At 37.5% G+C, this 288,358-nt stretch overlaps 6 protein-coding genes across 9 annotated transcripts; 3 read left to right on the forward strand and 3 right to left on the reverse strand.

The window, feature by feature from the left end:
* Positions 1-63,859: 63,859 nt before the first annotated feature.
* Positions 63,860-69,195, forward strand: LOC125230573 (uncharacterized protein K02A2.6-like). Of its 2 annotated transcripts, XM_048135767.1 has the most exons (3): positions 63,860-64,103; positions 64,295-64,398; positions 65,028-69,195. In XM_048135767.1, exon 3 carries the CDS (start codon positions 65,037-65,039, stop codon positions 68,856-68,858), a length of 3,822 nt encoding a protein of 1,273 aa, XP_047991724.1. In that variant the 5' UTR covers positions 63,860-64,103; positions 64,295-64,398; positions 65,028-65,036; the 3' UTR covers positions 68,859-69,195. The 2 variants fall into 2 exon arrangements, with proteins under 2 accessions (XP_047991724.1, XP_047991723.1); XM_048135766.1 differs by lacking the exon at positions 64,295-64,398.
* Positions 69,196-97,369: 28,174 nt separating this feature from the next.
* On the reverse strand, positions 97,370-205,988 carry LOC125230248 (protein singed wings 2). Its single transcript, XM_048135354.1, has 9 exons — positions 205,858-205,988; positions 172,769-172,958; positions 170,496-170,655; positions 166,163-166,325; positions 143,877-144,034; positions 134,551-134,724; positions 121,895-122,053; positions 119,552-119,752; positions 97,370-98,129 (listed from the first exon to the last, which is right to left on the reverse strand). Exons 1-9 carry the CDS (start codon positions 205,862-205,864, stop codon positions 97,947-97,949), a joined length of 1,395 nt encoding a protein of 464 aa, XP_047991311.1. The 5' UTR covers positions 205,865-205,988; the 3' UTR covers positions 97,370-97,946.
* Positions 147,167-236,974, forward strand: LOC125230247 (rho GTPase-activating protein gacZ-like). 3 transcript variants are annotated; one of them, XM_048135350.1, is made up of 5 exons: positions 147,167-147,560; positions 230,950-230,989; positions 232,045-234,145; positions 234,676-234,843; positions 236,203-236,974. In XM_048135350.1, exons 3-5 carry the CDS (start codon positions 232,922-232,924, stop codon positions 236,260-236,262), a joined length of 1,452 nt encoding a protein of 483 aa, XP_047991307.1. In that variant the 5' UTR covers positions 147,167-147,560; positions 230,950-230,989; positions 232,045-232,921; the 3' UTR covers positions 236,263-236,974. The 3 variants fall into 3 exon arrangements, with proteins under 3 accessions (XP_047991307.1, XP_047991308.1, XP_047991309.1); XM_048135351.1 differs by lacking the exon at positions 147,167-147,560 and having other exon boundaries at positions 230,941-230,989; XM_048135352.1 differs by lacking the exons at positions 147,167-147,560; positions 230,950-230,989 and having other exon boundaries at positions 234,137-234,272.
* Positions 236,975-252,421: 15,447 nt separating this feature from the next.
* LOC125230466 lies at positions 252,422-253,530 on the reverse strand. Its single transcript, XM_048135608.1, has 2 exons — positions 252,840-253,530; positions 252,422-252,471 (listed from the first exon to the last, which is right to left on the reverse strand). The coding sequence occupies exon 1, from the start codon at positions 253,440-253,442 to the stop codon at positions 252,885-252,887; it is 558 nt and encodes a 185-aa protein (XP_047991565.1). The 5' UTR covers positions 253,443-253,530; the 3' UTR covers positions 252,422-252,471; positions 252,840-252,884.
* A 3,214-nt stretch (positions 253,531-256,744) lies between these two features.
* Positions 256,745-257,372, reverse strand: LOC125230386. The gene has a single exon (XM_048135525.1). It carries the CDS (start codon positions 257,312-257,314, stop codon positions 256,745-256,747), a length of 570 nt encoding a protein of 189 aa, XP_047991482.1. The 5' UTR covers positions 257,315-257,372.
* A 10,105-nt stretch (positions 257,373-267,477) lies between these two features.
* Positions 267,478-274,848, forward strand: LOC125230308 (SREBP regulating gene protein). The gene is made up of 4 exons (XM_048135437.1): positions 267,478-267,786; positions 268,275-268,422; positions 269,693-269,844; positions 273,910-274,848. Exons 1-4 carry the CDS (start codon positions 267,685-267,687, stop codon positions 274,108-274,110), a joined length of 603 nt encoding a protein of 200 aa, XP_047991394.1. The 5' UTR covers positions 267,478-267,684; the 3' UTR covers positions 274,111-274,848.
* Positions 274,849-288,358: the final 13,510 nt, after the last annotated feature.

The following is a 288,358-nucleotide window of genomic DNA, read 5'->3' on the forward strand; positions in this document are numbered from 1 at the left end:
ACCTTTGTCCATTCAAATGTTTGTGCGGCGGAAATCGAGTCTGGGACCCTACTCTCATGTCGGATATTCCTTGGAACTACATTCCAATAAAATAAATAAAGCAGCGATTTGCTATATCTCTATTTTGCTCGCTTATAATTCAGGCAGGCAAGCACGGTCGCTAGATGAACGATATAACGTCAGGTCGTCCTTTTCGCACTTTGTGTAAGTGCCATAGGGAATAGTGCCAATGCGATAAAATTTGTCGAACTAGTGTGCTACGCCCGCTATAATCTACTGACAACAATATCAAATTATTAGTGTTTTCAAAAGTCTGAACTGCCGTGAAATGTTACAATAAAAATTGAATTATGTCGATAACATTATTTCCACCGTCTTATTGGCGTGGCATGAAAGAGCTAAGATATGAAAACCTTTTTTGGGTTTGTATGAATGGTATACTCGTATTACTTCGTTATATGCGCCATATTATGGCCAACATATAATTATTTTTTCCCCTCACTAGCTCGGAAACACGTGTTTTATCCTTTAATGCCAGCGGGTAAAAACGCATTTTATCCACTAGTGGGTAAAGTAATTTGACCTAGAATATAGTCAAATTAACTGCTTTAAAATTGATAAAAGTAAGTGAATCTAGTAACGAAGATGATTTACCACCTGTGAAACCACTGAAAGCAGTGATAAACGCATTTTTTGCGTTATAGTTATATACCTCGCTATAGTGTGGGGAAAAGTTTTGTGTTACACACGGGCGCAAATGTATTTTACTTCTCGTGTATTGAAAAACTCGCTAAGTTCAGGATTCTATTCTCAAACTCGAACTCGAACTTCAACTATAGAATCCTTTCACTTGCTCGTTTTTCAATTCCACACTCGGCGTTAAAATACAACTTTGCCCCTTGTATAACTAATAACTATTATCCCACTACTTTTCAAAGATCTCCTCTTTTCAACACGGTTATATAAAACTGTGATTAGAGGTATCAGGTAAGGCTAACAGATAATACGGTTTTTTTTTTTCAAACAGGCATACGGTCCGCCTGATGGAAAGTGGTCACTGTAGCCCATGAACGCTGGGGTACATGAACTTGTACACTCCCCTTCCCTGTGTTAAGTAGTTAGGTACTTATCGCCCGCTACTCAGCTAATAATCTCTTCAAGTGGCATGTTTTTTCAAACTACGAACTTTGTGTAAAAATCCAGTAAGAAATTTCGGATTCGCCTCAAATTGTTACCCACGATACTCGCTTTTTTGACCTTCTTAAACACCGATTACATAAAATACCATTATGTATTTATTGGTGTTGTACTTACGTGCGTGTAACATCCTAAACAAAAAACCCTTTTTACGATCCTATGTAAGTAATAACTTTATTAAACTTTACGCTAGACCGCTATATTTTTCTAGAGCTGGCCAATTTCAGTAAATGGTATTTCTTTCACATTAACGCCTTAACATTTTCTTGGGACTTAGCACTCTCTCTGCGGGTATTACTTCTCTAATGGAAAGTTTTAACTTGCAGTTATTTTACTCTGGAGTATATCAGATACGTATACCAAGCTAGAGTCAGTCGAAATATTATATTAAATATAAAACTATGTATTACGGTTGAACTATATTATTTTCCTTTTAAAATAACTGCATTTTTAACTTGTAACTTGTGTCGATTTAAAACACTCCCTTCGGACGCATTTCGTCTTTTCCGTAATTTTATCGTAATGCAGTAGGTACCTATTTTTTTGAAGTGACCAACTATTTTATTTAACATAGGTACGCCGTAGTAAATTTTTCCACATAGTTTCCATTTTTTAAACACTTTGCACAGCGGTTACAGAGTGGAAAGTATGCAAAATAATACCTGGAATATTTTGGGACCATTTTTAGTCTCCTCTTTTTTGTCCTTTCTCGAAAGGGCTAATCATTCTGAGTTGGAAATAGTTATTTGTTATACAAGGGGGCAAAGTTGTATTTTAACGCCGAGTGTGGAATTGAAAAACGAGCAAGTGAAAGGATTCTTTAGTTGAACCACGAGCGAAGCGAGTGGTTCGAGAATAGAATCCTGAACTTGCGAGTTTTTTAACACACGAGAAGTAAAATACATTTGCACCCGAGTGTAACACAAAACTTTTCCCCTCGCTATAGCGAGGAAACTACAACGCAAAAAATGCGTTTATCACTGCTTCCAGTAGTTCCACAGGTGGTAAATCATCTTTATTACTAGATTCACCTACTTTTATCAGTTTTAAAGCAGTTAACTTGACTTTATTCAAGGTCAAATTACTTTACCCACTAGTGGATAAAATTCGTTTTTACCCGCTGGTATTAAAGGACAAAACACGTGTTTCTGAGCTAGTGAGGGGAAAAGTATAAAATTTACCTAATCCTTACTTTAATTTACCTTAGGAAAAATATGTTGTTGATTCTTATCGCAAAAATGCCCATTAATGATTACCTATGAAGTTTATATATTTTCAAATAGAAAATGTCATTATTTAGTATCTGAAATTTACTTCACTACTTTAGTTGTAAGCTAAATCAGCAGCAAGCAGTCACTTTCGCCATCGCACTAGTATTAGGGTAAACTCGCCTCATTGGTGAAAGAACCAAAAATCGTCTTTCGGAATAGTGCTTCAAAGCTTGTATCACCGAATGAGGCGAGTTTACCCTACGCCATGCTTCCTAAGCTACAACCGGTACTCTAAACCGATAGTTTTACAGTGTAAGGTACTTATTTACTTTGCGACTGAAATCGTAAACAACATACTTTACTGCTACCTGCAGCAGGGGTGGTACTCAGGGTGGCATTAAATATTTGATTTTAGAGAAGTTTTTATTGCAGTCACCGGACGTGTTCACGATAAACTGAGCGGACGTGACTAGAGCAAGCTAAGGTGCCAGCCCTGGGCTGTTGCAGTCACCTTTCTAACACACGTCAGATTAGGTATTTTAGTAACAGTGAGTAGTGAGCTTTAAAAGCGAAGCATCTTATACTATACGTACTTACCTATTATTTTATAAATTAATTTGACAGGCAGTTCAAAATAAGGTAAGCGGTGCCGGGCCACTATATATATAAGTTAGAATATATAGCGACAAATAGCTTAGAAAAGCGTTGGGGCGAAAACTAAACAGGGAAACAATTTTATTTTTCTGTTTTCCTTTCTATTACCACTTTAATTGCAGTATAAAATTAATTATTCTCTTTGCGATTTGCGATTGAAATCGTAAATTTGTTTTGACACAAGGCAAAATCTTCTATATCTTATATATCTACCTACATGTAAATGATAAAGATAGTGGGGACACCACAGGACTGAAACAGTTAATTCAGAAAATTAGACTTCATACAAAATTACTTACTATCATAGAATGTTTTCCGGAGACTCCACATTAATGTATGTGTATTTTGTACGTTACAGTATATGTCAAACTATTTTACATTTAGTCACTATTTGTCGGCGTTTTTGGTAACTTTACATTTTAAGATAACTAAGCTTTACCATATGATAAAACTTAATAAAAATTGTTCATAGTAAGCAAGAACGATTTAATACTGGACTGGCAAAGCCCATGCAAAAATAATAATAAAAAATAGATGGCGCTGTTTCGTAGCCTGAAAGTGGCCAAAATCATATTTTCTCCAAATATGTTTGCATTACTTTGTGTATAATTTGCCTTCCAGACAATATCACCCACCTTAAAAGTAGCATGTCTACGACGCAAGTTGTAATTTGAAGCATTTTTTGCATGAGCATTTAATAAATGCTTCCTAACCTCCTCAAATACACCTTTCAGACACCCAAATTCCCCAGCATACTCCTCTCTTGGAATATCAAGAGAATAACTGCCTTGAGTATCCTTATAAAAGTTTCCATTGATGACAGGTTCTCTTGCGTGAACTAGGAAGAATGGTGAAAAACCAGTTGACTCATTCACCGCACTGTTTATGGCAAATTGTATTTCATGCAAGTGCTTATCCCAAGAACGATGGTTATCTTGAACATAAGAAGCAACTGCTATCATGATAGTTTTGTTATATCTTTCCACCAAATTCACTTGCGGCGTGTATTTAGGAGTATAATGATGCTTTGGAACATTGTAACGTTCTAGCAGCTTCCGAAACTCAGATCCCGTAAATTGTGTTCCATTATCCACAATCACGGTTTACCGGTACCCCGTGCGCTAGAATGACATGATTCTCAAAGTTCTTTGCCACAATTGCACTAGTAGCACGTCTTAAAGGAAACAAGAGTGTAAACTTTGAGAAACAGCACGTTACTACCAGTAGAAACGTATACCCGGATTGAGATCTAGGCAAAGGTCCTACTAAATCAACCGAAACCACCTGAAAAGGTCTATTACAAACTTTAGGTTTTCCCATTAAACCTATAGTCCTCTTGGTAGAGTGCTTATAAGCAGAACAAATTTTACAATCCTTAATAAAATGTTGAATATCATCGAACATTCTTGGCCAATAAAAACGTAAACATATACTCCTGTGAGTTTTAAATACACCCAGGTGTCCTGCTGTTGGAATTGAATGATATTCCTCGATAATTTTCTGCCTATGCTCTTTACGAATCACTTCTTTCCAATCGAACTCTGAAGTTAAGCTATACTTGCTTTTACTACAACGGTACAGTTTTTGATCTCTAATTTGATAATTCGGAACATTTGAAGGATGTTCTTGGCAAGATTTAAATATCTTGTCATACCATGCATCTTCTACAGTTCCTAGTGGAGTTGTGTTTATAACATTCATAGGCATAAGTCTTGACAATGCATCGGGAACTACATTATCAGAACCCTTTCTATGCTCTAACTCGAAGTTGAACTGCGATAAACGACACCCCCAACGTGCTAATCTACCAGACGGATTTTCTAATTTTAAAAACCATTTTAAAGATGCGTGGTCTGTTATAACTTTAAATTTTCTTGAACCTAAATAAGCTTGAAACTTCTCTACTGCAAAAATTACCGCCAGTAGCTCTCTTTCAGTTGCACTATAGTTCCTCTCAGCTTTGTTCAACGATCTACTGACATAAGCTATAGGATGATCTTTACCCTCAATCTCTTGGGATAGCATGCCGCCAAGACCGTAAGCTAATGCATCACAGTGAACTGAAAATTGCTTATCAAAGTCCGGCACGGCCAATATCGGAGCTGAAACAAGTGCATCCTTCAAGGTGTTAAACGATTTTTCAGCCTCCTCCGACCAACCGTCTGTACCACGAGCAAGTACCGAGAAAAACCTTGACATCATGAGCTGACGTTGGTGTGCGAAAGTTCAAAATGGATGCTACCTTGTCAGGATCAGTCCTTAACCCTTGTTCATCTACTATGTAGCCTAAATACTTTAAAGAATCCCGGAAAAATTTACATTTTTTGCTATTTATAGTTAAATTTGCTGTCTTTAATTTATCAAGCACACGGTTCAAAAGCAATAAATGAGTGTTAAAATCTGAGGAACTAATTACTATATCGTCAATATAACAGAAAACCTTGCCATTCGGAATGTCTGAACAGAAATTTTGATGAAAAAGCATATCCATTAATCGCTGTTGCCTCGCCGTAGCCCCAGAAATTCCAAAAGGCATAACTTTAAATTTATAAGCACCTCTTTCAACAACATTAAATGTCATCTTATCTTGCGAATCCTTATTCAAAGGTATTTGCCAAAAACTAGCCGATAAATCCAAAGATGATAAAAACTTTGCCTCCTTAAGACTATCCAAAATTTGTGGTATATAAGGAATAGCATAGGAATCAGCCTTAGTAATCAGGTTTTTAGGTATGTAGGGTGACACTATGGACAGTTCAATAAAAAATAGTGTAACCAGTTTACCAAAATAAAGCAAAAAATCATTACAGCTATCAACTCTGACGTAGGCTAGCCATCCAATTTGCGGCTAGGTGAGATGCATCGATGCTATGATCCGTTCCGACACCGTGTGATAAATAGACCTGAGACGTTATACTAAATGGTCAGAAATATAACAGAGTGATCAATCAAATAGTTTCAAAGAATAAGGGAGCCGTTCTATGGTTTTAACTTAGAGGAAATTGGTCATTACAGTTAAAATCTCAATCAGTTCTAATTCCGCAACAGTCAATACGAGTAGCAGATAAGTTAAATTCTTATATTTACAAAACCGCTTTAAACCTTAAACCTAAGGGCCAAATGGCTTTTAGACGGACACCCTTCGGCTTCCGTAAAGCACCCTGATCCGAAAAAACGGAAAGATAAACAAAGTTTTAAAAAATATAAACGATTCGGCGCCCGCTCCAATAAATCATTGGTTGGTTGCACGCGCAAAAACAGCCCAAATCTGTCTGGGCCCACCCTTGTAATCGCTAGATAATGGGTACGGATTGAAAAATCATCCCCTCTATATGTTAAAGGTCTGCATGACACCTTAGTTACGGTGGTAATTTGTCAACTGGTCCGGATGGCTCGTTTTGTGGTTGCCATATTATTAATGACCGGGCGTGCGCCTTTATTATTCTACCATGTGGTGCATGAAACAGAAAATTGAGCTTTGATGAATTTTAACGTTTTAGGACGCGATGGCTGACCGATGTATGTATGTAGTTGAAGTAATATTTGATAGTGAAAGATGACAGAGAATATATTATGAGGGCCTGTTTGAGTAGCGTCGGACTAGAGGAAGGCTTCTTTGTTAGGTTTAAGCTGATATTTCCATGCAGAAAATGTTAAAAGCAATTAGCGTTCTACTTTCGAATAGTTTACATTAGCTATTATTTTACTTTAGGTATGTACTCTTAGAACAAATTAAATTTTATTCATAGAAAATATTTATATTTGTATTTTTTTAGCAGTCACACTACTATTTAACAATAAACTGAAATAAATGTCACGTACAAAGAAAAAATGACCAAGGCCGCCTCCAAGTGTCCAAATCTGTATTCAGCGTCCTCCGTAATACTTAGCCACGGATGCCTGAACCACTCGGTCATTTTATCACGGCACTATACTGTGGTCACGGTGGCAAGGGTTATTTCAGTTTAGGTATGTAGAACCTCTGTCAGGAGACCTGGCTCTTAGATTTTAGTTTAAATTCTACACTAACTGAAGTTAATGAAATCATCTCTTACAAATCTTACCTAAATAATATTAGGAGGAAGCTGTGGTGATATTCAGTAATGCAAAACACAAACAAATCTACGCCTAATTCAATTTGGAAATCTTTGAATAATTTCCAAATGGGTGAATCAACTTTTCGTGGTCAGCTAAATTTTACACGCAAAGTTTTATTAAGAATTTTTGCATAATTAAATGATTATATTAAAGACAGAATTAAGTACATACTTACCAGCTTACTGATTGCAAAACTTTTTTTAGGTTTTGTTATTCTTAGAACCCAGTGGACATATTCAGCTCTCGCTCAGTTTTCTATGAAAATAATGGTGTTTCCATTGGGTGACTTGTATTTTCTTAAAAAAGTCAAGATTTTTGAGATCTGCCTGGCATGTAAAATAAGGATCTTTAGTCACACTGATACTGTTAAAACTCACAAAATTAGGACTAATAATAAATAAAGACAATTCTTGCAAAAGATAAGAAAATGATGATTCACCCAAATATCAAAGGCACTCTGTGATGAGGTCCAATTATACGAAGGATAATATTTCTATTCACTGAGATACTCGAGTATTCGTTATACTTTGGTCAAAATAATGAATAATACATTTCTTGATTTATTCGTTCATTTATACGTTGAATTTTGATTCGAATGCGTACTTGTTTATTTATTTTAATTGTATCAGAAAGTCCTCAATTTGTTTTCTTATTTATATCTTTAAATATGACGAAAGTGGGACTCGTCTACTTATTCTACATACGAAATCAGTTTCTTTATTCACCTATAATTTACTTATTTATTGTAAACATAATTATAATAATATTGTGTAAGTGTCAAAATCTAGGGATTTTTTTTTCTAAGAGCTGTTTAATAAATAGTAGACAACTATCCTCTTAAGAGGATAAATGTACTTATTGGTAATAAGTCTGCCTCTATGTTAAAACTCAGCTAATTTGTCTGTTACTGATAGGAAAACTGAATTATTAGAAAATCAAAGCGCTTATTCAGCTAGATAGTAAATTGGCTTAATAATCCGGATAGTTGCTTTGTCCCGGGCGAGCGAAAAAGAAAAACGCCCGCTATGCAATCAACCGTCTCTCGCGATTAGCTCCCAAAAGCCGGTGACACGTACAGCTTGCTGTATTATGCGCGTGCATCCAGCTTGTTACTTTAAATTGGACGTAGATTATGCTCCGTTATGCAACGATGATTATAAATATTTGTTAGACTGTTGTTCAATTGTTTCTACACAATTCATAGGTAAAGGCATCTGAAATAATGTGTTACACAATAAATAATCCACATTTTTTGGACTCGAAACTAGGATATTTAATTCGTCGAGGGATTAAATAGTATTTGATCAATATAATACATACATTTTACTGAATCGGAAAAAATCTCTTTTTTCCATAATTTTTACAGGTATACGATCATACTCGATTAGTAAAAAATGAGGAGCAAAATCGAACAATAATCAATAGTTGATAAAGAAAAAGGTACTTAGAAAGGTTTTATCTTGGAAGAATAGGAAATATAAGAACCCTTCTTATAAAAAACCGGCCAAGAGCGTGTCGCTGTCGGGCCACGCTCAGTGTAGGGTTCCGTAGTTTTCCGTATTTTTCTCAAAAACTACTGAACCTATCGAGTTCAAAACAATTTTCCTAGAAAGTCTTTATAATGATCTACTTTTGTGATTTTTTTCATATTTTTTAAACTTATGGTTCAAAAGTTAGAGGGGGGGGGACGCACTTTTATTTCCTTTAGGAGCGATTATTTCCGAAAATATTAATATTATCAAAAAACGATCTTAGTAAACCATTATTCATTTTTAATACCTATTCAACAATATATCACACGTTGGGTTTGAAATGAATAAAAATATCAGCCTCCACTTTACATGTAGGGGGGGTACCCTAATAAAACATTTTTTTCAATTTTTTATTTTTGCACTTTGTTGGCGTGATTGATATACATATTGGTACCAAATTTCAGCTTTCTAGTGCTAACGGTTACTGAGATTATCCGCGGACGGACGGACGGACGGACGGACGGACGGACGGACAGACGGACAGACAGACATGGCGAAACTATAAGGGTTCCTAGTTGACTACGGAACCCTAAAAATCATAGCGCTTAGGAAAAAAATATATTTTTACCACACCAACTGGTAAAGATCAATTTTGCTATTCGAAAACGGATAGCAAAATGCATTTTATCCACAAGAGTGCAAAGTAATTTCATACAAATTTTAACTTGATGAGGCTGGTAGAATTTTACCAACAAATAATTATTTTGAATCATAAATATTGAATAGATTTGCTGGATTTGTTTTAGTTTGATGTTTTTACTACGCCTACACCTACATTTCTATTATTATGCGCGTGCATTCAACTTGTTACTAAGTATAAATTGGACGAAATGACGTGACTATCACACACTATCATATACTATCAGTACCTAATAAATATAAGAGTTTGTTTGAAAACTCTATTATTTGTAGGTATATATTTATGTAGTCATCAAAAAATTGTTACGAAATATGATTATGAATATACAAGTAAAACATTTTACTAAAATATTACAACAAAAAGAAAAAGATACTCGTTTGTAGAATACATTAAATATTGCATTATTATTTATGATAGGTATGTTTTTTAAATATTTTCAGAGAAAATTCCCGAATTTAAACGTTTCCAGTTTTAAACATCAGTTTGGAAAAACCGGCCAAGAGCGTGTCGGGCCACGCTCAGTGTAGGGTTCCGTAGTTTTATGTATTTTTCTCAAAAACTATTGAACCTATCAAGTTCAAAACAATTTTCCTAGAAAGTCTTTATAAAGTTCTACTTTTGTGATTTTTTTCATATTTTTTAAACATAAATGGTTCAAAAGTTAGAGGGGGGGGGCACACTTTTTTTTTTCTTTAGGAGCGATTATATCCGAAAATATTAATATTATCAAAAAACGATTTTAGTAAACCCTTATTCATTTTTAAATACCTATCCAACAATATATCACAAGTTGGGGTTGGAATGAAAAAAAAAATCTGTCCTCACTTTACATGTAGGGGGGGTACCCCAATAAAACATTTTTTTCCATTTTTTATTTTTGCACTTTGTCGGCGTGATTGATATACATATTTGTGCCAAATTTCAGCTTTCTAGTGCTAACGGTTACTGAGATTATCCGCGGACGGACGGACGGACGGACGGACGGACGGACGGACGGACGGACGGACGGACGGACGGACGGACGGACGGACAGACGGACAGACAGACATGGCGAAACTATAAGGGTTCCTAGTTGACTACGGAACTCTAAAAACATCTAGGCTCGTATGGTTTTATTTAAACTCCGACTAACTGGCTATTAAATAATACAAAACCAGATTTGGAAATGTGTTATGCATGTATCTTGGCCAACGTCAAGCCGCCTAGTTCCGTAGCTCTCACCTACCTACATACCTCACCTCATATTATACTATACCTACAATTCCCTTAAGAAATACGACGGGTAGTTTTTTCCGCACATTCCTGCCTACGAAGGTACAAAGAAAATACCACTTCTAAAGGAGCAAACATGTATAAAAGTCAGTCGTAGCAGCTACAAAGCATACTTGTACATATTCTGAATACGGGTAGAAATTCAAAAACAACTTTCGAGCTTTGTCAAGTTATCGGAAGCCTCTTTGTGAAATACTATCCGATATTTGCAAAAGTAACTGAACAACTTCGCTGCGCAAGGGAGCAAGTTCGAAGTTTCAATTCCAATTTCTTTTATATGTCCAAAACGAGTAATATGATTTTTTCTCGAGGTGAAAAGTTGCGAGGACGTCAATATCGTCAGGTTCACAAACATAATGTGGGTAAGTCGGGGACGTTCGCTCGAAATTTCGTAATACTTTAAGCAAACTTGTGCATCGAAGTTAGGAAGTTGGCGAGCAGGTGCTGCATCGAATACATCCGGGGCGCTATCTATTCTGGAATCGAAACGAGATTGCACCGGCATTGTGTCGATGGGAATAGTGCATTGCTCTGTGTATTGCGGTGCTTTTTACCCTGAGCAATAACGTGAAGTCGCCTCTTCCTGTGGGTGTAGAATTGTAAATACGCAATGGAATTGCTGGTACCCGGCATCATTCTAGAGATTTAAAGAGATTGGATATTTCTTTAAGTTTATGTAAGTATATAGTTAGGTATACGTACTTTGCACTTATTTACTATGACCTAAAAAAGTAGTGGTAATCAGATATTAAAAAAAACCGGCCAAGAGCGTGTCGGGCCACGCTCAGTGTAGGGTTCCGTAGTTTTCGGTATTTTTCTCAAAAACTACTGAACCTATCAAGTTCAAAACAATTTTCCTAGAAAGTCTTTATAAAGTTATACTATTGTGATTTTTTCATATTTTTTAAACATGTGGTTCAAAAGTTAGAGGGGGACACACACACTTTTTTTCCTTTAGGAGCGATTATTTCCGAAAATATAAATATTATCAAAGAACGATTGCAGTAAACCCTTATTCATTTTTAAATACCTATCCAACAATATATCACACGTTGGGGTTGGAATGAAAAAAAAAATAAGTCCCCACTTTATGTAAAGGTAGCGTAGGGTACCCCAACAACACATTTTTTCCACTTTATATTTTAGCCCTTAGTCGGCGTGATTAATATACACATTGGTACCAAATTTCAGCTTTCTAGTGCTAACGGTCACTGAGATAATCCGCGGACGGACGGACGGACTGACAGACATGGCGAAACTATAAGGGTTCCTAGTTGACTACGGAACCCTAAAAACCTTCAAGATTTATGCAATTCATAGAAAATCGGGGTGAAAGTATGAGAACTTTAACTACACCGTTGTTGTTCAACTTCGCCCAATTAAAATAACAAAAACAGTAAACAAATACCAAGAAACAGATGTTCACTGAATGTACAATAAATGGAGCAGTGTGAAGTTAGCTTTTAAGTAAATAATATAAATGGAAACCAGGGTGTTTCTAACCCCTGACGCAAAAACGACGGGGTGTCATAAGTTTGTCGTGTCTTTCTCTCTGTTTTGTCTGTCTGTCTGTCTGTCTGTCTGTCTGTGAGTCTGTTTGTGGCATCGTAGCTCCCGAACGGATGAACCAATTTAGATTTAGTTTTTTTTTTGTTTGAAAACTGAGTTAAGCCGGGAGTGTTCTTAGCCATGTTTAATGAAAATCGGTCCACTACGTCGCGGTCGGGGGTTTTTTCAAAATTTTATTTTTGTGGTTAGGTTATTCAAAAAACCGGCCAAGAGTGTGTCGGGCCACGCTCAGTGTAGGGTTCCGTAGTTTTCAGTATTTTTCTCAAAAACTACTGAACCTATCAAGTTCAAAACAATTTTCCTAGAAAGTCTTTATAAAGTTCTACTTTTGTGATTTTTTTCATATTTTTTAAACATATGGTTCAAAAGTTAGAGGGGGGGGGGGGACGCACTTTTTTTTCCTTTAGGAGCGATTATTTTCGAAAATATTAATATTATCAAAAAACGATCTTAGTAAACCCTTGTTCATTTGTAAATACCTATCCAACAATATATCACACGTTGGGGTTGGAATGAAAAAAAAATTCAGCCCCCACTTTACATGTAGGGGGGGTCCCCTAATAAAACATTTTTTTCCATTTTTTATTTTTGCACTTTGTTAGCGTGATGGATATACATATTGGTACAAAATTTCAGCTTTCTAGTGCTTATGGTTACTGAGATTATCCGCGGACGGACGGACGGACGGACGGACAGACAGACATGGCGAAACTATAAGGGTTCCTAGTTGACTACGGAACCCTAAATAGAACATTCATTAAGAACTTGGTACTTCCTGTCTCTAGTCGAAGTATATAATCGACATTGGTATGTTCTCCCTTCTATCACTACTACTACTTAAAAGTGTCCCAGATGTAGGGAAATGGCGCAGGCAGATGATTATGGACTTGGTAATATCCCCTGTAGATAAATGCCTTCCTCAACTTCTCTGATTTCTCTCTAATATATTGCTGACTATTGCTTCAAGAAGCAGTCTCGTCAACATAAGAAATATTAATTTTTATTAAGCAGAAACGTCTGCTAACGATTCTAAACATTTTTATATTAAAGGAAGGAATTTTTTCCTTTAATATAAAAATGATAAGAAATATTTTCAAGATTGCCGAATTTTGCATCAGAATAGGGACATGGATGCGGGTGCAGCGCGTTCGAACGAGATAACGAACCGAGTACGTGCCGTCTATCAAACTTTGGATTGATTATTTGTCAGAATACGCGCGTCAATGTCGACTCTGGTTTACCAATGAAGCGTCTTCTAGAATTTGGATTTCATGTACGTACTCTGGTATGTAAGTATTTTAACTTGTTTATCTTTGAATTCAGTATTGTTCTATTTAAAATAAGTAAAATCCAAGCTTTAGTCCCATGAAAGAAAAGAAAATAAGATTGACATATTTTTTTAGTTATCTTTTTAAATATGTTTTTTTAAAAGAAGGGGTGCTTAAAGTATCAAACAAATCAGTTAAGATTAGATCTAGGTATACCTACTCAAATATTGACTTTGTTTGAACGTCTTTAATTCAACTTTAAGTTTCATAATATACCAAAATGACATCACCTATTTTTAATCCAAAATGCATCACTGTCAATTCTTAAAATACGATTGGAAAACATCACCCCATAATCCAACAATCATGAGAATGCTACTAGATTTCAAAAATAAAGCGTTCAGTAAAATAAGAGCTTCATTAAACCGTGTAATCTCAATCACATTGTTAACCCATTCAATGAAATCGTTTCAGCGGAAACTTTCTCAATTGTGAAACATTGATTACATGCACATGCGATCTCTAATCTCACGTTAATGCTTCGTTAAACTTTGCTGGCGGCGGTATTCGGAAACAGTACCTCTGGTGTTTTCATTCGGTGACATGACGTGACGAAAATGTTTTGTAAGGGATTTTGAACTGCGCGTCAAGCGAACATTTTGGGAACACCGATGTAAACTAAAATTTGTACTACGAGCAGTGAATTTCATTGTTAATATAATGTTTTCTATGTATTTCATTATAGGTAAGTATATCGTCGCCTAGCACCCATAGTACCAGCTTTGCTTAGTTTGGGGCTAGGATGATCTGTGTAAGGTGTCCCCCAATATTTATTTTACTATATTTATTTTTCTCTTTATTCATTTTAATTCTTAGGCTAGGTTTTTTATAATATCATTATAAAAGTAAAATACAAAACCACAGACAAAACAATACAAAATATATAAACACATTATAAAAAACCTAACCTAGGGTGCCGCCAGCAGCGGGGCAGGGCCCAAGCTGCCGGTGGTTAGGGCTGCAGAGAGAGGAACCGTCGGACTATCCGCGCCGTGTCCAAGATCACCGCCTTCTGCATCTGACCCTTGATCCAACCACCTAGCGAGAGTCTCTCAAGATGTTGGTCGAGACTCTTCGCTATGAGACCGTTTGCTGAAACGACTATCGGGACAATGATCGTCGAATCAACATCCCACATGGCGGTTATCTCGTAAACCAAGTCTAGGTACTTACTGGACTTGTCCTTCTCGGCTTTCACGAGATTCTCATCATATATATTTATTTAATTATTGTCTATTCTGACTAAAGACATGACTGTCACTGTACCTGGTAGGTTTCTTGTCACGACGACGATTGTTTGCTAAATGGCAAATGAAACGGTAAACTCGATTTTATCACTCGTAATTAGTTCTTCTGAAACACGTTTAATTTATGAAATAAGCAGGAAACAAGCAGACGAACCGCCTGATGGAAAGCAGTCATCGCCGCCCATGGACATAAGAAACATCAGGGGAGTCACTTATGCGTTGCCGACCTTCGAGAACCCTAAATACCTGCTTCTTGAATAACCCCATGTCATCGCGCAAGAGGAACACCTCAGAAGGTAGCTCATTCCACAACTTGCATGTTCTGAGCGAAAACGAGAGGCCCGTTTGTTCTTGCTTTGCCACGTGTCCAGAAAGTGAGGATGAACTAGGGAGAGTAAATCTTGGCTAACCACTCTAGTGTAATATCTCTAAATTTCACCATTTCATCACTATCACCTGTCCTCTCCTTACATCAAAATATATTGTGACACACCTTTTTTTAACCCCCGACGCAAAACAACGGGGTGTTATAAGTTTGACGTGTCTGTCTGCCCGTCTGTCTGTCTGTCTGTCTGTCTATCTGTCTATCTGTCTGTCTGTTTGTCTGTCTGTCTGTGTGTATGTCTGTCTGTGACATCGTAGCTCCTGAACGGATGAACCGATTTAGATTTAGTTTTAGTTTTGTCTGAAGGATGAGTTAGTCGGGAGTGTTCTTAGCCATTCATGAAAATCGGTCTACTATGACGCGGTCGGGGGTTTTTTTCTAAATTTTAATTTTGTGGTTAGGTTATGTAGTTCTCTAAAACGTTTCGTAATGAAATAATTTTAGACCACTGTGAAGCCTACGGCGAAAATATGCTATTGTAGTTTACATAGTCTTCATTTAACCATTAGTCGTCGGGTAAAAAAAGCAGTCTCAGTATAATTTTTGCAAATTTGAGAATGTGGCCCTAGATTTCTGCTGCTCCGGAAATTCGTGGAGTTTGCCATGGGTCGCTTATTTATAAAGAACAAAGCTGATTAAATTGCTTTTGAGACGTCGACTTTATTGAAGCTCTGTGGCAAATCTTAGTGTAGGGGTGTCACACTCTGGGTTAAAATGCACTTATTTAACAACTTTGACGAATCATCCAAATAATGTATCTAAAGGAAATTAGTTATTTGTTATACAAGGGGGCAAAGTTGTATTTTAACGCCGAGTGTGGAATTGAAAAACGAGCAAGTGAAAGGATTCTATAGTTGAACCACGAACGAAGCGAGTGGTTCGAGAATAGAATCCTGAACTTGCGAGTCTTTTAACACACGAGAAGTAAAATACATTTGCACCCGAGTGTAACACAAGACTTTTCCCCTCACTATAGCGAGGAAACTACAACGCAAAAAATGCGTTTATCACTGCTTCCAGTAGTTCCACAGGTGGTAAATTATCTTTATTACTAGATTCACCTACTTTTATCAATTTTAAAGCAGTTAATTTGACTTTATTCAAGGTCAAATTACTTTACCCACTAGTGGATAAAATGCGTTTTTACCCGCTGGTATTAAAGGATAAAACACGTGTTTCCGAGCTAGTGAGGGGAAAAGAAATAAAGCTAGCAGTTTATATACTAACACAAACAGGAACTTAAGGATACAGAAGCAAGTAGACTTAAATTGTTGTGTTGAGAAACGAAACTTAGAGAAAATATTGACCATTAAACCATTAGGTTGGAGACTGAAAAATCAATAAGATTAATATCTTAAAGAGTTACGAAAAGTAAAACTAAAAGAACGAGTTACTTTCAGCTAAAATTTATAGTTTTGAGCAATCGGACTAAATTTCCTTCAAATTCCGTTTGACTATTACTCAAACCTACATAGGTACTTGTATTTACTTAATTAATACTTTTATAATTATGTATTTGAAAGTACGAGTACCTACTTACTTCTCGATATTACATTTCAAACAATGCAGGCCAAATCATAACAAATAAAGCAACACAAACCTCACAACTAAACATCCATACTAATATTATAAATGGGAAAGTATCTGTTTGTTTGTCCGTCTTTCACGGCAAAACGGAGCGACGAATTGACACGATTTTTTAAGTAAAGATAGTTGAAGGGATGGAGAGTGACATAGGCTACTCTTTGTCTCTTTCTAACCCTACATTTCCCTAAAATGGGGAGTAGAAATTTGTATGGAGAATTCCGCAATTTTCGAATTTATCGCGAGCGAAGCTGCGGGTGAAAGCTAGTGTAAAATGAAATATGAACGATAAGGTTATGAGGTAGCAACCCTAGTTAGACACAAGTATTTTTGCCGAGATATGAGACGGAACTATTCAGTTCCTTTCCGTTTACTGAATACCACTTTAAATTCTAACAAGAGATAATCTAATCTTTCTGGAGCCGGACCACGCTAACTCGGCACATTTTAAATAGTTTGGGTTGCTAGAGTAATGGTATTGGTAGATTGGTATTATAATACTTCAAATAAAAAATGACTTTTATTATAGTTATATCACACTTTGTCAATGCGAAATCAGAGCCGAGCTAGCTTAGATGGTAGGTATAAATTATTATTAAACCCGTTAGATAGGGCGCCCGAAAAGCACCATAATTTTTAACCAGCAGTTTCACGAAATATAATAGGTATGTATAATTATTATTTATCACAAAACTACATAAGATTTAATGTTGCCGCTTGTGTTTGGATGATCTAAATACAATTAAAATAATTACATATAATATAATTACGGACGGTGAGTGTGCACGGGAAAATGTCCCACTTTGTCGATTGTTATAACGCCGCTTTGTCAGTTTATTCATATAAGGATACAATTAGTAAATCTCGCCTTAATGGTAACCGAAAAAGTGGGACGTTTTACTAAACACACTTATATGTTTTCACCACACCAACTGGTAAAGACTTACTTTGCTATTCGAAAACAGATAGCAAAATTGCATTTTATCCACAAGAGTGCAAAGTAATTTCATACAAATTTTAACTTGATGTCTTGAGCTGGCTGGTATAATTTACGTGTAAATTATGATTCTGAATCATAAATATTGATTAGATTGATATATTTGATTTAGTTATATGTTTTATAGTCAGTATTTTGTTCGTGTTGGTGTGGTGAAAAATTTTGTGTTTCACTCGGTGGCAAAGTTTGTTTAACCTACGTGCCTTGAAACCCTCGCAACGCTCAAGATTCCACGTTTTGAACCACTCGCTACGCTCGCGGTTCAATATTGGAATCTTTCGCTTGCTCGGGTATCAATATTGGCACGTGCGGTTAAACAACGACTTTGCCCCCTTGTAAAACAAATAACTATTGTCGTTGAGATAATATGTGTAATCATAATCATGTACAGCATGCATCTCCTACCAACCTATTGCGATGGATTCGACGATTTGCTTCTTCCGCGTGTAGAGATGGGTAGTGAGTAAATACTCAAGAGTAAATATCGAGTAAATACTCAGTATTTACTCAAAATACCCGTATTTACTCGTTTTTACTCAAATTGGTGGGTATAAAGTATTTCGCGTGCTGAAATGGAAATACAAATTAGAAATATTGGTGTATTTTGTTATCGGCTACTAAGTTAAGTAATCAAATTTATATGAATTTTATTTTAAAGACGTGCTCTCCATACATGTAACTATTTTTCACAAAAATTAATTCAGAAATTACCAGTGTGTTATACATCATCTGATAGGTCTTTAAAAATTAATTGAATGTTTCTAAAAAAGTTTTTTAATAATATGAACAGTTTTGGAATAAAACGATAATTAAGGCCGAAATAATGTTTATACCTTTATAACTTTCGAATTCGTTGTTGGAAAAATATCCAGAAACCGTCAAATTATTGGCCATATAATACAAAACACAAAACTAGTACTTTAAACGTCACCAGCTGAGCCATTTTTGAGTTTTCTTTAGAAAACCCTTAATAAAAGGTCGTAAGTGCCACATTAACAATCACTTCCGAACGTCATGCCGTTATCTAGAACATAAATTTTATTTAAGTCTCATATTTTTACTGTAAATACCTGCTTTTTTAAAACAAAACTGCTAACTAAACATTATCACTATTTTTTTCTCACAATTATTACCTCTTTTTCGACAAACTAAGACTCCCATAAGCTTCTAATAATATAAATCTCATTTAAACATGTCTACACAGTTAAAATAAACACGACTAAGTACTTAAATCTCATTTTTTAAATTATTTTTAGGTAACAGTTTCTACTCACCCAAATGAGTAAATACGAGTATTTACTCGGTGCTTTGAGTAAATTACGGGTAAATACTCAGTATTTACTCACCCCTACCCATCTCTATCCGCGTGTTTCGTTTGCCGTGTACTTACTAGGTCATAAACCGGACCTCTATCCAAGGTTACAAACGTTAACGTTCAACGACAAAATACGCAACTAGACCTATCGAAACCAACACGGAAAAGCAATAGAGAGAGATATTACGATGCGATACAGATATATAGTTAAACTTAATTATGTAAGACACGCTGATGTCGCTGATCCGCTAATTTAAATCCCTCTAAACCAAAAAGTTATCCAAGATTACCATCGCGCCCAATTTTTCACGATAAGAACCCCGCTAAGCCTCCTTTGCAAACAGCTACTCCAAACATTACTCAACAGAGCTCCGATTACGATTCATTGCGATATTTATCACCCGTCGACTGTACGCGGGCGACAATACCCAGCGATATTTCTTCGGTATCGACTAGTTAATATCAATTCGATGGTACATGGCCGATTTCGATCTTTGAATTTTAGATGTTTGTGTTTGGTTTGAGCAGTGTTTTGAATTAAGTATTGAAAATATTGATATAACTACAAATGTTAATTACGATTTAAATATAAAGTTTTGCGTTTACAAAGTTATTAGCAGTATTAAAAGTTTCAAGCATAATTAATTTTCAAAAGTATTTTATTAGTTAACAACAGCTTAACAAACACAATACACGAACTAGCAATTTCCGTTTCCTAAAACCGGGAGCAGAGCAGTTACGGAACTTCCTACAACCCCTAAGTACGCCGAACAATCACAGAATTAGCTAACAATGACTTATATTGCTTCATAAGGACGTGACATATTACGGGGACTGCCCCATCGGCGACAGTCTTCACCACCAAGTTCGGTTTTGCAAGCTATATCTGAGCACAGGCTCGTAACTAATTAGGGTCGACGTAGCCGATTACGACATGGACAGCTACATGTGCATGACAGCGAGCCAAGCGTGCACATGCAGTCTATGCGAGCAATCGCGCGCTCGATCCTACAAGTGACCACTACAACCAATATCAGTGTAGCGTACCACCAAGACGAATCAAAAAAGACTGGTAAATTAGAATTATGAATTAGTTTCTGAACAAGCAGAAACATCTGCTACCGATTTAACTAGGCTTAGAATAAATTTAAAAGTGATGCTTTATAACGCAGATGCTCAGATAGCAGGGCGCTGGAGTATCAATCCACATGCAGTGAGTTCAAGTCTCATCCAAGGTAGTTATTTTTCACTTTTTATTCTGAAATATATAGTCGTATATAGTCGAATATATAGTATATTGTATATAGTCGACAAAGCCTGTAGCTGATTTGTTTTATGTCCACTTGACGAAGCCTGCGCTGCTGATCACGATCTATTTTGTTTTTATTGGATGGGTTTTGGGTTTAGTTTTAATTTAGTTTTTTTTTTTTTATTGTATTTTTTTTGAAATTTGAAATGACCAAATAAAGGTATTTGACAGTGGTTCTGAAATTATATGAACTGCCATATCCTTACTTTTGAAATCATTGTTAACTAGACAACCCCTAAGCGGCTTACGTAATTGTGTTGTTATAATTCTACTCAAGGTCGAGCCCGTGACCTCATCTGTGGGTCCGCAATTTGAAACTTTTCTCGTCATTGTGTGTGTTTTTAGGGTTCCGAACCTTAATGGGAAAAATACTCGCGCTCACTTTGTTCTCCGCCCATCTGCCATGACCCCTTTTTGGGAACGCCAGGAATTATCGAGTTTTTAATTTCGAGCTTATTTATACTATACACACTCCACCGTCTCTGCTCTCATCTCTATGTATGAAGAAGTATATTTTCTTTGTTGTGAAAAATAATATACAGCCAAGACGTATTTAATACGACGTACGAGTACATTGGAATAAAAAAAATGTAATGTGAAATTATCTCTCATATGAGTAATCTTCACAAGGACTCGTAGCGCCCTCTGTATACATACCTATAGTAGTGTGACTTTAAAATAGCACAAGTTGAAATATTTTCAAGAGAATTTAATTTGACTTGTGTTAATTAGAATTAGATTTATACTTTGTTACAAGCCAGGGTTCGAACTCAATATTTTATGTTCCAAAGTCGCTCGTTGGAGCGGCAACTCTTAATTTTATTTTCATTGTAACTTTTATAAATTATGTAATAAATATATTTAAGTCTACGTGTAATGGTGCTCGTAGCGTAAGTTTTTAACTTTAGTTTTAAAGTTTTAATCGTAGTTAGAATTACAACATCTTGACAGCGAGTTTAAGTAGAAGTTTATAATTGTTCTGGCACTTCTAACTTTGATTAGGGTCCGATTATGTCAAAACTTTGTATTTTTTTACTATATGAGTCTATAAAGGTTCTTAAATTTAAAGATGAATGAATAAAAATGTTTTGAATTTATTAAATATCCTTAAATTGCGTCTTATTCCGGCCAATTTTCTAAACCTAATACTTCTACTCCACGCTAAAAGAAGCACAGTCAGAATAACAAAACTCATTCACTGCTAGATCATCCTAAGGCCAAGAGATTAAGAAGTAAAAATTGGAAGATAAGTATTTAAAATACCCTATATATATATATATATATATCTCTTTTTTTTTTCTTTTCTTATGCGCACTGCTTAGGAGTGGAATTCTTTGCCGGCGGCTATATTTCCGAGCTCATATAACCCGGCAACCTTCAAATCTAGGGTGAGCAGGCATATTCTGGGCGAGCTCACTCCATCATAGGCCACGTCTTTGCCTTTGGCTAGTCAAGTCAAGAGTAAGCTCATTTATAATATCAAAATATATATATATATGATAAATTAAGTAGGTACTAAATAACATACTAATATCAACTCGGCATACAGGTTATAAATACAAGTACCTACATATATCATTTCAGCATAATTTTCAGGACCAATGGCGTAGCAGGCAGGTTACCAACTAGGCCAGACCGGTCGTCAAATGTTACAACCTTTCATTATGCCTATATTTCCCAGTCAGCGGTGACGTCACAGACAGTTCCTCGCCGCTTGATGGATGACCTACTGACTCGACGCCAAATGCCGACGACAGCCGAGCGAAGATATTGCACACGAGTTCACACCACATTCTATTAGTAGGTACCTACCGATGGCACGAGCTTTACGAGCTTAGTGTACAGTGCAATAAATAACTACCTACCTAATTGACCAAGAAAAATGAGGTTATCACATTGTTCCAACGTCGATTACCTTTAGAAAAAATAGCTACTAGTAAACAACCTGTTAAAAACAAAAAATATTAGTAGGGATGACATTATATCGGTATCAAAATATTTTTAATCCTTTTATGACACATTATATACGTATATTTATTAGTTTGTAACGTCACAAACATTTAGTCACTCGTGTTCGTGACTTGATAGATGACCTACAATCTCGACGCCAAATTGCCGACGACAGCCGATAATGCGAAGATATTGTACACTAGTTCACACCTCATTGTATTAGTAGATATCACTACGAGCTTAGCGCGGCTTTCAATGAAATATCTTAGAACAAAAAATGAAACAATCTTTCATTTCAGTTTGTGACGTCACAAACATCTAGTTCGTCGCCCCGTGTTCGACGCTTGATGGATGACCTACAGTCTAGACGCCAAATGCCTATGACAGCCGATACCGCGAAGATATTGTATACTACTAGTTCACACCACGTTGCATTGGTAGTCGCTTATGTTGCATACGAATCTAGTGACTTGTATCAATCGGGCTTTAATCAATTAGCTTTATTAGTTTAGATTCCCCATGAATCCTAAAACCACCATTATGCATCACTACATAATTGTTTTGTTTAATCCTCTAAGAACAAATTTAATTATTTTCATAGCTCGAGACACTTGGAGGCCCGGTCACTTTTTCTTTGTATGTGACACTTATTTCATGTTTACCAGAGCAGTAAAAACTCTATGGTTACACAGAAAAGGGTAATGATTCATGGATTGCACAGAATTGAAAAAACACATACGTACTAATCATTAACCTTTGTCGGTCTCAGGCTTTGTGTGGCATTTGCGCTGAATTCAATTGTTTGGGCATTAATGTCACAGCCACCTATTGTACTGCAAAGGTCCAAAAATGGTAGCTAATACGTACTACTTTCATAGATCTTAGGAAATAAAAAATATAGCTTCTTAGATTCTTTTCAATTGGTTTCGAGTTCAACTGGTATTAAGGTAATAATTTTGCTAAGGCAATAATTTTAAAATTTAGCACATTATGTAGGATGTCGAAAATAATGCACTACAATACTGAATACCTTTTAACTAATGTTTGGTTGGATTTCGACCGATCGATTTTGTCACTCGAAAATGTATGGCAAATGGTGAAATGCGATTTGTTTTATTTTAAAAATACAAGGTATATTAATAATTAAGAGAAAAAAAATTTTAGTAATCAATTCTATTCGATTTATAATACTTAGAAATGCTGAACGAAACAGATACATGAAAGTAAAAGTTCAAAAATCAGTTCTCACTTTTCCCTTATCATTTGCATTATCATAATTAATTATCTTTTCTTTTAAGAAGGTACATAAATGTGTGTCGTTAGCTAGCTTTTTAGTCTATTATTGTCGAGCTCGGTTGTTGGGCCCACCCACAGCGATACAAAAAGATAGGTCCTATGCTAAATGTTAAAGAAAAACAAACACTTATTAACGCAGCTACTTTGCTCCCTGCCATAAAATTACCATCTCATAAAAATAACGACTTCCTACAAAGACAAAACATTTAATAAAAGTTAAAAAATTAAGGGATATTTATGGCACAATCATGGCACCATTTTCCATTTTCGGGCATTAATGAAATTTTTCCCATTTGCGCTTTCAGTTGTAGGGGAAAATGAGCGTTATTTGAGGTGAAATATGGTGCTCCATATGTTTTCAGGGCCGTAATTGACTTAGCTTAAGTGCCTATTTACACGGCGTTAGAACTCGTATGCGAGTCTCAGTATTACAGTATTTCTTTGGTGTGCTGAAAGTATCAAAGCTCAACAGTGGGCAATGTAACTGAAGTCGTATGCGCGTTCGCGTGCCGTGTAAATAGGCCTTTATAATAAACGCCGTTCACTTTCGCGTCACGGCACATTTTGCTTCATATTACGACTTAGGTACTTGCAAGTCTTGAACTGATATTAACTTTGGATTCCTATGAAGTTAGTTTCATGATATTAGTTTAGTATGTACTTTACAATTAATGGTATATTTACTCTAGCTTAATAACTTAGATTAATAATGTGACTCGTAGTAGCGTAGAACGTATTTCCTAAGTAAACGCTAAGTATTGAAGCGAGCCAAGTGTGTCAGTTTTCATAAAATATCTTAGTCTGTAGTCTATTTACTAAAGGCTATTTTTTATTAAGTACATATTACATATAACACTTTAAGTTCTCGCGCTTTGTAAACATATTTAAAGTCACATACAGGTCGCGGAAGACCACAGCCAGTGGAACCTGAACGTTAGGAAAAAAAAACCGGCCAAGAGCGTGTCGGGCCACGCTCAATGTAGGGTTCCGTAGTTTTCCGTATTTTTACGTAAATCTTGAATCCCGGTAGACAATCTAACATTGTATAATAGGAATCAAAAGCAACCCACAAAATCGCTTCGTTACCAGGACAGGCGGACAGGCGCCCAAAGAACTTAAACGACCGGTCGGTATTACGATAAATAAGTCCGAAATGGCCGTCACCTGCTACGCGGGTTCTCGGTAAAATGTGGAAAGGTCGGGGCAGGTTTACGACTACTGCCTATGGATATCTACTCGATATTTTCTGAAGTAGGGGACGGTGGTGAGTTGAAACAGACGTACGTTGAAAGAAAGTCAATTTTGCGGGTTTATAATCATCTTAAGGACGCCTATTGAAGGATCAGCACCAACACGACGTGGCGAAAATGATTTTGTCGACTTTTACGAGTAAAACAGTTGCACATTTACATATCCATACTAATATTATAAATGGGAAAGTGTGTGTGTCTGTTTGTTTATCCGTCCTTCACGGCAAAACGGAGGGACGAATTGACGTGATTTTTTAGGTGGAGATTTTTTAGGTGGAGACACTTTTTGTCTCTTTCTGACGCGAGCGAAGCGGCGGGCAAAAGCTAGTTACCTATATAACAAACTAGCTGTATCTGTGTCAACTTGCCCCGGTCTTCCTTACTTAAATCCTCCTTCCAAAAATTTCCTAGGAATCTTGTTTTTTTTTTCTGAAAATCTGTTTATTTTTCTTATTAGATAACTATTATGGTATGGATATCTACTCGATATTTTCTGAAGTAGGGGACGATGGAGAGTTGATTTCATATAAATTTTACCTTGCTGTCTTAAGCTGGCTGGTAGAATTTACCTAATGTATTCAATATTTATGATTTTGAATCATAAATATTGAAGACATTGATGGATTAGATTTAATTTGATGTTTTATAGTTAGTATTTTGTTCGTGTTGGTGTGATGAAAAATTTTGTGTTTCACTCGATGGCAATGTTTGTTCAACCTTCGTGCCATTAAACCCTTGCAACGCTCAAGATTCCACTTTTTGAACCACTCGCTACGCACGCGGTTCTATATTGGAATCTTTCGCTTGCTCGGGTATCAATATTGGCTCGTGCGGTTAAACAACAACTTTGCCCCCTTGTAAAACGAATAACTATTCCACTTCAGCAAGGCAGCACCAGTCGTGCATACAGCAAATAGGTAGTAGTAGTAGTAGTAGTAGTAGTAGTAGTAATCACTTTATTGTGTACAACAGATTCATATACACCTACCTACCTATTCAATATTCAATAAAAAGGTAAGTAAAAAATATTTAGCAAAATGACATCTTATTCTATAGAGTAGCGCAATTGTGAAAGTTAAAATAACATCACCAACTAGGTATTAATTTACATCAGAATCGCACCTCCGTTTTCACAACGACGTTCGGATTTCGCTCCAATAACTGTTTCCTTCATTATTATGTGTTTACTGGACTTCTTCATACCCGGAACCTGGAAGTAATAATTTGTCCAGAGACAAGTAAAGATTAAGGACATTCAAGATTAAGGACACCGTGAAGCAAGCCACTGATTGACATTCTCTACAGAAAAAATTACCTAAACTAAAACTAAACTTGATACTTCATTTTCGTGCCTGTTACCGATCCAAAAATTTTGGGAGCTGAACATAAAGGCCCTATGGCCATTCAATGAATCTTATGTAGTGTGTCTACTTACCTATACATATTATGTACACACACGGTCAGCATAATTATGCATGCCAGGGTGTAAAGGTTACTTACTGAGAGGTGCTGAAATCTGAAATGGTTTACTACTCAAAACACTGTTATTACTATCTTAAAACACTGTTATTACTATCTTAGTGGTTTTAAATGGTCTAATACTCAATAGGTCTACTCGTATAGTGATGTGTGATATTAAATAACAGACAATATCAGTCTTCATTATAACTAGTCTACACCTCAACCAAGTTTCCCGTGAAACTTCTCGGTCGGAAAAGAAATCGTTAAAAACACATTACAGGTTTTTTAAAGCCCCAGTTTTGCAAATAATAACAAAGGGCGAGGTGTGAGCTAATAATCAAAAGCTTTGTCCGCTTAATGAGCTTTCACGGCGAGCAGCCGTGCAAATATAAATAAACTGCTATTGTTTTGCGTACTGTGCTGAGCTGAGACTGGTATAAAATTTGAGAGAAAACTTGTGAGAATGAGTATGAGTATTTTAGTATAGGATGTAATTGGATCTTTGGATGTTTGGACGAGTATAATGAAATTAATTACACACTGACAATTTGTATGAAAATTTTAAAGTAAAAAACCGGCCAAGAGCGTGTCGGGCCATGCTCGTATTTTTCTCAAAAACTACTGAACCTATCAAGTTCAAAACAATTTTCCTAGAAAGTCTTTATAAAGTTCTACTTTTGTGATTTTTTTCATATTTTTTAAACATATGGTTCAAAAGTTAGAGGGGGGGGGGGGACACACTTTTTTTACCTTTAGGAGCGATTATTTCCGAAAATATTAATATTATCAAAAAACGATCTTAGTAAACCCTTATTCATTTTTAAATACCTATCAATATCACACGTTGTGGTTGGAATGACAAAAAAAAACACTCCCCACTTTACGTGTAGGGGGGGTACCCTAATAAAACATTTTTCCCCTCACTAGCTCGGAAACACGTGTTTTGTCCTTTAATACCAGCGGGTAAAAACGCATTTTATCCACTAGTGGGTAAAGTAATTTGACCTTGAATAAAGTCACATTAACTGCTTTACAATTGATAAATGTAGGTGAATCTAGTAATAAAGATGATTTACCACCTGTGGAACTACTGGAAGCAGCGATAAACGCATATTTTTGCGTTGTAGTTTCCTCGCTGTAGTGAGGGGAAAAGTTTTGTGTTACACTCGGGTGCAAATGTATTTTACTTCTCGTGTGTTAAAAAACTCGCAAGTTCAGGATTCTATTCTCGAACCACTCGCTTCGCTCGTGGTTCAACTATAGAATCCTTTCACTTGCTCGTTTTTCAATTCCACACTCGGCGTTAAAATACAACTTTGCCCCCTTGTATAACAAATAACTATTTTTCCATTTTTTATTTTTGCACTTTGTTGGCGTGATTGATATACATATTGGTACCAAATTTCAGCTTTCTAGTGCTTACGGTTACTGAGATTATCCGCGGACGGACGGACGGACAGACAGACATGGCGAAACTATAAGGGTTCCTAGTTGACTACGGAACCCTAAAAAGCCGTGTAAATATAAATAAACTGTGTTGTTTTTTACTGTGCGGGGATGAAGTTTTGGAAAGAACTGTGAGATCATGTATTTCAGTATCTTATGTATGATGTATTTTTGGATTGCTTTCAGATAGGTAAATACCAATTACCAAATATAATTAACTGAATGATTCGTTGAAATTTTAAAGTAAAAAAGCGTGAATCGTGCAAATATAAACTGTTTTCGTTTTGCGTAGCTAGGAATGTAAGGTATGAAGATTAGAAGAGATACCTTTGTAAGAATGAGTATAATTAGGATTTTAGTATGCGGTGTAGGTCTGTAGGTATCTTTGGATTTTGGATCGCCGTTGGATACCTAAAGATAGAATTTCCCTGAGCATCTGTATGAAATCGTAAAGTGAAAAGTGAAAACCGCGTGTGTTTTGACGCAGTAAACATTAAAACTCACTTATGGTTTCTGTAAACATAAATGAATTATTTTTCTTTGTAGCTGGGACTGTACTGAGATGGAGTTTCGGAAAGAACTGTGAGAACTTTTATTTGAAGAGGAAAAATCAGCTTTTTCATACAAACGAAAGTACTAAACTAAGTAGATACAGACTTATATTCAAAGTTTAAAGGGCCGTAAGTATTCAGGACAGCACTACGCAAACCTTTGCTCTCGAGCGTTTCTCGTCAGCACTAAACAAACCGCGCGAGATTTCAGCTTCGAATAAAACTAGTTTGTATTTCAAATGAAAACTACACAAGATAATTTGACTATTATACGCTAGAGACCATTTGGAAAATAGTGAAACATCTTATTTAACACAAGCATTTAGTTCCAGGCTGCCAGAACCTGCTATACGCGCTACGATCGTAGCCGATCACATGTGAAAATGAGAATGTAGCGAAAAGCGCTTACGAACAGAGGACCCGATATAGGGTCAGCGGCACTGAATGTGTTAAAAATAGCTTACGATCATATCGTTAGTTCTCTCTAGCGCGCCAATAAGGAAGAGCGATAGAATATTAGCGTAAGCGTTTGTGACGTTGGCTAGGTATCGAGATCTGGAGCAGAGATCAAACCTTACAGAAACCCGTAGACATATAACACTAGACTCTACTCACAGTGCTGTGTTTCTGTTACCAGAGATCTCAACCATGGTGCGATGTGTTAGGGGCTTGGACAGCCTCTAGTTTTGCAGGCGAGGTTTTCATAACCTACGGTGACCGCTCACCATCAGGAGCCCATTTCTCAAAACTGAAAGTTACAAGTTACAAGCGGAAGTCTCTTTCCAACTTGTCATATTAGACATTGACAACCACTTGTAAATTGTAACTTGTAGCTTCGAGAAATGGACCCTAGGTACGCTTGTTTGCAAATAACATAGTATGAAAACGGAGGACTTACATTTTGCATCATAGGAAGGACCAACTAAAGTGGTCTAATAAGGCTAAAGCGGTCGTCAAATAGATTAATTATGTCTCTTTTTTACGAGCACTGTCCCAAAAAAAGCTGATAAAGCGTGCAAGCCGTTTACGTTATCTCCGCACGTCATACGGCCGGGCATTCGGGAATGTTCGGGGATTACTCGTAAATCATCGGCTGGCGGGGCCGATAGCTGCCCGAGCTAGTTTAGCGGTTAAGTACCCCGTCTTTCTGACGGCCTCGATGAACAGTGTTGCCAATGCTCGTTAAATAGCTAGCACATGTGAAGCAAAATTGCTGTTATGTAACTCTATTTCTGAATACTGAAAATTGGTGTTGAAAATGATTAAAAAAATCATGATATTTTATTTATTACTTTAATATTTTCTGTTCATCTTTTGAGTCAATTTCAATTATTAGATTTATTAGGTAGTTTATGGTTTATAATGTGAAGCGGGGAACTGCGACTACTAAAGTATAAAGTACAACTTTGACTGCCTAAAACTACTATCAACGGTAATTTTAATGACAATTGATTGCCTTCACACTGTATATTAGTTATCTAGGTTTTATTTCATCTGGCTTTTATCCAAAAATAAAGATTTCGTATACTTTAAAATACGATTTTTATATGAGATGGCAGAAATAGTTACGAGTATAATTACCCCGCCGAGGGGGAATTCCAACTATTGATAATAAGTTTCGTTACGGTGAACTTACACTGGTAAACCGGATATCATATAGTTTGTCACTTACATGATGTCAGCGGGGTAATTAAAACTGATCTCCATACTAAGTAGTGATGGGAATCGTGCCTATTAGAAATCTGTCGATACTGTGTCTATAGGTGCATACCGTGTACCCGCGCACACCTTATTCTCTGTTCATAATCAGACCAATAAGGGACTAAATGCTATAAATAATCGATAATACACAATGACGTTCAGTAAAATATACTTTTAGCCCTTTCCAGAGCCAGAGTCACTAAATGAGGTATTAATATCGATACAAAATCGAATCGAATCGAGTACATCACTAGTGTTGTTAGTTTTCATATAAAATATGGCGGGGCAATTAAAACTACCAAATAGTCGAAATTAGCCTCCATCGCAATATAAGGGGGGCAATCTAAACTATCGCTTAAATACTATTAAAACATGAAAATCAGAAGATTGAAGGACATACAAACATAAAAAAGTTTATAATTATGCAACTAACTGTAGAAAAAAATGTTAATTCACATTAAAACCATATTTTTTATGGAATGTTTGAGAGGCTGTCTCTCACGCGCATACTACCAATTTCGTCGAAAACTTCACGGTCGTGTGGATCGGAGATCATTAGGACTATCAACACCATCTACGGTGAAATGATGAAAGAGGTTACGCTATCTGGACATATATGGAACTACAGTAAATGATTTAAAATATGGAAGATATTTCGATTAGTTACAATTGCCCCGTAGTTACTATTAGCTCGACTGACCTTATTTAGATTAGGGCTCCCGGTCGTGACCGTGTATCGTGAACACGTAGCCGTACGCACGTTGCCGTGATACACGGCAACGGATTTCTGGTTCGTTCGTCACGTGAAATTAGGGTACGTACGTTCGTAGATCCGTCCGTACGTACGTACGAATTCACGTGACACGCCCGTTCGGTCCGCCAGCGGCGTTTCATGAGAGAAGATAAGATCGGATGCAGTCTCTATAAGTTATGAATAAAAATGTAGGTATCGTGAGGTTATATCTTAATTACTTTTGAATTAAAATTTATATTCAATACTGCGGTTTTTCAAATATTAATATGTAAGTAATAAATAAATATAACCAAATAAACGATCCGGGGTTTCCGATAGGCTTAATTTAGAAGTGGTTATAAAAATACCAACGATATGGGTAGGTAACCTTTTGTAAGGGTAACTGCTAGATTTGGTAACCGTTTCAGATAAAGTTTCCTTCCAGTCATTTGAGTTTTTTACTCTATCCAAAGGTTTTCAACAGTTATAATTCTAAATTCGACTTATTATTAAATAACCACTGTTAGCATTGTCTCTACGCTACAACCGACGCTTCGAGTACAAATTCAAAAAATGCTTATACTTTCACTAAAATATTACTTTTATGTTTATTAAAATGGCACTATACCATGACTATACCTTATCCTTTGTTAAGCTTATCTGTTGAGTGGTTGTGGTTGAAAAATACCATGCGTTAACGTGGTAATATGGGCTTAACCGTGCACCGTGATACCCTTGAATCTGCTTATTATGTGTCTGCAATGTTCGTTGACAAAAACTCTCTAGTTACCCTCTGATTAATAAGATTTAATAGGAAGATAAGTATTCACGGTACCATTCAATTATTGATGCAAGGAGTAAGACATTTGTCAATTTAGTATAAAAATTAAGAATGTGACGATAGGATGACATCCACGGAAACGTAATTTTAACACATACCTAGTTAATAATTATGTTATACATTTTACGCGAACTTACTTAACTGTTATAGCCACTATTTAATTAGGTAATTAGTGTAATTACGTTATATAGTAATAAGATTGATGGTAGTAAAAAAAGTCTACTTTAAGAGGGTTCAAGGCGCAGGATTATCATTTTATTAAGATGTAAACACTGTTTTATGACTGATATATTGTTTCAAAAATAATAAATAGGCACTGCTTAATAAAGTGAGCTTCGTTATACTATTTACATGCAATAACTTTAAAATTATTTTTTCATGGTATTTAAACTTAGACCTTTGCTGCTTTCATTTACTTATTATGGATTACACCTATTTAAAAAATTGACTTACTCGTTTTATGTCGTAACAGTAACAGCAGATTTCAAATGAACTGACGTCAAATGCCTCGCGATAGATCCTGTAGTACCATGACGACACGGAAACTCATTGTTTGTCCGATCCTTGCAGAGACTACATAAAGTTGAATCTCCGACTCTGGTGGCATATCTCCACATCAAACTTTTCTTCGTTGTTAAGAGTTTCAAACATTAACAGTAACAATACAAAAAATTAACAAAACAACAAGACAATAACTTTTAAATTCACCGCTAAAGTAAAATGTCAAGGCCTTCAAGTGTTGATCAACTGGGATCTTACAAGTGACTAATTGAAATAAACTAAAATTCTAAACTGCCTCATCCAGATTAAATAAAAAATCCTAAAATGTAAAAATAACACATCGCTCACTTCACTCAGCTTCACGTACAAAAGGCTGCTCGTAAATTTTACTGTCTTTATTACCACGTGGTGGAACTGCGCTTATTATTTGCAAAATACCACCACAGTAAGATAGCTGAGCTCGTTCGTCAAACAATACAGTGCTATAAAGGAATATACTATCTAAATGTATTATTTAATGTACCGAAACTGATAAGAACTGCAGCTGTCATTTTTTTTGTCTTAGCCGTGGCCCCGCGCACATGTGTGCATATTTTTTGCCTGGAGTATAATAGTCATCATAAACTTGCTCTTTTGTTCACCTACACTCCTGTTTGTCTTGTTTACATTTAAGATTACGTTATATGCTTACATAAGAGCAAGCTTAAATATTAATTAATTAAAGCCACTTGGTAGGTTTTCATTTTCATACATAATAAATGAAAGAATAAATGTGAAAACCTTAAGAATAACATAATAATGCTTGACCAGAAATATATGGCTAAGCGTCGTGTTGCTGAATTTCATCAGAACTATTGTCCCGGATCCGTAAGTTCACATTTTTGACACATTTGTTTTGAAGTACATACGAGTATGTTGCGATGTGGCTAAGGCGTATCGTTTGCCAAATCTAACGATTAATTTCGAATTGGTTGAATCGATTAGGCCCTATGGACAAGGAGGCGCTTAAACAAATATACGATTTCTATCAACTTACTGAAATGTCATTTGAATCGAAATTACACTCTGCCACAGCACTAGTTTAAAAATAAAAATTAATGATAAATGGTTTAATAAGTAAATCTTGTGTTATAAATTAATATCGTAAAATACTTACTAACGAAGATCCGCAAAAATGTAACATGTTTTAGATTATGTTTAAAGTAAGGGAAATATTATTTTTCTACTCGTCGATTGTAATCTGTCAATTAGGACACCACAGACTAAACTATAAGTGCTAACTTTTCAGTGTTGGATACTCTATGGCAGTTCCGACTCAACTATAATAATATATGTACTTAATCTCATTATAGTTGACTTTAAGTTAACTGTAATAATTTCAAAAATAGAACATCATACAACTTATATACTAATTTGCGATACCTGGCAAATTTTTCTGCATCTGAAATACATTTTTTTTATTTGTGGCGTTATCGGCCAATCAGAGACGGTTGTTACAAATAATTGGTTACTAGGTAATTCGATGTTGATACAACGGTGAACGACGCTATTAACATTAATTTAAACTTGCATGAATGATGATATTTCCGTCCATTGATGATGAAGATGATGACTCGTAGAAAAAGTATTGTATACAATAGTGATATAATTAAGTTTTTCACTCTCGTACCGTACTGTTAGGCCACTCAGCAAAGCTTCGTGGCCTAAACATGGTACTCGACTGAAAAGCTTTGTATTATATCGCGATTGTATAAAATACTATTTTAAGTACTTGATTTTTTTAACCATTATTACAGGATTTTACGTTTTGTGGACGCTGTCATGTGTGAAAAAGAGGTTCTTACACTTCTTACAGCTCTGGGACAATAGTTACTCCATACTATACTAAACTGTCACCACATACAGTTTTAAGTTAGTGTCAAGTATTTGAGGATTCTGACGGCACATGTCAAAAAATAAACAATATTAAGACGTAACGTAACACAGGTTGATATTTACCATACAGGTATATAGATAGTGTAAGGCATTGGACAGTTTGCTAGTTTTAATTTCAATAAAATCGGAAACAGAATAACGCCGTAAATCACTTAATCTTCTCTTATAAAATAAACTCCCGGGGAGCCGCGTCTGTCTGTGTGTTCGTGATAAACTCAAAACTGAACGGGTTTTCATATGGTTTTCACTTATGAATAGAGTAATTCTTGAGGAAAGTTCAGGTATATAATTTGTTAAAGTTTTGTTTGAATTGGTTGAAATATGACGATATTTTCTAATCGAGTTGGACAAAATCCCGCTGGCTGAGAGCTTTAATCGAAAACGCTGCCGAAACCGTTTGAGCTATATCAAAATAATGTATTGGAAAATTGTGTCTCTCTAATAGGTCTACAAAAAAGTCCGCGATGGCATATGTCTATCTTTTACGGATAACTTATTATAACAATTTTTATCATAATCCCCGTGCGTAGCCGGGGAGGGCCGCTAGTTATATGTATTGTATAAAAATCGAAGCAAAACATAAATATAAGTTTAATTCATATGTAAAAAAAATTTCGTCCAGTATTAAGTATAGGTATTAAGTGATAATTCAATAATAGTCATGATTTGGTTTTCTCCCGGGCGAGTTAAATCTACAAAACGTACGATAAGTACTCTGCACACGAACTTAGTTCGGGCGGCGGCGTGTCACGGCCCGCGGCGTGTCACGTGAATCCGGGCGCTAAGGCAAGTACGTACGTACGTGCGTACGAGGTACGTACCTTGCCGTGTTCGTGAAATTCGTGATCTTAGTACCGCCGGTGTTAAGATCACGTAGCTACGGTTCGGCGTGAATCACGTGTATCCAGAGCCCTAATTTAGATAAGACTTGTCACCACGGGATTATTAAGCTTCCAAGAAGGATCGATCTCTACTGCGAATTTCAGGGCTAGGTGTGTTTATAGCTTTGCACACGTGAACTCGAGGAGGCCACATATGTACACTATATATTTTGCTTGCCTGATCTAACACCCTTGCTAGTAGTATATTGGGTTGGTAAGAAAGTAATGAGCGAATCATAACCAATATTGTAATTTTTATTTAATTTATTATTTTAATCATTTATCAAAAATATAACGGCCTTCGTTATCTACTACTTGTCTCCATCGTTCTGGTAAAGAATGAATAGCATCGGCGAAGAAGTTCTTAGGTTTAGATTCAAAATACTCAGCTACGTACTGTCGTAGATGGGCTTGATCATCGAACTTTTTTTCATTCAAGGCATTGCTTAGCGATCTGAACAATGCGTAATCCGTAGGTGCCAAGTCTGGAGAGTACGGTGGATGAGGTATCACTTTCCAACCTAGCTCCAAAAGCTTTAGCCGAGTCACTTTTGCAATGTGTGGGCGAGCATTGTCGTGTAAGAAAAAAACTTTAGCATGCTGTGGACGATTCTGACAGATTTTTTGGTTTAAATTTTCAAGCTAATTACAGTATACTGATGCGGTAACAGTCATTCCACTTGGTAGGAGTTCCCAGTGAATAATACCATGAATATCCCACCAAACGGACAGCATAACTTTTTTCGGGTGAGGCTCTGTTTTTGGTGCCTCTATTCCTTTTTCGTTTCGAGCTAGCCACTGACGTTTGCGTGTGTGATTTATATATAAGACCCATTTTTCATCTCCAGTGATAAGATGGTCCAACCAGTTGAATGTGCGGCGAAAAGACAGAAGTTGTATGCAGATATCGGCACGGCGGTTTAGTTGATCTCTATCAAGTTCGTGCGGTATCCAAACACTGTATTTGTAGTTTTTTCCCAACTCGTGTAAATGTGTTTCTATGGTGACATGAGAGCAGCCTAACTCGGTAGCAAGAGTACGACCTGTTAGCCTCGGATCTCCTTCAATTAAGGTTTTTAATTTGGCTACATCAATCTTCACCGGTCGACCAGACTTAGGTTGATCTGATAATGAAAAGTCGCAACTACGAAACCGCTGGAACCATCGTGTCGCCGTGGCCTCAGACACAACTTCAGGAGCAACACGCTGACATATATTACACACTGCTTCGGCGGCTGAATGGCCAGACTGAAATTCATATAGTAAGCAATGCCTTACATGCACTTTTAATTCGTCCATTTTCTTCCTTATATTAGCTCGGCGACAGCTAGTGAATGACTGACGAGAAACTGTGCGACTCGCCCTTTATATACTTTCGACCTTAGAAGATTCTAGAACTCTCTCAAAAATTTTATGTGGAATTCAATCGATCGCTCATTACTTTCTTACCAACCCAATATAATCAATTTTCGAAAGGAATGTCTTGTATTCAAAATTGGGCCATTTTTTTCAAAGTTGTCCAAATGTCCACCCCACTTTTTTTTAGATTTGAATTTTTTTGTGTTTTCCACTCATAATCGCGAGCTCTTTCAATCATTATAAGAGAAAAAAAGTGTCCCAAGCTTTTTTTCCCATTCCGTTACCACTTCTTCATACATTTTGTATGGCGGAATGGAAGGTTCGAAAAAATGTATGGAAATCTTGGGACATTTTTTTTCTCCTATCAGGATCGAAAGAGCTCTCGATTCAAAGTATGAATCGCGTAAAAAATACCCATGCTACAAAAAAAGTGGGGTGGACAACTTTGAAAAAATTTGCCCAATTAAATCAAGCCAAATTAAAGCCTTAATGTCTGGTTAAAAGTACATTTTTATTTTTTTTATGTGTTTCATTTTTATTTGTAAATACGTACGTTATTCAATTGATTATTACGGAAATATAATAAATTGCAATGGGAATGAACGTCTATGATAATACCAATTTTAAATACTTAAAGCAATTACCTACTGAAAGAATTTCCCACCCTGAAATAATTCATTTTATAAAGCTTCACAGTTTACTTTCAAAAGTATCGACAACAAACAAGTAATGTAAACATGTTTTAATAAATAAATGTGTTATGTAGCTTTCCGTTGAGGACATTTCCTTATAATTCATGTGTTTCAATACGGATCGGATACGGACGGACGCTGGATCTTAAGGACACTTCTATCGTGGAAAGTCACTTAATATAACCGTTTTCTTACAAACTAAGTTCTATAATATAAAATATGGTAATACTAGCTGCACAGAGACTCAAGTTTCAAAAATAATCGCGTCAATTACTACAAACGCAAGTGGCCATGACGGCATGACTATTGAAATGATTCGCCTAACACTAGATGTCACCCTACCGGTTATAACGCATATCATCAACGCGTCAATAGCAGGCAACACTTACCCACAAGCCTGGAAAATAGCCAAGGTCAAGGCAATACCAAAAACTAACAAGACCGAAGAATACAAAGATCTCAGACCGATTAGTATCCTGCCAGTACTATCAAAGGTTTTGGAAAAAATAGTAAGTGAGCAACTGTCTAAGTATCTGGAGGATAGTAACATACTACCATGTACACAATCGGGCTTCCGCAGCAAACATGGAACGGCAACGGCAATAGCGAAGGTCACAGATGATATTATTGACGCATCCGACAAGGGAATGGGATCCATCTTAGTACTTTTGGACTTCTCGCGTGCCTTTGATTGCCTCAATCCGACATTGCTGCTTTCTAAAATGGCACATTACGGAGTTTCGCAGGCCTCATGCAAATGGTTCTCCAGTTTTCTTACACACCGAAAGCAGTATGTTGAAATGGAGACAGACCAGGGCGAAATACAGAAGTCACAGACCCTAGAAATCACTCGAGGTACACCACAGGGCTCTATCTTGAGTCCGCTGCTTTTCATTCTTTACACAGCAGATTTAGTAAAGAACATTGAACATTGCGATGCGCACCTATACGCCGATGATACCCAGCTGTACTACTCCTTTGCGCCGAACGAGCTTGAAACTGCTGTTAAAAGAATCAACGCAGACTTAGAAGCAGTAGCGAAATGGTCAAATAAAAATAATCTTATCCTAAACCCAGCTAAGTCACAATACATGATACTAGGAAGCAAATGGCAGTGTTCCAAAATAAAGGAAAATAATCCCAGAATATTGATAGAGAAGGAGCCGGTCTCGCAAGTAGACAAAGCTAAAAACCTAGGGATAATCATGGATGGACAATTGAGATATATTGAACATACGAATATCAAAGTGAGAAATGCCTTCTACAGATTAAAAATACTCTACAGAATCCGAAAATACCTCTCAGAAAAAGTTAGGGAGATCCTCGTAGAGTCATTAATACTGTCACCTTTTAACTACGCAGACACCGTATATGGACCCAGGCTACTAGCAGAGACAAAAAAATATATACAACGCGTTCAAAATGCGTGTACTCGCTTCTGCTACGACATTCCCAGGCGAGCGCATATTACACCCTACCTAAACGAAAAATCCAAATTAAATATGACAAATAGGAGATCAATGCACCTGGCCTGTGCAGTTCGAAAAATATTAGAGTATGAGAAGCCCCGCTATCTATTTGAGAAGCTAAAATGGGTTAACGACACACGGACCAGGTCGCTAAGGCGATGCACCAAGTTAGTGACACCCAAACACAAAACGGCTTTCTTTAGAGGGAGCTTCAAATTTGCTGCAGCAAAGGTATGGAACGATCTTCCGCCACCCTTGCGGGAACCCATGGCTTTTGCCAAGTATAAGCGCTTAGTCCAAAAACACCTTTTAGACATACAGAGCAAATTTTAAGCTGCCCGAACAGCACTATCAGTTTTTCTAACACACATATACCAACATGCAAACACACACACACACACACACACACACACACACACACACACACACACACACACACACACACACACACACACACACACACACACACACACACACACACACACACACACACACACACACACACACACACACACACACACACACACACACACACACACACACACACACACACACACACACACACATAGTCACACTCACACACACACATAGTCACACTCACGCATATATATTTACCGGCACTTTGTTTTGTTTTGTTGTTTTGTTTTTTTTCTTTATTCATCTTCCGTTAGGTTACTGGCACTTTAATTATTGTTAGTTTATTTTTGTTTTTTACTTTACCTTATCTTTACTACCTATCGTTATATTTGTGGTACCTAGCATATGTATATAGCACCTATATGTATAGATAAGCACCATCAAAAATGTAAACTTGTTTGTTTGGGACCGACACACATTTAAATTAAAGGCTCTGTCTGAAAACCAGCGCTGAGCTCTCTGCCCAGCACATGCTGAGACTGAGACCTTATTGCTTCACAATATTATAAGCTTATTATTAGTTAGTTCATAAGTTTAGTTAAGTACAAATATGTATTAGTTTAGTAAGTTATTGTGGCAATAAAAAAATTTTGAAGTTTGAAGTTTGAAGTTTGAAGTTTGAAATATACTCGACACGGGTGGGATTTCAGCGATACCAAGGCACTTGCCTGTATGGCCACTCCGGACTAACTGCATACGTGTAAGCCGATGCTTAGCTGATATTCATAAAGGCATGACGTGCGAATCGATGTGCTAGTATAATTATAAGTGATCTTTGTTAGAATGAAAATGAAGCGCTGATGGCCTAGCGGTAAGAGCGTGCGACTTTCGATCCGGAGGTCGTGGGTTCGAACCCCGGCTCGTCCAATGAGTTTTTCGGAACTTAAGTGCGAAATGTCATTTGATATTTTCCAGTCGCTTTTCGGTGAAGGAAAACATCGTGAGAAAACCGGACTAATCCCAATAACACTACTGGATCGAACTACATGACCCTAAAGTCCTTTCCACGGAACGCCATTTCTACAGTAGAAAAGTGCGTGAAGCCATTGAAATCAAAAAACATCGCAATTTCAATCGGGACGAAGGTTTTAGGATCTCATCCACATGGAATCCTGTCATTAATAAGTGTAAGCCGAAAATAATATCGACAGTCGTTAAATCGAATATCGTCAGTGTTGTATGTCGACAGAGTAACATCCCTAGTGCGCAAACAGTTCAAGTTGATAATCAAAACCAAGTGCGGGTAGTTCGAAAAACTCGCGCGGCTGTCAGAAGGTGTTGATGTCATTTCAAGCCAGTCTTCTCCGAGACCACGGGGACAACGCCGTCCTTGAAACGTTGGAGGTCAGTTTAATATGTAGTTATACGCGATTAAGTCCCGATTTTAAAAATAATGATGTGTAATAATCGTGAAAGTTTAAATCAGTGTAATCCCAATAAGGCCTAATAGTTACCCTCCGGGTTGGAAGGTCAGATGGCAGTCGCTTTCGTAAAACTAGTGCCTACGCCAAATCTTGGGATTAGCTGTCAAAGCGGACCCCAGGCTCCCATGAGCCGTAGCAAATGCCGGGATAACGCAAGGAGGATGATGATATTGATGATGTTAGAATGAACTCTTTAATTTTGTATGCGGTATCAATGTATCATCTATTACGTCACCATATTAGTAGCTTTTGCACGCGGCTTCGCTCGCGTTAAATTCGAAAATTGCGGCATTCTCCATACAAACTTCCACCCCCCAATTTAGGGAAGTGGGGGGTCAGAAAGAGACAAAAAAGTAGCCTATGTCACTATCCATCCCTTCAACTATCTCCACTTAAAAAATCGCGTCAATTCGTCACTCCGTTTTGCCGAGAAAGGCGGATAAACAAACAGACACACACACTTTCCAATTTATAATATTAGTATTAGTATGGATACTCTTATAATTGACATAAAATGTTAAATAATTGATAAGGATATTATAAATAATAAGAATTGACAACATTCTTGTAATTTTTATTGAAACTCTAAAATTATAATTTTTTTGCAAGTTTTTCAGGGTTCACCTGGGGGCCGATTTATGAATCTCGGCCATTCGATTTCGTGAAATTCGTTCAATAATATTTCTACTACTAGCGATTTAAATTCTACTAACAGAATCGAAAACGAGTGGTCGTTACCACTAGTTTTAAAATTACTAGCCGTCCTTGTTCAAAAATAGCATTACGTCGTTTTCCACAGACTTTCGAACGGCGAATTCGTGCGTTAGAAATTCAAAAATCGATCCCCTGGCAGGCAAGCATGGTCGCGCGATAAATTATAAAACATGTGGCCTATCGCACTATTTGTAAGTGCGATAGGGACGGCCAGATGTTTTATCATTTATCGCGCGACCATACATGCCCGACTGAATGCTGATTTTAGACCGGTGATTTCATTATTTCTTAGTACAATTTTAAAGATTATCAAGAAGAATCTTAAACGTTTGCAAGATGCACACCATTATCAAATTGGTATCAAAACACGATCAAACCCAGTCTGACCAACAAGAGGTAAATTAAAAAGTGGCAACATTGTAGTGCCATCCTTTTCAAATCAATATATGTGAGAAACGGGACGTCATTACGGTGTTGCCACTTTTTAACTTCTACTCTATTTAGTCAGACTGTAGCTTCATAGTTAAATTCTCAGGTCAAGCTTAGGTACTATATTTTAGAAAGCGCTTACTGTGAAGACAAAATGTCTTGTGAATAAGTCACGACTGAAGGCAATCCGATATGACCGTCCGCCTGAGGCTCACTCACGTTAGCTAAGCCTTACGCACAGGCACAGTTGCAATTCAAAACTACGTACACAAAAAGGCCACACTGAAAGTTATTTAAAAGGTACTATAGTCAAGGGATTGAAATAGTGAGAATATTATGTAATGAGTAATGACGCAAGGCCGGGGGTAAAAAAACTGGTGTTATACTTTAGTTTGACGTATCTGTCTGTATACACAGACATATACATGTCTGTTTGTGGCATTGTAGCTTTCCAACTGATGAACCTATTTAGATTTCGTTTGTTTTTGTTTGAAAGCTGATTATTCAAGAGTGTTCTTAGTCATGTAAGTCATGTTTGGTTAAAATTGGTTCACTGTACCTATCGGGGTTCTTTTTAGGGTTCCGTAGTCAACTAGGAACCCTTATAGTTTCGCCATGTCTGTCTGTCCGTCCGTCCGTCCGTCCGTCCGTCCGTCCGTCCGTCCGTCCGTCCGTCCGTCCGTCCGTCCGTCCGTCCGTCCGTCCGTCCGTCCGTCCGTCCGTCCGTCCGCGGATAATCTCAGTAACCGTTAGCACTAGAAAGCTGAAATTTGGTACCAATATGTATATCAATCACGCCAACAAAGTGCAAAAATAAAAAGTGGAAAAAAATGTTTCGTTAGGGCACCCCCCCTACATGTAAAGTGGGGGCTGATATTTTTTTTCATTCCAACCCCAACGTGTGATATATCGTTGGATAGGTATTAAAAAATGAATAAGGGTTTACTAATATCGTTTTTTGATAATATTAATAGTTTCGGAAATAATCGCTCCTAAAGGAAAAAAAAGTGCGTCCCCCCCCTCTAACTTTTGAACCGTATGTTTAAAAAATATGAAAAAAATCACAAAAGTAGAACTTTTTGAATACTTTCTAGGAAAATTGTTTTGAACTTGATAGGTTCAGTAGTTTTTGAGAAAAATACGGAAAACTACGGAACCCTACACTGAGCGTGGCCCGACACGCTCTTGGCCGGTTTTTTAGGGTTCCGTACCTCAAAGAGGAAAAACGGAACCCTTATAGGATCACTCGTGTGTCTGTCTGTCCCTCTGTTACAGCCGATTTCTCCGAAACTACTGGACCGATTTACTTGAAATTTGGTACACATATGTAAACCTGTGGCCCAAAGGCGGACATGTAATTTAATTAAATTAAATTTAATCATAGGGGTCACTTTTGGGGGGTAAACTTGAAAATTAAAAATCAAAGTTATTAAAACTATATTGTGTTATATATCAAATGAAAGAGCATTTTATGAGCATTTGAAATATATATTTTCTTAATTTTTAATTTTGGTACTTTAGAAGTAATTTAAGAAAATAGACAAAAAATGACCATTCCCCCCCCTTAACTCCGAAACTACTTAGCGTAAAATTTTCAAAAAAATACACGAGATAGCCCTCTACCTGTAGATTACAGGAAAACCTATTAGAAATCTACAGTCAAGCGTAAGTCGGACTTACGAGAAAAAAACTCAAATTAAGATTTTCACTCACTGACGCTGCAAGCAGTTACTAAACGTCTTAAAATTTTGTAAGCGTGATGGATAGGTAGAAAGAAATTCATTTCTGTCTTTTTCTTTTTAGAAATTGTTCAATTTTTTTTTTCATTTGCCAAAATGACTTAAGTTCCTACTAAAAAGGAGGCGCTTAAGCCCGCTTGTAAGTGGACTGAGCAAAATTTTGTTCAAATCGGTCCAAAAAAAGGTCTCTGTTGACGAAAACATAGAATTTGTGCCAACGACAGCCCAAATCTGAAGTTCATTTTGCTCTATCTCTTATCGTTTCCGAGATATATACGTAAAGTCTTGAAAGTGCGAAAAGTTAACTTTGCCATCACAGTCGTTCAGGCGCTCATGAGTTCTTTGTATGGAAAAGTCGAAAACCGACTCGCACTTGACCAATGTTCATAGAACGTGTTGTGGTTTTTTACGCGGGTCCGCGACTAACGACGTTCGAATGTTTTGTTCGGAAATGTTTGAGGGTGGTTTCTTTGAAACGTCGCCGGCGGCGGGTGGTTCGACGGGCGAAGGTCACACGCCGCACGCGACGGTCTGTATTCGTTTTGTACAATAGCAACGGACGGCGGGTGGCGTCTTGATATGGAAAATGACTGACTTCACTAAAGATAATGATGAACTCATTGAGGTAATACTAGAGAGGACACTGTGAGCAAAACCTTTGCGCTACAAACATAAGTCCATTGGACTTATGTTTCTGCCTGCACACAAATAAAATGTAAAAATGCCTTCCTGCGCAACAAGATGCTGTTTAAGCCATACGAGAAAATCGAATAAAACTGACGTGTCACATTTAATCGGTTAGTATACACGCTATGTTAATCGATCTTTATTTAAGTAATTATTTCAATGAAGGGACGCGATCCTCAAACCATTTTGTTGAACGAAATCATAGATTAATCGCATCATAATCGCACAGACTTGACATGTAGATAATGAAGTATAGTAATTGTGATTATATTCTGTTTGTAATATATAAAAGAGAAATGTTAAATTTATTTCACGTTATACTTAAGAATACTACACAGTTCTAACACGAGTTGTAATCGATATTTTCATACAATAATAACTTATGATTTTTTCAAGGGCAATTAAAGTAGGTATTCGCACCCGCGACCGACAGCGTGTGGCACAGCAGCACATGCGGCTCACATCCAAACGCCGCCGGGCGCGTGTGACGGGCCAGAGAAACCAGGGCCTTAGGGCTAGGTGATTATCGCCGCGCCGCAGAGGACGCGCTGAGGGGGGGGGGCGGTGCCTACAGCAGTTGTAGTTGTATGCATACCTAGCTCACGCACACAGACGCGTCCGCCAGGGGCGGCTCACTCCGCTATCCTATCGCCGCGCTACAAGTATATCCTGGCGGCCGCGAGCTGTGGCCGCGAGTTCGCGGCCTACTCAGGGGTGGCGCACATTCTTACGGAATGCACGTTCGCACTTTCTATTGTTACTTTACGTCGCGAGGTTTTTTAAGCGATGTCCGCGGGTGGAATGGCTAATAATACTTAATTAAATAGACATATTGAATAAAATAAATACCAAAAGATATTCTTATACAGATCTACTACTGATTAAGTCCCACGGAAAAGTTCAATAAGGCTTGTGATGTTGGAACCTTGAACAAAAATATATAAATACAGCGTATATACCTAGAAAGTACTCAAGACTTGAATATAATAATATAACATTTAATGTGAGTATTAATTCGTTTGGATCCATTGGTAACCCTATCACCGGACGCCGCGCACGTGCGGCTTGTTTCTTTGTAAGAATGTTGTAGGTATTTAAAAAGGCGGCATTTCGGAAACATCAAAGCAGTGGGCCTTCTTTACTTGTGCTATTATATATTCTGTGGCGCCGCGCCGGTGTCCACGTGCGCTCTCTGCAGTTTGCGCTGCCGCTGCCATGAAACGTTTACCTACTCCGTGTAATACTGATAAAAGAAAGTATTGACATGAATTCACACGTTTCGGAAATGACTGTAGGTATTTTAAATATTTTAGCACAATATGTTTTTTGCCTCTTATTGCCTAATTATACAATATATACATACCTACTATGGCAACTCTATCACAGCGCAGAATATGCAGAAGCCACATGGTGGTCTGCGACAGAAACTCAATAGACATTTTTAGAGTTTTTAAAATAAGTACCTAAGTAGGTACGTGAAGTAACATGGTAAATTAAAAAAATATCATTAGATACTTATTGCGAAGCGTCGAGAGGTGGCGCTAAACACAATTATGCTCATTAGAGAACCTATACTTCTAGCCTAGCCCAGTCTTTAGACTTATGTGAGTAGGGCTTGCATTCCGGAATTCCGGAATCTCGAAATTCCGGAATTTCGGACAATTTTTCCGATATTACAGTTCCGGAATTGAAACACATAATCTCGAAAATTCCGGAATTGAAAAAAGATATATTTTTGGACAAAAACGTGTAATATCAGACTGGTTATTTTACAAAACTACCACCGCGTCTATAAAAGATATGTAAATTCATTAAGTTAGACACTCCTCGGATTCAGGTAAGTACCTAGTGCCTATTTTATGACCAAAGGGTTGCACCCAGGGCTAGTTAGAGCGAGATAGTGTAGTTTTAACCCGCTAATATTATACCATTGTCACTTTCTGGTTTTGCTCTCAATTGTTTTAGCTAATAAGTGAAATATATAATCATTTTAAAGTAAATATTTGTTGTAGAAAGTTTTGTTTTGTGATAATTTAAAATTACTAGCCGGGAGTTCAGTGTTATGCTCGAATACTGAAGGACAATTAAACATAAATAAATAACATTAGGTACATTATTAACAAGGATCGGACAAACGCCCGTCATTTCGAAAATGTAACCCTGTTCCGTACAGCAGGGACTTCCTTATGTTAATAAAAAAATTGTAAGTGTTTTATAAATTTATTGGACCATATAATTTATATCCAGTGACAAATTAGTTAATGATTATTATTACGAAAATTACTTTCGCCAATAAAATAGAATGACCAAAATTTTTTCTAAATTTTCAGACGTGAATTTAGGACCCATTTATGCGTTGAAAAAGTCCGTTCACAGTCTACGGACGTCATAGGGGCATATGTAATCGTTGACATTGGTATATTGTTCTCCCAATATGATTGTGCCTCGGAGTTTTCTCATGAATTTCGAAAAATTTGTTTCCGCAATTCGAAAGATAAAGAAATTAATAAAAATCCCCAGTTTAAAAAAAGATTTTCTGTACATAAAAAAATATTTCCAAGTCATCCCACAAAAAATTCTTGAACTACAAAGGACGAAGTTACACTTAAAAAAAGCATTTAAAATTGTTAAGGACATAAGGACTGTTTTACAAAATATTCCCGGGAGTTTTAGATCTACAGCTATGTCAAAATTTCAAGCAATTTTTAATAGGAATCCTGACTACATCACCGTGAAACAAATTCATGAGAAAATTAACTACAATTTTTTTATTAACATAAGGAAGTCTCTGCTGTACGGAACAGGGTTACATTTTCGAAATGACGGGTGTTTGTCCGATCCTTGATTATTAATTATATTATTTTATTGGCGTTATTTATGCTCAATTTATTAGATCGAACTTAAATTTCAGTAATAATCTAAATTAATCGGTATTAAAGCGGCATAAACTCAAAATTTAACTTCTTTTTCATAGCACTGAATATTTTAGGCATAAAGTCTTAAGTTCAGAAGCAAATCGTAGTATTTGGTATTACATTCATTCACAAGCATAACGTCGTAGTTACTTTTATACACTTTTCACAAAGACGTGTGCATATTTTACTAAACTCTATCTAAGTCTATTACCACTTACCACAAAATCAAAAGATTTGAGAAGCAAATGTATGGAAAATGATGTATATAAAAGAATGATTTATTTTTTTACAAAAAATTAAGGTGTAGGTACATGTAGGTACCTAGGAATAAATCATAAAATCTGTCTTTTTGGGCTAGCTTGGATATCTTTTGTCCCTACTCGAGTCTGATAAAGGTAATTCAATATTTCTTTTATTACAGTTATGTGAACAAGACGTTATGCAATTCTTGTAAATTATTATTTTTATATTATTTCGATGCTCAATGGATAAAAAAATAACTTTAACGTTGACCACTATCAGAAAACTGGCACTAAAACCTCGTTTGTATCGTTAACTGTAGTTCGAAATACCTTGCAAGACCGATTTTGACGCAAAATGGGCTTTCCTGTAAAATTACTAAAATGAAAATTTCAGTGTTATATGCCTTTCAGGTACGGAGTTATTGTCTTAAACGTCGATTTATAACAAATTTCAGTTTAAAATTGTATTATTTCATCAAAAATCCACCAGAAAACCAAACCAAAAAAAATTGTTCAATTCCGGAACTAGTTCCGGAATTCCGGAATTGAAGTCCAATCTCGAAAACCAGTTCCGGAATTGAAAACCGTCCGATATTGCAAGCCCTCCGTCCGTCCGTGCGTGGCCCGACACGCTCTTGGCCGGTTTTTATTTTTTAAATGGAAATTTTGTATCACGATCCGCGGTCCCGGGTTCGAATCCCGGTAAGGGCATTTATTTGTGTGATGAACACAGTTATTTGTTCCTGAGTCATGGATGTTTTCTATGTATATAAGTATGTATTTATCTATATAAGTAAGTATACCGTCGCCTAGCACCCATAGTACAAGCTTTGCTTAGTTTGGGGCTAGGTTGATCTGTGTAAGATGTCCCCCAATATTTATTTATTTATTTATTTATGATTATTTTTCATGTAAAACCTACTTTACGATTCAGGATTGGTCGTAATTTTTTTGAGCATACCTACAGAATTCAGTCTTATACCTAACAAGTGCAACATATTGTATTTTACTCAATACAATTGAATAAACGAGACAAAAGTTCTAAGCAGATACAAACTTCCTATCTCCTATCTTGCAAGGTGTTACAAGTTGGGAACAAATGCCTACCAAATTACCATACGAAGTACGAACGACGCATATCAGTCGCGAAAGTAAACATGCTAACACGGCATAATGGTGGTATTATTACGTGCTGAATGCGTCGATATCGACATTAGGGTTACCACATGTGACATTTTGGTGACAGTTTTATTTTTATCGTGAGTATACAAAAATACATATTGTCTGAATTAGTCGCATTTGACCACTGTTAAAAATTTGAATATAAGAAAAAGTGATCGGCACTTTCCATGGAGTGAGAATGTTTTGTTGTTATGATTGCGTTTTGTTGTTATGATTAATGAGAATGTGAGAACAATTTTGCTTTTTTTTTTCAAAATATGGCTCTTGCGAGTTGGTGTTATAATTAAAATCAAACTTAAGAGTTTCAACTCAAATCTTGTCAAAAATGGATGAAAACCGTGTGGAGCCCCTTAAGTAAATAAACCATACCTGCGACATCAATTTATAATAAAATTATCTCTCTTTCAAAGTAATCATCAATAGAACACTGTTTATCACAATATTATGTCTTAAAGGCCCATTTACAGAGTGTGAGTCGCATACCAGTTTACCAACACATGACATTGCGGTATTCGGTTGTTTTGCTGAATAGTATTTTGTGTAACCTGAATAGTCCGCAATTTAAAATCGCAAACGAGTTTCTGCGCCGTATATTGCGTATTGAGCATATTATACTAACTACATATGTACACTAACACTACAACGCTTCAGATTTCAGGACTAAATTTTTTTTTCAATACTTTACACAACGATATCTGGTAAGGTAACCCTATCGCCATCACGTTCGGAGTCCGGATTCGAAAAATGCTTCATCAATTTCCCCGTTCCCGCTCACTGCCTGTGATCGATGACAACGGCTGATATTTGTCACCGGCACGACAAATAAAATACGGTTAAGTACAGTCAACCAATTTGAATCATAGGTAGAACCTTTGTAAAGTACACGTCAATGTGACTTCTTATAACACGGTTAAGAAAATAGAAAGTTTGAAGAAGGGAAAAAGTAGCGGCCCTGACAATATATCAAATGAAATTATTTTAGCAGGAAAGTATCTATTAACGCCTTATTTAACTTCACTGTTTAACAGAATACTAGACTCGAGAGAAATACCGATCGAATGGGCAAAATCTAACATTATTTTACTGTATAAAAAAGGCGACCCAGCGAATATTGCCAATTATAGACCTATAAGTTTACAACCGTGTCTCTATAAACTATTTGCCTCGTGCTTGGAACGCCGCATATCCAAAATCACTGATAGATTTCAACCAATTGAACAGGCGGGTTTTAGAAAGTCCCTATCAACAATAGACAATATATACGTACTAGAACAAGTAATAGAGAAATACGTAGAGCAAAGACGTCCGTTATATTTGGCATTCATAGACTATGCCAAAGCTTTCGACACTATATCCCATGATAGTATATGGAAAGCTCTACAAGACTGCAATACACCACTAGAAACGATAGAATTAATACAGGACATCTACAGAAAAAGCGTTAGTAGAGTGAAGCTGGACAGAATCGGTTCTGAAATAAATATTTGTAGAGGCTTGAGACAGGGCGATCCGCTCTCACCTACACTATTTATAACGGTCTTACAGAACATCATGAAACAACTGAACTGGTCAAAGAAAGGTATATATATTAAAGGCAATTACCTTAACAACTTGCGGTTTGCTGATGACATAGTGCTGTTTTCAGAAACGGCACTACAACTCGAGCAAATGATTAACGAACTGAACTCGGCCAGTCGTGATATCGGTCTAGAACTAAACATCGAAAAAACCAAAATTATGTCTAACAGTATTCACAGGCTCATATACGTGGAAGACCGGCAGCTGGAATATGTCGAAAAATATATATACTTAGGGAAACAAATATCATTCTCAAAAGACAGACACCTTGAAGAACTACACAGAAGAGTAAGCATGACGTGGAATAAATTCTGGGGACACAAAGAAGTTTTAAAATCAAACCTGCCTATAAGATTAAAAAGAAAAGTTCTAGACTCGTGCCTTTTGCCTTGTCTCTCATATGGTAGCCAAACCTGGATCTACAACAACCACACAAAAAGGAAAATTAATTCATGCCAGAGAGCCATGGAACGAAGCATTCTTAATTTGAAACTCAGAGACAAACAACGCCATACAGAGATAAGGAACAAGACAAAAGTCATCGACGCTCTAACCCACTGCAGAAAGCTTAAATGGAGATGGGCCGGACATGTTGCACGCCACGACAGAGATAGATGGACAAAAAGAGCAACAACATGGACCGGGCCCCCCGGTAAAAGAAAGAGAGGCCACCCTCTAGAAAGATGGTCGGACGAACTTACAAAGTTTACAAACGAAGACTGGACAAAGGTAGCGCAGGATAGGAAAAAGTGGAGAGAAATGGAGGAGGCCTACACTCGTCGAGAGGTCTTTAATAATAATAAATAATAATGATGTATGAAAATGTATATAAATAATAACATTAATAACTATTAATAAATATAAATCTGAAAAAGTAAAAAAAAAGGAATTTTGCAAAAAAAAATACTTATATTATAAAATGAAATGTTTAATGTCACATAATGTTAAATTAATGTTAATGTATAATATTAATAAAGAATTAAAAGGCTTAAATAAAAAATAAAATAAATAATACGGTTTAAATGAGACAGGGTTCTAGAGCGACCAAAAGCGACCAAAACGTTACTCAATACTTGACCGAGTCATCAAACAAACCCTATGAGTTTACGAGAAACCTGCCCTATTTAACTTAATAAATTTTCAAACCGTGCATCAAATTGCGTTATTAGTATTCAAAAAATTTCGTGCTCCCTATGACCAGGATTTTTATTCTTTATGTCCCTTTCATCATCATCATCCTTCCGTTATCCCGGCATGCCAATACGCTACGGCTCATGGCAGTCTGGGGTCCGCTTTGACAACATAAAACCCACTCTTTAAAATCTCGAAATTGAAGTAATTGTATAGATTTCTTTGGGAAGAGGGGAGAAGACAGACGGCATGCTCTTGTGAAACAATTAGTAAACTTAAAGAAAAAGAGTTATAGTGACCGGGATACCTTTTTGATGTTTGTCGAGCTCCCGATATTTCGACGCAGTAGCATGCGTCATGATCACGGAAAACTGACGAAGGCAGGTGGATGTCAAAGTTGCTTAGACAGCGCGCGATTTACCTTCATTCGCGCGCGTCGGCTGCGTTCACTTTCAGCGTTACCACTGGTCCCATTCACACTCGATGGTCTGTCCAAACACACTAACCAAACACTCACAGTGTCACCACGTTTGATCAATTCTGACTTCACCGGTTTTTTACAAAAACAAATCAAATCATCAAATGTATGGAATCCAATATTAATATTTGACATTTTAACACATATCAAGCTAAAATTGTCAAAACTGAGGTTTAAAAGTTTTAAGCTTGTGTCGAGAGATGGTAGTAGACTGCGATTACATATTTTACTTTGACAGTAACTCTCTATAATACTTGATCCTCTTTGGCAACACATAACCAAATAGGTTGTCGATTGGTATTTTTTTAAGAATCTTCAAACGTGTTTTTAAATTTGTCGCATTGCGTATGTTTTTCCCCTCACGAAAGCACACGAACGTCATTATCTATGTTAATCACTCATCATTGGCCTTCGAGTCTATAACAGACTATAAAATAATAATAATCACTAGGTCTATGAATAAGTACTTTACTGATTGAGTTTATAAATACTACAGTATTCGTACTACATATGTATAAACGCCATAAAAATGTAGTCGCCTCCCAATCTTTCATCAATGGAATTAAACGATAATTTATATACATGTTTGCAATGTCTGGTACGAATAATGAAGCAATGGAGCAATTACGGATTTCACACAAATAATTCGCTGTTCATATTTACCGCTTTTCATATCTTGAAATGTAAACGTTTCGAATACGGTATAGTAAAAGTGTATTGAGATTTTATCCACGCATTTATTAAAAGTAGTCGCTATCGAGACGTTTTAGTAAAAGATGTATAATATTTTCAAGTTATACTGAAGTCCAATACGATTAGCAATCTAATGGAAGGAATTCGTTAGGTTTTTTAATGAGGTGCTTTTTTTCCTACATGAGTAGCAAAGAAGCTTTCGGCTGGTCTGATGGTAAGCAGTCTCCGTAGCCTATGGACGTTTGCAACTACAAAGGTGACGACCCTAACACGCCGCATCCCCGTTGAGCTCATGCTGTATTTAATTTCCTTATTTAGCCTGACTACAAGTTCTATGACTTCAAATTACTTAGAGTAATCATAAAAACAATACGAGTAATATGCAATAAAGCTAAGTAGCAAAACGTGAGTTATTACGCCATCTTTCATGCAGCAAAGCAGTATATATGCAAACATTATTACTATACTAAATTTAGGTATACCTAGACTGCTATTAAACTGAATTGCTCGCCTGAATAATTTACCTATTACTCCAACTTGCAAGCGTGCTTTGTACGACTCTAATAACAGAATCCATCGAAGTCTTAAGAATATATTATGTATTTACATAATGAATTCTAGGTAGCAACATAGTTTTCGTTTATAAGCGCGTTATAATTAAACTAATCTATTGGACGCATGTAGCGAGATCTACCAGCGTGACTTGACCCCTTTATATCAACTTGGATACACTAAATAAAACATGGTGTACCAGTGAGCGAAGGTCTTCTGAAATTGGTCATGAGGTTGCTTGTCTGATCTCGTAGAAACGCCTTCTTGCGCTGGCAGGTTGCCTTAATTAATGTCTCTGAGACGCGATGTATTCTAGTAAAACTCTATATAGAGAATATTCTCTGTAAAGCACACATCAAAGGTAATATGGACTGTTCGCAGTACTAATTGGTATCGATTTAGTTCGGTCTGATCAGAGGGTAAAGTCGGTCTTTGTGAAGGCAGATATCAGCAATTTGATTGTTGCAAATGTCTGAATTTTGTATTGACGTGGGTGGCACGAGTAAAAGTTATGACTGATTTAAGTATCATATCTAATTAAGTACTAAAACATTTTTTTTATTAGGTACTAAGTACTTATGTACCTTAAATTACCAACATTGTGCACTTAAATAAGTACCTAAACTCTTTATTGTACCATCAGCACCAACAAAAATTATACAAGACTTCAAATATAAACAAAATAAAGAAGAAGGAGCCTTATACATAAATATAAGCCATTATTTTACACAATTCCAGATTTACAGAGTTTGTTTTATCCCTGATAAGATCTCTTCCAGATAATCTTCCTTAATATCACGTTGTAGTGATTTTTATTGTTTAATTTCAGCATCAATTTGCTTAGTCTTTTTTGTTCTTATTTGTCAAATTCAGCAGTATGTACATGTAATTTAATACAACAAACACCTATTCGTAGCAACGATGGTACGCCGTATAGTAATATTAGTAACATTCTTAATGAGTATGTATTAATATTTTTAAAATAAAGTGATGAAAATAATTGACTTTGTCATCTCATCATCCGTACCACACATTTATTTTCTACAAATACATACCTACAACCATTACCTACAGGCCGAACTGGGTACGTAGCCGAATGGCACAAACGCTCACGAAACGAAACGCTCGTAGATATCTATCTCTATCGCTCTTGCGTATTGGCGCGACAAAGCCAGAATACCTTTCGCGGCGTTTAGTTTTCGTTTCGCGTCGTAGAAATGCCATTCGGCTACGGGGCCTGAGCTGTATAAACACAATTAGTTTCTAAATAAATCACAGATCCCAAAGATCCAACTTTACGCGCTGAATTACATGGAATTAGACCTCAATATTCCGGAACAAAAAAAGTTACCCAGAAAATACTTAAAATAAGTACTTCTTAATCCACGCGCCGCCCAAATCGTTAACCTAAAATGAAACCCGCATCAAGTCAGATTATAATATTTAAGAAATAACAAAGTCCGTGGAGACCATAAATCTGTCTCGGCCAAGGACAGCCCTGATTGATGGGTGATATGACATTACCTGTGTTCCTCTATCAATCATCCGATATCTCGAGAATATTGCCAGAAATATACTCTGATCCTGGTTATAAAATATATTAAATTGTATCACTGTTCTTCAGAACAAAAACTGCGGCGGTTGTCGTAAGTTGAGTTCTAATTCTGTAATTGTATTATTTCTACCAACGCTTTTGCTTCTAGTGTGATTAAATAAATAAATCTAAAATACCTTTAGTGTAATTTAATAATCTTCATTCGAAAACGTTGCTTATATTAAGAAAGATCACTATCCTAATTAACATATTGTATTATTTCTACCGACGATTTTGCTTCTATTGTAAGTAAGTATTGTAACTAAATAAAAAAATCTAAAATACCTTTAGTGTAATTTAATAATCTTTATTCGAAAAATTGCTTATATTAAGAAAGATCACTATCCTAATTATTATACAATATTAATACCTTATTTTATTGGGTTGGTAAGAAAGTAATGAGCGATCGATTGAATTCCACATAAAATTTTTGAGAGAGTTCTAGAATCTTCTATGGTCGAAAGTATATAAAGGGCGAGTCGCACAGTTTCTCGTCAGTCATTCACTAGCTGTCGCCGAGCTAATAGAAGGAAGAAAATGGACGAATTAAAAGTGCATGTAAGGCATTGCTTACTATATGAATTTCAGTCTGGCCATTCATCCGCCGAAGCAGTGCGTAATAAATGTCAGCGTGTTGCTCCTGAAGTTGTGTCTGAGGCCACGGCGAAACGATGGTTCCAGCGGTTTCGTAGTGGCGACTTTTCATTATCAGATCAACCTAAGTCTGGTCGACCGGTGAAGATTGATGTAGCCAAATTAAAAACCTTAATTGAAGGAGATCCGAGGCTAACGAGTCGTACTCTTGCTACCGAGTTAGGCTGCTCTCATGTCACCATAGAAACACATTTACACGAGTTGGGAAAAAACTACAAATACAGTGTTTGGATATCGCACGAACTTGATAGAGATCAACTAAACCGCCGTGCCGATATCTGCATACAACTTCTGTCTTTTCGCCGCACATTCAACTGGTTGGACCATCTTATCACTGGAGATGAAAAATGGGTCTTATATATAAATCACACACGCAAACGTCAGTGGCTAGCTCCAACCGAGAAAGGAATAGAGGCACCAAAAACAGAGCCTCACCAGAAAAAAGTTATGCTGTCCGTTTGGTGGGATATTCATGGTATTATTCACTGGGAACTCCTACCAAGTGGAATGACTGTTACCGCATCAGTATACTGTAATCAGCTTGAAAATTTAAACCAAAAAATCTGTCAGAATCGTCCACAGCATGCTAAAGTTTTTTTCTTACACGACAATGCTCGCCCACACATTGCAAAAGTGACTCGGCTAAAGCTATTGGAGCTAGGTTGGAAAGTGATACCTCATCCACCGTACTCTCCAGACTTGGCACCTACGGATTACGCATTGTTCAGATCGCTAAGCAATGCCTTGAATGAAAAAAAGTTCGATGATCAAGCCCATCTACGACAGTACATAGCTGAGTTTTTTGAATCTAAACCTAAGAACTTCTTCGCCGATGCTATTCATTCTTTACCAGAACGATGGAGACAAGTAGTAGATAACGAAGGCCGTTATATTTTTGATAAATGATTAAAATAATAAATTAAATAAAAATTACAATATTGGTTATGATTCGCTCATTACTTTCTTACCAACCCAATACTATCCGTTTATTACCTTTTCAAGGCTCAACACAGCAAACTTTAATTAGAAGTTAGCATACCTATATGGAAAGTTTATTCCCAGATCGTGGACATCGACTAATCTATTATTGGAAATTCACTTCCCAGGGGATAACTTAATCCCACGTGGGTGGATCAAAGCTAGTTCAAAATGACTGCGTCCACCCTGAGGCGATCTTCACATTGGATTCAGCGCGGCCGCCGCTTCGCTACTTTTTGGTACTGGATAGCAGGAACGTTACGAAAAAGTCTGTAATTTTTGGTTCTAGCAAATACCGTTTGGGGGCGCTGTTCACTTTCTCCATAAAATTAATATAATATTCCGTACCGTTCTTCGTATCGAGTGTCGAATTAAAAACGCATCAGACAGGTATGCGCAATGCCATATATTGTTAGAAATACCAGAAACATGGCTCTGGGCATACCATTGACATGTAGGTTGATTGTATTCTATGGATACATATTGTGGATATGTTTTGAATAGGTATTGTTGGTTAGTCAAAAGTGACACTTTTATCAACGTCAACTTTGAAATTAGAATGCGCCTCCATAATGCATTCATTCAGCAGTTCAGCACCTACTAGACCGCGAGCCAGGCGAACATTTGAACGGTCATCGCCTCATTTTTCTGCGACTGCCGTTCCTCAACTCACTAAGAAAGTGGCAGCTGACTTCCACTAGAGTTCATTATTTTTGGCCGTTAACTACTCTACAAAGTACCTAATTGCCAGGAAGCAACACTAACTTTGCATTGTTACCTATTAAAGATAACATTTCACGATAAGCCCTCCAATGACTACTATTACTACTATCGAAACAAGTCAATTATATACTATCAGCTAGACTGGACTAGAGTTAGCGATGTGCGCCCTCTAGCGGATATCATTGTTAGCCGCTAACGCTTATTCGTGGTATCAAATCAACATAAAAACATAAAAACCAAACACATTATTTACAATAGAATCAGCCAAAAGTATATATTGTAGCTACATATCACGTCGCCGAATTAACGACAGGTCTTAAAGTTTCGACACACTTTTCCGACGTCACTGGAAACATCCTAACTTTATTTTGCTCCAGAGACCCTCGCGTGTAGACACATCTTAAATGATGTTATAGGTAATGTAAAACGTGGTTCAACTTACAGGATCATGTTAACATTTTATTTTATCTATTGAAAACAATAAATATCAAATATTTTTTCTACTTATTGAGGATTCAGTAGAATATAAACCGGTCAAGTGCAAAGCCACCAGTTAAGATATTAATTTTTACCAGGCAATTTTTTTTTTTTTTTGGTGAATTGAATAGGGTCTAGCTAATCTGACAATAATTTTGATGTAGCTGACTTTTTGGGTGTTAAGCGTCATAATTTGATAGAAAATTTAAAATATCCGTTGCGCAATCTGTGGCATCAAAACGACCGGTCTGGCGCAGTCAGTAGTGACCCTGCCTGCTATGCCGCGGTCCCGGGTTCGAATCCCGGTAAGGGCATTTATTTGTGTGATGAGCACAGATATTTATTTTGTTCCTGAATCATGGATGTTTCCTATGTATATAAGTATGTATATATTATATATATCGTTGTCTGAGTACCCACAACACAAGCCTTCTTGAGCTTACCGTGGGCCTCAGTCAATCTGTGTAAGAATGTCCTATAATATTTATTTATTTATTATTTATTTAAAATCGTTATCAACTTAGCTTGGTCTAATTTTATAACAATAACATTTTTATAAACTTTGCAATTAAATACTGTAGGTGTAATCTTCGTGTTTACTTTTTTGGTTCGCTGAAGTGCGATGTTTAAAAAAATCTATTAATAACACCTCAAATATATTTATTTGAGGTGTTATTAATAGATTTGAGGTGTTTTTATATATTTATAAATATAAATAAACATTGGGGATAATACCTTACACAGATCAACTTAAACCCAAACTAAGCAAAGCTTGTACTATGGGTGCTAAGCGACGATATACATACTTAAATAGATAAATATATACTTATTTATATACATAGAAAACATCCATGACTCAGGAACAAAATATCTGTGCTCATCACACAAACAAATGCCCTTACCGGGATTCGAACCCACATAGGACCGCGGCTTAGCAGGCAGGGTCACTACCGACTGAGCCAGACCGGTCGTCAAAAATTTGTTGGGAAAAGTTATACTTGAATCTTTAAACGAAAATAATTACGTCCTTTGGCAATAATACTGTGGGTCACGGCGTTACGTACTACACGTCAAACTTAAACATTATGGGTTTTTCCGTCCAGACAGCACGCTCCAAAATGAGCATCGAAAAACTTATTACCATCACGTAGAATAGGTGGAACAAAGAACTTTCTAGAAACTTCCCCATATTTCTAAAGTTGACCGAAAGTGCATTATAACTTCTACCTGCGCTCCTGAAGTGAGGGCTTAAATTGAGACAAGCCTGAAAGCTTTTCAATCTTTTTAAAACCGGTCTATAAATATTAAAAAGCAAATGAAAATACATTGCTCAACGCCAGCGACTACGAAATGGTTGGAAAAATGTTTACATGTATAAAAGTAGCAATTCGACTTTTTTTGTTGATGTCTCGTGACATAGTGGACTAATTGAGAAAATAATTACATATACCAAACCGCAAGTGAAATACATTTTTCTTTCTATAGAAAATATATTAATCAGTTTACCTAGCCAAGATGCCAATAGTTTGCGAAGTTAGCTCTCACTCACTTTTCCACTTCACTTCACTTTTTCCATAAACATGCGATACGTTTTGTTCACGTGGTTGGGAGAAAACCATTGCAAGTCAACTACAGACACTTCAAATAGATTGAAACTCCAGATGTCTCAAAGTTTCATTTATAACATACTAGCTTTTGCCCGCGGCTTCGCACGCGTTAGAAAGAGACAAAAAGTAGCCTATGTCACTGTCCATCCCTTTAAAAAATCACGTCAATTCGTCGCTCCGTTTTGCCGCGAAAGACGGACAAACAAACAGACACACACACTTTCGCATTTATAATATTAGTATGGACTAGCTTTTGCCCGCGGCTTCGCTCGCGTTAAATTCGAAAATTGCGGAATGCTCCATACAAAATTCCACCCCCCATTTTCGGGGAATAGACGTTAAAAAGAGAAAACATGTTGTACCGACCCCACATAACGTGGGATAAGGGTAGGAGGAAGAAGAGACGTTAAAAAGAGAAAAAAAGTAGCCTATGTCACTCTCTATCCCTTTAACTATCTCCACTTAAAAAATCACGGGGCCAGTTGCATCAACCACATTTGACAGACACAAATCATCGTAACGCAGCAGAGGTCTATGGAACTTCCCATACAATAAAATTTAACGAATCCTTTAACGATGACAGATGGTTTGGTGCAACCAGCCCTAAGTCTGTGTTTATTAGCCAGTTCACTTTTAAAACGTTCTATATTTGAAATGAAACAAATGACTGATCGATGAACTCCAATCGCAAATGTGATTCTTTTGGGGATGTGATTTTGAACAGCGCTAAGCAACCGTTGGAGTATGCATAAAATAAATAAATAAATAAATATTGGGGACACCTTACACAGATCAACTTAGCCCCAAACTAAGCAAAGCTTGTACTATGGGTGCTAAGCGACGATATACATACTTAAATAGATAAATACATACTTATATACATAGAAAACATCCATGACTCAGGAATAAATATCTGTGCCCATCACACAAATAAATGCCCTTACCCGAATTCGAACCCAGGACCACGGCTTAGCAGGCAGGGTCACAACCGACTGAGCCAGACCGGTCCAAAAACAAAACGTAATATTCATGAATGAAAACCCTAACCCTGAACCTAAAAACCTTAAGTTGACTCCAATATTTTTTTGCAGATAACTCGTGAGAATAATTAAATTGAACATCTCCATTATGGGGGTCGATCCCAGATTATTATCCCCCAAGATGTCTTCCCTTTGTTCAGGTACCCCGTTGTCTGTTCACTGAGAAAAATTACACCCTTTTATACGACCCTGCTTTCCAGATAAGGGCTTAAGAGGAAAAGGACGATCGGTTGTCCATATAAACGTCCTCCGTTTTCCTCCCCGGGTGACATTATTGAAAATATTTTTCACCAGAAGTACAAACCTACGTTTGACATTTTCCGGTTTTATGTTATACAAAAAGAGCGAATTACGGATTTCATTATACATTTTTAAATGCTGTTATTTTTTATAAATTTTAAATGAAACTAAACAGAAGGGGCATTACACAGAGAATCCAGACTAGTGATAATTTCAACTAATCGAAACATTTTCAATATTTTTTTACATTAGTAATTAGAGCGCCGTATGTGACCACTGAACGGACATGTATGATCAGTGGACAGATATGGGTTTATACTTAAAATAAAATATTTTATACATTGCACGAAATTCAGTACCACATAATTAGAAAAATATTTAAACATCATTTCTATTTAATAAGTCAGAGAGAAAGATATAAAGTAAATGAATTGATCGTGACGTCACTCCTCAGTATTACATAGTAATTGGATATTAGCAAATCGTGTTGACACTTCTTAAAAAGAAGCTGATTTGACTAGTAGGAAACTAGCCTATTGCATCAAAATATTTTCAATCGTCTAATATCTAAAGATTCTAAAGAGAAATATGAGGAATACTTTAGTATGAACAGGCTTCGCGACGATCCTTAACCTTGTCTTTAGGAGCGGCTTTGTGCAAACAATAAATAAAATTGTGCTCTCAGTCCTGATTTAAGGTGTTTTGATGATAAAACCGTCCGCCCAAAATGAGTAAATAATGAAATATTGAGGGAAACTGCGTGCTCGTACATTTTAAAGAGAGGATGTGAAAAAAATGGCCAAAATAAATAGGGCAGCAGCTAGCACCGAAGTCGATTAGCGAATGCTATTGCCCTACTTAGACTCCTGAATCTCGTTTTTAGGATTTAAAACAGACTGATCAAAGTAGCTCTTGTTGGCCATGGCTCAATCTGGGCGTCGCAAAAGCAATTTTATTTTTAACAGTTCGTCGGAGAAATTTAGTCTGGCTCTGTCGCGCCAATACGCAAGAGCGATAGAGATAGATAGCTACGAAAGAGATATTATCGTGAGCGTTTGTGCATTCGGCTACGCACACTGCTAACTTTATTTTCAGATTTCAGAGTAGGTAAATCAAGGAACAAAACAAAACAAGGATCAAAGTCAAGGAACAAAAAAACGACTTTATACAGACGTTATTATAATTAAAATTTTCCATAGAATGGCTGTTTTTCTGGAAGTATAAACATTTATCATTTAATATTTGAAACTAATAATGATTACTATCAACTCTACAATCGCAGCAGAACGGTGAAGCTAGTGTTTTGATAAGATATCTGCAGGTGAGGGTTGAAATAGATTAACCCAATTAGGTGAAGATATGTGCGCGCTAATAAATCTCAGGAGCGAGGCAGCGTCGAGGAGAGTTGCTATTCCAGTAGCTTGCCAGACAAGGCAGACCAATTGAGTTTACTACGAACCGCAGAAAAGCATCCCTGTACACCGTAGCTTGAAAATGAAGCGTCAAAACAGCGTCAAGGAGTGCCGAAATTCGAGTACTTAGCTGTCATAATGGACAAGTTGATATACCTACTTACACCAAAGAGAAATACGGAAGCCTAAAAACATTAATCCTCCTTGCGTTATCCCGGCATTCGCCACGGTTCATGGGAGCCTGAAATCCGCTATGACAACTAATCCCAAGATTTGGCATAGGCAATAGTTTTACGAAAGTGATTGCCATCTGACCTCCCAAACCGAGTAACTAATAGGCCTTACTGGATGGGATTAGTCCGATATCCTCGCGATGTTTTCCTTGACCAAAAAAAAAACATTGGCAGTCAGAAATGTCAGCACTAATTATTGTTTTAAAATCTTACTCCAGTCAATACGCAACATTACAATGAATGAATTCGTAAGGAAATCAGGCACTTTAGCTGTTGATTGTATTAATAAAAGAGGTCTAAAGCTCTCTCACCCACACGCACGCAAGCAATGACAATCACTTGGCGAGTGCTGACTTCGCGGTTACTAAATAAAGTCATATATCTCAAGATATTCTTGCGCGGCACATTTGTTTTAATGGAAAATGTAAATACGAGGGCTTATATTGTAACCTACTTGAGTGTAGCATAAAAGAGTTCACGAAAAACTGTTCACATTTTTCCAGGCGTTTTTCAGTAAATTGGTTTTCATTTTAGGCACATTATATTGGATAATCAGCTTAGTCCGTAAAAAAGTCAATTTAGGAACCAAGCAACGTGAGGAAAAATAGAAGAGGCTCGCGTTTGTATATTTTTTTTTCTTGTAACAAATAAGAAACTTACAATAAAAATGAACCTAAAACTATAACGTACAAACTAAAACTAATAGTTACCTAAAAATAATGATAAATGAAATTTAATGCTTTACATGTTTAAGATATTCTCGTAAGTCCCGACGTACTTGTACAAGTATTGTACAAATTAAATTCGAGTTCTGTACTCTCATTGTAGTGTGTGTACCACACCTTACCCACACATGTGCATAGCTTAGTATATATTGGCATGTACTTGTTATTTAAGACACATTAAACGTATACTCCATACGAAGTAGTTATCATTTACGCTCCACATCACATGGCGATCCTGCCAGTGCGGCCTTGCGCCGCACTGGCGGCGCGCTGCGCCAGCCAGTCCAGTAAATAAGTAATATGTTTTTGTGCAATACTTTGACATTTTCGAGCGGTGAAAGTGATTCAATCGACAGGACGATACATTTTGATTAAAAAGTGATCGATGAAGTTATGGTGAAAACACGGAACTTTAAAAATAAATGTGCTCCGTCAAACAATGTAAATAGACATTCGCAGTTCCTTACATATAAAATATAAAAGTACATGGAAAATAAAGTGCGTACCTAAGTACTGACATTCAGCAGTGAATAAAAACATTACAACTGGTGGACAGTTGTAAGTGACATGTATACAACTTATTAAAAATGGATAATTCTAAATGAATTCTCAAAGTGATGACAATAATATAGTAAGTACTTCAAAGAACTGAAAGGTGTTGTGTCCTTGATACCATGAGTCCTGCGTCATCTACGTGTGTTTGGTTCACGGGGGATCATTCCGGCAGTAAGGCGCAAAGACTGGAGCAGCAGTTGATAATTCAGTGTTTTCGATTCTTTCCAATATTTCATAACATTGCGGCGTTTTCGTACATACGAGTATCCCTTGTTTTGTTTTAAATTTTACTGTGTTTTTTTTGCTACTTCTCTAATGTGAAAGAATAAGTACTAATATTAATTCGTAATAGGTGATAAAAATGTGGAAAATTATTTTGAGAATTGTTATTTTTAAGACTTAATTTGCTGCTTGATGACGAAATAGTAGTTACGTATAATTATGGTTAAAAGCATGGCACATGTTAATTCATTTTTTTTAGCTCAATAGTAATTAATTGTATCATTTAATCTCAACTTTGCATTCTGTAATTCAAAATGTAAACTTAACAACATTATTTCTGCACATGGATACAACATTCGTCATAAGGTACAGGTGGGCCGCGTCATCCGCGACACGTGTTCACATATAAGGGATCGGTATGTAGCTTCTGTTATTACGTCTCAAATTTCAATTTCAACATAATGCATTATTAATGTATTGTGCAATAATTTAGATTACTTCAAATTTATCGTATTTAACTTGGCAATTGCATATAATTATAATCTTACCGACTTTTGACCATATTAAACTGAAAATTAGTATTTAGAACTAGATTGTTAAGAAATAATAATGTACTAGAATGTTTCAGATTTTTTTTCTCGGAATTGACTATAATATGTTTTACGGATTTAACAATGTGTGGAAAATAAATATATTTGAGATCTAATAAGAGATAAAAAGTTGGATTATTTTTAAATTGATGTAAAATGGATATGGAATTTGTTGGTATATGAAATGTTTTTGTTATTTAGGTATAGGAGTTGTAGTGTATGTACGGGTTTGGACAGTTAAGTACTGGTCTCAAACATCCCGTAATACGCACACCACAGAGGTCCTATACCTGTCTCGGGCATACATGGCGCGCGGAACGTAGGCTAGTCTGTGGCCAGAGCCGAGGGATGCAGCTCGGAGGAGCGGCAATAAATAAGATAAACGTGTGCGCGGCCGTGTATGTTAGCGAGCCAGGATGTAAGGAACACTCAATAGCATATAATACATTGGCGACGAGTAAAATCAACGTCTACCAACTGCTGTATTGGATTTCTTCATATATAAGTGATGTTATCGTTACGTTGGCAAATTTGAAGTATCGTACGAAAACAGTATGGCCAACCGTAATTTGGCGCGAGAACAGACATGTTGCATCTGTGGAATCTATCAAAAAAGAAAATTAAACGAAAAGTCACTAACATAACATATTTACTCTTAGCTTTTCAGCCTTTTCAGGGGAGAATAATTGTTATTACTACAAAATTTAAGCAAAAAACTTCGGTGGATTCAGCACGAATATAGAATTGACGGATTAACGCTCGGGTAAGTCGTTGAACTGAAAGGAAATCATGCAATGTTGGGATACGGACATTATCCTAAAACATGGGTTTCGTTCCGAGAAAATAATGACTGTGTCGGATAAGTCGTGACAATATTGTCTTTGCGGGGACTCTCCATTGATCACGCATTGGCATTGTTTGCGAAATGTAAAGTACATTGTCGGCTTATGTGGTATGGATTGTCTTTGCGGGGACTCTGCCGTGACCACTGAGCAACATCTTTGGATGGACCTAGACTTCGTCGGCCAAGTGGTGTTATGGATTGTCTTTGCGGGGACTCTGCCTTGACCACTGAGCAACATCTTTGGATGGATCTAGATTTCGTCGGCCGAGTGGTGTTATGGATTGTCTTTGCGGGGACTTTGCCTTGATCATCCGGCGACGTTAGTCATACAATAAAAATACTGGTTAAGTCGTGACAAGATTGTCCTTGGGGGCTCTGCTATGTTTGCGCTCTGGTATTGTCAGAAACTTATGATTAGACCTCTTAAGTAATTTTACAACTGAAAACAAAATATGTTCATTAGTGCTTAATATTTGTTACTACAAATAGGTAGGCTCAGGAGAATTGAGAGTTAGAAAAGTACTAATTAGTGTAATTTGTTCTTTTAGGCAGTTACAATGGCACGTTCAGGGGCCATGGCACTGACATTGGACAAATTTGAATGTGGAGGAGAACCAACTTCCTTGGGAGCACGTTGGGAGCGTTGGAAGAGGGCACTTCTTATATATATTGATGCAGCAGGCATAGAAAAAAATGAAAAGAAGAGAGCTAGTCTTCTTCATTTTGGGGGACAGGAGTTACAAGAAATATTCTACAACATCCCAGATCCAGAAACTGAAGATGGCGTACCTAGAAAAGATGTGTTTCAAATTGCATTGTCAAAACTGGATTCCTACTTTTCACCTAAACAGAGTAAAGTGTATGAACGTCACTTATTTAGGCAAGTAAAACAAGAAATAAATGAAAAGTTTGAAAAATTTCTCGTAAGGTTACGTCAACAAGCTGATAAATGCCAATTTCATAATAAAGATGAGCACATTATCGACCAGATTATAGAAAAAGGGTCTTCAAGTGAATTGAGGAAAAAGATATTGCGTGCAGGAGATGATATGACATTAGAGAAAATTATCTATGAGGCAAATTCATTAGAAGCAGTTAACAGACAGTTAGAAGATTTTGCAGAAAAATCTACAAATAAGGAAGAAGTTAATAAAATAAGTACAAAGCAAAATAGTAATTATGTGAAAAAATTTAAAGAACCTTGTCAACGATGCGGAAGCCGCTCTCATCTGAAATGCCCGGCAATTGATAAAGAATGTTTTAAGTGTAAGCGCATTGGCCACTTCCAGCAAATGTGTCGGAAAAGAAAGCTTGCTGAGGATAGGAATTCCAGCAATAAGAAATTCAAGAGTAATAGAGAACCTCACCAAGGTGTTAACCAAATGACCTCACAAATAGAAGAAGTGCAGTATGTATTCAACATTGATAGCGATGACACTATTGATTGTGAAGTTGGAGGATTCAATATAAGCATGTTGATTGATTCGGGATCCAAATGGAACTTGATTGGCAAAGAAACTTGGACAGAAATGATACGAAATAATGTTGTGATATATGACCAAAATAAGGATTTACACAAGACATTTGTACCTTATGGAAGTACAACTGCGCTATCCCTACAAGGCACTTTTAAAGCAAATATAAAAGTTGGAAGTCAAACTCAAGATGCCACTTTTTATGTCATTACTGAGGGCACAAGAAACCTATTAGGTAGAGATACAGCAAAACAGTTGGGTGTCCTCAAATTAGGTTTAGACATCAACCAGATACAAGAAGAAACATTTCCCAAAATAAAAAATGTATTGATACATATACCCATAGATGAGACTATCCAACCAGTATCACAGCCACTCAGAAGAATTCCAATACCATTAGAAAAGAAAGTGGAAGAGAAGTTACAGGATTTAATTAAAAGGGATATTATAGAAGAAGTATCGGGCTCATCAAAATGGGTATCTCCAATTGTGCCAATTTTAAAGGAAAACGGAGAACTTCGCTTATGTGTAGACATGAGGAGGGCAAATGCAGCCATAATGAGAGAAAATCATCCCTTGCCTACCATGGATAAGTTACTACCACAAGTGCGTGATGCCAAGTACTTCAGCAAGTTAGACATCAGAGATGCTTTTCATCAATTAGAGCTTCACCCAGATTCCAGACATATAACAACATTCATCACCAGTCTAGGCATGTACAGGTACAAACGCTTAATGTTTGGAATTACATGTGCCCCAGAGATTTTTCAAAAAACCATAGAGAAACTATTACTTGGTTGTGAAGGGGTTATAAATTTTATGGACGACATACTAGTTTATGGAAGAGACAAAGAAGAGCATGACACAAGGCTTCAACAAGTTACAAACGTCTTAAAGGAAAACAATGTAGTACTGAAAGAAGAAAAATGCATAATTGGAGTCACTAAAGTTCACTTTCTTGGACATGAATTGTCAGCAGAGGGGGTAAGACCGTTGCAAAAGTATTTATCGGCAATTCAACAATTTAGATCACCCAAAACCGTTGGTGAATTACAAAGCTTCATGGGTTTGGTGAACTATGTAGGCAGGTGGATACCAAACCTTTCAACGTTGACGGAGCCTATGAAATTACTTCTACGGAACAGGCCTGGAAAAAATACAGTTTTGCAAAATGATTGGGGATGTAAACAACAGTCTGCATTTCAAGCACTGAAAGAAGCAATCAGCAACATACCTACATTAGGCTACTATGATGTCAGTAAGAAGACTGTTGTGATTGCCGATGCGAGTCCTGTAGGTCTTGGGGCAGTTCTGGTCCAAATACATGATAATGAACCCCGAATCATTGCCTTTGGCAGTAGAACACTGACTGACTGTGAAAGAAGGTACTGCCAGACTGAGAAGGAGGCACTTGCATTGGTATGGGCGATAGAACATTTCCATATATTTTTATATGGTAAACAGTTCGACTTGATAACAGACCACAAACCATTAGAAGTTATTTTTGGACCTAAGTCAAAACCCTGTGCAAGAATAGAAAGATGGATCCTGCGACTTCAATCTTACAAATTTAAAGTTATATACCGACCAGGAAAAAACAATATTGCTGATCCATTGTCTAGACTGAATGACAACAATCTATCTAGCGGCGAGCCCATAGAACACCACATACAGCAGATAGTGGAGTACATAAGGCCAAGGGCTATTTCGTTAAATGAAGTGGCATACTACTCTGAAAAAGACCCAGAAATACAAAAAGTCAAGGCTGGACTGTACCACAATAACTGGGATGAGGAGGTAAAAATATATAAACTGTTTCAGACTGAGCTATGCTTTTATGAAGAGATTCTCCTGAGAGGAACACGAATAGTTATTCCAAAAGATCTTCGGAAGATAATCCTCACAGCTGCTCATGAAGGTCATCCAGGAATAGTCGCCATGAAGGCCCGGTTGAGAGCGAAAGTTTGGTGGCCTAAGTACGATAGAGAAGCCGAGAAGCTAGTTAAATCTTGTGCAGGATGCACATTAGTATCGGCTCCCAATCCGCCTAATCCGCTAAAGCGACGCGAATTGCCTGATGAAGCATGGAAAGACGTGGCCATAGATTTGCTTGGCCCATTACCCAGCGGAGATCATATCTTTGTGATAATTGATTATTTTAGCAGGTATAAAGAAGTTAAAATCTGCCGGAAAATAGACAGTACGGAAATGACAAAACACCTATTAGAAATTTTCAGTCGCTTGGGTGACCCGGCGACCATCACGGCGGACAATGGGCGTCAATTTATATCGGATCATTTCAAATCTTTCTGCAAAGAAAGAGGGATTACATTACACTCAACGATCCCGTACTGGCCGCAAATGAACGGAGAAGTCGAGAGACAGAATAAAGACATTTTGAAGAGGTTAAGGATAAGCCAAGTAGAAAAAAAAGATTGGAAATTGGCCTTAATCGAATACATAGGAATGTATAACAGTACACCACATTCAGTGACAGGAAAAACACCCGCAGAACTATTCTTTAGACGACAATTTCGAGATAAAATCCCTATGGTAAGCGACCTGAGTCGAAAAGGAGATTTCAATTTAGAAAATAAAGATGTAGATATGGAGGTTAGGGACAAGGACAAGGAATTAAAAGAGAAAGGAAAGGAGTACACCGATGAAAAAAGAAAAGCAAAAGAATGTACATTGGTAGAAGGCGATAAAGTCGTTATGAAGAATATAACTAAGGAGAACAAGTTAAGCACACCTTTCGGAGCTACAACACTTACGGTGGAAAAAGTGAATGGAGGAGATGTGGAAGTCGTAAACGACGAAACAGGTCAGAGGTATAGAAGGAACGTTGTACATCTCAAGAGAGTAGACGGGGAGTGGCAGATTAACCTAGTTGTAGACTATTAAGTTGCTGGGTTTACGTTGTTAGTTATGTTGTAACTGAAGTTGAAGATTTTTAATAAAGTCTTAATGGTACAGTTGTTCTTATTTTTATAATCTTGAAAGAGGTTTCTAAATCTATAAGGAAGGAGGGATGTAGTGTATGTACGGGTTTGGACAGTTAAGTACTGGTCTCAAACATCCCGTAATACGCACACCACAGAGGTCCTATACCTGTCTCGGGCATACATGGCGCGCGGAACGTAGGCTAGTCTGTGGCCAGAGCCGAGGGATGCAGCTCGGAGGAGCGGCAATAAATAAGATAAACGTGTGCGCGGCCGTGTATGTTAGCGAGCCAGGATGTAAGGAACACTCAATAGCATATAATACAGGAGTGTTCAAGTTTTGTTTTATTTTGCGACGGATTTTATGGCTAGAGGTTTTATTAATGTTGGTAATTGTATGTACTTATAAGTAAAGGGTGGAATAGATAAGAATGGTTTGTGTTTTGAAATTAGGTATGTGTGCGAGATTTTGGAAGTCGAGTAAACTGAAGCAGGTAAGTTTTTCAAAGAGCGACTGGTCTGATCAACCAAGGGTTGTTGAAATTCTTATTTGTTGAAGTTTTATGGGGTTGGATTAATTGTGGTTGGTATTTGAAAGTTTTTTAATGAATGTAACTGAATAGAAATAATTATATGCCTATTGTCTCTTCGGCTGCCCAAGAGGGGCCTTAAGCGATAGGTATAGCAAGGGTACGCCAGGGTACAAGGCAGGTAGGGAATCCTTGGAGATCTGATCATGATTTGATCGAGCATCAATCGTGAAGACTCCTTGGACACATGGAAGGTTATTATGAAAGGATGTGTTAAAAGAACTGCCTGTATGAGTAAATATATTGTATGTGTGCGCGCTTAAAAATAAATATCCTTGTATCCTGAGCAAATAAATAAATAAATATATAGTAAGGTCGGCCGGCCAGGTAAGTAAATGCGTTGTGTACCCTTGCCATAAAAAAGAGAAGCACGCTTTAGATGCACAACTATATACAATGTTATTATTATAATAAACAAAATGAAGACGTCTATCAATTAAAAATAATACTTGCAAGTCAGTAAATTATGAAATAAGAAATATGATTGTTCCCAGGTACCCAGGGTTGGAATTATATACTCTTAACGTACGTTGAATTTGGATTTAAAATGTATCGACGGATACTTATTTGTCTGTGGAAATGAAATATATACCTACTTAGTGATGGTTTTAAGGTTTTTTTTTAAGTCTATGATGTTATTCGTAGTCTTTTCTGCTTAGTTTTATATAAATAGGTATATTGTTTAATACACGTTTCGTCATCAACGCCGTCATAAAAGTAATAACTGTATAACCTATAAGTTGTATAACCTTTATAAAAATACATGGGTACCCACCCATGGTAATAACTATTGTATGGTGCATTAGCGTATAATGGAAATTTGTGTTTATTTTAGACAAATTTTGTATAACTTGTAATTTTCATTTATTGAATAATGTATGAGTAACTCTTTAAATTGAATTTATTATTCAGCAAATATTCTTTCCTTCAACTTCAAAGTGTTTTTACTGCACCTACCTAATACTTGTATAAAAAAAAGAGTTAATTTTGTATAATACACACTTTCACTAAGATCTTTTGCTTACATTAGATAGTCTTCCTTACTTTTTACTTTGTGTAATTCTTTTTTTTTTAATTTAGAAAAAAATATTCCTCATAGTATAGAACAATTTTTTTTTTCTCTGAGGGGGAAGGTGTAGTGTGTGTACCACACCTTACCCACACATGTGCATAGCTTAGTATATATTGGCATGTACTTGTTATTTAAGACACATTAAACGTATACTCCATACGAAGTAGTTATCATTTACGCTCCACATCACATCATATTTATAATTTATAAATAAAAGAAAATTCCAAATTCAAAATCGGAATTCGTGAGGGTCTTGGTGGTAAGGCATGAGATTTGTTTCACTGATATACCTAGCATAAAAGTCATGCTTCGCTTAAAAAAGGCACCTATTGACTGTTCGTCCTAAGAACATCAACGGCCTGTCTGTTAGTAAAAAAAAAAACAGTGCCGAAGAACTGACAATCCTTTGCCGTCCCCGAACTCACAGTTAGAGGACAGCTTAATATTGAATAAAACCGTTGACTTTTAACTAAAAGGGACAATTTCAACTTTCAAGCACATCGATAAAGCAACGTTTAAAATCAATAAAACATCGACCACTTAAATCACCATTGCGCCCGCTGTAATTGAATTTACGAGCTCTGCTATAAATTGTGTTTCACTTGATTTACACCGACCAACGCCTCAGCATACGATACGGTTAAGTACCTAACCTACTACTGACATAAATCGAAGTAGCTACTTGGCTAGCTACTTTGGTTTTACTATCTTGAACAAAATAAATTGGATATTTTCTAAAAAAAAATCAAAACCGGCCAAGAGCGTGTCGGGCCACGCTCAGTGTAGGGTTCCGTAGTTTTCTGTATTTTTCTCAAAAACTATTGAACCTATCAAGTTCAAAACCAATTTTCCTAGAAAATCTTTATAGTTCTACTTTTGTGATTTTTTAAATATTTTTTAAACATATGGTTCAAAAGTTAGAGGGGCGGGGGGACACACTTCTTTTTCCTTTAGGAGCGATTATTTCCGAAAATATTAATATTATCAAAAAACAATTTTAGTAAACCCTTATTCATTTTTAAATACCTATCCAACAATATATCACACGTTGAGATTGGAATGAAAAAAAATATCAGTTCCCACTTTACATGTAGGGGGGGGGGTACCCTAATAAAACATTTTTTTCCATTTTTTATTTTTTTATCGGCGTGATTGATATACATATTTCTACTAAATTTCAGCTTTCTAGTGCAAACGGTTACTGAGATTATCCGCGGACATGGCGAAACTATAAGGGCTAGTTGACTACGGAACCCTAAAAACATGTAACAAGGATGAGCCCCTTTGCAACCGGTAGGAACAGCTAGTACTGTACGGCATTATACCGGTAGGTTAGGTAATAGTACATTTCGATACAAGTGCGAAAAAGAGGAAGTTCGAAACGAGTGGCGAATTGGCGATAAATTAAAACACGACCGAAGGGAGTGTTTTAAATCGACACGAGTACGAAATAGTACATTACGATACAAGTGCGTAAAAAAGGAAGTTCGAAACGAGTGGCGATAGACACGAGTTACGAATTTCCTTTTCGCACGTGTATCGTACGACGTTTTTCAGTACAGATGGCAATCCGAAGTTTCGCGCAGGCATATAATGAACCACTTCTCGCACTACTGCGTAAAAAAACACCATCTGTACTGAAAACAGGTCGGAACTTCGGAGGGGCATCTGTACTGAAATGGCTGCAATGGCTAAACCTTTCAGATATCCGACAACTCAACTGTACGCCGAATGTAGTGTCCTATCAGTTAGGCAACTATACGTCCTCCGCACCATCCTACGTAGACACCGAGATCTTTCTATATCTGCGAAAGCATCCGGCAAGCGGAGTAAGCAAACTGTCTGTCCAGTGGTACTCCAGAGGACAACTTTCGCCACCCGCCAGTACATAGCAATGAGTGCACGCATCTACAACAAAACAAACAAACAACTAGATATCTACCCACTAAATCGCTACAACTGCAAGACCAAATTACAAACATGGCTAGAATCACAGACCTATCAAGAAGCAGAGTCACTTTTAAACGCTCTCAAATAACTACCTATTCCTCCCAAAATGTATCCCTTCTCCTTTTCCTTTAGCTCCGAAAGTTTCTCCAAACACACACACACACACACACACACACACACACACACACACACACACACACACACACACACACACACACACACACACACACACACACACACACACACACACACACACACACACACACACACACACACACACACACACACACACACACACACACACACACACACACACACACACACACACACACACACACACACACACACACACACACACACACACACACACACACACACACACACACACACACACACACACACACACACACACACACACACACACACACACACACACACACACACACACACACACACACACACACACACACACACACACACACACACACACACACACACACACACACACACACACACACACACACACACACACACACACACACACACACACACACACACACACACACACACACACACACACACACACACACACACACACACACACACACACACACACACACACACACACACACACACACACACACACACACACACACACACACACACACACACACACACACACACACACACACACACACACACACACACACACACACACACACACACACACACACACACACACACACACACACACACACACACACACACACACACACACACACACACACACACACACACACACACACACACACACACACACACACACACACACACACACACACACACACACACACACACACACACACACACACACACACACACACACACACACACACACACACACACACACACACACACACACACACACACACACACACACACACACACACACACACACACACACACACACACACACACACACACACACACACACACACACACACACACACACACACACACACACACACACACACACACACACACACACACACACACACACACACACACACACACACACACACACACACACACACACACACACACACACACACACACACACACACACACACACACACACACACACACACACACACACACACACACACACACACACACACACACACACACACACACACACACACACACACACACACACACACACACACACACACACACACACACACACACACACACACACACACACACACACACACACACACACACACACACACACACACACACACACACACACACACACACACACACACACACACACACACACACACACACACACACACACACACACGAGTCACACACGCTTGCGCGTTTCTGATTCGGATCATTTCACTTGGCATTTATCTAAATACGTTTTTATTTTCTGTTTTTTCCTTTTGTTCATACATATAGTATCACATATTTTATTTTTTTTTCTCATCATTCTTTATCCATACCTAATAAGATATACTCTGTGTTTTTTATTTTCTTTCACTTTCCTCGGAGGATTCACTGCATCCTGAGTCACAGGCTTAGACCTAGTTCAGGAAACAGAGACTCCTAAGTAGTAAAGCTGATACAAACCTAATAACCATTGAGGTATATGTACTACGTACTAGAGGCGACGTTGCCAAGCAAAAACACTGCACATGCTGACAAATGCGCGGGGTGCGGGGAGCGGTTATTTACGCGTAGAGTAGGGCTACCACCAGATGTGACACTATTATATTCTGCCTAACGGGAATTTTACATTATAGTTAAATACGGATATTCTAGTCAAACTTATTTATTTATTTACAACTTAAACAATACAAATTAATACAAAATAAATGTGCTGTATTTATCTTCTTCTTTAAAATACACAATGAACATATATATGTGTGGTCAGTTGGTAACCAAGTTTCCTCAGCACGATTTTTTTGGACAAAGTGTATAAATTGTTCCATTTTTTCATGACCAGGCCGAAGAAAACTGCAAAAAGTGAGCGTGCTAAAAATACAATTTTACTCAAAAACTATTAACTATATATATTAAAAAAATATTTTTTTTTAAATATTTTAGTAACATAATTAATGAAATAGTAAGTAGTTACTTATTAATTTTCCAAATAGAAATATTTATATTTCGCAACTCTATTAGAGACACAGAGAACCTCCTATAGAGTGGCAGTCTTGTCATATTTGGTTCGCGATACGAGTCACCAGTGTTTGGGGTGCGAGGAGCGGGCGGGGAATGTGTTAAGCGCGCTGTGATTGGCCGTTTCAAGGACGGCGGGCAGTCGCGCCAGATGAAAAGGGACAGAAGTATGACTGTCCCTCTACTGACGCGTAAGTGGCCAATGTAAGTTGACCTATGCCGGCTCTGAATAAATTATAAATATGACTTATTTGTGGAATGTAATGCCGTCTGTTTTTAAATTTGAGCTTCTTGTTACCTTTCCACACCATTTCACACTACAGGTGGACATCTTTAAGGCATCAAAATACCCTTTTCCAATTTTTTTGTGCGAAAAACACGCGCTGCTTTCGGGTCTGTTACTTGGTCGATACTGATCGGGCACGGCGAGCGCCCGCGCTTATATCAGTGCAAATACTAGGAAGGCTGGCCACAGCGAGTCGTCTTGTAATAGATGTCTATAGGGGTTGGTCTGTGATTAGAGATGAAACACATTACATATGTAGTAGGAACAGTGTAAATGGCACATCTGCGCGGTTAACTTTTTATAGTCTATGATTGCGTCACCAAAATGGCGGCAGTGTCGCGCCCGCTCGCGAGTTTGTAGAATATTCAATCTTAAAATATTATAGACGAGTTTTTTGTTTAATTTACCGATGAAATGTCACACCTTGGCTTTTATTTGATTTCCTCGAGTGATTAGTACAATTTTTAAACACACAAGAAGGCATTATTCACGTGGAAAGTAAATGCATCACGGCACGTCACTGCACCGCAAGGACCCGGTAAGGACTGACAACGTTGCGGTCCAGTGGACCGCAGTGCGTTGTGTAAAAATTCTCTTAGCAACGTCGCCTCTAGTACGTAGTACATATACCTCAATGCTAATAACAGTAATAACAAGTAATGTAACTTAGTATAAGTTTAGTTTTCATTGTATTAGGTTTCAAGACAATAAATTATTATTATTAAAAAAAAAAAAAAATGCGAAAAGGAAATTCGTAACTCGTGTCGATTTAAAACACTCCCTTTGGTCGTGTTTTAATTTATCGCCACTCGTTTCGAACTTCCTTTTTTACGCACTTGTATCGTAATGTACTATTGCTTTATTGTTTATTGGTCCACTTACCTAGAAACATTCTATTTTAGGTTGACGACGGATTAATTTTTGTAAGATTTTCTACATTTATTATGCCGTGGCTACTCATTCAGGATTCGGTGTATATTCGTTGTCCTTTTGCCATCCAAAGGAAATGAAAGAGACAACTTCTCGCACTAGTGCGTAAAAAAAAACACCATCTGTACTGAAAACAGGTCGGAACTTCGGAGGGGCATCTGTACTGAAAAACATCGTACGATACACGTGCGAAAAGGAAATTCGTAACTCGTGTCGATTTAAAACACTCCCTTCGGTCGTGTTTTAATCTATCGGTAGTAGGCGGCAACTGTGACTCATCTGCCAAAAAATTAATATTAGAACAGGTTACAACTTATATTACAAGCAGAAGGAATTGAAAACAGAATACTGATTAATACTATTGTAATATTAGCTAAAAATTGGTGAGCATTAGACTTTTCGTTCGTCGCGACATCTACTGACAAATAGCAGTACTGATAATTTACGCTAGACGATGCGTGATTGTCGGTAGATGTCACTTAACTATGCCTATACAAATAACGCGCATTTACTGATGTGAGTTACAACCTCTTCCCTTACTTATTCCGATATGGTCCCATAGCATCTTAGTCCGGTATAATAAGAGCGTAGTACCATATTTATGAAACGATTTTTTCGATACATATTTTTGCACTTGACTGTAATGTCATACTCATATTATAATTATTTCTCAGACAAGTCTTACTTTTCCAGGTAACATTACACGCATCTTCCAAGTTATATTATTTTTATTTGCATAAAAAGCAGCGAATATACGAATATGTAAATGCCTGTAAGTGCCTATTCTTATTCTCTTCAAGAAAAGTGTGCTTTTAAGAAACAATTTTAGGACCTAATATTATTAAGTCGGTATAGAATCTCTGTAAATACATTTTCTGTGTTCTGTGCGAAATCCATCAACATTCGGTATGCTGTACGCAAAGCGAAGTTGTAGAAAATTGCTAAAATTACCTGTCTTCTTCTTCAACCTAGCGCGGTCCCAGCCTATTGTCAAAGTGCACTTTTCGGCTATATTTTTAAAAGCTTTTATTTAACTTGCCTTGTTAAGTTAGTTTGGGTCAAAACGTAGAAGCTAAATTTCCCGGTTTCTGATTGATCTGAAATTTTGCACACATATGTAAATCACGTGACAATGCAATATTATTGTATCATGGAGCTGATCTGATGATGGAGCAGAAAGGTGGTCATATGAACTCTATTATGAAACGTCGTATCCCCATCGAGTAAGCGGTTTTTAGAAACGCCTCGGAAAGCAGCAGATGACTGTTGAAAGAAAGGTGCAGTCGGCGATAAAAGCTTGTTCCAAAAATGATTTTTTTGCAAAATAACTTATTTACACTTTGCCCGTCCGGTCCTCAGAATCCTCAGGTGTGAGATCGTTCTCTTCTCTGTCATGTCCCCTTTCACGGCGTCCAGACCAGGGATGTAACGGAGCTCTGCTTCTGCTTCCGTTTCTGCGGAACTTCCGTTTTGTTTTACACATCCGCTTCTGTTCCGGTTCTGTTATTTTTCAAACGGAAGTTATAACGGATGTCGGAACCTAGCGCGACGGTGGGACATGAGCGGCGTACATCAAAGACCAACAGGTCTATACTTGTCATTCGCTCATCTCTCCGTTTCCACGTGCTGCGAATGCTGCGATACTAAACATCAATCGCTGCATTCCATTGCGCGCCAATATTTGTCCTGTCCACCTAGTTAGTAGCGAGTGAACAACTATTCAGTGGTGTAGGGCTTATCTACGATCCCCTTAGAAGCAAACTGCCGGAAGATAAAGCTGTTAATTTGTTTATTAAATACAGTTTACTTTTTTTACAATCACTCCATTTAATTTAAAAATTTAATAGGCTACTTGACCCTTTTTCAAAGTATGTCTTATACTGTGGTCTTATATTATTAATTACTGTCTAATTAAACGAAAAAAAATAGTACCATATTTTGTTACGACTTAAAAAGCCGCAAAAAATTATTTAAAGTTTACTTTTACGTGATCAGGCAAAAACAACATCAGCCATATTAATCTATAGAATATCTATGACATGACGTCAGTATATTTAGAAAAAAATATTTCACATTGTCACACCCGTCAACGACTATGAATTTTAATACAATAGAGGTTGCTTCTATGGAGATCAGATTACTACCTCTAATTTCCATAGTTGATCTGAATTATGTGACGTCACTCCATTGGCCAACACCGTTTTCGGAGTCCATAATTAAAAAAAAACATACACACATCTTTAATTAAAAATACGCAATCATCACGCACTTTTAATGCCCGCAAGCTATAAATATTGATTTCTTAAGTCAAATACTACCGAAAACAATAACTTGATGTTCTAAATTCGATACGAGTCTAGTAGCCTATTGTGTGCTAACAATTACACATATAATTTTTACTGGTTAGTTTTGGATTGTATTATACTACCTACGAGTAAGTTTTCTTTTCGTTTCTAAAACCTTTTACGGCATAATAAAGGTTTAAAAGGATTCTTATGTGTTTTTAGTGATTACCTAAACAACTAAACATCTTAAAGTTCAAGGTGATTTAAATTTTTGGATTGTAATGAATGATATACTTAAGATAAAATATCAGGTAACTTTTCTTTTCGTTTTTAAAACCTAAGTGGGCCTAAAGGCTGATTACAAACTGCTGATTACAGGCTGAACAGTAAACACCTAAAAGTTCTAGGTAATTTAATTACACCGTGTCCAAAAAGTCCGAATACTCACATTTTACCTCAGTTCTAAAGATATAGGGATCACAGGCCATCAAATTCTTATTTAAACTAAAGAGTATATTCCTCTTAATAAAATACAAGCACAAAGTACATGACACATTTCCGAAGTGTCTAAGAAAAACAAAGAGGTAAAATGCCAACAAAATACTTGCTCGGCACGCAGGTGACGAGTTATTTTTTATAAGGAGAATCTGGATGTGATAAAACAGACGCCACGTGTCCAAAATAAACTATTATGGGTACCGAGGATAGATAACGTTCCGGGCAACTAGAAAAATGTGCCTAGGTTCCAGAGCTCACCATCGGCCCAGGTGTGGGATTCAGTATGTAAGCGAGGTAAACTACCTTCAGTACTTACAGATAAAAGCGTTAAAATCAACGTTTTTTTCTTTAAAACCAAGGTTTTGGAGAAAAAAATGCCTTAACACTTTCGAAACCGGGCTCTACGCGGCGCTACGACATTTTCGCTACATACGGGGAAACCCATGTAATCGGCTACGCTTCTACGAGCGGTGTACCCGACAGTCGGGTTCTTGGTAGCGAAAGTGTTAAAGTTAAAAAGGATGCTTGGGAATGAGTATCATGTGTCCCAACAAGACGCACCTCCAGCACATTCGGCAAATGGTATTCTAGCGTAGTTTCAGACTAATTTGGCAGTTTTTTATCCGAAACATGAGTGGCCACCCAGGCCTCCAGGTTTAGGCGTATTAGACTATTTTGTATTGTCATACATGCTTTGAAAACTAAATTTTTATAAAATCATAAACCTAGATCATTTCAAAAATGTTATCGAGAGTATTTGGGATGAAATGTGAAGAAAACGGTGCGTGCCGCGTGTGATCCGTTTGAGAAGCGTTTGAGGCTGGTATACAAGTTAATGCTGGAGTTATTCCAAAAAATTTGTTGTGAATGTAGTAAATAAGAGTGCCATTCATAAAATATAATAATACTGTAGTAACTATTTGTTCATTTTGTTTTATTGGCTATTTGTGCTGTATTCAAACTTATTGGACACGGTGTAGTATTGGTTTATGTTATACCTATGTGGTATTTTTTCATTTCGTTTTTAACATCTATAACTTCCGCTTCTGGTTCCGGTTCCGCTTCTGCTTCCGTTAAACTAAATTCAAAACTTCCGCTTCCGCTTCCGGTTCCGTTAAAACCACATCTGTTACATCCCTGGTCCAGACAACACTTGTCGCTTAGGCCTACCTTTTGATACTAGACCAGTTGGTACCTAAGTGCTGAATTTAAAAAAACGTATTCCAACTTCGTGTAATGGACTGTTGTAAGTTTTTTTTTGTTTCATAGGATACCTCAATATAAATTGCCTTTCATTCACCTGTTGTCACATAAGACAACTCACAGATAGTACAATGTAGCCGCCACATATATTCGGGCGTATCGCTCGGATGTAGGAAATGACTGGACCCAATGACGGAAACAAGTTCAGCTTATTTTGTGCCCGGCCCGGATACTCTTTAGAGATTTCCGCAGCTACACTTGAAATTTATTTACTTTTGGGGTTGTATTTCGTGTACTGGTTTTCTAGAAAAATAGATTGGGTATGCTCACCTCATGGCTATTATAAGAGTCCCCGCATGGTATTTTAAAGGCAACATTGATGGCTTAATTGAAAACTTGGTTTTGGTTGACACTAAGGATAGAAATGGTTTTAATTTAATAGCTATTCACACTGTGGCGGGGACGGGTTAAGTTAAGATAAGCAGCACCCCCTTACCTGCTGTAGGTATCGTAAAAGTCAACTGTGGAATTTTTGAGTGGATTTAGTTTGAGCAGTTCCTTGTGCTCTGTTTACCTTTTTCGGAATGATGGCGTGAGTTTATTATGTAATTATATAGTATTCACACTACTTATTCACGGAAAATAAAGAAATGACTCAGCTCAGACTTTAATAAGAAAATCTCCCATTGATGTCAAATAAATAAATAAAGCTCCATAGACTATATGCTCTATAGTTTGTATGCTTGATCAAATATACAAACGTCGTTAAAGAGCCTTCTCACGTATCAAATCTATTTGGGTCATCTTTAATCCGCAAATAACTGAATACCGGCACATTTTTTTCATATCCGCACTGACTAATCGAAATTTAAGTCTACGCGATTACAATCGGGCACGCAGAGCCAATAAATCGGGTTCTCTAAGCGATATATCAGCGACGGCGTGGCAGCTGAGTCGGCGAGAGGTTGCGGATAATGACGTCAATCTGCTGGCGACAGCGGAGACACAGTAGGCTTGCCATATCATATTGCACATGTTATCTGATAGGTTGAACCTTATGTACACTAAATTTAGTTACAGTACATGAATTAGTTTAATGATTAAAATTTCAATAAATCGGGTTCTCGCGATATATCAGCGACGGCGTGGCAGCTGAGTCGGCGAGAGGTTGCGGATAATGACGTCAATATGCTGGCGACAGCGGAAATACAGTAGGCTTGCCATATCATATTGCACATGTTATCTGATAGGCTGAACCTTATGTACCTACACTAAATTTAGTTACAGTACCTACATGAATTAGTTTTATGACTCAAATGTCAATAAATCGGGTTCTCTAAGCGATATATCAGCGACGGCGTGGCATCTGAGCCGGCGAGAGGTAACGTATAATGACGTCAATCTACTGGCGACAGACACAGTAGGCTTGTCATACTGCGAAATGTATTACCTCTGCCATACTATGCTCCTCGCGCTGCCGCGAGGTTGCCCTCTCCGGCCACGCACTGCCCTATTCGCGCGATTATCGCACTAGGTTGTTGCCGACCTTTTGACTCGCGCCAAAAAACCGACAAAATAGGGAGCGGTGGGCATAACGAGGAGCATGACGAGCAACATGACGAGTAGCGCGGCCACACTAGTCTATACCTCTGCCTACTTCCCACGCCGCTGGTCGAGTGAGTAGCAGAGGTATATGGAATTCCATAAATTTTACGACACCCCGCACAGACTACTGACATGTGGCTACCTATGATATGGATTAGGTACTAATAAGGCAAGCTTTTATTAAGGAATTAATAAATGAATTCAATAAAATAGAAATGTTAGCCATCGATTATAAGACATTTTTGAGACAGTTTTAAGCTATTGACGAGTCGAAACAAGGTACAGTTGGCTGATCATGGTAAAACTATATCGGCAAGCAATAATAAAAATTTACATAGGACGCATATTCGCCACGATCGTAATTTAATGAAGATTCATTAGTATCAGTTACTTCTGCTGTGTTTTCGATTTAGCAAAATAAGTATAAAGTTACATGTTTTGATTTACGTATCGAGCTCGAAGATTCTTTGATGTAGGAAGTGCTTCTGTTTCTAATAGTGACAGTTAATTGGTAACAAATTACTTTGGTATGTGAGCAGCCCATTATCTTCAGCCTAAACTAGTGCGTTTATAGCGTTGTTTGGAAATAAACTAACTATTTTGGCCTGTAATTTTGTAGTACAAACTGCAAGCCTGAAGTAGCCCCCCTATCCCTGACTCTAGTACAATGCTTTCATTATACCCGTGCCCTAACAGCTAGTTTACTATTGTGCGGCCTGTCTGCCTGCTATGGAAACGAACTGAGACAGTTTACTTTGAATTTAATTTATAGTTTCCTATACCCCTATAGTTTCATAAAGTGCAAGCCTGCTGTAGCCCCCTCTTCCTGCCGCTAGTACAATGCCTTCATTATACTCGTGCCCTAACAGCTTGCTTACCATTGTGCGGTCTGTCTGCCTGCTAATGGAAATAGAATGAGACAGTTTACTTTCGACATATTTGTAAAGTTCTATAGTTTCATAAAGTGCAAGCCTGCTGTAGCCCCCTCTTCCTGCCGCTAGTACAATGCCTTCATTATACTCGTGCCCTAACAGCTTGCTTACCATTGTGCGGTCTGTCTGCCTGCTAATGGAAATAGACTGAGACAGTATACTTTCGACATATTTGTAAAGTTCTATAGTTTCATAAAGTGCAAGCCTGCTGTAGCCCTCTATCCCTGCCGCTAGTACAATGCCTTCATTATACTCGTGCCCTAACAGCTTGCTTACCATTGTGCGGCCTGTCTGCCTGCTAATGGAAATAGGGGCAGAGACTGGCGACGGCTGCTTTTTCCAATTGCGGTGCCAGAAATGAGTGTTGGGAATAAATTGAGCGGCGATCGAACTTGTCTCGATGGGAAAATGAATTGAAGTTAGTGTAATACTGTTTTTCAACAAATAACTAATAAAGTAAGTCATCATCATCCTCCTTGCGTTGTCCCGGCATTTGCGACGGCTCATGGGAGCCTGGGGTCCGCTTTGACAACTAATCCCAAGATTTGGCTAAAAATAAGTAAGTAAAATAATAAAGTAAGTAAAATAATATATTGATTTAAACTAACACGATTTGCACTCATAATTTTAAAACTAAACGGGACTTAATCGCGTAACAATTTCATTTATATTTGGCCCGACGCTTCGAACATCACAAATTATGTTCGTCGTCACAGGTAGACGGGTGACCCGTGACAACCGTATAAATGTACGTGTTTACGCGATTAAGTCCCGTTTAGTTCTAAAATTATAAGAAAAATAATGAAAATTAAATTGTTTTAGTAGTGTAAGCTTGTAGATAAATGAAAGTAAAATATTATTGACAAACGCAATTATTTAATCACGATTATTTTATCTCTGCTATGCCATTCTATACTCGTACTTATAGTTCAACATAGCAGTAGGTTACCTAAGTAGGTAGGTTCATAGGTGGTGAAAATGTTGTGACTGTTCATCGTATTTTTTGACATGTATTGTATAAATCCTTTTTTTTTTGTTGAAACATTTCTTTCTATTCTTATTTTTTCCTTTTTTTCCAATTGTATATTGTGTATTTGCATGAATTAATCATAATTAATACTGTAATTATTTTCCTAAGCATGTTTAAATTTGCCAGCGCTTTGGTGCAAACTGTAATGCTGTGTAAATTGTATATATTAATAAATAAATAATAATAAATAAATAATAGGTTGCCTTTGATTCAATCTACTGCATCCCGATATTTTTTTTGACAGAAGGAATTTTTTCACATCAAAACACGCGTAAAGATTTTACTGATTTATAGGATAACTATCCTGAACTCCTTAGACAACTGAAGTTTACCTATTTAGGTTCTAGAAACGGGCTACCTCAGATAAATTGAGTATCTCAACAACTGCGATGTTGAACTTAAAGTAGATATTGAAACATTCCTCCATAGATCCAACTTGGTCTATGAATTTGTCGGCGTTCGTAATCTCTAAGGCTGCGACTTGGATGCCGGGAGTAGAGTTGCCAGATCGAATGGTTCCAACATCGGGAAAAAAGGTATTTTTTTTGGATATTAGGACTTATCACGAAAAGCAAAATACAATACAATACAAATACTCTCGATTGCTCACCTCAATAAAATACAGCAATACAAAGGAAAGTAGCAGCACAAACAACACGCGCGGTCTTACCGCTAAAGAACGATCTCTTCCAGACAACCTTAAGACGCTACAGGAGCGAAAATGCTAAAATAGAAAGGAGCCCCCCTTTCAATTTGTGAATTTTAGTTAAATATACTAGTGTTATTATACTAGTTAAATATACTAGATTTATCGAAAAAAATTGTCCATTCAGAACAACTCAGTTAAAAGATATTGCGAAAAAATCTTTAAAATCGAGGTTCCGCTCTCGACTGTTTCCTCCTTCAAAACTTAATTAAATGTAACGAAATTTGAGAATCTGAATAACAATGAAATAATCTGTGTCGGACCGTTTAGTTTTAGATAGATAAATAGATAGAATACTCTTTATTGGCACACCTCACAGCAAAAGATACAGTGGAGACAAAACAAATGATTATAAATAGAGGCAGACAACAGGCGGTCTTCTCGATAAAGAGCGATCTCTACCAGACAACCTTTGGATTTTTTTGAGTTTTTTTTGGCTAATTGTTACCAATTTTGAATACCACACCTTTTTTTGCGCCATAATCAAAGAGGTCATTTTTGGAATTTTTTTGGGCTCTTAGCGTCTTTAAAAATAAGAATATCAAAAAAGTCAAAACGGTCCGACACAGATAAAAACAATAATAATCTATGTTGAAAAAAACATTGCTCTATCTTCAAAAACCAGACAGGAAATAGTCGGGAGCGTTTAATTGTATGGAGAATTGACCCCTCCTGTATCGTCTTAAGAGTAGTTAAAATAGTATCAAAAAAACTTTTCTTCAAATTGATACCTCAAGATTGCAAATTGTATTTACGTTACATTTATTACATAATAACTAACAAAAATATGGGTCGATAGACCTGAAATAAAGAATTTCAATTTCAATTTCAATTTAAATTCAATTTCAATTTCAATTTCAATTTTGCCCGCGGCTTCGGGGTGAGAGACGAACAAACAAACAGACACACACATTTTCCCATTTATAATATTTGTATGGATATATGATTAACAAACTTAGTGTTAACTAACCACGTGTAGCCACATTTAACTATGTTTTCCCCTCACTAGCTCGGAAACACGTGTTTTGTCCTTTAATACCAGCGGGTAAAAACGCATTTTATCCACTAGTGGGTAAAGTAATTTGACATTGAATAAAGTCAAATTATCTGCTTTAAAATTGATAAAAGTAGGTGAATCTAGTAATACGAGTAAAGATGATTTATCACCTGTGGAACTACTGGAAGCAGTGATAAATGCATTTTTTGCGTTGTAGTTTCGTCGCTATAGTGAGGGGAAAAGTTTTATGTTACACTCGGGTGCAAATGTATTTTACTTCTCGTGTGTTAAAAAAACTCGCAAGTTTAGGATTCTATTCTCGAACCACTCGCTTCGCTCGTGGTTCAACTATAGAATCCTTTCACTTGCTCGTTTTTCAATTCCACACTCGGCGTTAAAATACAACTTTGCCCCCTTGTATAACAAATAACTATTGTCCTTTCCGAACGGCTTAGCCACAACGCTTGTTGTTTTTCTAAAGTGGTTCTTTGGCGATTTTTCTATCGGGAATCGGGAGTACATGCGAAAATCGGGAGTATCCCGCCAAATTTCGACCATCTGGTAACCCTAGCTAGGAGTTTCACTTCTCGTTGTGAGCTCGTTCGAATTCAGTGAGCATAGCGTGAATTTTCTTCCCCTGTGATTGTTTACCTATACATATATAGGTATTTTGCAATTTTGATGCACCACGCCGACTTTCATGTGTAGGTACCTACGATGCGGAGAAGATACATACATACATATAATCACGCCTGTATCCCATGAAAGGGTAGGCAGAGCACATAAACTACTAAGTTTCAGCGCCACTCTTGGCAAAAAGGGGTTGAAAGAAATCCAAATTGTGACATTGCAGTGACAGGTTGCCAGCCTCTCGCCTACGCCACAATTAACCCATATCTCATAGTCGACTTCTACGACACCCACGGGAAGAAAGGGGGTGGTGAAATTCTTAACCCGTCACCACGTCCGTGTTTGCGGAGAAGAATTTTCAAAATATTACCTATTCACCTGGATATTTCTCTATGCATTTTTATATTAAAGGAAGAAATGGAAAAATTTACGCTTCCGGCGGGACTTGAACCCGCACCCGCGTGTAAAAAAGGAAAGGCATGGAAAGATTTGCGAAGTCCGGCGTGGCTTCCGTAGCTCAATTGGTAAGAGCATTGCACGGATTGCAAAAATGGTGCGGGTTCAAGTCCCGCCGGAAGCGTAAATTTTTCCATTTCTTCCTTTAATATAAAAATGTTTAGAATCGTTAGCAGACGTTTCTGCTTAATAAAAATTATTTCTCTATGTTCTAATAGAAACCATTGTCTCGAAAAGGTTGGGTACTAACATTAATATAAATGAATAATTGAAGATCAATATGGCCGATTCTTGTAATATGAGACTATTCCGTCCATTTTGTTCCCTAGCCGAATAACATATTTTTTAACCAAAAACCTAAATACAAAATTATTGTTTAGCGCCATCTGTCGTTCTTATGAAGAAGCTGCTACACATCCCTCCCGGGTTCAAAATAATGCTTTCTGTGTGCAGATTTTAATTCACGTAAGTTGGTGTAGATGGCGCAAATCCTAAAGCTTCATGTAAATTATTCACAGGTGGCAGAACTGTAGTCAGAACAGATATCCTGAAGGCGTCAAGTAGGCAAACTTAAAGAAATTTAATTTGCTATAATCATAAGTTGAATTATATAATACGAGTATGAGCAGTAAAATTACTAGTCTAGTTGTATTTTAGTATATTTAAGAAATTAAATCATGATTAACTTAATAACTATGTAATTTTGGGCGGACGAGATTGTGAAATTAATCGATTAATATTTTTAAGGGACCTATCGTATCATATAAAAATTACTCGTGCCCGTATGGTGACGGGTTAAGCATTTCACCACCCCCCTTCTTCCCGTAGGTGTCGTAAAAGTCACTGTGGGATATGGGTTAAATTGTGGCGTAGGCGAGAGGCTGGCAACCTGTCACTGCAACGTCACAATTTCGTTTTCAATCGACCCCTTATTTGCCAAGTGGCACTGAATCTTGAGTAGTTTCATGTGCTCTGCCTACCCCTTTATAGGATACAGGCGTGATTGTATGTTATTTTATAAAAAATACGTATAATAGACGTTCAACCAAATCTTGGAACTAAAAAATCCGACAAATTTGAAAAATTTAAGGATCACCGTGCCTTACTAAACCTTGACGTTGGCGGAATCGTCGATGAGCGAGCCATAAGTGCCATAACACTTAAATTGAAAAAAAAAATTAAGGTAACCAACAGACATACATACCTAATAGGTTAGTTCTTTTTAGTTATACCCAGGTATTACTTGAGTAATAAAAGGCGGGATAGTAAGTAAAAAACTTCACATTTCGCTTTTTACGCATCGTCATCGTGAAACTCGTTTTCTGGCCAACAAAAGAAAAACCTGTTTAATATAAACTTTTATAAAAGTCTGTTTAATACACGTGTAAAAGTCTCAAGTCTTCTTTACCAAGAATAAACTCAGACGCCATAAATCCCTCAGAACCTTCATAAACCGCCTGAAACTCCTTTGTAATACAACACGGACCATTAAAACTTTGCATCTCATTAACAATGTGGTTATCAGTTATCACGGATATTGTTAGGCTAAGACCAACTTTATAGATCTATTTTTAGGGGTACCTTCTGTACTATCCATGTTTTACATTGCAATGCAAATACCTCGATAACATAGTCACAGTATTATAAAGAGTACTATCGTACAGTATGGCCACTCCCGCTCCCCGCTATCGGTTACCTCACAGTTACCGTCTGACAATAACGTGACCTGTCGACCTGTCATATCTCACTCATACAAGCATGGTAGGTACGCGTATACCTACACGTGTGCGTGTGCGTAGGAAATCGCCATCATTGTCCGAGGTGTGACATAGTTTCCATCAGCTTAGGGCCCATTTACACCGTGTGCGCGGGTTTTCATTGCATTGCGGTATTTCTAGACGTTAAAGTTTGATGACACATTCAAATACTCTACGGAGTCTAACCGCAGCGAACACTCATGCCTGGCCCCGTAGCCGAATGGCATTTCTCCGACGCGAAACGAAAGCGAAACGCCGCTGGCTCTGTCGCGCCAATACGCAAGCGCGATAGAGATAGATATCTACTAGCGTTTCGTTTCGTGAGCGATAGTGCCATTCGGCTACGCACCCTGATCAGCCTGATGACGGGTCTCCAATGTCTCCGTGCCCTCCACATGATTCGAAACATATCGCCAGTGGCGAGTACATTCGTATATTTTTAAATATTGCTATAATTAATTGTATGTAACCTCAACACTCAACAGTCTACCCAAAGACATATATAACTCTGTATAGACAGATAAAGTCTAAGAAAAAAACGTACCTCAATACCATACAGAGAAAGGTGCGGTGGCCTAGATGGCATTACACCTTTGGGGGACGCTCAGCTAGATGGCGCTAATATTAATAATATTTGACATTTTAACACATCAAGTTAAGAATATGGGCCAAATTGTCAAAAATGACATTCAAAAGTTTTAAGCCTGTGTCAAGAGATGGCAGTGCACTGTGATTACACATTTTTAACCCCCGATGCAAAAACGAAAGGGTGTTATAAGTTTTACGTGTCTGTCTGTCTGTCTGTCTGTGGCATCGTAGCTCCCGTACGGATGAACCGATTAAAGTTTAGGTTTTTTTGTCTGAAAGCTGATTTAATCGGGAGTGTTCTTAGCCATAGTTCATGAAAATCGGTCTACTTTGTAGCGGTCCCGGGTTTTTCAAATTTTCAATTTTGTGGTTAGGTTATATTTCGACAGTAACGCCGTGTCTTGCGTGGGCGACGGTCGCGCGACCGTCGCCGTCGCGTTTCATACTTCCATATCGATAAGGTTTGATTTCGTATGCGTCGCATCGCCGTCGCGCGACCATCGCACGACCGTCGCCCACGCAAGCCACGGCGTTACTCTCTATAATACTCGATCCTCTTTGAGTTTACCCAACTAAAATCATATGCCAGTTTGCGCGACCCGAGAGAAAATGTAAAGCGGTTAGTATGTAGTACCTATCAATACTTACTTTAATTTTACATATGACATACCCAAACCAAATTAGTTCGCGGTAACCTCTTGTTCCGATTAGATTAATCTGATAAAATGATATTGTGTATCGTCATGCATATCTTTTTTCGCGTCAGTTTATTTAGCTAACTGAAGTGCTTTTAAAGTAGTTCACTTCTTGTCAGGTCGAATCTTCGGAGGGCCATCTGTACAGTCGCCATCAGATATATAAGAGCGCCCGAGGTACTCAAAAATATCTGAACACGCCTCTATTGCCTAGGCGTTAGAGGCGTGTTCAGATATTTTTGAGTACCTCGGGCGCTCTTATATATCTGATGGCGACTGTACTGAAAAACATCGTCACAATACTCGTGCACAAAATTAAAATTTTGAAAAAACCCCCGACCGCGACATAGTGGACCAATTTTCATAAAACATGGCTAAGAACATTCCTGACTAACTCAGCTTTCAAACAAAAAAAACTAAATTGCAATCGGTTCATCCGTTCGGGAGCTACGATGCCACAGACAGACGCACACACAGACAGACAGACAGACAGACAAACAGACAAACAGACAGACAGACAGACAGACACACACAGACAGACACGTCAAACTTATAACACCCCGTCATTTTTGCGTCGGGGGTTAAAAAAGGAAGTTCGTAACTCGTGCCGATTTAATGCACTCGCTTCGGCCGTGTTTAAATTTATCGCCACTCGTTTATTTATTTATTTTTTAATATCTGGGCAACCGAGCTTCGCTCGGTTCTGTTTCGTATCCTTGACATGTGTCGCCATCTAGTTCAAAAATGAATAGTACCTACATCGAGCGAAAGAATTCTCAGCCTTAACAACACAACTACTCCACACGAGATGGCGCGCATTTCGCCACAAAAACTCAAATAGTGTATTTTCTATTCGTTTTAGCCTTGACCTGTGTCGCCATCTAGTGTTTGCAATAAATAGTACTTACATCGACCGAAAGAATTCTGTCTTAACAGTACAACTACTGCACACGAGATGGCGCGCGAAGAAAAACGCATTAAAACTCGAAAATTCGCGTTTTCCGGGACCTAAGGATAAGTTAGACCGATTTTTCACCCCCAAAAACCCCCACATAACAAATTTCTGCGAAATCGTTAGAGCGGTTTCCGAGATCGTCAGTGTAAATAAATATATATATAAATAAATAAATAAATAAATATACAAGAATTGCTCGTTTAAAAGTATAAGATATTACGTGGCAAACAAGCATACGGTCCTGATGGAAAGCAGTACCTTTTCACTACATATGGTGCCAATTTATCGCACTAGTGCAAGAAGAGATACCTACTTTATGTGCCTATGTCGAAACTTCAGAGCCTACATAATGTACTAAAAAACGTCATACAATACACGTGCAAAAAACTGGTATCAATTTAAAACACTCACTTCGGTCGTGCCACTCGTTTCGAACTTCCTCTTCGTTAATACATTACGATTTTTTTTAGTAACCATAATTTATTATAGGACTAAGTTACACAGAAACTTATATAACATATCCATAAAATATTTGTTTTAGTAAATATTTGTTCTATATGTGGAAGGGCGTCACCGTCGTCAAAGCCGAGCCATCGGGTGATGGCCTTGAAGCGGTGGCGTGTGCCTCGAGTGCACATGCTGGTCGCAGCAATATCGATGCGTGCACGAAGCCAGCCTAATATTGTGGATAAGGAACGGCTCCAACGTTCAGATATTGTTTCAGCCATTCATTAGACGACCGGTCTGGCGCAGTCGGTAGTGACCCTGCCTGCTACGCCGCGGTCCCGGGTTCGAATCCCGGTAAGGGCATTTATTTTTGTGATGAGCACTGATATTTGTTCCTGAGTCATGGATGTTTTCTATGTATATAAGTATTTATATATTATATATATCGTTGCCTGAGTACCCACAACACAAGCCTTCTTGAGCTTACCGTGGGCCTCAGTCAATCTGATGTGTAAGAATGTCCTATAATATTTATTTATTTATTTATATTACGATAGATTGATACATAGCGTCGGCAAACAATCAGAAAGCCCGCCTCATGCTTTTTTTTTTTTTATGAAATAGGCAGCAAACGAGCAGACGAGCCGCCTGATGGTAAGCAGTCATCGCCGCCCATGGACATAAGCAACATCAGGGGAGCCACTTATGCGTTGCCGACCTTTGAGAACCCTAAATACCTGCTTCTTGAAGAACCCCATGTCATAGCGCAAGGGAAACACCTCAGAAGGTAGCTCATTCCACAACTTACACGTTCTGGGCAAAAATGAGCGGGAGGCCCGTTTGTTCTTGGTTTGCCACGTGTCGAGAAAGTGAGGATGAACTTTGTTTCTTTGGCGGGAGGTGCGGTGATAAAAGCGCGACGGTGGCACCAAGTCAAAGAGTTCATCAGAACATTCCCCGTTGTACAGACGGTAGAACAAGCACAGAGAGCCAACATCTCTCCGAAGGCTAAGAGGATCTAAACCGGCTGTGAGATCGAGATGCTACTTATAGTAATGTCCTGGAATCGCTAATATGGACGTAGTTACGCAATAACGTTCCAATCCATCTGAAATTGTCATTGAAATGAAAGACTTTTGTTTTTCATACAAGGTCTAAAACTTAATGACAATTTCATGTGGATTGGAACGTTATTGCGTAACTACGTCCATATGTACTAATATAGTTCGATGTTCCTTACAGGAACCAGGAGGTACACCTGCCTATGGCTTACCCACAAAGTTATCTAAATAGTATTAGGAACTTATTTTTACAATAAAACAAAAAACTATATGTTAATTTTTATTAACATGTCACTGACTAGACTAAATTCTTACTTCTACAAATTGAAATCTTAAAATTTGAGACTGACTTATTTTTAAATTAAATAACAATTATCAGACGGCCCATGGCTCCAATCTTCTCTTCAAAAGATATTTCAATCATAATTAGAAGATTTTTACATCAGACTTGACAAGTTAAGTCACTAAGCGGGTAGGGATTTTGTAGACTTTTGAGTTAATTAACATATCGTACATGTAGGTACCTACACAAGAATTTATTGATGATTTTGTCTCAAGAAATAGGTATAAATCATCGATTTAAACTTACCTAGATACACTATCACCTGCAAATTCGACACTCAAAAGTGTCCGATCGCTTAGTTGCAAATGTGTGCGTCTAGTTGACAAACGAAAACTTCGCAATGTAGTAAAACTACTTTCATTTTTTTACAAAAACAACGTTATTTCTTAGTACTTAAAGTTCGATTTCAAATGCAAGCAATTGGCGGTTATGACATTAATGAATGTGATCATCGCGAAAGCCATAAAATTTTATTACCGCAGATCGCAGGTGTGCATATTTTTAAACAAATCTACGTCTTATTGCAACCAACATAAGTTTAATTTCGTTCGCGCTGCAACAATCTAAACGCCATTTTTACATTGGGAACGAGGATGGACAGAGGCATCATGGGAGTCGCGCTATGAGATGAAAGGCGATAATGAGGAAATTTGCGGTATTTGTGCGAAAAACTGTTTTAAAAAATCCTATTAGATAGAAAATTTCTTAAGGAACAAAACGTTTGGATTATTTGATTAAGTATAATATTTTTACTTGTAATATTCAGTCTTTTACAACTATTGAAGTATTATAGATTTCTTTTATCTTTGTATCTGTTTGCACTTTCTTTATGTATTGATTATAGTTAGTAATAATATGACATTTAGAGACTTTATACATCTCTAATTCTATATCAGTGTATAGCTACTTTGCTTATGATTAATATTTTTAGTTAATATTTCTATTAATTTCATTTGTTTAACTTTAATGAATACTCTGTGATGTTGACATGTAAAAGTGCCCCCGTGGCCTATTTGCTGAATAAATGATTTTGTATTTTTTGTATTTTGTATTTTTTGTTTGGTATAACATTTTTCGAGATGTTGCGTATTTTAAGCGAAAAAAATGAGTTTTTACTGTATGATATTTTTATTGATATTATCTCAAACAAAAAAATATATAAGGTACGGCGGGACAATTTGGACTGGGGGACAATTGCAACTGATCAATACCTCCACGTTTTGCAATGTTTGCATTATTAAATAGACTTATATTGACCGGGATATAGACCGTGATTACCTTTTTGATTTTTGTCGAGCTCCCGATATTTCGACGCAGTTGCATGCATCATGATCACGGATCCGTGATCATGATGCATGCAACGTCATGATCACGGTCTATATCCCGGTCAATATAAGTCTAATGAAAATAACCGTGAATCATTCAAAACTCTTATTAAATAGAGTCAACTGAGGTATATACAGGGTGTACCACGGCGATGTCACATGGAGGGAAAGTACCTTAAATATCGTAGATAGCATATTTCGCTGAAAGAAGACTTCATTTTATTTTTAAAACTTAGTAAAAGTGCATTATTATTTTTTTGATTTTTACTATGAGGACTTATACAGGGTGTATTTTGATAGCGGGTCAGTAAGGCCGGTATGAGATCCCGTAGTCCTACATGAAAATATTCTAAGGGGACCATCCATCAATTTGAAATTTATGAAAAATGAAAAATTTTCCAAAATCTGTAAATGCCATTTTTCATCAATTTAAAATTGATGGATGGTCCCCTTAGACTATTTTCATGTAGGACTACGGGATCTCATACCGGCCTTACTGACCCGCTATCAAAATACATCCTGTATAAGTCCTCATAGTAAAAATTAAAAAAAAAAAAATTGAATGCACATTTACTAAATAAATAAATAAATATTATAGGACATTCTTACACAGATTGACTGAGGCCCACGGTAAGCTCAAGAAGGCTTGTGTTGTGGGTACTCAGACAACGATATATATAATATATAAATACTTATATACATAGAAAACATCCATGACTCGGGAACAAATATCTGTGCTCATCACACAAACAAATGCCCTTACCGGGATTCGAACCCGGGACCGCGGTGTAGCAGGCAGGGTCACTACCGACTGTGCCAGACCGGTTTTCAAAGTTTCTAAGTTTTGAAAATAAAATAAAGTCTTCTTTCAGCAATATATATATATATACTATCTACGATATTTAAGGTATTAAACAGTTGAGGGATTGTATGTGGTGTGTGAGGGATGGAGCACTTGGAGAATATGAATTAAGTAGCTATTAAAACAAAGAAGAATTGAATGATGACATTAATTTATTATTCTACGTAATTTCTTTCAAAGCTTTGTGTGGGCAAATCTTCTCTCCGCTCCTCAGCTATAATCTTGCGCCATTTTTCCCTTTTAACGTCTTTTTTTGGGAATCTGGAATAAAAACCTTTTTATTACTTAAAAACGAATTTGCTATTCCCGGGTTGTTTCTTTTTATAATTAAAGTAATTTATAAGATATGTATTAATGTTATTGAATTGAAATCATTTATTTCAGACTTATTGGTCCATAATAATAAATAAATACATACATTATTAATATGAAATAGGCTTCTTTTACAAAAAATATAAATTAGCGACTCCATCATTCCATTTTTAACTATGTTCCACTTCAACTATCTTTTGTCGCCGTCCGCTCATTACTAGTATAGCGCGAGAGAAAGAGACAAACTGCGTAAGACCAAATCAAGGAATTTACTTTAATTATTCTAGAAAATAAATGTTTTTAGTAAGTTAGGAAGCCATTTTGGCCACAAATGCATAACATTATAAAATTATTAACAATTACTTACCGGAAATACGATACGTCAACCTTTTTTAACGTATATAAGGTGTTATTTTTGCACTTTTTTACGGAGCACTTAGGCATGTTGCCGACACGGCGGATGAAGCGCTACTGACCGCCCAATTGTGCTTAGAACATTTTCAAGCACAATTTGCTGCGGACACATTCTAAGCCGTGATGGTGCATCTAGGTAGTTTAGATCGATGGTATAAATAAACTGAAGTTCAAACGTATGATATCCGAAACCATCGTATAATAAAGAGTACTGCAGTATAAAAACACAGTCATTGTGGCCTATTTCACCGCAGTGACATTGACAATTGACACTGACAATTCTGTACCTGTCTCTGGATTTAGTAGCATTATTACTCAGCGTCAATATTTTTTTGTTGAACAGGCAATGAACGACAAAGTGTCACTGTCCGGCGAAAAATAGTCACTGTGGTGAAACAAATAGGCCACAGAACGATATCCGAAAATGCATTCGGTAATTGTGTCTCGTCCAAGCCTATACAGCTTACATACCCGAATGACATCCTTTAGAAGTCCAAGCGACATCAGTCTAAGTTACAATTGGTCTGATAATTTGAGAGCTGCGGGCCGATTTTTGAGTCTCACGCGTTCGAATTCAGAAAATTGTCACTGAAAATAATAAGCAAGTCACCGTTTTTAACCGGTATTTTAGATACAAAATCCCGTATGCGAGATTCAAAAATCTCCCCCCTGATCTGACTAACAAGGTTGATCAAGATCGGCTCAAGTTTATATCTTGTCAACAAATAATTTTCATGAAGTACTCAATTTTTTTTTACAATGTTAATAGGTAGCTTAGGTTCGGCCACGGACTTTAATTGTTATTCCACTTGTATCTAGTAGTAGTAGTAGTAAAACACTTTATTGTACCAGAAAATAATACAACACACAAGAAAAAGAGCTTATCACTAGTACAAAGGCGAACTTATCCCGTATCATTTTATCATCATTTTATATTTATTTTTTTTTTTTTTTTTTTTTAGTATAGATAGGTAGACGTTTGACCACGATCACACCTGATGGTAAGTGATGATGCGGTCTACGGTGGAGCACGCTTACCTATGAGATACCTATTTACTCTATATAATTAAATTATACTCTATTAATTTAATATATTTCCAGTATATAATTAGGTATTTTTACAGAATGGAATGAAAATAAATAATTTTAGTGAAATGTAATACTTAATTAGAAAAACAAATACAAAACACTGTTCATAATAATGATTCTTTTAAGTACGTAGTAGTGAAATCGGGCCACCTGTCAAACAAAAAAATTTTTAATTGACGGTGCACACGATCATAAATAATCCTTAAACGATATGTATTCAATGAATACTATTCATATCACAATTATACAACAGCATTTTTAAACTCTCGTTATGAATTTAAATTGTATGTACCTACTTAGATATTAAAGTAGAGTAAAGCTTCTCGTCTGCGATGGCTCGGCCATGTGGAGAGGATGGGAGAGGATCGTGCGGCCAAAAGAGCTCACTTGTGGCGGTCTACTGAAAAACGGCCGGTCGGAAGGCCCAGGTACCGATGGATCGACGAGGTCCAGAAAGACCTGCGTGACCTTCAAGTGACTGAGTGGCATCAGATTGCACAGGATAGGAGCAAATGGCGGAATCTAGTGTCGGAGGCCAAGATCCACTTCGGGTCGCTGAGCCATCGCAGTAAGTAGCAGTAAGTACTTACATATTAACTTCAATTGAACTTGTGTCAATAAGCAACTTGCTTACGTATTGATTTTCATGAACATTGAACTTCACTGCTAATTGTATGCATAAAGGTCAAGATCAAAATCCTATCAAAAACTTAACCAGAATTGGACTGATCTGCAAATATCTTGATCCGTTCAAAAACAGGTGTCGTGCACGAAACGAAACGCTCGATATCTATCTCTATCGCTCTTGCGTATTGGCGTGACAGAGCCAGACTACCTTTCGCGGTGTCGCAGAAATGCCATTCGGCTACGTCACCTCATTCAGTGCTTTACCTACCTACTATGAAAGGGGCCCCCAAACGGTTCTTTAGACCAAATTTAATATTTCATACATTTTCCGTGATGTTTATACTGTCGCGTAACGTATTCTAAAATAAGAGTTTTAAATGAGCGAAATTATAAGTGTTAAAATATTCACGGCATAGATTAAATATAAGATGATCATCATCCCATACATCCCATACATTCAAATGCGACCAACTAAGAACGCGCATACACTACACCACACATGAATGACGCCACAAAAAATGCCTTGTTGCCATCGATTACTTGGCGTTAAGTGTCACTTTCGAGGCATAAATCTATGTCAAAAGTGACACTTAACGCCATTTACAAGTATAATCGAAAACCACAAGACATTTTTTTGTGGCGCCATCTATGTGTGGTGTAGTGTATGCGCGTTCTTAGGCGGTCGCATTTTAATGTATGGGATGGCATGATCTTCTTATAATTAATCTATGTTCACGGTTAGTTTCATTAGACTTATATTGACCGGGATATAGACCGTGATTATGATAACCTTTTTGATTTTTATTAAGCTCCCGATATTTCGACGCAGTTACATGCATCATGATCACGGGAAACTGAAGACGGCGGGTGGTGGAGTTTCATGTTGGAAAATGTCAAAATCTCGTGGTAGATAATATGATAGTTACTTTAAGGCCACGTTCCCACTATCCTAGAAGTATCCCTCTAATCCTCCGACAGGGTACCTATTATCGTTCTATATGTTAACACCTCCATTTATGTAAACAGTCCATGACGCACGATCTGTTATTCCAACATTAGGAACGCAGTTACAGGCCCTCTAGACATCTAGCCAAGCACAATTGTTGACGCTCCTTTCTAATGGCTCTGTCACGCCAATACAGAAGAACTATAGATAAATAAAACTACGAAACGATATGCGTCAACGGTTGCACGCTTGGCTAGAGTGCCTCTTCATCAAGGTAAAATAGAGGATATCCAGGGTAACTTCCCCGTATTTTTAAAACTATGCCAGTCGTACAGAAATCTCCCAATGACTATAAATAAGAGGGTAGCCAGAGTCACATTGACTATGTTTATGGTGCTTATCGGCATCTCGGGACCGCTCCGGCAGACTCTTCCCAGAGGCAATGTGCTGATCTGAAAAGAGAAAACAGTTATGAATGAAAATAAACTGTTATTGTGTCAATCCGCGGCAAGAGTAACGTAAATCACGATTTATGGCATGTTCAATTTATTCACTTTGCAAGTTCAAGTGATAATCTATCTCTCAATAAGTGTTACTTTCCCAATACATGCATAGATCCTTTCATTTGCACTGTAGTTCGAATAAACACAATGAAATCGTGACTCACGTTACTGTTACGTGGATTTACCCTATTGAAAAGAAACTGGAAAGTAGTAAGGTAAACTTACCAATGCTCGACACATTAATGCCCAATAGATGAACACTTCTGCCACATTGACAATGACTTAAGACACAGAATAAATATTAGTACAACTTAAGATTGAAAGTGGCATCTACAGTGTGTACTGTCGAGCACTGGTACCGTTACCTTAATACAAGTCTCGTGTAGTTTATATACCTACTACCTACATACATAAATACAGACCAGTTTTCCCATTGAACCCGTATCCCACAGTCGACTTCTACGATATCACTGGAAGGAAGAGGCTGGTGATTATTTTTTGGCCCGTCATAGTCTAGTTTTGAAAAATGCAAGTTCTGCCCTTTTCAACCTGAGCTACGCGATTCTTGTACCCCATTTCACTAGGAGGCCACAATTATTATACCTACTGTCAGTTGTTTTTTGTACGCAGCTTTCAATTCAGCATCTGCTTAACAAACGTACTTAACTACCTATTCATTGGAAAAGGGTTGATTTTTTTTGTAGGAGCTTTCAATCTACGCGTTTTATGTTTTTATATTCTTCTGGATTTTATGTATTTGTTTATTTTATTTTAACGATTTTATTATTTCAATAAGGATTTGTTTTATTAATCAATGAACACATAGAGGAGCTTCCAATTCCTGATGACACGGTTTAATTAAATAATTAAACTGTTAACAAAGCGGTTAGAAGTCTTCACAGAAACACTTTCTGATCAACAAATTGATTGACTTCCTTTGTGAATTTAATATCTTTGTTCATCAACACTGTGCTATCTTTAGAACCTATTGAAAATATGACTTTGCATAAGTATCAACCACATTTTATTCTTTCACACCGTATTAAAAAAATGATTTGTTGTCAAATAGTAGGTAAGATACTTTGTGCTAAGTATATATACCTACCTATAGTATTTATAATGTAATGTCCGTTTTTTCTACTTAGATCAAAACCTCAGCGGCTATCTTCTACCTCACATTAGGTTACATGTTATCTTTAGTTGTGACATTTAGAGTCATTTGCATCTCTAAAGTAATTTTAGACTTCTTTGTATTTGTACTTTTCTGTATTAGTATTATTTATTATGTGTAGTTTTTAGTTGAATATCGACGTTTAGAGACCTTTTACGTCTCTAATCATTGTAGTAGCGTAATACTTTAGTTAGAACTTAGAATTAGTATTATCAATTGTAATTGCAGTTCAACTTGTATATTGACGTGTAAAAGTGCCCTTGTGGCCTATTTGCTGAATAAATGATTTTTAATTTTTGTAACATCTTCGCACTCTTCCCAACGAGTATAAAAGCAACAACGTAATAAAAAAAACCGGTCAAGTGCGAGTTGGACTCGCTCACCGAGGGTTCCGTACAAACTTTCAATAGTTGAATCATTAAAATGTTATTCATAGAACTCTACAGATTTGACTAAATCCCTCAAGACTCAATTTCAACAAGTTATATTTTAATATACAATTTTATTGTTAGACAACGTCCAAATAAAATCAAGACTATTCGACTTCAATAGTTTACGACTTACGACATGTCGCAAGGACGCTCCTGAACCGACCTCATTATATCAGGAAAAACGCGATGTAGGAAATGAGCGTTCAACGTACAGCGACATCTATCGGAAAATTGAGTAAACTAATGCGCGCGAGCTAGTATGGAGGATGATTTTTATGGAATAATTGTTTATTGCGTGACCCGATTTTAACCATTTTGCCTCTATTTGAAAGCAGGTAATTTCATTGTTATTTTGTTAAAAAATACAGGTACAATAAACACCCGCAAGGGTGTTGAAATTGAAAATGTAAATCTGAAAGGTTTTTTATAAATAAAAAAAAAGTTTTCAAGATACGTGTACGATTTTATTTTTCCTGTAATATTCATTATAATAGCCATGTTTGGTGAAAATTTCATAAATTTATGTTGGTAAACTTCGGAGATAAGGGGGGGGAACGGTATTTTTTTTTACATTTTCCTTCAAAAAACATTTTTTTTCCACAACCAAAAAATTATAAAAAATAGTTTTGATATGTACAGTTTGAGTTCTTTCTAACGATACCCTACTTGACCTAGTTACTTGAAATTTTCAGTGTGCCCCCCTTTCATTTTGGCCATTTTCTATCATTTATATTAATTAATTAAAAAAAAATCTTTCAACTTGTAGAGGTTCACAATGTTTATAACTATTCCAAATTTCATATCGATAGCACAAGTAGTTCTCGAGATATTTAACAATGTGACAGACGGACAGACAGACGGACAGTCGCACCATAAGGGTTCCTGTTGTACCTTTTTGGTACGGAACCCTAAAAACCAACAGGTTATCCGGTTCAAAAGAACAGAGGATGTTTTAAACTCTTTATGGTGCTCCCCACTGACTGTTATAAATGTTATATAACACTGTATGACAAGGACAACGTACTGTCAATGCCATCGCGCTGTCTCTGTCACACATGTATAATAGCCAGTGTGGGAGCACCATTAGCAAAGACCATATAATACGGGACAGACAGAGCCCATACAAAAAAGCGTACCCCTGAAATGTATGAGCCCTTTAGGCTTAAAACTAGATGGCGCTGTTTCGCAGCCTGGATGTGGCCAAAATCATATTTTCCCGTAATACTTTTGCACAGTATAAGGATATATCAGTAGTTAATCTCCGGCAGCGGCGGCGCGGTCGTTACTACTGCGCAAGGTCACGCAGGGTTGTACAACGTTACTATAATCGACTTCGTACAATGTAAGTTGTTGTAAATCTAATAGGTACTATTAACTGTAAGTAGGTTTTAGTATAACAATACCACGTCATGACACCACATTAGTCAGTATTGAAGACACAAAAAATCATTATAAATATATTACTCTCATACGCGCAATAGTAGATTGTGTAACAATAATTGCAAAAGCGTTAATTTAAGTGTTCATTTTATATGTTTTCTCTAGAATACACCCAATCCATCACAATAAAAAAAAGATTCGTTTGAACTAGAAACGTAGGTACCTACTGTCCTACTCGTATTAGTAACTGTGTATGGCGCTATGCTAGTACCAACGCTCTTTCTACCTTTTTATCTAATAAAGATTCAAGTACGTATTTGTTTCTTAAATACTGACGAAATCATATTTACATAAAATGTTTGAATAGATGTTTGCACAATATTTAAGTAGGTACCAAACTTTCGAGCTAGATAGATCGCAGCATCTACCTAAATGTCGTTACAGATAAATCCTTATTGATTTTAATGTGTCATTCTAGCTTTAAATCTCACTTTTACGCCATTTACGTAAGCAATAATGTACCTAACACTGCAAATATATAACAACCACTTACTTTTCTGGGTGTCTAGGAATTCTAAAGAATGACATTTCCGCATTTTGAGAACTTTCCATACACCCATAAACACTACAGTAACGAAAATATGTCTTCGGTGCTGACGTCATTTTCTCCCGAACTCAACACGTCAACACAGCGCGCAAACGCGGCCCCGACTGTCCAGCCCAATAATCACCAGTTTCGCATGTTTTCGCCGCATGCGAGGGGAGGGAGGGGGACACACCGCGCGGCGTGAAGTTTGTAAGAAGAGTTATTACTGGTTTTATACTGTGACTTTTGCGTGTGTTTATTTTTTATAGGAACAAATGACAATAATTGTGACAACAAATGACACGTCATGCTTCTTTATTTTAATATCATGATATCACGTCAATACACATTTTGAAAAAAAAAATTGTAAGCCTCATCAGAGTAGTTATGACAGTATTTAATAGGTGGCGCTAAAAAAATGAGGTATTCTTAGTACGGAGACTGTAAATCCTATATTATAAATTATCCTTGCCATTAGGTTATTTTTTTGGAAATGAAAATTGTATTAAAAGTTATCTCCGAATGGGCTTCTTAATTCCGAAATTAATATTTGTAAATTTAACAAGAGTTTCTTAATTACGTTATGATTACTCAAATAGTAAATTATAATGGCATTTTAGCTGGTTTTGTGGGTAAATTAGACGATTTAGTTCTAATAAACTTCCCCATTTCAAGTTGAGTGCCGCGTTTCGGTCACATCACATGGCTTGCCATGAGGCATATGTAATGTAGTAAGGTACAGTCAACCAATTGAAACCATGTCATAGTGACGTTATAAATCAGATTGTAAGAAATCTCTTACTGCTTGTGATTTTGACATGGTCCTAGAGTGGCCTAGGGTTCCAATTGGTGGACTGTACCTACAAGAATTAAAATGCTAATATTGGTAGTTACCTACATAGGCCCTAGTATAAAGGATAGTACTAGTATAAAGGGAAACATCCTTCAAATAGATACTTACAACAATCAGAGATATATAATTATTTACTAACCTCCTTATTCTAAAGAATCTAAAGTTATCAAGCCGATAAAGTTCGTTTGTCCCTTTCCGACGTATTGGTGTGATAGAAAAGGACAAACGAACTTTATCGGCTTCATAACTTAAGAGTACGTTTATGAATAAGGGGGTAAATGTAGACCGGCATTTTTTTAAAAGATTACATTCATTTAATTTTCAAAAATCAGTTAATCTTAATCGTCACCACCTCCCGTGGGCATTGTAGAAGTTAGACTTATATTGACCGGGATATAGACCGTGATTACCTTTTTGATTTTTGTCGAGCTCCCGATATTTCGACGCAGTTGCATGCATCATGATCACGGAAAACTAACGAAGGCGGGTGGATGTTAAAGTTGCATAGACAGCGCGCGATCTACCCTCCTTCGCGCGAGTCGGCTGCGTTCACTTTCAGCGTTACCACTGGTCGCATTCACACTCGATGGTCTGTCCAAACACACTACACTCACAGTGTCACTACGTTTGTTCAATTCTGACTTCACCGGTTTTTTACACAAACAAATCACTGGATTCCATACATTAGATAGTTTGAAGCCATCCTCACGATTGAAATTTTTATATTTGTGAATCTCAATGGCTTCTCTTACCAATCTCGGTAGGTATGTAGTGGCGTTCCGTCGAAATTACCTCAGGACAAAAATCAAAAAGGTAATCACGGTCTATATCCCGGTCAATATAAGTCTAATGAAAATAACCGTGAATCATTCAAAACTCTTATTGTAGAAGTTGATTGTGAGGTTGTGGTTCAGGCTATGGGCTATACCAACCTTCTTATCACTACTATCTTCTAACTCATTCATATACCTACTTAATTATAATCATATTGTTACATTGATGGTTTTCACTTTTTGTGTCGTAAGTACTACTTGTAAGGTACGAATCCTTTCGATTATAGTGGTTTAGATTTGACATTGTTTGGTCAAATTTTCCTTTGAGGTGCCAATTACACTACTTTTGAATTAAATGTATTTTGAATTAAATTGAAAAATTCTGACGACCGGTCTGGCTCAGTCGGTAGTGACCCTGCCTGCTGAGTCGCAGTCCTGGGTTCGAATCCCGGTAAAGGCATTTATTTGTGTGATGATGTATATCGTCGCTTAGCACCCACAGTACAAGCTTTGCTTAGTTTGGGGCTAAGTTGATCTGTGTAAGGTGTCCCCAATATTTATATTTATTTATTATTATTTATTATATTTAACAGTAATATATGTGGAAACTGTGCATTATATTTTAAATAAGTATAATAATAAAACCTCATGTTCCAACTTGAACCCTCCGCGACGTTACGCAGGCAATAGCTGGGCCCGCATTTATATGGTTTAATTAAACTTTAAACAGTTTCTTAAGGGCTTCCTTCCCGAGAGGAGGGAAAGCCCAGTGCCGACATTTTAATGGTTGTTAATTGTTTTAGAAGCAAAATATCGAGTCAAGCGTGACAATGGTCTTGGGAATCAAATAGAGTTTAGGAGGAAAAGGAGAAAATTTTCTCAATGTAGAACAGTCGCGGTGTCCAGCTGTCAGCTTTAAATTATAGATCTCCGATGGCGTAACGTAACACATCCAATCCACACACATTCACACACTAACAAGTTTAATTTTTTTTTGCTTTTAGGTACTTTTAGTTTTAATTAATTTTTTTTTTATTAATTGACGGGGGAGAACCATTTGGGACGCCGTGGTAGACGGTCGTGTCCGGAACAAGTTTCATAAATGTGTAAAAACCCATCGAAACAATAGACACCCATCGCGCCAGATCCCAAGTGCAACCGCTGCACGTGCATCTAAATGCCGCCGGCGCGCCCCGACCCGAGCAAAGCTCCTGCGACGCGTTGTACCTAATTTCAGACTTTTGTAACAGTAGTGTTAAAATGTATAGAGCTTGTAGTTTTCGCGTTACGAGTGTGCCGTGTATTTTCTTATTTACTAAATTCATAGAGACAGTGCGAGACCAAAAACACCCAGTAGAATCCGCAGTACGAGTTACGAGCTTCTTCCCGCACTACGAGCGTGTGCAGTGTGTTTACATACTTACAGTGACAGTTGCTCAATTTTTAGAGACAGTGTTAGATCAAATACCTATATTTAGGAGTACTTAGTAGCGAATCAAGCCAAGTGCCGGTGGCTCTCGTCGTCGCGCCACGCACGCGTCGTAGTAGGCGCCGGGCCCAGGTTGGGTATGGACCCAACCTGGGCCCGGCGCCTACTACCCAACGTCGAGAAGCAGCGGCTGATGCTAACTACACCTTCATTGCGACCAAATTGGTGAGCTAGTTCCATCTCTGTTAACTCTTACTTAGCGCTAACACCGGTGCTCCTAGGTTTAGGTACCTATTTAACTAGATTTAGCCGACCAAGTTGTTAAGCCTCAACGAAAGGGATATCAGCTGATTACAATTATACGCCCAGTTTATCTAATTCTACACATTGTGCCTAATTTATATGACGCGACTATTTATTTACTATTTAATAAGCACAACACATAGTATGCTTGTATTCCACATAGTTCAATCTAATGGTATTTATTTATTTGTTTCTAGGCAAGGTAACAAAATGTAAATCGGATACAAATATCATGTAACTGTACTAAACTTATAATAATATACTTAATACTAAATTTACATTTTAAGAATAACCAAGCAAAACATTCAATAATGTACTTATACCTATCATTTGTACACGCTATCATGTTAAGTAACTTATTATTATTACCTACCTAACTTTGATTTCAAATCTATAATCTAGCATCGACTTAAGATACGGTTATTTGTCACTAGCCTGAAAGAGCCAGTCACGTGACCCATTTCAGTTATATTTAAGCTGATCTTATAGTCCTATTGAATCTAATCTTAAGTTACATTAAGTAACGCCTTATTCGAGCAGTTTTAAATTAATGAATCGAGAACAAAAGTTAACATTGACTCGTAGGACCGTTGAGTGATAGCCGCGACGTTACCATAATTATACTTAACTATTTTAGGCACATAGTCCAGGTACCTCAATTAAACTGTATTAGCTAAAATTTCCACTACGCAATTTCCATGGCCCGGGTATTAGAAGCGGGCCGCATAGTTCATATTAGTTAATTAAGTTATGTCTCTAGAACTAGCGCTAGGTTCTGCACTAGACAGGAAAGTTGAGTTAAGAAGGCCCGTTGGTCTCAATAAAACCGATAGCGATGTTTATTTGACCAGGTTGTCAGCATTAAATTTACCATTGCTTTTGGCTGTAAGATAACACTTTATATCATACCTCTGGTACCGTTTTAACTAAGAACTGTAACGAAATATCTTAGTTTGGAAAATATACCTAAGTATAATATTGTGGATACTAACTTCACTTTACTAAGCTTTACATCACAGCAACTTAGATACTTACTCAACCCCCAATGATACATTGCTAGCTGGAAATACCAAAAAAATCTGAGACTCAAAAAAAGAGAAAAAACACGGGCTGTTTTCTGGAACTATCTGGGCAACTTTTACAACATAACACATTTCACTCCCAAATCATAAACCAAGCCAATAAGTTCCCATTAAAGAAAAGGATAAATTACTTTCTAAAAAAAAAACCAAGACAATTTCCTTGTAAAGACGCACACATCTGGCCTCCAATCACCGCTATTCTGCCAAACACGGTCAAAAAGGATATAAATTATGCAATACTCTACTGATATAGGGTTGTTTAACGGCCGGCCGCCCGACCATAGCATAACTGCAAACCCCATTAAACCTTTTCATCCAAATGTCTTTCCAAATCCCTGACGCAAATTTATAACTAAGATAATAGGCCCCATCTGGCATTCGAACCCACGCTACCTACTAGAGAAAAAATAACAATCGCTTTTATTATCAGACCAGGCTAAACCGGCCTACTATATTAAACTATATTTTTATTCTCTGAGTTTTAGGTACCTGTGAGGTACCTACATGAATACATACGGGCGCGATCTAGTGTTGTGGTACTTGTGGTAGTCAAAATAGTACTAACAGAAGTATAGTACTTATTAAGAGCGTTATAACATTTCGGCGTCGGGCGAAATTAGGTATTTTACCCGCCGCGCGAGCCCAATATGCCGACCCTTTCTAGCACGTCTTATCACTCGCTCGCACTACAATAATGGACAAAACAATCTTGATCCTTCCTATGGAATTTTGATAACAACCACAATCTACTATCTCGATATAAACTTTTGGTTTCTAATAAACATTATTTTGTACGAAAATACGAGAATATAGCGCGAAATAATATCAATTATGTTAAAATTTATTTAAAAAATTTAAGTAATAATTATAAAAGTAGACCCATCCCAAATATTTGCTTTTGTTGTATGATAAGTATTAGAGTAAAGTATATATTAATATGATGATAAAATAAGACAAATACAATTCTAATTACTTCAAGGTGGTGCTCAGGGTCTGATGATGGAGCCAGATGGTGGTCACCAATACCAATGAACAATATGACTATACAACTTCGTGGTTTACATGTCATTCTAGCATTTTCACTTTCACATTTCAAGTGCATATACCACGAGTATAGGTTTTCGGGTGTGCTGATTTAAAAATTAATGACCGATTTGGAATCTGACATTGTTGACTGTCACTTTGACACAAAAGTCATCATGGGTGTCGTAAAATAGGTTTTAGGGGGTGCCGATTCCAAAATTAATGACCAATGTGGAATCTGACATTGCTGACTGTCACTTTGACACAAAAGTCGTCATGGGTGTCGTCAAATAGGTTTGCGGGGGTGCTGATTCCAAAATTAATGAACAATGTGGAATCTGACATTGCTGACTGTCACTTTGACACAAAAGTCGTCATGGGTGTCGTAAAATAGGTTTTAGGGGGTGCTGATTCCAAAATTAATGACCAATGTGGAATCTGACATTGCTGACTGTCACTTTGACACAAAAGTCGTCATGGGTGTCGTCAAATAGGTTTGCGGGGGTGCTGATTCCAAAATTAATGAACAATGTGGAATCTGACATTGCTGACTGTCACTTTGACACAAAAGTCGTCATGGGTGTCGTGAAATAGGTTTTAGGGGGTGCTGATTCCAAAATTAATGAACAATGTGGAATCTGACATTGCTGACTGTCACTTTGACACAAAAGTCGTCATGGGTGTCGTAAAATTGGTTTTAGGGGGTGCTGATTCCAAAATTAATGACCAATGTGGAATCTAACATTGCTGACTGTCACTTTGACACAAAAGTCGTCATGGGTGTCGTCAAATAGGTTTGCGGGGGTGCTGATTCCAAAATTAATGAACAATGTGGAATCTGACATTGCTGACTGTCACTTTGACACAAAAGTCGTCATGGGTGTCGTAAAATTGGTTTTAGGGGGTGCTGATTCCAAAAATAATGACCAATGTGGAATCTAACATTGCTGACTGCCACTTTGACACAAAAGTCATCATGGGTGTCATAAAATAGGTTTTAGGGGGTGCTGATTCCAAAAATAATGACTAATGTGGAATCTAACATTGCTGACTGTCACTTTGACACAAAAGTCATCATGGGTGTCGTCAAATAGGTTTCCGGAGGTGCTGATTTGAAAATTAATGACCGATTTGGAATCTTGACATTGCTGACTGTCACTTTGACACAAAAGTCGTCATGGGTGTCGTCAAAAAGGTTTCCGGGGGTGCTGATTCCAAAATTAACGACTATTTTGGAATCTCACAGTGCTAATTGTCATTTTGACACAAAAGGAATCATGGGTGTAGTCAAATAGTTTTTAGGGGTACTGATTCCAAAATTAATGAAATGATTTAAAAAGTTATGACCGATTTGGAACCTGACATTGCACAGTACCCCTGGAAACCTATTTGACGACACCCATAACGACTTTTATGTCAAAGTGACAGTCAGCAATGTCAGTTTCCAAATTGATCATTAATATTGAGATCAGTACCCATGAAAACCTATTTGAAGACACCCATGATCACTTTTGTGTCAAAGTGACAGTCAACAGTGTCAGATTCCAAATTGGTCATTAGTTTTCAAACACCTCCGGATACCTATTTGACGACACCCATGACGACTTTTTTGTCAAAGTGACAGTCAGCAATGTCAGATTCCAAATTGGTCACTAATTTTGGAATCAGCACCCCCTAAAACCTATTTGACTACACCCATGACGACTTTTGTGTCAAAGTGACAGTCAGAAATGTCAGATTGAACATTGGTCATTAATTTTGGAATCAGCACCCCCTAAAACCTATTTTTCGACACCCATGACGACTTTTGTGTCAGAGTGACAGTCAGCAATGTCAGATTGAACATTGGTCATTAATTTTGGAATCAGCACCCCTAAAACCTATTTTACGACACCCATGACGACTTTTGTGTCAAAGTGACAGTCAGCAATGTCAGATTCCACATTGGTCATTAATTTTGGAATCAGCACCCCCTAAAACCTATTTTACGACACCCATGACGACTTTTGTGTCAAAGTGACAGTCAGCAATGTCAGATTCCAAATTGGTCATTAATTTTGGAATCAGCACCCCTAAAACCTATTTTACGACACCCATGACGACTTTTGTGTCAGAGTGACAGTCAGCAATGTCAGATTGAACATTGGTCATTAATTTTGGAATCAGCACCCCCTAAAACCTATTTTACGACACCCATGACGACTTTTGTGTCAAAGTGACAGTCAGCAATGTCAGATTCCACATTGGTCATTAATTTTGGAATCAGCACCCCCTAAAACCTATTTTACGACACCCATGACGACTTTTGTGTCAAAGTGACAGTCAGCAATGTCAGATTCCACATTGGTCATTAATTTTGGAATCAGCACCCCCTAAAACCTATTTTACGATACCCATGACGACTTTTGTGTCAGAGTGACAGTCAGCAATGTCAGATTGAACATTGGTCATTAATTTTGGAATCAGCACCTCCTAAAACCTATTTTACGACACCCATGACGACTTTTGTGTCAAAGTGACAGTCAGCAATGTCAGATTCCACATTGGTCATTAATTTTGGAATCAGCACCCCTAAAACCTATTTTACGACACCCATGACGACTTTTGTGTCAAAGTGACAGTCAGCAATGTCAGATTCCACATTGGTCATTAATTTTGGAATCAGCACCCCTAAAACCTATTTTACGACACCCATGATGACTTTTGTGTCAAAGTGACAGTCGGCAATCTGAGGTACTACATATTCGTAATCTGAAAGTAATCAAGTCAATAATTTCAGTTATTTTGAATCGACTATGATTCCGAGTTATTGGTAATAGTAATGATTGTATAGATGATTAGTGATTCCTTTACATGTAATGGTAATTTACCGTTTCACTTGATTACATTACAAGTAATCTGACACCCAGTAGTGTCAGATTACAAAGTAAAATCAAGTAATCGTGTAATCCGGAATCGATTACGATTTCCCCATCTCTGGGTTTAGTTATATGGTTCATTGGTACTGGTGACCACCATCTGGCTCCATCATCAGACCCTGAGTACCACCTCTTGTCAAAGGTCTTGTTGAGACGAACCCAACGAGCCTAAACACGAAGTCGTTTACTTACATGGTTCACTGGTACTGGTGACCACCTTCTGGCTCCATCATCAGATCCCGAGTACCATCTTGATGTGTCTTATCATCTTGACCGTATTGTAATTTTCACATTTTTATCATCACAACGTTGTAATACTTTAACATTCAAACATAACAAAGTATTACAAAAGCAAATATTTACGGATCTAGGATCAAATTCGTTGGTCGCTGTTTACACACACACAATGCGAGGATAGCCCGTGTAGAAACAAGGCGTCCGACCCACACAACAATAAATATTCTCGACGTTTGCGATGAAAACTCGGAGATCAAAGCGACATACGTCTTACCTGCTCGAGCTCCGGCGCGGCACTGAAATCGCAGGCGTCCGTCGCCGGTAAAATAGCGACAGGAAGGCTAGTTTTCAAAAAATTGGCAAAAAATCATGATAAAATATTATAACGACAAATGGATAACAGCAGTTTAAGCACATTGTGCAGATTATTTATATACTAAAATAACTTCGATAACATGTAGATTTTCGGAGAAATGATCACTTGTTTCGATGTATTTTCAAGACAAAATTGAGTTCGTTTTACTTTCAATTTCTCAATTTCAAAGGATTAAATGATAAATATTGTTTAATGGGCCTTAAGTACAAGATATTTGGAACTTAAATTTACCTCATTTATGAGAGTGATCTTATCAAATTGTACATAATAAGAGCTCCGAATTCTGTGCTTCACGCGGTTTTTCCTAAACGAGCATCAGAAAAACAGTCATTACTAATTGAAAAAGCTTTTTTTTTCATATGTTTTTTATTTAACCGACAGTTAATAAGATGTTCTAACTGAAACAAGTACTTTCACTGTCTTTTAGTATGAGTAAAGTGTACAATTTTGTCGATAAATATTGTGCATTTTACAATATATCGCCTTTTTTTGTCATAGCGCTCTTAAGTGATTTCGAGTGTAGATGAAGTGACTATTACTACCATAATTTGTCGTTGTTATTATCTGTGCTATCCTTAAGTGAACTTGTGTATCTAATGCTATATGTGCTGTGGTAGATGGAAGCACCGTGAAAGTATGGGGCTAAAATTGTGAGGGTCTTTTATGAACTTGAAGAAATAGATATCACAAGAGGATACCCAAGAAATACATAAACCCTTATTTGCCTAAATGGTAATATATAGTTGCATCAACGCTTTATAACGTTATTCATCCTTAATTATCCCATCAGCGGACGTCTTATCAAACTTATAGCCGCAGACGTCTACAACCAGCAACACTATTACATTACTCTGCACTTACCCACAACAGGACAACGTTACTGGAGCCCTTACTTCGCCAAGTCTGCTCATATTATGGACACTTAAACTGTTTGTACTAAACCTCACGTCTCGTCTGTCAAGAAATAAGATATACATCGAGTTCACAAAGAATGACATGAAATGAAACTATCAACGAGAATAAGCAACAGAAAAATAACTCATTATCTCAACAGTGCTCAACTCAACCCACTTCGTAGTTATTACATAGGTACCTACTCTGTCTCTTCTCATCATCAAGAATGGCTTAAGGCTGCGCAGCCGATTGAATAAAACTGAGAACTGTGCTACAATATCTTCAGAACGCTGGCTTCAGTTTTATCTTACAGTGAAAGCAGTTACAGTGTGAAATATTTACCAAATTTAACAATTACTTAGTTACGTTTTGATTTTTTAGTGTCATTTGTTTAGTTAACGTATAGTAAAGTGTTGTGGGTGATCCTAACAGTGGCAATGTGGCAATCAACCAATATTTACACACTTCACGCGTTGAGACTACTTAGGTATGGAAGAATTAAGACAAAGAAGAATAATATAAATGGGATCCGTGGAGTTATAGAAAACTACCGATATGCTCCATTATCGCTGAAATAACACAACTACAACGTGCAACGACATCAAGCTGGCTGAAATCGTAAAAGAAGACGGGAGAAGCCCCTCCCGAAGCTAGCCAACTTCCGTCTGATACATCCGAGACGAAGAAATGACAAGTGAGACAAAGGGGAGGGTGTATTTTAAATGCAGTCGCATATCCTCACACCTAATATTTATTACACACCAAGTATAGTATTTATCTACCCAACGCTGACTTTACGATGCCTTGTATTCGGGTCGGCTCCAAATTTCCCGTCTCTCCTACAATCCTGACTGCAAACCCTACACTCCCAACCTTATCTACTGGGTGCTCTGGTGTCTTGGACAGGCTGCGGGGGCCTACGGCGGGGCAGCAGGGGTTGCTGCGCAATGAGCCGGTTTGCAAACGTACTCTGTCTGATTCTGCGTTCGAGTCTTAGTCGGTGAGATGTGACGCAGACATATCCAACGACTTGCTGCCTCTTAGGCTCAATCATCAGAGTCACGTGAGCCTACAGCGCTATTACGTATCAAAATCTCCTCCCCCTGTAGTCTCCCCTTCCTAGTCCTTGCAGCAGGATCTGCTGGCTGGAGTTACCCCCTGAATCTGAATCTGAATCTCTTTTAGTTTTGACGATGTATGATGCGAATTTACAATGGTTTTGTTTTTTGACGAAGCCTTGTAACTAATACCACCGATCTGGCTCAGTCGGTAGTAACCCTGCCTGCTAAGCCGCGGTCCTGGGTTCGAATCCCGGTAAGGGCATGTATTTGTGTGATGAGCACATATATTTGTTCCTGAGTCATGGATGTTTTCTATGTATACAAGTATGTATTTATCTATTTAAGTATATATATCGTCGCTTAGCACCCATAGTACAAGCTTTGCTTAGTTTGGGGCTAAGTTGATCTGTGTAAGGTGTCCCCAATATAAAAAAAAACCAGTAATAATGATGTTTTTCCCTCACTAGCTCGGAAAGACGTGTTTTGTCCTTTAATACCCGCTGGTAAAAACGCATATTATCCACTAGTGGGTAAAGTAATTTGACCTTGAATAAAGTTAAATTAACTGCTTTAAAATTGATAAAAGTAGGTGAATCTAGTAATAAAGATGATTTACCACCTGTGGAACTACTGGAAGCAGTGATAAACGCATTTTTTGCGTTGTAGTTTCCTTGTGAGGGGAAAAGTTTTGTGTTACACTCGGGTGCAAATGTATTTTATTTATTTATTTAAACTTTATTGCACAACTAAAGAAACATGTACAAATGGCGGACTTAATGCCAAAAGGCATTCTCTACCAGTCAACCATTGGGTTAAACAGAGACATATATTTTACTTTTCGTGTGTTAAAAAACTCGCAAGTTTAGGATTCTATTCTCGAACCACTCGCTTCGCTGGTGGTTCAACTATGGAATCCTTTCACTTGCTCGTTTTTCAATTCCACACTCGGCGTTAAAATACAACTTTGCCCCCTTGTATAACAAATAACTATTGTGTTCACCTGACGAAGCCTGCGTTGCGGATTTGAGAATATGGTATCTGTATAAAATATTGAACAAGTGAATGACATGAAAGTATTGAAAGTAGACGATATTGACGGAGTACAAACAGAAATAATTTGTCCTCTAGATAATTATGTATTCGTTGGGCCTGTCTATATAATATCCGGTGGGAGTAGTGATGTGCGAGTCGCGGCAACTTTCCAAAAAATCTTATATTTCTTGAAAAAATCACGAAAATTTAATGAAAAATAGAGGGAATTTAAATTTATGAAATGGAAAGCTTCCATCCATAGAATTGTCCATACAAAGTATGGAAAGTTTCCGAAGTTTTCCTATGTCAACATTTCAGAATTTTGGAAACTTTTCGTTGGCACATCGGTGGGAGTGGAATAAAGGACCTTTTTCTTGAAAATTGGTACACGTAGCTTTTAATACTTGTGTTTTGTCCTATCCCAAAGATCGCCATAATGTCCTAATTTGCGATACCCTTGTCACAGTTCGTCAATTGCCTTTGGCAGTTTTCTGTACGTGGGACGCTCAAGAGCCCTGTCATAATGTAATGGAAAATAGTATACTCGGTCAAATAATTTTGTCAGTATAAAAGGAAGAGGAATACATATCACCATTGGGACAACAAACATTTCTATTTCTATTTCTTTCTATTTCTCAAATATGTCGCTCCCGTCTGTGACGGAAACGGCCTGACTATGTTTTTAACCCCCGAGGCAAAAACGACGGGGTGTTATAAGTTTGACGTGTCCGTCCGTCCGTTCGTCCGTATCCATCTGTCTGTCTGTCTGTCTGTCTGTCTGTGTGTGTGTCTGTCTGTGGCATCGTAGCTCCCGAACGGATAAATCGATTTAGATTTAGTTTTTTTTTGTCTGAAAGCTGAGTTAGTCGGGAGTATTCTTAGCCATGTTTCATGAAAATCGGTCTTCTATGTCGCAGTCGTAGACCCAGAGCCCAGGCCCGCCAGACCTTCCTCAAATTCTCAAGGATGAAACTTTGGGACAATGTAGAGTTCATATCGGCCGTTAATGTGTGCATATTTTGTAGTTCGGCCCATTGGCCAATTTTTTGCTATCAAGTGATGAAGGTGAAAAAAAAAAACCGGCCAAGAGCGTGTCGGGCCACGCTCAGTGTAGGGTTCCGTAGTTTTTCGTATTTTTCTCAAAAACTACTGAAGCTATCAAGTTCAAAACAATTTTCCTAGAAAGTCTTTATAAAGTTCTACTTTTGTGATTTTTTTCATATTTTTGAAACATATGGTTCAAAAGTTAGAGGGGGGGGACGCACTTTTTTTTCTTTTAGGAGCGATTATTTCCGAAAATATTAATATTATCAAAAAACGATCTTAGTAAACCCTTATTCATTTTTAAATACCTATCCAACAATATATCACACGTTGGGGTTGGAATGAAAAAAAATATCAGCCCCCACTTTACATGTAGGGGGGGTACCCTAATAAAACATTTTTTTCCATTTTTTATTTTTGCACTTTGTTGGCGTGATTGAAATACATATTGGTACCAAATTTCAGCTTTCTAGTGCTTACGGTTACTGAGATTATCCGCGGACGGACGGACGGACGGACAGACAGACATGGCGAAACTATAAGGGTTCCTAGTTGACTACGGAACCCTAAAAAGTGCTTACTTTCCTTAAATTCTCAAGGCTGATTTTTATATATGTGTTAGATCACGTTGTTAGAAATTGGTTATCATCAATGCCAGACCGTTTCCGCCGGCCATAACTTTTACCAGACGCGACAAAGTTGGCAAAAAACGACTCTAACTTACCTCATTTTCTCAAGCCTGATTTTGATATATGATACGCAGGGACCTGTAACTAGACCGTTTGTAAGCAGCCAGACCAATCGGATGGACCCAACCATCCGCCAGACCGACTTAAAGTTTCGATATGAGCATTAGTAGAATTGAAATATTCCGGGTCTATGAAAGCTAAAAACTTGAATTTTCTACATTAAGCTACGTGTATATTGTATACTTGACGTAATAAGCGACTTTCAAAAATTTTACTTCTAAGGAAATAAAAAAATGAAAGTTTATATGTGGTGCAAGATTAATTTTAAGCTATGAATTTTATTTACACTGCGTAAGTACATGTGTATTTTATTATAAATATAACTTTTACCCACAGAACACCCCACTAGAAGCCAAATGCAAGCGATATTGTTCGAGACGCAAATCACCAATCCTTGCGGGGTGAGGCGGGCGCGCACGGTGCTGCCATTGGTCGTTTCAAATAATGGCGCGCCTTTATGATTAGCAGTAGGGATGGGAATGGGACATGTCTATTATAGACAATGGTACCGGTACCAGTACTGTGGTGAATTTGTTTTGCAACAAATTACAATATTATAATTAAATTATAATAAGGCCTAGTTACCCTTCGGGTTGGAAGGTCAGATGGCAGTCGCTTTCATAAAACTAGTGCCTACGCCAAATCTTGGTAGTAGTTTCCAAAGCGGACCCCAGGCTCCCATGAGCCGTGGCGAATGCCGATGCCGGGATAACGCAAGGAGGATGATAATTGTGATAGCATCTCAATAAAAATCATTCTAGTAACTAATAACTAAACTGTGCATTTTTACTTACGTTTACTAAGTTAAATAACCAACTAAATATTCTAAACTAATCAATGAACTAAATACCACTACAGACTCTACAGATTCTAGATAATTATTCACTATTACAAATCTGCTTTCTTTTATATTTCATAAAATGGTAGCACATGGTACGAACGGCAGTACGAAGTTCCCGCAACAGACATAAACTAACATGGCCCCATGCCTAGTCGTTTACGTGAAAGGGATAGCATATCACATTGTTAACTCGGTAAAGAGGGATGGACGCGCCTCGGCGCCGCTCAGCACAACCATATTGACCAGTATAAATGAACTCCGCGGACAATAAACAATATTCAACAAAATAATTAATTTGACTTAACTGTGGAATGTTGTTCCATCTTTTTTACATGTAGAAGTGTTAGAAGACTTGCCACACCACTTTATGCTGTAAGAGACCATTGTTTGCAACCAAAATTGATTATTTAAGATTTTTTCCCGAGCGGACACGGACACTGTTAGCGGGTCGTATACTTGGGCGCTACTGATCGGTGTCGCACGCGTTCAAACTTTTATAAACCTGATTTGTCGTATGCTTGGTGACCGCGAGTCGCCCTGTAAGGGCCATCTTGTTGTATTGATCTGTGCTTTTACCAGACGCGACAAAGTTGGCAAAAAACGACTCTAACTTACCTCATTTTCTCAAGCCTGAGTTTGATATATGATACGCAGGGACCTGTAACTAGACCATTTGTAAGCAGCCAGACCAATCGGATGGACCCAACCATCCGCCAGGCCGACTTAAAGTTTCGATATGAGCATTAGTAGTAGAATTGAAATACTCCGGGTCTATAAAAGCTAAAAACTTGAATTTTCTACATTAAGCTACGTGTATATTGTATACTTGACGTAATAAGCGACTTTCAAAAATTTTACTTCTAAGGAAATAAAAAAATGAAAGTTTATATGTGGTGCAAGATTAATTTTAAGTTATGAATTTTATTTACACTGCGTAAGTACATGTGTATTTTATTATAAATATAACTTTTACCAGACGCGACAAAGTTGGCAAAAAACGACTCTAACTTACCTCATTTTCTCAAGCCTGATTTTGATATATGATACGCAGGGACCTGTAACTAGACCGTTTGTAAGCAGCCAGACCAATCGGATGGACCCAACCATCCGCCAGACCGACTTAAAGTTTCGATATGAACATTAGTAGAATTGAAATATTCCGGGTCTATAAAAGCTAAAAACTTGAATTTTCTACATTAAGCTACGTGTATATTGTATACTTGACGTATCCGGGAGGGTCCATCCGATTGGTCTGGCTGCTTACAAACGGTCTAGTTACAGGTCCCTGCGTATCATATATCAAAATCAGGCTTGAGAAAATGAGGTAAGTTAGAGTCGTTTTTTGCCAACTTTGTCGCGTCTGGTAAAAGTTATATTTATAATAAAATACACATGTACTTACGCAGTGTAAATAAAATTCATAGCTTATAATTAATCTTGCACCACATATAAACTTTCATTTTTTTTATTTCCTTAGAAGTAAAATTTTTTAAAGTCGCTTATTACGTCAAGTATACAATATACACGTAGCTTAATGTAGAAAATTCAAGTTTTTAGCTTTTATAGACCCGGAATATTTCAATTCTACTAATGCTCATATCGACGCTTTAAGTCGGTCTGGCGGATGGTTGGGTCCATCCGATTGGTCTGGCTGCTTACAAACGGTCTAGTTATAGGTCCCTGCGTATCATATATCAAAATCAGGCTTGAGAAAATGAGGTAAGTTAGAGTCGTTTTTTGCCAACGTTGTCGCGTCTGGTAAAAGTTATGGCCGGCGGAAACGGTCTGGCATTGATGATAACCAATTTCTAACAACGTGCTCTAACACATATATAATAATCAGCCTTGAGAATTTAAGGAAAGTAAGCACTTTTTTTTTCACCTTCATCACTTGATAGCAAAAAATTGGCCGATGGGCCGAACTAGAAAATATGCACACATTAAACGCCGATGTGAACTCTACATTGTCCCAAAGTTTCATCCTTGAGAATTTGAGGAAGGTCTGGCGGGCCTGGGCTCTTGATCTATCGGGAGTTTTTTCAAAATTTTAATTTTGTGGTTAGGTTACTTAAAATACTGTGGTTATGCACAGTATTTTAACTAACAGCACACTTCAAAATGAAAAGCTTTGTCTTTGTTTGAAAAGTTATTCTCCATTAGTAGCAATATACACATACAATCACGCCTGTATCCCATAAAGGGGTAGGCAGAACGCATGAAACTACTAAAGCTTCAGTGCCACTCTTGCAATATATTTAGTTTGAAAACTGTGTAGCAATATTAAAGCACACAATATTATTATGTTATGAAGAATAGACAATGGGGATTTCTTTCAAAAGACTCATTTACCCTCCACCACCCTCCAGACACAAATACCCATTATACTCAATAAATAAATAAAATAAATATTGGGGGACACAGATCAATCTATAGCCCCAAACTAAGCAAAGCTTGTACGATGAGTGCTAGGCGACGATTTACATACTTATAGAGATAAATACATACTTATACATACACATAGAAAACATCCATGACTCAGGAACAAATATCTGTGTTCATCACACAAATAAATGCCCTTACCGGGATTCTAACCCGGATTATATGTATGTTTCTTATTCTTATCATAAATTATGGATGTGTTTGTGCATGAATGTTTCAATGGCAGTAGACAGTAGAAGAGTAGAAATATGAATTACTAGTTTGCCGGCGGCTTCGCTCGCTTTAAATTCGAAAATTGTAAAAAACTCCATACAAACTAATTTAAGGTAAGTGGGGTTAAAAGGAGACAAAAAGTACCCTATGACGACCGGTTTCGCTCAGTCGGTAGTGACCCTGCCTCCTAAGCCGCGGTCCTGGGTTCGAATCCCGGTAAGGGCATTTATTTGTGTGATGAGCACGGATATTTTGTCCTGAGTCATGGATGTTTTCTATGTATTTACCTATTTAAATATGTATATCGTCGCTTAGCATGCACCCATTGTACAAGCTTTGCTTAGTTTGGGGCTAAGTTGACCTGTGTAGGGTGACCCCAATATTTATTATTTTTATTTATTTATTATGTCACTCTCCTTCCCTTCAACTGTCATTTCATCGCTCCGTTTTGTCGTGAAAGACGGACAAACAAACAGACACGTCACTTATTTCCCATTAAGTTTAAATCGATGATTATTATGTATATATTATGTTACCTGCACAAGCGATAAAGTCTTGTCATCAGACTGCGAGCACCGTATATCAGGAAGGTCCTGTATCACCCGCTTATACTTAAGAAGGAGCGTCTTAAACCGTGGTATGAAGTGGCAGTCACATCGCCACGGGTTACCACCGAGGAACACGTGCATTATGTTGTTGTTGCTTTGGAACGCTTTGTCGAACGCGTACACGGGAATCTGAAACGAGATTTATATTATATATATATATATTATAGGACATTCTTACACAGATTGACTGAGGCCCACGGTAAGCTCAAGAAGGCTTGTGTTGTGGGTACTCAGACAACGATATATATAATATATACATACATACATACATACATACATACAATCACGCCTGTTTCCCAGAGGGGTAGGCAGAGATCACGGATTTCCATTTACTACGATCCTGACAAACCACTTTCGCTTCACACACTTTCATAACGTTTCTCATACACGCTCGTCGGTTTCGAGTACTTCTGACCTGGCCTTTTTGCAATATTTCCCCGATTTGATCAAGAAAAGTTCGCCTAGGTCTTCCACTACCAACTGACCCTTCCACTCCTTTTTCATATACTTTCTTCGTTTATATATAATATATAAATACTTATAGTATACATAGAAAACATCCATGACTCGGGAACAAATACAATACACAAATAAATGCCCTTACCGGGTTTCGAACCCGGGACCGCGGCGTAGCAGGCAGGGTCACTACCGACTGCGCCAGACCGGTCGTCACTTTTTTGTGACTGATATTTTATGTGACTGTGACTGTAATGGCATGTCTTTTTTTGTCTACTTGTTTTTATATCATGTGATATTTTGGATAAATGTTATGTTATTTTTACTTAGGATCACTAGCTTTTTCAATCCTAATAGGCAAAAATAGTTTTCCATATTTTTTGTATTTTTGTATGGGGTAACAAAAGAGGACAGTTACAAATATTCCATTTTTCATACATTTCTTCTGGAATAGGTACTTTTTTAATATAATTATTCATTATACATTACCCTTTCCTGGATAAATCACAAAGAGCGTAAACATAACTTATTGTGAAAGGGGCTTTTAGCGTAATAAGTTGAAACACTAACGTAACCTACATAATAACTTAAATAAGAGATCATGAAATAAAACTATGGAAACGGATTAAATCGCGTATAATGAATTTAAAATACATGACCACGAACGCTGTAAAGAGTTCGAAACGTCGGGATGTATTTTAAATTCATTATACGCGATTTAATCCGTTTCCATAGTTTTATTTCATGAGTAACTATCGCGGTAACCGGAGACAATATTATTTAAATAAGAGATATTAATGTCGAACCTATACATACTTCAGAGTTTAATGGCTCATGAAAAATTGCTAGGCTTATGAAAATAAGGTTTACAATCGTTCCACTTGATTGTGAATTTCCATTAGTCAATATTTGCATAAAACCATGCTTCAAAACATGCTTGCATGAATACATGCTATTTTTAAGGGAAAAAAGAATCATTAAAATAAACATTTAAAAAAAGTATAGGCAACGTGCGGATATACATATCGTCACTACTTTTAAAAAATCTCGTATCTCACGGTGTTCCTCAAAGTTAAAACGCAGTAAGTCTATATGCATTCCATACATACTTACTACAATTTTCTTTTCATTGACAGAGGAAGATACAAGTTTTTTTTTAAGTAGTGACGATATACTGAATGAAATAAAAAGGACCAGCCATACTTTGCATAAGTAGTAAATTTTATGGTCATAATGAACAACTTTTATTATGGGACCAATGATGGAATGGGACCGTGAAAAAAAATTGGCCTTTCCATAAATTCCAACTGACGCGATGCCGCTCATTTCTATGGAACAGCCAAATTTTCAGCTAAGTATGGCTGGTCCTTTTTATTTACCACAATAAAAAAATACTATTTGTAGTAGTAGTAGTAGTAGTAGTAGTAAGTAGTAGTAGTAGTAAAACACTTTATTGTACCAGAAAATAATACAACACACAGGAAAAAGAGCTTATTACAAGTACAAAGGCGAACTTATCCCTTTAAGGGATCTCTTCCAGTTAACCTTTGAGCAATTGAGGGAGAATTGGAGATGGTAGGCATACAGTACAAACGGCGCAGAAAACGGATTCTAGGTAATAATAAATTAATTATAACTTACACTAACATGCAATATAATACGAATAAATACATCATAATAATATAACCATACAAATAGCAAATAATATAAATATATACGTATATAATATATAAATTAAATATATATTTACATAATAAAAACGACAACTACAAAACCACAACTACAAGTATAATATAATGATTTACTATTTGTTACCTGTTTGAGTAAATTCCCTTTCAAACTCAGGAGCCTGAAAGTGTTGAACCACTCTGAGCCTTCCAGCTCCTTCACCGTAGAAAGGCTGTTGTTGTCCAAGTAGAGGTCCGCTATTTTCTTGTAGTAGGGGTTCTGGAGCAGCGTCCCTATTGAGTTGATCTGTTGACAAATACAAGGCGTTAGTAAAGGCTGGCAGAAATAAACTTGCTTCTTGTTGAATGCAGTTTTAAATTCGTAAAAATCGAAAAACATACAAAAAGTCCCTGTGCCGGGAATTGATGCACGGACCTCGGTCTTGTGACTCAGGTACGAACAATGCATAACCACCGAGACTTATAGCTACCCTAGTCGATGTAATAACCTAACCACAAAATTAAAATTTTGAAAAAACCCCCGACCGCGACATAGTAGACCGATTTTCATGAAACATAAATAAATAAATAAAATAAATAAATAAATAAATATTACAGGACATTCTTACACAGATTGACGGAGGCCCACGGTAAGCTCAATAGGCTTGTGTTGTGGGTACTCAGGCAACGATATATATAATATATAAATCTTATATACATAGAAAACATCCATGACTCAGGAACAAATATCTGTGCTCATCACACAAATAAATGCCCTTACAGGGATTCGAACCCGGGACCGCGGCATAGCAGGCAGGGTCACTACCGACTGCGCCAGACCGGTCGTCATGACATGGCTAAGAACACTCCCGACTAACTCAGGTTTCAGACAAAAAAAACTAAATCCAAATCGGTTCATCCGTTCGGGAGCTACGATGCCACAGACAGACACACACACAGACAGACAGACAGACGAACAGACAGACAGACAGACACACACACACAGACAGACACGTCAAACTTATAACACCCCGTCGTTTTTGCGTCGGGGGTTAAAAAGGTAACCATGGTGCGTAGCTGAATTCACAAACGCTAACGAAACGAAACGCTGGTAGATATATCTTTCTCTATCGCTCTTGCGTATTAGCGCGACAGAGCTAGTGCATTTCTCTCGACGTTTCGTGTCGACGATTGGCATTCGGCTACGCCAGGCTTAGTAATCGTACACTGAGAGAAATTTGCATTGTGAATTTAACAAGTTCGACTTGTTGCGGTTTATCCGTTTGAATCAGCCAAACGTATGTTTAAAACAATATGTGTCAGGTTGTTTTTATAAAATCGACTTGTTGATTCAAATATATTGCCGATTCAAATGACAAGACAAGTAGCTTGTTGTTTGAACCAAAGAGCACGGTAGGCGCTATTTTAAGCAAAAAACTTGTTGAACGAACATGAAAACTGGTTGTATTTTCTCTCAGTGTAACGTTTAACCAATTTGAAAGTCGCATTAGAAGTTCCACTTCAATTAGAGTTCAAATCGAATTAAAAAACTACTGAGGATGACTGATGATGAAATTAATGAAACATACCGACAAAATCCAAGTACCAGTGCTCGACATGGTAATGCCAGAGAGATGACAGTCAAAACATAGCGATTATATTTTTATTATTGATTTGAACTGTTTCAGTAATTCGTTTTGCTAAATATTAACTGTGATATTTTTTAACCCCAGATGCAAAAACAACGGGGTGTTATAAGTTTGACGTGTCTGTCTATCTGTCAGTGTGTCTGTCTGTTTGTCTGTCTGTCTGTCTGTCTATGGCGTCGTAGCTCCCGAACGGATGAACCGATTTAGATTTTTTTTTGTCTGAAAGCTGATTTCGTCGCGAGTGTTCTTAGCCATGTTTCATGAAAATCGGTCTACTATGTCGCGGTCTGGGGTTTTTTCAAAATTTTTACCTAGACAACATACAGTATTTCTATTTAAATTTCACTGCCTTTCATCTCACGCTGTTCCTCAAAGTTAAAACGCAGTAAGTCTATATGCAGTCCATACATACTTACTACAATTTTCTTTTCATTGACAGACGAAGATACAAGTTTTTTTTTAAAGTAGTGACGATATATCGCTCACACACTCCCTGTCATAGTATATATTATGTAGGTACAGCCATCAGATACATCGGAGCTGCTAAAGCTTCACAAATATCGGGACTACGTCTTGGCAATAGAAGCGTGTTTCGATATTCGATAGAGCGAGTTTTGACAACTCCAATATAGTCGCCATTAAAAACTAGATCAGAAATTTAAGAGCTGGGCTCTTGTTGGTGAAGCAATCTCCAGCTATATCTTTCCTGGGCTTTTTCTTTGACAGCCTGATACGACACGACATTCACTTTCTCTTTCACTTGGTCCATGTATGCCCTCCTTGGCTTTCCTCTCTTTCTTCTTCCTTCTACTTTCCCTTCTATGATGATCTTGATGAATTCGTCGTGTCGTAACAGGTGTCCCAACATATTTCCTCTTCTGCATTCAACAGTTCTTAAAATACACCTCTTTTCTTTCACTCTGTTTAAGACTTCTTCGTTTGTTACTTTCTCTGTCCAACTTATTTTCTCCATCCGCCGCCAGCACCACATTTCAAAAGCTTCAAGGCGTTTTCTGTCTTGTTGCAGCATCGTCCACGTTTCGCTGCCGTATAACGCTATGCTCCAGATGTACAATTTTATTAACTTTTTCTTGATTGTTGTGTCTATTCTGGCTTTAAACAGGTACTTTTTTTCATTAAATGCTTTCTTTGCCATGGCTATTCGTGCAGTGTTGTCTTGAGTACATCTGGAGTTATTGGTGATTACGCTACCCAGATATTTAAACTTACGAACTTGTTCTACGGTGTTATTGTTAATTACTATTGATATATGATTTAAACGTGGCTTTTTTGATGTGACTAATATTTTAGTTTTACTGGCGTTTATTTTCAATCCAAAGTTATTGAACACTCTATCCATCTCTGTAACTATTGGGTTGGTAAGAAAGTAATGAGCGATCGATTGAATTCCACATAAAATTTTTGAGAGAGTTCTAGAATCTTCTATGGTCGAAAGTATATAAAGGGCGAGTCGCACAGTTTCTCGTCAGTCATTCACTAGCTGTCGCCGAGCTAATATAAGGAAGAAAATGGACGAATTAAAAGTGCATGTAAGGCATTGCTTACTACATGAATTTCAGTCTGGCCATTCAGCTGCCGAAGCAGTGCGTAATATATGTCAGCGTGTTGCTCCTGAAGTTGTGTCTGAGGCCACGGCGAAATGATGGTTCCAGCGGTTTCGTAGTGGCGACTTTTCATTATCAGATCAACCTAAGTCTGGTCGACCGGTGAAGATTGATGTAGCCAAATTAAAAACCTTAATTGAAGGAGAACCGAGGCTAACGAGTCGTACTCTTGCTACCGAGTTAGGCTGCTCTCATGTCACCATAGAAACACATTTACACGAGTTGGGAAAAAACTACAAATACAGTGTTTGGATACCGCACGAACTTGATAGAGATCAACTAAACCGCCTGGCCGATATCTGCATACAACTTCTGTCTTTTCGCCGCACATTCAACTGGTTGGACCATCCTATCACTGGAGATGAAAAATGGGTCTTATATATAAATCACACACGCAAACGTCAGTGGCTAGCTCCAAACGAAAAAGGAATAGAGGCACCAAAAACAGAGCCTCACCCGAAAAAAGTTATGCTGTCCGTTTGGTGGGATATTCATGGTATTATTCACTGGGAACTCCTACCAAGTGGAATGACTGTTACCGCATCAGTATACTGTAATCAGCTTGAAAATTTAAACCAAAAAATCTGTCAGAATCGTCCACAGCATGCTAAAGTTTTTTTCTTACACGACAATGCTCGCCCACACATTGCAAAAGTGACTCGGCTAAAGCTATTGGAGCTAGGTTGGAAAGTGATACCTCATCCACCGTACTCTCCAGACTTGGCACCTACGGATTACGCATTGTTCAGATCGCTAAGCAATGCCTTGAATGAAAAAAAGTTCGATGATCAAGCCCATCTACGACAGTACATAGCTGAGTTTTTTGAATCTAAACCTAAGAACTTCTTCGCCGATGCTATTCATTATTTACCAGAACGATGGAGACAAGTAGTAGATAACGAAGGCCATTATATTTTTGATAAATGATTAAAATAATAAATTAAATAAAAATTACAATATTGGTTATGATTCGCTCATTACTTTCTTACCAACCCAATAATTCCTGTAACTGTGTTGTTGAGTCTGCCATTGCTGCAATATCGTCAGCAAAACGAACAAACTGAATGTTATTCCCATTAAATTTCACCCCCCCTTTTCCGGATTCTATTAACATTTTTATGGCACACTCAACGAAGATATTGAAAATAAGTGGAGAAAGTGGACATCCTTGTCTAACACCCTGCCTAATGTGTGCCCTTCCTGACTCTTCTCCAACTTCAATTACGGTTTCTTGGTTTTTGTAGAGTTCATAAATAATTCTTCTGTCTTTGTAATCTAACCCGGCTTCCTTTAATATTTCCATCATTTTCTTCCAGTTTACTTTGTCAAATGCCTTTTCTAGGTCTATAAAAGCTATATGTGTGTCAAAATTTAGAGCCATTCTTCTGTCAGTTATCATTCTTAGTGCGAGTATTGCTTCCCTAGTCCCTCTATTCTTTCTAAATCCATATTGATCTAAACCTACATATTCTTCTGTTTTTGGTCTTATTCTATTCTGAATAATTTTCAGTAAAACTTTGCTTGCCTGCGATATCAAACTGAGTGTTCTATGCTCTTCACATTTCAAAGTATTAGCTTTCTTAGGTAACATAACTATTTTGGAAGTCGAAAAATCAGTGGGAATTATGTCAGTGTTGTACATTTCGTCCATTATTTCATATATTTGTTCTTTGAGTAAATCACAATCGGAATATTTCATAAGCTCTATATAAAATCTATCATTACCAGCGGCTTTTCCTGTTTGTAAACCTTTTAAGGCATTATCGAACTCTTCTCTTAATATTTTTGAACCCATAGCATCTACTTCTACTAATTCTGCTTCTTCTATGTCGCCATCAGTTAGTCCCTCCCCTTCGTATAGAGTCTCTATGTATCTTTTCCAACGTTCTACTACATCTTTGTTATTTAGCAAAAGATTACTTTGTTCATCTAATATAGCCGTACTTTTAGTTTTGTGTTTTCTCTCTGTCTGTCGAATTATACTGTATGCTTGGTCCATTTTGCCTTTTTTGAGAAAAAATTCAATTTTATCACATTTGTTTGCCATTTCAGCTTCCCTTGCTTCCCTACATTTTGTTGTAATTCTGTTAGTTAACTTTTTGTATAAGTGTTTGCTATCATCGTCTGATTTGTTCCGTAATTTTCTCCTCTCTTGCATTAAATGTATTATATCAGTATTTAACCACTGTTTCCGTGGCACAATCTTTTCTTTTTCTAAACATTCTTCTGCAGTAGTTGTTAGTATATTTCTTAAATTATTCCATCTTGAATCTATACTAGCATTCTTATCATCTTTTATATTATCCTTATATTGCACTAACTTATCCCCTACTTTATTACTATATTGCACCTTGCTATTACTATTTATATCTTTTAGTTTTTTGAGATCAATCTTCTTTGGCTGACTTTTTCTTTTATTCTTCCTTAAATCTAAATTGTGTATGCTAACTAGTAGATTATGGTCAGTATTAATATCTGCTCCTGGTAAAGTTTTGCTATTCTGAACTTGAGTTCTATGTTTACTTTTGCTTATTATATATTATAATCAATCTGGTACCTTCCTATATCTCCAGGCATTTTCCAAGTGTATAATCTACGCTTTGGTTGTTGAAACATTGTGTTATTGATAAATAAGTTGTATTCTCTACAAAATTGTATAAGTCGTTCACCTCTTTTATTTCTTTTACCTAGAGCAAATCCTCCCACAATGTCATCCTCGGTCCCTTTTCCTACAACTGCATTGAAATCCCCCATTATTATCAAATTATCCTTATCATGTACTGACTCTAATATCAAATCTAAATTATCGTATACTTCCTCTATTTCACTATCTGGATGACTACCTGTTGGCATATAAACTTGTATAATAGTTAAATCTATAGGTTGTGATTTAATCTTTATTGCTGTGATTCTATCATTACAGTGTATAGAATTTTCAACTTTGGTGCCCCATTTCTTATTCAAAATTATTGCAGTCCCATTGGAACCTTGTTTTTCTCCCGAGTATATAATTCTAAAATCCTCACTCCAGTAATCTCCGCTGTCTCCCCATCTGGTCTCGCATAAACCTAAGATGTCTATATTTAGTCTTTCCATTTCCGCTTTGACTTCTTCTATCTTTCCTGTCGGCAGCATTGTCCTCACATTCCACGTTCCGATTTTACAAGGATTTCGCAGGATGACGACCGAATCAGCCTTGTTCCTGACCCTGCCGGACTCAGACCGCCACGGCATGTTACTTCGTGGAAGCCCGTTGTCAAGAACCATTACTTTATTTTTATTCATTTTCCATAGATTGCTTCAAGTTAGGGTAGTAGAGTGGTGGTTCCCTCTTGCCTTCCACTCCGCAGTTTAGAAACCGAGGTTTTCCCGCCTTCTAATCTCCTGTCGAAGGCCCTTCCAGATCACCTATCCTTGGCCCTTCGCCAGTACTGATGCCACTGCTGCCTGGCACCAGGGGAATGCTTATTTAATGGCGGCATTTACTCGCCATGTCATAGGATTGTCATAGGACATTGTAGGATTTTAAATGACAAAGTCATCCCACTGACTTTCTCACTACATCCTGGTAATCCTACCGCTGTGTGGTCGGGGACTGCTTATTCAATATATTCGCAGCTAACCATCATATCTGATCGCCGTTCCTCTATCCGCCGGCTGTGGACCCCGGTAGTAGCGTACAGCTCAGCCCTACCAATGCCAACCAACCAGCAAAACCAACGACCATGCTATTAGTTTTTAAAAGTTTTCTAGAATAACTTTCGTGAAATTCACACTGTTTCCTGTATTTTGACGCAAAGGTTTGCACTGCCAGCGCTCGAGCCAGCTGTCCAAAGCCATCCCCCGCCGGCGTCCCGTGCACGCGCGCAATAACGTTATAATAATGCGTTGCCATGGTTACAGAGCCAAACAATTCGTTTTCAATTTTTTCTTTACTGCGCGCATGCATGAGAAGCCGACGGTGGATGGCTTTGAGAAATAGACTTTTATGTAGGGTTTTAAAGACGTATGCGGGAGTAGAAAAACTATTTTTTCTACTCCCGTACTGTTATTCGTGAGTTACAAGGTCGTGCATAGAACTTAAAAACCCTACATAAAAGATGTCAGGACAAGTCTATCTAGTCTATACCCTGAAAACATTTAGTAGAAGTAGCACGATATGGCTGTTACAGTTCAGTAAATACATTGCCACCAACTTAACAAACCAATTCGCAGAATCGAGACTCCTTCGTTTTCTGCTGCGTTCATTGGCGACGCGTCGAATCGCATTCAAATGTATGAGAACTCGATTCAACTCGGCTCGATTCGTCTTAGTGGCCAGGCTTCAAAGAACCATACCATAGACAGTTTTATTTTCATGTTTGCACTCAAACTGCATATTCAAAATGGTAGGCGGTCCACTAGATAACTAAGATGACTGAAAGTAGGTATTTGTTGATTTATAATTTTCTTTCAAAATAAGTGCTTGGTCGTAGAAAAAGTATTGTATGCAACGGTGTTTAACTGAGTCAAAAAATGCTCGTGGCGTCTTTATTAACAATTTTCGGCTTCGCCTCAAATTGTTACCCACGCCACTCACCTTTTTAGGGTTCCGTAGTCAACTAGGAACCCTTATAGTTTCGCCATGTCTGTCTGTCCGTCCGTCCGTCCGTCCGTCCGTCCGTCCGCGGATAATCTCGGTAACCGTAAGCACTAGAAAGCTGAAATTTGGTACCAATATGTATATTAATCACGCCAACAAAGTGCAAAAATAAAAAATGGAAAAAAATGTTTTATTAGGGTACCCCCCATACATGTAAAGTGGGAGCTGATATTTTTTTTCATTCCAACCCCAACGTGTGATATATTGTTGGATAGGTATTTAAAAATGAATAGGGGTTTACTAAGATCGTTTTTTGATAATATTAATATTTTCGGAAATAATCGCTCCTAAAGGAAAAAAAAGTGCGTCCCCCCCCCTCTAACTTTTGAACCATATGTTTAAAAAATATGAAAAAAATCACAAAAGTAGAACTTTATAAAGACTTTTTAGGAAAATTATTTTGAACTTGATAGGTTCAGTAGTTTTTGAGAAAAATACGAAAAACTACGGAACCCTACACTGAGCGTGGCCCGACACGCTCTTGGCCGGTTTTTGACCTCTTTTAACCACCAGTTGCATAAAATACTATAATGAGCTTCTTATAATAATAGCCTTTTCTCCTCAGTCATCACAGAACGATCATTTCCAGACCTTTTTCCCAAAAGCCTGCGCGGAGACGAAACCAATACGTAGCCTTTTCAGCCTTTAGACAGTTTATTAAAATGAAATTGTACAACGACGTTATTATTTCATACCAGGCAGGCAAGTATTGTCGCGCGACAAATGATAAAACATCTGGCCGGCCCTATCGCACTTACCAATAGTGCGATAGGGACGGCCAGATGTTTTATCAGCCTTTCAAAAGGGTTTTTTCTCTTTGAACTCCAGATAAAAAAGTTATTGAAAAGACACTCCTCATACATTATAGTAGATATACTTAACTTACAATAGGAAGGAAATCATTACCTAATGAGAGCCTTTGTGTGCGTTAGCCACACCACTGGCCACTATTCTAGAACCTTCCCCGCAGCTGCCTGTAATTGACTGGCATGTTTCACCTTACTCTAATTGGCCACAAGCTAGATCGAGTCTGATGTCCTATTAATAACTCAGTAGGGACAAGGATCAAGGACATGTCTGGCGAATTGATGAGATCAGTTACATTTAGTCACTTGTCAATAATTTAGATGACTTTTTGGAGCAACAAATCAACGTTTCATGTATTTGTCTAGATTTTAACAAATCATGTGTACCTACTTATTATTTGTATAGGAATAGAAATTGGATACTGTGTACGTACAAAATTCTTAAACTGAAATAAGTATCAAAAACCTTTTACTTCAAACTTGGGTAAATTCATTCTGCTATAGTAAGGTTGATTATAATCAAGAATTCAAGAACAATATTATATTTTTTTACATATATAATAAACCTTAAAGCAGAATGGTTTTATCCAAGTTTGAAGTTACGCGACACAAATTATACAGCAATAACATTTTAGTTTTTACCGAAAGCAAGACTTTCCCTTTTTATATAATGTTTTAGTTTCGTGTTATCACTGAAACCTACACAAAACATTTAGTTTGACACTAGTTTTATTTGAGTGTGCCTACGGTTTTGGAATGAGTCACAGTTAGTTTCCCTAGACTCATAGCCCGGGATATAGACCGTGATTAACTTTTTGTTGACACGTGACCGTCTGACCTGAAATATCGGAAGCTCAACAAAAAACAAAAAGGCAATGACGATTGACGATGTACATTCCTAATACATCTATATGCTAAAACAGTAGTGAAGAATATAAATGCATAGGCCATTTTTGCTAGGAAAGCATTGAACATATTCCAACTCTAGCCCCATCCGCACGCGCCGCGTGCCGTTATCAGTGATGACGGGGATTATTGCTTGAACAAGATTGATTTAACCGACTCGATTTAATTGTTATGAAAGCATTTAACATGCAAACACCGTACCGTATTACCTTGTTTCCTTCAAGTCAGACAGTAAAGTTACCGGGTGATATGTTGTCTGGCGCGTATTCTAGCCCCATCTATGTATGTGCTAAGACGAGTATCATTGTTTGACAACTTCTATCTAAGTGCACCTATCCATCTAAATATATAAAAGAAGAAGCTGACTGACTGACTGACTGACTGACTGACTGACTGACTGACTGACTGACTGACTGACATATCAACGCACAGCCGAAACCGCTGGTCCTAGAGATTTCAAATTTGGCACGTAGGTTCCTTATACAGTGTAGAGGAGCACTAAGAAAGGATTTTCCAAAATTCACCTCCTAAGGGGGTCAAATGGGGGTTCAAAGTTTGTATGGGGAAACAAGATTAGTTTGACTATTTTATTCGAAACTTCACAGGAAGATTTCTTAAGACATATGACTGAATACGTGTTTCAGGTTTTTTGAAAATTTAACCCCTAAAAGGGTGAAAAGGGGGTGATAAAGTCAAAAAATCAATATGGGTATCGTTTTTATGGTTTATCGGGTCGCTGATCACGATAAATACAACGTTTTTAAAATCTAACGAGGCGGAAGTGAAATACCTTCTCCCCTGTTTTGGTGCAATGGGGTTTAAATATCAAAAAAATATATAAAAGAAGATATTGACTGACTGACTGACATATCAACGCACAGCCGAAACCGCTGGTCCTAGAGATGTCAAATTTGGCACGTAGGTTCTTTATATAGTGTAGATAAGCACTAAGAAAGAATTTTTCAAAATTCGCCTTCTAAGGGGGTCAAATGGGGGTTCAAAGTTTGTATGGGGAAACAATGTTAGTTTCACTGTTTTATTCGAAACTTCACAGGAGGGATCCTAAAAACATATGACTAAAGACGTGTTTCAGGTTTTTTGAAAATTTAACCCCTAAATGGGTGAAAAGGGGGTGAGTTAAAAAAAACAATATGGGTATCGTTTTTATGATTAATCGGGTCGCTGATCACGATAAATACAACGCTTTTAAAATCTAACGAGGTGGAAGTGAAATACCTTCTCCCCTGTTATAGTGCCATGGGGTTTAAATATCAAAAAATATATAAAAGAAGAAACTGACTGACTGACTAACTGACATATCAACACAGACGAAACCGCTGGTCCTAGAGATTTCAAATTTGGCACATAGGTTCCTTATATATAGTGTAGATGACTTCTAAGAAAGGATTTTTCAAAATTCGCCTCCTAAGGGGGTCAAATGGGGGTTCAAAGTTTGTATGGGGAAACAATGTTAGTTTCACTGTTTTATTCGAAACTTCACAAGAGGATTCCTAAAGACATATGACTAAATACATGTTTCAGGTTTTTTTTGAAAATTTTACTCCTAAAGGGGTGCAAAGGGGGTAAAGTCAAAAACACAATATGGGTATCGTTTTTATGGTTTATCGGGTCGCTGATCACGATAAATACAACGATTTTAAAATCTAATGAGGTGGAAAATAAATTTTCCCCCCTGTTGTTGTGAAACGGGATTAAAATATCTAAAATAGCCATAAGTATAGGTTTAGTTTTTATCTTTACTTCTGGTTCAACAGATTTCAAATTGACACGGAAGTTCCTTAGAGGAGCACTAAGAAAGGATTTTTCAAAGTTCACCTCCTAGCATGATAATTTGACAGGGGCAAGGACAGGTACAGGGACAGGGACAGGGACAGGGACAGGGACAGGGTCAGGGTCAGGGACAGGGACAGGGACAGGGACAGGGACAGGGACAGGGACAGGGACAGGAACGGGTTAGGGATAGGGATAGGGATAGGGATAGGGATAGGGATAGGGATAGGGATAGGGATAGGGATAGGGATAGGGATAGGGATAGGGATAGGGATAGGGATAGGGATAGGGATAGGGATAGGGATAGGGATAGGGATAGGGATAGGGATAGGGATAGGGATAGGGATAGGGATAGGGATAGGGATAGGGATAGGGATAGGGATAGGGATAGGGATAGGGATAGGGATAGGGATAGGGATAGGGATAGGGATAGGGATAGGGATAGGGATAGGGATAGGGATAGGGATAGGGATAGGGATAGGGATAGGGAGAGTAGGGGGTAGGGACGGGACGGGGACGGGGTCGGGGACAAGGATAGAGATAGGCAGTGTAAAATTCAGGTGGCTCAGTGGGAAGGGATTAGTATTTAAGTAGGCATCGGCGAGTATCCTGCATCCGTAATAACTATTACATTCAAAGTGCTGTAAGAAGATCGTTGTTTGCTTGCCTTTTATGTGTTTACGTTTGCAATAAGTATAATCAAAATGGAAAAAATTGTAAGCGATAATGCAAGGAAGTATTTTTTACCCTAGCGACGACCATAGCGTCGAGATACTGGCTATGTGGGTTGTATGAAGTTTCCCCAGTATAAATATTTATTTAGGTAAAATACATACATATTCGTACCTACTACCTACGCTGTGGTCGCTGTGTAACAATTCTACAATCATTGCAAGAATTTCTTTTAAAACAATAGTAATATGTGTAAGGTACAGTCAGCCAAAAAGCGGTGTAAGGTTCTTGGCTGACCGTACAGCAAATAGATCAGTTACAATGGCCCTCCAGTTGACAATTGCCCCGCTTTACCTTAATCGAAATAATCGCGGACAGATGTACCTACAAAAAAACCTACGGATCTAAATGAAAATCTTATTTTTTGTAAACGTTTCAATAAGAATACTTTTATTACGCGGGCGAAGCCGCGAGTAAAAGCTAGTTTATTATAATGAAATTAGTTTAACGTGGAAAACGTCTTACCGGGTTACCTTGTTCCCTTCAAGCTGGACGGTGGTTACGCCAGGTGGAAGGGTATTAGAGCATACTCTAGTCCGATACTCTTGCAGTTACCGCTATAATGGGGATCATTGTACGACAAGTTTTTTCTAAATGTACCCTATTTCCCTATTATAAAAACATTCAACATGGAAAACATCGTACCGTGTTACCTTGTTCCCTTCGAGCCGGACGGTGGTGGTGCCAGGTGGCAGTGTGTCCGGTGCGTACTCTAGCCCCATCTGTGTACAGTTGGCCGTTATGATGGGGATCAGTCCGCCATGCTTGTCCTCTGCTACGTACGTCATCACGCAGGAACAGGGCTCTGGACAGGTCTGGCGAACCATCTGGTGGAAAAATTGAGCATTAAATTAAAAAACGTTTACCGCCCCAACGTTAACCAGTTTTTCATGCAAATTATAATAGCTTTGTTTTAAATACCTATGTTAAATTGTGTATGTACTTATTTCATTATTTGAATTTTGTTATTTAATATTTCTGTAAATGCAGGTAGGGTAAATTATATCAGATAATAAACTTTTCAAAATAATATACATATGTAACAAAACGGGACGACTTAATAATGTTGCAGTTTTTAATATTTTTCATTTCTTGTCTAACGTTATGACACCGACTGTACTTCGATCATAATCAGCACTGTACTGTGACTACACCAGCCAGCAGTTACTGCTGCAAGGACGCAGAGGCGCTGGTCCTAACAGAGAGGGAGGGACGGGAGGCTCCTCGAGCTTGCTCAAATGCACGTACCGGCACGATACAGGCCGCCGGTCAGAGGCGTATGCTGGGTGTGCTAACAACCTCCGTCCTGGTGAACCTGTACCGGTTCAGGACGCGCCTTCGGGCCTACTCGTGTATTCCGCCCGTCGTCTGCCGCCCTGGTATGTCCGGCTGACCCTCCTGCCCGAGACACCGGTGAGCCAATAATACGGGTGGGGAGTGTGGGGCGTTTGCAGTCAGGATGGGGATCGACGGGAGTAGAAGAACCAGACCGAATACTAGCATCGTGCCCAGTGTAGGGAAGATGGATGGATATGTGTGTAAATATATACGAAGGGATGGCGACTGCGGTTAAACTGTTTCCCGGTTTTTTTTTAATGTTGAGATTGATTGTTTGTATCCAAAGCCATTGTAGTTGAGTTTTCTGTAACTCCGACGAACCCATATTATCCCTCTTTCTCGTAATTCTTCCAAGGAGTCTCCCTGAGTGTAGTAAATACTTGTCGATTGCCACAACACTTAACTATATGGTAACTAAATAAATTACACTGAAAATTCAGTAAATATTTTCACTCTAATAACTGCTTTCGCTGTAAGATAAAACTGAGGCAATAAAACACGATTTTAGTCTAGTATTTATTTTTATTTTTATTTTTATTAACAGTACTACTTTATTCGACCGGCTATGCAGCCTCACGTCATTCTTGGTGATATGAAGAGACAGGGTATATAATATCTGCGAAGAGGGTTCCGCTGCTCTGCTGAGCATTCTTGGGATACTGGGTTATTTTTCTGTTGATAGTTTCGTTTCATGTCATTCTTTCAGGACCCGGTGTATTTCTTCTTGTTCTTGGCAGACGACGAACACGGGAGGTAGCAGAAAGAACAATTTGAGTGTCCTTCATCTATGAGTAGACTTGGCGACATAAGAGTTCCAGTAACTTGTATCTACTGTTGGCTAAGTGCAGCGTAATGTTGGTGGTTGTAGTTGTAGACCGCTAACAGTTCGAAAATTTACCATGAACGGTGATGACACGTCCGCTGATGTGATAGATGAATGACGTTTTGAAGCGCAGTTCCTCTTGAAAACAGTTTCTTCTAGTTCGTGGACGACAACCAAGTTTTAAGTCCTTACTTTCATGATTCATTCAACCACTACACATTAGACACTCGTGCACAAGTTCGCTTAAAGAAAGCACAATAATAAAACAACGATAGATTACGTGGTATTAGTCACTCAAAATAACTTAATAATCACCTTACAGCTACTGTTTCGTCACATTCACATATACCACACCCCAAGACACTCGATCTCGGCCATGTGTCGTTTTAGGTACCTAGAACTTAGAGAGTAAATATAAATACATTTTTGGGGCTGGTTTAGCCTGCTCTGGCAAAAAAAGCTATTTACCTATACAATAAAGCTATGTTATTTTTTTAGTAGGTAGCGTGGGTTCGACTGCCATATGGTCCGATGGGCCTTTTGTCTTAGTCATAAATTTGCGTCTGTCGAAATTTGAAGAGACATTTGGATGACCCTATTCTCAATAGAGTATTGCGTTTATCTTTTATGACACTTGACCGTGTTTGGCCGAATAGCGGTGACTGGAGGCCAGATGTGTGCAGTGTGCACGCCTTTACGAGGAAACTGTCTTGTGTTTTTTTTTTGAAAGTAATTTATCCTTTTCTTTACTGGGTAGTTATTGGCTTTTTATGAGTTGGGGTTGCAATATGTTATGTTGTCAAAGTTACCCTGATAATTCCAGAGAAAAATCCTCTTTTTTGGGTCTCAAATAATGTTGTCTTATATTTCCGGCTAGCAATGTATCTTCGAGGAATTAATGGGTTTAGTAAGTACCTAAAGGGGTGTTATGTACATATGACTTTATAATGTGAACTTAGTATGTACATTATTATATGTTTTTCGAACTATGATATTTCGTTGCAGTCCTTCGTTATAACGGTACCAATAATATGGTAATATCATAATCATAATCATAATCATTTATTTCTAAGAATATGGTACAGTTTTGGTTAATAAAATATATATTATTTAGCGCAAGGAAATAGTAAACTAAATGTTTTGCAACTGGCCAACTAAACATCGCTATCGGAATTGAGACCAACGTGCCTTCTTAAGTCTACGTTCCTGTCTAGTGTGTACCGTAACTTTCATTCTAAAATAATTTTGATCTCGATATTTGAAATATCTGCAACTACTAAAATAATATTAGGACAAGCCAAAGTTCTTGACTTAATGTTGAAACTGTAGACAAGCCCGATTCCGTGATATAGTAAAGGTAAAACTTATTTCGAGCTCAATTTCGCCTTCAACGAACCAATTAAATGTCTCTTTGTTCACTTACCAAACTTAAGGTACGGTCCATTGATAACAGACTGTTTGCCAAGAAATTAGAATTGTACACTCAACGGTCTTTGGAACGCGTGAAAGAAGTTTCTAAATGTGAAATATTTTTCCGTCAATTAATACGTCGAAAAACTTGTTGAGACATAATTTAAAATCACAGGCAAGTAACAACTTCAGTACAAAATCTGACACGCGCGGCTCGGCCCTACCCAACAAACAAAATATCCTTATAAAATCAATCTATAAGGGCTTAACACTCATAGTAGTTTTAAAATAGCATTCATTATGCCAGAGTTCCTTATAGCGGCTCATTATAAGAGAATTTGGCCTAATAGTACATTTACTCTTATAATTTGGCCATGTACACGTTAATAAGTCAAATTTATATGACTGCTTTAAGGGTTTAAAAATATTTACTCTTATAGTAGCTCATTATAAGAGGATTTGGCCAATAGTACATTTACTCTTATAACTTGGCCATGTACACGTTAATAAGTCCAATTTATATGACTGCAATAAGGGTTTAAAAATATTTACTCTTATAGTAGCTCATTATAAGAGGATTTGGCCAATAGTACATTTACTCTTATAACTTGGCCATGTACACGTTAATAAATCCAATTTATATGACTGCAATAAGGGTTTAAAAATATGTATTCTTATAGAAGCCATTTAAAATGCCTTTTCGCTGTATAATATTCAAAGCACTATAAAAGCTTTTGTTATGGCCAATTATTCTTATAAAAGTAATGCATAAGATAACTATGATGCTTTATGCCTCATAGGAGCATATTATAAAACGTCTATCCAGCAAACAAATTATAGCATTTTATAAAGTGTTTAAAAGAATTAAAGCAATACATTTTCTCTTATACAATAATTATAAAGGCATTATTCTTGAAAGTGTCGTATTAAAAGTTTTTATAAAACTTGATTCGTCATTTTGAAAATCCAGCGAATGTGAACAATCTGATCCCAACTTATCGATTAGTGGTTCCGTAGAGGATGCCATTATGGAATAATTATAAGAATATGCAGGCAAGCAGCAGTGACAGTAATACAGGTATATCGTTAAATGATGAATTGAGTTTGGATTTAGCTCTATAATTATATTTTTTGTTCTTATTTAAGGTGTCTGTAGCTCTGCGGTGAAAAATGTTAAGGTATATACAGCGGGGCCGCGGGGCAGATCTCGACTGGAGGGCAAATGTAACTGGTCCATTGTTTCCATGTTTTACAATGTTTACATTATTAAATAGAGTGTCCACCGGTTATACCAGACTAGCATGCACTCGGAGGTAGCCAATTATACATAACTGAGCGTATAAGAGACTATTACCAAGGCACTTAGTTTTTTTATCCATCAGTACCTACTAATATTAATTTTTAAGATTAACTTTATTAGAATAAGTTCCAAAAGTGTATTCCTTACTTTATGGTCTTTGGTCTGAAATAAAAAAAAAAATCTTTTATTGCGGATTATCATTGTGAATGTTGGACGATCTGAATAAGTGAATACAATGTTCGGCTATTTTAAGAAGAAACCGATTTTATATGTAGTCCTTTTGGGACTAAGACAGATTAAAATTGAGGACAAATAAAGACAAACTCACTGTTTTTAAGATATTTATTTATGTGCAACGAAACCAAACCCATACAAGTAACTTTATAAGATTAATATTTTCAGTTCTATTGCTCACGATGTTGCTGTTTCAATGAGTCTACATACTTCAAAATATTAATATATTCTTCAGAGCGCCTACACGGTGGTAGAAATTGTAATTAAGCTATCAGTAAATTTCCAAAATAATAAGTAGTTTCTTTTATCGAGGTCTTCGTCAAATTCACAAAAGATAATTATTGATTTTCGTTTTCTTGTTTTGAATTATCAGCGCCATCTTTGCTTGGTGTGATTTTCTTACAACCTAAACTATTTCCTGCGTCCTCTTCCATTTTGCATGTTTTTTGATCCACCACTCCTGGCTTATTTTTGGGTGTAAGTAATGATTGTGACTGATTTTCTCCATCAGAATATGTGCCGTTTTGTAGTTCATCTGTAATAAAAAAAAAATATTTATTCGAAGTCTTAGGCTAGGCTGTTTATAGTTATCGACACAAAGTCCATTGTGATGGCGGTACTGAAATCGTCTGTGGTTTTCAATAGCACTTACTTACTAAGAGGAGGAGAAGAGTTGTCATCTTCACGTCACTAAAAACGGCTGACTATGTATCTCATCCACAGATTCTGTAACAATAACCATAATAATAAATATCAAATAGAGTATTTGACTCAGCATTTACAATAAATCAATAGGAAGTAATAAAATAAGGCACCAGAAGATTAAATATTCCGAAGCACAAGTTTGTTTTGAATTGAAAATTCTAGGTATAACTTCCTAATTAAATATTGAAAATATCAGTATTACCTGACATGCTGCGGACTACACGGTTTTATTTTGTTCTATGCCGGTTAATCGAACCAAACCTTTATCAAAGCGTTCCCCAAAATACCGGTTTAAAAAGAACGGTCTTTCGAACAAAAATGCAATTTCAAAGGTTTGCGCCAAGTACATGATAACTAGACAGCGGTTTTCAGGTAGCGATTTAAATATTAATATGGATATGACTAGTGCAATTTTTTAAATACATGTCATGTGGTTTATAATCTATTATTATTACCTACATCGCACACCACAAACTTCACTGAATAATTAGATTAAATTAATGTTATTTTTTCATCAAACTACATTTAAAAAAAAAGTATTTTATTCTAAATAATGGACTTTCAATTTAAATATATATAAGAAGGGAATTATTTTCATTTTTATATTCTTTGAGCCATAATAGAAGTTTTTACTGTGCAATGCACAGAAGAAATATTAAAGAAATAAGTATAAATAAATATTTTTTTTATTTTTATTTATTATCATTATAATTTTTGCCCAATATTCACAAAAGCATCCAAAAAGGGTTTTACTTTTATGTTCCCATACATTTTTTCGTGTGTAGAAAAAATAATAAATATTGTATGCGAGTCATATTCATAATATTAATATTTAAATCGCTACCTGAAATCTGCTCTCTAACGATAACGTTATGAATTTTTAACTGGTATCCGTTACAAATATTTAACTAGATGGTAAGGTTCGGGATTTCACTAATTGTGAGAAGGAACCCTAAAGATATATAAAATGGCGAATCTTAAGTAACACCGGTGGCTATTATAAAGTTTTTACTCTTATAGAGTATTTGTAAATGATGTGCTTACTGCTTTTACTCTTATAACAGCCTTGCTCAAGACATGTCAAAATTAATTAACATCATTTTTAGTACAAAACCGTTGAAATACAAGGGCGCATTAATAATACAACACATTTTATATCACATTTCACCATGAAATTGGATTCCCACACAGTTTTCATAATAAATAAGCAAATAATTGTAATATGTAAAAGTTAACTTACCGTTTACTAACTTGCAAAATGGATGACTTGATGATGATGTACACATAAATCACTACGAAAAGCACAATAAACTTTTAAAACAGCATCCTGTTTCGCCGTTATGAGTTTTACTCCCTTATATCTGATGATCACAAAACGTGTACAAGAGCTATTGCCCTTATTAAAGCTTTGAATATGATTCTTACAAGTATAATTGCCTTTATTAAAGCTTTAAATATGATTCTTATTAGTACATTAGCCTTTTAAAAGCACTTTTCTTGCCATTATAAGGTTAACTTTCTTATTGCATGCCATAATAAAGCACGTACAAGATAAGAAAGCTAATAATATAGCAACTACAAGGGGGATATAAGGTTTTTGGCCATATAAGGTGTGCCCAAATGCCCTCTTGTAAAGGGTTTACAAGGTTATTATAAGAGTACTATTTTTGGCATTATAAGCCACTATAAGACTAATTTTTGTTAGTTGGGTATACACTATGTAACATAATTGCCGTATAGTACCTTTAATTTTCATGGTGTTTATTTAAAAAAAAGGAAGTGGTATCCGTAACCGCTATTCGATACCGGTTATGCTCTTAAATGGATCACCAGCATTAATGTTACATCCTGTACAAATACATAGATGAACTTGTTTGTTCTATGTAAACCAAAGGTAGCAAAATTATTATATACACGGTGAAATAAAAAGAACCGTTCAAAATTTTGCATAGTGACATTTGAGGTCATAATGAACAACTTTTATTATGGGACCAATGGTGAAATCGCAAAAAAAAATGGCTGTTTCATACATTTCGACGGCATCCCAACATCTCATAAAACGAAGACTGTTTGAATTACCAAGTCAATGGCGACAATAACGCTACGTCCAATAATGTTACCTAATATTGAAGAGCATTAACCATCGTCTACAGTGTTAGCTGACACAATATAAATCTTATTGCAAGGATGTTAGGTGCAAGCGATAGTAAAAAGTAATTGCTATTTTTACAACGCAGTCGTAATTGCAAATATCACTATCATTTGACCTCATTGCAGGCATTATGAATGGTCAAATACGATACCTAATTGTTTTAAGATAGTAAAATGAACTGAATTATCTTTCTGAGATCTAATACAGCGCCTAACAAGTCTGGAGAAACTACAAAACAAGTTAAAATACATAAGTAATAATAATTAATGAACAAAAACAGAATACATTTTCGCTGTAGTCGATGTAACAGACTAGTTATGATGTCTGACAGGGTTTGAACGTTACCCCGAAACCTCCCTAAACACGACACCCTTTGGTACAAAATTCTGCGCTTGCGAACACAAATGAACTGAAGTGCATGTACTTGTAATGGCGCGAAGCTGCTGGTGCACCTCCTGCGTGTAGCCAGTCTTAGGACGTACTCCGTCCGCCGCTGAGCACATGACTCGGTGTTGTGTAGCAATCCGAGATCCGAGGACCAGATCTAACCGTCTGTACTTTAGGTACCAGACTAAGATTGAGTCTTATGAACAGGCTTTCCTTTCCACCAGTGTGATTCGCGCATAATCCACATTGATGCGAAACATATCCTTGGAGCCAGTTCTTCACTCGTCTTAGAATGCGCGCTAGCCCGATTCAGTCTAGTTTGCGCTAGCCGAATGGCATTTCTGCGAAACGTTTCAGAAATCTATCTCTATTGTTCTTGCGTATTGTCACGACAGAGCCAGACTGCATTTCTGCGGCGTTTCGCATCGCAGAAATGCCATTCGGCTACAGGGCCAGCAATGGCAAGCATGCCGAAATGACAGCATAAACGTGCTGACTCAATTTCGAGGATATTGCAGCCGATAACACGGTATGTATTTAAGCGGTGCAGCGGCTAATTTCACTGTGCCAGCAATTCGTAGAATAACTGATTCGAAACTAGTGTCCGGTCGGTCACCGCTCTTGTAATTTGAGGTCATGTTTAGAGTGAATTGCCAATATTTAGATATTGATCTAAGCATATCATAATTGCATTTGTGATTTTAATGCGTAGTGCTGTGTGAACGAGTAGTTTTCATTTCGCACACCGATGTGATTTAGATTGCCAGCAATCCAAAAACCGCCTTATGTATGTATTTGAAGCCGTCATACTACGCAGCACAACGTGATCACAGAATGCTGACGAAAGACAAGAATTAGGTCAAGCAAATAAATACGATCGACTGTTGTCTGCCTCTATTTACTTATAATCATTTGTTTTGAATCAATAGTATCTTTTGCTGAGGTGGCCCGCTCCCCACTTAAAACATCAACTAATGAATTTGATTTAAGTAGTTTGATGTTTTATAGTCAGTATTTTGTTAGTTTTGGTGTGGTGAAAATTTTTGTGTTTCACTATTGGAATCTTTCGCTTGCTCGGGTATAGATACCGTAGACGGCACGTGCGGTTAAACAACTACTTTGCCCCCTTGTAAAACTAACTATTGTTTTAATGTTTATTTAGGCACAAACGGTACAATTTTCCTTACAAATAGTAAGTAGTTAATACGTATGCACCAATGAATATTGCACAAGTTGCACATAGGTATTTTATGCAGCCGGTATTTAAGAGAGTTCAGAAAAGGAGAGTGGCGTGGGTAGCAATTTGAGACTAAGCCGAACACCTTGCAACCTACCTAAGTGGTCGGGCACCGTGCGGTTTCAGAGGAATTTTCTCCCACGAAGTCCACGAACGCTCCGGCTGTGGAATGAGCTCCCTACCAAGGTATTCCCGATGAACTACAGTATGGGGTTCTTCAAAAAAGGAGTGTACAAGTTTCTAATGGGTCGGCAACGCGCATGTGACATCCCTTGAGTTGCACGCGTCCATAGGTTACGGTGACCGCTTTCCATCGGGCGGGCCGTATACCTGTTTCCCCCGACGTGGTATAATGAAAAAAAAACATAGTATACGAAACAGGTAGGTACTTACTCTAATGAAGTCCATAACTTTATGCAGCGGCTTTCCTCTGTAAAGCTGCTGGTGGCACATGAGTTTGTAGTAATCTACTATCTTCCTCTTCACCGTGTCGTTGTCTCTTTCCATTGCCAGCCAGTCTAGCCCTCCATCGCTGCAGTCCCATTTGTTATCTAAAATGAAAAGAAAACCGGTCAAACAAGTTTTTCGTTAGAAGTTTTTGCCGGTGGCTAATATATTTCCGAGCTCATATAGCCCGGCAACCTTCAAATCAAGAGGGAACAGGCATCTGCTGGGCAAGCTTAAGTTACTCCATCGTAGGCCAAGCCTTTGCCTTTGGCTAGTCTGTATCCAAGAGTAAGCGCATTTATAGTAAAAAAAAGGCGCAGAATTCAAATTTTCTAATAGAATTAATCTTTTCCTCCTACATTTAAAATACAACTTAAAATTTAAATATGTTACACAACAAAAAATAAAATTAATGCTAAAACTGAATATAAAAAATCTCAACTATTAGAGGACTGACCTCTGGAAGTGAACCCAGGATGCTGGCGGCGTTGCCCCTTTGCACCGCTAAACTTAATTTTTTGGGCAAAGAAAGACCCTGCCCTGCAAACTTAAAATTTGCCTAGATAAGGCAAATTTAAAATTTGCCTTTCTTATCTAGAAGTTTTTGAGTTTGTCGCGAACATCAGGCCGCATACCTACAGACAGACGAGGTGAGGGAATTCGGCTTGTAAAGCTACAGAAATTAAATGCACTTCTCATCCCCGTGGAAATTTCTTATCCATTCACATTGACAGGACAAGGGCAAACTAAAGGATAAACAAAATAATAACAAATTCGTAACTATTTACATAACGACCTATTTAAAGCATTTAAACCCTCTTAAATATTACAACTTAATTATGAAAGTACGTTAATTTCAATAACTTCAAATGGGCATTTCGAGTGGTATTTTAGAAGTTACAGCCTAGGTACTTATTTCAATTAAACAACAAAGTTTTTAACTCAGATTTCATTACCCTATTAAGCAGAAAGTAGTTTTGGTGTATCGCTTCATATGGTGATTTTTGTGTTTTTATAAGAATAGCATGAATTTACGTACGGAACAGTGACATTTGGTGCAGTGGAATTGCTGAACAGAACTCCTCAAATCTGAACGGCACACTTATGGTGACTTTGGTATTTTTATAACTACAGCCATGCATTTGCCTTCAGAACAGTGAATTTTGGTGCAGTCGAATTACTGATGATGATCAGAGCGGAACTCCTCAACGACGCATAGCTCATGTTAGGAGATTTGTTCTCTTCGTTATATTTGTTTAGTATGTTGGGTTTTCATACCACATTTTGGACTAGCTCGAGTTCTGGTAATGGGATCCATGAGGAATCAAACTTCTCAAATCTAAACGGCACACTTGTGGTGACTTTTGTATTTTACATGGCAAAATACCAGGATTTAATCAGCAAGCATTGACTAGCATCTTACACCACGACATAGTATGATAGACCTGTGGCCCATTTCTCAAAACTGAAAGCTACAAGTTAAAAGCGGAAGTCTCTTTCCAACTTGTCGTATTTTGACTACCACTTGTAAATTGTTGCTACGAGAAATAGGCCCCAGGTGAAGTGTACGGCGTTAGAAGTTGGTGAAAGACTAGTACAGTATAGAATTAATATTTGAGCGTGCACGGGAAAACGTCCCACTTTGTTGATTGCTATAAAGCCGCTGTGTCAGGTTTATTCATATAAAGATACAAGTAAATATCGCCTTAATGGTAACCGATAAAGTGGGACGTTTTACTAAACACACTCACATATCGTCACTACTTTAAAAAAATCTCGTATCTCACGCTGTTCCTCAAAGTTAAAACGCAGTAAGTCTATATGCATTCCATACATACTTACTACAATTTTCTTTTCATTGACAGACGAAGATAAAAGGTTTTTTTTAAAGTAGTGACAATATATTGAAATAAAAGGGTTTCCTTTAGGTATTTATTTATTATAGTAAACAAGTTCTTTGTTCATGGGCAGTGATGTGTGATGGCATATAAAACAGTATTAAATCAATATAATATCAATTTACAGGTATATCAGATTACAAAGGCAGGCACTGCAGGCAGGTGCAAAACAAGATCCCGAGAAATGGATAATTCATTCTTATATTTTATTGTAGGCCAAGGTAAGCTGATGTAACCGAGATGCAACTGCATACCTATCCTTCGTATACGTACATTACACCTCAGAGGCACAACCTTCCATAGCTGCGAGTGCTGGTTGTAAACGTTGAAACAACTGGATTAAGGAACCCAATGAATCCTTGGTCGAGTTGTGTCAGTTGTGTAGCTAACGCAACCGCGCGCCGCGTACCCATACTATTCCTACGGGAGATCATACGAGTGGTGACTTTGAGTTGGCTTCTATGTTCCGTCTAGTACAGTCAACCAATTGGAACGCTAGGCCACTGTAGAACTATGTCATAGTGACGTTATAAATCAGATTGTTAGAAATCTCTTACTGCTTGCCATTTTGACATGGTTGTGGAGTGGCCTAGGGTTCCAATTGGTTGACTGTACCTACATGAGATGGTCAGGGGCTTCTTATGTATGAGGTTACTGCCCTGTCCGCTGACCGAACGGATTTCTTCATTAAATAACAATTTTGAAATTGAACATCTTATCTGAAATTTCAACATTTCAAGGCTGATAATATTAAACATAATATTCCAGTCATCTTTTCAGGAAATTTCATAATGTAAACTTCATCAAAATTGTATAATTTAGGCTGCCTCTAGGTATTTTTCATAAGAGCATTTTCGATATTTTGCCGAGTTATTAATTTGTTACCTACTGCAAGTATACATATATTACAAGTATAAATGTATTACGTATATTATTTTCCTTACTAACCAATATAGGTATAGGTCCTCATATTTAATACTATTCAATTTCTTGTAAGAAGATTAATATTTGTAAGATTGTTGAAAAACTTGTAAGATTGTTGTTGTGTAATGGCTTTAGTCTATTCAGCCTCTTTGAAGTTATCTGTCAAATGTACTTTTTGGTTTATTTAGATGAAATATAAACACGTCAGTCATTATGTCATGTTACAAATAAAACGCCTTTTTATAGCGTAATCAGTAGTATCAATACCTAAACAGACTGCTAATTTGATATACTTAATTTATTTCAATAACATCCCCACTACTATCGTTGTACCTAACAAAGACATGTGCAATTCTAAACCGAAGTGGCGAAGGCAGTACCATACCGGATTGTAAACAATTACGACGCGTAATCCTTATCGCTTACCACCTGGTAAACAGTGACCGGCGTAATGGATAAGTTAAAGTTTAAACTAATCCGATTGTACCGCGAAGAACAATGTTTGTGGGACCCTAATGACCCTTTATTTACAAGCGTCGTTGAACGACACAAAGCTTATGTCAATATTCGTGAAGAATTGTCAAACATGGGTTTACCGATGACACTTAAAGAAATACAAAATAAAATAAGACTTCTGAAGGCCGCCTATTTTCGTACTAGAAAAATGCTAAGGAAGGGACGTTCTATTAAACCTATAAGCAGTACCAACACAGCGAGAATGTCATATAAAGTGAGGATAAAGTGTTTTCGTAAAATGGACAGATTTCTTAAAAGTGTGCGTGACACTCGGATGAGAAGAAAGCCTTTGGTAAGTTTTAGTATTTAGAATTACATACTTACTCAGAAAAAAAGTTATTGACTTGATTAGTTGCAAAGTGTTCTGTCTCCTTCTGCCACCTCGACTTATGTATTTTGCGAGAAAGGGACAAAACATTTTTTAACTAATCAGTTCAGTACTTTTTTATGAATAGGGGGTTAGTACCTAATATATACTAACATTGATAAGTTGATAAGTAAATTACGTAAGTTTTATATCGTACAATGTTAATTTGGCATCGATTTGATGTGGTCATGGTGTATATGTCACACGTCAAACTTCTATGAAACTATGTTATTATTTTATTATTCAGAGCCCACTGTGTCCCACTGCTGGGCAAAGGCCTCCCCCCTCTTTTTCCAATCTATGACGTTTACTTAACCCTAGAACAGACGCGGCTATCAAATGGCAGTTTAGTACAGTCTAATAAAAGTAGTGGTCATCAGTGGTAATCAAACACCTGTATACTTGCATAACGCATTTTGGTTACGACAGTCGAGTTTAACTTACTACATAGTTAAGAGTTTTGAATGATTCACGGTTATTTTCATTAGACTTAATATTGACCGGGATATAGACCGTGATTACCTTTTTGATTTTTGTCGAGCTCCCGATATTTCGACGCAGTTGCATGCATCATGATCACGGAAAACTGACGAAGGCGGGTGGATGTTAAAGTTGTATAGACAGCGCGCGATCTACCCTCCTTCGCGCGCGTCGGCTGCGTTCACTTTCAGCGTTACCACTGGTCGCGACTGGGAGCTCGACAAAAATCAAAAAGGTAATCACGGTCTATATCCCGGTCAATATAAGTTTACTACATAGTTGCCGGATCCTTTGAACCGTACCTCTGTTACCATAGTAACCGATGATAATGCCGAAGCAGTGTTGCGTAAACAAGCCATTACGTCTTGATAAACATACCTACACATTACACGTTATTAATGGGTCGACCTCACAGAACAGGGGCCTTGCCATGATCTCTTAACGCGATTCAGTTTAGGACCTAAACTGAACTGCGTCGCTATTTCCTACCACGACATTGTTATTGCGATCAAATTTCGACCGAGCGAGCGATAAGCGTCCCAGCCGTTTCATTCACTCATCTCAAGTGTATTTCGTACCATGACATGCCACTTGAGCCTAAACTGAATCGCAGGAATGTCAAATTTAGCGATTCATAAAAAGTTACTCACTTACCGCATTATTCTGAATCGCTTTATTGTAACACTAGCGATACTAAATAGTTTTGTGTTTTTTATAAGGAGTAGGAGATGGAAAATATAACTAAAGCTAGTTTCATCACCTGATTAATTTATTATTTTGGTTTTTCGATCCTTACCGATTCGATAATAAAATATAAAGTTTTATGATTTTGTTTAGTTGATATTTACGGACCAACTATTCCAACTAACTACACGTTTTTACATTTTTAGAGTGCCCTATGATCTCGCAACTTTCGCAAAAACGCAAATCAAAAAGAGCGAGAAAAAGTCTGATCCTTTTTTAGTCGATATCCAAGGAGTCATGTTAACACTTGCGACAAACTATGCCTAGAACTAGGATGGCTAAGGAATCAACTAGGTCTAGCATAACTTAGCGATATACATTAAATTTAGACACGAGTGAGCTACCTACAAATACTAATGACTTACGTATTTGTTAAAATATCATCCAAACACTGCGAGTTCTATAGCCGAGCACAGCACTTCAAATACATAAATAAAAACTTTATTATTAATTACCTACTAGTCAAGGGCGCGACGTTCTAAACATAAGCTTTAACGAACTGTCATTAATGTCATTATATATATTTTTATCATTTATTTATAGTTTTGTTCAAAAAGACACGATATTTTACAAAAAATCATTGTAATTATTGTGAATTTTACATTTAAATATTTTAAATGTTTCTTTTTCCAGTTTTAAGAATAAAATAAAATTAAAAATTAGTACTCGTTCCTGGTTTTCGAACGATCAAACGTCACAAGGGGAAAACGAGATAGATTTATACGATTCCTATAGCGTCATCCTTTTCTTGCCAAAACGATTCAGTTGCGAACCAGAGACAATATCGGTCTTTCATTCACTTGTACGCGGTTCAGTTTCGACTCTGAACATTGGAGGTCATGGTAGCAAATTGAGACGCTCAGTTTAGGCACCTAAACTGAACTGCTCTGCGTTTGAATCGTTTTTAAAAAGATCGTGGTAAGGCTGCAGGGTTTCCATAAAAGATAATATTATTATAGGGATTATGGGATTTTTGCTTTGCTATACCTAGGATACAGGATAAAAATAGAATCACTCAGAATAAAATATAGCATGTGAAATAGTACATTACGATACACGTGCGAAAAAAGGGAAGTTTCAAACGAGTGGCGAAATTTTGTTTCATTTCCGTACAAATTTTATGGCAAAAGATTTTCTTGATTTGTGAAATTCTTTGTCCCATAGAAGTTTTTGATCTTCTGGATCAAAGAAAAATCTGGGCATCTAAAAAAAAGTTTGTCATCGCAACCAGCTGAATGATAATTAAAAAGCTTTCATGTATTTTTAATAATAAATAAATCTCAAAAGATATCGTCAGTCTGTACTGTATGGTCTGTATGTAATACAGACATTAAAATGGGGATTCGTTTTGTAATATGTACTTTGTATGAACATTCGATTGTCCTTTATCTTTTTAATCTCTGACGCTTCTTTTATGTACCTATTACAGGTGGATTATGTACCCACATTTAGACCGAATTATCAGTGAATCAACAACAATGATCTCAGTAGATAATTCGTAAGTAGTAAGTTTCATTGACCTATTTGTTTTACAAAATGACGTATGTTTGCAATTGTAATATGGGAATTAGGTTAATATTCAGAAGAAACCTGCATACATGGTGTAATTTTTATAATCGGCAATACAATATTTTTGCATTAATCGAGGTAGCACTAATTGGTGATAAGTAGGTATAATATATTGTTGAATATGAAATAGTAATGCCACATCTAACTTTTCCACGTCGAAAGCCCATAGGGCCATTATTAAATACTAGAAAATCCATTAAAAAAATCAGTCTTTGTATTTTTTTTACGTATATACTTACGGGATACGGTCCGCCTGATGGAATGAGTTTTTTATGTTATATTTTAATGAATATACTAATGTGTTTTATATATCCTTTGACATTCTATTACTGAATTTTAATTTCCGTTGTTCGAGTGCCAGGCTTAAGTCCTACCTTTTACTTATAGTTTAATTTGATCTCCGGATGTCCATTTGATCTCAATTTAGGCATACATAAAGCGAATAATCGCAGATATAATTTATTTTTCCCCTCAGTAGCTCGGAAACACGTGTTTTGTCCTTTAATACCAGCGGGTAAAAACGCATTTTATCCACTAGTGGGTAAAGTAATTTGACCTTGAATAAAGTCAAATTAACTGCTTTAAAATTGATATGAGTAGGTGAATCTAGTAATAAAGATGATTTACCACCTGTGGAACTACTGGAAGCAGTGATAAACGCATTTTTTGCGTTGTAGTTTCCTCGCTATATTGAGGGGAAAAGTTTTGTGTTACACTCGGGTGCAAATGTATTTTACTTCTCGTGTGTTAAAAAACTCGCAAGTTCAGGATTCTATTCTCGAACCACTCGCTTCGCTCGTGGTTCAACTATAGAATCCTTTCACTTGCTCGTTTTTCAATTCCACACTCGGCGTTAAAATACAACTTTGCCCCCTTGTATAACAAATAACTATTTCCCCTCACTAGCTCGGAAACACGTGTTTTGCCCTTTAATACCAGCGGGTAAAAACGCATTTTATCCACTAGTGGGTAAAGTAATTTGACCTTGAATAAAGTCAAATTAACTGCTTTAAAATTGATAAAAGTAGGTGAATCTAGTAATAAAGATGATTTACCACCTGTGGAACTACTGGAAGTAGTGATAAACGCATTTTTTTGCGTTGTAGTTTCCTCGCTATAGTGAGGGGAAAAGTTTTGTGTTACACTCGGGTGCAAATGTATTTTACTTCTCGTGTATTAAAAAACTCGCAAGTTCAGGATTCTATTCTCGAACCACTCGCTTCGCTCGTGGTTCAACTATAGAATCCTTTCACTTGCTCGTTTTTCAATTCTACACTCGGCGTTAAAATACAACTTTGCCCCCTTGTATAACAAATAACTATTTCCCCTCGCTGCTCGGAAACACGTGTTTTGTCCTTTAATACCAGCGGGTAAAAACGAATTTTATCCACTAGTGGGTAAAGTAATTTGACCTTGAATAAAGTCAAATTAACTGTTTTAAAATTGATAAAAGTAGGTGAATCTAGTAATAAAGATGATTTATCACCTGTGGAACTACTGGAAGCAGTGATAAACGCATTTTTTGCGTTGTAGTTTCCTCGCTATAGTGAGGGGAAAAGTTTTGTGTGACACTCGGGTGCAAATGTATTTTACTTCTCGTGTGTTAAAAAACTCGCAAGTTCAGGATTCTATTCTCGAACCACTCGCTTCGCTCGTGGTTCAACTATAGAATCCTTTCACTTGCTCGTTTTTCAATTCCACACTCGGCGTTAAAATACAACTTTGTCCCCTTGTATAACAAATAACTAATTTTTCTACATTCTATATCTTTATAAATAAACATAAATGCACACGAAAACAAAGTTTAAATTTAACTCCATTCATGAATGCATACCGAATTTTCTTTTAAACGCATGTTATCTAACAAGCTCAAGGAAAAAAGAATCTGCATATTGCTTATACTTGGGTACATTATATATTTAGTTATATATTTATAGATTGTATGTAAGTTTATATTATAAGCTATATATTTATGTGTTATACACTCATATATACATTTTCTTTTATTGGATATACATAGGTAATTTGATTTGTGTTTCTTGTCACATCTCTATATTGACAATCTTGCACTAAAGTTTCTGTTTGATCCAATGGTTAACTGGTAGAGAATGCCTTAAGGCATTAAGTCCGCCATTTGTACAATTTTATGTCGTGCAATAAAGTCTAAATAAATAAATACCTACTGCTATCTAAGAAAATACAAATAAAAGTTTTGATCATTTGTACCTACTTTTTCGGCTAGTTGCAAAATTTGTTGTATAACCAACCAAATACAAAAACCAAGCGGATCAGTCACTGATCGACATGTCTTTTAAAAAAAAATCGCTGTCAATAGAAATTGTCAACTATGTAAACAAACCATTATATAAAATATCAATATTTTAGCATAATTTTATTATTTTAAAGGTTGTGGATCATAATGTGATATGAATTGATTAAATAACACATGCATTTATCTAGTATCTGATGAGTTAGAATGGAAATTAAATACATTTTGATTACAAGGTTTGTTTACATTGTTCACAAGTTCTATTGACGGCGACTTTACCTTTTTATTTAGTCGTGTAAAGTTTTCATTTACCCTCCACTGGCATTAGGAGCTTTTTGAGGGTAGATTTTATTTACATTTACTTAAAATACCTAAAAATACGGACTACAGGGACGTCGGGCCAACTGTATGGAAAAAGACGCCGCGTCGTCGCGTCAGGCTTTGCCATACAGTTGGCCCGACGCTACGCTAAGTGGACGTTAATCGAATAATCGCCTAATGAATAGCAAACATCGGGCTTTTAAGGGGGCTTAGCGTGAATTTAAATTTAAATACCAAAGCATGTAAATTGTAGACAACTATAGTTGCTCGTGTGCGTGCACCACACATAGATGGCGCCACAAAAAAAATCTCTTGTAGCTTTCGATTATACTTGTAGATGGCGTTAAGTGTCACTTTTGAAACATGGCTCGAAAGTGACACTTAACGCCAATCTACAAATAATCGATGGCAACAAGGCATTTTTTTGTGGCGCCATCTATGTGTGGTGTAGTGTATGCGTGTTCTTAGGCGGTCGCATTTTAATGTATGGGATGTTATGATGTTCTTATATTCAATCTGTGATGCAGGTAGGCCTGGTGAAATTTCAGCGCCGTCGGCTTCATACTTACTTTTCTCATACAAAAATTTCTTAATAGTTGCCACATCCAAAACAATTTAGACGGTGGTGCCCCTATTACTTTCTCCTCTTTTCCAGGCTGTACTTCCGTGCCTCTGTATTTTTTTTAATTACCTAATTTATATACTAAACAAAACTAAACTATACATAAATTTAAACGTTTTGGAAGTAGTAAGCATCTGGACAGGGGATAATTCTCAAAGCCAACTAACCGGGCCTATTACTTTTTACAGGCCGTTACCGCCCGGTGGACTGAACATCAGCGGTCTCCTTTATTGAATATCCCTTTTATACCTATTGAGCTATGAGTGTTGTCCTTCAAATAGGTAGATGTTAAAGTCCGTTATAGCTCACAGAATTATCAAGTATCTACAATTTTATCTACAAACGACACAAACGTAGGTATTCATATATTACGAGTCGTCTAGACATTTAGGATTTGTATTATTTAGGTGGAATATATCGGCGTGGGTAGGTGACATTTAGATGCTCATTTCTTTCTATTATATAATTAATTAATTGTACATGTGACAAATTGATCTCTTTTTAACCTATGAAATTTGTCGTCCCATTTGATGTTTTATAACTTAACCACAAAATTTAAATTAAAAAAAAACCCCGACACAGTGGACTGATTTACATCAAACATGGCTAAGGACACTCCCGACTAATTTCAGCTTTCAAACAAAAAAATAATAATCTTAATCGGTTCACACGCAACACACACGGTTCGTAAACACACGCAGACAGACACGTCAAACTTATAACACCCCGTCATTTTTGCGTCGAGGAACTTTAAAATGGCCAAATTTAATGGATACAAGACAATCCCTACATCAATTACATACTCACGAATTGTGTTCTCGTTCATTTCGCTTTTTAGGGTTCCGTAACCAAAGAGTAAGGTGGGACCTGATTGTGATTACTAAGGGCCGGTTGCATCAAACCGTCTATCACCGTTAAAGCGTTCGTAAAATTTTATTGTATGGGAAGTTCCATAGACGTCTGCTGCGTGACGATGATGTGTCTGTCAAATGTGGTTGATGCAACTGGCCCTAAGACTACCCTGCGCTCAGTCCGGTCGTCAGTCCGTCTGTCGTTACCAGGTGCCGTAGCCGAATGGCATTTCTGCGACGCGAAACGAAATCGAAACGCCGCCGCAGAAAGGTAGTCTGGCTCTGTCGCGCCAATACGCAAGAGCGATAGAGAGAGATAGCTACGAAAGATATATTATCGTGAGCGTTTCGTGAGCGTTTAGGCATTCGGCTACGCACACAGGCTGTATTTCATGAACGATGACAGTTAGACATTTGAAATTTTCACAGATTATGTATTTCTGTTTCCCCTATTTATAACAACAAATACTAAAAACATAATAAAATAAACATGTAATTAGGACTACCAAACAACAAACACGAATTTTTGCCGTTTTATAGGTAGTGGACTAGTGGTACAGAACCCTTCGTGAGTCAGTCAGACTTGTTCTTATTGTTTTCGTTTATTAATTTATTGGTTAAGTTTAATCACATAATATGGGTCACTACTACACATTACAATATAGCCCGGTATAATTATGCAGTGACCTTATACGAGTGGATATCATTATGGGACTATAACAACGAGATTCTATGTTAAATTAACCCCATAAGTAATATTTACAAAGCGGCATCGTATAAAATAGTCTGTGTCAGTTATAGGTTTCAAATTACAAGATAATAAATAAAACAACGGCTGTAATATCTAGAATCACCTTCAGCGTTATTTGACACGGCTGTTTATGAGAACTCCGCGTTTGACGTTGCAAAATACGGCTAATTATAATAAAATTATGTGGACGTAGTACAAAAGGGTATAAGTGAAGCGCATGTGGCCCAACGGCAACAGCGTGCGACTTTCAATCCGAAGGTTCCCGGCTCGTACCAATGAGTTTTTCGAAACTTAGGTGCGAAATGTCATTTGATATTTGCCAGTCGCTTTTATAAACAAATAATTTAAAAAAACATACATTCGAGGAAAACATCGTGAGGAAATCGGACTAATTCCAATAAAGCCTAGTTACCCTTCGGGTTGGAAGGTCAGATCGCAGTCCCTTCCGTAAAACTATGTAGTGCCTATGCCAAATCTTTGATTTGTTTTCAAAGCGAACCCCAGGCTATCATGAGCCGCAGCGAATCCGGTAACGCAAGGAGGATAATGAGTACAAAATGGTATAAGAAACTCTCAGTATCTTATCTTATCTTATCTTAATCGTATATCTTATCTTATCTTATCAGGTATAAACAAGTATAAGTGTTATGAGGAACTTACACTCTTTTTCATCTGAGCTACGCAAGATTTAGTACCCTTTTTAAATACTAGGGTCACAAAACTGTTAAGTGTAACTTAAGAATAACGTACCAAAAATCCCTTCTGTCCTCTATTTAATTTCAAGACTGTAACATGTAACACATGCGACAATTGCCACAAAAAAATCGACGGACCCGTCACCTACCACATCAGCACTGCAACATTCAATTTTGTTCGTGGCATAAATCGAATGACAGGTGACAAATGACATTCGTCGAATTTTTTATAAATTATAATTATATTCTTTTTTTAGGGTTTTTTACATATAGCCCATCATGTCCACGAATTATTGCCTGTTATAAAATTTACTCTCTGTATAACTAAGTACCTACATGAACATGACAGGCATAATGATACAATTATTCACATTTCCCGTAATACCAATAATTTTACGAAACAAAAGAATTCAGCAATTCTTGTTTTTCTGTGCTACTCGTTAAAAACTTTTTCCCCTCACTAGCTCGGAAACACGTGTTTTGTCCTTCAATACTAGCGGGTAAAAACGCATTTTATCCACTAGTGGATAAAGTAATTTGACCTTGAATATGGTAATTTTTTCTGCTTTAAAATTGATAAAAGTGAGTGAATCTAGTGATGGCGATGATTTACCACCTGTGGAACTACTGGAAGCAGTGATAAACGCGTTTTTTGCGTTGTACTTTCCTCGCTATAGTAAGGGGAAAAGTTTTGTGTTACACTCGGGTGCTAATGTATTTTACTTCTCGTGTGTTAAAAAACTCGCAAGTTCAGGATTCTATTCTCGAACCACTCGCTTCGCTCGTGGTTCAACTATAGACTCCTTTCACTTGCTCGTTTTTCAATTCCACACTCAGCGTTAAAATACAACTTTGCACCCTTGTATAACAAATAACTGAAAATAAAAACCATAACGAAACAGTCTTCATTTCCACTTCACATGTCAAGTTACAATTAATTAGGTATAAGTGTTCCGCCGGTGACTAGCGCAAAAGCACACAAGACGACACTTGACACCTGTTTGTGTAAACTCTTACGTTACAGAAAAACGCTACTACAAGTTCTTAGAACAACTACAATGGGATCAGTGTTTTTTGATACTAGTTTTAAACACATGTGTTGTGTAAGGTACATGTGGACTGTGGGCGTTGAACAATCGGACATAATTTGTTCATTTGTGATTATAATTCAGCTTATTGTTTTTTTAACCCCTGACGCAAATACGACGGGGTGTTATAAGTTTGACGTGTCTGTCTGTGGCATCGTAGTTCCCGAACGGATGAACCGAATTATATTTAGTTGTTTTTTGTTTGAAAACTGAATTATTCGGGATTATTCTTAGCCATCTTTCGTGAAAATCGGTCTACTATATCGGGGTTTTTTTTTTTAATTTTAATTATGTGGGTAGGTTTACTACACTGTTTTTGCCTGCATTATCATTGCCTGAATTTTTCCACCATCTCTGTTCTTATCAAGATGAAAATTGTTGAGCATTGATTGATATGACTTTTCGTTCGTCACATCTATTGACAAGTAACAGTACGATAATTCACTCTACCTGACGCTTGATTCACGCTAGATGTCACTACAAACTAAGTCGTATTTACTGATGTATGGAGTACAAAGTACAGTCAACCAATTGGAACCCTTAGGCCACTCTACAACCATGTCAAAATGACAAGCAGTAAGAGATTTCTTACAATCTGATTTATAATGTCACTATGACATATTTAACTTCTGATTAGCAGAAACGTCTGCAATCGATGCCGTTAGGCTTAGAATAAATTTAAAAGTGGAAAATGTCTGCCTTGGGTGAGACTTGGTTCTACAGTGGCCTAGGGTTCCAATTGGTTGACTATACAACTCTTTCTTTACTATATTCTATATCACATCCGCCGCCCGCACTTCGTCAGTCCCCTTACTCGCCTTACCCAGCCGCCCCCGTACCGCACAGATGAGGACTCATTTAACCGTTTAGTTTTTAATTGTACTAGGTAGGTACTCTTGGAAGTAAAAGTGCAGTACGTCATTAAAGCGTAGATAAAATGAACATATAATGTATTGCGAAGTTAAGACCACCAAATATCCAATACAATAAGGCTGTTATTACAGACCACTACAATTGACGTAATCTCGGTTGCAAGTTTCGTAGTTTGTCCCAGGAATATGTGTTCACTCCATCGGTTTATACCTTGAGCCATTGTCCAGCCCGGCGCGGAAGATAAGCTTCGCCACAGAAAACAGTAACATACAGGCCATTTCAAATGTCAGAATGATATCTGAAACATGTTTACACTTTAAGTTCTCGCGTTTTGTACACATTAGAGCGGGTAAAACGAGTAGATCAATTTATTTGTCTACCCCGAACATTGACATAAACTAACATCGGGTAGTTTTGTGTGTTTTACATCTTCGATGACATTTTGCAGGGACATCAGTCTTCCGTGACCACGGCCAGTGCAACCTGACCGAAACGTCGGAAAACAATGACAATCGCGTTTGATAACTTAACACAGCTACGAATTCACAAGTAAAATATACGATTATTGAATGATATCCTAATGTTATTAGTGTAAGTTATGTTATAATTAACCTGGTAATTACCAAAACACGATCCGTGAGAACTCGTCTAGATGACACAAGTGTTCCGTCTGCCAAATTCAAGTACCTACTTGACACCGTCTGTTAGAAGTTTCGCATCAAAATCTAATAACTTAGGTAACAAGCTGTACTGTACTAAAACGTGATTTAACGCTCTTTGTACTTACTGGTACTTACGGAGCACTTAACTAATTACGTTACAATGGAACTAGTTGTAGTATTCGGAATTAGGGGGATCTAAGTAAAACCACGGAGATAGCTAGATCAAGACTGATTTATTTTATATCCAGCCTACCCCCCTTTACTCGACTACCCACATGTACAATTATGATAGGTATTCAATATATATACAACATCTTCTCCCTTATAAATAAGCACCCGAAATAAATCACTGTTAAATTGCTTACACAAATTTAAAGTACAGCGTTATCTTAATAAATGTATAAAACCGTGCGAAACCTTTTTTACATTTAAATCTTAAGTTTATTATGCCTATTTTCTTAACCTAAGTTGAATGATGCCTATTTACTTAACAATCATTATAACAACAAGTCACTACTACCCAGTACATACTTACATATAAAGCAGACATATCAAACATTACCTACTTATCAACATTAACATGCGGCGACAAACTAATTCTAACGTTATTACATCGGATTAGAGTTCATTACAAACTTAATTAGCTAAAGTGCGTTGAAGATAAGCAAGAAATTACTTATTATATGTATCCTTATATACTAGTCAATAGGTTTACGTGAGTGTAAAATATTATTCTATAATTGCTTACATTAATTACTTACGATAGGTTTTTTTTTACAAGATTCACCGAAAATACTTATAGATACCTAGTTATGTGTACCTATTATACAATTAAAACCTTTCCGGCGTACGTACTCGCCGGCCTGAACGAGTGTAGCGGAAAGTGGTATGTTGAGCTGTATCCTGGGGTCCTTGTGAACTCTGTGGACCCAGCGGTTGACCTCCGCCACACTCCTCCAAGTCATCATAGTATTTAGGTATATTAGTCCCTGAGCTGGTACTATTGGCAATAGTACCAGCCGGCGGCGCCGGCGCCGCCGGTATGATCTGCTGCCTGTTGCGGCGGTAGCGGCGGCCGTCCGGCGTGCGTACCCAGTAGGAGCGCGGCTCGGCGGCGGCGCGCTCCACCTGCGCGCGCACCCAGCGCCCTCTGCCGTTTATCTCGGCCGGGTCTCGAATACGCACCTGCTCATTATCCTTTAGTGGCTTTAATGCCCTAGTTCCTCTATTCTAATATTGACACATTTTATCATTTTTAATATTGCGACTGATTGTTATTTCTTTTTTTACGGGAGTTTTAGGGTTTAATAAGCAACTTTTTACTGGTAACTTTGTGTTTAATCTTCTACCGAACAATAACTGAGCAGGTGAGTATTTCTCTCCCGATATTGGTGTGTTGCGAAAATTCAACAGTGCCACGTAAAAATGGACGGTGATGATACCGGCGGCGCCGGCGCCGCCGGTATGATCTGCTGCCTGTTGCGGCGGTAGCGGCGGCCGTCCGGCGTGCGTACCCAGTAGGAGCGCGGCTCGGCGGCGGCGCGCTCCACCTGCGCGCGCACACCCAGCGCCCTCTGCCGTTTATCTCGGCCGGGTCTCGAATACGCACCTGCTCATTATCCTTTAGTGGCTTTAATGCCCTAGTTCCTCTATTCTAATATTGACACATTTTATCATTTTTAATATTGCGACTGATTGTTATTTCTTTTTTTACGGGAGTTTTAGGGTTTAATAAGCAACTTTTTACTGGTAACTTTGTGTTTAATCTTCTACCGAACAATAACTGAGCAGGTGAGTATTTCTCTCCCGATATTGGTGTGTTGCGAAAATTCAACAGTGCCACGTAAAAATCAGTTTTAGTCTCTTGTGATTTTATAATCATATTCTTTACCGTTTGCACATTTCGTTCCGAAAGGCCGTTCGAACGCGGATAATGTGGCGAACTAGTGACCTGTTCAAAATCCCAATCTTTAGCAAAGTCTCTAAACTCTTGCGACACGAATTGACAACCGTTATCTGATACTACTTAATCTTTGCGGTATCCCATGACGCGCAAACATAGGTTTCAAAATACCTATCACTGTCGCACTTCTCAAATCTACTAAAGTGGCCACTTCCACATACTTTGAGTAATAGTCAACCACTAGCAAATAGTGTTTGTCCTTTACCTGAAAAATATCAGTAGCGAGCACCTGCCAAGGCCTGTCAGGCACGGCGTGCGGCGCGGCGCTGCGCGCACGCCTCGCACTCGCGCACCGCGCGCTCCACCGCGGCCGCCATGCCCGCCCACCACATCACGTCGCGCGCTCGCCTCTTGCACTTCACGATGCCGAGGTGACCCTCATGTACCTTATTGATCATTTCGGCCCGTAAACTGTTAGGGATGATCACCAAGTCGTTCCGAAACACTACGTCCTCCACGACATGAATCTCATCTCTAACTTCCCAGTACGACTTAGCTTTCTCGGTTACCTGGCTTTTAGTATGCGGCCATCCCTTTCTGTAAAGGTCCATTACTTCGCATAAACTCTGGTCGATCCTCGTAGCCTCTCGAATCGCTTGCATTTTATTGCTACTAAATAGTAGATTAGTCACCAGAGTATTTATGTGTAAACTTACCACCTTACTTACTATTCTTGTATTCGCTGATCGCACTTGCCTCCTAAATCCCTGGTCGCCCTTGACAACGTGTCGGCTACGTACATCAGTCGCCCTGGTACATAACAAATATTTAAGGAATATATTTGCAATTTAAGTAGCATCCGTTGTAGTCTTATCGGTGTTTCATTCAGCGGTTTTTTGAAAATAGCCTCCAATGGCTTATGATCTGTCTCCACCGTCACTTGAGAGTGTCCATAAATAAACTGATGAAACTTACTGCAGCCAAACAGGATGGCGAGGAGCTCCTTCTCTATCTGAGCCCACCTGGACTCGGTGGGCGTGAGCGTGCGCGCGGCGTAGGCCACGGGCCGGCCGGCCTGCAGCAGCACCGCGCCCAGCCCGCGCGAGCTCGCGTCCACCGACACCGTCACCGGCTCGTTGGGCGAGTAGTACCTCAGTGTGGGCGCCTGCGCCAGCTGCCGCTTCAGATCATCGAATGCTCGAGTGTGCGCCTCATGCCACTCGAAACTTACGTCCTTTTTCAATAGCTCCCTCAACGGCTCCACCTTATCTGCATAATTATGAATAAAACGAGACACATAGTTAGTCATACCTATAAACCGTTCTAACCCTTTTTTATCTTCCGGAATGGTCATATTCTCTATACATTTAATCCTGTCTGGATCAATCCGAATTCCATTTCTATCTAGTATGTGACCCAAAAACTTGACAGTTTCCTGAGCAAACACACACTTACTTTTATTAAACTTTACCCCAAACTCGGCCGCTATCCGCATTACCTCCCCCAATCTCTGGTCGTGCTCCTCTCGCGTTTTACCATGAACTAATATATCGTCAATAAACACCTCTACTCCCTGTCTTGAAAATAGTTTGTACATTATACTATGAAATACCTCTGACGCGCAATTTATCCCGAACGGTAACCTAAGGAAGCGAAAACGCCCAAAAGGGGTCGCAAATGTGCACAGTTTTGAGCTAGGTTCATCTAATACACACATATAGAACCCCTTGCTCGCATCTAAGACTGAGAAGTACATGGCACCCGAGATATTAGCCGTAATTTCATCAAGAGTGGGGAGTTGGAAATGGCTTCTTTTTATTGCCTTATTTAAATGTTGAGGATCTAGGCATAATCGAATGTTTCCATCAGCTTTTTCTACTATTACAATATTCGAGACCCAGTCAGTGGGTTCAGTAACCGGTACGATTATATTTAAATTCTGAAGCCTTTGCAACTCCTCCTGTAGTTTAGGCCGTAATTTAATTGGTATTTTCCGACAACCCCTAACAACAGGTGGCACCGTGTCATCAATCGTTAATTTATGCAACCCCGGTAACTGGCCAATCCCCTCAAAAATGTGTTTATGCACCGTAATCATTTTACTTAAACAATTCTCATTAATATTATGAACACGCTGTATCAACTTTAATTGTACGCAAGCATCTCGAGATAACAAATTGCCACACTCAATGTCTAGTACATATATTGTCTCTTTAATTGTAACATCATTAAAACTCAAATCTGCTTCAAAACAACCTACAACTGGTAAAATATGCTTACTAACCTCTTTCAATATTGAGCTCGACTTACATAATAACCGTTTATCAAATCCGGCAGCCACATAATTGTCTATAGATATAACCGTGACGTCCGCACCACAGTCCAATTTAAACTGCACTTTCGCTCCGTTTACCACTATCCACTCGTACCAGCCCTTACTGTCCACGCTCCCAACTTCAATTCCTCTTATCATAAATTCCTCCTCTTCGCTCACATCCTCCGCCGATTGACACAATTCACGCATCGTATGGTTCACAAATGCTGTAGATCTACAACATCTGGCGAAATGTCCTCGCCTGTTACACTTGAAACATATCACATGCACAGCTGGGCACCTGTTGCTGTCATGCGCGTAGCTACAATTCCAACACCGCCGCGAGGCCCGACCGGTAGCGCGGGCGGGCGGCCCGGTGGGCGGGTGGGGGCGGGCGGCGGCGGCGCGCGCGCGCGCGGCGAGCGGCTCCACGGCGGCCGCGGCGCCCGGCGCCGGCGTCGGCGGCTCGGCGGCGCGCACGGCCCCGGCCTGCTCGCTCGCCACCTCGGCCGCCCTACACCACGCCGCGGCTTCTTTTAGCTCCAAATCTGACTTTCTAAGCATCCTTTCTCTCAGCTGGCCGTCTTTTATCCCCCTTATCATTTGAGTCAATATTAAGCTATCCCGTTGATCCCCAAGTTTGCACGATTTACTTTTCACTTTCAATGACGCGAAGTACTTATCGAATTTATCACTTCCTTGATAACACTCAAAAAACAGATGTCTCTCGAAGTTAATGTTTTTTGTTGGGTCACACCTCGATTCAAACTTTTGGCACAACACGTCAAAATCGTCCTTTTCTTTATCTTCAAAGTCCAACTCCTCATATATTTCACGCCCACTTTTACCTATTATGTGCAAGAACAGAGCACATTTCTCCTTCCCCGATGCCTCACTGCGCCCCGAAGCTACTAAATACCAATCGAATGCCCTTTTCCAATCACGCCAACTGTCCGCCATGTTCCCGTTACCGCCATCGCATAACGGCGGCGGCTGTTGTAAACTTGCATAGCCACTATTCCGAGCGCCTAAACCTTCAACTTCTTTTCCCGTCATCACTGATAAATATCTACCACGTTCTATTTACGATTATAAACAGAATTTACACCTGACACCATGTAGTATTCGGAATTAGGGATCTAAGTAAAACCACGGAGATGCTAGATCAAGACTCATTTATTTTATATCCAGCCTACCCCACTTTACTCGACTACCCACATGTACAATTATGATAGGTATTCAATATATATACAACACTAGTGTAAACGGGCGTCGATGTATAGGATCAGTGAGGCCAGTCTCCCGTGGGTACCTATACTGGGTATCGTGGAGGGTTCCCACACAAGTCAAAAATTGTGGCGTGGGCGATAGGATACCAACTCATTAGTGACCTAGACCCCTTTTAGGATTACAGGCGTGAGTTTACGTACGTACCAAAAATATGTATTTAAACAACGGACAATTACTTTAAATTAGATACCAAAAAGCCAATTACGCTTCACACGGTCACAAAAGAAGATGCACAACTTGCACAAGTGACAATTATTGAAACTACGCGGCGATCGAAACACAGGCTGGCTCTGTCGCGCCACTATAAATAAGAGCGATAGGGAGAGCTATCTAAAATAACTATATTATTATAAGCAATTTTGATTTTGGGCAGGTAATCCTGAAGAGACACGAATTGGGAGTAAAATTTCCATACAATTTAATTAAACATTTCATTTATCATGTAGGAACGAGTGAGTAATTCGAGTATGTGCCGGCATTCATCAAGATTTAATTAAGAGAAAGTGCTCATCAAGCTCATTGGGTTACTAATGGAATTAGAAAGGTGTCCAGCTGTAATTTTCTCGCTACTCTGGGTTGTATAAGTGTAAACAAAACTACCTATTGTTTATAAAACTACCTATAATTTTCAAAATCCCCTTCAATGTTGTAATTGGAAACATATTTGAATATTGCCAAAATAACAAATCGTGTAATCGAATTGCTGTCACAAAAGTAGGTTAGGTAACCTAATCTAACTACCTTAGGTTAGGTTATAACTGTGGCCCTAGCAAAAACACACTGCTGCCACAAAAGTGTGTTAGGTTAGGTTAGAACTGCGACCCTCGCAAAAACACACTGCTATTACAAAAATGTGTTAGGTTAAGTTAGAACTGCGACGCTAGAAAAAACACTATTGCTACGAAAGTGTGTTTGTTAGGTTAGGTTAGAACTGCGTCCCTCACAAAAACACACTGCTGTTACAAAAGTATGTTAGGTTATGTTAAAACTGCGATCCTCACAAAAACACACTGCTGTTAGAAAAGTGTTAGGTTAGGTTAGAACTGCGACCCTCGCAAAAACACACTGCTGCCATAAAAAGGGGGTTCGATACAGATCCATATGATTTCAGTCATTTATCGCCCACTGCTGATCACAAGAACTTATCCGACATACAAACACAAGACAACAATAACAAAATATAAAATATATGAGTCGAGACAAATAGATGACATCTCAATTAAACGCCTTCCCATACATAAATTCTCAGACTTCTCTGAGAATGACCCTCGAAAACATCTTCTAAGTTATTAGACAGCTGTACTAGATAGGCTAGGTTTAGACTTATTTTATTTTATTTTATTTTATTTTCTTTATTGGGGAAAAAAACAGATACAGACCAATAATATTTATACAGACAAGTTATAAAATCTTACTTATAGCCTACATCCTAACACAATTCCCACTAGGAGGTATGACAGTAGTTTTAGGGACAGCATTGTGATCGGAACTAATTAACAAACTTATACTAAGACTTGAACTTAACTTATAAAGCTACATAGATTGTTACCAACAGAAAAATATTAAGAAACAAATTAAGAAGTTAGTTACACAATATTATTGAATATTTTGGAGGTTATTAGTCTTGTTAGTCCCATGTTCATAAATATTTCGATTGGAAATTACTCCGTCGACACTGGGCACGCAGACATCATCTACATGTTATATAACTTGACAGCTCAGTAGATTAAACGATTTTATAATTAGAGGCAAAAACCTACCTACTCGTATTACACATATTATTTGCAAATAGTCACGTTCTTAGTTCACACATTTTAGTTTAACAGTCATTCTTTATTTACTCGATAAATTTAAAAGTGTAAAATGTCTGCGTTGGGTGGGACTTGAACTGACGGCCCTGGATCGATACTCCAGCGCTCTGCCAACTGAGCCAATCCGACGAGCATGTACGAGGAATGTAATTAAAGTGAATGAGGCGAAAGCGGTACCTATGTCAGGGTCCTATCATGTGGAAATTTGATGCCTCTGTCTACCCCTCCAGAAGACAGGCGCAGACTAAATGTGTGATGATAATACGAAGCAAATATTAACTCACCGCTCAGAAAAACGTGCTCCAACCGCGCAGGGTCCTTAAGAAGCCTCGCTTTCATGTGCCGTAGAACGTTCCCTCTGATGTCCAATATCCTCAGAGCTGGCATTTGGGCTATGATCTCGGGTGGCACCTCCCATAGCGACGTAAGACCATGCATTTCTATTGTCTGTAAACAATTTAATAGGATACATTACTTTATTATTAATTCGACCATTTACACCTTCCTGGGTGCGGGAGTTAAATGTTAAGCTCAGTCAAGTTTTATAATATACCCTGATATGTGCAAGACCCTAACAATGTTAGGTTGCTAATCCGCGAAAAATAATGGGCTATCCTGTCAATCCCGTTATGAAGCCGATGTTTCTATTTAGTTGTTAGTTAATTCAGGGTCCCGAACGAAAAGGTAAAAAGGGTGTGACACTGACTGTCTGTCTGTCACTTTACTCAATATTTTCCTAATGTGTGAGTTTTTAACTTTTTATGCTTTTGACAATAGAAGTGGGATTTATTATTTATTTATATGAGCCTAGAGTGTCCCACTGCTGGACAAAGGCCTCCTTCCTCCCTCCCTCCTTCCTTTCCACGTATCCCGGTCTTGACCCGTTTCCCACCAGTCCTTATCGAAAGCGTCAAGGTCATTTAGCCAACGCCGCCTAGGTTTAACGCGACCCCGGGGGGGTTTATCACTTTAATTATAATAAAAAAGATTATGTTTCTGAGTAAAAAAACATAATCATAACCAAAACAAGTGAAATGTACTTATAAAAAAAATGAGCTCCATAATTAGGTACTTGCGTATTTTTTACGTGTGTTTAGAATATTCCCACCCTTCTACCGCAAAAATATTTAAATACTGAAATAACGGTCGTCAGACCCACACCATCTCCAACATAAGTCGAAACACGTGTTGAGTTTTGTATTTTTGGTATTGGTTTGTCATGTATGTGCGTATTAATAAAGATAAATTTTATATAAAAATCCTAAGGTATAACGGGTGAGTACTGTTGACTAAAACATAATCTTTTTGAGGATTAGCAAAGTAACATTATATAATCTAAATAAATAATTAGTAAGGATTTCTGCAAAGTAACGCCTAACTCCTACCATGACTTATAAACTTCGATTGAATTGACAATATTTCATTTTCAATTATCTATTCTTTGATTCCGTACAATTATTTTTTAGGGTTCCGTACCAAAAAGGTTCAAAAGGGACCCTTATGATGCCACTCTGTCCGTCTGTCTGTATGTCTTTCTGTCACATTACAAAATATTTGAGAACTACTTATGCTATCGCTTTGAAATTTGGAATACTTATTTTCCAATACGTCCCCCGGTAATTTCATAAAAAAATATCGGGTATTTTATTTTTTATGCTATGACGTTTCTACTGCAAATCTGCGCTTGTTCTAGGTGTTCTTGCGTGTCCGATGTTTATATGGGTATAGGCAAATACGAGTCAGATAGAGTCCATCCAAATTAACTCTGCAACGTTTGTGATAGCACGCAGCAAATAGAATACATCCAAATCAACTCTAAAACGTTTGTGGTAGACACCATGTACCTGAATATGAAAATGTTGTCATTAAACGATATATTTTTATCAAAATATGACGTTTAAAATCACACTGTGGTATCGGGTAGACAGCCGGACTGTCGGATACTTTATTTCGTTTACGGATCTCACGATTTCTAATTCGATCACGTAGAGAAACTCCGAGCACAGATCATCGAATTTGAGTTTTGTGATGAGGCCAATAGTGAAAGACCACGTTTCAGTTGTCATCACTGGTAACTCACATTGATTGAAACAAAGTTATAAATATACAGAATCTTTAGCGCCCAAAACCCTCATCTATACCGATATTTATTTGAAATATTTTCTGAATCCATATTTGGAATACTTGAGTTTAAATTAGGTACCTAGTTGTGTAGTAAATTAACATCTCTTACATTTTATATCGAATTTCTAAAACCAATAATCCTACAGCCAACGAGCATATCGTTAACGTATTCAAAGTCGAGCCATTATTGTATTACTTATGTATGACTGAAAGTATGTATAATCCGGGGCATTAGATTTTGGAAAGAGCTAGGCAAATATGACACAATTCTCTGAAATTTTTATATGTTTAGTTAGCAACCCGTCCCAGCTTAGCACTTGACATTATACAAAATCTTTGGTGTTTTTTTTTCCGAAATTTCCTTAAACTTCTTATACTTACACTATAACTTTCCCTTCTTTTGGCCTCAGATAGGAGTAGATAAAATCTTTCGGGTTCCTCATGATACACCGTTTATGCGAAAGCGATATCAAACTTGGTATTGTAGCTAAATGATATATATATCAAATCGGGGTGACTTATGTAAAAGATCTTGTTGTCAAAAAATTTTAAATCCATCCTTGACTCCTAAAGCTCCTGCCAAACCTATGTACTCGTAATCTAGAGTAGAACGAGTAGGGCGGCCGCTCCAGGTGCCAAAAAGAAAAATGTTTTTTTTTTAACAGTTGATCTTTTTTTTTAAACAGTGATGCCAAAATTGTATCTCACTCTGCTCTGGTGCTTGGACAGCTCGTGCCGGCACTGGCCGGTTACAACCCTACTGTAAAGGATCCAACGTATTCTTTTGACAAGTGGACCTGTCAAGAGTGTCAAGAACCTAGATGTTTTATGATCGTAATGGCGCCGGGCGTTACAAAAACTTAAAAGGAACGTCTAAATGCGTTCTCCGAATTCGAACAGTTTAGGTAATAATTTATGTGATATTTTTCGTAAAAAAATTACGCCTTCATAGATTGAAATCAATAAATAACCGAAAACTTGATTTTGCAAATGTTTCGCATATTGAATGGCTCAAGGACCTTTAAAGTGGTATCTTCAAATGTTATTTTAAGAAGATTACTTGCCTTTTTATTACAGGTTCTACTGAAAAATCTCATTGAAGTTACCATCCTCTCCCAGCCGTCGATCTTGGCATAGATTCATAGAAAGCGGATGACTATTATTAATGCTACAAAAATATATACGAAACGAAACACAGTTTAAATCCGCATGCATTGGAGCAGATAATTAAAACGTAATAAGTTACAGACTTGGTTTTATGCTACAATTTTAGTTGTGGATTTTAAATTATTTACTGTTTCGTGGTATGTACGTACCTATGCCCTTAAACAACTCCCAATGTCATTGAAATTCATTCACTGGATCAATTTTAATATTAAATAATTTAGACACATATAATTACACTTAGTCATGTTTACTCGTAATAAGGGTATTTGTATACAATATTTAGAGCTGGATTACATGACTATCTAAAGAAATCTAATTAGTGTTTGTCCAATATATAAGCCACCATCTAAATTAATCCACCGTATGAAGCTTAGACTTAAGCTTATAAGCCAGAGATATTTCATGAAAAAGCTTTTTTAGGAATAAATTCACAGACAGCCGACATTCCTGACAGTATTTTTTATTTGTGGAGGTTCTGAACTTCTGACCTAACCTAGTCAACTTTCTAGAAAGCATTTTATTGCTGTTGGGGCGTAGCAGTTTTCTAACGTAACCGACTCTGTTAAAAGCATTTTATATTGTGTAAAGTTTGTACTTCTGACCTAAGTAATCTACTTTACATGCAGCCGGATTTTTGCTTTGGTTTGTTTATCTGACTTTAAAACACTTACATTAAAACTTAAATACATACTTCTGGTGACCAAGGCTGGCCAAAATTTCGCTCAGGGGATCAGAATTTCACTAGTGGCCAGCCTTTTGGGCACCTTACCTAAAGAACTGGACCGCGGACAAAAGCCATAGGTATTCTTATTATTTTTAATTATGACAAATAATTTATCTGCTCCATGTTTTACAAATTTTTCATTATTAAATAGAGTGTCCACCGGTTATATACGGTAGGCGTGTTTAGTGGATACATGTAGAACTCAACATCATACTTAAGTAGTGTAATAATGGAAAAAATGGATCAATTACAATTGTCCCCCAGTCGAGATTTGTCCCGCTGTATCTTATGCCACAGTATAATAAAGAGTACTATCGTACAGTATGGCCACTCCCGCTCCCCGCTGAAAGTGCCGCCCACCCCCTCTCGGTTACCTCACAGTTACTGCCTGTCAAAAACGCGAACAGTCGACCTGTCATATTTCACTCATACAAGCGTAGTAGGTACGCGTTCACCTACACGAGCTTAGACTGTGTGCTAGGAACGCGCCTTTTTCATATATGTATTTAATCGCCAGTGTCCGAGGTGTGTTTATGCGAAGCATGTCATGCGAAAAGCGTTTCGAACAATCAAAGTACACGAAATGCGAACCCTAGCCTCACCTCGATTCTACTGCTCTCGTCGAAATGTCCTTTGAACGTGTGTAACAGTGAGCAGTTGAGCAAATGCAGCGCCTGTAGCTCCGGGAAATGCTGCTGAAGTCTTCCTATGTTGAGGCAGGAACCGGGCCAGTCCGTTAGAATTAATGATGTGACTTTATACCTGTGGACAAATGTATTCATCATTTCACCGGCCTCTGTTAGGGTGAATTTATACTAGGTGTGAGAACTCGCATACGAGCTTCCTTACATGGTATTTGATTGTTTTTATTGAATTGGGTTACTTTAGATATACAAATAATTTTTAAGAAAAAAAAACCGTCGCCTTTCGGGTTCTGGTGAAAACTACTTGCGAATGTTGGATTATGTAGAAATGTGTAAGTATTTTTTAAAACTGCTTTTAATGCTTTAATTATTAGATGGAAACACAAATGAATATACGTATAACGTTAAGGTTTGAGGAGTTTCCTCAATTCCTCATGAATCCGATTATATTATAAGAAATCGAAGCTTGACAAACTTTGACTTCAAAACATATGCTTAACAAACATAACTAAATAAATGTCACTGTTCTGAACTTAAATGCATGATTTTCTTACAAAAATACCAAAGTCACTATGAGTATGCCGTTCAGGTTTGAGGAGTTTGGTTCTGGCCATCATCAGCAGTTCCACTGCACCAAATGTCACTGTTCTGGACGAAAGTGCATGCTGTTCTTATAAAAATACCAAAGTCACTATAAGTATGCCGTTCAGATTTGAGGAGTTCAGTTCTGACCATCATCAGAAATTCCACTGCACCAAATGTCACTGTTCTGGATGAAAGTGCATGCTGTTCTTATAAAAATGGCAAAGTCACTATAAGCGTGCCGTTCAGATTTGAGGAGTTTGGTTCTGGCCATCATCAGCAGTTCCACTGCACCAAATGTCACTGTTCTGAACGAAAGTGCATGATGTTCTTATAAAAATACCAAAGTCACTATAAGCGTGCCGTTCAGATTTGAGGAGTTCGGTTCTGACCATCATCAGAAATTCCACTGCACCAAATGTCACTGTTCTGGACGAAAGTGCATGCTGTTCTTATAAAAATGGCAAAGTCACTATAAGCGTGCCGTTCAGATTTGAAGAGTTCCGTTCTGGCCATCATCAGCAGTTCCACTGCACCAAATGTCACTGTTCCGTACCTAAATGCATGCTGTTCCTTTATTAACACAAAAATCACCATATGTATGCCTTTCAGATTTGAGGAGTTCCCTCGATTTCTCCAGGATCCCATCATCAGAACTGGGTTCTGAGAAAAATGGGACCAATCTGTATGTATATACATTCAATCAAAAAAAAATTTTCAAAATCGGTCCAGGAACGACGGAGATATCGAGGAACAAACATAAAAAATAAAAAAATAAAAAAAAACATACAGACGACTTGATAACCGTCCTTCTTGAGATATGAGGCGACGGTTAAAAATAAGTTGTCACAGAGATTACCATTGCTCGCACATTGGTGGTATTTATAACGTCTTATAAAATAGGAGGGTAAAAATTTATAAGATGTTATAAATACCTATTAAATTTAATATCTAACTGAAAATAATAGAACCAAGTAGGTAAATACATGTTTCCTAGAAAACATTTGTATTAAATGCGATTCTATTCTGGTTGTCTGCCTTAATCAAAGTAAGTTTCCTCCTTTAACATTTTGCGCAAATCGGACCGAACGTTTTTGAGCGTTTTCCTCTCTTATTTGTTTTGTCTAATGGGCGTGTACGTTGGTCGAACTGTCGAACCCTTCTCTCGAAAACTAATGAACCGAATGAATTAATGTTCTCATAGTGTCCTCGCCCACGCTATCCCACGCACTACCCTTGTATATTGACTATAATATCGACTTTGCATAACAAACGAATATGTTGGTCCACATGTAATATGTACCTACAGTGTATGTCAGTCGAAAATCTGATATTCTATTATTGCTTTAAGTTCTAAGGAAAGGTTGATACAACTGACCCTAAATCTCTTGAAAAATTTAACGGATAAAGATAGAAATACTTGTGTATTTAAGAATAAAGGACTTTGACAACAAGTGATAGTTTTACCGTGTGTGTTCTTTGGACAGGTGACAAGCGCTGTAACGCGTGACATAACAGTTTTTGAACCCACCCACCCCGTGAACTCAATCAGAGAACACCGATGGTTAGTGCTCATGATATCTTTGTGGTACAACCCGTACAACCCTGGAGTTTTTGATGGCTGGAAATCACAAAAATATTTCACTTACTGTATCCCCTTCATCCATCGGTTGGATATGCCGCCCTTGCACAGCAGTTGTTGCTCCGTCTGCTCGCACGCGGCCCACGTCGTGAACTCTATGAGGGAACACCGATGGTTGGTGCTCATGGTATCGTTGTAGCGATACAGCCCTGGCGTTGCTGTTGTCAGGCCGAGGAGGAATATTGACTGCGATAAAACTGCAACAATGCAAACATGTTTTGTTATTATGTCGGTGCTAACAGAGGCGAGGCCGTAATTGATTTATGAGATTCTAAAAGATTCTGTCGTCTTTTTGACAAACCGAGACGTAGGAGATTTCTCAGTTCGGGGCGAACTAAGTACTAGCAAGTACTTGAGCAGTCCCCGCATTGGATGAAGAAACAAACACACACCACTACCACTACACTCCACCATCTACACTTCGGTGTACAATCAGGATATCTCCATACAGGCTAATAACGCTAGCATGTGCTCATGCTGATTATCTGATTTCCTGTTTAAAGTGTATAATTAATGAACCTATTATTTAAACAGCACTTTCTAAAAATTCAACTTTTTATTTTCTGACTGACCGTAAACTACCCACTTCGCATTTCGCAACCTATTTTTTAACCAGCAAAGTCAAATTTGCCCTCCATCATCAAAAAAAAAGTTTATTCCGCATAATATTGAACTTACCACTGTCCAGAATCTCTTCAATTGTTTTTTCTTGCTGAAAATAACACTTGAGCGAATCGATGAGCTGATTAACATTTAATTGGCGCTAATGTTAACTTTTTGGTCGCCCCATGCAATGTTTGTGTTACATAGGTAGGTACTTAAAAAGTTACGTTCCCTTTAATGAAACAACAACGAAGATTTTTTTTTTATTATTATAAATGGGCTTATACTTGACCACAGACTAGCCAAAGGCAAAGACGTGGAGTGAGCTCGCCCAGAAGATGCCTGTTCACCCTTGATTGAAAATGACACAAATATCGTCATATTTACGCAATCTGAACAAATGAACATCTACCTCACTAACCATAGAAATGAAAACGTTATGAAACTTATGAAATTCCGTAAAGTTGTTTATGAGTTTTTCGCGAACTTACCAACAGACGAGGTGGGAGACTTCATATTTTGTGCACAGGACTTTCCACCAGAAAAGCGAATATGTTTGATATCCACCAATCATGTTCATTGTTCTACATAGTATAGCGCTGGTGGGATCGGGTTCGACTTAGCTGATTGCTGGATATAAAACACATTCACGTAGCGGATCTTTATTGGAAAGGAGGCACCATTTGACATTAAATTCCTTGTAGTCTTAGTCTGAGTAGTGTACGTGGTTTTGTAAAATCTCGAGAGACACTGAAACAATGCCTCTGTCTGTGGCGGGTCTAATTGGAATGTTTAGTGATTAAACAGTGTCAAGTATACAAATTATGTGGCGACATTTAACACTTCTTCATCTACTGAGAATTCTGCCGGCTTACGCTTGTGATGTAAAGATACTTAGCAATATCCACAGAATAAATATGCACATTTTCTTTAAAAAAATCCATGGTAAACCGAGATACTGCGCTGGCATGGTCAAAATACTAAAAAAAACAAGCTCTATTTTATAAGATTTGAATAGAACCCGGAACCTTCAGGGTTCAAATGTAAAAAATCAGGGTGGTGGTCAAAGGTAAAAATCCATGTAACACTTTTTTTTAATACCACGTCGGTGGCAAACAGGTATACGGCCCGCCTGATGGAAAGCGGTCACCGTAACCTATGGACGCCTGCAACTGCAACGTCTTATAAAAAAAGTTTATATGCCAAAAAGTTCAAAAAAGGAATGTACAAGTTTCTGATGGGTCGGCAACGCGCAAATGACGGAGTGTCATTTTTATAAGACGTCCATTCAGGGATGATTTGTATTGTCTAGTTGGCACTACTTCATTCGGCTGTTAGGGTTGCAAAATTCAAGCTAGAAATATTTATTTATTTATTTATTTATTATTCAAATAAGTTACACAGCATAACAGTAAAACCAAAGCACTGTGAAACTAAAAAATAAAAACAATAGGTATAGCACATAAAACAGTAAAAATCAGACAAAAAAAAAACAATATTCTATTTAGGCGACGACGTAACAGCGTGGCTCCGTTGCGTCGTCTGACACGCCGTAGGGTTCGGCAGGTTGCCCCGAAACCGCCGAAACACCACGCCCTTCGGCCAGAAGTCTGCACTCGCGATGATGTCCTGCAGCGGCCGCGGCACTCGCAACACAAACGAACTGAAGTGCACGTAGTGGCGCGACTGTAGCTGGAACACTCTCAGCGTGTAGCCAGTCTTCTGGCGAACGTACTCCACCACCTCATCAGCCCCGGCGGAGTAGTGCAAGCGCGACACGTAGAGCGCCCTACTCGGCGTAGCAATCCGTAGACCTGAATTCACTGGTTCCGCATTGCCACACATAGTCTTACGAGGCGCCCTGCGCGCCTTGCTCTTCTTTTGCACCAATGTGAATCCCTCCTCATCCACATTGGTGCGGGCAGACTTTTCCACAATAGGAGCCCGTGATACCTTTACAGGTGCATTTACCCGGTTCGTTGCGACGGACTCACCGACAACGTCAGCATATGCACGCTGACGCGAGTTCGTTGGGACATGTGGCGGCCGGACGCGCGGGGGCGCGCGGGCGGCGGATCGGCGCGTGCGACACATTTTACTGCGCCGGCAACAGGCAAACAAACCGACTTGTCAGCAGGTCGATTATCAGACTTGAAATTTGAAGCCGCTGTCTGAGTTGGGGCAATTCGCAAACATTTTATTTCTTCACGTAACTCAGAAATAGTAATTAGGCTAGCTTCAAACTTCGTATTCATTTCGGCTAAACTTGTTCTTAGGGCCACGATTTCCTTAAACAAGCATCTGACGTCGACGTTGTCCGGATTGTACGACGAAATCTTGGAGATATCCGTCGTCGCCACAAACTCCGGAATCCGGTCGTTGAAGTCTTTGAGGATCTTCATTATGTCCTCCAGGCTCTTCTTCCCAGTTTCGTCTCCTCTTCGGTGAGGTACATAGGTGCCGGCTATTCCAAGGAACTCACACAACACTTTCTTCGCTACACAGATGTCTTCCACGGTGAACTTCGACGCGCGCGAAGACATCTGAACAACAGTCGCCGCATCCATCGCTCCTTCCCGCAGCAGTTTATTTTTCTCTTGCAGAAAAGCGAGGAACTCGTTTACGATGGGTTGACCCTGTTTAGAATCTGCCATCGTGTCAATTTGCCGGCAGCGGCAGGGCCGCGCGATTTCGCAATTTATAATTAAATTAAATCATCAATGCGTCTACGTCGCTGCGCGCATTGGACACGACTGAAATATGATGGGAGCCCTGAAGTCTTCGATGCAGGTGGTGGAGACTGCCTTGTCACCACAAGACGGCGGTTGCTTGTAAAGGCGGTGGAGATGCGGCGACCGACAGTAGCCCGCAGAACGGCTACGGTGAGGACAAGATGTCCCGCGAGGTTTAGGGTTAGCGCGCGGCGCGATTGGATGTTTTTAATAAAAAGGCTGAATTTGAGATTCAGATATTATCCCGAGAATAATTAACACTAGGTTACATTTAAGTTAGAGGCTAGCACGTAAGCTAAGGACAGAATGAGTTCTAGCTTCCGTGTATAGTAGAAACTATATATATTTATTCCACTGGTCAGGGGGGGGAGTGGACTACCCTGGACGGAGTCTACGAAACAAAGGACCCAGGAACTGATAAAGTTCGGTTGTAAAACTATGACATAGAGTTTTAATGGGTAGCGAGACTAAAATAGGCCGGCTACGCCTTCAACATGCAGCTAATAATTTATGGGTTTCGGCAAGATAAGGTTTGCCGAGACGTTACTAAGTTGCTAGATATTTTATGAGTTACCTTTGTGATGCACCCGACCAATGAAATGGGAATTAGAAATTAAAACTTAATAATTAACTACGATTAAGCGAAAGCGCGGGTCCCTATAAAGGGTTGCGCTTTAAGACATAAAATTGTAAAAATAAATGGTCGTAAAACTTGGAAAGTTAATAAGGGATAAGCGTGTGAACAGGTAGTGACAAAGACCGTGCTCTATTATGTTTTTATGAGTAATATTAATGTCTTCATTAAATTATGAATATTAGATATTTTATGATAATGAAACTTTACAATTTTATGTCTTTAATTATCTTAGGCGTGGGACCACATACGATGGTACCATAACTAGCTACCTATTTCTCATCCTGTGATGAGCACGTTATAACTGATATCAAGTTGCGCCGATGATTAGAATTACACCGTGGCACTTTTGAACCAACAATTGAATTATGCTGATTTAATTCTACAAAACTCTAACCCCCTTATTCATAAACGTACTCTAAAGTTATCAAGCCTTACAGTTCGTTTGTCCTTTTCTATCACACCAATACGTCGGAAAGGGACAAACTAAACTAACTTTATCGGCTTGATAACTTTAGAGTACCTACGTTTATGAATAAGGGGGTAAATTCTATGTAAGACTAAAAATTTGTCTCGAAATTCTCGAAAATAATTAGCTGGTGGTAATCGGTAAAGAAAACCTTGAACTTGTAGGATAATTAATATTAAGCGAACTTTGGAAACCAAGCAAACTTCGAAACGTGCCCATTTCTGTTTAATTTATAAGATCAAATCCAAAAAACATTTTATCTTAGGCATCTACCTACATTATAATTAAGTTTGTATAGAAGCGTCAGCTGGATGAAATAAAATTAAATTCCTACCTAAAAGTACATATAATATGGCAAATTACATTTCTAAGAAGACGTTTTATTGTCCCGATGAACAAGTAGGATTTGATGAAAACTAAATATTATAGGGTAAGTGTACAAAATGTGCCATTTTCAAGCAAAAGGTATCTTTTGAATGTGCTATTCAATTTTACCAAAGTGTAATCTTTTAACTTAAATTCGATTAGCGAACGAAAGTCTGCTTTCGAAATTATAAAGTCGGACGGTGCTCCGAAATGATTTCCGAATCTCGCTCGAGGCGGTGAGTTTATCCATATTTTTTTCGTTATTTCGTTATTTTTAATTTAACCGCCTTCCAAATCTCAAGGGAAGGGGTTCTCAATTCGTCTGTATGTTTTTTTTTTTATGTTTGTTCCTCGATATCTCCGTCGTTACTGGACCGATTTTGAATTTTTTTTTATTGAATGTATATGCATACAGATTGGTCCCATTTTTCTCAGAACCCAGTTCTGATGATGGGATCCTGGAGAAATCGAGGAAACTCCTCAAATCTGAAAGGCATACATATGGTGATTTTTGTGTTTTTAAAGGAACAGCATGCATTTACGTACGGAACAGTGATATTTGGTGCAATGGAACTCCTGATGATGGTCAGAATGGAACTCCTCAAATCTGAACGGCACACTTATAGTGACTTTGGTATTTTTATAAGAACAGCATGCACTTACGTCCAGAACAGTGACATTTGATGCAGTGGATCTGCTGATGAAGAGTGAGCCGCTCCTGGTTAGAGTTCCGTTCTGATAATCATTCTCATCTGTAAGTACTTCAGAATCATCCAAATTTCAAAATTGGTTCAGTAATGACGGAGATATCGAATTACAAACATTAAAAAATATACAGACGAATTGATAACATAATCCAACATTTGAAAGTATTTATCACCAGAAGCCCAAAGGAAGGCGGTTTTTTTTTACAAATGAGATTCTTTTAAAACCGACAATGTAAGTACCCAGGCCTGCTAACCGAATGGCATTTCTGCGAGACCAGACGCCGACAGAAATGCAGTCTAGCTCTGTCGCACCAATACGCAAGAGCGATAGAGACAGATAGCTACGAAAGAGATATTATCGTGAGCGTTTGTGCATTCGGCTACGCACAGTCGCACGACATGTCACAACAGCAAGTACCTAACCTTGGAACTAACGTGTAACTGTAGTCAACGGAAATAATTTTTAATTTCTTGGTGATGACGATCATTGAGCCACGAGACTCCTGCCGTCTTGCCCCTGAAACAGGAGGCAGTATACCTACATACCATTTTTTTACGAAGTGGGAATGCATTTACAAGTAAGTACGCACGATGTGTGCCTTTCCCCAAATCCCACTTCGGTCACAAGCCTACCCACTAAACCCACTCTGACGTTTCCCCTTGTTCGTCAGAACGTATTGAACAATTGACATCGAGATAATTTCACGACAGTGCACTCCTTGATACATTTATCGCGTGTGTAGACGCGGCATCCTCTCTCGCATTGCACTATACTTACAGCTTAGTAATTTATTATTAATCTGTGCCAGCCACAAGCAACCAGTAAATTAGACCTTTGGATTTTGAGATTAAATTTTTATTTTTTTTATTTACTGTCTCACGGACACCTGTCTGACTGAATGTCAGATCTATTACAACATAATATTAACTTTTACTTCATAAAAAAGTGATTTATTGCAAACAAATTTTATGTTGAATTTTCTAGAACTCAAATAATTTAATACGTTTTAGTACAGTTTAGTAGGTTCGGTAATTCAATGTTCAAAAAATCTAAATTTGTGTGACGTACGTAACTAATATGTATGCGAACGGTGACCCCTTCGCACTTCGCCAGCAATGAGCATATCATAACCGCTCGTGCTGGAAACCCAGCTTTAGGATGAATGCACTAGTACTCTTAGCCTAGCTCTCACAAGACTGTAGCTCTCCAAACATTACCCTATTCGGTTTAGATATTCATTCCGAGAACTACCTCGCGCTTCGAAAAGCCTGACTTAGTGAAATTTGCAACTATGAAATCCGATACACATTGCTACAACCGGCCGGCTGTCTTATTAATTATTTTCCTACTACTTATTCGCTTGGTGCACGCTGCACGGCTGTGGCCTATTTCACTATAGTGTAAGTGTGCCTTACAGAAGACCGCAGCCAAATAGCACTAGACCCTACTCATAGTGTTGTGTTCCTGCCGGTGAGTAAGGCTGCCAGAGCTCAACGAGGGTGCGGTGTGCTGATGACGGGAGGACTTACGGAACTAACTTGTTCCGTCTATTGTCCTTTGAGTCGTCGGCAACCCGAACCCTCCTTGGAACTTGTACACTCCTTTTTGCTGTGTACTTAACACAGCAAAAGGGAGTGTACAAGTTTCTAATGGGGTGGCAACGCGCATGTGACACTGTTTGAGTTGCAGGCGTCCATGTTACGGTGACCGCTTTACATCAGGCGGACCGTATACTTGTTTGCCACCGACGTAGTATAAAAAAAAAAAGTACACTGACAATTCTGTGCCCATTTCAGGGTTGATAAGTAACATTATTACTCAGCGTATATATTTCTTTTCACCACACCAACTGGTAAAGGCTTATTTTGCTATTCGAAAACAGATAGCAAAATCGCATTTTATCCACAAGAGTGCAAAGTAATTTCATACAATTTTTAGCTTGATGTATTAAGCTAGCTGGTAGAATTTACCTATAACTGATGATTTTGAATCATAAATATTGATTAGATTGAAGGATTTGATTTAGTTTGATGTGTTATAGTCAGTATTTTGTTCATGTTGGTATGGTGAAAAATTTTGTGTTTCACTCGGTGGCAAAGTTTGTTTAACCTTCGTGCCTTGAAACCCTCGCAACGCTCAAGATTCCACTTTTTGAACCACTCGCTACGCTCGCGGTTCAATATTGGAATCTTTCGCTTGCTCGGGTGTCAATATTGGCACGTGCAGTTAAACCACACCTCGGACACTGGCTATCAAATATATTGAAAGAGGCGCATTCCTAGCACACAGTCTTAGCTCGTGTAGGTGAACGCGTACTATGCTTGTATGAGTGAAATATGACAGGTCGACTGTTCGTGTTTTTGACAGGCGGTAACTGTGAGGTAACCGAGAGGGGGTGAGCGGCGCTTTTAGCGGGGAGCGGGAGTGGCCATACTGTACGATAGTACTCTTTATTATACTGTGGTTAAACAACAACTTTGCCCCCTTGTAAAACAAATAACTATCGTTGAACAGTAAATGAACGGCGAAGTGCCACTTGACTGTCAGGCGACAATTTTATTGTCACTGTGGTGAAAGTGGTGAAGCAGGCCACTGGTGCTGCCCTAATTTTTTTGTAACCGGCTACAATTAAGGAGATACATAATCCAAGACTAAAAAATAGTGTATGAGTGTAATATATGCCTATACCTTATTTTGACCCAAAATATTCCTCCAATTTTAGTACCACCATTACAAAAATGATTCTTTCAACCTTGTGTTGTCAAGTCCATTATTTGCACATGATACAAATTACAAATGGATTTTTAAAACATTGGGAATTGGGGCCACGAGCAGGACACTAGGGAATTAATTTGGTAGGTAAAAGAAAATGAAACCATAGGAATATGAAATCAAAGATTACAAACACTCTTTCAAGCTTTGTTTTATAATAAACGATTGGGTATACTTTACTTATACAGGTAAAAAAGCCATATAAAACAAAAGGTCAGTCGGGGTAAAAGTAACTACGGGGCAGTTGCCGGGGCGAATCGAAATTGGTTAGTATGCGCGTGAGAGACAGCGTCTCAAACATTCCATAAAAAATATGGTTTTAATGTGATTTAAAAAAAAATTCTACAGTTAGTTGCATAATTATAAACTTTTTTATGTTTGTATGTCCTTTTAATAGTATTTAAGCGATAGTTTAAATTGCTCCCCTTAAATTGCGATGGAGGCTATTGCCCCGCCATATTTCTTATAAAAATCAACAATACTAGTGATGTACTCGATTCGAGGTTTTGTATCGATATTAATACCTCATTTAGTGACTCTGGCTCTGGAAAGGGCTAAAAGTATATTTTACTGAACGTCATTGTGTATTATCGATTATTTTAAGCATTTAGTCCCTTATTGATTATGAACAGAGAATAAGGTGTGCGCGGGTACACGGTATGCACTTATAGACACAGTATCGACAGATTTCTAATAGGCACTATTCCCATCATAATTATTAGTATGGAGACCAGTTTTAATTACCCCGCTGACATCTTGTAAGTGTACACAAACCGACAGGCCTACATAAAAATGAGTGATTAAGTTAGGTTCCTTACGTTTTGACAAACCACATGATATCCGGTTTACCAGTGTAGGTTCACCGTAACGAAACTTATTATGAATAGTTGGAATTCTCCCTCGGCGGGGTAATTATAACTATTTCTTCCATCTCATATAAAAAATCGTATTTTAAAGTATACGGAATCTTTATTTTTGGATGAGAGCCAGATGAAATAAAACCCAGATAACTAATCTACAGTGTGAAGGCAATCAATTGTCATTAAAATTACCGTTGATAGTAGTTTTAGGCAGTCAATGTGATACTTTATATTTTAGTAGTCGCAGTTCCCCCGCTTGACCTTACTTCGACTGTAGGTTTAATGTGTTCTTTAGATTTAAAAAAGCGTGGTGGGACTGGGTAAGTGGTAACACTTTAGTCAACTACAACTCCCATAAAATATATGAAATATTGATTGTTCTGCAAGGTTAGGTAAACCACTTATAGAGCACTTAAGATACTCCTTCCAGAAAATAAAACCGGCCAAGAGCGTGTCGGGCCACGCTCAGTGTAGGGTTCCGTAGTTTTCCGTATTTTTCTCAAAAACTACTGAACCTATAAAGTTCAAAATAATTTTCCTAGAAAGTCTTTATAAAGTTCTACTTTTGTGATTTTTTTTTATATTTTTTAAACATATGGTTCAAAAGTTAGAGGGGGGGGGGACACACTTTTTTTCCTTTAGGAGCGATTATTTCCGAAAATATTAATATTATTAAAAAACGATTTTAGTAAACCCTTATTCATTTTTAAATACCTATCCTACAATATATCACACATTGGGGTTGGAATGAAAAAAAAATCTGTCCCCACTTTACACCTTACACCGGGTACCCTAACAAAACTTTTTTTCACGTTTTATTTTACCACTTTGTCGGCGTGATTGATATACATATTAGTACCAAAGTTCAGCTTTCTAGTGCTAACGGTTACTGAGATTATCCGCGGACGGACGGACGGACGGACGGACAGACAGACATGGCGAAACTATAAGGGTTCCTAGTTGACTACGGAACCCTAAAAAGGGCGCCACAGAGAAAGTCACGATCATAGATATCGAACTTAAGTCACGTAAAACTCAAAATTCTGTCGTAACTTTATACTTTTACGACTCGAAAAACAGACAGAAAGAAGTCACGTCTCTTGAAAACGAGATTATTGAAATTCAAAGTGACAAGGTTTTTTTTCAGGTAGTATGATGAAGTCATATTATTATGTCTGACTTCATCATACTACCTGGCCAGGAACCTGCTGTTACAAAAATTAAAGTTACTTGGTGTAATTAGAGTTTAAGGGATAACAGGAATGGAATAATGAAAGGAAGCTGAATACTGATCTCTTGATCAGGCCCCGTAGCCGAATGGCATTTCTACGACGCAAAACGAAAACGAAACGCCGCGAAAGGTAGTCTGGCTCTGTCGCGCTTCATTTTACGAGCGTTTCGTTTCGCAATCGGCTACGCACGCAGGTAAGAGACCGCCGGTACCGAAAATATATTTTCATTATTTAAGTATTTATTTAAACTTTATTGCCCAACTGGAGAAAAAGTTACAATGGCAGACTTAATGCCAAAAGACTTTCTCCACCAGTCAACCATTAGGTTGAACAGACACATATGTTGGTCCAAGAGAAATATCACAATGTAAGTACCCCTGAATATCCGTAAAAGTGGACGTTGTCCCGAATAAAAGTGCGCAAAAACCGGGAAATGTTCAAGTGGATAAACAAGGTCAAGTGCGGGTGGCTCGCAAATGTTCATATCGATACCAACTTTGGCTGAGTATCCTATCGAGATTTCGAGAATAGCTTACTTCGAGATCACGTAGACAATATTAATCGCGTCTATCAGTGCGATACAAACTTTTAAGATACGTGTAATGTTAGCTCCAGAACCAATATGTCCATACCTAGTATGGATTGTAAAAGAAGATTCAAAATAAGTAATAATAAGTATATTAATTAGGATTATGTTCTGTGATTGGTTTAATATCTAAATATTATCTATTTAATCAAAGACTACCCATTTAATCTAATATTTGATTGGAATCATCAAAGGCATGACAAACTCAGCCCCCTATAGGTATTTGTTTACTTGAGATGTCCAAAACCATTTAGTGGAAATAACCAGAAATTAGAAGACCCAATTAGTTTTGTAATTAAGGATTTCTCTTGATAGTTCTGTTTCCTGGTAGCTTTAGTGCAAGCAAAGACGTGTTACTTATATTAAATATAACGACAATATTGTATATACAACGTTGTTTAACTGAGTCAAACATACTCGTGGCGTCTTTATTAACAATTTCGGCTTCACCTCAAATTCTTAATCACGCCGATCGCTTTTTATTACAAGCTTGCTTTTATTCAACTTGCCTTGTTAGTATGTTAGTGTGCGTCAAAACGTAGAAGCTAAATTTGACCCACTTCCCGGTTTCCGATTGAGCTGAAATTTTGCACACATATGTAAATCACGTGACAATGCAATTTTATGGTATCATGGAGCTGATCTGTGATGGAGCAGAAAGGTGATCATAGGAACTCTGTTATGAAACGTCGTATCCCCATCGAGTAAGGGGTGTTTAGAAACGTCTCGGAGAGCAGTAGATGACTGTTGAAAGAAAGGTACAGTCGGCGATAAAAGCTTGTGCCAAAAATGAAATTTTTGCAAAATCTTATTTTACTTAAATAATCATCATAAACGAATACAGTGCATTACGATTACGAACTTAAGGATCATTTTTGAAACAATTCGTATGATTGAGTGCAGCAGCGTAGCCCTGCGGGTCTCAAATAGTAAAATAATCATGTGGTGTAATTTTCATACCAACGACTTTTGACATTGATAAATCAATCCATCTATATTATATTGTTATTAGACTTCGCTTTTTAGTGTTTTATAATAAGAAATGCAATATCAGCAACATACAATGACTAGTGTGTGTAAAGTCTATAATCCGCATCAGGCTCTCGTGGCTGCCCAGTGCCCACGGCCACGTGCAGTCGGTCCTGAGACTCTTTAAGTATTCAAATACATATTTTTCTACTCCAGCACTTAAATCTGTCAATTAGACTATTGTCAGCGGTATCCAAATTAAGTTCATTTGAGTAACGATGAGAAAGTCTATTTGTCTATAGGTTCATAGGATTACTGCTAGCAGTAATCATATGAATATAGGAGTTCTGTTAATTTTTTTTTAAAAGCACAACTTCCATTTATCAGGTATGTTTTCATTTACAGTAATAAGTAACTTTTAATAAATAATATAATATTTAGGTTCATAATTTAAATCAATATGAAAAAATAAACTTAAATGCGTTTTACATATTAGATATTGCAAAACAAAGGTAAAAATCATAAGTTTATCCAATAATTTTACATTCGACATTTAAATATTCTTGAACGCAACCACATTTTTCGTCATTGAAAACCGGCTTATTTTCTATTTCTCTTGTCTATGGTATGTTTGACATTTGTAAACTTATCACGAAACTATTTGAACTATTTCGGTGGTGTGTAGTTTGTTTTAATTCGACGTTATTGTGCAAAAACATAAGTAATTATGAGTGATTCTGGTGAAAAATGCACTTCCGAAGAAATCAAGGCTATGGGCGCTCAAAGTGATTGACAATTTGTTACATGAAAAGTCAGATAAAGCGTACCAAAAATGTTATGATTGTTTTGACATGGAAATTGCAAAAAAATGTTTCAACTTTCTCTGAAACGGCGTTGTTGGCATATTTTGAAGAATTGTGCAACAAGTTCTCGCCATCAACATTGTGGACAGAATACTTAATGCTACGACGATCCACACAAATATTCCCATTCATTACATGAAGTAAGTAACTAACCCATTTTATTATTCTCGAATAGGTATGTATGTGGCTGTCGTATTAGAAAAAGTATAGTATACAATCGTAACATTATGAAGGCTATAAAGTCTCGTACCTTACTTAGGCCACTCGGCAAGCCTTCGTGGCCTAACCGCGGTACTCAACTTTTATAGCCTTCATAACGTTACCGTTATATAATAATATTATATAACGGTAACGTTAACTTTTATATCAAATAAATAACTATTGTATCATGATTACAATAGTATATTATACTACTAGCGGGCGCCCGCGGCTTCGCTCGCGTTAAGAAGTATAGTTTTCATACAAACTTTCAGCCCCTATTTTATCCCCTTGGGGGCAGAATAGATCAAAATCCTTAGCGGATGCCTACTTCATAAAATCTACCTGCATGCCAAATTTTAGCACTATCCGTCCAGTGGTTTGGGCCGTGCGTTGATAGATCACTATGTCAGTCAGTCGGTCACCTTTGAGTTTTATATATATACCCGCGGCTTCGCCCGCGTAATAAAAGTATTCATTAAGATTTTCATTTGGATCCGTAGGGACCGTAGGTTTCTCTGTAGGTATATTTATCTGCGATTATTTCGATTGCACATAATACTTTTGCTTGCAATGATTGTAGAAATATTACACATCGACCACAGCGTAGGTAATTCTATATACGCTGGGGAAACCTTTATAAACATCCCACATAATAATTCATAATTCATAATTTCTTTATTGCATCCATGGTTACATCTAGGTGTTACATATTTATATTGGTTATAGCCCGTATTTCGACACTATGATCGGTGGGTAAAAAGTACTTTTTTCTATTATCCCTTACAATTTTTTACATTTTGCTTATACTTATCGCAAACGTAATCTTCAAGCAAGCAAACAACGATCGTCTTAGAGCACATTGATTGTAAGAGACCGCCGACCGATTATCCGTATCCCGCTAACGATACCCATATTATCCGTATCCGTATCCGTATCGCTATCGCTATCGCTATCGCTATCGCTATCGCTATCGCTATCGCTGTCGCTATCGCTATCGCTATCGCTATCGCTATCCCTATCGCTATCCCTATCGCTATCCCTATCGCTATCCCTATCGCTTTCCCTATCGCTATCCCTATCGCTTTCCCTATCGCTATCCCTATCGCTATCCCTATCGCTATCCCTATCCCTATCCCTATCCCTATCCCTATCCCTATCCCTATCCCTATCCCTTATCAAGATGTTTAATGATATAACACTTTAAGTACTTACTATGAGCACTTACCTGCCGATCTGAGAAATGAGCCATGTGACGAAGCATTTAAGCGCAAATTGAGAAACTTTTTGTTAGATAACCCCATGTACTCTGTAAATGAGTACATGGATTTGTATTTTTAATGACCGACGATATAATTATACCTATATTTCTCTGTTATATAATATTTTCTTGCTTCGTGATACTTTCATGATATTGTAACTTAATTTATTAATTTTATTTAGCTTGGCATGTGTATTTTCTTTCTTTGTAAATGACAATCCTCATTTGGGAGACACAATTATTTTTATTTGGAATTTATTATGTAATTTTTGACGATCATGATGAGAAGATAAACATAATTTTGACATGTAGCAAATTTATAGTGTAATTTTTATCATGAAATAAAGAAATCTAATCTAATCTAATCTAAGTTCTCGCGCTTTGTACACATATTTAAAGTCACATACAGGTCGAACGCGATTAATTAACATTATTTTTACCTTTTTTCCCAACGTTTCGGCCAGGTTGCACTGGCCGTGGTCGCGGAAGACTGACGTCCCAGCAAAATGTCACCGGAGATGTAAACAACACAAAACTACCCGATATTAATTTATATAAATGTTCGGAGTAGACAAATAAATATAATCTACCCGCTTTTAGTTAATGTTTATTTCCCACCATGTTTATTTTAAAGGTAAAAATAATGTTAATTAATCGCGTTCGACCTGTATGTGACTTTAAATATATGTTTAATGATTTCTTATCAAGTGCTAAAATATAAAGTTTCATGGTTTTATCATTTAAAATTAAGAAATCCCATACAAACTTTCAACCTCTTTTTCAACCCCTTCATCCCTTTTTTTCGAAATAAAAAGTAGCCTATGTTCTGTCTCAGGGTCTAAAGATTGTCTGTTCCAAATTTCATCAAAATCGGTTGCGTGGTTTAAGCGGGAAAGCGTAACAGACAGACAGACAGACAGACAGACAGACAGACAGACAGAGTTACTTTCGCATTTATAATATTAGTATGGAAGTATGGATTGTAATCATGATACAATAGTTATTTATTTGATATAAAAGTCTAAGAATTTTCGACTTACTGTTTTCAATATAAAACCAGTAGGTATGATATTTTTTTCCGGTACTGTAGGTATTCATTAATTTTTTAAGGTTACAATGCTGCATTCATTTATTTTTAAATTCGTTTTTATTGCCCGGGGAGCAAGGTGGTGAGGTGTTTCTCAACTCAAATAACCTTAATTAACCCATGGGCGGGAGGGGTGTCTCTGTTTATGTTTCATTTACAGTACCGGCCAATACATCATAACATCACATTTGTGTCGCTTAACTTCAAAAACTCGAGTGAATGCATTCTGCTAAGTAGCTAAGTATTTCATTTTTCGGTTTTTTTTTATATACATACCTACTTAATTAATATTACAGCAGAATGTTACGAGTTTGAAGTTAAGCGACACATTTGTGATTTTTTTATATGAGCATGTAAAGAGAGAGGTGCCGTATCCGAATGGCATTTCTGCGACGCGAAACGAAAACGAAACGCCGCGAAAGGTAGTCTGGCTCTGTCGCGCCACTACACAAGAGCGATAGAGATAGATATCTACGAGCGTTTCGTTTAGTGATCGTTTCGTGAGCGTTTGTTCCATTCGGCTACGTACCCAGGCGTCTTGTCATGTGTTCGTCTGTAGATTGCATATTTTTATAATACTTATGTATAAATTTATGATGATTACCGTAATGAAATATGTATAATATAGTGAAATAGGAGACACAGTTTGTTTATCACTAAACGAGCATAATTATTAATTTTAAAAAATGCTATGCAACTTCTACCTTAACAAACAATATATGTATTTATTTAATTATATGAAAAACTGCCTGTGTGGTGACGGGTTAAGAATTTCACCACCCCCTTTCTTCCCGTGGGTGTCATAGAAGGCGACTGTGGGATATGGGTTAAATTGTGGCGTAGGCGAGAGGCTGGCAACCTGTCACTGCAATGTCACAGTTTCGTTTTCTTTCAACCCCTTATTTGCCAAGAGTGGCACTGAAGCTTTAGTAGTTTCATGTGTTCTGCCTACCCCTTTATGGGATACAGGCGTGATTGTATGTATGTATATAAAAAACTATTAGGTGGACATAATTAAAAATATAAAATAAAAGTTTTTCGGAAAAAAACGTGATATTTTAATGGCCGGTACTGTATCACACCTTTTACGTTGTATACCTACCTAAATTAATGTGAGTTTCTATTACAAGGGTATGCGTGGTGCAATAAGGACGTTTTCATCTGAAATTCGAAAGGAATTTCGTCATTACTGCAAATGAAGCTTAAGAACCCTTTAAATGTGGAATGTCACTAATTGATGATTGTAAAGGTAGAGGTTTCGTTTGTTGTTTGTTTAATTAATATCTAAATATAATGTTTATGAAATCACAATCCTGAATATTATATTTTACATGTCTCCATGACAAGGCGGATAGTATTTCAAAATGTTAATTTACAAGTCATTATAATTTCATTTAAAACAGTTTTCTTCGTAACACTTTAAGTTCTCGCGCTTTGTACACATATTTAAAGTCACACACAGGTCGAACGCGATTAATTAACATTATTTTTACCTTTTTTCCCAACGTTTCGGCCAGGTTGCACTGGCCGTGGTCGCGGAAGACTGACGTCCCAGCAAAGTGTCACCGGAGATGTAAACAACACAAAACTACCCGATATTAATATATAAATATTCGGGGTAGACAAATAAATATAATCTACCCGCTTTTAGTTATTGTTTATTTCCCACCGCACGACACACAGCATTCACAGTTTTCTTCGTGTCAATAATAATGTAATTTTATATTTTGTATTTCATTTTATTATGTAACCAGGATCTCTGTGTTTTCAATGTCCTAAAACGGATTTGGTCTGGTATTCTTTGCTAGCCTTGTGAAATCCAAATACATTCAGTGTGTGAAATCCTTAAAAAATGTTCAAGACATATTTAAAAATGCAAAAAATAGTCAAACTCGGTTTGATAAACTTGCCACCAAGTCGTTATGTTTTATCTGTAGTTTTTGACAATTCTGACGTGGTTGTTTCTGTCGACGAGAAAGGTATAGCATAGCTAGCAAATAACCGAAGTACATATGGTACGGATAGACTATATAAAGTACCCTAAAATGTCATCTGATCTTGATCGTGTTTTTGAAATACCTAAGGTACAGCGGGGCTAATCTCGACTGGGGGCAAATGTAACTGGTCCATTTTCTCCATGTCTTACAATGTTTGCATTATTAAATAGAGTGTCCGTGTCCACCGGTCGAGATTTTCCCCGCTGTACCTTATACAATTATTTATAATTAGTAAAAAACCTATAAGTAGAATTATTTTATAATATACTAGCGACCCGCCCCGGCTACGCACGGGTACTATACCTACATGTAAACCTTCCTCTAGAATCACTCTATCTATTAAAAAAAACCGCATCAAAATCCGTTGCGTAGTTTTAAAGATTTAAGCATACATAGGGACATAGGGACAGAGAAAGCGACTTTGTTTTATACTATGTAGTGATAAAAAAAACTACTTTTATTTAAGGTTTTTTTAAGGTTCATATGCGATGTCCGCATGTCGAATGACTAATAATGCTTAGTTAAATAGACATCATGAATAAAATAGGACAATTTTACACATATCTACTTCTTGATTATGTCCCACGGAAAAGTTCAATAAGGCTTGTGATGTTGGGACTTACAAAAATATATAAATACTGTATATATACCTAGAGAGTACCCAAAACTTGACTATAATAGTATAACATTGTATCTGATATTAATTCGTTTTAATCCATAGGCAACCCTATCGTCCGACGCTGCGCACGTGCAGCTCCTTTCTTTGTTAGAATTTTGTAGGCATTTAAAAAGGCGGCATTTCGTGAACATCAAAGCAGTGGGCCTTCTGTAATTGTACTATTATATATTCTATGATATTACCTAGTTCGGCCCGTCGGCCATTTTTAGGGTTCCGTAGTCAACTAGGAACCCTTATAGTTTCGCCATGTCTGTCTGTCCGTCCGTCCGTCCGCGAATAATCTCAGTGACCGTTAGCACTAGAAAGCAGAAATTTGGTACCAATATGTATATCAATCACACGGACAAAGTGGTAAAATAAAAAGTGGGAAAAAATGCTTTGTTAGGGTACCCCCTACATACCTATACAGTGGGGACTGATTTTTTTTTTCATTCCAACCCCAACGTGTGATATATTGTTGGATAGGTATTTAAAAATGAATAAGGGTTTACTAAAATCGTTTTTTGATAATGTTAACATTTTCGGAAATAATCGCTGCTAAAGGAAAAAAATGCGTGCCCCCCCCTCTAACTTTTGAACCATATCTTTAAAAAATATGAAAAAGATCAGAAAAGTAGAATTTTAAAAAACTTTCTAGGAAAATTGTTTTGAACTTGATAGGTTCAGTAGTTTTCGAGAAAAATAAGGAAAACTACGGAACCCTACACTGAGCGTGGCCCGACACGCTCTTGGCCGGTTTTTTGCTATAAGGTTTTTTTAAAAACACTAACTTTCCTTAAATTCTCAAGGCTCATTTTTATAAAGAAAAGACTGACTGTAAGGATGATAATTATCATTTCCTGACCATTTCCGCCGGCCGTAACTTTTACCAGACGCTTGAAAGTCTCTCTAACTTACCCTAATTACTCAACTACGGCCGGCGCAAATGGTTAGGAAATGATGATTATCAATTCCTAACAGTGTTTTCTAACACATACATATATAAAAATCGGCGTTGAGAATTTAAGGGAAGTTAGTGTTTGTCAGAAAAAACTTTATAGCAAAGAAATGGCCAACGGGCCGAACAAGGTAATATGCAGACATTAAGACGATACGGTAGGGGTCAATTCTCCATACAAACGCTCTCGACTATTTCCTCCCTGGTTTTTGAAGATAGAGCGATGATTTTTTCAACACAGATTGTTATTATTTTTATCTGTGTCGGACCGTTTTGATTTTTTTGATATTCAGCTTTTTAAAGACTCTAGAGCCAATCAAAAATTTCCAAAAACGGCCTTTTTCATTGTGGCGCAAAAAAAGGTGTGATACTCAAGATTGGTAACAATTAACCAAAAAAGCTAAACGGTCCGACATAGATTATTTCATTGTTATTCAGATTCTCAATTTTCGTTCCGATTGATTAAGTTTTGAAGGAGGAAAGAGTCGAGAGCGGAACCTCGATTTTAAAGATTTTTTTGAAATATCTTTTGACTGAAAAGAACATTAATGGACAATTCTTTTTCGATAAATCTAGTTAATAACACTTGTATATTTAACTAAAATTCCCAAGTTGAAAGGGGGCTCCTTTCCATTTTAGCATTTTCGCTACCGTATCCTCTTAAACGTCGATACGAACTCTACATTATCCCAAAGTTTCATGCTTGAGAAAATGAGGAAGGTCTGGTGGCTCTGGGCTCTTAGTCCATTTAAAGCTATCATTAGGTAAAAACTTTGACATTAGATAAGACTCTGTGTTGAATTGAACAGCGACCTATTTTACTTAGTTGTAAGACGGCCCCTGTTTCAAAAAGGCTACAATTGTCAGTGACATATGTCGAACGACAATTGTCGATGACAGGTAACAAATTACAATTTTATAAAATATTTTCTATAGAATTGCTTACAAACATGACAGACATTTTGCTACAATTGTATGTATTACAATGATGTTGTGAAACAATAATTATTATTTCTAGGCGACATATTTGTAGAATTGTCGGTGAATCTCGACAGGAGGATTAAGATGTGTCGAATTGTGTGACAATTGTAGTAATTTGTGGTTGACATACGCGTTGTTCAAAATGGCTGCCCATGCGAGTAGTATAGTGACACTATTAGTGATAGTGACAGTAATTCCTACCTATATATACTTAGGTTTTCGTACTTAGTTAGGAGTTCCTGTTACTTCGCCGTCCATATAAGTTTCAATAATGCTACGTAAATATGAAATTAAATTTGTAGCAAACTACGGATTATCTCAATTTATTTTTATCATTGTACCATCGGCAGCAATGTTACTACCTTATTACAAGGGCATAAAGCCTACCGATGATTAGTTAAGAGTGTTGCTGTTACGAGTATGATGGACGGACGTTTTTTCGTTAGCGACTGTGACTGTGACGTTGGCTACTTAGTTGGGTACCCGCGGCAAGGATGATTTATGTAGGATTGACAATCTGAATACTAACAATCGTACCTCAATTTTTAGTGCCACCTATCGAATACACTGATGATGCCTACAAATTTCTTTTTTCAAAATGTGTATTGACGTGATATCATGATATTAAAAGAAAGAAGTATGTCATTTGTTTTATAAAAAATAAAAATACGCAAAAATATTTGGAGAAAATATGATTTTTGCCACTTTCAGGCTGCGAAACAGCGCCATCTAGTTTTATCTCTTTAAGGCCAATTTCAGGGGTACACTTTTTTGTATGGGCTTTGTCAGTCCCGGTATATATCGTCCTTGGTACCCAGTGTGCTTAGTAAAGTCGGCAAGTCCACTGAATAGCTATTATATGTATTACGGAAACAATTGAAGTTTACCTGACTCCTTCTCTTTCGTAGCTATCTAACTCTATCACTCTTGCGTATTGGTGCGACAGAGGCAGACTTCATTTCTGTCGGCGTCTGACGTCTACGATTGCCATTCGGCTACGCCCGCTGTTCACCGAGAGTGTACATTGTGCAACGAACTCGCTCGAAAATATGTACTTGGCACACTCGAAGTCGCTCCTCACTCGCAACGATCTCGTTGCGCACTCGTCTCGCCAAATGTGGAAGCGCCCTAAAGGGTCGAGCTACTAGTATGAATGAATAAATATGTATTAAAGTCAATACGGTTTGGTTATTACTGATATCAAACACAAGGGTCGAGAACAAACAACACAATCTCGTTTCGTATAAACGTATATTGATTTACGTAATAAAATACCATGATAGGTACCTACCAGCAGCGGCTGATCCATACAAGCCGATTCCCACCGCCTTGCCTAAAATTGATTACTAGTAAAGTACCTAATGTTAAGGTAAGTTTATTTTTGCTCAGTGTTGCCTAACAGAAATTTTCACCAGCCGCCACTACATACATACTACCTACATCAAAATACCATTTAAGTCATTTAATTATTTTTTCTACTCCCGTGTTGTTATTCGTAATTTACAGTGTCGTGCATAGATCGTTAAAACCCTACATAAAAGATGCCCCCGCCCGGCGCCCCGCGCACCCACGCATACGATATAAGGTCAGTGCGGGCAAGACCGGCATAGTTTATTTGAAATAAAGTTTGAGTGGATAAAACTCTATAATTAATTTAGTGTGGCGTAATGCGCATGGTCCTATGGGATAGCAAATATTATATTTTACAAAGCTTTTATAATATTTTGGCGAAATAAGGTAATTTTAAGTGATAAAAATCACATTTTTTAAGGCTCGGCGGGTTGACCGTCCCCCCGCGATGAGTACGGGAAGACCGTCTAGTGCTTGTTGTCGCGTAACTGCATATGAGACTAGGTTCCAAAACCATGATCATTGTTATTTTACGTAATAACAGGGCAGAATGTGCTAGATAATTAATAAAATAACGTTGAAATTTTAAACATATAAGCATTTTTCCATTTATAAGGCAAGACATAATGTCCCGTAGATGGGGTTCATAACCTTTTCTTTTCAGGTTTAATTTAGTCACGATATTACAGGCTCATATAAATCCAACTACTTATTTGTTTTTGAAACTTTGTTATTAAGTAAAAGGTAATAGGATATTATGTACGTGAATTAGTTAGGTAACATTCCTTAGCAATATCTGGGTTTTGCTATAGTCACTACCAGAGTTGGGCAAAAAGTACCGTCGTTGGGTAAAAATACTCGTGGCGTCTTTATTAACAATTTTCGGCTTCGCCTCAAATTGTTACTAACGCCACTCGTCTTTTTTGACCTCACTTAAACGCCAGTTGCATAAAATACTATAATAATAGGTACTTACTTCGGGAGCATGAGTAATAACAACTACCTATCTGATAAATATCAGCGTGAATAAGTACATACTAATTAACTGATATGTCATATAAGTACATACTAGCGTGGAGCGAACAAAACACTTTTCTGGAATTAGCAAACCTAATAGTTATCAATCAATGACCCTTAGTATATATGTATTATATATTATTATATGACCCTAAGTCTGCCTCTGTCGCGCCAATACGCAAGAGTGATAGAGTTAGATAGCTACGAAAGAGATATTACCCGTAGCCTTTGTGCAAATTTTACAATACAATACAATACAATACTCTTTATTGCACACCTTGATAAAATACAACAATACAAAACAAGGAAGCAAACGAACAAAGGTAAACAACAGGCGGTCTTATCGCTAAAGAGAGATTTCTTCCAGACAACCTTAAGGTAGCGGAAATTGATAAATTTACATAATGTCAATTGTCAGTAGGTGTCAGAAAATTCGAAGAAATAAACTTATCGCACAATATAGACAAAAAAATTAACATACATAAACATACATAGGTATATAAAAGATAAATAACTAAATGCATAAATAGGTATATAAATAAAATATATATAAATTAATACACATATAACAGTACCAGGTTAGGCAGGTTATTTAGAAGGAGTAATTAGACAAAAATATTACATTATTTATTATTTTATTATTTTTATTTATTATTTTCAGCTTTTTAAATCAACATCTTCAGCCCCCGCATTGGGTTTGAAATTTAGAAAATCTCATACAAAAAAAAATTTCGGCAGTATTGTTTAGTATATGTTATTGATACAAATCATTATAATAAACTACCAAAAGTTGCGAAAATATACACTATGATGTTGAGTTCTACATGTATCCACTGAACACGCCTACCATATGTAACCGGTGGACACTCTATTTAATAATACAAACATTGTAAAACATGGAAAAAATGTACCAGTTACATTTGGCCCCCGTCGAGATTTGCCCTGCTGTGGCTTACCTAATTACTTAATAAAAATGCAAGTATTTTTTGCGAAAAGCGAACCACCGAAAAGACAGACTTTCTGCGTTAAGCTCTTCTTATCCTTTTGCACAAAAGAAGACTATTCCTTCAAAATGTTCTGGGTACTTAGCCAGCATCACAATCGCTTTGTAAGCGTATCGTTCTCCCTATCGCTCTTCTGTAGTGGCGCGACAGAGACAGACTGCGTTTCGATCGCCACCTAGCGTCAATAATTGTCACTTCGGCTAGGCCAACTGGCCCCGTAGCCGAATGGCATTTCTCCGACGCCAAACGAAAGCGATACGCCGCTGGCTCTGTCGCGCCAATACGCAAGCGCGATAGAGATAGATATCTACTAGCGCTTCGTTTCGTGAGCGTTTCGTGAGCGATTGTGCCATTCGGCTAGCCACCCTGGTGTCGTAGCCGATTGGCACTTCTGCGACGCGAAACGAAAACGAAACGCCGCGAGAGGTAGTCTGATGGCTCTGTCGCGCCAATACGCAAGAGCGATAGAGATAGATATCTACGAGCGTTTCGTTTCGTGAGCGTTTGTGCCATTCGGCTACGTACCCTGTGTAGTATTAGGTAGATTAGGTACTCGGTCTCTCTATTCATTTCGTAAGTTTCAGATTTCAATAGACATGAGCACCTGAATCCAACATCAAAGATGTATAGAAAGCTACAAGACACGTTAGGTATTACGTGTTTCGTAATATAATTGTGTTTATACCTGTTTTAAGATAATTTCTTTCACTTTTATCAATGGGCACTATGGACACATTTTTTGAAATATTGTTTTCAGTACAGATGGTGTTATTTTTACGCACTAGTTCGAGAAGTGGTTCATTATATGCCAGGTCGAAACTTCGGAGGCTCATCTGTACTGAAAAACGTACGATACACGTGCGAAAAGGAAATTCGTAACTCGTGTCGGTTTAAAACACTCCCTTCAGTCGTGTTTTAATTTATCGCCACTCGTTTCGAACTTCCTTTTTTACGCACTTGTATCGTAATGTACTATTTCAGTACAGATGGTGTTATTTTTACGCACTAGTGCGAGAAGTGGTTCATTATAATATGTCAGGTCGAAACTTCGGAGTGTCATCTGTACTGAAAAACGTCGTGCGATACACGTGTGAAGAGGAAATTCGTAACTTGTGTCGATTTAAATTTATCGTCACTCTTTCTCATTTCCTCTTTTACACACTTGTATCGTAAATGTAGGTACTATATTAGTTTATAATATGAACCAAATAAATACCTATCAATTACTTTTACTTTATAACGTTGAAAATTGTTATGTCGAATATTAATACCTAGTAGTTCCCCCGAAAACATTTCCCATTTTATTAATAGGCCTAAATTGTGTTTGACCAAAAAGTACTGTCCCCTATTATCATTTTCCCCATTCTTAGTTCGTAGCAATTTTATTTCGCTTATGATTCAAATCAACATTTATTAAAATTCCGAAGTATCATGTCATTTGGCAACTAATTTTTGTGGCGTAAAGTAGGTACCTCTTCAAACCGAAATATTATTTTCGCGTTATATCAAAAGATCAAAATTATCTAAAGTAAATGTAAATCATCAATGCATTGATTCTAACCTAACCTAACCTAACCCACTTTTCCCACCCAATAGTATAACACAATTACGATTACGAACAATTAAATCGGGTCACGGATACCTGCATGTTTGCCGAACAAAGAAACCCACCCCCAATTACTTTACTGATTTTTTACTGAAAATCGCCATTTAAATAAAATTGGTATTTTTCTGTATCAAAGTCTAATCTCCTGAGTACCTAACTGGCGCAAATAATTAGAACCATTTTTGAAGTTATATACATGTTTCAGAATTAAATCTGCAAGATTTTTTGGTTATTTACATAACTTAAAAACTGTGCAGGGTTTTCCTTTGGCTACCTGCATCACAGTCGCACACCAAGAGTTCACGTCACAAATTCATTGAGCATTTGTATAGCCACTATGGTTATATTTTTATAGGTACCTATTTCTTCACGCTCTTATCACCAGGTCACCAGCGCTTCCAAAAAAAAACAAACGGTCCGACACAGGATATTGATAATAATTATCAATCTACTCGTAGTTATATATAAATAGTACATTATTCTTCAGTACACGTAGACGCAATGAGACTTTTAAACAGCAAATGTGATGAAAAATACATTGCTCAAGCTTCAAGAATCATAAAGGGAACATTCGCGACTGTTGCGTCACTTGCGTCTTCTAGTAAATGATCACACCTAAGAGTCCTAAGCACCCACCACGAGTTATGATGTTTCAGAATACTTGACAGTGTAAGTAATATAACGGAAAATGGTCCTTCAATTCTTTGTTTGGGGCGCTGTTTGCTTTTCCGTAGGTATACTGAGTGTGATTTCCCTCTACAATTATTACAACGAGAAATATCGATTCGGAAATTCATGGTAGCTGCCCTGTTCCATCTAAGCTTAGTAGAAAACTACGTGAATAAAACGTCTCGTATCACTGCTTTTATATAACGCTATATGCTACACGGCTGAAAATCCTCTTTAGAAATTTCGTAGTCTTTGTGTAACATCCTAGAGTAGTATGCGATGTCTAGCCGACTGTGATGTATTACGAAAACCTGAGTTTAGGAATATAAAATGACAAAGACTATTCGAAAGTCAGCATAATTTTGGTAGACAAAGCGCGCAACTTACCTAAAATAAATAATTGGGTTGCAAATATAAATAGGTAGGTATGGCAATTTGTGCATTTCGTGGTCAGAAATGTCAGTTTAATCATTATTTTCTATGTACAGGCACATACAGATGTTTTTGTTTAGCGGTTACTAAGTGGTAGTTAAGCTTGTGTCGTTCACGAACTATGAACTGTTAGGAATAAAATCCCATCAATGACCGAAATGAACTGAATCTTTTTGTGCTCTGAGAATCGGTCTTTGCTCATTTAGTTCAGTATAGGATCGGCGAGCGCGAGCGGTTTCGATCAAGAACGAGTGTGTGACTGCGCCGACTGAGAGCGAGAGCTACTCAGCAGAGCAACACAAAAACATCAAGGTTTCATATTAAACTTCGGTTACTTACAACCTTTCGACCCGGAATGTTACTATCTGTGGACTATTCGTATCATTTTGACACTATTCGGTCCCATTCGTTCTGATCTTTCCGACCGCAGTGGTCGCTGGTCTGGCTGAACTAAATGAGCAAAAGACCTAAAAGAGCGAACTAGTTCGTGGGGGCGATTGAACGAGATCGGAGCGCTCCGATCAACGAACGAAACGGCACAAGCCTAGTGGTAGTTACGTTTTTCGTGACAATGTTGATGCTGAGTGTACAAGGTTTGCCAAAGTATTTTTAGGGTTCCGTACCAAAAAGGGTAAGGAACCCCTATTCCATATAAGTAGACAGGGTCATTCTTAGCAAATAATTTATTACATTTATAATAATAATGCTACTTGTGAAATATCATTTTGTGTCGATGTCGATTTTTAGTTTGATGTATTGATTAGGCTTAGAGAATAAGGATCGCAGTAAGTGTGGCAAAGACGATTATAATTATTCAAATTCGTTAAAAGGACACAAACTAGAAATAACTTAACCACAATTTTTTTTTAAACCCCCGACCGCGACATAGTGGACCGATTTTCGTGAAACATGGCTAAGAACAGTGCCGACTAATTCAGTGTTCAAACAAAAAAAAACTAAATTTAAATCGGTTCATCCGTTCGGAAGCTACGATGCCACAGATAGACACACACACAAACAGACAGACAGACAGACACGTCAAACTTCGTCGTTTTTGCGTCGGGGGTTGATAAAAGTGAAAGTGGCAAAAAGAAATGCTCCGAAAATTTAAGACAAGATAATAACCGGCCAAGTGCGAGTTGTACTCGCGTTGTAAGGGTTCCGTACACTACAAGAACGGCTTAAGCGCCTCCTTTTTAGTAGGAACTTAAGTCAGAGTTTTGAATGATTCACGGTTATTTTCATTAGACTTATATTGACCGGGATATAGACCGTGATTACCTTTTTGATTTTTGTCGAGCTCCCGATATTTCGACGCAGTTGCATGCATCATGATCACGGAAAACTGACGAAGGCGGGTGGATGTTAAAGTTGCATAGACAGCGCGCGATCTACCCTCCTTCGCGCGCGTCGGCTGCGTTCACTTTCAGAAATATCGGGAGCTCGACAAAAATCAAAAAGGTAATCACGGTCTATATCCCGGTCAATATAAGTCGAACTTAAGTCATTTTTGCAAATAATCGATATTTTGAGCAAAACGAAACAGAAATGAGTTTATATGTAATATTCAAAAGCGCTCACACAATTTCAAGAGATTTGGTAACTCCTTGCAGCGGCATTAAGTGAAATTCGTAATTTGAGTTTTTTTTCTTTTAATTCTGACTGACTTTAATTCTGTATGTAGATTTCTAATTGGTTTTCCTGTAATCTATAGATTGAAAACTATCCGTGTATTTTTTTGAAAATTTTACGCTTAGCAGTTTCGGAGATAAGGAGGGGGATAAGGGGGGGTAATTTTTTTGCCTATTTTCTTAAATAACTTGAAAATTACCTTACTAAAAATTATTAAAAAAATATTCTTGAAATAGTCATAAAAACCTTTCATTTGGTAACACGTAGTTCTAGAAACTTTGATTTTTAATTTTCACTTTTACCTCCCAAAAGTGGCCCCTATAATAATTTTCTTTATTTAAATTGCATGTCCGTCTTTGGGTCACAGGTTTACATATGCGTGCCAAATTTCAAGTTAATCGGTTCAGTAGTTTCGGAGAAAATTGGCTGTGACAGTGGACAGACATATAGGGTTCCGTTTTTCCTTTTTGAGGTACGGAACCCTAAAAAACTATCATTAACAGCAAGGATAACATAAGCAAGATATTATTGAGTAAAATGCCTAGTTCAATACATAAAATGCCCATAATTTCACTCTTAATTAAGCAAGAAGTGAAAGAAAAGCGGAGATTGTAGCCGGCGATAAACTAGCCCTTCGTCCAGATTGACTCGTCTCAAAGAAATCTAATCATTCCGATTAGACTTCTTTGATGTTAGTTTAGGCTTCGACTCCCTGGAAAATCGAGATTGCGGACTTGAAGCCGTGTCAAAAAGACCATCATGAAAAAAGTCATGTACCTATAGCGTCTTGGCCGAACTGGCCCCGTAGCCGAATGGCATTTCTCCGACGCGAAACGAAAACGAAACGAGGTAGTCTCGCTCTGTCGCGCCAATACGCAAGAGCGATAGAGCCTAATATGGCTAAGAACATTCCCGACTAACTCAGCTTTCAAACAAAAAAAACTAAATCTAAATCGGTTCATCCGTTCGGGAGCTACGATGCCACAGAAATAGACACACACAGACAACCGTTTGATATTAAGCTCAATAAATACACAAACAAAATAAGGAATTGAGTTCAGAAATAAGTACTTAAGCAATATGAATCTTTTCTCAGAGGAGTTGTACGTGACAGACCAATTTACAAGTGATCGTCCCACGCGGCCTTCAATAAAGCATATATATCCATGTTAACGCAGTAGTAGGTAATAAGTGACACTAATAAAGACAGACCCTCGATAAAAGACTGCCTTCAATAGGATAACTACAAAGTTACGACTTTTTGTGAATCCACTGAAATCGGTTTACATAAAGAGGCTCTAAATAAAATGAGCGCCATTTGTGTAAATTTGCGCCAACTTAGGTCCAATTTTGCTAATATGGGGTGTTTAGCAGTTATGAGCGAATTCATAATACATATATCTTAGGAACGTTCTAAACATATATGAATCATTATACTTTTAACGGTCGCAAACTAGTTAGCTGACAAGCTAGTTAAGGAACCCACGACGACATCATTTACATAAAGAACCTATAAAGATATATGGACATACTTATGTCCTGTAATTATGTGTTTATTTACAGAAAATACCTAAATAAACTGAATATTTACCTTTTCTTTTAGTATGGACCTAATAATAACATTAATAACGATACGCAAGACACCTTATTAACACCTCTTTAATTTACATATACCCTATTATGGCCGTTAACAGACAGTCTTAAAAATTCATAATCTTAAAAAAGATTTGTATGCAAACTGACAGTTCAAACTGACACTGACAGATCTGTCAGTGTCAGTTTGCATACAAATCTTTTCTAAGATTATGAATTTTTAAGACTGCCTGTTGCCGGCCTATGTCCGCTATTAGTGATACCCTCTATAAATGAGACAAACACATTTTATTATAGATTAGCTGTCTAATTGAGACCCTGAATAAGGGGAGATAAATTTTCTCGTCCGTTGAAGTCTTACTTATCCAGGTTTCACTGTATTATCTGAAATTACCAAGAAATCGGACACAATTGACACAAAATACCCACATAATATCTATATATCTCGTAATACGATAAACTAGAGCCTAGTGGACCTAGTGGTAGCTGTATAATAGCCCACTATATATTCCTGCGTGCGTAGCCGAATGGCATTTCTCCGACGCCACACGAAAACGAAACGCCGCGCCAGTTAGTCTGGCTCTGTCGCGCCAATACGCACGAGCGATAGAGATAGATATCTACTAGCGTTTCGTTTCGTGAGCGTTTCGTGAGCGTTTGTGCCATTCGGCTACGCACCCTGAGCCGCATAGTGCTCTCTGATTTCTCTAAACCTGAAATTGCTTGCGTGTCCTCTTGCCAAAATTACCCGTGTACCTAAATTTTACAATAGATATCACAGAATATAATCATTGTAATTTTTTTTTTGGTTGGAGACACACTAAAAAATCAGTTACAAAAAAAAATAAACGACCATTGACATCCAAAACTCCAACTACTTAAGGAGAAATCAAATTAGTTTTTTTAAATATATTTTTGATTTGTTGTTTTAAGTTAAGGTACAACGGGGCAAATCTCGACTGGGGGACAATTGTAACTGATTATTTTTTTCCATTATTACACTATTAAGTTGAGTTCCACATATATCTACTGAACACCAACCAGTATAACCAGTGGACACTCTAATTAATAATGCAAACATTGTAAAACATGGAAAAATGGATCAGTTGCATCCCCCAGTCGAATTTGCCCCACTTTACCTTAGTCACATTATTAGATATCTATCTAATATTTGTATCTTTAATTGAGCAATTCTATTGTATTGTTTATTTATATTATACTAGCTTTTGCCCGCGGCTTCGCTCGCGTTAGAAAGAGACGTAGCCTACGAGTATGTCACTCTCCATCCCTTCAACTATCTCCACTTAAAAAATCACGACAATTCGTCGCTCCGTTTTGCCGTGAAGAACGGACAAACAAACAGACACACACACTTTCCCATTCATAATATTAGTATGGATACCGGCGACCTCGGAAACAGCGCTAACGAGTCCGTTGAAATTAGTTGTGTCCGGGGGTGAAAAATCGATCTATTTTAGTCTTAGGTAACTTATTATTAATCTGTGGTCTTAGTGCGTTTTCACATTATCCGATCCGATATCGGACGTCGGACCGATATCCCATACATTACAAGCGCCATCTTGGAATTTTTCCATTGAAATCCTTCCGAAATCCGATATCGGAGCAGGGAAGGCGAATTTTCGAGTTTCCGAACTCTGAGCAAAGCTCGGTTGCCCAGGTACTAAATTATAAACTGAGATTAACTAATTGTAGTAGTAGTAGTAGTAGTAGTAGTAACTCTTTATTGTACAAAAACACATAAAAAAAAAGCATACATTAAGATATGAAGTACAAAGGCGAACTTATCCCTTGTAGTCTCTTTATATGTAGCTCAGATTAAAAAAAAACGTTAATAATTATTCTGTTCTCTGTTATGACTTGTTAAAGTGCCTCTGTGGCCTAATTGCTGAACATTTAAATGATTTGTATGTACATATTTATATTTGTTGCAAGGGTACCGTTCTACCGTTCACAATACCGTTTTCCCCTCACTAGCTCGGAAACACGTGTTTTGTCCTTTAATACCAGCGGGTAAAAACGTATTTTATCCACTAGTGGGTAAAGTAATTTGACCTTGAATAAAGTCAAATTTACTGCTTTAAAATTGCTAAAAGTAGGTGAATCTAGTAATAAAGATGATTTACCACCTGTAGAACTACTGGGTGATAAACGCATTTTTTGCGTTGTAGTTTCCTCGCTATATAGTGAGGGGAAAAGTTTTGTGTTATACAAGGGTGCAAAGTTGTATTTTAACGCCGAGTGTGGAATTGAAAAACGAGCAAGTGAAAGGATTCTATAGTTGAACCACGAGCAAAGCGAGTGGTTCGAGAATAGAATCCTGAACTTGCGAGTTTTTTAACACACGAGAAGTAAAATACATTTGCACCACAAAACTTTTCCCCTCACTATATAGCGAGGAAACTACAACGCAAAAAATGCGTTTATCACTGCTTCCAGTAGTTCTACAAATAACTATTTCAATTAACTTTAGCTTAGCTATTAACATTAAATAGCTTGCTTTTCCACTGTCTATTTATATCGGCTTGGAGTTTCGGAGAAACTAGTAGGTAGCAGCTTCGTTCCTACGGACGTGGGTTTATGGGACAGAAATATGAAATTATCGTCAAGCTACTTTTAAAAAAACTTGTATCTTCGTCTGTCAATGAAAAGAAAATTGTAGTAAGTATGTATGGAATGCATATAGACCATCGAGTACATACCCTGGGGTATGTCCTCGATGATATAGACTTACTGCGTTTTAACTTTGAGGAACAGCGTGAGATACGAGATTTTTTTTAAAGTAGTGACGATATGTAATAGGTAGTTCTTTTTTTTACAGGGAGGCAAAGTTATTGTGTACCGCGTTTAGCGTTGCGAGGATTTCAAGGCACGGAGGTTAAAGAAATGTGACACTCTTTGAGTTGCAGGCGTCCATAGGTTACGGTGACCGCTTTCCATCAGGCGGATCGTATGCTTGTTTGCCACTGACGTAGTATAAAAAAAAACATCAACTGTACAATGCGAACTAAATCAAATCCATTAATTTATTTAACATTTATGATTTTAAAATCATTATTTACTCGTAAACTCAATTCTACCGTCACAGCTTTGGGCATCAAGTAAAAATTGTATAACATTTATTTTGCACTCTTGTGGATAAAATGCAAGTTTTTAACTATAAAACTCCCGTGAGACTCATACATATTTAAAAATATTTTAAATTGAACCGAAACATGTCGAACGCTATATCGACTTAATACGTGAGTAACCCGCTTAAAATATTTTTAAATATGCAAGTTTTTATTCGTTTTTGAAGTATCAAGATAGCCTTTACCAGTTGGGGTGGTGAAATAGTGAAGTTATCATGGGTACTTTTTTTATTTTTATGTTGTTGAGTGAGTTGGGGTAAAAAAAATCACAACGCAATCAACCCATACCTTCATAGGGTCGAATAGATCTGATGCCGGGGCGAACATATTGACAAAAATAAAATTTGTTAATTAACCGTGGAGATAAGTCGAACTTTTTCAAGCTTGGGAAATTAATGTTCTTGTCTACAGTAATGTATATGGTATACCTACTTGCGCTTTGAAAGTGAAACATAACGAAGAAAGTTAAAATAGAACATTATTATACCTAAACAAGAACATTAATATCTCTAGCTTAGTAAAAGCTCGACTTTAAAAGAGTATACAAACGGTTTTCCAGAATTAACATGACATTATTTACGTATAGGCACCACATCCTCCCAGGTAGGTGCTTAATACAATAAATTTTGTAAAAAAAAACCCACAGACCAGTTTTTTCACAGAGGTCCTCTGTGAAAAAACCACTATAGGGTGTATAATATATAACTTACCATTCATTTTAATATTTAATCACTAATTTGTTCAGTATTAACACTATATACTTTATCAACTAATACAAAATTGTCTTCGCCCGTTGCGTACCAAGTTTCCCTAGTCTCCCCGCACACCGGCCGTCTGCCTCTGCCGGGCAACCAATCTCAACTGAAAGCCTGAAAACTGGAAAATGAAAAGCGCAAATATTTGGCTGTACTGCCGCCCGCTAGATAATTAGGCGTATAAAGTACAGGCAATTCGTAAAGTTGTTTTTGTAAGGAAATATCTTCTTGACATTTGCTTTAGTTAGTACCTTTTGAGTTTGGGCGTTTTCTGAAAAAATAAATAAAGGGTGATTCTCATAAATCTTGGGGTTTTTGGGGCTCATTCTACACGTAATCGACAGCACGCTACGTCACGTTTTATTAAGACGATTTGCGTTTGCGATTTTTTGCATTTGCGCGTCACGTAGTTGAAACTATTTTATTTTACTTAAACTTTATTGCACAAAAGACAAACTTAATGTACAAAAGGCGAACTTAATGCCATGAGGCATTCTCTACCAGTCAACCTTAAGGCAAAGTTAAGGGTAAGTTAAGTTTTTTTTTTGTACCTACTTGCTAATTTGTTTCTGTGGCAATAAAGAAATTTCAATTTCAATTTCAAAAGTAGAGAAGATTGTAAGCGGTGCATTGGAAACAAATTAATTAGGTAAATATAATTGACAATGCTTTATACACCGTAACTACACACATACTTACATATTTACATAAATTAAATTGGAATTTCCATGTAATTTTTTGAGATATTTTTACTCATCTGGATTGAATCTCACGAACTCAAAAATGTCAGATACCTGGTGTAACTAGTACCAAAGATTATTACAGGATTTACATACTTCATACTAAGAATCGTATCTATTTTTTTTAGCGCCACCTATTAAATACTATCATAACTACACTGATGATGCCTACATTTTTTTTTTAAATGTGTATTGACGTGATATCATTATTTTAAAAGAATGAAATATGTCATTTGTTCTTATAAGAAATAAAAACTAAAAAAATATTTGGGGAAAACATGAATTTGGCCACTTTCAATCTGCGAAACAGCGCCATCTAGTTTTAAGCCTAAAAGACCCATACATTTCAGGGGTGCGCTTTTTTGTATGGGCTTTGTCATCCCAGTATTAAATCGTTAGTGCTAGTAGGTACATAATACATATGAGAATCAGATCTTCGTTCTTTATTTTAGAACAATCCTAAATTAAACTAAACTTCCTACAATACAAAACCGAAGTTTGACAGCGATTCAGATACGAGTCGTGTTGTCCCATCCTAATAATGTTTCACTACCTATCTAAATATTTCGGTTACCTAGTTAAGTTTGTCAAATTTCAGTTCATTATCGTAGGGTAGACGGAGGCGAATCGGATCACTGGGTAAATCGGATCAAGTTAAGCATTTCTTGAAAATTCAAATGATAATGGCTTGCCACGGGCAGCTAATGAACGTCCCGCGTTGGATTTGACCTTTCCGCAGGCCGCGGCAGAGGCCGCCACTAGCGGCCGCCATTAAGTCTCAGGGATGCTTCGCGTCAAACCACTCGTTTCGGTGTGCTGTGATTTTACCGGTGATATAAAAAACGTGCTTACAATATTTGTGATAAAATCCAAGTAAGTTGGCTAAAGTCTAATGTTTATTATTAAATGTTGTTAACAATGTGTTTTGTATTCGTTATTGGTGTGATTGATACTGTACTTTAAAGAATATTTACGGCTATTCGGATCACCTCTTTGGTGGCGAAGTGGATCACTACTTTGGATCCGTTTTATTATGTTTCTTTTAATTATTATTAGTATTTGCACGTTTCAGATGGTTCGTACGTACAAAATAAATACACATCAGGAAGAATGGAGTGTATAAAATATGTCAGAAGCAGCTGACAAGGTGCTGAGTAAAGAGCTGATGATACGTCGGGCGGCCGAAATCTATAATGTGCCATTGCCATTTACTTCCTTGCAAATAAGAGTTTCACTTTCCCGTAGTGTTAGCTTTGTACATTGAATTTTTTTTTTTTTTTTATGAAAATAGGCAGCAAACGAGCACACGAGCCGCCTGATGGTAAGCAGTCATCGCCGCCCATGGACATAAGCAACATCAGGGGAGCCACTTATGCGTTGCCGACCTTTGAGAACCCTAAATACCTGCTTCTTGAAGAACCCCATGTCATAGCGCAAGGGAAACACCTCAGAAGGTAGCTCATTCCACAACTTACACGTTCTGGGCAAAAACGAGCGGGAGGCCCGTTTGTTCTTGGTTTGCCACGTGTCGAGAAAGTGAGGATGAACTTTGTTTCTTTGGCGGGAGGTGCGGTGATAAAAGCGCGACGGTGGCACCAAGTCAAAGAGTTCATCAGAACATTCCCCGTTGTACAGACGGTAGAACAAGCACAGAGAGCCAACATCTCTCCGAAGGCTAAGAGGATCTAAACCGGCTGTGAGATCGAGATCGCCAACAATACGAATTGCCCGACGTTGGATAGAGTCAAGTGGAAGAAGTTGGTATTTCGGTGCTCCAGACCAGAGATGAGAACAGTACTCCATATGCGGTCGAACCTGTGCTTTGTATAGCAAAAGCCGGTGACCCGATGTGAAGCACTGTTTCGCTCTGTTGAATATTATTTTACATTTATAACGAATTTCTTTTGTTGAAACGTTGCTATAGAAGAGAAGTCAAAATCTTACAAAAATACAACTTTAGCCATGGTAATAGTAATTAATCTTAATAATATGATATTATTTGTTCCAAATTTTATTTTAGCATGACTGTGTTATTGAATGAAAACAATTATTTTATGAAGCATTTTATTTTGATCCGTTTCGCCTCGAAAAATGGGGCGAATCGGATATTTTTAATGCTTTTGTATTTTGATTGTTAAAATTTAATTAAAGATCTGATATTTGTTTTGACTACTTGATTCAATAAATCGATAACCGTTGTATCTAAAAAACATTAATAAACGACATATCGCTTTGAAATGTCGTTTTGTTTTGACATTAACCCAAAATTGATACGATTCGCCTCGGTCTACCCTACTTGTATTTGTGCACGCAAACTAACGTCAAATTATGCATACCCTGAAAAAATTGAGACGAACCAAGGGTGCCCGAAAGAGCCTTTGAGTAATTTACCTACACTTTAAGACGCCTATAAAAATATAACGAACTAGCTTTTGCCCGCGGCTTCGCTCGCGTTAGAAAGAGACAAAAAGTAGCCTATGTCACTATCTCCACTTAGAAAATCACTTGAATCACTTCAATACGTCGCTCCGTTTTGCCGTGAAAGACGGACAAATAAACAGACACACACACTTTCCCATTTATAATATTAGTAAGTAAGTATGGATAGCTACAAATATTATTTCCTCTTTTGGAAGATATTCTCGTATAACCTATAAATTAATAGTAGATTACTACAGAGGCCGGGACAAATGGGGTTGCCGGCCGAAGACATATAGACATATAGACGGCCGAGCGAAGCGAGGCCGGATAGGTCTGAGGCGGGCAACCCCATTTCCCGCCGTACCTCGGTCTAGTCCTTTTCTCAAATATGGTATGAAATAAATAAAGTCTACTGAAAATAGTAACTTTGGATGGCTGTATCTCCTAAACTGTGCGTCGTAGCGCAAAAATAATCGAATTTTCGTTCCCCTTTAGTACCCCGTATACGCCTATATAAAAACAAAAAATTTAAAAAAAAATTAAAAAAAAACGAAAAAATTTGTTTTTGTATGAAAACGCACCCAAAATCAAATATTGTCTAGGGCCCGTACCAGTTGCAGTCGGCGCGTCTATAAAGCCCCTTATAGTTTTTTTTTAATTGGCTAAATACCTGGATGTTATGTCACAATTATCTGTGTTTGGAAATTAAAAAAGAAGACTTTGCCGGCCTTGGCCTGCAAGGTTTGTATGAAATTCCATTATCTATCAATCGTCCTAGCCGCACCTGCAACGTCATACTTCGCTGCCAATTATAAGGCACATAACATCAATATTTCATACCATGTTTGAGAAAAAATATATAATATAAATAAATAAATATAAATAAATATTATAGGACATTCTTACACAGATTGACTGAGGCCCACGGTAAGTTCAAGAAGACCTGTGTTGTGGGTACTCAGACAACGATATAAATATACTTATATACATAGATAACATCCATGACTCAGGAACAAATATCTGTGCTCATCACACAAATAAATGGCCTTACCGGGATTCGAACCCGGGACCGCGGCGTAGCAGGCAGGGTCCCTACCGACTGCGCCAGACCGGTCGTCACGAACGTCACGCTACTTCAGTCAGTGTCAGTACAAGAAGTATTGACGTTGACCGAACTAGCACGACAAATACGAACGTTTCCGAAAAAAATACATTTTGCACTAAGTACATCTGTATTTAGTTGTGTAGGTGCCACACACGTGTCACAAGACATTTAGGACTTAGATGACCTCTCACTTTTGGCATTTTACTGAGACGTAGGTAATAAAGATATTGAATATTTCATAAACTCTTTTTTGCTTATTTTAATTTGACTAATTTTACACCAATAAATATACTTAATGCAAATATTCAGCAGTTTCCAAACTAAAGAGCACTCAAGTTGTAAACTTAATGAATTAAGATGTCTTTGAAGACAACTTATCTCATTTGCGGTGGAGGGGAAAGTCAGACTATAGTTACTTGCAGGCGGATTCTGATTTCATCACAGAACTACATCTTGATATAGTTCTGTGGATTTCATATTCGTAAAAAGCTAAGAATGGAGTTTGTAAGACCCACTTGCACCAACCACTTAACTCAGGGTTAGTGGGCTGTCATCTGTCAAATTCCATGTAAAATGGTGGGTTAACCCTCCATTTTCGTTGGTGCAAGTGGCCTTAAGTGTCGAAAGTTAGCATAGTTTGCTCCTGTCCCAAGTTCCTACCAGCTAACCAGGCAGGAAATCATGGTCGCGCGATAAATTTCTTATATAACATCAGGCCGTCCCTTTCGCACTATTGGGATCATGCATTACATTACAAAATTTAATGTTTTTAAATACCTACCTAATACCTAATGTAATTTATGATCAGTTTTTTATTATTCATTTTTAATTTATTTGTTATTATTTAATTTTAAATTAATTTAATATGTTCCTACACTAACATTAGTCTTTAAGAAAAAAAATGTTACTTATTACAAATATGGGTACAATACCTGAAATAAATGATTCAATTCAATTCAATTACAGTTTCAAAATTATTATTATAATAATATACTTACATTTTTAACTATATTTATGGTAATTCAGAGATCAGGTAAATTATTCAGCAACGTTTTTAGGGTTCCGCACCTACCAAAAAGGTACAAAAGGAACCCCTATGGCGCCGCTTTGTCCGTCTGTCCGTCTGTCACATTGCTAAATATCTCGAGAACTACTTATGCTATCGACTTGAAATTTGGAATAGTTATGAACATTGTTAACCTCTACAAATTGAAGGTATAATCTTTTTAAATTTATTAATATTATTTATAGAAAATGGCAAACATGAAAGGGGGGCAAACTGTAAATGTCAAGTTACTAGGTCAAGTGGGGTATCGTTAGAAAGAGCTCAAATTGTACATATCAAAACTATTTTTTATAATTTTTTTGTTGAGGAAAAAAAAAAGAAATTGAAGGAAAATGTAAAAAAATTACCCCCCCCCCTTATCTCCGAAGTTTACCGACGAAAAATGATGAAAATTTTACGAAACACTCGTTTTGTGCTAAATATTACAGGAAAAATAAAACCATGTCTGTATTTTGGAAACTTTTTTTTTAATTAATAAAAAACTTTCAGATTTTAACTTTCAATTTACCCAGCCTTGCGGATGTTTAACGTTTTTGAAATGAATACGAGATACTACGTAAAATATCTTCTTTCAAATAAAATAAAAACTGTCGAAATCGGTTAACATTATAAAATAAAGAATTATCCCTGAAAAACCAACATACTATACAAGTCGCACTAATTAGTTAGCAAATTCACCGAGAGATGGCGCTGTACACAATAATACACATCATTCGTACATATTGTATACAGTCTTTAGAGTTATCTGAGAAACTTGAGATTATTTTAACTATTGAAAGTTTGTACGGAACCCTCGGCGGGCGAGACTCACTCGCACTTGGCCGGTTTTTTATATGACTTTACTATTTGCTTATCTGATCTATTTTCTATGATGGCCATTCTCATCATTAGTGCTGGTTGGTAATACAAAAGTTGTAAGATTAGCTAAATTTTTCAGGTTTAGTGATAAATAATGCCTTTACCGAGATTCGTAGTCGTACCTATAGAACCATCGACTTAACAGGTAGGGCCACTAATTGTAAGTACTAGGCCAGACCGGGCATCAACATGATGCCTTTCATATTTATATAATTATATCATCATTCATATTTAGTCAAGTGTCAGAACAACATTTTGCAAATTCATTATTATTTCAAACTAGCTTTTGCCCGCGGCTTCGCTCGCGTTAGAAAGTGACAAAAAGTAGCCTATGTCACTCTCCATCCCTTCAACTATCTCCACTTAAAAAATCACATCAATTTCTCGCTCCGTTTTGCCGTGAAAGACGGACAAACAAACAGACACACACACTTTCCCATTTATAATATTAGTATGGATAATCTTTAAATACTTAGTTCATTCTTGTATCTCGCCTATTTAATTAGCATTTTACGAACGATGAAGATGAAACGTATTCACATGCATTTTACATCTAACGAAGTCAATTATTGGAAAATGTTAAAAGTTACCAAAATAGGTATTACGAGTATCTTTTCTTTCACATTGAAAACTCTGCACAGGTTTCGCGAAAGCTGTATTGCAGTGACATCAATAGAAACACCACTGAAAAGGCTTCATGAATTTAGAAACCCATTTAAAAGAAATTACTCTTATTATTTATCACATTCATCCCGTACTTTATACGGTTTGCTTGTATTTTATAGTGATAAATAGTAAGTCAAGCAAGCGTAGCAAATACTGAAAATCGTTACACAGTTTCTTTTTCTTTTGTTTTACCTTGATGCTGGCAAGGCATATCTTCTTTATAATTATGAAACAGGCGTTATTTTATGTGACGTAGAACGAAGCGATTTTAATTCACGACTCACAGGAAAATGTAGATAAGTATAAATCATAGAGTCTATTCGGAAAGAGAAGAGTCGTGAAATGTATGAGGTCCAATACATTCCACGACTCTATTAATGAATACTATGAATAGCAACCATAGAAAAGGGACGTCAAAAAAACAACTGTCAAAATACGGAACCCTAAAAAGCGCGACCAAAACTGGAACAGTCTGTGTCAATGGCAGTACTACATTCAGCAATGATAATATCTGATTAAGTACGACTAAGTGTGAATCATTTGCTTTTCTGTTTAGTCGAAATATAAATCACCCCATTGTATCCTCTAAATACAACTTTTTGTACTAAAAAAGTCCGATTAATCCGTTAAACTTAAATTGAGATGGCCACTAGCTGTCAAGTCGGAAATGGTCACGTTTTCTCATTTGTAGTCTGTCTCTTTTGCCCTCGTGGGATGTTCATATACGTGATAGTTTCTCTTTAGCACACTTCAGCGAAATGACAGATTTATGATCGCAACGTGTAGCCTCACTTGAGCTCTCTTCCTCTCTGGCACTGGTCCCACCGCGAGCTAGTAAGCTATGAGCTATCGGCTATAAAAAGGAACAAAAGATAGTCGCTCCCGTGTAAATAAAAGAGACGCAATGATAGCGCGGACGAGTTATTGCTCGTAGCCGAGCTATGAACTACAAATCGCTTGCTCTCTTATTTGTTTACACGGGAGCATAAATTAAATATAATAATAAATAAATAATATAAATTAATAAATATTATAGGACGTTCTTACACAGATTGACCAAGTCCCACGGTAAGCTCAAGAAGGCTTGTGTTGTGGGTATTCAGACAACGATACATATAATATACAAACTTATATACATAGAAAACATCCATGACTCAGGAACAAATATCTGTACTCATCACACAAATAAATGCCCTTACCAGGATTCGAACCCGGGACCGCGGCTTAGCGGCAGGGTCACTACACGCTAGGCCAGACCGGTCGTCTAACAAATAAATGTAAATATAACAAGATCATACCATCCCATACATTAAAATGCGACCGCCTAAGACCGCGCTTACACTCCACCACACATAGATGGCGCCACAAAAAAAAATGTCTTGTAGCTTTCGATTATACTTGTAGATGGCGTTAAGTGTCACTTTTGACATAGATTTACGGCTCGGAATTGACACTTAATGCCAATCTACAAATAATCGGTGGCAACAAGGCATTTTTTGTGGCGCCATCTGTGTGTGGTGGGGGAGCGACTATCTTTTGTTCGTTTTTATAAGCGAGAGCTTCATAGCTTACTCATTTTTGGTGGGACCAGTGCCTCTAGGGCAGTAGCATGATAGGACTTTCACATTATCCGATCCGATATCGGATGTCGGAAGGATTTCAAAGGCAAAAAACAAATATGGCGGCATAAATGTATGGGTCGGTCCTACATCCGATATCGGATCGGATAATGTGAAAACGCACTAAGGATTCTCTGCATTTCCTCCTTACCTTAGGTAAAATTCAGGTGTCGCATCACACGAGATAGTTTGCTACACTACAATACTTGTTGGAATATTGGTTGTTGTTGTTAATCAGTTGAGCGACTTCAACCTAAGCGTGAAGGGAATCGGGCTAATGGGAGTTTAATTGCTAAGGTGCCTGCATATGTAATTATGTACGAGTCGCCTTCAACCAAAAAGTCCCACTTGATTTTCATAAGGACAGACCACAGATATGTCATAGAGGTATATAATTATATTAGATATCAAGCAAACGTCTACTTAACGTGTCATCGTCAGTTTTCCGTGATCATGATGCATGCAACTGCGTCGAAATATCGGGAGCTCGACAAAAATCAAAAAGGTAATCACGGTCAATATAAGTCTAATTCCGACACTGCTAAAGAGACGTGATGAAATTTAACACTTTTCAATGTTTAATTATTTAGGAAAAGGCATAGGATACTTTGTGCTGGTAATCATGCCGTAATGAGATTTATAATTTAATTGTAAATTATATCTTTCCGCTCTAATTGTAAGTTTCTGTTTAGCTCAATCGTTGACTGGTAGAGAATACATGCAGGCATTAAGTCCACAATTTGTTCTTTATATTGTGCAGGTATAAGAGATTGGTAAGGAAATGTATGTAGCTGCCATTTTTAGGGTTGCGTGCCAAACAAGTACAAAAGGAACCCTTATGGTGCGACTCTATCCGCCTGTCTGTCTGTCTGTTACATTACATTTATTACCTTACTCGATCTCGCGAACGTGGGCTGTGTGTGGCTTATTTTGGAGAATCAGAGAAACTTGGCCAGATGGAAAGCTTTTTATTGAAGTGTCAAAACCAAAATAGATAGACGAACCTTTTTGAGCTGAAACCAAATCCGGCTTAAAAGGGTTCGTCTGTCAACTGGGAGAGTTTCTCGCTTTCCTGTTACTACCTACTTATGCATAATTATTAATTTTAGTAAGGTGCTTTCTCAGAGCTTACGGGTACGAACATCGACCGAACGATAATTATTATTATACTGTTTTAACGACCGGTCACTTCAAAGCGCCATGTGGTAATTTTATAGCTCTGTTACTGTACTTCTCCGAAATTGCTAATAAAACAACTAGTGCCAGGTACCTACATAAGTACCTCACAAACATTTGGCAAAGTAGCTTTTTTAAGTAAGCTGTGCCAATTCGGCTTTTAAAACTTTTTTTCTACTCCCGTGTTGTTATTCGTCATTTACAGTGTCGTGCATAGATCGTTAAAACCCTACATAAAAGATGCCCGCCCCCGCCCGGCGTCCCGCGCACCCACGCATACGATATAGCTCTTAAAGTATTGTTAGGTAGCCTTTAAGGTTATACTCGTAGCGTGGGTGCGCGGGGCGCCGGGGGCTGGCGGCGGCGGAGGCGCGGGGGAGTGCGAGCGACAGGGTGAGTGCAGGATCATTACAGAGGACAAGTCAAAATACAGGGAACAGTGCGAATTTCACGAAAGTTAGACCTGATTTAGACGGCGTGCGAGCTCGCATGCGATTATAGTTACATTGCGGGCTGCAATTACATGTACAATCTTGCACAGCCATCAAATACCGCAATGTAATAAAACTCGTATGCGAGTTCTCGTACCGTCTAAATGGGGCCTTATTCTAGAAAACTATTAAAAAGTAAGTGCATGGTCGTAGAAAAAGTATTGTATGAAACGGTGTTTAACTGAGTCAAAAAATACTCGTGGCGTCTTAATAAAGACCCACGGCAGGCGTTTAAAGGAGGTCAAAAAAGACGAGTGGCGTGGGTAACAATTTGAGGCGAAGCCGAAAATTGTTACCCACGCCACTCGTCTTTTTTGACCTCCTTTAAACGCCTGTTGCATAAAATACTATTTATGATGATACTATAACACCTTAATTTTTACGTCAGTTCAGTTTCAGCATAATTATGGCATAGGTACCTACTTATACATGCTTATTGGCGCGATGTAGAGGGGCATGTTCAGAATTTGGGTCCCCAATTAGCGTAAGTTGTTAACAAAAATTAACTCGCTGTCAGTTTTGTAACGACAATTAAGCATAAAATCTGTCTACAATTTACTTTTTTCAGATTCTGAATGTAGATTATCGCTTAAAGTTTATGTAATTAACACAAAAACAATATTTTTATTGAATTTTCATGCTCTATTATCATCACAAAACTGACAGTGAGTTAATTTTTGTGAACGACTTACGCTAATTGGAGGGTCCTAAATTCTGAAAATGCCCAGATGTCTCAGTGAAATTATAAAAGGTCGACGGCAAATTTGTGAAAACTCCAAATTCCTGAGGCATTTTGGTCGAGTCTTTTCTTTAATTTACGCGTGATACTTCAAACCAAAACCCTGAAAAAGCTGGAGAGTCCAATTTGGAGTTCGTCTGAATTTTTAGGACAAACAAAACGACGATTTGGACAGTGGGGTGGTCTGATTTTGGGTCATCTTGGTCATATTTTGTCATTTATGGCTGTCAAGTCAAACCCGTATCAAAATAAAATTAAAAACGTAACAAATTTTCAAAACAGAATCAATCTTTTGATTCTGTTTTGCCCCTCTATTATACAATACATGCGGTGTACTCTACTCGTCTGGACTGGTACGCACATGTCAGAACATTCCCAAATCTGTACGGTTATAGCTTTTGTTCCGTCTTTCGCTTCTATTACCTTCTTTTTTTTATCCGTAAAGACTAAAGGGTTTTGTTTCATTTGCCGCCAGTTTTTTGTAGCTTATTATTGCACTGTTATTGTTTTCTTAATTACTCGAGTTAACATTATTGTAAAAAGTTCATAGTTAAAATTACAATAATAATCCCAACCTTCGCCAACCGTTGTCCAGATGAGGGATTCTTCCCATTTTTTTGTTATAAATAAAACCAAGTACCGTCAAATGGGGTGAATAGGGATGCCGAGGTGAAAAGGGACGAGAAAATGTGATTTACTGGACATTTACTAAATATCTACTTGCACAAAGTGTATCATAACAATTGAATGATACAATTTCTGTAGTGTTTTTTACAGAAATTGAAGGGCAAATCACATTTTAAGCCTCGTCCCTATTCACCCCGGCATCCCTATTCATTCCATTTGTCTGTAGTGGCACGGAACCCTAAAAACTACAAGGGGCATTAGTAACGACGATAGGTTTTGTGATAATTAGATCATTATACCTACTTTCATTACTTAGTGATGTTTGGTTTATGATATTACATATATAATCACGGAACAAAGGTGCCGTGGTGGAATGAGCTAGATTAGAAATGCAACGGATATCCGGTACCAGACCTGTTCGTCGCCTTGCTATTTCCTGTTTGCCCCACCCAACCATACGCAGGCTGGCCCCGACTCCAAAAATAATTGATTTGTTTATATTTTGGATGTTTAGATTATTGCAATCCGATAAGAAATCTGAATTCAAAGGTTTATTATTTTTTGCTTTTTAGTTTCTCCGTGTTTTGTAACGCGCTTATTTTTGAAGGCGGTTTTATTTTTTGTTAAAAAGTTTATTTATTTGTTGATGTTTAGTGGTTCCTATTGATATTATATGTATCAGTCCCACCCATACAACCATTTCAGTCGCAAAATCTTCAAATCAGTAACTAACTGTCAAATGTGACATAACGCGTGGTAACGTCGTGCAAACAATGCGACCGTATTGATACAATAACAAAATGTAGTCGTCGTGTGCACTCGTTACGGTAACAAAATGTGTACGAATTTGTGGCTGTCAATGTCACTGTCAGAATGACTTTTAACGACACTTTATTAGTCGACGTTTGCACACATAACGGTAACAACATGTGGACGATTTTGTGGCTGTCATTGTCACTGTCAGAACGGTTTCTGACAGTGACATTGACAGAATTTGTACACACATGTGTAGGTCTGATTAACGTGGTGGAACGATACAGTCCAGGGGGAGATACGGCGGAAAAAAGACCTCTTTAAAACGTGGCAAGCCTCCAAATCTCCTGAAGACCGCGACGCGTATAAGGCTGCCAAACGAGCTGCTAAGAAAGCTGTAGCCAGGGCCAGACATGACTACGTACAACCATTGTACGACAAGTTAGAAACGTCTGAGGGGCAAAAGCTTATCTATAAGCTGGCACGTTCTAGGGCTAAAGCGGCACAAGATATCACCAAGTGTCGCTGTGTTAAAGACCCAAATGGCAACCTATTGTGCGAGGAACTCGCAGTAAAGGAGAGATGGCGCTCATATTTCCACAAGCTGCTGAACCAGCAGCACAAAGAGGTTCAGCCGCCAGACCTCCCTCCAAATCAGGGACTAGTGCCACCCATAACGCCGGAAGAAGTCCACTCAGCTCTTCGCCGCATGCAGAATCGGAAAGCTGTCGGAGCCGACGGAGTCCCCATCGAAGCCTGGAAGGCGATGGGCCCTCGTGGTGTGGGCACTTTAACTGACCTTTTTAACCGCGCACTTTTCACCAGTGAAATCCCCGACCAGTGGAGACTGAGTATTATTACACCAGTCTTCAAGGGAAAGGGATCTGTGCAAGAGTGTTGCAATTACCGCGGTATAAAGGTGATGTCCCACACTATGAAGCTCCTTGAGCGGATTGTGGACTCCCGGATCCGACAGGAGTGTTCTGTCTCGGAGTGCCAATATGGATTCCGACCAGGACTAGGGACCATGGACCCTATTTTTGCCCTAAGGATCGTCATGGAGAAATACAGAAGAAAGAAAACGCCTCTCCATTTCCTCTTTCTGGATATGGAGAAGGCCTTCGACTGTGTTCCCCGAGAGATGATCTGGTGGGCAATGAGGGCCAAAGGGGTTCCCGAGATCTATGTTGGCATGATCCGTGACATGTACCGTGATTCCGAATCAATGGTTAGAACTGCTGTTGGTGACACCAAGCCCTTCCCTATCTCAGTCGGAGTCCACCAAGGCTCGGTTCTCAGTCCCTTCTTGTTCAGTGCGATATTAGATGAAGTTTCAAACAGCATCAGAAATACACATGAACAACCCCGTGGCTTCTCATGTATGCTGACGATATCGCACTGGCAGATGCGGACAGAGGGAGACTGGTGCGACGTGCGACTACGTGGAAGGAGTCGCTTGAGAACGGCGGTCTCAAACTAAATGTGGCGAAGACGGAGTACATGGCCTGCAATATTAAGGACCCCGCGCCAGTACGCATAGGCGATAAAGTTGTCGACTGTACTGACCAATTTAAGTACCTGGGATCCGTACTTCATGCGTCCGGGGACATGACAACGACATCAAGACTCGCATAACGGCTGCGTGGGCAAAGTGGCGTGAGGTGACTGGTGTCATTTGCGACCCAAAAATGCCGGTTAAACTGAAGGGACAGGTCTATAAATCCATCATTAGACCTGTCCTCCTATATGGAAGCGAAGCGTGGCCTGTGCTTGAGCGGCACAAGCAGGTGCTGCGCGTCACGGAGATGAACATGCTCCGTTGGATGTGTGGAGTTTCGCGGAGAGACCGCGTGAGAAACTCCCGCATTCGCGGCAGTCTTCATGTCCGTGACATAGCAGACAAGCTCCAAGAAAGCCGCCTACGATGGTACGGCCATGTCTTACGTAAACCGGCAAGTTACATAGGGAACAAATGTCTTGCCATGGCACCTCCGCCTGGCCCCGGACGAAGGGGAGCACCCAAGAAATGTTGGCTTGATGTCGTTGGGGTTGATATGCGTGTTAATGGTCTCACTAAAAGGGATGCAGAAGACCGTGCGAAGTGGAGGAGAAAAAGCCGGAAAGCGGACCCCGGGCTCCGAAGCGCCCGCGCTGAGGATGCAACCGGGAAACCGTCAAGATGAGAGAGAGAGAGAGTGTAGGTCTGATTACCGAACTGCTCCTAAACCACTGTATCCGCAAATGACAATCTGAAATACGAAGGTTTCTCAAACTGTCTTGTGAAGTTGTGGACTGGTTGCTTTGAATCATTTAAATATGAGCGAATTAAATAATAATAAACGACGACGACCATTTAAGCACTCTTCGACATTTTATAGAAATGTGGGAAAGTTAAGAAAAGTGCAGAATGATAATACAAATAGATAAGCACTTTATAGTTACTTAATGTATTAAATATATAATTTTTAATTCTTATTGATAAAAATGAAGTGTAGTGTTGCTTTACACAATAAAAGTAAGAATCAAATGAAAAGAGTATTTACTGTGATATTAATAGAATTTCTGTTGCGCAATGATAGTTTTTTCAGTACAGATGCTGCTTTTTTTAACGCAATAGTGCGAGCAAATCAAGCAATGATTCATTTCTTGTCTGGTCGAAACTCTTAGCTTAGATTTAGGTACTGAAAATCGTCGTACGATACACGTGCGAAAAGGACATTCACAACTCGTGTCGATTTAAAACACTCCCTTCGTTCGTGTATTAATTTATCGCTACTCGTATCGATTTTCCTCTTTTCCGCACTCGTATCTACAAGTATTTTGTTTGGGTTACAAAAAAAACACATTATTTACTCTACTACGTTTTATTTATGTCTCTTTAACATTACAAATTTGTAGACACTTATCTATACAAAAATCTTGACAAAAGAAGTACAGATCGCTGAAATTAATGTTGATAGTAATATTAATGACGACTACTTCCACAAGTGTCAATTGTGAAATGCCGCAAAATACTAGTTGCTCTATAGACGACCATAATAATATGATCCCCGATCCTTTACAACCCAGCAGCTCGGTACGCACGTTACAATTTTTTTTAATCTTCTTTAGTGAGGGCAACTGAGTACGACGGCATATTTAATTGTTTATAAAGTTTGAGGATACCTGGAAAAAATGAATACAAGAAGCCATTTTGAAAATCCAATAAATATTCACTGCTTTCGGTCACGCGTGTACGCTGCGACCATTTTGCGACCGTTTGTCGACCGTTTGGCGACTGTTTTTTACATGGAATATTACCGTCTTAATCCATATTTTAACAACTTTATTGGTTTTCTAGGCATTATTTTTATTATTTCAGTATAGTATATGCACCGGAGCACTAAAACTTCACCAATCAATATACATAACACGCAAACACCGAGTAGTCAATAATATTATTACTGGTTAAACTGAGGTAAATTGATGGCGCGTTGATAAATTTAGACTTATTTTATGAAATCACTCGAGCAATTTAATTGGCCATGGTAATTAGCCCTAAGCCCACATTATATTACAAATGCAAACAATATTTATCTTTAACAAATTCTTACGCCATTACATTTTAATGTCAAATGATTTTATTTCTTTTTTACTTTGACGTCTCTGACAGTCGCCATTTGAAAAGAATGAAATGAACGAATGATTTTGGGAAAGTAGTCGCCAAACGGTAACAATGTGTGCACGCGTAGTGCACACTTCTGTCACTTCTGTGACCATTTGTGCCTGTTACTAATCGTCCCCATTTGGGTCGCCGCGACTAAACGTCGACCGTACTGCGACTAAGCATTGAGACCCGAAGAACTGTGTGTACACAAAATAGGAGGATTTGTGTAGGAACGGCGGCCGATTATGGTTATATGGGCAATATATGTACAGTAGTGAAAGAATTATCCTTTAACTCCTAACCATTGAGGAGTTGACCTTCCATCATCAGCTCAGCCACATAAAATTATTACCATCAGGCGTAAATACTGGTGTACCTTTGAAAAATACACTAAAAACATTACATATGCCTATAACATTTGAAGAGTTCCCTCGATTTCTCCAAGATCCCATCATCAGACCCTGACTTGGTGCCAATGGGACCATCTCGGGGTTATACCTAATCGATTGAAAAAAACATTTTGAAAATTGGACCATGATTCTCGGAGATATTGATTAACATACATACAAAAAAAAATTAAAAAAAAATTCAGTCGAATTGAGAACCTCCTCCTTTTTTTGAAGTCGGTTAAAAAGAGTTGCACTTGCAACCTGCACCGTCCATCGAAAACTTTTGCCCCGATATTCGGTGGTCGGATTCCGGATATCCAAAACACTATTCGTGTCTGTCTGTGTGTGTGTCTGTCTGTCTGTTTATCTGTCTGTCTATCTGGCTGTTTGTCTGTCTGTCTGTGTGTGTGTGTCTGTCTGTGGCATCGTAGCTCCCGAACGGATGAACCGATTTCGATTTAGTTTTTTTGTTTGAAAGCTGAGTCAGTCGGGAGTGTTCTTAGCCATGTTTTATAAAAATCGGTCCATTCGGTCGGGCGTTTTTTAATTTTAATTTTGTGGTCTCATTGTGGTTATATTCAATAAAATGACTGACTAATTTTAAGTTTGAATGATATTTAAACAATAAATGGCGTTTATTTATGGAATATAAATTCCATATTCGATCGTTATACTCGTCATACAACTTTTGAGCATTCCAATAGTCTTATCAACACGTGGCTGACCCTTAAAAGGTTATCCAGAGGAATACCAAAATACAAACAAATAGTTAATCATTTTTGAAGATTCTTAATTGATCTGTTTTTTGTAAACAAAGTTAAGTACAGTAAATATTTACATGTCAGGGGCTTAATTTTGAGCCCTTTGTGTAATTTGTTAGAAATAATCTACCAAATTCGTCAGTACCTACTATATACTAAAATTAGGAAGTAAAATATGCATGCTATTCTTATATAAATACCAAAGTCACTATAAGTGTGCCGTTCAGATTTAAGGAGTTCCGTTCTTCATCAGCAGTTCCACTACACCAAATGTCACTGTTCTGGATGTAAGTGCATGCTGTTCTTATAAAAATACCAAAGTCACTATAAGTGTGCCGTTCAGATTTGAGGAGTTAGGTTCTGACCATCATCAACAGTTCCACTGCACCAAATGTCACTGTTATGGACGTAAGTGCTTGCTGTTCTTATAAAAATAGCAAAGTCACTATAAGTGTGCCGTTCAGATTTGAGGAGTTCGGTTCTGACCATCATCAGCAGTTCCACTGCACCAAATGTCACTGTTCTGGACGTAAGTGCATGCTGTTCCTATAAAAATACCAAAGTCACTATAAGCGTGCCGTTCACATTTAAGAAGTTCCGTTCTGACCATCATCAGCAGTTCCACTGCACCAAATGTCACTGTTCCGTACGTAAATGCATGCTGTTCCTTAAAAAACACAAAAATCGTGTGCCTTTCAGATTTTAGGAGTTCCCTCGATTTCTCCAGGATCCCATCATCAGAACTGGGTTCTGAGGAAAATGGGACCAATCTGTATGCATATACATTCAATCAAAAAAAAATGTTGATAATCGGTCCAGTAACGACGGAGATATCGTGGAACAAACCTTTAAAAAAACAGACGAATTGAGAAACCACCTTCCTTGAGGGCGACATTTTTTGTCTCTGTCGTGCGTCTTAGGAGTGACGACAGAGACAAAAAATGTCGCCGTGCTACTGTTGCATCCGTGTGCGCGGGCCCTTAAAAATGGCAAAGAAGTAGGGCTCGCCTGCCAAATTGCCTTCATAAAGCTAGTAAAGCTAGGAACATACTACGCGGACGTCCGTCGTAAGTCGACCGCGACCGATCAGTGTGCACGGAACAAAACATCCAGCGAGCCAGATTTCGATCGGACGTCCATGCGCTCAAGGCCACGGCCACGTCCGTCGACCGATAGTTTGCACGGTTATGTGTATTTCCATTGTCCAGATTCCCGTCCGCGGTCGATTTCCGCCGGACGTCCGCGTAGTGTGTTCCTAGCTTGAAGCTAGGAACATACTAAGCGGACGTCCGTCGTAAATCGACCGCGCAAACTATCGGTCGACGGACGCGGACGTGGCCTTGAGCGCACGGACGTCCGATCGAAATCTGGCTCTCTGGATGTTTTGTTCCGTGCACACTGATAGGTCGCGGTCGCGGTCGTTTTACGACGGACGTCCGCGTAGTATGTTCCTAGCTTAAAGCTATATGCACAGCCCGTCAACTCTGTGTCGAGCCCACGTCGAGCCCGTTCAAGACATTCATTCAATTGCTCATTCGGTCATTCCATTCGTTCACGTTCAGTCGTTCACTATGTTCATCCAGTCATCGCCCGGCAATGGCGGCATGTGGGTGTATGAAAAGGCGTTTAGTGTTGTTGCGTCCTTGTTTGTGTTGTTATTGTTGAAATCTTGTTTTTATTACCCGATGACAGTGTATACAAAGTTAAATAAGTGGAATAGTGTTAGTGACATGTGGTCAGTTACATATTTTGTGCATGAAATGTAAATTGGATTGTGCACAAACTTGTAACTAGAGATGGGCGGCGGGAAAATACCCGGGGTAGATATCGGGTATTTACCGGGTATTTACCCAATCTACCCGATATTTACCTTTTCTACCCTAATGGGTGGGTATAAATAAATATTGTTATAAAATGGGTCATAAATTGAATTTAATCGTGAAAAAATGTTTTCTTGGTATTGTATATTATATTTATATTTTATTAATATAGTTCTATAAACATATATCGAAGTATTTGCATTGAATAAGGAATTTGTTAAATATCATTGACATGCTTGTGTGTTTGTTACCTCCTCCTCCTAAACGGCTGAACCGATGGGGATGAAATTTTGTGTGCTTATTATAGTTCCTCTCAAGTAACAATTTCTGGTCCTATAGTGGTCGAGGACATCAAATTAAATCACACTAAATGGTCCTATAAATAGTCTATATTTGTACTGTAGAGCCGATTTGGCGCAATTATGCAGCCATTTAGTGATATAATAGGCCTATAGCAGTAACATCCGTGACGTTTAAGGTCTATAATGGTGATGTAATGATGACTATTGTGCTAATTTGTTGACATAGAGGACACAGTAACGCTATTATAGTATCAATTTATGCTATAGTAGCATTTGAGATTCCGTTATACAGGTTATTTTGTTCTATAATAGCAGTTGCCGTCCCTTTTAATGCGAAATTTCTAAAATAATTTAATGTGTGTAATATTTAACAAAAACCGGCCAAGAGCGTGTCGGGCCACGCTCAGTGTAGGGTTCCGTAGTTTTCCGTATTTTTCTCAAAAACCACTGAACCTATCGAGTTCAAAACAATTTTCCTAGAAAGTATTTATAAAGTTCTACTTTTGTGATTTTTTTTTATATTTTTTAAACATATGGTTCAAAAGTTAGAGGGGGGGGGACGCACTTTTTTTTCCTTTAGGAGCGATTATTTCCGAAAATATTAATATTATCAAAAAACGATCTTAGCAAACCCTTATTAATTTTTTAATACCTATCCAACAATATATCACACGTTGGGGTTGGAATGAAAAAAAATATCAGCCCCCACTTTACATGTAGGGGGGGTACCCTAATAAAACATTTTTTTCCATTTTTTATTTTTGCACTTTGTTGGCGTGATTGATATACATATTGGTACCAAATTTCAGCTTTCTAGTGCTAACGGTTACTGAGATTATCCGCGGACGGATGGACGGACGGACGGACGGACGGACAGACAGACATGGCGAAACTATAAGGGTTCCTAGTTGACTACGGAACCCTAAAAACTGTTCTAAACGAGGAACTTAACGAAAAGTGGCGTGTGAAGTTGTGAACTTGTGAAGTTTAGTGTCAATTAACATAATTTGGATTATATACTTCCATCATTACTGCAAAAAGGTATGCGATGGAAATTTTACCGCTAAAAGAATATTAGTTTAATGGAGTATTTTAAATGCGCCCTCGATTTATACATGTTTTGAATAAAATAAATAAATATAATTTAATACAATAAAATTATTAGCATCATAGTTTCTACTATGGATCCAAGAAGTAAAACATACGCTTTTATAGTTCGACTATATCACTTATCATACGCATTCACTGCCATAAGCCCGCCACCGTGGATTCAATTAGGGTTGCATGAGAATTTAACTATGATCCAGTTTAACTTATAAGTTCTTTATATAGAAAACAATACTTGTTTTCAATGTTTTACTATAGAAAGATCTTTTAAACAGTATTAATAAATGTTGTTTTCTTTTTAGTATGACAAATCTAAACTACAATTGGTCGCTATGTGTATTTTTAAAGTTAATTTCTAGAAAAACACTGTACGGAACCAGATACCGCATTTTTGGTCTGATTTCATAATTACGATGTATAAATACCATAAAGCAGCCTTTTAAGGTCAAAATTGTCATTTAAAAGTAATCGTTTTCTACTCTTATATATCTGATTTGGTTTATAAAACATATAGTAAACTCAGCTATAACGCTATTGTGTTTTAAAAGAGATACCGAAACCATTATTCAAGGTCTGTGATATTTAAAGAGTCATTGTGGCGTATACGGCGATGAGATATAAAAGGCATTAGAAAACGACTATAACCTTTTCAAAGCTATATAAACGTATCCTGAAAACTTCATTATACAGCAAAATAGCTCTATAATGGTATTCATATCACTACTATACAGTGTTAAATACTATAGCAGTGTTTTCCAAAGCCACTATATCCCAAAATAGTGGTATAGTTAGGTTTTAAATCTGTTAAAACACAACTACTAAAAATACTATAAGCGGCTTGTTGGTAACCTTAATAGCGCAAATTGATAGCATAACAGTGATTCCTAACACTATTATACAATAATATTGTTCTTATTTGATCCTGTTATAGACCAGGCCTATAGCGGCTCTATAAAATGGTGATATAAACGTTTACATCACTTCCTAATAACACCTTTTAGCTGTGTAACACAACAACTATAGCGGCTTGTCGGGAACCTTAATAGCGCAAATTGATTGCATAACAGTGATTTCTAACACCATTATACAGTAATATTGTTCTATAATAGTCATATTTGATCCTGTTATAGACCAGGCCTATAGCGGCTCTATAAAATGGTGATATAAACGTTTACATCACTTCCTAATAACACCTTTTAGCTGTATAACGCAACAACTATAGCGGCTTGTCGGGAACCTTAATAGCGCAAATTGATTGCATAGCAGTGATTCCTAACACTATTATACAATAATATAGACCTATAGTAGTCATATTTGATCCTGTTATAGACCAGGCCTATAGCGGCTCTATAAAATGGTGATATAAACGTTTACATCACTTCCTAATAACACCTTTTAGCGGTACAAGCTTATAGAGCTAAAAGGTGTTACTGGAGGCTTTTATACGACAGGCGGTCACGCCGAAAACCTTTATACGACATCTATAGTAGCTTTTAGCGTCGAAAACCAAAATTATAGCACTAAAATGTTACTTGCTGTTTGTTTGGTAAAGCCTACTATCTAGCCGAAGTCCAGTATCTAGCCGAAGTCACATAGAAGGCATTATTACAGTCCGAATTCAAAGCAAGTGTTAATTAAAATCACACATGGACGTGGCGCTTGTTTACCTAAGTACAAACTAAAGTATAAGTATCCCATAAATAAAAATAAAAAAAGTAACTGACCGGTCAAGTGACTTATTGCACCCTTTCAATACGGATGCACCTACCTGGCGTTTTGCAAAGCTGTGACCTCATTGGCTAATGAATTTGAATTTGTCTGTCCACCGTGTTTAAGTTAAGTAAGTTATTTGAATACTTAGTGGGCCTAAAACATCTGGGGAATACAACTTTTTAATTGAATGTGGTAAATTACACATGATATATGGAATATTTGGAATCTCTGTTAACATTTTAATATTAGTTAGTCAAATATATATATTTATTTTAGTAGAAAAATATATTTCAGTCATGTAAATTAAGAATAATCTTTAATTTCATAGATTATTTTTTATACCCGCTCATTTGGGTAGATACGGGTAAATACCGGGTAGATTGGGTAGATATGGGTATTTTCCCGGTATTTACCCGTCAGCGCCCATCTCTACTTGTATGATAACTCAAAAGTCGAGTCAATACTCTCCCTTTATTCAATAAAAATTATATACTATCCTGGTCACGGTCAATAGTCATTCCCATCTGTTTTAACATTACATTTTATTGTATATTTTATGACCCATCATAATCATTACTTTAATTATACCATAAACTTTATGAGTACTAGAAAACCACAGCTGCATGAGGATAGGGTTGTCACTCTGTATGAGATGAGTTATATATCATCAGGGTTGTCACACTACACTACACGCGAATAAATCGTTTCTTTTTCAAATTTAGGCGATTATAACCCTAAAAGACTAGTTTTAAATAAAAAAAAGTCTTACTTAAGGAGGTTTTTAAAGTAGACTAAATTTGCTATACTATGATACGAAAATTGTCTCTTTAGCTTTACCCAATAGTTTACGAGATTAAAGGCCGGTTGCATCAAACCATCAAACTATCTGTCACCGTTAAAGCGTTCGTTAAACTTTATTATATGGGAAGTTCCATAGCCGTCTGCTGCGTGACGATGATGTGTCTGTCAAATGTGGTTGATGCAACTGGCCCTTAATTTCAAATTTTATTATTTGTTTCGAACTTCGCAATTTTTTGCAATATTTTACACCACTTTCCACTCGATCAACGCACTTCAGGCTGGCCAGTCCATGACGTCGATCCCGATATTTCTTAGGTACCTACCTACTCCTTAGTGTACCGGGCTCTATGCGGCAGCTTGCATAAACAAGAAGTCATCGCAGATATAACCCGCAAAATGGGAACACATGACAGGATCTCCTCTATGTATCGGCCGGCAGTCAAACCTCCCGCATTCTGCCTGGTACCTGCAGCTGCACCTGGCCCTGTGATGAACACGATGTCCGTCTTCGCTTCCATAGAAATGCCAGCCCAGACCATTATCGACCCACCACCATAGGCAACATGTTCCTCGATGCAGCATGGTACAAACCGCCAGTGTCCAGGCCTTCGTTAGACTTGTGCCCGTCCTTTATTACCGAATAAAGTTATCGTCGCTCGTCGGATCAAATCAAAGTATGGGCCTCCATTGCTCAAGGGTCTTCATGTTCCTGAGCAAAGACACGTCCTGCAATTCGGTCATCTGTGACGAGTTTTAGGACCTTGGGCCATTTGCAGGTCTGTGGGCTGTCCATTTCTTTTCTTTCAGTCGTTTTCTAACAGTCCATCGGCTGACACAAACATTGCGGGTCTCTCAAGCTTTTGCTGGACCCGAACAGCGTTCAGTCGACGATTTCTTAGAGAGGTAACGACGATAAATCGGTCATTTCTCTCTAAAGTCCAGAGAGTTCTGCCTGTTTCGGGTCTTCTGGAGAGCGTATGGCCTTAAAATCTCGTGAACACACGTTGAACCGTTTTCAGTTGGCAAACGTAGCCTAACTACATAGTTTGCTACAAAAAGTATAGATGGCAATGTACGCTCGTTACTTAGTCAATGAAAAAATATATTCGGCAGTGCCTTGTCAAACTCCGCGTGTTTGTGTTTGATTTTGAATTTGTTAAATTTTTTTTTGGATATCTTCATGAGAACTGTATGTGTTGGTTGTGTTATCATTATAAAGGTAAAATAGTATATTTCTCTAATACGTAATAAAAAAACCGGCCAAGAGCGTGTCGGCCTGTCGGGCCACGCTCAGTGTAGGATTCCGTAGTTTTCCGTATTTTTCTCAAAAACTACTGAACCTATCAAGTTCAAAACAATTTTCCTAGAAAGTCTTTATAAAGTTCTACTTTTGTGATTTTTTTTCATATTTTTTAAACGTATGGTATGGTTTTTTCCTTTAGGAGCGATTATTTCTGAAAATATTAATAATATCAAAAAACGATCTTAGTAAACCCTTATTCATTTTTAAATACCTATCCAACAATATATCACACGTCGGGATTGAAATGAAAAAAAAATATCAACCCCCACTTGACATGTAGGGGGGGGGGGTACCCTAATAAAACATTTTTTTCCATTTTTTATTTCTGCACTTTGTTGGCGTGATTGATATACATATTGGTACCAAATTTCAGCTTTCTAGTGCTAACGGTTACTGAGATTATCCGCGGACGGACGGACGGACGGACGGACAGACAGACATGGCGAAACTATAAGGGTTCCTAGTTGACTACGGGACCCTAAAAAGGGTGTCATCGCTTAAAATTTCCTGTAATTTTAGTAATAGTCAAATAAAAAATTTCTTAATTTTTTTACCGATTCCATAAGTTTAACCTTGATTATAGTATATTATACATATTTTACTATCACTATAATTTTATTTCAATTACTGTACGTTCATTTATGCCGAAGTATTTTTTTTAACTATACCTTGTGTAGTTTAGAAGATACAGACTTTTTGTAGAAACGTCACTTAAAAATCCGGGCTGTTGACCGGAAAATGGTCGCGCGGGCTGGACTGTCAAGTGGTTAGGTACTTATACTGTCATTCGCTTCGTATGCAGAAACTGAATACGTACCCATTTTGTGTAAATGTACGTGCCAAATATGTATATGATAAATACATGAAGCAAAATTGTTACACGTTTGTGATCATAAGGATTAGTGATTTTGTTCTTTTTGTTAAAGATTATTTTATTGTTACAGATGATGTCAACGTGCAATGACTCCCCTACAATGGAAAATAGTAAGTCTTTACACAATCATTAAAATTTAATAGAATTTGGGCTATCGCTTCTTTATAATAATACTAGCTTTTGCCCGCGGCTTCGCTCGCGTTAGAAAGAGACAAAAAGTAGCCTATGTCACTTTCCATCCCTTCAACTATTTCCACTTAAAAAAATCACGTCAATTCGTCGCTCCGTTTTGCCGTGAAAGACGGACAAACAAACAGACACACACACACTTTCCCATTTATAATGTTAGTATGGATAAACATAGCCTTCTTTTTCCTCCCTGGATGTAAACATTATAAAGTGTGTAAGCCTTATACGGACAATACATTAAACCAGACATATAATTAATTTTATTAGTGTTTGTCATTAATTAAAAGGTGTTTTTTTTAGTTACACTTAGTTTTCACCCCATAATTAAAGTTTGAAAATTTTCTTATTTTTTTAAACATGTATGACATTACATACGCAACATGAGCTTTTAAAAGTGTCAAAGAGCGTTTAACACGAGTGTGTTTGGATTACTTTGCAGCCCAAATTCTTTAGTATGGATAAAAAAAATATTTCCACACTGTATAACTGATCTTGAAAAAAGGTTAGCTCATCTTGGTCATAAGTATCATAACTCTCTTAAAGTCACGACAACTTCTTTTTTTATTTCCAGAGAGGAAAATGGGCACTGCGTTAGTATGAAATAAATAGTCACACTATAAATCTTCAAGTTCAGGAATTCATAACATTCACTCATAACTGTTTGTTTTTTTTTTAACTCTGGCTTTTTTGTTTTGATAATCAACAAATCAGTTAAAAGCAAACTTGACGAAAGGGTTTTTTTTTAGTTTCTATGTCTCTTAATAAACCGTATATTAGTATCAATTTTGAAACCTGTCAAAGATTAATAAAGTTCAATATATGATAGGAAATATACCTACTCATTATTCACAATTAAGGATTATTAAATTGTTTATAAATGCTTTCTCTTAAGTCTAACAATGGATATCTTCTTGATTGAGTTTGCTTTATGTATAAGTTTTACCACGGGATGATCTTATAGAGTGTTTTCTTGCAGGTTCTATTGTTGGCGAACTAGCCAAGTTTGACATTCAGGCTCCAATCAGTGTCACGATAAGCTTTGATGATGATTTTGATGACACACTTATAAAAAAAGAAATCGTGTCAGAGGAATGCCAAGAAAAAGAAAATCAAAAAACCGTTGTATCAACTTTTTTCTCCATTTCGGAAACGAAAACTGAAATCCAAGCAGAAACGCTTGATTCTAGCTTCCTCGGTGAAAAACAGATCAACAATTTTGACGCACAAAATATTGAAGACGCGCCAACTCCTCAACTTAGTAACCTAAACGATACATTATTAAATAGTAATACATCTAGAAAACGAAAGACAGACAATTTACACATGTGCAAACTAAAACAATTCAAAACTTTGGACCAAAATGAAAATAAGTGTAACCGGGAGAAGTCAGTAATTACAAGTCACGCCATCAGTAGTAATATTCAAGCTGATCCCATCCAACCAGAACCAACCACTGTTCCGACCACCCAAGTGGATTCCAGTCAAATAAATAAAGAGGCTACCGATAAGCAATTTGATCTATCTTCATACTTAAACGAATTCAGTCCAAGTGAAAAGGGAGCCATAAAATCATACATAACGGAGCGGTTAGCATCGTTCTCTGAAAACATGCGATGTATTATGCAGGTTTTTCTCGCCTATAAACAACAACACATTTCTAAAGAAGAGTTCAAAAAAAGAAACAGCTACATTTTAATTCATCTTACCGAATTTTGGTAAAACTATTTTTACCAGAAGAAAATAACAAAGATTTTATTCACACTTTCTTAAATAACACGGTTCAACGTGGGCGGCAAAAATGTGGTCCATATTTTGTGCCAACGTACCAAGATTATGCAAATCTCTTGCACGAAATGCTTATGTGGGCAAAATTGAGCCTGCGACCACGTCGAACAACGAATGTAACTGGTAATACAAATGAAAAATCAGCACCATCAACAGCAACAAATAACGTGGCCACAGCTGGATCACAAGTTAACAAAACAGCTCATGACAACTTACAGTCTTTGAAACAACATAAAAATACCGGAGCGGATAAAATGTGTATATTTTCGTCAGGTCCGCCTGAAAGAACATTAAGTATTGACATCGATCCAGTATTGCAAAATTATATGCACAATACTTCTCAAAAGGGCTGTAAAGAAACAAATCAGCGGGTAAATGAGACAAATCTCAATGGCGCACAAAATACTCGAAGTAATACCTCCACCCAGTTACAGGCGGCCGTCGCAAGCCTTACTAGTTTTGTAGCCAATAGTAGCCAAGCCTTAACCGTCCCTTCTTCCCAAACGAATCTTCGTCCACCAATTACACAACAAACGCCACCGGTCAATTGTAATGGACCAACTGTAGAACAACATCCTTCCTTGTCATCTAACACCCAGCGTTACACTGCAAATAACTTACCAAATTTTAGCGTTTTAACCAATAAAAAGACAGCGACGCCCATTTTAGAAAGGCAATTAGCACAGCCACCATTACTTGGATATTTGGTAGATCGTCAACCACCTTCATATGACTCCCATCCTCAAACTCATACAAAACAGGTGCATCAGCAAGCAACGCTACTTTATGATCACTCTCAGCGCTTGCGTGTACAGTCCACTCAACAACCGCAATTGCAATGTAATCCAGAGCAGTATCAACAATCTCAATATTTACAATCTCAGTCAGGATCGGAGTATAGTCAAACGTGGTCATTAGGGCAATCTTCTTTAATAACGCCACTATATAACCAATCACAAGCCCAAGTACTGCAGCAGAACCAATATCAGCAGCAGCAGCAGCAACAACAACAATATCCGGCAGATAGTTGGCCGACCATGGAAGATCTCCTTTCTACAGATGCTACCCAACAACTTCCGTATCAGACAAATACTGGGCAATGGCAGTCAAGACAACAAGCACAACCATTACAAACGTCTGGAACAGTGTGGAACCAGCAGGGGCAAATTTTCCAAGGACAGGTTCCTTCACAGACCCAGAAAGGGTCCCCCCGTTCCGCTTCCACCGATAGCGGATTTATAAGCCCATTAAACTTCAGCGTGCCCACAGACCCAACCAGACAAGATCCAACGGTAATTCATATAAACAACTTGTACGGCATAATAGGCAATGCAGATCATTGGATCGTTCTTCAAAATCGGATCATGATTTATGAATATTCCCTTATCCTTGTTTAATGTACATGTTTTGACAAAGAAGGTAAGCTTATCAATCAAATAGCATCACTGTTGGTTAATTTATTACGTAATATAATTAGAGCGATTTGAATATTAACTGACAAAGAAATATTAATTGACTTTCAGAGCGATAATTAGTTTGAAGAATGATCCAATTAGAAATACGGATTACTTCAAACGTTCTCATGAACGCCATACTTAAATCCAGTTGGTCAGGAACTCTCGTAATCGTTATTAACTATAGCATCTTTGTAAAATAATTCGAGATCCTGTAAAACTCTGTAACGCCAGAAGAATCCGTCTTTTTTAATCACCCTCTAAAACATTTACAATGCCTGCTAAAGAAGGGGTATAATTTATTTTTATTATGTGTTTCTACTTCTTATTTCTGCCTTTGCTGATTGATCTTGTATATCTATGTACAGATGCAGACATCCGGGCCCGAGAACGCCATGCCTATGATAGTACACGTCACGTCCCTCAGTGAAAAAGCCGCATTCGTAGATATGGGCACATGCGTGGTGTGCAAGAAAAGAACCAAGCAAATGTGTATGGGTTGCATGAAGGTTTACTACTGTAATTTCCAATGTCAGGTACGTTATCTTACTTATTTTTTTGATGTTTTTTTTTTAATCGATGTGTATTTGGGTCAAACAGATTTTAATGTATGGGTAATTGGTTATATCTCTCCTGTGGACATTACAAAAGTTAAGAAAATCTAGTGCTAATTTTTAGACAACATTCTAATGACGGGAAACATTTTTTTAGTTCTTGACACTCGAATACGAAAAACGGGTTTAGGAATATACCAGAGTCGTTAACTTTTATAATATTGTCCACAGAAGTGACGTTTTTTAACCGACTTCAAAAAAGGAGGAGGTTCTCAATTCGACTGAATGTTTTTTTTTTTTTTTTTTTGTATGTAGGTATGTATGTATGTATGTTATTCGATATCTCCGAGAATCGTGGACCGATTTTCAAAATTTTTTTTTTTGATCGAACCGGTATAACCCCGAGATGGTCCCATTGGCACCAAGTCAGGGTCTGATGATGGGATCCTGGAGAAATCGAGGGAACTCTTCAAATGTTATAGGCACATGTAATGTTTTTAGTCTATTTTTCAAAGGTACACCAGTATTTACGTCTGACGGTAATAATTTTATGTGGCTGAGCTGATGATGGAAGGTCAACTCCTCAATGGTTAGGAGTTAAAGGATAATTCTTTCACTACTGTACATGTATTCGGACTGATACATATAATAAATATCACTAGGAACCACTAAAAATCAACAAATAAATAAACTTTTTAACAAAAAATAAAACCGCCTTCAAAAATAAGCGCGTTACAAAACACGGAGAAAGTAAAAAGCCAAAAATAATAAACCTTTCAATTCAGATTTCTTATCGTATTGCAATAAGCTAAACATCCAAATTATAAACAAATCAATTATTTTTGGAGTCGGTACCAGCCTGTGTATGGTTGGGTGGGGCAAACAGGCAATAGCAAGGCGACGAACAGGTCTGGTACCGACTACAAAAATAATTGATTTGTTTATAATTTGGATGTTTAGCTTATTGCAATACGATAAGAAATCTGAATTGAAAGGTTTATTATTTTTGGCTTTTTAGTTTCTCCGTGTTTTGTAACGCGCTTATTTTTGAAGGCGGTTTTTACTAAATCTTTTTGACCCATTTAGATTGAGCGAGCACTTGAGCAGCTTATCGGCAGCTCTCGCGCTAGGTTAGCCCTGTGTATAGTGAAAGTCAGAATGCTAATATTATACAATCGGGTTGCAGTTCTAAATCCTCTTGAGAAACCAAGTTTGATAACCAGTTATTTAAATATTTACACAACGATTTACTATATCTCAAAGAAATATCTATTGAAATAATCACATATTACTTGTTCGACTTCGTATTGTTTTTTGATTAATGTTTTTTTTTTTTTTTAGACTACCAACTGGCCCGAGCACGCGTCTCATTGTTCGCAGCAAAATACAACAAGTACTTAGTAGATTATAGATGTGTCAAATAAAAATAAAAGACTGTTATATTACTGATAAGATATGTAAGATTTAATGTAATTTTAAACTAACTAAGAACGAGCGACGTTCGAAGTTTATAAATTATAAATAAGGCCCGGAACTATCTTCATGGCACGGATCCTTCAAAATATTGCTGAGGTGTCCTTAGGCCTTCCGAGGTCTGCTTCGGAATGCCTGGGCTATGCGCCGGGCCTAAATATAAATTTTTATCCCTGTCTGTGCATCACGCTCGTGATTCATATAATAAATGATGTAATTTTATTGGTGCTAGCGTAATTTACCGAGAGGAAAGTCAAATCGATAGAAATTTAAGTTTAAAATAAATTTCGAATGGCGCTCTTTTGTAAATATTATATTATCCTACTGAAAAACTTCATATTTTTATTAAAAACTAGCATGAAAAAGGCGACATTAAACTGTTGATATATGTTTAAAAACGGCTACAAAGCTGAAATTTGAAAAAAGATATATTAATAAGAATTTAGTACGAATGTGTGGGTGTTACATTATTTCCTTTTTTAACTAGTCATAGTATTATGTTTAAGATTAAGAGTATTAATTTGAAGCAAAAGAGGAGATACTTCGTTTATAGTGCAGCACTGCCCAGGCTATTCCCACGTATACAGTACCTACAAGGTTTTTTAGGTTTTCATGTAAATATATATTTAATACATTGTAATGAATAGTTACCTATCTAAATAAGAAGTAAGTTTATCACTTAATCGCTATTGATTTTGTTAATGAATCTACTGTTGAAGGTTACTGCGAGTTTTCGAGTTTAGCCGCCGCGAAAACTCTTATACCTATGCCTGAAGAGCTGCCGCCAAAATTGGCCCGAAACATGTACATAAAATACAAGTACATAAAATTTAGTGGTGCAAGATCATATGTAAAGCTAATTTTAGTATTTAAGAAATGATCAGGTTAACGATAGAAACTTGTGGTCATTACATAATATGTTAGATGACACCAATGCCTACATTCCTAAATTGTATTTATTATTGATCCTAAAATAAAGACAGAAAGTACAATTTGATAATAACGACATTAAAGAAAGACCTTAAGCTGAGTGTGCCTGGTAAAAGTGACTGTCCGAAGAACAATATGCGAAAATCCTTGTTACCTTTAACTCATTGCCAATTGCTAATATACGCTTAAGAGATGTTTTTATATTTTGAATAAACGTTGAATCGTTTATATTGGATATGTTGTTTTATGTGTTATTTTTAGACCATTTTAATCCCATTAAATAAGGAAAAGTTCAACAGTTAGGTACATACAATATATTTAACGAAGGCGTCGTATCTTAGATCAATAGTTTGTACAAATGCCTCAATAACTTAACCACAAAATTAAAATTTTGAAAAACCTCCGACCGCGACATAATAGACCGATTTTCATGAAACATGGCTAAAGAACACTTCCGACTAATTCAGCTTTCAGACAAAAAAAACTAAATCTAAATGTGTGTGTGGATTGAGTGAGCACCTTCCGAAAATAAATAAAAATATGCTGATCATTTAGTAAAAGTTCTAAAACAATTGTAAAACGAATCTCTGAATTTGTAAAAAGATAAATCAAAAGATACAGCCATTAACATGTGCTCACTCAGTTCTCACAAACTACCAACGAAAACAGTGAATATATTCATTTAACATATAATATTTATATACTAACATTTAGTAAAAAATAGGCCAACCTACCTCTATAAATATTAGATCACCTAGTGACGTATTTAATTTTTTACAAATAGTTTCTTATGCTCACTCGATCCTCACACTTTTGAAAAGCCGAATTTTGATGAAAAACATAAGATTTAGACCGCTATTATATGTGTATAGTTTAGTAAAAGTGAAATGGGAATTTGTAAAATACAAAACGAACCACTAACGTGTCAGGTTTTTTTATAATAAATTTTTGTAAGTTCTCACTCAGTCCACACGTTTTGAGAAAGTTAAAAATGTAAATATCTTACGATTTGTAGCACCTAAGACACTCGAAAGTACCTCAACATTTAGTAAAAATTTTTACTAAATATCCACCATCTAATATTTATATTCGTTGTCTGGTTTTAAAGATATTCAGACATAACTTTTCTCATACAAATGTATCAAGTAGGGTGACCACACTATGTCGGCTCCTGATTTTCCCCACCTTCCCATTGTCATATTGAGATTGGGGAGTTTCGTTCAATTTTGATAATAGTTTATATTAAACTAATACCATATTAATTCTCCATCTGCAAACTGTTTTTAGGTTATGTTCTTGGCCTAGTGATGATGTGTATTGTGTAATTTTTATCGACGTCAGGATAATAACCATATCGACATCTATATCGCTCGTGCGTATTGGCGCGACAGAGCCAGACTAACTGGCACGGCGTTTCGTTTTCGTTTGGCGTCGGAGTAATGCCATTCGGCTACGCACGCTGTAAAGCTGCTAACACATGACCGTACGAGCACCGTACCGCACCAAGGTCATCCATATGGATGCATGCTAGCTTGTAAATGGGAGCGAGAAATAGTTATTATTTTCTCGCTCCCACTTACAAATCCGGTACACTCATCTGTTAGCACGATTAGATTACCAGGTTCTGGTTTCTTACTAGTGAAGTATTATATTCTTTGTTTCTTACCAATTATCATTCATGTCCTTTTTAATGCATGAATGTCGATATGGTTATTATCCTGACGTCGATAAAAATTACACAATACACATCATCACTAGGCCAAGAACATAACCTAAAAACAGTTTGCAGATGGAGAATTAATATGGTATTAGTTTAATATAAACTATTATCAAAATTGAACGAAACTCCCCAATCTCAATATGACAATGGGAAGGTGGGGAAAATCAGGAGCCGACATAGTGTGGTCACCCTACTTGATACATTTGTATGAGAAAAGTTATGTCTGAATATCTTTAAAACCAGACAACGAATATAAAATATTAGATGGTGGATATTTAGTAAAAATTTTTACTAAATGTTGAAGTACTTTCGAGTGTCTTAGGTGCTACAAATCGTAAGATATTTACATTTTTAACTTTCTCAAAACGTGTGGACTGAGTGAGCACTTACAAAAATTTATTATAAAAAAACCTGACACGTTAGTGGTTCGTTTTGTATTTTACAAATTCCCATTTCACTTTTACTAAACTATACACATATAATAGCGGTCTAAATCTTATGTTTTTCATCAAAATTCGGCTTTTCAAAAGTGTGAGGATTGAGTGAGCATAAGAAACTATTTGTAAAAAATTAAATACGTAACTAGGTGATCTAATATTTATAGAGGTAGGTTGGCCTATTTTTTCTAAATGTTAGTATATAAATATTATATGTTAAATTAATATATTCACTGTTTTCGTTGGTAGTTTGTGAGAACTGAGTGAGCACATGTTAATGGCTGTATCTTTTGATTTATCTTTTTACAAATTCAGAGATTCGTTTTACAATTGTTTTAGAACTTTTACTAAATGATCAGCATATTTTTTTTTATTTTCGGAAGGTGCTCACTCAATCCACACACACACAATCTAAATCGGTTCATCCGTTCGGGAGCTAAGATGCCACAGACAGACACGTAAAACTTACAACACCCCGTCGTTTCTGCATCGGGGGTTAAAAAGAAAAAATAACGGAACCTGACAAGATCTGTTGCAAATCTGTTGTCAGCCCGTCCGTCTGCCTGTATGTCAAGATCATTTATCAGGGACACGTACAGGTATCGAGTTCAAGTTAAAATCATTTTCCAAATCTACAGACCCTCAAAACTGAAAAATTAAATCTTCCGAATTCACACGGAAAAAAATAGTCCCGACCTCCCGACACAAAAAGTGACGTAATTTATTGATGACCCCCTGTCAGGAGTGGGCATAAAATATTGACTTTGTTGACTTTAGTGGTACATTCACATAGTTTCGCGGCCGTCAACGAATATACCTACACGGTGTGACATGAGGAAACAGAATAATTTTAACCACGCATTTCTAAGGCCAAAGAAAGATTTTTTTTGTAATTTCTTTGCCCGTATAAAGTGAATGTTATGCATAAAGCTGGAACTTGAAACGAGTTTTTTTTTTTTTACTAAAACATAAATTTTCTTGTTACTTTTTGCCATAGAATCTGTCAATGAGGATAGTGATTGCAGTGAGACTATGCCCCATACCATCAACGCCGTTAAAAAGATCGTATTGAGTAACAATAAGTTTATTTTTGTACTTCACGGTAAAATTGACTGACACAACGTACTATACGGTCGTGCTCAAATTCTATGACACAAATTAGTCGTGGTTCATTAGTTAATTACATTACTCAAATCGTAAAATGTAGCCGGTTACATTGTAAAACATAAAAAACGGCAACATAACAACTTCTTAAAAGTTGTGACCTAAATAATAAATAGACAGCCAAAAAATATTCAGATTGGCCTCCTGTCCTGCCCTGGCATAAACGCATCACTCGTCGCTCTCTCTCTCTCTCTCTCTCTCTTCCTCAGTCAGTTATTCAAATACATATACCTATTATTATTCCTAGTTTCTTAAAACGTATAAGTATAGAATACCTTACTATGTTCTTGAGAAGCTTCAGGAAAATAACGGATAAAATTAAACAGCGCCATCTGATGTACTAAACCCAAACCTGCCACTAATCTTTTGAAGACGATCATAACCAGTTTACAAGCTCTCATCGTAATCCGTCTATTCACCGTTACCTATTCTAGAGATAAATGGAAATATTTTTTTGTAAGCTCAAACACAAAGCATACCCAACATAATGAACCCAAAACTCATAAGATATTTAACAGGTGGTTTCTTAAATAAGTACCTGCGTGCGTAGCCGAATGGCATTTCTCCGACGCCAAACGAAAACGAAACGCCGCGCCAGTTAGTCGAGCTGTGTCGCGCCAATACGCACGAGCGATAGAGATAGATAGATATCTACTAGCGTTTCGTTTCGTGAGCGTTTGTGCCATTCAGGTACGCACCCTGATGATAGATATCTCTACGCCGCGTAGCTTTTATTCAAGTTACGATTTGTAAGCTAAGACACTATCATTGGGCCAGTAAACAAAAACTGAGAGATAAGCTAAGAATTCGTAACCTACCTGTAACATGCTGTCTATTGTATTCTTAAATTCTTATCTCTCATCCCGAGGTTGAGGAGAAGTTCTGGCACTATCTTTTGTTTCACTAATCCTATTGTCAACGCCTAATGACTGTCTCAACTAGTCTATAGCGCTATAGCGGCTTTTGTATTTGAAATAGAGTATACCTGAAACGTGCTATCTGTTGTATTCTCTCAACTAGGCTATCCATTGTTCGCACAAAACAAAAGCTTTGGAATTTACTTGCCACTTGGGGTTCAATGTCCTAATACTAGGACAAAATACCTACGTTGAAATTTGAATCTACGTTAAATAGAATTGAGTTGTTTTTGTTTTGATTCGTTCGATTTTCAAACAAAAGAAATTCAGCCCTATTTTATAGTACCATTGATTCAAATTTGATTGTTTTTTTTTTTGTATGAAGGGTCGCTATAGGATAAGACAGAATTTAAGGACTCGGGAGTATCGACTATCGAACGAGTTTACTGTGTAAAATAAAACTTTAAAGTAAAACGTTACGAACAAAAAAATAAGAGATAAGCTGAGAACTACCTGTAACGTGCTATCACTGCTATCTATTGTGTTCTTATCTCTCGTCCCGAGGATGACCCGGACCACAATTACACGGATTCTAATTACCATTACGGGTCACAAATCCTGATTCGTGGAACACGAGAACGGGCATCAGGCTCCAGGTACACGAAACCCGGACGCCACCGCGAGCTTTACTCCGCATCTGGCATAAAACTTTAAAGTAAAACGTTACGAACAAAAAAATAAGAGATAAGCTGAGAACTACCTGTAACGTGCTATCACTGCTATCTATTGTGTTCTTATCTCTCGTCCCGAGGATGACCCGGACCACAATTACACGGATTCTAATTACCATTACGGGTCACAAATCCTGATTCGGAACACGAGAACGGGCATCAGGCTCCAGGTACACGAAACCCGGACGCCACCGCGAGCTTTACTCCGCATCTGGGTCGAGCTTAGACAATAGGACCTTTTGTTCTCTCAACAAACAAAGGTCTTTTGTTTGGATGTTGTTATTATACATTGAGGTATAATACTAGAGAGGACACTGCGTAAAAAAGTTTGCGCCACGAACATAAGTCCATGGACTTATGTTGCCTCAGTCAGTCTCTGCGCGTAGCGTGAAGAGGTTGTTTCTGCCAGCACACAAATAAAATGTAAAAATACCTTCCTGCGCAATAAGATGCTGTTTAAGCCGTACGAGAAAATCGAATAAAACTGACGGTGTCACATTTCATCGGTTAGTAGACACGCTATGTTGATCTAACTTTATTTAAGTAACTAGCTTTTACCCGCGGCTTCGCCCGCGTAATAAAAGTATTCATTAAGATTTTCATTTGGATCCGTAGGGACCGTAGGTTTCTCTGTAGGTATATTTATCTGCGATTATTTCGATTGCACATAATACTTTTGCTTGCAATGATTGTAGAAATATTACACATCGACCACAGCGTAGGTAATTCTATATACGCTGGGGAAACCTTTATAAACATCCCACATAGCCCGTATTTCGACACTATGATCGGTGGGTAAAAAGTACTTTTTTCTATTATCCCTTACAATTTTTTACATATTGCTTATACTTATCGCAAACGTAATCTTCAAGCAAGCAAACAACGATCGTCTTAGAGCACATTGATTGTAAGAGACCGCCGACCGATTATCCGTATCCCGCTAACGATACCCATATTATCCGTATCCGTATCCGTATCGCTATCGCTATCGCTATCGCTATCGCTATCGCTATCCCTATCGCTATCCCTATCGCTATCCCTATCGCTATCCCTATCGCTATCCCTATCGCTTTCCCTATCGCTATCCCTATCGCTATCCCTATCCCTTATCAAGATGTTTAATGATATAACACTTTAAGTTCTCGCGCTTTGTACACATATTTAAAGTCACAATACAGGTCGAACGCGATTAATTAATATTATTTTTACCTTTTTTCCCAACGTTTCGGCCAGGTTGCACTGGCCGTGGTCGCGGAAGACTGACGTCCCAGCAAAATGTCACCGGAGATGTAAACAACACAAAACTACCCGATATTAATTTATATAAATGTTCGGGGTAGACAAATAAATATAATCTACCCGCTTTTAGTTAATGTTTATTTCCCACCATGTTTATTTTAAAGGTAAAAATAATGTTAATTAATCGCGTTCGACCTGTATGTGACTTTCAATATATGTTTAATGATTTCTTATAAAGTGCTAAAATATAAAGTTTCATGGTTTTATCATTTAAAATTAAGAAATCCCATACAAACTTTCAACCTCTTTTTCAACCCCTTCATCCCTTTTTTTCGAAATAAAAAGTAGCCTATGTTCTGTCTCAGGGTCTAAAGATTATCTGTTCCAAATTTCATCAAAATCGGTTGCGTGGTTTAAGCGGGAAAGCGTAACAGACAGACAGACAGACAGACAGACAGACAGACAGACAGACAGACAGACAGACAGAGTTACTTTCGCATTTATAATATTAGTATAGTATATAGTATAGTATAGTATGGATGGATTATTTTAATGAAGGGACGCGCTCCTCAAATGCGAAGTTATCGCCGCCATTTTGTCGAACGAAATCATAGATTAATCGCACAGACTGGACATGTAGGTAATGAAGTGTAGTAATTGTGATTATATTCTGTTTGTAATATATAAAAGAGAAATGTTTATTTCACGTTATACTTATGAATATTACACAGTTTTAACACGAGTTTTAATCGATAGTTTCATACAATAATAACCTATCATTGTCTTCAAGGGCAATTAAAGTATATGAAAAAATTCAATTATGTATTTTTGTTTCACTCAGTAGAACTTAAACACAGCACTATGTATGATAATGCTAAAATTAAACTACTTAGTATTTTACAAAAAGCATAAAAAAAGGTCTACACTAAAAGTGTCGCGTCTAGGTGGTCATTGGTCAAGTCTTACTCTATGACACGGTACTGTCCCCACGCATGCGCCCCGCGCTGCCGGCCGGAGCACAGACTTTGTTTGGGGAAGGTTTGGGGTGTCATTTCTAGTATGTTAGTACATAGTAATTCAATGTTATTATACCATTTAATAACTACAGTCACTGCGGGCAAAACGCCATACTTTATGTAAAATAAAGTTTGAGTGGATAAAACTAGACTATTAAAGTAGTCTGGAGTGATCCGCATGGTCCTATGGCCTAGCAAATTTTATATTCTAAACAGCTTTTATTACTTTGGTGAATTTAAGTAAACTTATGTGATAAAAATTGACCGTCCCCATGCACGCGCTGAGTACGGAAATACCGTCTAGTGCTCGTTGTTATATTCTGTAATAACAGGGAGTAATGTGATAGATATTGAAACAAATAACGTTTATATTTTCAACATATCAGCATTTTTCTATTTATAAGGCAAGACCGTCATATGTCCCGTGAATGAGGTTGATAACCTTCTTTTTTCAGATCCAGACAAAAGCAAAGCCGAAACTTATAATTAAAATTAACCTACAATACCCGTTTAAACTCGACTTATTTCCCATAAAGCCTAAAAAAGGTGCCTTACTCTTATTCGCCGGTCTTTCCGACTAGGCACAATTTCGAAGTTACATACTTATTTCATTAATAAAATTGTAAGTACTAGACAGGAAGAACGATTATTAAATTACTATACGTTACATACATAATGCACAAATATTCCAACTGCTTCTATTTTATTTTCATTTTTTGCGTAACGATTTTAAAAACTCGATGGTCGAGTTCGAAACACGAATCAAGTTTTTTGTTAACTAGTGTTCGTCCTAGGGATATCTATTGAAGACCAGTGGATTAAGGATGAAAACTGGTATAACTTCGGAGGTGTAAGAAGTGATAGATATATGTATAAATAAAAAAGTTATATTCAGTAGACGGTCTTTCTGGGTAGACGGTCTTCCCGACACTGACCTTACAACGCCTACAATCTACAATAGGACCTGTTTAAGCATTGACGCGGATTTAGGGCGTAAAATGTAAAAACGTTTGAAATACTAATCATCATCCTCCTTGCGTTATACCGGCATTTGCCACGGCTCATGGGAGCCTGGGGTCCGCTTGGACAACTAATCCCAAGAGTTGGCGTAGGCACTAGTTATTTTTACGAAAGCGACTGCCATCAGACCTTTTCAACCCGAAGGTTAAACTAGGTCTAGTTAGTTAGTATTGGAATTAATCCGGTTTCCTCACGATGTTTTCCTTCACCGAAAAGCGACTGACACATATCAAATGACATTTCGCACATGAGTATTGAAGATATTTCACGATGGGGTTGAGAATGAATGGGAGGGTGGGATTCTAACCTATTCGACGAAGCAACTCTGATAATTATGATAGAACTTCGTTTGAAATACTAATAATATCTCGAGAGACTCTCGCTAGTGAGGTGTAGGTACACACACACATACGTACATAGACCACCCACGAAGGATAGGTATGTAGGTTGCATCAGCTAACCTTGGCCTACATTGTAGGTACATTTCCAATAACCTTGTAATGCACCTGCATCTGTAATCCGATATACCTGTAACTTGATATTATATGCATTTAATTATAATTCTATTTTCTATTAAACTATGTCAAGGTTAATCTTACACATGACTGCACATGAACAAAGAACTAACATAGTATATAAGAAAAACCATTTTCCTTCAATAAAGGATTCTATACTGGACAGTCACGTCTTTCACTACTCTCCTGTAACGCCTCCTACGCCGCACACTTCATGGCGACCCTAGCCAGTCGTGCTACTCGAGGCAGCCCGAGTGCGACCCTCCGCCGCCGTAACTAATCCGCGCCGCTTTTGTCTCTCACATCAACTCAGTCGTCACCTTACCAGTTGGGCAGCTCGACGCAGCCTATGTGTGACCCACCACGAACACCAACGCCGCCGACACCACGACCACCATCGCTATAGCCAAGTATGGACCACCACCACCACAGAAACCATCGCCACAGCCAAGCACGTCCTCGCCACAACCGCGCATGTTATTACCAGCCGCAACCGTCATCGTCGCCACGTCGCTGCTCCAGGCAGCTCAACCCGCAGCTAACATTCAATTGGACTGAACAATGCGAAGACGCGTTCAAAAAAAAAACCGGCCAAGTGCGAGTCGGACTCGCGCACCGAGGGTTCCGTACAAACCTGCAAGGTTTACAAAGTTCGTTCATTACGACAATCGAGTCATAATATATATTTTGTAATGTAACTAAAAATTTAAGGTTTTCGGAATTTTTCCTTTATGTGTGCTATAAAACGTTGCTTCATGCCAAATTTCAAGATTCTAGGTCGACTGGAAGTACCCTTTAGGTTTTGATTCCCTTGCGAGTACTTGCGAGTTTCAAAATATGCAGCTTAAATTGCTGTTTCTTTTGATTGCGTTGACATAGAAGTTTGATTTTGTTACAGCTTAAAGGTATTATAGACCTGAGTATTTGGTATGAATTTCAATTTAATACCTCTACGCGTTTATGAGGAAATGGGTAGTAAGGTTAAAATTATTAAAAATAGTACATTACATCAGAGGCCGGGAAAATGAGGATTTCCGGCCAAGTGGGTATATACGGCCGAGCGAGCGTGCGAGCGAGGCCGGATAGGGATACGAGGCCGGGAATCCCTTTTCACGCCGAGGCATGTATAGTGCTTTTCTCAAACATACAATGAAATAAAAAAAAATGCTCTAAAGGACAATATTTTATAAAAAAAAGTTACTTTGCAGGCCTAGGCCTAAAAAATAATATGAAATCCCTTTACAGTCCTCTCGAGTTGTTGCGCCCAAAAAGCGATACTTCCCAGCCCATTTTAAGGAACGTAAAGACAATATTTCATTGCATGTTTGAGAAAAAAATATATTATGTGATGTAACTAAAAATTTATGGTTTTCGTAATTTTTCCTTTATCTATGCTATAAGACGTTGCTTCGTACCAAATTTCAAGATTCTGAGTTCACGGGAAGCACCCTGTAGGTTTTGATTCCCTTGCAAGTGTCGAAAATTTGCGGCATAAACGGCTCTATCTTTTGATTGCGTTGGCTTAGAAGTTTGATTTTTTCACAGCTTCAAGGGACAGTAGACCTGAGTAATTGATATAAATTTCAGCTTCATACCTCCACGCGTTCCTGAGAAAAAGGGTCTTGACAGACGGACGGACGGACAGACGGACAACAAGTGATCCTATAAGGGTTCCGTTTTTTCCTTTTGAGGTACGAAACCCTAAAAACCTAAAAATAACCATCACAACCACTACCACCACAAAGATGGACAATAATAAGATCGAGCGGCAATATATATCCGATATTGGATGTCGGACCGATATCCCATAGACTACAGGCGCCATCTTGGATATTTTCTGTTGAAATTCTTCTGACATCCGATATCGGATCGGATAATGTGAAAACGGCCTTACGGTCACGCTGGAGTTCTGTAGATGAAGACAATAGCTCCATAGCTATTGTCTTCATCTACAGCCCATGCTGAGAAGCAATATTTGCATATTTAGGGTCTTATTGCGTAATGAAAATAATTATATATCCCTGATAATGACCGTCATTTGCCGTTATGTGTCAGCCAGATGCGTATTCTTTTTAAGCGCCGCACCCAAATCTCAAGGAAGGTGGTTCTCAATTCGTCTGTTTTTTATTTTTTTATGTTTGTTCCACGATATCTCCGTCGTTACTGGACCGATTTTGAATTTTTTTTTAATCGAATGTATATGCATACAGATTGGTCCCATTTTTATCAGAACCCAGTTCAGAATCCTGGAGAAATCGAGGGAACTCCTCAAATCTGAAAGGCATACATAATATGGTGATTTTTGTGTTTTTATAAGAACAGCATGCATTTACGTACGGAACAGTGACATTTGGTGCAGTGGAACTGCTGATGATAGTCAGAACGGAACTCCTCAAATCTGAACGGCACACTTATAGTGACTGGTATTTTTATAAGAACAGCATGCACTTACGCCCAGAACAGTGACATTTGGTGCAGTGGAACTGCTGATGAAGATCAGAACGGAACTCCTCAAATCTGAACGGCACGCTTATAATTGACTTTGGTATTTTTATAAGAACAGCATGCGTTTACTTTCAGAACAGTGACATTTGGTGCAGTGGAACTTCTGATGATGATCAGAACGGAACTCCCACGGAACTCCTCAAATCTGAATGGCACACTTATAGTGCCTTTTATATTTTTATTATAACAACATGCTTAAGTTCAGAATAGTGGCATTTATTTGTTAGGAGATTTGTTCTCTTTGTTATGCTTTTGCTTACATATTGAGTTTTCAAGTCAAATTCTGTCAAGCTCGATTTCTTATATGTAATGGGATATCGGATTCATAAGGAATTGAGGAAACTTCTCAAACCTTAACGGTATACGTATATTCATTAAATTTGTGTTTCCATCAAATAATCAAAGATTTATAAAAGCACTTTTAAAAATTACCTACACATCTCTATGAAGTGTAAGTATAGACTATACTTACACTTCATAGAGATGTGTAGGAGTATAGATAATAATAAATGTAAGCAGAAACCAACCATATTAGGAACAATGGAATGTAACAAGACCCGAACCATATAAGGAACAATAGTATGTAATAGAACACCTACCATATTGAGTTAGGTAAACAATCATCCGACACCCGTCCACGTGCCATCCCCTCCACCTATAATGTAACCCGTGTAACCTAGATTTAATATTATATATAAACACTAGTTAATTAATAAATAGATTGATTATCGAACAGACTTTGGTGCGTTTAACTACTGTCCCCGGTCCCATCCTCACATCTACATAATCCAACATTCGCAAGTACCTTTCACCAGAACCCCAAAAACGGCGGTTTTTTTTTCTTAAAAAATTATTTCATGTTTTGTAAGGTTTTTTTTATAGCAGCAAATTACCTTGTTGTCTTAACTGGTAAATTGGTTCCCGAGAAGGACTCTTTTGTCCAGGCGCCAGATGTGGATGTTCCGGGAGAGCATTGTAGGTTTTTTTTACCTCCTCGGGTACCTCCTCGGTTCAGAGGTGTCGGGTATCTTTAATTGGAGTTGGTGTAGCTTTATTTGATGCTGATGACCTTCAGAGCATTGTCCCTGATTGTACCAAATATCCAACTAATTAATATCGTTATTTCGTGTGATGGAAAATAAAAACTTTAAGTTTTAAGGAAACATATTTACAATTTTAGACTAAGTATCTACCCAGTTAAGGAATCGTCACCGTTATGCAATGCACCTAGAAACACCGATTGCAACATTGTATTACATACATACATATAATCACGCCTGTATCCCATGAAGGGGTAGGCATAGCACATGAACTAAGTACTAAGTTTCAAAAAGGGGTTGAAAGAAATCCAAATTGCGACATAGCAGTGACAGGTTGCCAGCCTCTCGCATACGCCACAATTTAACCCATTGTATTAACAATGCCATATTCTAATGAATTCCAATAATTTGACTGTTGAATCCTATGTTAAGATGTCATACGGTTACGTAGATATGTACAGTCAGCAGCAGAAGTTCCGTAGCGGTCAAGGTGTTCACAATGATCCTAACACGCTCTTATTGTCTTAAAAATAAGATCGTGTCAAGTTCATTTTGAACACCTTGCCCGCTACGCAACTTCTGCTGCTGGCTGTAGAACCAATAAAGTTTACACTTTACGATGACAAGTGATGTTACAACGTCAGCCTGAGGGTGTTACGCGTATTAGGTGCCGATTTCCTAACGACTCATTGTGTATACCTAATCGTATATAATGAGGGTACTGCGACGCCCAGAACAGCATTCCGGTTCCACTACTCTTAGAGTTAACTTGTATTAAACTTACAGTTAATCAATATAAACTAATCCGACGTTTTACTCAAACTCCAACGCCGCATCTCCTTCGAGCCTGCTCAGCGTGTCTCTTTAGATTAACCGCTCATCCCACTACTTTTCTACCTACCTAGTACCTAAGTTATTGCTAAACTATTAATTTCTGGTGATGGTGCAAAGAATGATAAAAAACTAATTAAATAATATGGCTCTGCGATCCAAAGAGAATCTTGGCCTCCAAAACGAGAGCACCACCAATCCCGATCCTGTAGGCTTGTAGCCGACACAGATCCGCCATCACACTGCCTTCATCTAAGAATGATAAAGATAAAGATACCTAATTCGTTTGCCAAGTAGGCGTATTACAATGCGCGTAGGAACGTTAAATAAATAAAGCTAAAACTGGCGATAAAAGGGCGATTAGCGGATGGTTCCCCTGCATCGGTCACCCCTCCATCTTTCAATATTCGATTTAGAGCTAAATAGGTAGGTACGACCACGACATACGCACCAATAACGCAGTACGCAGTACCTACCGCGGCGCTACTAAGACCAATTCTGTACTATCAAAACCATTACAGATAACTCTGTCACCTTGGCCTGACTACCAATGAAAGCCTGACTAAACCTGAAATATATGACTACGCGCCATGTTGCGGAATTTCATTAGAACTATTTTCTTCATACTAAACTGCACTCTCACCCCATACATCAGATTAAGTAAGTAAGTAAGTAAGTAAACACTTTATTGTACAGGAAAAGAATACAGCACATAATAAGTCCGTCCACCAGCGGCTATTACTTATAATTATGCCAATGGTGTGCTTTGCTGCCCGTCATGTGCACGGGTATTTGTTAACAAACTTGGCTATGCGAGTCACATGCGAGCGCACCAACGAAATGGAGATTGAAGCAGTCGCCGTGGTCGAAATCGGCCGGGAGAGTATACTATACTATACAGCACATAATATTTAAAATAAAAAGTTTCAGTACAAAGGCGAACTTATCCCTTATTAACAGCGCCCTTCTGATAATAATCATATGTATAATATCTGGTCAGGCCAGTTAGGCTTTAAAATAGTGCGTATATGGGCCTCAACTCTACAGACAATAGGTTTTTTTCTCATAAAGAGTTGAGATAATAGAGCGCGCCCGATGCCCTTTGTGTATTGTATCGAACAGTTTGAATAGAATAGGTCCATTAATTACATATGGTTTCCAGTAGGTTTCCAAGGGGAAGGGATTCAAGCCGAATCTCACTACGTCCCACGTGCGGAGATAAAAAGGTAGGTAGGTACTTACTGTACTTAGTTCACTTCATTCAGACACCGAGCAAGTTTTGCAATTCAGCGCCAAGAGATAGAGCACCATTGTCTTAATGTTTGAGCTTTATGTTGTTTATGGAGATTAGAAATAGCTTGGTCAACGAACGATTCTAGATGGAATGGCCGAAAGCAGAAAGTTTCACTACGGGATGTTGTTAGGGGTAGTCAGGAGACATACATACTAAAAGTCCTCGGACTTTGGACGTGAGCTCGAAGAGGGGGGGATGAAAAAAGGTCCCATTTTTTGGTTTTTTGCTCATATTTCAAAAACTATGCGTCATACGAAATTTTGGTTTACTACACCTTGAAAGCTTATAAAATTCTCTATAACTTTGATCTAGAAACTTTTTTTCTATTCTCAACCATTATCTAGGTATGAGCTCCTAAAAACTGTTAATTTTTTTTAAATCGTTTTCCCCCCACTTTTTGCTTCATACATTGCTCCATATCTTGAAAAATATTTATCTTAGACAAAAGTTTTCTTAAAAAATCTTGTAGATCATTCAAATACCTTTCATAATATGTGTACATATGCTTCTGGGTCATGTACCGTTGAATAATTATACGACTTTAAAACGAAATGAAACAACAAATGTATGTGATAAACGTGTAAAATATGTATTTCATGAACATGATGTCGCCAAAGCCCAAATAATTTCAATGTCTACTAATTAGAGTATTTCTACGTATTAAAATGATTGTTCTAACTATTCAATTTCTATCAACTTGAATTTTGGCGTTAACATATTGGCGGCAATCATTATAATTTCCAAGTCCTACCTGAACGTCCGGTATTCGCTGAGTTGCTTAAGAGTTGCTTCGCTACAAGACGACTTGACTCTGGTGCCTGGAGATTGTTTCCACCGCCTGTTGATAGATTATTAAATAAGCACTAAGTATAGGCAAGGTTAACTCGAGATTCTAGGCTCAGTTAACTACTACAATGAACATGACATACGTAGCACTTGGGATCCCATTTACTTGTATTTGTAATTACTATGTTTAGAACTTTTACCATATCAGTTACATATTAACCTAGTCTAATACTTAGCTCAAGTTAATCAGCCTTTTGGGACCCAGAGAAACTGCTTTTACACTTTATATACTCGCACCAACGTGTTCTTGCCATCACCATTTTTTTATATTTTTCGTTTCCCCGATGGCGGCAAACTGATGTCATCTAAATGTTGCCAGTATTAAATGTATAAGTTTTAGTATTAGTCTACACAACTTACCACAGGATCGCGATGATTCGCGACACTCCCCGACATCAAAGAAGTTTATAAGAGAGCTGCTAAGTGGCGTGTCCACTCAGCAATCTTCTCTCGGGCTCGTTGAGCTGCAATCCGCTCTGGTCTCATCTCGGCAGGTGAGTTACTCAGCTCCCTGTCTTGTGGAGTATCCTCAGACTCTTGTTGAACTTTTTCTTGCCTATCAGTAACTTCCGACTCATTCGAAGACAATTCTATGCCCTGAACCACCTCAGCTTGTTCTTGACTATGTGCTTCATTTGTTACCTTCATGTCATCTTGTATCTGAGTTTGACAGCTTTCTGGTTGATGTGTATTCTCTAACGGGATCTTATCTAACTCTATGTTGATACGATCTGCTGGTAAAGTAAGTTCCATCTGTTCTACTACAGGAATTTCTGCTCCTGAAGATTCTCCGGTGTAGTCAGTTTCCAGTGGATAAAGGTGACCTAAGGATCTAGTAAACTCCGTGTCGCCAACCTTTACTTTTGCTACTCTACACTGTCCATCTAGACTCTTGATCAAGGTGGTAATCCTCCCTTCTTTCCAGTTTATCCTTTTCTTAGATTCATCGTATATCTGAACCATATCACCTATTTGTGGTAATTTATCAGAAGTGGATCTAGGTTGCTTGATGGAATATCTGTGCTTTTCCCTCAGACTTGTTAGGTATTGTCTTATGAACAGGGACCGCAACTTTGGTGCCGGTGACGTCATTATGACGTTTAGTCCGATATAGGATGTTCTTTTAATAACATTGCAATACCTCAATTCTTAATAATGAGATATTGAGAACTGCTTGGTATTTGCATAAAAAAATAATGTTAACATTAAAAAACGATGCAAGTATTATTTTTATTGGCTTTTTTTACAGTAATGTAATTGTAACAAAAAATATTATTCTTCGTGTACTTAAATAAAACAACATATTAACAAAAGGTTGTTTTTTTTTTATACATTTCACACGTACATTCAGGGCAAAATAATTCTTTAACCTCTCGCCAATTCGGAAAATTGGGGTCGCACTGGTCATAATTCCTATAACCGCATCTGGAGCAAATGTTGTTGACGGTCAACCATTCTTCATCTAAATTAATTTCTTTTGATGGAAATGACGCCAATGACTTTAAAAATAGCTCTTTCCGTAAAACTTCTGGCAATCCAAGATTCCGAACCCATCCTCCAAAATTTATCATCTAAAACAATAAGTGTCATGAAATAAAATTAACAATATCGGTATAATAAGTATTATAATATGGAGCCCGTGCTTTTCATTTCGATGACACCAATTTGACATCACGCTGCAACTATATGATCTCAAATTTGGTAACAAATGATAAGCGGTGAAAAAACTTACTTTATCATCAAAATCGTATTCATTATTTTCATCTAAGTAAGAATTAAGATTTCTACTTAATATTCTAGCAATGCACTCCATTGTAAGTTCTCGTAATGACTTGGGAATCGAATTACTTCCACCCATCTTTTACGTCCTTTACGACAATATCTACCAAAACTTCAGAAAAGTGACAATCAATATGGTATGTTTTTTTTTTAGTATAGATTAAAGATTGTTCTCCTAACTGCCAGTTAGGAGAAAAATCACCATATAGTCCACATATAACCCTAATACCACAGCGTAGCGGGAAGCTTCATACAAAATACGCGACCAACCCGGTAGGGTCAGGGTTGTCAAAAAAATATCGTCGGTGGTAAACAAGTACACGCCCAGTCTGATGATAAATGGTCACCGTAGCGTATGGACGCTTGCACATACAGCGTTTATATGAGTTTAATAAGCACAACGTACCACGAGCCATTTATAGGCTCCGGACTCCAGAGGAATTTTTTGAAACAGACCGCCGGATTTTCATAAAAATTCGGTGGTTTTTCCTCTCCACCTACTTCCCCTCACACCTTATAAGGTTGACCCAAAAATTTACGAAGTCCCCACTGTATAGAATACATCCTTACGCTGGGCTATTACTAAGACTCCACTGTCCGCCCATCCGTCTGTCTCCGGAACCCTAAAAAAAATTGTTTTTGTGGTGTGGCCAATGTTACTACAGCAGCCCAAATTTTTTTTTTTTTTTTATGGACTGATCGGCGATTGACCCTAGTCACACCTGATGGGAAGTGAAGACAGAGTCTAAGATGGAGCTCACCGATTCAGTAATAGCTTTCACTCTACGTTTAAAGAGACCGAGGTCGTCAAACTTACCTAAACTGTCTGATATCCTTAGATAATATACTTCGATTCAAAATTTATAATCAAAATCTGTTCTAAACTACTAGGAGTCATGTTACATCGCGTGCTAGTAAAAATCCACTTCAAAATTGAGAAAGATCTTTCTACTTCTACGGACGTAATAGGAGCATATTTGAATAAACGCCACAAGTTCATTTTTTCTGAGGGTTCATAGAGACAAATTTCCCTGTGGTTGTTCAGATCAGCCATATTTTCCATAATCTGTAATCCACTATTTTTTTTTAATAGTGTTTTATGTTTTCTGTATATGTTTTTTCCCTTTTCATGTAGCATAATCTTAGATAGTTTTGCGGTAACAGTTTTAACCACACGCAACGACTCGCTCAATGCCAACGATGAATTTTGTATATGTCTAGTAGAATCAACCAAGATGCTGCAATGTTGTGTTATGAAAAATATGTTCTCTTTTACGTTAGGTTTACGAATTGCTAACTTTGCTCTTCTCACTTGGGCTGCATTTTGTTCATTTAAAGCATTAATAACATTAGTGATTTCATCAAAATACTTCCTGTAGTACATGCATGCCTCAATCCACGTATTCCAGCGTGTTATAACGGGCCGTGGTGGCTGAGGCATGTCAGGGTAAAGTTGTCTCAATACTGACATTCTTGAGGGCGATTTTAAAAATGCTAATTTTACACTTGCTATTAATTCATTAACATCATCGTATAATTCTCTAATTTTCTCTGCAACACGGTTTAGCCCGTGGGCTACACATGTTACATGTGTCATATTTGGGAAAATGTCGTTTAGTGAGCGGCCTGCTTTTAACATATACGGAGCTCCATCAGTGAGAAACAATGCCACTCTTTCATGATAAGTATCACTTTCAAACAGTTTGTTTAACGAGTTAATCACTAATTCTTTAATAGTAACATTATTGGTTTTGGCCAGAACTTGACAAGCGATAAGGTGTGGTTTGCTCGCGTTGGTTTCCTTAAGAGCTCCAACAATCACATTTGCAATTTTTTGCTGCAGTCTGTCTTGTGTCTCATCCACACTTACGTAAATATATGAATTACCTATATCTTGCCGTATAGAAGCGTAAGTCGTTTGAAATGTTTTTGGTAAAAAATTACACCTTAAGTTCGCTTCTGACGGTATACTCACATTATTTGCATATTTTCCACTAATGCATTTTTCAATAAAATTGGAAAAGTTCTTATTTTTTAATTGATTCCAGGGTATATTCGAAGCTATCATAAATTTTGTTAAATCCATATTGAAATCATGCTGTGTCATTTTTCCTCCTTCTCGTTCTATATGCTTTTTTGTTTTCAAATGTTTCTCTATATTACTTGCTTTTCCTCTTAAATATTGGTCACAGCAGGAGCAGTACATTTTTTCATTTTGTAAAATCAGAAAAGGAAATTTCTGCAAATACGGTTCCATAGCGAAACAATAATATTTCGGTTATATTTTACCAATGAAAAATAGTTAAACAGAAATTGGTTGTCATTTCCCACAATCTCGGTTTTAACATGACAAAGACAGTTATGTTTTTATACGTGGCCAGTACGTGGAAAAACTCTTAACTCAAGTTTGAATATCAGTAAACTAAAGAGGCTAATAAGTTGTTATTTGATTAAGTGTATATAATCTAGATAACAACACTCTGTATTTAGCTTGACGTCATACGTCTGTCATCGGCACCAAAGTTGCGGTCCCTGCTTATGAACATATCCTTAAACTCCCCTAAGATCATGATACCTCTTTTCCAGCCTGCAATGAGGTCTACTTTCGTGGCAGTAATCTTGCCAGAGTTGTCTATCTCCATTGGTTCGAGAATCGCGCAGTTACCTAATCTCAAGAAGTCCACTGGTCTCAGCACACGGTCAAACTCTGCGCTAACATACGTCAGAGGTCTTGTATTGATGACTCCCTCAATCTCTTTAACTACTGTGAGTAACTGGTTATCATTCAATAAGTGTTTTTCCAACGTGCGCTTCATACAATGCTTTGCCAGTGCTATCATTCGTTCATAGACTCCTCCGTGCCATGGTGCCAGTTGAGGGATAAACTTCCACTTAATGCTGTTTTTTACACAATATGGGCTCGCCAGAAGTTCTGACGTCAGCTTGAATTGAGGTGCATTGTCCGATAATATCATCTTTGGCTTTCCTCTTGATGCTATGAAACGTCTCAAAGCAAGCAAACATTCTTCAGCTGTTAAGTCCTTTACTATCTCCATGTGAACAGCTCTGACAGCAAGACAGGTAAATAAGCATACCCACCGTTTCTCTTTTTGTAGGTTTGTTGTTACCAATACTGGCCCGAAATAGTCAAGACCTGTGTAAGTATAAGGATCACTGTAATTAACTCGCTCCTCGGGTAAAGCTGGTGTAGAAGGGAGACGGTATGGTCCCCCACCCTGTTTAATACATTGTTTGCAGGATTTAAGTACCCTCTGTACTTGTGTTCTTCCCTGAAGTATCCAGTATTTTTCACGTATTATATTCAAGGTATGCGGAACTCCCACATGGTAGTTTTCTTGGTGAGTCTCCCGGATAACCTTATCAGTAAAATCAGATTTTGGCGGTAAAAGAATTGGGTGTTTCATATCATAGGTCCAACGAGTATTCGATAGTCGTCCTCGACTTCTCAACATTCCATCTACGTCTAGATACAGCCCTAAGTTTCTGGTCAGATGAGTTTCTTTTCCACTAACTTCTTCTGGGAAATGTTCCTTTTGTAGGTTTATAATTTCTATTAAATGTGTTTTATTTTCGTTGGTATCAATCTGTTCTTGGATAACGTGTTCCTGTTCTTGAGTTTCATGGCCATCAAGATCCATATCTATTTGGACATGGGGTATGACCTCGCTATCCTCCACTGACATCTCTGGATCATCGACAATGTCCAGGCCCTCCCCGGCCACAAGAAAAGCTCGTCGATCTTCAGTTTTTGTTGTACTTGGCCAATGTACTGGATCCTTGAAAGGAATTCAGGTCCCTTGAACCATAATTCCTTTTTACTCTCCCACAAGTCAGGCCGGGTGGCCAAATCAGCTGGATTCCTATTTGTATCCACATAACGAAATTCAAATTCTTTGTTTTCCTTGATTTCATTAACACGACGGGTAATAAATGGGGACAGTAGTTTACTTGATTTCATCCACCCGAGCACAACCAGACTATCTGTCCACAAATAGTGTTTCTGAATAAGTAAGTCTATGTTTGCTTTAACATACTTCATAAGCCTGCTACCAATCAAATATGCTAATAATTCCTGCCGGGGTATTTTCAAGTCCTTTTGATCCTCTAATGGTGTTATTCTTGCTTTAGACATAATGAATGCTACCTTGTTCTCTTTATCTCCTGCTATACGTAGATATGTTACCGCAGCATATGCTTTCATAGAAGCATCTGTGAAAGTATGAAGTTCATATTTTGCTTTTGTTTTTAGACTTACATTTCCTATATGTCGTGGTATTTCAATATCTCTAGTCAGTTTAAGGTTAGCTAATATTTTTGACCATTTATGTATGAGCTCTGAGGACAAGTTCGCATCCCACTTAATCTTCATCTCGCAGAGCTGTTGGAAGAATATTTTTGCAGGTAGGATGAGTGGTGAAGCGAAACCACATGGGTCATAGACCCTTGCTAATGTGCGTAAAACGTCTCTTTTGGTAAGCTTCTTCTCATGGTATTCTAAGGGGTTATCATTAAATTTCAATTCTAATGTATCATTCTTCACATTCCACATAAGGCCAAGAACTTTTATTCGGTCCTTTTGAGGTGCTCTTAGATTCTCAGGAATTGTTTCCATAAAATGTTTATCGTTTGACATCCATTCTCGTATATTCATTCCGAGTTCTTTGAAAACTTTCCTGGTTTCTTCATATAATGTAGTAGCTTTGTTATAGTCTTCCGCGCATGTCACAAGGTTGTCCACGTAACATCTGTCAGCAATGGTTTTAAGAAGGCTTTCATCTTGTGATAAATGATGTCGTATTGTGGCTGTCAACAGAAATGGGCTTGAAATGATTCCAAATGGTACTCTACAAAATCTGTAATGAAGAAGATTATCTTCAGTTGGTTCTTTGGATAGATCCTTTACCCAAAGGAATCTCGTGACATCCCTATCCTCATCTTGGAGACCAACTTGTAGAAAAGCCTTTTCGATGTCTGCTGTTATTCCTATTTCTCCGCACCTAAATTTAAGAAGAAGGGCAGTTAAGTCTTCTAACATTGAAGGCCCCCTATACATACACTCATTTAGGCTCTTGTAATGCTTTATTTTAGCTGATGCATCATAGACAATACGCCCCCTTTTTCCTTCTTGTTTTACTATATGTCCAGGTAAGTAGTGAATAGGTGGGTTTACCTGATATATGGGTACTGTTTGAGGTTCTAGAACTTCAATGATATTGGCTTCAAGTTGTTCAGACAGTATCTGATCATATTCTGTCAAAGTCGCAATATCAGATCTCCTTAGAAGGCTCTTCAATCTTCCATAAGCTAGATTATAATTAGTTGGTATATCAGGAGGGAACTGTATCCATGGCCATTTTACTTCATATCTCCCTTCTACATACTGGATGGTATCATTAAAGAATTTTACTGCTTCCTCTTCCCTTGTTGTCTTAGGAGAATCTGTTATACCAATACTTTCAAGTGCCCATAAGAACTTCATATCAACATTTCTTAAAGGTAAGTCAGGTTCTGTAAAGTATGGGCAACTAGGTCCATGACATTGGCAATATGTTACTATTGATAAAACATTGTCATAAATGTTCCCATCTGTACTCCCTGTCAACATCCAACCGAAGTCAGTATCAATTAAATGTAAATTTTCGCCAATCTGGTGTCGACCACCTCTAATGAAGGAGAAATAATAATCATTTCCAATCAGTACATTAACTATATCTCCTAATGAATCATCATCAGCTATAACATCTACAGATAGCTTGTCTGGAAAGTTCAATATTGGGATAGCATTTGCGATATGTGGGACTACATTTACTCTTATCCTCTTCTGTAAGCCACGTTTGGTTTCCAAGCAAATTTCTGTCACAGGGCTAATAATCTCTTTAGGTTTATTTGAACCAAACGTGTATACCATTAGTAAGTCTTCATTTTCTGGTGTAAAATCAATTGATTGAGCTAACTTAGCTGTTATGTAGCTCCTTTGACTTCCACAGTCTAGTAGGATGCGGCATGACTGTGGATTTCCCTGTTTAGTTTTATTCCTTACTACTGCAGTTGTTGTCTGCAAATAAGAATAAAAACACACTGAGCTAAAGTTTATTGTGTTTTGATCAACATTTTTAGTAGTACTATTTGAATTCTCACCTGCAACTTGAGATATCGCAGACTGGAACTGTTTTGGGCAAAGTGCTCTATTGTGCTTTCCCTTACAATAGTAGCATCTGAAGACCCGCCTACAATTTCTTACGAGGTGACCTTCATTAAAACATAGGAAACATTTCTTGTCTAGTTTCTCTTTTCTGTCTTTCAATGAAGAAAACTTGTTGCATTCATCACTCCAGTGTGAATCGGAAAGACAGAACTGGCATTCCATCCTAGGCCTTTTTCGAAATTCCGGTTGTAGGCTTCTTTTGAATTGACGTTTCTTGCCCGAGTCTTGATAAAATTTCTTATTATTTTCAATTGCTTGTAAAGTCCCTGTAGTTATTTCCTGTATGTCTGAAGATCTATGTTTAGTTTTTGAAACCTCTTCCTTGTCATTAAGTAGTTTTGAAAGTTGGTTTCTTATTTCGTTGGTAGAATCATCCTTTAAAACACGTTTCAATTCATAGACAATGCTTTCAGGAAACTTGTCAAATATTAGGGTTCTGAAAAAACTGTGTGATACATCTTCTCCTAAAGCATTTAGCACCCTCATGTGCCGTTCCAGTTCGTTGTAGACACGACGACAGTCTGTAATCATTTCATTGGCCGGGGTTATTTTACCGAGTGCCGCATAATGAGCATCCTTGATATAGGTTTCTCTTCCATACCGTGCTTTAAGTGTATTAACTGCTATAATATAGTTAGCGTTTGTAGCTTGCAGACCTTCTATTAAATTCCTAGATTCACCCTTTAAGGCTGATGATAAATACAAAAATTTATCCACATCTGACAAATCACGCTCGTCAATCTGCGATCTGAACTGGTCCCAAAAGGAATACCAGTTCAGAATATCTCCATCAAATGAAGGCAAACTCAATATTGGCAGCTTTCCGGTTCTGCATTTAGATGTTGTTTCCTTTGTCTTGGTATACTCTATTTTAATCTTTAGTTCACTTAGGAGCTCCTCCGCTTCCAACTGTAGTGTAGATATATTTGATATTTCATCTGCTGAAGGATTGTTCACATATTTGAAATAATTATTTAAGTCATTGTTCAGTTTCAGTAAAACACTTTCTAATTTTGATGCTACTACTTGGGCATTAAGAATTGCTTCTTGCGGGGTCTCCTTACTGATAGTGTCACTTATCTCTTTAGCTGAGACGGTAAGTTGTACAAGTCTGTCGGAAGTTACTTTTAAAATGTTGTCCCAAATTTGATCCATGTTTAAATCATTTGAAGATCTGTGAAAGACCATTACTATTGACCTTGTGTACAATTTAATGCAATTTCAAGTAATTTCCAAATGAAAACGAACGTAGTGAATAAACTTCTAGATGATTTCATAGCACTTACCGTGTAAGTTGCACCGCTACGTTTTCCTTGTCCAGATGATTTGTCCACAGAATATGAATAAGTATATACGAAAATAGGTAAGTGTTTTCCACCTTTTACACAGTATTTTCGATTCTTAACCACCTTTTCATGAACTTTAAAGAAAGTTTAATCTAAACGACGCCGGTAAAAGAAAAATTTTCACTTTGACGTTTGTCAACGACCAAAACCCCGCGTTCTAAAGCTGTATTTTTCTAACTAAAATATATATTTAAAATTAAAAAATCGATAATCGTTACAATTTATTTCCATCACCACGAAATATTAGAATCGGTTTTCGAAACGATACCTATCGAATAAAATTTGCACTTTACTTACATTTACACATGAATTACTATACATAATTGAATATGTCCAACAATATGTTTCCACTTTAACAAGCTTCATGTTACCATCAACAGCGATATTAATACATACGAAACACCATTCGAACAATACGCTGTTCTCTCAGATTATCAATATTATATCCCGTCTCTAACAGTCCGAGCATGTCATTTTACTCTTACCCAACATTGGGTTGCTGGACTCTTGCCTGTTCTTAGCCAACGTCATTGAGTAAATGCTAAATCATTTACACCCAGCACGTCGGGTCGCCAGCTGCACCTACCATCGTGTCTGACAGAACGCTATACCTTCAATACAGCGTTCCACCACGCCACTTTGGTAAACATTGATCCGCGTCAAACATGAGCGAACGCGAACGTTCACACCCAGCACGTCGGGTCGACAGATCCAGTAACTTCCGCGTCTAAATATGAGAGATCACCGCGATGACCCCACCCAGCGCGTCGGGTCGATGGTTCTCTTAAACATCCGCGTCAAAATATATGAGAGATCACCACTGTGATCCCACCCAGCACGTCGGGTCGACGGATCCCATGAACATCTGCGTCTAAATATGAGAGATCACCACAGTGACCCCACCCAGCACGTCGGGTCGACAGATCCTCCAAGTTTACGTCAAATTTTGAGAGATCACCACAGTGACCCCACCCAGCACGTCGGGTCGACAGATCCTCCAAGTCTACGTCAAATTTTGAGAGATCACCACAGTGACCCCACCCAGCACGTCGGGTCGACAGATCCTCCAATTCCACGTCAAATTATGAGAGATCACCACGGTAATCCCACCCAGCACGTCGGGTCGCGGGACTGTAACCTGTTCTTAGTCTGCGCCTCTGCCAGACCGGAATCGATACCACTCAGGACAATTCTGCATCAAAACATGATCGCCAGATTGTCGGCTATCTTAAATAGCTTCTTTAAAACACAACAGGATTTACACAGAATTAACAGACGTAAACAATATCAATAAATAGGTAAGACGGGATCTCACTAACTCACATCACAGGTGAACCCAAATTTATAGTTTACAATGTATACATCAAGTAATGACACGTACTCATCATGCCTTCTAAACTTATCATTTAATTTCGCATACTAAACGCGTATTAATCGGTGACGAATAACTTCGCCTCAACTGTCTTTTGAATCAACAACCCAAACATAACACAAATAAATAACAAAATTAAAAAAGACAATAATCGTTACCAATCGATTATTTGATCATTGAGAAAAAAACGATACAATAAACTCAAATACTCACGATAACTCGATAGATGGCGGCACAGTATGGCGGTCTGCGTGGTCTGCTTACGAAACTAGATTGTAACAGAAAAATACACCTTTTTTTTTTTTTATTAACCTTCGGACAATTGGCCACAAGGTATTAGGCCTCCCACAGACAGTCCTAAAAATTCACAATCTCAAAAAAAACCGTACGCAATCTGACAGTTCATCTGTTATAATAAAATTATCTAAATGAAACGAGTAATATTATAATCGTTCATATTGGACTTGGAAATATCCGCAGCATCTACACCATGTCGCCAAAGCCCAAATAATTTCAATGTCTACTAATTAGAGTATTTCTACGTATTAAAATGATTGTTCTAACTATTCAATTTCTATCAACTTGAATTTTGGCGTTAACATATTGGCGGCAATCATTATAATTTCCAAGTCCTACCTGAACGTCCGGTATTCGCTGAGTTGCTTAAGAGTTGCTTCGCTACAAGACGACTTGACTCTGGTGCCTGGAGATTGTTTCCACCGCCTGTTGATAGATTATTAAATAAGCACTAAGTATAGGCAAGGTTAACTCGAGATTCTAGGCTCAGTTAACTACTACAATGAACATGACATACGTAGCACTTGGGATCCCATTTACTTGTATTTGTAATTACTATGTTTAGAACTTTTACCATATCAGTTACATATTAACCTAGTCTAATACTTAGCTCAAGTTAATCAGCCTTTTGGGACCCAGAGAAACTGCTTTTACACTTTATATACTCGCACCAACGTGTTCTTGCCATCACCATTTTTTTATATTTTTCGTTTCCCCGATGGCGGCAAACTGATGTCATCTAAATGTTGCCAGTATTAAATGTATAAGTTTTAGTATTAGTCTACACAACTTACCACAGGATCGCGATGATTCGCGACACATGATTGTATTATGATGCTGTATAAATGCATTCACACAACAGGTAACAATACAATTAGCTGTACATAAAGGCCTTGTCATACCCACATCTACCACTACTACAATCTGTAGTGCACCGGCAAAATATTAACTTCAGTATTTCTTCCGGAGCAGCTGGTACTTTGGTTTGTACAGGAATCAGTAAGTTGCTTTCGTTCCGTGCCCATCCCCATTCATCATCCTCCTTGCGTTATCCCGGCATTTGCCACGGCTCATGGGAGCCTGGGGTCCACTTTGACAACTAATCCCAAGATTTGGCGTAGGCACTAGTTTTACGAAAGCGACTGCCATCTGACTTTCCAACCCGAAGGGTAACTAGGACATTGGAATTAGTCAGGTTTCCTCACGATGTTTTCCTTCACCGAAAAGCGACTGGCAAATATCAAATGACATTTCGCACATAAGTTCAGAAAAAAGTCATTGGTACGAGCCGGGTTCGAACCCGCAACCTCCGGATCGAAAGTCAACGACACCCCCAGGATAGAGGAAGACACTGATGATAACGGCGGGGAGGATATTGTCTAAGATACAGTTGTCACATCTGATCCAGATGACATGGAAGAAACAGTTTCAATTTGTTTGATTTATTTGGGACAACAAACACAGTAACACACAAGGTTATAATAGAGAATTGCAGTGTTGAGAGTAGTAAGGTGTGAGACCGACAGCATTTCAAACAAACAAAGAAGACCGATTAGTATCATCCTGCCCAAAGAGGCAGCGAGTAAATTAAAACACGTGTAAGTTATATCCATACCTCCTAAGGATACTGAGGCAAGTGCAAACTCATGATTTTACAGAGGAGAGCCGTTCAAAGGTACAAAGTAACATAACTAACACATTTGTTCACGTAATAACATAAAAATTCGGATTTGTTTTAACGAAATCAATGAGGTTATTTCTGCATTCACGAGAATTTCAAATTTATAACAGTTTATGATCTAAGAGTACTTGATCCAGTATACGAGTATTTTAGCGCAGTTGGTCCAGTATTCGTCAAGTAAAAACCTTTTTTTTTTACGTTAAAATTTGATTTAAAGTAGAATAGTATTAGAAAACTTTTAAGAGTTAGGACATAATTGTAACTTAAGCTGTTATTTGCAGTTTTTACCTCCGAAACTAAGTTAGTTAGTTGTATTAGTATTCCACACTTTTTTTACCTCCCTCGCTAATATACCAATGACTTTTTTCTGAACTTATGTGCGAAATGTCATTTGATATTTGCCAGTCGCTTTTCGGTGAAGGAAAACATCGTGAGGAAACCGGACTAATTCCAATGTCCTAGTTACCCTTCGGGTTGGAAAGTCAGATGGCAGTCGCTTTCGTAAAACTAGTGCCTACGCCAAATCTTGGGATTAGTTGTCAAAGTGGACCCCAGGCTCCCATGAGCCGTGGCAAATGCCGGGATAACGCAAGGAGGATGATGAATGGGGATGGGCACGGAACGAAAGCAACTTACTGATTCCTGTACAAACCAAAGTACCAGCTGCTCCGAAAGAAATACTGAAGTTAATATTTTGCCGCTGCACTACAGATTGTAGTAGTGGTAGATGTGGGTATGACAAGGCCTTTATGTACAGCTAATTGTATTGTTACCTGTTGTGTGAATGCATTTATACAGCATCATAATACAATCATGTTCATGAAATACATATTTTACACGTTTATCACATACATTTGTTGTTTCATTTCGTTTTAAAGTCGTATAATTATTCAACGGTACATGACCCAGAAGCATATGTACACATATTATGAAAGGTATTTGAATGATCTACAAGATTTTTTAAGAAAACTTTTGTCTAAGATAAATATTTTTCAAGATATGGAGCAATGTATGAAGCAAAAAGTGGGGGAAAACGATTTTTAAAAAATTAACAGTTTTTGGGAGCTCATACCTAGATAATGGTTGAGAATAGAAAAAAAGTTTCTAGATCAAAGTTATAGAGAATTTTATAAGCTTTCAAGGTGTAGTAAACCAAAATTTCGTATGACGCATAGTTTTTGAAATATGAGCAAAAAACCAAAAAATGGGACCTTTTTTCATCCCCCCTCTTCAAGCTCACGTCCAAAGTCCGAGGACTTTTAGTATGTATGTCTCCTGACTACCCCTAACAACATCCCGTAGTGAAACTTTCTGCTTTCGGCCATTCCACCTAGACCCCCCTTTTGAGCATTCATTGACTGATCTATAGGCGCATACATACAATGAGTGCAGTATGGCCATCGACCTACAATAGGGACTGAGCTCACACTTTTTTTGCCATACTAAATTGAACCTTATCACCTGCGCATAAAGGCGTTCTTGACAGACTAGCAAAAGTGTGGCCACATGAGAGGGTAAAGTTGGGGCTGGTGTCCCTCTCGCACGTGTGACCAGTATTAAAAAATTACTATAGTAGTAGTATTTTTACCTGTATGATAACTAAGTTTATAAACTTCTTAAATTATTTTCGTATTATATCGAGGCAATGGTTTTAATATCTTGTAACGAATTGGCAAGTGATTATTATGAAGCCATAAAACCAAAAAAATGCGCAATTATTAAAAACCTTTAATTGGGTATTAGTAGATTTGGTAGTAACTTTGAATATTGACTGGTATCCCCAAATGATGACAGTGATGACGTCATTCAAATGATTTTGATAGTGGTAATAAGTGCGAGAGGGACACCAGCCCCAACTTTAACCTCTCATGTGGACACACTTTTTGGCCTAACTACTCATTCTGGTTTAATTATAATTCTGTGAGTATGGCAGAGTAGAAATTAAAATGTGGCAATGGCAACATTGTATTTTCTTGTCCCGTTTCTTACCACGGAAATTTTCTTACACTCTCTGACACCTCTCTGATTTGAAAGTACAAAAGGGACAGCATTACAATGTTGTCACTTTTAAATTTTTACTTTTTTGGTGGGCTGTAAACGTAAATTAAGCATAATAATTACTGTCAATAACAATCGCTGATAATATGGCTCGGTATATTCTTTGTTCCACAATTTTGAACAATCAAATAAAGACTGGGCTTAAAAATGTTGTATCCAAGCCTCTACTAACATAAAAAAAGGAATATGCCAAATCAGTGTCACTGTCACAAGTGTCAAGTGTCACATTGAATAAGTCAATTTATTTAGTTTTTCGTACACAACAGAATCGCAATCAAGATAATTTCAAGGCTTATAAGTTATTGATATAACTATCAATGATGATTTTAGAGAGATTGTTAGAATCTGCTCATTACATGTCATCGTCATAGGTCCTTAAAAATGGTAGTGCGTACGCTAAGTGTCGACACAGTTTCTTGTTTCCAATTTCATTTAGAAGATTTAAGATGTGGTACGCGGCTTTAGTAAGGTTTATTCGACGAAGGCTCGTCTTAGGAATAATATTTGCATCCTCACTGACATACTGCATCGTCAGTTTTTGGAGAGAGGTTAGTTATTGTCACTCAGTAATTGCTCATAAATTCTTCACGTTTGTATAATTTTGTGATATGCAGCTACTTTCGTTTTACCGTTTCTTAGTCTTTAAACCTTGTGCTAGTTTCTTATATAAGTTATAAGTGGTTCTAATTAAGAAAAAAACACATTAATAAGTTGATAACAAATTCAAAACACTGCTTTAATTTTTTTTTATTTATTGGTAAATAACAACTTAAATCTATCTTTACAGGTTTTCCTAATGCGATAGATAAGCGAACCAAACAATAAAACAGTTATTGCCAGTATATAAAAAAAAGAAACTAAACTAAAATTAACATAGTGGCCTTTGTGAGATCATTCAGGGAGCATGTAAAAATGTCTATCTCGAGAGCAACTTTATTGATAGCGCGAATCACCCTCGTTAGCGGGGCTTCCACGAGTAGCTTTGTACGAGCTGACCACCAATACCAACATGTAAATGGAACTTAATTATTTACAGGGTGGAAGCAGGAACATGGGATACCAGGACATCATGATTGAGAGGAAGCCGTTTGTTTGGCGAACACTACAGGAGCACAATGATACAGCAGATAACATTGTGTGTAGGAACTCGGTGCAGGGGAAAACATTCATAGTCGATGACAGAGGTAGGTGTTTTTAGGAAAATTTATACAAATAAGTAAAATTTTAAGTCGCTAAGAGAAGCAAAAAGCTAGAGATATGTCAAAACGCTATGGAGAGAAGCATGATGGGAAAGCGGTTAGCCGATAAAGTTAGAAACATAGATATAAAGAAATGTACTAAAACAAAAGACATTACTACAACAATTAAAAAGTTAAAATGGCAATGGGCAGGTCACACAATAAGAGGGAAAGAAAAGTGGTCTAAAACGATAATGTACTGGTTCACTAAATACAAAAAGAGGAAACGTGGCAGGCCAAGAAGAAGATGGGAAGATGAGATAAAGCGTGCAGCAGGAAGTTCCTGGACTACAATAACAAAAGACAGAGACAAATGGAAGGAGTTAGGGAGGCCTTTGCCTACAAAAGGCATACAGACAAAAACTAGTAAATATAATATATTATGAATGTCAACAACAAAATGAAATGTAACAAAACGTCTGAAATAAAGGCTATTTTATTTATTTTATTTATAAGAGAAGCGCTGGTAGCCTAGCAGTAAGTACGTGCGACCTTCGTTCGTTCGTTCCGGAGGTTGCAAGTTCAAACCCCGCCTCGCACCAATGAGTTTTCGGAATTTATGTGCGAAATGTCACTTGATATTTGCCAGTCGCTTTTCGGTGAAGGAAAACATCGTGAGGAAACCGGACTACTTCCAATAAGGTCTAGTTTACCCTTCGGGTTGGAAGGTCAGATGGCAGTCCCTTCGTAAAAACTAGTGCCTACGCCAAATTGTTGGGAGTAGTTGTCAAAGCGGACCCCAGGCTCCCACGAGCCTTGGCAAATGCCGGGATAACGCAAGAAGGATGATGATGATTAAGTAAAATTTTAAGTCATTCCTATACTTACTATTTCACAATCATTATAAATACCAACCACCATCAAACAGTGATACTTCAACACTAGGCCATATTGACCAATCAAAATTAAAATCTGTAAATCCAGGTTAACTTTTCTTGCTTGTGCATTTAAACACATCATTGAAATATCTTGTTTTCTTTCTTACTGGATCTATATTTACTTTTAATATGTTGAATGTGGTGAAAAAGAGAATAATGTTGTTGTAATTTAATAGAATAGCACTAAAGAGAAACATATAACTTTTGTTCTTTATCCTTACTTGCTGACAAGATGTGTTTGCCACACTGTAGATATTTAAGTACATATTTAATTCGAATGTCCATAAAAAAATTTTGATGTTTCTACCCTATTCACCTTGAATTCTTATAAATTCCAGGTTATGTCTGCAAAAGAAACCACATGAACAAGAATGGCTGCTGTGAGCCTGATGCGGAGTCGACCAAGAGATACGGCTGCGACAGCTGCAAAGAGAACCATTGCTGTATTATATACGAGTTCTGCGTCTCATGTTGCTTGGATCCGAGCAAGGTATTGCCTTTAGGTTTTTTTTAAACAGTTTTGAACATGATTCCTTAATTAGTTTAATTTAGCAGCCATCAAGTTTAGTTGTCCAACTCAGGAACACAATTGATTCCTTACACATCTTTATGATCTACTAGCTTTTTCCCGCGGCTTCATTCATCGCTGCGTTTGGCCGTGAAAGATGGACTACCAAACAGACACACACACACTTTCCCATTTATAATATTAATATAGATTGTTTATTTAGTCCTCACTCCTCACTGTTTAAATTTGTCATTGATGAGAGAGCTAAGTGGTGAATTTTTGAATATTTTTAACATGTTTGGCATGTAATAGCCTTTTTGGTAGTTATTAGGTTTGACTACCTTTTTAATTGTTATTGGGTTTGACTATTCATCCCTCGTCTAAAGAATAAAATAAAATATAGATAAGATAGCTAGCGAGAACTGGATGCGGATGGCAATGGACCAACAAGCGTGGAGGAATGGAGCGAAGGCCTATGTCTAGGGAATGCAATTACCGGTCGTTTTTCAAAACCGGTAATTTACCGACATAGTTTCGCCAAAACCGGTAAACCGGTAATTTCCCGGTTTTTATTTTATTCCATGAAAAATCAGCATTTTCCGTCAAAATCGATAATTAAGTAGTTTTTTTAGTAGTGTTCATTAAACTACCACTTTCAAAAGACAAATATGATTAATGAAATCTTGAAAAAAGCTGGTTTTAGGACTTTGTTACAAAAAATAAATAGATTTTAGATACTAAATCTTACAATTAGCACTCATCTTCGATAAAATCAACTAAGACACTAGAAATCATCACCGATTATTCATATAAGTATCACGTATTTGTAATTGCGTAAAGGACAACTACAGGACCCTGGTTCTTATATCCCACCAGAAAAGTGCTGTATTACATTACACAGCAGGTTATGTCACATCCTGGACTGGCAGATCCCGCAAAAACAGGCACATTTCGTCAAGGGCAAAGGTGAAAACAGATCCTAAATATACGTCCATTGATAGAGATGGCTTATGAATTCAGTACTTCGATGATCCTCTGCTTCATCCACTATAGCGAAGCCTTTGACTGCATCGTTTTGTCATCAAGCATTTGGTAGCTTTCATTGAATTGAAACTCCGTTGAAAAAGGAAACTGAATTGGCAGAGAAACTTCGAGCCCTTTTACTTTTGTAAAAGGTGTTGATAAGATTACTCGTCACCTGCCTACGGTGAATATGTCATCAGAAGAGCCTGCGGAAGCTGGGAGGGAAGAATCATCATTGGTGCGCACCAAAATAACGAATCTTCGATAGGCAGATAACACCAATTTTCTGGCCGCCAATGAAGCGGAAATGGTTGACAGCACTGGTAAAATGGAACACATCAGTCTGGAAACGCATCTCAAGATTAACCAGAGTAAAAGCCAAGCTCATGGTGGTGGATTGTGGTAGTTAGATACAACACACAGATGCTCTTAGGCCAGTAACAGTAGATGACTTCATATACTTCGGCGCAAACATCGACAATACCGGTTCTTCTGAAAAAAAAAATCAGGATACGCATAGGAATCGCCAAAGGAGTCCCAACTACAAGGATTATCTCCATAATTCTTGGTTCCTTAGAACCGAATGTCTCTAGAAAAACCAAAATCGGATTGGTTTACGCTCTAGTCTTCTCCATTTTCATCTACGGAGCTGAGACTTGGAGTCTGAAAAAGGCTGCATTGACGTTTTCGAGATGTGGTGCTAGATGAAGATTTTCAATTCGCACCTTACGCGAATTGAAAATCAACACCATGTTATCAACCATCTGTTTACGTAGAATTTTGGAGTTTTTGGAAGGAAAAAGGGCACAACCTTGAGCAACTACTAGGGTTTGAGATCCGGATATCCGGATATCCGAATTATCCGGATATCCGTTGAATTTGAGATCCGGATCCGAGGTCTCATAGGATCCGGATAAAACGGATAATACGGATCCGTGAAATATGGGTATCTATCCACGCCAAAATGAATTTTCGAATGAAATTGATGAATTATTTCCTGTATTTTGTCGCCTAAAATGTTTATTCATATTTATTTAATTCAAATGATCCAGAATATCAAGCTAGGTTAGGTTTGGTACATTACGCCATGCGATGAATCCATAAAACTATATGTTAACAAACTAAATAAAATGAACAGTAAATCATTGTTTTAAAACTGCTTTCGTTTCTAACTGGATGCATCCCGCAGGAATAACGATAAATTATTAATTTTCTATAAAGCAGAAACAATTGCCATGGATGTTTTTAAGCTTAATGATGAATTAGAGATCATGGAAGTAATTAATATAATTATATACGTAATTATTTTAATTATAAGCTGAATCCAGATCCAATTTTTTTTGTATTTAATAAGATGGAAGGCAAACTAGCAGACAGGTCGCCTGATGGTAAGGGATCACTCCGCCTATAGACACCCAAAACACCAGAAGGATTGGAGGTGCGCTGCCAGCCTTAGAGCTTCACTGAAAAGCGACTGGCAAATATCAAATGACATTTTGCACATAAGTTCAGAAAAACAATTGAAAATGGTACATGATAACTAAATATGTGTAACATATTTTACACGTCTAATACGTGTATGTCTAATGCAATAAAATTATATTATTTTACCTTTTTTCCTACATCTGCAATTTCGCATGGATGTATTAGTGAACAACACTAAATTACCCTGCATTAGCTTATGTATGTTAAACAAAAATATTGGCCTACTGTTTAATGTTATATGCTGTACTGTACAATGGGAGTGATATTAATTGTGTCGCTTAACTTCAAACTCGGGTAAATCCATTCTGCTTTTTTTGTATAATCATCCTTAAAACCGAATCGATTTACGCGAGTTTGAAGTTAAACGACACAATTGTATGTTAAAAGTTCGTCTAAAAAGTTAATGAAGCAATAATAGACTATATTTATGTCGTTTTGTGAGTTTAAATTATTTTATTTCGGTAACAGCAGCTTTGATTTGACGAAACCCCTGTAAAAAGTGACCTTTTCAACACGGATCCGTTTTATCCGAAATATCCGGATATCCGGATCCGGCAAATCTTAAGATCCGAAATATCCGGATCCGAAAAATCGGCGGATCTTGCAAACCCTAGCAACTACTCATTACTGGCAAGGTTGATGGCTAACGATCCAGAGGTCGCAAGATGGACAGATGAGATCCCTTCCATCCTCTACACCCAACTTCAGAACCGGAACAGAAAGTCGGAATAAAACTGGATCTATTGCGACTTCACGACCCTCAGCAATGAAGATACCAATGCGAGGAGAAGGGGGTCTTATCTTAAAAGCTAATCAAATATTTATATAACAATGAGTGAATTAATGGTCTTATCCTTCATTCGGGGTCTAAATTTGGAGTTTATAAAACCTACTGTTGATAGTGATTGTCCACAGTCCACACTTGTTGGTTTTATAGAAATCAGGTTTTTTTTTTTTATCTTGGAACCGACAATGCAGGCAACAATGCACGGACTCTAGCCGCTGCAAGAACTCGTGCCTGATGATGGGTCTCCATATGACACGAAACATGTCGGCAGACATAGGTACGTTTATGAAACGACAACCATTCATCCCTCTCGCGCGTATTGACTGTCGACGTATTAGTGGGTAAGATATTACAGACATGTTTTCAATACCACAATATAGCATAGCAATGACACAAAAAATAAACGTTTTCGTGGAGAAAACGAATTCTTGCAAAATAAGTGTTTACCAGAAGTATCTACAAGTGTTTATTTACGAAGAAATTGCGACAGAAGTGCTTTTTGTAGTATTTTTTAAGTAAATTTAAATTTCGGTAAAAAACCGGTTTTTGAATATATTTACCGGTAATTTACCGAACCCAAATTTGGCAAAATTACCGGGAAACCGGTAAACCGGTTTACCGGTTTGCATTCCCTACCTATGTCCGAAGATGGGCTCTTTAAAGGCTGTATAGATAGATAGATAAGATAAAACTGGAGGAATATTCTTAGTATGTTACACTATGGATTGATATTCGAATATTTGCTTTTTCAGAGAGACATGTTAGAGCTGGTGCTATCAAAACTGTCAGCGGAAGAAAATGTGTTATTCCGTTCACTATCAGATGACTACGAGTTGTGCCTGACCAAGTGCCGGACCAGTTCCCACAGTGTGCAACATGAAAACTCCTACAAGGACCCAACACACAAGCACTGTTTCGGAGACGAGCCCCCGGGGACCAGAAGCCCTGATTAACAGTTGGTTAGCTTTATGGTGGTTCAATTTGCTGTATTTTACTCGTGAGGATTTTCAACTGGGGTTTTGGGCAGTGCAATAACATAAACCAACAAACAAGATAGCAAAGCTCATTCTTACTGTTTAACTGCACGCGGCAGCGGCTGGTCCATACAAGCCGATTCCCTCTGGCTTGCCTAAAATTGATTACTAGTAAAGTACCTAATTTTAAGGTAGGTTTCTTTTAACTGTGTTGCCTACAAGAAATTTTCACCAGCCGCCACTGCTACACAGAGAGTCTGAAATAAAGCTATGGGAACGGATTATATCGCGTACAATATAAATTATGAATTAGTTTATAATATAATTCGACGATCAATCCTTTTACAATGTTTATGGAAACAAGGTATTCAATCATTATGCAGAATATAATCTGTTTCCATGTTTTATTTCACGAGTAACTATTGCTGTAATAGATGACAATATTGAAACAGTTCTTATAAAGAAGTGTGTATAATAAGCTTTGATTTGACCTATATGGATGGGTATAATAGACCCTAAATTGATGTGGCTTATCTAGCATACCTAGCCCTTACAAATGCCAACCCTTTCATTTCCTTGAAAAGTAGAGGCCTTGAATGTGTTCAGAAACATTGTCTGTAAAGCAAGGACGATTTAATACTGGACTGACAAAGCCCATACAAAAAAGCGTACCCCTGAAATGTATGGGCCTTTTAGGCTTAAAACTAGATGGCGCTGTTTCGCAGCCTGGAAGTGGTCAAAGTCATATTTTCCCCAAATGTTTTGGCGTGTTTTTATTTTTTATAAGAACAAATGACATAAGTATTTCTTTATTTTAAAATTATAGTATCACCTCAATACACATTTTGAAAAAAAAATTGTAAGCATCAGTGTAGTTATGATAGCATTTATTGGTGGCGCTAAAAATCGAGGTACGATTCTTAGTATGAAGTATATAAATCCTATATAAATAAATCCTTGCTGTAAAGATATGTACTTAGTATCTGCATTTTTTTATAGGCAAACTAGTGCAGCAATACAATGAACCACTTATATGTGTATTAATAGAGTTCCCATTAATCAGAATGTTTCTGGTTGAAATATATTGTGTCGGCAGCTCGGCGCTTGAACTTGATTTGCACATATTATAACCGATATGTGGTAGAATAGTCTGATGACGGTGCTGCGCGACCTCATTGCAAGAATAATTTAAATATCGTCACTACTTTAAAAAAAAACTTGTATCTTCCTCTGTCAATGAAAAGAAAATTGTAGTAAGTATGTATGGAATGCATATAGACTTACTGCGTTTTAACTTTGAGGAACAGCGTGAGATAAGAGATTTTTTTAAGTAGTGACGATATATGTGATGTTATCCGGGTAAAGTGACCTTATTGTCGATGGCGCTTACGTCCCGCGGCGTCGTATTTGTACACCAATATCGCTCATAACGCCGTAAACGCCATCGACAATAAGGTCCCTTTACCCAGATAATGTCACATATGTAGGTATTAGTAAAATCACTAATACCAAAGAGGATCAAGTATTATAGAGAGTTACTGTCAAAGTAAAATGTTTAATCACAGTGCATACAGAGTGTAACAAAAATGGTGGTGATCCGTTTAAGGGCGTACTCAGTATCGTATTCTTATCAGGAAAAAGTAGAAGAAAATTTTTTTTTCGCTAAAAAAATTTTCACTTTTGTATGAGCCGGGCCGCGCGAATCGGTCGAATCTCCATACAAAAATAAAAAAATTTTTTGCGAAAAAAATTTTTTATCCTACTTTTTCCTGATGAGAATACGTTACTGAATACGCCCTTAAACGGATCACCACCATTTTTGTTACACCCTGTAGACTGCCATCTCTCGACACAAGCTTAAAACTTTAAACCTCAGTTTTGACAATTTGGCCCATATTCTTAGCCTGATATGTGTTAAAATGTCAAATAATATTATTACCGCCATCTAGCCGAGCGTCCCCCAAAGGTGTAACGCCATCTAGGCTACCGTACCTTTTTCTATATGGTTCTGAGGTACGTTTTTTCTTAGACTGTAGCTGTCTATACGGAGTTATGTCTTTGCTAATACATACGTATACTTAAATTTTTAGCTTGCATTTTATTAAGCAATAGGCCTTATAGGCCCCAATATGTCGTAACATTGCACGTCCGATGGAGACGGTGGCAGCAACGACAGTTTTTTGCGAACGAAAGATCGGATGGCTGTATCTCTAACCTCCTTTTATTATGTTACTGTTAGGGTTTATCGCCGATCAGTCCATAATTAAATAATTTTTAAGAAAAAAAAACCGCCTTCCTTTGGGGTTCTGGTGATAAATACTTTCAAATGTTGGATTATGTTATCAATTCGTCTGTATATTTTTTAATGTTTGTTATTCGATATCTCCGTCATTTCTGAACCAATTTTGAAATCTGGATGATTCTGAAGTACTTACAGATGAGAATGATTATCAGAACGGAACTCTAACCAGGGGCGGCTCACTCTTCATCAGCAGTTCCACTGCACCAAATGTCACTGTTCTGGACGTAAGTGCATGCTGTTCTTAAAAAAATACCAAAGTCACTATAAGTGTGCCGTTCAGATTTGAGGAGTTCCGTTCTGACCATCATCAGCAATTCCACTGCACCAAATATAACTGTTCTGGACGTAAGTGCGCATGCTGTTCTTATAAAAATACCAAAGTCACTATAAGTGTGCCGTTCAGATTTGAGGAGTTCCCTTCTGACCATCATCAGGAGTTCCACTGCACCAAATGTCACTCACTCTTCATCAGCAGTTCCACTGCACCAAATGTCACTATTCTGGACGTAAGTGCATGCTGTTCTTATAAAAATACCAAAGTCACTATAAGTGTGCCGTTCAGATTTGAGGAGTTCCGTTCTGACCATCATCAGCAATTCCACTGCACCAAATATCACTGTTCTGGACGTAAGTGCATGCTGTTCTTATAAAAATGCCAAAGTCACTATAAGTGTGCCTTTCAGATTTGAGGAGTTCCCTCGATTTCTCCAGGATCCCATCATCAGAACTGGGTTCTGAGAAAAATGGGACTAATCTGTATGCATATACATTCAATCTAAAAAAACATTTTCAAAATCGGTCTAGTAACGACGGAGATATCGAAGAACAAACATTTAAAAAAAAAAAAACATACAGACTACTTGATAACCCCTTCCTTTGAGATTTGGAAGGCGGTTAAAAAACCTATGGTTGCTGGTTGCCGCTACCACTGTGCAAAGTCACGGTAAGACCGTTAGACAGACCCATTGCATTCATAAGAGTGCGGTGTTGTCATTATGTCAATATCCACGAACATCCCTTTGTTGCTTACGAGTCACTGCAACAGGTGACTTAAATGATCTCTAATATTTGGACGTTATACCTAATTTTTAACCGACTTCAAAAAAGGAGGAGGTTCTCAATTCGACTGAATGTTTTTTTTTTTTTTTTTTTTTTTGTATGTATGTTCCTCGATATCTCCGAGAATTGTGGACCGATTTTCAAAATTTTTTTTTGATCGAACGGGTATAACCCCGAGATGGTCCCATTGGCACCAAGTCAGGGTCTGATGATGGGATCCTGGAGAAATCGAGGGAACTCTTCAAATGTTATAGGCACATGTAATGTTTTCAGTGTATTTTTCAAAGGTAAACCAGTATTTACGCCTGATGGTAATAATTTTATGTGGCTGAGCTGATGATGGAAGGTCAACTCCTCAATGGTTAGGAGTTAAAGGATAATTCTTTCACTAGTGTACATGTATTCGGACTGATACATATAATATCAATAGGAACCACTAAAAATCAACAAATAAATAAACTTTTTTAACAAAAAATAAAACCGCCTTCAAAAATAAGCGCGTTACAAAACACGGAGAAACTAAAAAGCAAAAAATAATAAACCTTTGAATTCAGATTTCTTATCGTATTGCAATAATCTAAACATCCAAATTATAAACAAATCAATTATTTTTGGAGTCGGTGCCAGCCTGCGTATGAGTTGGGTGGGGCAAACAGGCAATAGCAAGGCGACGAACAGGTCTGGTACCGACTGCAAAAATAATTGATTTGTTTATAATTTGGATGTTTAGATTATTGCAATACGATAAGAAATCTGAATTCAAAGGTTTATTATTTTTTGCTTTTTAGTTTCTCCGTGTTTTGTAACGCGCTTATTTTTGAAGGCGGTTTTGATTATTAGGTATACGATAAAATCACATTGCTGCTTTCAATATGGAAACCATAAAGGAAAAAGTTAGGGAAGAGTTGTAACTCCATACATCAGTAAATGCGGGTTATTTGTATAGGCATATTAGTTAAGTGACATCTAGCGACAATCACGCGTCAACTAGCGTAAATTATCAGTACTTGTCAACAGATGTCGCGACGAACGAAAAGTCTAATGCTCACCAATTTTTAGCTTATATTATAATAGTATTAATCAGTATTCTGTTTTCAATTCCTTCTGCTTGTAATATAAGTTCTAAACTGTTATAATATTAATTTTTTGGCAGACGAGACACAGTTGCCACCTAGTATCGAGTAGTGGTACTGATAATTCACGCTATTTGACGCGTGATTGGCGCTAGATGTCACTTCCCATATAACCATAATCGGTCGCCGTTCCTACGCAAATCGCCCTATTTTGTGTACACACAGGTCTTCGGGTCTCAATGCTTAGTCGCAGTACGGTCGACGTTTAGTCGAGGCGACCCAAATGGGGACGATTGGTAACAGGCACAAATTGTCACAGAAGTGACAGAAGTGTGCACTACGCGTGCACACATTGTTACCGTTTGGCGACTACTTTCCCAAAATCATTCGTTCATTTCATTCTTTTCAAATGGCGACTGTCAGAGACGTCAAAGTAAAAAAGAAATAAAATCATTTGACATTAAAATGTAATGGCGTAAGAATTTGTTAAAGATAAATATTGTTTGCATTTGTAATATAATGTGGGCTAATTACCATGGCCAATTAAATTGCTCGAGTGATTTCATAAAATATGTCTAAATTTATCAACGCGCCATCAATTTACCTCAGTTTAACCAGTAATAATATTACTGACTACTCGGTGTTTGCGTAGTTTGGTGAAGTTTTAGTGCTCCGGTGCATTATACTATACTGAAATAATAAAAATAATGCCTAGAAAACCAATAAAGTTGTTAAAATATGCATTTGTAATATAATGTGGGCTAATTACCATGGCCAATTAAATTGCTCGAGTGATTTCATAAAATATGTCTAAATTTATCAACGCGCCATCAATTTACCTCAGTTTAACCAGTAATAATATTACTGACTACTCGGTGTTTGCGTAGTTTGGTGAAGTTTTAGTGCTCCGGTGCATTATACTATACTGAAATAATAAAAATAATGCCTAGAAAACCAATAAAGTTGTTAAAATATGGATTAAGACTGGGTAATATTCCATGTAAAAAACAGTCGCTAAACGGTCACCAAACGGTCAACAAACGGTCGCAAAATGGTCGCAGCGTACACGCGTGACCGAAAGCAGTGAATATTTATTGGATTTACAAAATGGCTTCTTGTATTCATTTTTTCCAGGTATCCTCAAACTTTATAAACAATTAAATATGCCGTCGTACTCAGTTGTCCTCACTAAAGAAGATTAAAAAAAAATTGTAACGTGCGCACCGAGCTGCTGGGTTGTAAAGGATCGGGGATCATATTATTATGGTCTTCTATAAAGCAACTAGTATTTTGCGGCATTTCACAATTGACACTTGTTGAAGTAGTCGTCATTAATATTACTATCAACATTAATTTCAGCGATCTGTACTTCTTTTGTCAAGATTTTTGTAGAGATAAGTGTCCACAAATTTGTAATGTTAAAGAGACATACACCGAGACAGAAACCGTTTTGACAGTGACAATGACAGCTACAAATTCGTCCACTTGTTGTTACCGTTATGTGTGCATACGTCGACTAATAAAGTGTCGTTAAAAATCGTTCTGACAGTGACATTGACAGCCACAGATTCGTACACATTTTGTTACCGTAACAAGTGCACACACCGACTACATTTTGTTATTGTATCAATACGGTCGCATTGTTTGCACGACGTTACCACGCGTTATGTCACATTTGACAGTTAGTTACTGATTTGAAGATTTTGCGACCGAAATGGTTGTATGGGTTAACTATACGCATTTACTGATGTGTGGAGTTACAACTCTTCCCTTACTTATTCCTCTATGATGGAAACGAACATGTTAGCGCGAATAAAATTTTAAAATAATTATTATGTTAAGGGGCGGTTTTTCAGTCGCCAGATAAATATATCTACCAGATAAAGTTATCACTATCCTTTTCATCACACATATAAATGACAATGACAGCCAACATTTATCTGACAGATATTATTTAAGTATCTGGCGATTGAAAAACCAGCCCTTAATCACATAAGTAGTTAATAATATTTTAACACATAAATGTCCTTGCCAAAGTCGGACTGCGTGGTTATTTTGAATGGTAAAAATGCAGTTTAAAATACTTATCTCGTAGTTATTAAGATTTATTTAATTATTAAGCTAAACTGAGACAATTAAACAATAAAGACTGTACAGGTCAATTCACGATCACAAGAGCTGGAATATGAATTACTGTGTGGTGTGTGAACTGTGTGACAGATTGACCAATATGATGGAAACCCTTGACAGTTACGACTTTATACCTTTATGTCACTCATACAATAAAAGTTTGATGAAATGATCATCATCCTCCTTGCGTTATCCCGGAAAGCGGTCACAACTCAAGAAATGTCACATGCGCGTTGCCAGCCCTTTACAAACTTTTACACTCCCTTTTGCTGTGTTAACTTAACGCAGCAAAAAGGAGTGTAGAAGTTCTAAGGAGGGTTCTGGTTGCCGACGACTCAAAGGACAATAGACGGAACAAAGTAGTTCCGTAGGTCCTTCCGTCACCAGCACACCGCACCCTCGTTGAGCACCTTTGTTACGTCTTTATTATTAATTTGTCTCTGACATGAGTATACTTATACGTAATGTCGAATAGTTATTTTTTATACGTGAATAATAAAATATTATAATGATGGAGGAATTAGCATGAAAGTGCCAGGATTTGAAAGAACATTATTTTTAGTAATTTCGGAGCTGTTTTGGTACGATTTTTTTGTGAGCGTATTAGTTCACACTCTAAAAAAGTTGTACGAGCAATGCAAGTTATTCTTTCAAAACTTGGCTAGTAAATGCCACTTTCATCGTATTTACTTTTATAGGTACTTGTATAGAAACGTTACCTCTTATCGATATTTAAGATTCTTTATATCTGATAGTTTTCAAAAGGTGCAACATGCTAAAAGTCGCAAATTGCCAATTACATAACCAACAAACATACCTGTAAAATACCTATACTTAAAATGAATAACAGGTTAAATAAAACTATCATCACAACATCAGACAATATCAAACGGAATAAATTATTTTAGCCCTTAATTTTTTTGGAAGTTACTAGGAATGTTACTACGTCGAGAAGGCGCATTTGCCCCATTTGTATTTAACTGCTTTCTTGATATTTGGATTATTTTCGACTTTGTTGTTTATTTAGAAATTTTAGAACTAATACTATAATAATAGGTACCATTTCATGTTATTTATTACGTTTAATTAGAACTTGAGACATTAATTAAAAGCTCTGCCACATATGCGCGTTTTGAGAGCGCAGCGCAATGAAGGCGGTGCGCCGGATTGCGCCGCCGATTCGCGCGCATTCTGCATATGGTAACTTCTAAGGCTATATTTTGCAACTGTAAACTTCTAATAAGTATTGAATGACACATAAGAAATCAAAACAACAATTTGGAATTTAACAATCAGCTAAATGGTTAACATTTAATCCATATGCAGACAAATCCGCTCAACGCGCGCTGTGTCACGGCCCAGCCACGACATTGGTCTAAGCGCTACAGCGGCGAGCGGCAGCCATACGTGCGAATGAAAAGTCCCATCGCAGTGTCTCGCTTCAATGTATGGCCGCCGCTCGCCGCTGTAGCGCTTAGACCAATGTCGTGGCTGAGCCGTTATATGTGCCCGCGCGAGCGTATTCAGAGCATGCGCCGCCGATCCGCTTTGAATACGCTCGCATTCAGCGCGCATTCCGCTACGCTATCAAAACGCCCTATGTTTGGGCGAGGCTTTAAGGTGGATTGTGACTCATGATGAGTTAGCGACGAAATGATTATACCTGATTTACACCACCGTTTTTAAAGTTATTTCGCATGTGACACGCAATATCACCCTCTGGCAAAGATTTCAAAAATAAGGATAGTAGGTTTGATAACCTAATTTCGACTGAACATTCTCGTTTGGTGCGCCTTGGCGAAACGCTGCAACGCGATTGGTTGATGAGTTCGCATTACTCTCGCCATTGGTCGGATAAACTGCACGCTTGGCTCGCTTTCGTGCACAGCAATGTTACTGGCGCTGTGTATGTACCATTTTGGTGCCGTTTGCCTCATCGTTACTATGTAATATAAATTTTCACGTGCACATCCACCTTAAACTTACCATAAATGAGAACACCAAAATATTATAGTACGTAAGCTTGAGATTATTGTATTATAGGCACAATAAAATGTTTTTACTGAATTAATTTAAAATGTATGAAAAGTGAAACATGTTGATTGCAAAAATAAACATAACATTTTGACCGATAAGTCATATTTCGTCTACATTTAATTGATTGTATTGTAACGAAAATTACACATAAAAATTGTACCGATTTCATTGACATTTTAGCGTAGCGTGCTAAATAATAAAAATAAATTTATCAATTAAATTATTAACTAAATTAAGAGATGTCAATATATGTGTAGTTGAAACAAAATTACTCAAACTAAACTTTATCGATGATTTGTTGTCGATGAAATGATATTCGATGAAAAGTTTGTCGGCGAAACAAGGATACACCAAAATTTATAAGCAAACGCGAACTATATTGAGGTGACAATCACTCTACCCAAGCTATATTAAAAATACTATTTAATAATATAAATAAATAGATCGTGTCATTCACGGAGACGCGTGCTTTGATTCATATTGTCATGCAATTAAAGGTTACATTTGTCAAACTTGCTCGTCATCTTGAATGACACGATCTACAGAAAACTTATAAGTAATAAAATAAATAGATAGCAGAACGAAGATATAGATCATAAGATTGACCTAGCATAGTATTTTTTTACTGTAAAACTTAGTTTAAGAAATTAATTTAAATCTCATCACAAATATTGTCTAAATCGTGAATACAACTTTCATTCTATTCAACGATGAACTTTCGACATGTATGTAATTATGAAAATAAATCCTATTCAATTGTTAATCAAGCCATTTTGATTTCATTGTCCCAGTTTTATAAAAACAGGCACGATACGATTCGACAATGATAGTGCACGAGTTGCACGACTCTTAATGCAACCAGAACGCAAATAATTTTGAATGAAATCAGTTTTTCATCACACTCCATAGTAAATGTGCAACTGCATGCAGGCGGAGCGGCAGTTACAGATACCTAATTAGTTCTCCCTAAGGTGTTATGAAGTACCGTATTTAACTTGTTCTACTCCCGAACTGTTATTCGTTATTTACAGGGTCGTACATACATACCTACATCTTTAAAACTCTACATAAAAGTCTATTCCCCAAAGCCAGCATCATACATCTCTAACATCTCTTATTAATCATAGTAGCTTTATACTTTGTATAATTTATTGAAATTAATTTCCATAGAGTAGGTACCTACTCTGTTAATATTTTTTTTGATGACTACTTTTGCTTTTTAAATTGTATCTTGTTTTTTAATGCACGTTAATTATAAGACGTAATGTTTTGAAAAAAAGTGGCCCGCCGAGTTTCTTGCCAGTCCCTTAGTGGATACCCCCCTCCAACTGAGGGGGGACTGAAATCTTCTCGAGGCTGAGGCGTAGGGTTAGAGCCGGCGTAGCTTTATTTGACGTTCATATGCGCATTGTGATATGCCTACTTGGAAAATAAATATTTCATTTCATTTCAGCCTCCGCCGGCTTCCCACGCACCCACGCAGTAACGAAAAAATTGAAAAAGCATTGTTTGGCTTTGTTGTTGCAAGGCATCTTTATAACATTAGTGCGTGGATGCCGGAGAGCCGGCGGGGGCTGGCTTTGGACAGCTAGAGCGGGCGCTGGTAGTGCAAACCTTTGCGTCAAAATGCAGAAAACGAATAAAAAAATGTATTGGTGCAACGGTGTTTAACTGAGTCAAAAAATAGTCGTGGCGTCTTTATTAACAATATCGGCTTCGTCTGAAATTGCCCCCACGCCACTCACCGTTTTTGACCTCCTTTAAACGCCACGCCGGTTGCATAAAATACTATTTTTTTCAGTAGGTACCATATCGAGGGTTTACTGGTGAAACCTGATAAATTGAGCAAACTGGTTTTTGAAATTCGAACTATGTGAAATGAAATTTCCACAATGTTGTTATTTCAAGGACAAATTATCTCGATTTATCGAGTTTCACCAGTAAACCCTCGATATACGTGCGAAAAGGAACTTTGGGCATAAACATATTGTAAACTCGAGTCTTTAAATCGCTCCGGCAAGCCGGCGCGTTTGCAGTAGTGGTGAGTGTGATCAATTTCTAAAGGAGCGCACTCACTGACAGTTCTCCAGACAGTGGCGGATTTGCCGTAAGGCCCAGTAGGCCCGGGCCTAGGGCGGCCAGATTTTAAGGGCGGCAAATCGTGGCAAAAAAATCACTGAGGATAACAAGATTAACAACAAAGAACTTGAATGCAAAGTATCTTAATATTATATAGGCTCGCGTAAGTATCGTATCCATTTTTGCGTATCAAAGAATAAATATTTAATTCGTACATCGTATTACATATAATATGTCGGCGCAAGGCACCTGTAACCTTATAAGTAGTGTATGAGGCCCATGGAGGCGGCCCACATTCCTGGTCCAATGTTTACGTTAACAGCATTAGCGGAATTGTCACAGTGATGTCTTTGTACTTTGAGACGGGGCGGATATTGTAAACACCGCCGAACGTAGCCGTGGGTCCGATGTGGTACGTAATGAAATTAATTAAAATATTTGTTGTACCTAAGCATTCCTTAAGGTGCCGAGAGGGCATTAAGATTTGGGACATGGATGAATAGAGACACGCGACCGCGCGCTATCCCATAACCGTGCCGTGAGATTACGTGTGCGCTTTAAGTACCTAGTAGGGCTTCCAATACCGGGATCCCGGTATCACGGGATCCCGGGATCCCGCCTTTTTTGGCCACATTTCAATACCGGTATTTAATTTAGTAATACCGGGATCCCGGTATTTTTAGAAACTAAGAAATTTTGCCAAATGAACGTAAATTACTCGTCAAAAACGTTAAATTTCTGCATCATGATGGTCGCTACACGCGTAAATCTTGCTTCTTGCTCTCGTTTCTTGATTTGACACATTCTCTGTTTGGTATTTTTACAATATTTGTATGATAATGATACTTTTTTCGATGATTACATAGATAAAGATACGTATCGAAAGCATTCATTGAGGAGGGCCTGTCGCGATCCTTTTTTGACACATTTGCCGCACTTGTGAATTCGCACGTAAGTGTGACACAGAAGCAACACGTCAAACGTATTTGCAACAGGCCACAGACCACAGACAAAATCGCCCTTATGCATCTCTATCATATATATATATAACATTTTATAAAGAATTGCATATGAACTAACGTATAACGTAGCTACTCTATGGTTTACTGTGCATGTGCGTTAATGTGTTGAACTCTAGCGCAAAACTTTGCGGTAATATTCCTACAGTAACGAAATTGAAAAATCTGAACTATCAAAATCAAGAAAATTACTTTTCTAATCCGTAGATTAAGTGTTCCTATTCCGCGAAGTAATCTTCTTGATTTTGATTATCATGATTATTTCTTAATGTGATTTATAGTAAAATTATGTATGTGGGACAATTTAGCTTTTTTGGCTAATTGTTCAATGATTTGACGGTTTTATTTTATTAGTGCTTTAGCGCCTCTAGTGCCACGAAAAACAAAAATACCACTAAATTGTACCACAGATATTGATTACAAATATTACAATGTTTTTCAAAAAAAAAACATCTTATGTTCTAGTTTCAAAAGTCTGTGTCTAGGTTCAAATGATGTGTCTTGTTATTTACTAAAGTGATTTATTATAGTTAAATGAACTACAAGGTTCTATTCCGCACGAGCCTAAAGATCGATTTGGCAGAAAACATGGCTTGCTATGGATGGCCGCGTCTTCTTGCGAAATGTGCGATCTGGCAGCGATATCTAACTCACAGAATCGGTTCACTACTTATTGTCTTGCAGAAACTTTTTTCGCATATATTTGATTGTATAAAAGTTCTTGGCAGAAGTCACGATTGGCAGAAACATCTTACGCAGAATATGCTTTGGCATAAACATTTCGCAGATTTTTGTAATACCGAATTGTCTGTTGTCATAATGTTGATGTGCATAATAGTTTTCTAGTCGAATAATACTTTCGCAGATAATATTTCTGCATAATATTCAGGCTGCATAATGTTGCAGTTTGCTTTTTGATAGCGAGTTGGATGTGTTGGGGATGCAAGATAGCGAACACTTCTCCTCATTTCGCTCGTCGTCGCACCTAACGGTGACTCTGGGGCAGTATTTCCTTTTTGATAGCGTGTAATAATTCTGCTCATGTCATAGTATGCTATACGATTATTATAGTATATAAAACTATGCTAAATCAAAGTCAAGTAATGTTCTGTAAAACAATGTTCTGCCAAATGTGTCTTATGCGAGGGTTGTAGTAATAATGCCAACCAAGTTTCCTGCAAAATGACCATTCGATCTATAGTGCTTCTGCGGAACATGTTATGCAAAGAGTGTTTCTGACTAAAATTATTCTGCCAGATGAGGGTAACCCCACAGAATCACCTGAGTAGAGATCTGGCGCTCTTCCCCGCTTGCTTTTATACTGATTACTGCGTCCTCAGTCCTACTCTTAACAAAAATAAAGAGCACGGGGCGTAGCCCTTTGAACTATGTATACTTATAAACTATAGAAGTTGAACCGACTTGGCCACATAAGTTTGCGAACCGTTTTGGGTTGAAATCGAAACATATGAAGTTCGAAATGTATTCGATTTGACCATCACTAAGTCAGATTGGCAAGATTTCGCTGTAGTATAACACTCATGAAAAGTAACAAACGAGATTTTGAATAAAATTTGTTATTTTAAGCAAATTAATTGGTTTTTATATTTTCGCTACTTCAATACCGGGATCCCGGGATCCCGGTATTGAAATCCCCGATACTGGAATGAATACCGGTATTGGATAAGGTCCGGTATTTGGAAGCCCTAGTACCTAGTAGTGTACCACTTGACCCACGGATTCGTTTCCGGTTCTGATGATAACTTAGTGATGCTAAAGCTTTGAGTTGGTGTGATTTTTTTGTGTTTTGGAACTTAAGTGATTGTGTTTGTTTTGATATTAGTAATATTCGTTACCAGTTGCATAAACATTTGTTGGACTTGTGTGCGTGATATGCCCACCGTTTCCGCCCGCCATGGAGCTGGTGCCTGCCCCTTGATGTCGAGCTACCGGCTCCGACATATAAAAGTTAAGTAGTTTTAGTTAAATATATAGGATGGTACCTACCTATTGTTATCTATTACGCGTGTGTCTGCGATTTGCGATTGTTTTGTCAGCAGTGTGCGTAAAGCAATTGCAGTGAGCGGTTTTAATTACTTATTTGCAGTGATTGGGGATTTGAATGGCATAAGGGGTGAATGACAGCAATCATTATGCTAGTATGAATCTGCCGCGGGATTCCAGGCTTGATGTGGTTAGATAAAGGACAGGTTTTTATTATAATATCAGTATCACCTTTATATTATAAGTTAATTGTCAGTATATTGCTATTACGGGTTAATGTTTTAAATGCGACATCCAATCATCAATTACTTACTGCTGAATAAAGCTGAGTTATTACTTCTGAATTCATTTTTTATATTAAATTAGTTTAGTATCTAAGGCCTCACTTACAATAAAATATGTAATTTATATAAAAATTACTTAACTATCAATATCATAACCAACACTTGCTTATTTAAGGGTGCTTTCAAAAACGTCAAAATAATGTAAAATTGATAGTTTTAGTCGGTGAAATGTTACACTTT

Source organism: Leguminivora glycinivorella, chromosome 10 (assembly GCF_023078275.1).
Source record: "Leguminivora glycinivorella isolate SPB_JAAS2020 chromosome 10, LegGlyc_1.1, whole genome shotgun sequence".
NCBI lineage: Eukaryota > Metazoa > Arthropoda > Insecta > Lepidoptera > Tortricidae > Leguminivora > Leguminivora glycinivorella.

Excerpts from the sequence above, each read along its gene's own strand:
- LOC125230386 (XM_048135525.1), bottom strand. The coding sequence starts at position 257,314 with ATGGAGATAGTAAAGGACTTAACAGCTGAAGAATGTTTGCTTGCTTTG.
- LOC125230247 (XM_048135350.1), top strand. The coding sequence starts at position 232,922 with ATGCTTATGTGGGCAAAATTGAGCCTGCGACCACGTCGAACAACGAAT. Across the intron at positions 234,146-234,675 it reads CAACCAGACAAGATCCAACG|ATGCAGACATCCGGGCCCGA; the intron begins GTAATTCATATA and ends ATCTATGTACAG. Across the intron at positions 234,844-236,202 it reads ACTGTAATTTCCAATGTCAG|ACTACCAACTGGCCCGAGCA; the intron begins GTACGTTATCTT and ends TTTTTTTTTTAG.
- LOC125230466 (XM_048135608.1), bottom strand. The coding sequence starts at position 253,442 with ATGGTTCAGATATACGATGAATCTAAGAAAAGGATAAACTGGAAAGAA.
- LOC125230248 (XM_048135354.1), bottom strand. Across the intron at positions 170,656-172,768 it reads CGATGGATGAAGGGGATACA|GTATAAAGTCACATCATTAA; the intron begins GTAAGTGAAATA and ends ATTTGTCCACAG. Across the intron at positions 166,326-170,495 it reads ACGAGAGCAGTAGAATCGAG|ACAATAGAAATGCATGGTCT; the intron begins GTGAGGCTAGGG and ends AATTGTTTACAG.
- LOC125230308 (XM_048135437.1), top strand. The coding sequence starts at position 267,685 with ATGTGGTACGCGGCTTTAGTAAGGTTTATTCGACGAAGGCTCGTCTTA. Across the intron at positions 267,787-268,274 it reads TCGTCAGTTTTTGGAGAGAG|GGTGGAAGCAGGAACATGGG; the intron begins GTTAGTTATTGT and ends AATTATTTACAG. Across the intron at positions 268,423-269,692 it reads ATTCATAGTCGATGACAGAG|GTTATGTCTGCAAAAGAAAC; the intron begins GTAGGTGTTTTT and ends TATAAATTCCAG.
- LOC125230573 (XM_048135766.1), top strand. The coding sequence starts at position 63,984 with ATGCAGCTCGGAGGAGCGGCAATAAATAAGATAAACGTGTGCGCGGCC. Across the intron at positions 64,104-65,027 it reads TGGCGACGAGTAAAATCAAC|GCAGTTACAATGGCACGTTC; the intron begins GTCTACCAACTG and ends TTGTTCTTTTAG.